Source organism: Vulpes vulpes, chromosome 11, assembly GCF_048418805.1.
Source record: "Vulpes vulpes isolate BD-2025 chromosome 11, VulVul3, whole genome shotgun sequence".
Lineage (NCBI taxonomy): Eukaryota > Metazoa > Chordata > Mammalia > Carnivora > Canidae > Vulpes > Vulpes vulpes.
Genome location: NC_132790.1, coordinates 96,552 through 384,909, shown reverse-complemented (window position 1 = coordinate 384,909; position 288,358 = coordinate 96,552). Strand labels below are relative to the sequence as shown.

At 37.9% G+C, this 288,358-nt stretch overlaps 1 long non-coding RNA gene across 3 annotated transcripts; it reads left to right on the top strand.

The window, feature by feature from the left end:
- Positions 1–93,154: 93,154 nt before the first annotated feature.
- LOC140594498 (uncharacterized) lies at positions 93,155–255,301 on the top strand. Of its 3 annotated transcripts, XR_011995375.1 has the most exons (6): positions 93,155–93,317; positions 93,911–94,048; positions 97,222–97,401; positions 251,161–251,415; positions 251,616–251,747; positions 254,573–255,301. It is a non-coding gene; the product is annotated as an uncharacterized lncRNA (long non-coding RNA). The 3 variants fall into 3 exon arrangements; XR_011995374.1 differs by lacking the exon at positions 93,155–93,317 and having other exon boundaries at positions 93,596–94,048; XR_011995376.1 differs by lacking the exons at positions 93,155–93,317; positions 251,161–251,415; positions 251,616–251,747 and having other exon boundaries at positions 93,584–94,048.
- The last annotated feature ends 33,057 nt before the right edge of the window (positions 255,302–288,358 follow it).

Below are 288,358 nucleotides of genomic sequence, written 5' to 3'. Positions count from 1 at the left end.
TTATTTCCTTTTTTTTTCTTCCTCCCCTTCCTTCCTTTCTTACCTTCCCCCTTTCCCTCCTTATCCTGCCTCTTCTTTTTCAATCTGAATATAGAGTACTTTATTGATGATGCATGACACGGTAGGGCTCCTAGAGTCCCTCCTCTTCTTCAGGGGGTCTGGGGTGGAAACTGTTGAGGATGGAAGATTCTCAGTGTGTTGGGGGGTTGAGTTGCAGCAAAGAGTCTCCAACAGGTAAGGGCTCTTTTCTTCCTTCTCATGCATTCGCTGGGGTCTCTTCTCACTCCTGGGAGGCTGTGCAGAACATTAGGTCCATCACTCTGTTGCTTTAATCAAATTTGTTGTCATATCAGGAAATGAACTTGACAAAGTAGTTGTTGAGAGGGCGATGTCAGCCCCAGAATCTAGGGTGGAAGAGTATCACTATTGAAGTTGCAGGAGACCACCTCGTCATCAGTACAGACCACCTCTGGGGGTCCTCCAGTGTATACTTCACCACCTTTTTGATGTCATCATGTTTCACACCTTTCTCTAGATGGCAGATCAGATCTGCAATTTGACACACTGGGGCTGGGACCCCGGAGACCATGCTAGTGGAGCTTCCCATTCTGTTCAGTGATGACCTTGCCTGCAGCTTTGGCAGCACCAGCAGAAGCAGGGGTGATGTTCTAGGAAGCCCCCCTACTGTGATATCATAGCTTCCCAGGAGGCCATTAGTAGCATCACCCCACTCGATGTTGGCAAGGTCTTGTGCTTGGAGGATGTAGACGGGCCTTCTGTTGATGACAAGCTTCACATTCTCAGCCATGACTGTGCCGCTGAACCTGGCCTGGGTGGAATCACACTGGAACATGTAAATGATGAGGTCCATGAAGGGGTCATGGATGGTGGCGATGTTCACCTTACCAGGGTTAAAAGCAGCTCTGGTGACCAGGTGCCCAAATCCATTCACGCTGACCTTTACCATAGTGTCTCAGGGATTTTGCTGACTCTACACAAGAAGATGTGCCTGGCTGTCAAGCAAGGAGGAGCAGAGTCCCATTTGTTTAATAATTATCAAATTATGCCTAAGACAGTTTGGGCCTATTATTCTAAAGTCTTGTAGCTAATTACTGTTTTTTTTTTTTTTAAGTAAGAGTTTACCACTGTTTACAGCCTTGTGGTCCTAAACTCATTTCTCTATGAGGGTTCAAGACCACAGAAGGCACTGCAGTAATTTCACAAATTTTTAGTAGCTTGAAACATAGTCTAGTTCAACTCAACAGGTGCTTTATTATAATTAATCCAACCACCCATAATGAGAAGTCCTTACTGATAATGTTCATTATGCTTGTTTTTTTAAGTCTGAAGATATTTATCAACACATAAGAATCATGGGTATGCACACATAGAGAAATATATAATTTTGTCAGTTGACAAAAGGTATCATTTAGTGTCAATCTCATTTATTTCAATACTCATGTTCTGAAAATTGGTGTACATGATCCTGTTATTATAAATGTTATTCCCTGTCATACACAATTGGTTTCATAAGTGAGTCACTGGGCACCATTTACACTTGCTCTCATATTGGACATGTAGTCGGTCCTCCCTAATAGCAATCAGTACCACAGGTTTATCTATATATTTTTAAATTTTCTTTCCACAGCCAGTTTGATAATTTAGTTGTGCCAGATAGAGTTGAGGCAAATATATTCTTTCTTGAACTTATGAAAATTACTTTAACTTAGCTTGTTGAGGCTCTACCTTAAGGACACCTATATTCATACAAAGGGATATATAGTTAATTATACTAAATCCTTATTCACATTTCCAAATTTATTAGTGCTCCTTAAAACTATTTTTTTTTTCAAATCTTGTCAGGTTTTTCTCAGCCGAATCACAAATTTTCCTTTCATGTAACTTTAATTCAACGAGCTTTATTAAATTGGGGTCATCGGGGTCATTGTCAATCTCTCGCTGTCCAAGATAGGTGTCTCAGACATCTCAGTATCAGAAGCATCTAATTGTACACCTCCAATACACATTAGATAATTGGGAAAATAAAAGGCACTTAATAAAGTTATCATAAGGAAGTATTATGATGACTTTCTCACGCACATGAGACTGTGTTTTTCTTTCTTCCCCCTGTACTTTCAGATGGTATGGAGTTCGGGATAACTGCCATTATATCTCATTATATTTTTTTGTGTTTTGTAACCTCCTTCACCTTTCTGCTTGCTTCATTGCTCCATAGATTCTAGGTGGGTGCAGGTGTGAGGCCCCTCATTGCCGTTGCTTAGGAGTTTGGAATATACTGTCCTCTTCAAAGTTTTGATACCATTCAACTGAAGTATCATACAAAACACAAAGTATCACCATGTAGGACTTATTTCCAAGTTAGTTAAAAAGAAAAGAAGAAAAAGAAGACATGTTATGGAGGCATATTTCTCCCCTCCTAAAAATCTAGATCTAGTTTTTTGAATGAAGAGTCAATACTAGGAAAGAAATTAATTTTCTTCCCCAGTATCCTTTCTGAATTCACATTGAATTATTTTATTCTTACCTTTGGTATTTATTTATTCATTTGTGTGTGTGCCTGGCTTTATTTCACCTAGCACAGACGCGCACTCTTTTGGCTCCGTTCTCTTGTTAAACTACCCTGGTTTCCCTTTGAGAAAGTGTTGTCACTTCCCCAGTTTCTCAGTCCTCGGGACTTGGATGAACCTTGACCGTAGGAACAGCTTCCTTCTGGCTGTAGAGAGTGGTATGTAGTACTTGACCCAGTTGGTCCGTTTAGAGCTAGTACTGAGAGCTTCTGGTGAAACAAAACAGAAAGGACATATTCTTTCTCATGCAGTTGCTGAGAGAATATAAGGCCGGGTTGGAACCCCTCACATCGATTTTGCCAGGAAGCAGCAGTCTAAGAGGAAAGTTCCCGCTGAACAAAGCATAGCCAAGAGGAAAAATGAGCAAGTCTTAGTCTCGATAAGGACTTTTGAACACCTAGATTCAGCCCTTCCTGAAGCCATTGATCCCTAAGAATTTTTAGCTACATAATCCACAAATGTCCTGTTTGGGTTTAAACCTGTAGAAATGGGAAGTTTCTTCTCTGATACATATGAAGAATCCTACTTAATACATCATTCTTCTCCAAAAGCATCTCATTTCATCTTTCTGGGTACCAAAAAGCCTATCATATATCTATTATTTTTTTCCCTCTGTAAAGAAAGTATATTTTTAGACCTGTTTGTCTCTGTTGCCTCTTCTCATTAACAACATTCTCACAGCACATTCATTTTGTTTTGAAATTTTACTTCTATATTCCCAGTGCCCTGAAAAATGATTGGCACAGTAGTAAGCTCTCTTCATACTTCTGTATTTTCTATATTGGAACTTTTCCACTCATAGAGACTTTAGCTCACTGTGTACCTTATAGTTTTGTGGGTTTTTTTTTTTCTTTTTGAGTTGAGTTTCATAACCTTCATAAGTGTTTGTGAAAACTAGTTATTTTACTTTTATGTTTATACGTAATGTAAAGATAAAGGCCCTGTTGATTAAGAAGGAAAATAAAATCAATGTCTATTATGAGTGAGAGAGACGTGAGAAGCTCAGTGTCCTAAACATCAAGATTTGGTTTCCTTACCTGCTAAGAGTTTAGCATCAGTATTTAATTTGTAGTTTATTCAAAATAAAATTTTAGCATACTAAAAGTCCCACAGTTTATTCATGTATTTTAAAAATTTATATCTAATTTACCCAATTGTTTATTAATTATTAAAAGTATGAAAGGGTATCTATTTAAAAAAAATAAAGTGTTTTATGAGGCAGAAATTCCAGGTACTTCTCTTCCCACCTCCCTTGGGACATGTTCTTTCTCTCTACCTCCTCTTCCTTTACCCGACTTGAAGAGATCTTTCCTCCAGAGGAAGAATTATCCTTAAATTTGTGCTGCAAGGCATTTGTTTTACAAACTGGCGGTAAATGGCAGGGTTTTTCTTATTCAATTCTTTTAGTTGCCCATAATTTGGGCCTCAATGAGCTGTTATCATATATAAACAGCTTGGACGCCTGAGATGTTCTGGAACAAAGATAATTTATACACATTGTGATTGTTAACAGAGCATTCAGTGTACAACACTGATTCTTTACAACACAGTGAAGGTAATTACAATTAGTGACACAAAATAAAACCTGCTTCAGCTAGAAAATTGTGCATAGACGCATGTGATTTTAATGGGTCTCGTTGGGAAGGGTCAGGCCACGTCAATACCTTACATTTGATATTAAAATATCAAATAACCAAATGATATCAGCCTTCAGGGAAACATGCTTAACTACCTATTCAAATTCTGTTTTATACCTTTCCCTCTAAGTGAGAATGTATCATTTTTAATATCCTGAGGCAGTTTATAAAGTCGGTGAGAGGAGATACTAAGAATTAACACTTTGAGAGCATAATCTCTGCATTGTATGGAAATCATGATGGTGAACCAAGTCTGGAAAAACATACGTGAGAAGAATAGGAATATAAACACTTGTTGAGATGAACATGGAGAAAAATTCAGTGAAAGAGTGGCAAAGGGTCTTCTTTCTTCTTCCTTCTTCCTTCTTCCTTCTTCCTTCTTCCTTCTTCCTTCCTCCTCCTCCTCCTCCTCCTCCTCCTCCTCCTCCTCCTCCTCCTTCTCCTTTCTTCTTCTTCTTTCTTCTTTCTTCTTTCTTCTTTCTTCTTTCTTCTTCTTCTTCCTTTTTTTAATTGTGGGAGATGTAGTCCCTTGTAGAAACAACCAGTTGGATAGGAATCCAGAGAGAGGAAAAACATGGTGACACATTGTCTTTCTGTCCAACCTGTGTCAGGGATACTGTGGTGAGCCGCCCTGATCCCTTTTCAGGACTGAAGGAATCCTGCCTCCTGCGGCCCGGAGTACTGGTTGCTGACTGCTCTTTCTGTGAACCGTCTCCAGAAACTGGGCTGGAGAGAGCTGCCCCCTGGTAAGAACAGCCTGTATCCAGTGGCTGGTTGATCTTGGAGGCTGGAGGCCCAGATTCTTTGATGCCACGCAGGCTAACTAGAGAGAGTTATCCTAGCTCCCCTTGGGGACGGCTGCAGTGCGTGAGAGTGAACCAGCTTTCCTCTCTGCCCACTTCTGCTTCCCTCCTGTCCCTTTCCTCCGCAGGTGCTGTTCCTGAGAGCACCTCCAATATACTTGCTACATGTTTACCCTCACCTCAGAGACCACATCCCAGGAAACCCAACCTAGTGTAGCCTATAAAATCATTTCTCTGGTTGCAAATGTTTGCTGAGCAGATTTATGTGATAGGTATCATGTATGTCATTACATAGATTATTTAATTTTATCCTCACGATCTGGAAGGGGGATACCATTACCATCCACAATTTTCAACTAAGAAAACAGAGATGGAGTCAGGTTCAATAATTTGTTTTGGTTCCATGAGTGAAGAAGGTTGAAGTCCAGAGCTCAAATCCAGCTGATTTTCTCTGGAGGAGAGACCACCACGCTGTGAGTTACAGCTCCTCCCAGCCTGGAAGGATGCAACAATAACCTAGGGCCCTCCCACCTCGAAGAACCTGCCCACTCTCCCACCTTGAGAGCATACTTTGCTTTAATAAACTCCTTTGAGTTTGCTATTTTCCTTGTAGTGGTCTTTCTTCCATTGCAGATTCCACCTAAACCTTCTTGTGGGGAATCCAAGGACTGAGACCCTCTATCCACACAAGGGCGATCTCCCACCACTAAAAATTTCACCCATTTACATTCCCACCAACAGTGCAGGAAGCTTTTCTTTTCTTTTTTTTTTCCATATCATCATCATTTGTTATTTCTTCTTTTTTTCATACTAGCCCTTCTGACTAGTGTCAAGTGATAACTCATTGTAGTTTTGATTTGCATTTCCTCAATAATTAGTGACGTTTAGGATCTTTTCATGTGTCTGTTGGCCACCTGTATGTCTTATTTGGAAAAGGTCCTCTGACCATTTTTAATTAGATTATTTTTTTCACGTTGAGTTCTTTATATATTTTGGATAGTAACTTATATGAGATATATCATTTGCAGATATCTTCTGTTCAGTCAGTTGCCTTTATTTATGTTTTATTGATGGTTTCCTTTGTTGTGCTTTTTATTTTGGTGCTGTCCTGATAGTTTCTTTTTGCTGTTGCTTCTCTTTCCTGAGGAGACATATCCATAAATATACTGTGAAGGCTTATGTCTAAGAGGTCAAGCTATAGCTTCTTTTGGGAGTTTTATCGTTTCAGGTATTACACTTAGGTCTTTAACCGGTTTTATTTATTTTTGTGTATAGTATAAGAAAGTGGTCCAATTTGATCCTTTTCATAAAGCTGTCTGGTTTTCCAAAGCACCATTTATTAAAGAGACCATTCCCCCCATTGTATATCGTTGCCTTCTTTGTCATAGGTTAAGTGACATACAAACATTGGCTTATTTCTAGGTTCTCTATCCTATTCCATGAATCTCTGTGTCCATTTTTCATTTTTATGTCAGTACTATACTGTTTCATTACTCCAGTTTGAATACTATAAGTTTGAAATCTGGAATTATGATACTTCCAGATTTGTTCTTCTAACTCAAGATTGTTTGCATGAAACTACAAAAGATCTGAAGTAGCAAACACATACAGCCTTCCAAACCTGAAGCAGGGAAAAAAAATAGAAACTAGGAAAAATAGAAAAATAGAAAATCTGAACAGATCGATTACTAATAACAAAACTAAATCAGTAGTCAAAAACTTCTGACAAATCAAAGTTCAGGACCAGATGGCTTCATAGGTGAGTTCTACCAAACATTTAAAGGAGAGTTAATACCTACTATTCTCAAATTGGTCCAAAAAATAGAAGAGAAAGAAAGACTTCCAAATTCATTCCATAAAGGCAGCATTGCCCCAATACCCAAGCCAGATAAGGACACTACAATAAAAGAAAACTACAGGCCAATATCCCTAATGAAATTAGATATTAAAATCCTCATCAAAATATTAACAAACCACATTGAATGATACATTAAAAGGATCATTTATCACAATCAAGTGGGGGTAATTCCAGGAATGCATAATATTCATAAATCAGTGTGATACACCACATTAACAAAAGGAAGATTTAAAAACCATATAGTCATTTCAGTAGATGCAAAATACCCTACATTTGACAAAATACAACATCCATTCATGATAAAAACTTTCAAAAAAGTGGGTTCAGAGGGAACATACTTCACTGTAATAAATGGCATATATGAGAAAAAAACATGGCTAACATCATGATGGTGAAAACTAAAAGCTTTTCCTCTAAGATCAGGAATAGTCAACGTAGTACTGGAAATCCTAAGTGCAATGGTCAGACAAGAAAAAGAAAAGACGTCCAAATTGATAAAGAAAAAGTTTTACTACTTGCAGATGGCATGGTATACCTAGAGTAGCCCAAAGACTCCACCAAAAAAACTATTAGAACTGATAAATGAATCCACTAAACTTGCAAGATAGAAAATTAACATGCAGAAATCCATTGCATTTCTGTAAAGTGATAACAAAGTAGCAGAGAATTTAAGAAGACAATACCATTTACCATTGCATCAATACGAATAAAATTTTAAAAAGAATAATTAGGAATAAATGTAGGGAGGTAAAAGACTCTGAAAACAAAACAACATTGATGAAAGAACTTGAAGATGACACAGACAAATGGAAAAGGATACACCACAATAATGGATTGGAAGAATTCATATTGTTAACATGTCCATTAAACCCAAAATAATCTCCAGATTCAGTGCAATCCCTGAAGCATTTTGATGGTAGCTGTTCCTAACAGGTATGGAGTGATATTTCCTTGTGATCTTGATTTGCATTTCTGTAATGATTGGTGGTGGTAAGCATCTATTGGCCAATTTAAATTTTCAGAGATAAAGTTGAACAATAATAAATCAAATTATCTGTCTATACCCTTAAATTTGGAGCTTTAAAGTTCAATCATCATTTAGTCCTGAGATATTGTTCTTTTCTGAAAGTGCTGCATATAACTTTTAATGGAAATATTAATTTCTTAGATGAGAGTGTAGAATTTTTATTATAAATTATAAAGTTTGATATAACACTTCATGTAAGAAAATTCAGAAATTGTACCATTCTGATTAACTCACTGTTGGCATGCACTAGAGGAGAAAAGAATCCCTTTAAAAAAATAAATCTGTTTACCCCTTTAAATATAGTATGTAATCATGATTAGTAAGAGATGGAAATAAAGAATTATAGAAAATAATGTTTTGTTATGTTAATACTTGGTTTTTAGGCATGTGATTATACTAACAGCTATTTTTAAACTTATAGTTATTTTTCATTTTTATGGACATTTCATATATGTTTTCGTGTTTGCATAATGTCCTACTGGGCAGATGTATAATTTTAGCTTGAATGAGAAATGAAAGCGAGCAGCGGTCACTCGGAATGTCAGCTGGCCCTGCAGACCCAATCTACCCAACACAGTATTTGACTTGATCACAGTATCAAAGTGATAAGAATTAAATAGAAACTAGAGAACACATTAATTACTTTACAGTGAAAAATGTACATGGGAGGGCAGAGTGTAACTAGTGAGTGTAAATTCAAGCCATGGGAATTAGCTATGTGATGGTAGAGGTGGTTTCATGGCCCTTACCTTTGAGAAGATGTCTACTTAACAGACCAGCCTTGAGTATACACCAGCCAAGGATAGTGTTGATGTCATTTCCTTTCCTAAAACCCTTTAGCGGCTTTCCATTACCGTCAGATTAAAATATCTGTCTTGATAAGGTTGCTCCTAACCATCTCTTGTGTCTCATTTCCTACCACTCCCACCTGGCCCCATACGGTCTGTATACAGTGAGCTTTTCTTCAGTTCCCTGAACTCACCAAACCCCTTACAACGTCATGCCCTTTGAAGATGCCACTCTCGACCAAGAATTACCTTTTCCCTGACCTCTACTCCCTATCTATCAGTTCAGCTTCCATGTTTCATATATGGTTCCTCTGGAATGTCATTTGTTCAGAAAATCTTTGAAATATAGATTAGTTAAATTTAACACACACTTTCTCTTAGCTCCCAGGCCTCCTTTGGGACACTTGTCTCACCTCTAATTGAACAATTACGTGCACAGTCTTCTATGGAGCAGATATGTATGTAAAGCAAATGTTAATGTGGTACAGTCAATGCAGTGAGTTACCTGAGGTCAGGGACCATAGCTCTCTTATTTACCACCGTCACTTCAGTACGGAGTCCTGGAGTCGGCACATATTAAACACGTTTTGAAATTACAAATTTCTTTCTCTGCCTTGTTCTTTCTCTGCTTGCATTTTCAACCGAAACATTTTTCTTCCCTTTCCTTGTTAAAATAAACGCACATACACACAGGCGCACACGCACACACACACGTCTGTGTGTATCTGTGTGTGTGTGTATGTGTTTCTATAAAAACTCCAAATTCAGGTTCAAATTAACTTTTGTCTCAGAGTAAACAGTCTGTTTAAATTGACTTTATATATTTCTGTTTTGATTTGAAAATAGAGACTCTATTTCTAAGATTTCAGGATGTCTTACAGTTTCCTCTAATTATAAAAGTACTTGGCCATTTCCAAAATCTTTGGACAATTAGGCTTAATTATTTTTTTCTTCTATACATAACTCTGTAATGAGCTTATGCCTATGGAACAAACACTTTTTTTTGTATTTTTCTAGCTGATTTGTTTCCTAAAATAGATTAAAGAAATGTTTATAAGATATGAGTAAGCCCTTCCTGGAATGAAATTTAAAAATAAATTAAAATTATGTGATAATGAATCTATAATTTTTTTCTTAAATTTTGACTTCTCTGAGTTCTCAATTTATTATGGATACTCATGTACAAGTAAAAATATTACCAAACTAAAATGAGTGTGGCTAGCTGGGTTTGGTTTCCTTCAGTCTTTCAGGAAATGACAAAATGTTCAACCTTTTGAGAGAACTTAACTTTATGTTCCTGTATTCATTGCTGACACTGCTAAGGATGAATCATTAAATGTGAGAGGAAGGCTAAAAGGAAAAATGTTTAACCAACTGTCCTTTCCCGGTGCTACATTTAGAAAAACTATTTTTTGAATATACAGAATACATTTCAATGGCTAGGATACAATAGGACCAAAAAATATATTTGTCAATTGTTGGAATTTATTTATGAAAGCATTTTGCATACTTACAGGATCAAATGCTGAGTCTGGAATAAAATGTAGACGGGGTAGGAAGGAGAGTTTTTTTTATTAGCTAATAGGATGAGAAATTTCTTGTAAAGTGAAATAATAGAGCTCATTACATACTTCAACAAGAAGAATTGAATTCAACATGAAAGGAAGAAATTACTTCATCCTTCTTGTAAATTCATGAGCTTCGGTTGCATGAAGTAATAACCTTAATCACATAGAATTAAAAGGGGCATTCAACTAGTCAGATTTGTTCCTCGAGCTCCACTTTGGAGAGAATAAAGGACCCAAAGACCAGCTGATTAATACATATATGGTTTATATTGTTAACTAGCAGCTTAATCATGAGGTATGGATCTCCACTGTTAAATGCATATTTATATATTTTGTACTAGACTGTGAGGAATGACACTGGAATGATTTGTTTTTTTGTTGTTGTTTTGGTTTTTTGTTTTTGTTTTTTGAAGAAATACTTTTTTTTTTTTAATTAATTTTTATTGGTGTTCAATTTACCAACATACAGAAAAACACCCAGTGCTCATCCCGTCAAGTGTCCACCTCAGTGCCCGTCACCCATTCCCCTCCAACACCCGCCCTCCTCCCCCCTTCCACCACCCCTAGTTCGTTTCCCCGAGTTAGGAGTCTTTATGTTCTGTCTCCCTTCCTGATATTTCCCAACATTTCTTCTCCCTTCCTTTATATTCCCTTTCACTATTATTTATATTCCCCAAATGAATGAGAACATACACTGCTTGTCCTTCTCCGATTGACTTATTTCACTCAGCATAATACCCTCCAGTTCCATCCACGTTGAAGCAAATGGTGGGTATTTGTCGTTTCTAATCGCTGAGTAATATTCCATTGTATACATACTTTTGAGTGTGTAAAATGTCTCAAGTGTTGGGACAAACACTTTGGCTTCAATGGCAAACCATAATAGATATTACCCCTGTCTTCATAGAGTAAGAATCTAGAGGAGGACATAGATATGGAAAACAAATGCTTGTTTTTTAAAAACTAGTTAAATTAAAGCTCAGATAAGTACTAGATGGAGAATGACTTGATGTTTTAAGAGTGTTTAATATTACCATTTGACCTAATTAGGAAGGTAAGAGAAAGCTCTCCCAACAAAGGAGAGGTTAGACAGTGAGATGAAGGATGTGATTAGTTTAAGAAAGAAGGCAAGAACTTCTGAAGAGATAGGCTTTAAAGTTTCTGTTTGTTTGCCTTCTTCATGAAAAAATACATGTGATTAGAAGCATGAGAACTTTTTAAAATTGAGGTGATATTAACATTTCAGGTGTACAACATAATGGTTCTTTATTTGTACGTATTGCAAAATGATCACCACGATAAGTCTAGTCAGCCTCTGTTACCACACAGTTACGAGTTTTTGTCTTCTTCTGATGAAAACTTTGAAGATTTGCTCTTAGAAACTTTCAAATGTGCGGTAAAAAGTGTTATTAACAGTAGTCACCATGCTGCACGTTATGTCTCCTCGACTTATTCTATAACTGAAAATATGTGCCTTTGACCCTCTTTACCCATTTTGCCTATGTCCCACCCCTCATTTCTGGCAACCACTTATCTATCCCTGTAGCTATAAGCTTGTTTTCTTTTTCTCCTTATCTAGCTTCTCTCACTTAGCAAAATGCCCTCAGGATCCACCCGTATTATCACAAATGGCAAGGTTCCATTCTTTTTTTTTTTTTTTTTTTTTTTGGTTCCATTCTTTTTTATGACTGAAAAACATTCTTCTGTGTGTATGTGTGTGTGTATCACAATTTCTTTATCCATTTATCCATTAGTAGACACTTAGGTTGTTTCCATGTCTTGTCTTTTGTAAATAATAGAATGATTTTATTATTAGTTTGAGAAGATGAGCTTTAAAATGCATTTTGGTATTGCCTTCTGTATGAAAAATATATGACCGGAAGCATGATAACTTTTAAAGTGGTAAAAAAAAAATACTCCCATTTAAAGAGTTTCAGTTCATTATTCTCTCAACAAAGTTACCAGTTATCTAGTTGTAGTGGGTAATTATCTTGATTGTGGGAATGTAATAAACAAGAAAGGCAAAGTCTCGCACCTTGTGGAGCTTAACTCTGGTAACCCAAGATAACCATTACTATATAATTTTATTAATAAATGCTGTATAGAAAATAAACCTAGATAAGCTAACAGATCAAGAAAGTGTGGCAGGAGGGGATTTTTCTTCTGAGTATCCATATGTGTTTAGGGAATGTGTACAGTGATACACTTGTCAGGATATGTAGAAATAACTGACATTAAAGGAGAGACCTGAAAATCAAGAAAGATTTGTGACAAAATATTGCCATAGGGAGGTTCATATGGAGAATTAACAAGGGTTGAACAATAACTGTACTGACCTTGGACCCAACGCTTCATTCTCAAAGGCCAGGGTTCTTGGAACATGGTGAACATAGAAGACTAATGCTGGATGGTGAGGATCTTGGTGTCATGGGTGGAAGTAGATTGCCTAAGGCCTTGTTGGCTGTGGTAAAAATTTTGGAGTATATTTATATTAAATCGTTTGAAGGGTTTTAAGCAAGAAAAAAATTAATTGACTCTAGCAATAATTTGGCTGTGACCTGCTGGTGGCATCAACAAAAGTAGTAGTGAGAAAGATATGGAAAAGCGGTAAGATTGGGGTTTATTAAGGAGAGAAACCTACTGATGGGTTGGACTTTGGAAAGGAGGAAAAGAGAATAATTCAACAGAATTCCTAGATTTTTAGCCTGACCAATGGAGTTGATCATGGAACCATTACCATCGTGACACTATCCCTAGTTATGTCCTTAGATGCCTTCTGCCTTAACATTTGCTCAACTCATCTATCCATTCTTTATTCCAATATTGAGGGCTTATTTGTGTTCTGCAGGGACACAAAGATGAAAAAGACAGTCTGGGTCCCTACCTTTCTGAAACTTTCATTTTTAAATAGGAACAGATAGGCTGGAAGCAAATAAATCTTACAGATTGTGACAAGTGGATGAAGGCAATAAAGCAGAGTCTGTGATATTGAATCATGGGGTAGCTAAGTTAACTAGGATGGTCAAGGAAGGATTCTTTGAGATGGTATCAAAATCCATATCTGTAGAACTTTTTCTTTGCCGAGTCAAGAATATAAAGAACTTGGGGAAAGCCTTTAAGTCAGCCATAAGTTTGTTGTTTGTTTTTAATTGTGTGTGTGTGTATATATATATATACACATATATACATATATATACACATATATATATTATAAATAATATATATTATTTTAAAATAATATAATATATTTATATTTTTAAAATAATATATATTATTATTATTTACCAAGTGAAATATCATAACTCTGGTAAGACTAGGAGTTTTTACTGAATATTTTTGAGAAGAAAATTACCACCACCATCTTCTTCCGTCCCTCCACTATAGGAGATTAATTCATTTGGATCTCTCTTTCAACATAATTTTTTCAAAATAACTTTATACTCTTACTGGTTATAAAAGTAACAGAGACTATAGTTAATTACATTATTGAAATACAAAATACATAATATAAAATTCTAATTACTTCATTATTTTCTCTCTGAAATATACACTATCAACAATTTTTGCATACTTTTCTACTTTTTTTATGTACAAATATTTATATATTCACTCTATGCTAACAAAATTGCACAATGCTCAATATATTCCTATATAGATGGTAGGTTTTTGTTTTGATTTGGTTTTATTTTTTACCTTACAATAATATCTTGGCTACCTTTCCCCACTAACACAGATGGGACTTTTGTGGTTTTTATTAGCCACAATAATAATCAATTCATGTATTTATCATTTTTTAAGTTTCTCTAAGATATTTCATTTTATTCCATGTTTCGCCATGTTGAATATTATTACGGATGGCTAACTCTTCAGTTCTTAACAATTGTAGTGTGTTTGTGAAGAAGAAAGCAGAAATATTGAGTCAAAAGTATGTGCATATTTTAAATTTACTAGATATTTCTATGTTGGCAGTCCAAAAGTTTGTACCATTCCTGTTTACTTAGAGGAACAAAGCAGAAGGGAATCCATTTAGTCTTCTCTGGTAAGATTGCACATCAATATATCCTTTTATGTTCAGTTCTTTGATAACCAGTGAAGTTTATATTGATAATGTCTCCCATCCAAAAATGGATTCCTCATTTCAACTTATAAATGATAATGCTTTTATGGCCATTTGTCTCACCGTCCTGAATTTCTTTCTGAATTTTATGTATTCATTGTCCAAACATGCCTCACATATGTAAAACCCCAAACCAAAACAGCTTCAAAATTTATTTATTTTTTTAGCTCTTTTTTTAGCTTCAAAATTTAAAGATGATATTAGCATTTTCAACAGTAAATACAATTTGTCATATGAGAAAAACTCTATATGTGCTAGGCCAATGCTGGGAAAAGACAGCAAGAGATGAACCTCATACTACTCTGCTAGTGACAGTCCAGCTGTTCCCATTTGAAGTCATAATACAGAGATACTGAAAAAGCAGAATGTTAAACTGTGGTACACAGTTTACAAGGGCCAGCAAGAAATATATTTCACTATATTTGGGTAGTGGCACTTATATCTGTGTGGGAATTATTGAGGTTTTCCTTTGAACATACAATGAATTTTTCTGAGTGTTTCAATGAATGCTTAGAATACATCTGTATGCTTTTGGTTTCATCTGTTCTATTAATTGTATCGTTCTCTTTTTAAATATTTTATTTATTAATTAGAGAGAAAGAGAGATCAGGGGAAAGGGCAGAGGGAAGGAGAGAGAGAGAGAACCCCAAGCAGACTCCATGCTGAGTGAGGAGCCTGGTGCAGGGCTTGATCCTAGAACCCTGAGATCATGACTTGAGCTGAAATCAAGAGTCTGACTCTTCACTGGGCAAGCCACCCAGACGCCCCTAATTGTATTGTTCTTATCCTTAAGCTTTCTATCTTAAACGGGGGCAATGTGTTCTAATGAAGAATAAACAAATGCACAAGCAACAGATGACATTTTTCTGGTATGCTGATACCAATATAAAAAACTGGGAATCTCTGGGGTTCCTGCGTGGCTTAGTAGGTTAAGCATCTGCCTTTGGCTCAGGTCATGATCTTAGGGTCCTGAGATCAAGCCCTGAGTTGGGGAGTCTGCAAGCAGGGAGTCTGCTTCTTCCTCTCCCTCTCCCTCATGTTCTTTCTCTCAAAATATTTAGAGAAAACAGACAAACACACACACACACACACACACACACACACACACACTGGGAACTTCTGTTAACGTTTGATCTGGGGAGCTCTTCTGTTATGTGTACTTAATATACTTGAGTAATTTTTCTTTAATACACAGATACAGATAATAGCTTCATAAATGTCCACTGTTTTAATTCTATCAGACATTTTATCTTTGCACCTCTCTTTTCTTTGTCTTTTTGTGCTTTTTAAAAATTTGGCATTTAGGTATTTATTACTCTTAGGCCTTTACTTTGGACACAGCTTGTATTAACTTAAAATGATCCTCATCTTCCCTTTACTTACATTCTAATTTATGTATTGAATCTTTATTTTAAATTATTTTCCAGTACACACTTAGCAATCCTTTTATTTTTGATAGTATTTTTTCCTTTAGAACTCCTCTGTAAGTAGAAAAACAGATGTAGTATATTTTATTCAATTTCAAGAGATTAATGGTTGAAATCACTGTTTATTCTTAGAAGTCTGCTTATTTCATGTTTTTTCTTTTTTGTTTACATACCTTTTGTTCTACATTATTTCTATTGTCTTTCTTTAATTTTTTGAATTTCTTAACATTCTTCAGAGGTTCCAGTTGTAAAAGCTGTTTTTAATTGTGCTAGTGGCAACTCTTACATTTTACTCAATATACTGTTAGGATATTCATCTGATTTCAAATTAAAAACAAACTGGTAACTTTTGAATTTTGCATGTGTAAAGATGGAAAATTTCTCACCTTTTCATTATTGGTTCATAATCTAATCTGCCTACAAGTTTAGAATTATGCATAGACTTTCTCCCAAATATAAATTATCACTATTTTTACATGGTTATTGAAATTACTTATGCCTTTTACCATATGAAAATTTATTGATTACTCACTGGCATTCCTAACACCCTGGACAAACACATTCCCTAGTTCATGATATCAACTCTTTTCAGAATAGTTGAGTAATATTTTTAGAAAAAGAGCTTAGGTGATATATTATTGAGAGCTTTATATCATTTTTTTCTTGTACCTTAAGTTATTATTATAAAATACCATAAAATTTTAGGTATGATAAGATTTTTCTCGAAAGCTGTTTAGATACTTTTTTGTTGCTGCTGTTGTAGAGCATATTGGAAAGGTCTTTCCGTGGCCAGAGATCTCTCATTTTTCCTAATGGCCAAAGCTGAATCAATTGGAGAAATAAATTAACAAGAGTAATATTGAATTATAACCCATGGAATAAAATAAATATCCATGTTTTTATGCTGACATAGATAATTAATTGAATAAATTATGGGGGTTAAGGGATAGCTCTTATCCAAAATCCAATAAAAAAAATGTAGAAAGAATGAGGTAAATAAAAAGTCTTGTTAGAGTTTTGCAGTAATAATTTTCAGGAAAGATCTACCAAAGGATGTTGCAATTAGGGGGCATAGGAAACGGGATTTTTATGCAGACTCCAAGAGTGTCTCTCAGAATACTTAGTAATTATAACAGAAAGAAGAATAGTTTTATAGCAGGGAAACCTGACTGACAGCACTTTAATGAAGTGATTGAGGTTCCTATCAGTAGTAAAATGACATGTTGACACTATGTGGCCCTTGATATGTACTAAAGATGATATATCACTTTTGTATCATCTTTCCAAAAATGCATAAATTCAATCTAATGAGAAATTGTCAAATAAATCCTCAGATTGACAAAGATTCCCCAAAATAACCTCAAAGTACTCAGTAAAATAAAAGACTAGGAATGACTGATGAAGTGTCATAGATTAGACTAAAAAGACAACTATATTTACTGCAGGATCCCAAAAATCCTAAAATGGTGTTAATGGAAATACTGATGAAATAAGAGTAAAATATATAGTTGAGTTTTTAAAATAGCAAAACATAAAAAGAAAGCCACCTTATAAATACCTTACAAATAAGCCAACAAAGAGAAGAAACTGGAATTTAAAGATATTTAGGAATTAGTAACAGAGATATTTAGGAATGAGCAATAAAATGAATATTTTAAATATCTAGGATGAGAATAAAATAGAGGAAAATTTATAGCCATCAATGCCTTTGTCAGAAATAAATATAAGATTAAAAATAACTGAACTAAGCATTGAAATCAAGAAACTAGGGAGGAAGAAACAATAAAATAAATCCAAAATAATCACAAAGATAGACTTTGTAAAGGTTAAATAGAAATAATTAAAACAGTAAAGCACAAAGTGATAACACAATTGTTTTGATCAATACAACTAAGTTTTTTTCCTCAACACTGACAAATTAGATGAAATATTGGCAAGTCTGTAAAGAATGGAAAGAAATTATTGACTTTAATAAATTTATTAATCCATATGAAATGGATGATTTTCTAGGAAATACTAATTACAGAATAAATAGAATCATTTTTTAAAGATTTTATTTATTTATTCATGAGAGACATAGAGAGAGGCAGAGACACAGGCAGAGGGAGGAGCAGGCTCCATGCAGGGAGCCTGACGCGGGACTCGATCCCAGGACCTCAGGGTCACGCCCTGGGCTGAAGGCAGACACTTAACCGCTGAGGCACCCAGGTGCCCCTAGAATCAGTTTTCCTGTGATAAAACCTAATCAGGCCAATGAACTGAGAAGATACTTTAAAAATAGCAAAAGACCTACCAAAATTTTTGAAAAGCACAATCTCATCTATCCTTTTCTCCACCATTGTGGTGCATGTGATGGACTGTCCCTTGCCATGTTTTCTCACAAAACTTTCAGGATCAAGTGACTCTGGCCAAGAAACAAAAGCAGAATTGTGCCTTCCCCGGTGGATTCAAATGAACATTGGTAATGAAATCAGGTACAACTCCACGAGGAGGACTGAAGAACTAAGCTTGGTCTACGAGGGATCCCACGAGATGGCACACACATACACACTGCGTGAAGGTCACGTGCTCGTATCCTGCAAACATCACTACTACCTGAACAATAGATATGTTTTATTGGGGAAATTATTTTTCCCTGTTAAACATGCTTCTGCACCAGTAGTTTGATTCAGTAACAAATATGTGAGACCATTTATTTGGAAAATGAATAAATACATAAAAAGCACAAACTCATTTATGAGCAAATTCAAGACTGTTTCTCGGATAAAAATCACATACTAGATAAGGAAGAAATTCTCTTATATAAGAAAGAAATCACCAAAGTTATAATAAAGGAGTGGTGTGCTGTGCTTTATCACAGAAATATCCTGCATCACAAAGATGCCAATTTTCCCAATCAAAATTGGGAACTTTTATGAAATTACCAAGACTATTTAGAAACCAATCTGGAAGATCAAATGCACAAAAGTGGCAAAGAAAAAACTAAGGAAAGGAGAAAAGCCCAGTCACATACAACAGATGAGGAATGAGAACAGCATCAAATTTCTCGACAATATTGGAAAATAGAATACAATAATGCAGTCTTTAAAATTCTGGGATAAATTCATTACAACTTCTTTTTTTTTTTTTAATTCATTACAACTTTTTTTTTTTTTAATTCATTACAACTTCTAATTGTATATAGAATTTTATCCTTTGTGTGGGTCAGGAAATCTGACATTTGAAGGAATAAGTAAACGAGAGAACGTGAGATCAGGTACATGGAGTTTCTAACTTCAGGAAACTAAAAAGAAAACCTGCAAGGTGATGATGAAGTCAGAACATAGGCCACAGGTACATGTCTGGCCTGGAGGACAGAAAACTGAGAAGGGATAAATAATGTATTCCAACAAATACATTAGAGATTGTATTTATGACAGAGAATTAGGGCTAATTGGGTAACTGTGCCAATTTTCCACTGTTTGTTCCTCCAAATCCTTCCCGCCTCAGTCTCTGCCTCGGGCTACTGACCTAAAACCGTTAGTGGGATCTCGGCCTTTTTCTTCCGATGTGTGTGTGGTCAATGCTAAGCCAAGCTGAGGAATTTAAAGGAAGAATGAGGAAGCCTTGGCCGGCTTTGTTCCTCAACTGAAAAGCACCCTGCCCAAGAGCTGCATTCCTTACACACTCTTTACTTAATAATTCCAATAACCACCACTTCTAGGTCCCCTTGGCCCTAAAGGCAGCAATGGCTCTACTGTTAGTGCTTAGGGTCCTGTACTACTCAGGATAAACATTCTCCTTACTAATATCTCCTTGAAATATCCTAATTTAGTATCTACTACCTGCTGGGACCCTAACTGACACAGTGTTAGATAATTAAACATAAGTGATAACATAATAAAAGGAAATGGTCAATTCAGGGGATATAATACTTAATGGAGAGTAGTTTCAAAATGAGGGAAGTGGAAGTGAAAATAAAAAGGGAGCATATTACTAATATGCTAATATTCAAGAAAACTCCCCATAAATGATGTGATTGGTGAGACTTTTAGAACTCATGTCCAGTAGCCTTCTACCTCTTTGCACAATGTATGAAAATGAAGCAATTCTTAACAGACTGACAGAGATATTGGCATCAATTTGTGATATAGCACACTATAAAAATTTATTAATTAGATATGGCTGCACTGACTCTAGAATTTGTGTGTAGGTCTATGTAATGAATAAACACAATAGTTCAGAAATAGGCTCTGTGGACATGATATATTTTATTGCCAAGGAGGGATTTCAGTACAATAAGGAAATAAATTTTAAAATAGCTATCCCTTTTGAGGAGGGGAATGATGGAGAATAAGATTTACTTAAGCCTAAAAAAGGCAAATTAGAGAAAAATATAGTACAAATAATATGAGGGGAGTTTTAGGTATGTGTGAATGTGTATCAGTGATTAATTACATGTAGGTGGGGGCACCTGGGGGCTCAGTGGTTGAGCCTTTGGCTCAGGCCAGGGTCCTGGGATCCAGTCCTGCATCAGGTTCCCCACGGGGAGCCTGCCTCTCCGTCTGCCTGTGTCTGTGCCTTGCTCTTTGTGTCTCTCATGAATAAAACAATCCTTAAAAAATAATTACAGGTAGGTGAATTAAATATTCCAATAGAAGACAAAGTTTGTTATATTGAATTTTTAAAGACCTATATACAGGTTTTAAAAAGAAATCTTACATATGAGCAAATAGAAATTGAAATAAAAGGAATTGAAAAAGAGATGATGAAAACGTCAACCAATATGATACAGGTACAAATATAAAGATATTAGAGACAGTAGATTTCATATTTTTAATGTTGTATGTATCTGAATACGGCTACAAAACACATAAGGCAAAAGTTTACAGAATCACAATCTATAATCATAGAGTGAAATCTCTGCAGATTTTCATGGTAAGGAGGATGGATTTTCACTAAAAAAAACCATTAGAAATAGTCTAAGTGGAGTGATGTGCATAGACTCTAAGTCAAATTGGAAAGTAAAGCTCGTAAGTTACAGAACAACGGATCTGACTGGTTTCTATTTCTTTATTAAAGAAAATAAGCTGTAGGTATAAGATTGTGCATCTGTATGTTTTTGCGGAAGAAAAGGTGTGGAGAAATACATAATAAACATTGACAGTGGCACTTCTGTGGAGGGAGTTAAAAGGAACAAATTTAGGAGTTCTGCTTTTTTCCTATTGCTGGAATTTGTTACAATTATTTTACATAAAGAATCTATTCCTGGGGATCCCTGGGTGGCGCAGCGGTTCGGCGCCTGCCTTTGGCCCAGGGCGCGATCCTGGAGACCCGGGATCGAATCCCACATGGGGCTCCCGGTGCATGGAGCCTGCTTCTCCCTCTGCCTGTGTCTCTGCCTCTCTCTCTCTCTCTGTGTGACTATCATAAATAAATAAAAATTAAAAAAAAAATCTATTCCTGAACTCCTCGAATAATTACGAGAGAGGGAGAAAACGATGAAGAGCCTGCTACCAACAGGGCTAATGGCTTTTATTACAATATCCCAATTTTTCAAATATCACTCTTCCGTGGTCCATTGGAGGGCTTAGTATTTGCACAGATTCTAGCCATCCAGCAATCCAGGAGATTCAGCCGTGATAAAGGACGTGCCCATTGTCACAACTACAAGGACAGAATCTTGGTGAAATCACACAAGAAATGCCAGGAAAGCCACTCGAGTGTTAGACACAATACTAGGCGACAATACAGACAAAACCAACATTGCCGCGGCCCTTATTTACTCTGCATGTTTTTCAGTTACCCCTAATTATTTTTCTCTCTCTCTCAGGAAGACATTAAAAAATGGAAATAGTTTCTTGCCACAAAGAAACTACTTTAGAAAAAAAGCTGTGCTACGAGGCTAAATATGGGTTTTGATGAGTATCTAAAGAATTCGCGGAGCCAAGGCACATTTATCTGAGCATACAGTGTATGTATTTTAATTACATTCAGTGAAATTTCTAAACATCTGACATCTGTTTACTAGTAAACATTTAATTAAGTATTTGCACATAGCAATGCTAAATGAAATGTCTTTCAAAAGCCATTAGGCCGCCATCGTTCCAGCTGCAGCCCTAACGGGCTCCTGGGGGAGCAGCACAGCGGGCCCCTGTGGTCGGGGACAGCGGAGCCCACTGGCTCTGTGTTCTTTCACCCCCTTGCTCCCGTGACTGTTGTCTGGCTGTCCCTCCCGTCTCTCCCTCCCTGGTGATGCTTTATTCATCAGGCCTGATGGACGAGGAGGTCAGCATCTTGTGATCCCAGCAGTGGGCCCGAAGTCTTCTGCTCAGAGGCCTGGTGCCTATGCGCATCTGGACATCACTTGTTTTCCCAGTAAAAGTCAAGTGTGAGTCTCACTAAATTTTGCCCAGCTCCTGGAGGTGGCAAGGCCGACTCCTGTGCGGTGATGAGACAGGAGTCACACGTGCAGCTTGGGCAGATGCCATGGACACCCTGCAGACGCAGAACCCTTTATCCTGGGCCACGCCGTCCTTAGGGCAGGACGTGTGAGAGCCAGCAGGTCGGAAGGTGGCCTCTCGAGTCGCAGGAAGGGGCTTGCAGCTGGGCTGGCCCCGCCTGGGGACCCCGTCTTACTGCTAGCACCGTGCTGGCCTAGAGCCCCGCTGCTTCCCCGTGCAGACAGGCCGCCTGAGAGCTTCCACCGCGGGACCCCTGAGAGCCCAGGCCTCCAGAGCAGCCCTGGAGATGCAGACTCTTCCAGATTCCACTCCCCTCATCGAATATCCGAGTTTTACTGTTGCTGATTCTTGTTCCTCTAAGATAGACCCACGTGTCTGTGATTTATCTGTGGCCGGAGGGAAAGCAAATGGTGATGGTAGTAGCTGATAAGCGACTTAACCAGGCCTCCCTTTCAAGACCACCAGTACTCGGTGGGCATGAAGCCCTGCGTGCAAACCCCTGGCGTGACTGTCCTCACTGCTGCTCTGCTGTCACCAAGACCGCAGAACACCCGGCAGAGGGTCTCATTTGGGACCAGCTTCTTTATCTGCCGCGCTTAGCAGCTCTCTGATTTGTGTGTCTTCTCGAAATGTCGGCTCCATGTCTGGTTACGTTCTGACCCGGCGGCTTCCACAACAGCAAAGTGTGACCTTCTCAGTGTGTTTATCCTGATGCTAGAAGGACTTAAACACTGTCCTCTAATAATAATGACGGCGATGGCCAGTATTCATGGATAACATCCTCTATGCCCAACACCGCACTAAGCCCTTTATGTGGATCATTCTGTTGGGTGGATGCAACTCCATGAGGACGCGGTTATTCCAGTTTTATAGATAAGGTCAAAGGTCCTGTAGCTCGTAAATAATAGAATTAGAATCCAACCCGAACTCTTAACTATCAATATATCCTGCTTCCACCACTCCCGGGATGGTCTCCCCCACCCCCAACCCCATACACTGCGTGCCCCAGCCTGTGGCTAATCTTTGTCTGACACCGGTTACCTCTTCCACCCACGAAATGGGAAATCAGTACCTTTGCAACTTGTCTCCCCTTCTGACAAGGCTGCTTCCTCATTTTCCTTTTGAGAAAGCATTAATCACCATCAGAGTGTTCTACAGGAGCGAAACGGAAGCATTTATTCAACAAATGAGCTTCTACGAAGTGTCAGGAACTATTCTAGGTAATGCACATATTGCAAAATAAAGTATCTGGCTTAATGGTGCTTATAGGCCAGAATGGGAAGACAGGCCAAAAGCAAACAAATGGTCGAGATAAGATTTTTATTTTTATTTTTATTTTTATTTTTTATTTTTTTTATTTTTTTAGTGATACGTGCTTTGAGGAGAATAAAACAGAATAAAACCAAGTGGCTTATGAAAGGCTAGTCAACTTTAAACTATAGCAAACGACGGGTGCAATGCCAGTGACCAGCAATCGGGGCCTTATTGAGTGGACTGTTCTCTACCCACATAATAGGGCACAAACCAGCTGTGAAAAGGCACAGGGCTGGGGGGCGGTGGGGGGGGCATCTCTACGGACTGATATGGAACAATGGGCAGAATAGGTCCTTACGTCGTACACTACCTTCTGTGTAGAAAGGGCAGCTGTGAATATATGTGTGTACATATACGCAGCGACTGTACATGCATACACCCAAGTATGTACATTAAAAATGTATAGTTTGCTTATATTTTTCCAAAGAAGAGTGGCTGAATGAGGAGAAAACTGCTGGGGGCACCCTGGGTGGCTCAGTTGGTTCAGCGTCTGCCTTCAGCTCCAGTCCTGACCCCCGAGTCCTGGAATGGGGCTCTGTGGCTGGCTCCTGGCTCTGCCCTTCCTCTCTCTCCCTCTCAAATAAATAAATACAATCCTTAAAAAAGAGAGAAAAAAACTGGAGGAAAACCATTACCTGTAATGTTTTTAGGTAGGGAAAAGATCAGAATGAAGAGTGGAAGCGAGATTTCTGTGAAAGTTACTGATTCTAGAAATAGTGGGGAAGATTGGAAACAAGATTCAGTGAGATGGTTTTTAAAAATGTTAAGTAGAAGCCACCAGTACTGTTTTCTTACTGGTTCTTGACTGCATCACGTATATTTCTGCCTCAGGGCCTTTGCATTTAACATGTTCTTTTTGGTCTGATCTCTGACTCCCATAGCTTGCTCACTTTGTCAGGCATCTGATGGTACATTCTAAGTCATTTGTCCAAAGTAGCACTTGCACTTTTTTTAAAGATTTTATTTTATTTATTCATAAGAGAGAGAGAGAGAGAGAGGCAGAGACACAGGCAGAGGGAGAAACAGGCTCCCTGCGGGGACCCTAATGCGGGACTCAATCCTGGGTCTCCAGGATCACGCCCTGGGTTGAAGGCAGGCACTAAACCGCTGAGCCACCCAAGGATCCCCGCACTTGCACTTTTTTATGACATTTATTGCCACTTATCAAGCCATGAGATGCAGGGAAAGTATGGCTAGAGCACCGTGGAAGGCTGTTCATCTTCAGTAATAGCTGCATAGTCCTCTTCTTTCCAGACTAAGAGCTACATTATATTTTCCAGGCTCCCTTGCAATTAGTTGTGGGTAGACAGTCATGTGGGTAGACTAAGTTCTAGCCAGTTGCATGTGGGTAGCAGTGACGTGGACTTGGCCCATACAATTACTTTTCCCAGTCCTCCAGCCCTTTCTCTGTCTCCCCATACACCATTGAGCAGGGAAGACGCCAAAACTTAGATAAGGGCAGAGTTTTAAGAGCAAAGGAGTTTGAACCTGAATGCCTGCTGGAGAAGGGCCCCTGCTTTCTCCTGTGACGGGAGCGTGGTATAATATTGTATTTTGTTAAGTCCCGGTACCTCTCAACGTCTAAACAGGTAAATGGAACACACTTGAAGTACTTAGAGAAGGAAAAAAAAAATTAATAAGTTAGTTGACATACATGATAGAAGAGATGAGAGTTAAATAAGAGATGAGGGATAAACCAGAGGTCAGTGTCAGCAAGAAATTCCTACCGTCCTGGCCAAGAGACACACAGGGAGGTGTGGTGGTCATGGAGATCAGGGCCTGGTGGAAGCCAGGGACATGGAGAGAGTAGGAAAGAGTAGGCTGTGGGAGGTAAAGCCACAGAAGATGCAGGCTCTTTGTCTTGGATGGATTACCTAAGGGACAGAAACACCCTGGACTCTTCCTTTCTAGCCATCCCAACTCCTGGCGACGCCCTCCATTACTGAATTGACCTGGAAGTGAGTTGACGCAGGATCAGCTCACTTGCAATCAGAGCAGAGTAGGAAGAGGGTAGGGCCCAGGCTATCACAGATGTTGGCTTTCGGGTTTCTTTTTTACATCATGGAACTATGCCAGCTTTTGTTTCCAGTGTCATAAAAAGCCTCTTGAGAATTGTGAGCAGAATAATGCAATGGCCTGATATAATATGATAAACGTGACTCTGGCAGCAATAGAGAGGATATACTACAAACTGGTTGGGAAAAGGAGCAAATAGTAAGGCATTGCAGAAATCTGGGCGAAAGATAAAGAGGGCTTGCAGGCAGTGAATAGTGGAGGGCCTGAGAAGCAACTGAATGGGTGGAAGCTTGAGCCGACATCGTTTTATAAAGGTTGGATATGAGGGGTGAGGGAAGGAGAGAAGCCAAAGAAGCCTTCAGATTTTTGATCTGAATAATTAGGTGAACGAAAGTTCAGGTTGCTAGATGGGGAGGAAGGAATGAGGAATTACTAGATTTTTGAGAGGCCTATAGCAACGCCTTGGATGCCTAAGACACCCACTACATTTCCAGTAGTGGGCAGTGGCTACTTGGAGGTACTGGAAGGCCTCATTTCATTGGCAGCTTCTACGTGGATCACTGCCATCCTTTTAGGTAAAACAAGCAACAACAAAAAACCTGAATATAGTGGCTAGAGATCCCGTTTTCGTAATGTCACCATTGCACAGTGTTACCATGTCACAGTAACACCAAACTAAATAGGAGTTGATTTGGCAAATAGATTAGCGTTCCCACATTTCTCCATTAAAAAAAAAAAAAAATCTGAAACCAGATCTGAGCCTTGGAATGGGAGGGAAGGATCTTGGGAAAGAAGAAGGAAAAATCAGGTTTTAGACCAAAATGGAACTGAGTCATAAAATTTGAATACTCAGAGTAATGACTTGAATTTGTTACTGAAGAACTGAAACTGGTCAATATATGTTATATAATTACAATCTCATCTTAAATACTAAAATCAGGACAGTTGTATAATTATAAGGCTCATCGATACAATATTGAATTGTTATTATACTGATGGTGATGAGTTATACCACATTTTTTAAAAAAAGTATTCTCACATCTTTTACTTTGGATTGCCCTTAAAATAGCTTCTTATGTTGGTATGTCTATAATTAGGAACAAGAAATGGCTTTCAGTCTTTTATCACCACAGTCTCCTTCCTGAGGGTGTTCAACATTAGTCAGTGTTGAAATAATGAATAATGTCTTAAAATGGACATAATTCTCCTGATGAGATCTAAGTAAGGTACAGCATAGAGGGTCGATGGTTTCCGCGATAAGGACGCATATCGAGATAACGACAGTATGACTTGGTGATTACAACTTGTCTGCTTGGGTTTAAACCCCTGCTTGGGTTTGAGCGGCCCACTGGTGATGTGATCTTGTTATTTGTTTTTCAGTCTTCTGGGGGGAAAAAAAAACAAGCACATTCTACTAGGCATTGAGTTTTAGCAATTGGATTATAACCCTCTTATACTTCTCTGTGTACTTTCCCAAAGCAAAATGGAAATTTGATAACTCAGAATAGAAGTCTATAAAAACCAAATCTCCCAATAAATGCAATGTGTAATGGAAATGATCATTACTTACCCCGGGACAAAAAAAAATTAAATAAATGATGAGTTATTTAGGGGGGGCAATTTTGGGTTGAGGAGGTCATGTAACTACATTCCCATATTTTACCCCTCACTCTCGCTGGTGTGAATTATTGATAACTTTTTTGGTAGATTCTTCTCAGATCGATTGAAGTTTACGGATGAACGAAATGTTCACAAAAACCTGATAGCTATTGTGGGGGTAAGACATGTACAGATAGGTTGGGGAAACACCTGTTTCTTTAGTGATGAAAGACATATGACATATATTGGCTTCATTAATTTTGCTGCCTTTGTAAACTTAATTAGCAAACATCTGCATCCTGCTATCTATTCCCCAAGGTTCTGACATTTTCCACATCTTCAAATACCTTCACTGTTATTGACTGAGCATTTCCCAACCAGCTATTCTGACAAAGTTACCAATAGGTGATCTGTCAGGGGTAAAACTATACTTCTTGAGGCTTTAACTGATCAGAATACCAGTGCAATTTTTAATCATTAATCATGGGGTATGGAAGAAAAACTTAGGTACACCATATTGTTTTCTTTTTTCGTTCCAATTCCACAGATGTCAGCAAAAAATTCAAGATCACTTCTGTGTCTGTAGTGCATACATAACTAAGTTTCAGATCAATTCAGTTTCAGTTTTAAAAATAACCAATGATTCACTATGCAGATCTTAGATGTATTTTTATATTTCCAGGCATATTCTTTTGTCCCTTCGGTGCCCCTTCAACATCCACCCAGGGTTTGATCTTCCTCAGTAATGGCAGATTTATGGCTGTGATTACAAGGAATGGGGAAATCTGTCTGTTTCTCTTTCATATGGATGTGAGGGCCTAGATGTGGATTTTGATGGAGCTGGGCAAAATTATTTTACCTCCTAAAGGCCTCAGGTGAGTGAGTTTGTGGGCAAAAGACACTGTGTCTAAGAGCCCTCTGAACCAGCCCATTTCTCTTAAAGTGATTTCAAAGGACATCCCTGGCAACCAGCTGATTACTCAGCCTGCATTATCAATGGCCTGCATAGGTGCCACAATTTAAATTGGCTCCCTGGCTTCTCAGGTTGATAGTTAACATTTTTGAGGGATACATCTCCGTGCCAATGGAATACTGTTTGGAAATGGAAAATTACAGACATATAGGTAAAAAATTATTCATTTTTATAGAAGGAAATGTGTTCTTTTAATATGCTGCGATTATTTTTAGATGTCGAGATGAGAGCATGACTCACCACCTTCCATTTCATCCACCACTTGTGCCGGCCCCCACTCATCTTTCCTGACACATTGTGCTGATGAAGGGAGTGACAGCCTGTTCTCCACAATGTGGCCATCACCACATGTTGCAGCCGCTTTGGGAAAATATGGGGTGCTCTACTCCTTGGATGCATATCCCCGGACTTACCGTCAGTGCTCTGTGGGTCAGCCCACCCCGTGACCTAACGTGTATGTCATCACATTGGGCTTCAATGGGTGGACTTCTTCCTAGGGGTTAAACTGTAGGGTTTCAGAATATTAGACACGAGGTTCAAATCTAGCCCTCTCCTCTTAAACAAGGTTTTGCCACTAAATGAAGCTTGTAACCACCTTGAAGAACTTTTCTATGAGGGAATGAATAATATCAACCCAAGGAGGTCATTTGCAATCATGATCGTGAAGCATTTAGCGCTGTGCTTTAGGCCGAATATACAGGCCACTGCTGCCCTGACAGTAAAGATCATTTTTATAATTGTAGTGATTCCAACTGTGGCCCCTCCCAGTTCCTCAGCTGCGATATTAAACTATGCCTATAGCGTCCTCTAGAATATCATGAAGCTAAATTTCTGCATATTCATGTGAGCGTGGTCCACTTTTGGGGAAGGAGCCTAAGAAAATATGATTTGTTACTTTTATTGATACCTAAATTCGGGTGGCTTTTTGATTTGTGTCATCAAAAAAGTAATTTTCTTTGCCGTTTGATTTTTCTTATGCTCAAGAGACAATTATTTATTTGTAGTCAGTTTTATCAAGCCTTAGGCGTGATTCATGTTCTCTCCCATCCCTGGCCAAGATTCCTGCCCACCAGCTCCCCCACACTCCCCCTTCTGTCTCATTGCTAGTCCATTGCTCATATTTTCAGAATTACCCTTTGCCAGCTTTTCTATTATTCCTCTGCTTACCTTGCTCCTTCCAAAAGCAGTCTGTCTTTAACCCTCCTAATTTTCAGAATTACCCTTTGCCAGCTTTTCTATTATTTCTCTGCTTACCTTGCTCCTTCCAAAAGCAGTCTGTCCTTAGGCTAATTTTACTGACTGACCAGGAGAAATATAATCACTGTAAAACATTCTTAATAAAAATAAAAAAGGAGATAACAGAGGAGTGTTCAAACTACAGTGTACATCATCATTCTTTTCATGTGACGTCCCTCCCCAGAGTCTCTGATTTTCATTGCTCATATGACTGGTGGGTAGATACATGTTAGAATTTCTTTGTCAAGCCAGGTAGGGGGCAAATGATTGTAGCAGGATTATATCAAATTATTATTTTAAAATAATTTAAGCCATGCTGCAGAAATCATGCTTCTTCCTTAGACATCATGTTTCTTGATATAAACTTAAAGGTTAGAGGATTATGGAGAACATTTTTAGGATAAAAACATAGTGATTTGTCTGGTGATCCCTTCTTTTCTCACCTCCTTTTCTCTCTTGGCAAAGAGAAAGAGAGAGAAAAGAAGGTTCTCAAAACTAGCAACATATTGAAAATAAAATTGGCAAAGTGCCGTCCTTCTAAGGGGAGGATGACAATATCAGTTGACTGTTACTTATTTGAAAATGAAATTTTTGTATATTCAAGTCCATTTTAGAAGGAGGAATGGAAATTGTGGAGCTGAGAAGACACAGTGTAAAGAAAATGATTACTCTAGTTCTTACATTGATGTGGATATCTATGCGGTGAAATGAGGAAGACGATGACCTGAATACAGGTTCCCCACTACTGCTACTAGTGCCTAGGATTTAAAAATCCCTAAACAGTGCCTTTAAAAGTGAGTCTATTTTACTTCCAGATCAGGGCCAGACTAAGATACCCTAAGCTTCTCGAAGTCCTAGATGATTAAAAAATAAATAAATAGAAGTCAATGTCCACTACCCCAGACTTGTCACATAGAACCCAAATTAAGCATAATGCATCCCCTTACCCACTTCCTCTCTGGTAACTATCATCTATAGATAAGAACTTATATATCTTAATGGGTACTCTACCCATGGGTAAAGTAAGTGTGAAAAGATCAGTGTGAAAAAAATGCATTGCCTTAAACTTTAACAGATATGGAGTAACAGATTGTAAATAGTTATAAGTGTGCAGCTTTAGGATAGACCTCTGCTCTTTATTGGGAAACCTGGGGCAGTTTCTCTAAGCTTCAATTTATTATAAGTGATATGTGAACAATAATGTATGCAAAAGTAATACATGCAGCACAGAGTTATTGTGAGGATTAACTGAGAAAACGTTCAATACATTTTAGTGTTATTATCAAACTTATATGAGTCCTGATCTCTTAGGTAATCATGGACAACGGGGCAAGATATCTGAGCCACCTATATCTCTTTTGTAAAAAAGAAAATGGATGTCAGCAAAATGGGAGTAATGAAGAGTAGAAATTATAGAGAGGTGGAAAGAAATCAAGCTATTTTTAAAAAAGAAAACAAAACACAAGTCTGGAACATAGTAGACATCTAGTAGATATTGATTTTCTTTTATCAATATACCTCCCCAGCACCAACACTAATCAACGAGTGGTTGGGTGGGTTGGTTGGTTATTTGTTTGTTTGTTTGTTTGTTTATTTCTAGGAATGTAGTACAAATCATATGAGTGTTGCCAAGGAGAAGAGGACAGGTAGAAGGTTACAGGAATCAGTAGATTCTTTATCTCCATTTGTTTCAAGTCACCCTGATGATACAGAGCAACTTTACCAAAGAGACTTTGGAATGGACCATCATGGGTCTTTCTCACTTTGAGATTTATAGGATTTTGAGTAGAGAAATTGTTTCATAATAGTATAGAACATTGAACCTGGAATTGGTTAGCAAAATATGAATATCTGAAAAGGATAATTTTCTTAAGTTGAAATTAAATAGCAATCCCATCAGGTAGTGGCACCATTGCAAACACTGTAGCAAATTAGAAAATTTAGTCAAAGTATGAATTTGTTGGCACAAAAGAATTGTCTTAATTCTTTTCTTATTTCCTTGATGGTTATTTTATTTTATATTGATTACTACTGACCTCACTACGTTATTTATGGAATCTGATTAAAATCAGCAAAATGGAGCCTGATGAATGTTAAAAAATAAATAACTAAATGTCTAGTACCCATAAGAAGACATTCTTAATAACATCTAGCCAGATTTTGATTGAAGGTTAACATGCTTGTCATGATTATACTAAATTAAATCTCAAATAGTTTCATCTACAAAATGGTTGTATAATTAATTTCTATAGCAAACTTACCACTTGTCAGGTCCTGTTATGAACGCTATATGTTTATGAATATGCTTACAAGTCCAGAACCTATTTTACATTGTTTTGTTTTATTTCCTACCTATAGAAAAAAACATGAAAAAAAGAGTTCATTTCTTCAAACCCATTTAAACTTATCAACCAAAAATGTTTGTTAATTGGTGAAAGAAAAGGCATTGAGATCTCCCAATTCAAAGTATATTGTCCAAGGAACAAAAAAATAGACAAAATAATGAAGTAATCATTTTTAAATGCTGGGTAAGAATGAAGGATGGCAAACAAATAACATGAGCCAAACAAATTTCATGATTACTAATTTGAGAATGTACTTAGGCAATAGTACATGGAGGAAACATTATGTGGGGCCCAGAGGAGTCCTGAGTTAAGGAGACAAGTCTAGACAGACGAGGCAACTGGAGTACAGGACAGATTATCAGAAAGAGTACATGGAAAGAACATTCCTCAGATCTGAAAGTGCCTCCCTTAAGTATTCAGCTGTACATGCATGTGAGGAAACCCAGGACTATGGAAATATTAATCCAAAAGGTTCAGGGGTAACAATTTCTAGCATTTACATAAGACCAGGAATAATACCTGCTTGCATCAGGCATATTGAAAATCTCATGATTTACAAGGATTTGGGGGTATTTAAGAAGATCTTGGGCAGCCCAGGTAGCTTAGTGGTTTAGCACCACCTTCAGCCCAGGGCGTGATCCTGGGGTCCCGGGATCAAGTCTCACATCGGGGCCCCTGCATGGAGCCTGCTTCTCCCTCTGCCTGTGTCTCTGTCTCTGTCTTTGTCTCTGTCTCTCTCTCTCATGAATAAATAAAATCTTAAAAAAAAAAAAAAGATCTTGCCTCAGTAGTGGGAAATAATTATATCTAGATTGCCCATTGGTCCAAAAGCAACTAACAATCATTAAAGCAAGACTATTTCCAAGTAATTTAATTGAATTGCAGTATAAAATACAATATTTATAGGAATACAACAATATCCAGCAACCTACAAAGTAAAATTTGTAGTGTCTGGCATTTAATCAAAGATTACAAGATATGTAAAAAAAAAATTCCTATTGAGAAAAATCAGTTAGTTGAATTTTTTCCAGATCTGAGACAGATGTTAGAATTTACATACCAGGGCTTTGAAAACAACTATTATAGATATATTAAATATGTTTAAAAAGCTAAGCTATAGAAGATATAAAAAAAAAATCCTCAAGTCCAACATGGTGATTTGAGAAGTGCAACACATGCAATGGAATTTGTATGATGTATAGGTAGATACAATTAACTGCACATTAAACAGTTTAGAAGAAAAGATGAATTTGAAGACATAATAGGAGCTATACCAAGGAAAACACAGAAAAATAATTTTTTAAAAATAGAGTATATTATATGGAAGTGTTGAATCACTGTATTGTATATCTGAAACTCTTATTACACTGTATGTTAACTAACTAGGATTCAAATAAAAACTAAAAAAAAAATATGAAGAGAGTATTACTGAGGTGTGGAAATTCAAATGGCCTAATGTATATTTGGAGTCCTTAAAGGATGAGGCACTGGGGAAAAGGAAAATATTTGAAAAAATTGGTCTGGAAAAGTTTCCCAAATTTGGTGAAAATTCTGAGCCTACAGTTTAAAGAAGCTCAACAATTCCCAAGCACAAGAAACATGGAGAAAACTATAGCAAGGTAAATTATACTAAATTGCTCAAAACCAGTGATCAAAAGAAAAACTTTAAAACAAAAAAATAAATATAAAAGATAAGTATGATGGAAGATTTATCATCAAAAACAATACAGTCAAGACAGTGGAACAAAATGAAGATACTGAAGGACAAAAGCTGGTAAACATTAATTTTGTATCCAATAAAAATATTTCTCATCTATTAAAATGAAATAAAAACTTTTGTAGGCATAGGGAAAGAATTAATTGCCAGAAGACCTACACTATAGGAAAAGTTCAAGGAAGTTCTTCAGATGGATAGTTACCAGATAGAAATACCAATGTATGTGAAGTAATGAGGAACACAAAAAATGGTGACCACATAAATTTCATACCTAGGACAGTCCTCAGTAATCCTCTTGCATACAAACCTCAGCATATCAAATTACACAACATATAGTATTAACAGGGAAGATGATAGTGATTAAACCCCAGTGCTTGAGCTAATATTGGCAAAGAGTATTAAAGCTAGTGGCAACCTAATTAATTAATGTTTACTATCTATTCTCAGTTATGTTATTTGTTTATTTGAAATTCCTCTGAGATGGGATCCCTGGGTAGCGCAGTGGTTTAGTGCCTGCCTTTGGCCCAGGGCGCTATCCTGGAGACCAGGGATCGAATCCCACGTCGGGCTCCCGGTGCATGGAGCCTGCTTCTCCCTCTGCCTATGTCTCTGCCTCTCTCTCTCTCTCTCTCTGTGTGTGTGTGTGTGTGACTATCATAAATAAATTTTAAAAAATTAAAATAAATGAAATTCCTCTGAGAAAGAGAATATATGGACTTCAATTTCACAAATATGTGATAATTACAGAAATATGATATTACCTTAACAAAGACCAAGTTCGGACTCCTTTATCAATTGGTCTTTCTCAAGGCAGAGTCTGTGTCAAAAAAAATTATCCTTTGCATTAGAAAAACAAATTTAAGGGGCACCCAGGTAGCTCAGTGGTTGAGCATCTCTCTTTGGCTTAGTTCATGATGCCAGGGTCCTGGGATCAAGTCTTGCATTGGGCTCCCTGTAAGGAGCCTGCTTCTCACTCTGCCTGTGTCTCTGCCTCACTCTCTCAGTCTCTCATGAATAAATTAATAAAATAAATTTTAAAAAAAGAAAAAAATTAAGAATAAATATTTGCTAATAAATCTTGTTTCCTATTTATAGATGTCTCAATTTTGACCCAATTATATATATATATGTGTGTGTGTGTGTGTATACTTCCATATATGATTATACATATAAATCTGTGTATGATTATATATAATATATATTCACACATATTATACATATATGTGTGAATTATATATATATACAATATATATGTATATTATATATATATACATATGTATATATATATGTGTGTGTGTGTGTGTATGTTGTTTCATAACTTTTAAAGTTAAAGACTAGTTGGCAAGGTTAGATCGATTTGCATACCCTTTGAGTAATTCCATTTCCAGTATATCTATAAATAGATATACTCTTACCCAGACCCAGAGATGATTTTTTTGTTTGCTTGTGTGTTTGTTCATTTTAAAGATCCCGTAAAAAATAAATAGTTAAAATAAATAATAACAATAAAAAGATCCCAGGACCCCAGGATCATAATCTGAGCCAAAGGTAGACGCTCAACCACTGAGCCACCCAGGTGTTCCAAGATCCAAAGACGTTTGATAAGGATGTTCACCACGATGTTACTTACTATATTGAGAAAAGGAGGCATATATGTCCATTAAGATCAGTGGTATAAATCAACGTGTTCACAGACACCTGGGTAGCTCAGTTGTTTAAGCATCTGCCTTTGCCCCAGGGCATGAGCCAGGGTCCTGGGATCCAGCCCCACCTCAAATACCCTGCTCAGTGGGAAGTCAGCTTCTCCCTCTCCCTCTGGCCCTGCCCCCTGCTTGTGTGCTCACTTTCTCAAATGAATAAATTAAAAATCTTTAAAAAGTAGAACATATTCACTCATACCTAAGTTTAGTTTTATATATATATATATAAGTATATATAAATGAACAGCATGGTGGTTAGAGATGCCAACCCCCTGCAGAGTTAAAACTATGCATATAACTTTGCCCCAAAACTTTAACTACTAGTAGCCTGCACTGTCGAGTGGAAACCTTACTGATAACATTAATAGTCAATCAACACATACTTTGTATGTTACATGTATTATATGCTGTATTTTTATAATAAAGTAAGCTTAAGCTAGAGAAAGAGAGAAGTCAAGAAAATCATAAGGAAAAATTTATAGTAGTGTATATTCATCAAAGAAATCCATGTATGAGTGGGCCCACGTAGTTCAAATCTGTGTTGTTCAAGGAAAAACTGTGTGTGTGTGATTTAAATGTATATAGATGTACTTTGTAAGTATAATATATAAATATTCCATAGTTATATTTGTTTCGGTTTATATACATAAGCACATATATGTACAATTTTGGATATATAAAGAATATATAAATATATATCCTATAACCTATGTTTAATATATGTACATATATGCATTATATATACACAAGATATAAATTGTCTAACGTGTGTATATGTGTACACTTATATATAGTTGTAGTCATATAGCAAACTTATGATTCCATAGGCACAAACTTTTAGGGGATAACACACAAGACATTCTTAGCAATGGTTGCATCTGGGGAGGGCTATTGTGGATCTAGGTGGGAGACTTTCTATCACTCTAAGTTCAATACCCGTTGTACCATTTGCGTTGTTTCTTTCGTTGTTTGGTTTCGGGCATGTAGCACAGTGCTCGGCCTACTGCAGAGTCCTAGTGTCCAAAACAACAGCCACGTGTGGCTATTGAGCACTTGAAAGTGGTTGGTCCAAGTTGAGATGTGCTATATAGTATAATACACACTGGATTTTGAAGAATATCAAAAAAATTAAAAAAGGACGTTTTACTAATAATATTGTAATGATTTGGTGTTGAAATAATAACATTGTGGATGTACTGACTGAGAAAAATACTTATTAAAATAAATCCTCATTAAAATAAATCCTGTCACTACTGTTGGGTGTATATTCAGAATGAATTCTTTGCATAAAGAATAGTATTTTCCGTATTTATGCATACCAGTATTCCTTGAAAGTGTCTTTGATGTGTGTTACTGTCCTCATTTTACAGATGACAAGATAGAAGCAGAAAAGTTTGAGGAGAATTTTGAACATTTCAGAGTGAATGAAATTTAGCTTAATGAATTAATTTTTTCTGTTCGCAATTTAAATATAGGAGGAATTACATTTTCTGAGAAATATAGCCTAAATAGAAACACTAAACAATTAATCCAGCCCATTACCCTGTTGTTTAGAGGAAGCTTGTTAATGTCATTTCCATGTAGAGGAACCCAAACTAGGTTAGGTGATATTTATGTGCTTAAATCAGTCTGTAGATCTCTCAATTCTTGTTCTAATTTTATTTTTTATTTATTTATTTTTTCTTGTTCTAATTTTAATTAATTATTTTTGTCTTATTAAACTATGTACCAAAAGAGCAATGTCTCTCTGGTTTGTCTATCATTTTAAATCCTGTCACTAGAGAACCGGGAAACTGGTAGATACTCAGCACCCATTTAATGAATGAATGAATCAGTCAACCATTCCTGAAAGTTAGGAAATCTTTAAATGTTCAAGTGTTGTAAATATGAGCTCTTTGCTGTGCTCCACTGTATTAATTACTCATTCACTTATTTTACAAATAGAATTGTGTGGGAAAACATACTCAGAACTCATGGACTTGTATACTTGCGTACAATTTAACTCTCCGTGTGATTTTTTTCGTTGTTTCGAAGGGTAGAAAATAATTGCACTTTCTTATCACCACTTGGGGTTAATGCTGCCTTCTTCTATTATTAAACACTTAATATTTACATTTCAGAAGCTTTCAGATTCTCTTTATGTCATAGTGTTATGCCGGCATAGCAGGGATATTGGATATTGTTGCGTATTTCACCATCTTTTGTGGGTCATAGGACATTAAATATGACAAAAAACTTACCGTGCTGATTAAGAAGTAAACATTTTTATCCCCTAAAGAATGAAGATTGGTAGATGGATAGTTTCTCAGTGTACCAAGAAAGACATTCTATAGTCCTGTGAATCTTGAAGTCCTTAAATTTATAAGGCAGAATGAAATAAATTAATGCCTTAAAAATAGCTCATAACGATTTATTATGGAATTAACAATAGCATAGTATTTTATAATTTTATAAGAGCAAGCTAAGCTATGTGTCTCATTGCCTATATTGAACAGCTCTGCTCTTCCTTCTTATGTAGAACTTATTTGAAATGAGGCAAACCAAGTTCTCTTTCTCCATCATATTGAAGAGAATGCACAAACATATACATTTCATTAATTTTAATCATTTAAATGAATAGTGAAAAAATGAAGTGAATTCAATAGAAAACATAGCAAGGTAGTATGGAAATTTAAAAAAAAAACATAAATTATTAGCTGTGGACAGAGTCTTAAAGCTGTAGGGTTTCAAGGACTTATTTATGCAATTTACTGAAAACCTCTTGGAAAAACAGACTCTTGGAGAACAGGTTTAATAGAATGAAGAGCTTTGATGCATTTCTCTATCTATTCTTAGAATTGCACACCTCGTGATGATGTTGTTTCTGATCTCTGCTACTTGATGCATAAACACATACACACACATAGAGGGATAGTGGTCATATAAAATCTGATGAATCTATTGAAGATATTTATATGGAATAAATTACAGGAGCATGAGAATCACTCTTTTATTTATTTTTCATTAGTCTCTGTTTTAAATAGAATCCATATAACAAAAAAAAATCAATGAAAGACATTCAGTTAATAAATGTATTTTTTCACATATAATACAACAAATGGTTTTGCTCAATTTTATTTTCTGAACTGAGTTGATATTTTAATATCCTGTGTACAGTAGATGAAAGCATTAAGGGATTTGCTGTATTTGCCTCTGGAAACTCCTTATTACTTCTGACTTCATGTATTTCTTCAAATGATAAGACTATGGCTGAATGGAAAGAGCAAGGGACTTAGAAAACACAAGTTCAGTTATTATTTTTATTTATTAGCTCTAGAGCTTTTTAAAGCCAAATCTGCTTTGGATACTAATTTTTAAAGACATAAAATTTAGTGATATAGTAAAGATCTCCTTATGCACAGTTCTTTGCTTTCTCCAGAGAAAAAGTAATCACTATCTTGAAGTGGTGTGGCATCCTCCCACTGATATTAAAAATTTGTACAATATATATGTAGCCATAAAAATTATTTAGTATTATTTTCTGAACTTGCTTCCATAAATGATCTTAAATTGTATGGATCATATTACATTTTGTTTTTGTTTCTTATGATTTAACTTTTTTCCTATTTAAATTTTTATAATCCAACTATTTTTTTTTACTATAACTGATAGTTATTATTTTTCTTCAATTTATTGGCTATTCAAGCTCCTACTTCCCAGGATTAGCTCATCCTGCATTTTGAGGCTTTTTTTTTTTTTTTTGTCTGTTTTGATTTTTTACTTTTGGATTGCTTGTATTATTCTAATAGTAATTTGAAGGCTTATTTTTTTTTTGTTGTTGTTTAGAATAGTATGGATACCAGTCCTTTCTTGATCACATGCTATGAAAATACCTTACCTTGTAAAGATATTTGTCTTAATTTTGTTTATGGTATCTTCTGTAATTCAAAGTTTTCTGTTCTAAGAATTTTTCATACTCAAGTTTATGCTTTTTGAATGTTTTTCAGAAGTAGTTGCCTGCTTCTAATTTATAAAGATATTCTCTTCTAAGAGAGAGATATAACTATCAGTCTGTAACTCAAATTTGAGGTGATGAACAATATAATTAAAAGTAGGGAATCTGGTTTTATTTATTATCACATGGTTAGCCATTTTTTTCCTAGAACCATTTTGTAAATATTTTCCCCTCAACTGATTTATTGTGCCAAATTTGTCATACACAAATTTCCTATCTATAAATAGGTCTATATCTAGGCTCATAGCTCTGTCCAAAGGATCTAATTTTCTATCTTTACAAGAAATAAACATTATCCAACTATTTAGGTTTATGGTCTCTTCCTAACTTATAGGAGAGTTCTACCTCCTATTTTTCTCAAAATTATCTTGGTCTTTTTCCACATCAATATTTTTAAAACCAGCTTATTAATTTCTATGAAAAGTCATATTTATATCTTGATTGGAATTATATATAATGTGTTATTTGACTTGAAGGGAACTAGTGTCTTTATATGTTGTTCTCTCATCCATAACCATAATGTGAGAGTCATTTTCATAAGATCTATGTTAGATATACTTCTTTCTTTTTTTCATAATAATCCTTTTAAGACATTAATATAAAACCTGGGGACAAGAAAAAATACAGAATTCAAAAAGGAGAAGGATGGAAAATAACCAAATTAACCCAACAGAAAAAAATGTATAATCTAACAGTAGAGAAAGCTCAGGATGAGCCTTTTGCAGAGAAAAGACTAAAGTCACAGGAACTGGATCAAGTATCCTTACAACCAAGAGGAAAGAGAAGCCAAGATAAGGAAGATTGAGTTAAAACACTTTGATAAAAATTTAGATTTCTAGATCCTTAGCATTCTTTTACTTTGTGAGGTGACTGTTTTTCCTCTGCCCCAGTAAAGACCTAGGAATTTGCTGTATCAAAAGAACAATTCATGGGATGCCCAGGTGGCTCAGTGGTTAAGCATCTGCCTTCAGCCGAGGGCCTAATCCCAGGATCTGGGATCAAGCCCCATATCGAGCTCCCTGCAGGAGCCTGCTTCTCCCTCTGCCTGTGTCTTTGCCTCTCTCTCTCTGTGTCTCTCATGAATAAATAAATAAATCTCAAAAAAAGAGCAATTCAGAACATCTTACATAAAGATGGCAGACACAATTGAGACTGGAGGTACTCTCCTAAGCAAAAGAAATATTAGGTAACAGTAAGAATGCTAAAGGGTTAAGACAGAGACCCTTATATCTATTACCTCCCCACCTCCAAATTATCTCCAGAATACTAGGAACCAAATCCTTTCTCCAAAATTAAAGAGATTGTAAGACTCTTGAAGATGTCTAAACAGCTCAAGAAAAATAATATTAAATGGCACATCCATCTCATGCTGTAAAGCATAACTAGTTAGAGTTGCCAATTCTCTCTCTCTCTCTCTCTTTTAAAGATTTTATTTATTTATTCATGAGAGACACACAGAGAGAAGGGCAGAGACACAGGCAGAGGGAGAAGCAGGCTCCATGCAGGGGGCCTGATGTGGGACTTGACCCCGGGTCTCCAGGATCATGCCCTGGGCTGAAGGTAGTGCTAAACTGCTGAGCCACCCAGGCTGCCCAGAGTTGCCAATTATTAATCATTTCTAGAAAGTCAAATATGTTCATATTGAAAGGAGGAAGAAAAATATAAAAATAAACCATAGAAACTAAATTGAAAAAAAAAAAATACTAAGAACAAAATTCCTAAAATGCTTCCATTAATATTCTCAGAAAAAATGGAGAATATATTACATCTATGATACATGCTATAAAAATAATGTTCAGTGAACAGAAAAAGATTCTTGAAATTATTTTTAGAAATATGAGGGTAAAATAAAAATAAAATGAGTGTTAAAAATAGATTTGAAAAAGTTTTCTCAAAAGTAAAACAAAACTTTAAAAAATATACAGAAGGAAAGAGAAAAGGAAATCCAACATATGAATAATAGGTGCTACAGAAAAAGAGAAAGAAATAAATGACCAATAAATCAATATGAAGAGTTTTCCCAGAATTTCAGACTGAAAATTGTTAAACTGACAAGGTCAATTGGATTAAGCTCATTGTTAAATATGCAGAGATAATGTCCTGAAATAGTCTTATTTGTGGAATAATTGATATCATACATAAGTCAATTCTTTTAAACTGATCTACAACTTCAAAGCAATCGCACACATTCTATCCAAGAGTTTTTCTTTGGAACAAAATGGTTTAAGACATTATTGCTGAAGATAAGGTTTTGGTTTAATTATGTTTTGTAATCGTTTGTTGATATTAAATGGGAAAACTTGGGCTTTTTGTTTAATGATGCTGTATGTGACAATCTTGCTTTTTTTCTGTTTTTTTTTTAAGATTTTATTTATTTATTTGAGTGAGAGAGTGAGTGAGAGAGAGAGAGAGAGAGAGAGAGCACAGTAGGGGGCAGAGGGAGAGAGAGAAGCAGACTCCCTGTTGCACAGGGAGCCTGAAGTGGGACTTGATTCTAGGACTCCGGGATTATGACTTAAGCCAAAGGCAGATGCTTAACTGAGCCACCCAGGCACCCTAATTTTTTTCTGTTTTTAATGATATTTTCATAGACTCTTCCAAATCTTCTATATTGAGAAATAAATCATCCATGAGTAAAGATAATTATAATTTTTCCTTTGCTAACCTTAGAGCCATTCATTGTGTTTCTTGTATGATGCATTGGCTACAATTCCTAGTGCAATGTTAATTGTGGTATCTTTAGCAAGTTTTGAGGATTAAATTCAGCAGGTTAAGGAGAAATTGTTTATTTCTAGTTTGCTAAGAATTTTTCTTTTCATGACTGAGTATTAGATTTTACCTCCCTTTTAATATCTTAATATGGCTAATTATATTAATAAGTTTTGGATAGTAGTGTGAAAAATTTGAAACATATATTACTGAGTTTAATTTTTAGTATTTTAATTAGGATTTTGTACATGCATATATAAATAAGATCTATGTATACTTTTAATCTATGTATATTTTTACTTGTGTAGTTGTTTTGGGGCTTTAGGACTAAGGACATACATACTAAACTCATAAAAGGAGTTCAGAAAATTTCACTTTCTATTTTCTTGAATATTTTTATGTAAATTAGAGATTATGTTTCTGTTCCTTGAATATTTGAGAAACTCTACTGCCATCAGAATGTGATATTTATCCTGTGGAGATACATATGTTATATATATTTTTTTATTTATTCAGGTTTAGTTTACTTACTACAACACTAAATTGAAACTTTGGTTTTAAGTTTTATTTTCATCTTTTTTTCACATAGGAATATGAAGATCTTTTCTTTTTAAAAAGTTTTCATCCTGCTGGATGTTCAAAATTTTTAATACAATTAATTAATTTTCAAATTAAATGAATTCAGTAGGTGTGCCTCATTATCATAAAAAAATCTTTGAGGAGATTACAGCAGTTACTGCTTTTCCCAGTACTTGATATTTGAGTATTATAGGATGAACTCTTCCGAATGTCAAAGAATAGAGCTCTAGTTGCTTTCTGGGTTTCATTAGAAAATAAAATATAGTTTCGTACTCAAGGAACCAAAAGGAACCAAAGGATGGAGTTAAGACAAACAGTACACATATAGAACATATCACAATAGGAAAACGTCAATGGGGAGGTTGAAGCACCTTGACGTAGTCTCATATGATCTGACTCTTGCTATGTCATCTCCTATTTACTCTCCTATTTTGTTGCTTACTGTGCTTTATCAATCCTGAACTTTCTTTGAATCTCAAAACTCTAAGATGATTTATGTTTTGAGGTCTTCATACTTCCTACTCTCTCTGTGTGAAGGGCATCTCCCCCCAGATTCCACGTCAGCTCCCTTTCTAATTAGTTGAGATCCAACTAAAAAGTGATGTCCTTGAGTTTATTTTTACCAGAATTATAGTTAAAGAATCCCCCAAGTAGTTATTATTGACTATCTTCTTTTATTTTCTTCAAAACTTTAGTCTGAAATTATCTGTTTACTTATTCACTCATATATTTGTTCCCTGCATATTCTTACTAGAATGTAAGCTCTTTGAAAGAAGAAATTGTTCTATCGTCACTACATCTATGGAACCTTAAAAAGCACCTTGCAAATATTATGGTGTTCCACAAATATTTGGATACATGAAAATTAACTTGGCATTTTCTATATTTTTTAGATCTTGTTGGATGCTGAATTTTAAAAATGACATTGGAAGGGGCATCTGGGTGGCTCAGCTGTCTTTTACTCAGGTCATGATCTCAGGGTTCTAGGATGGAGCCCAGGATTGGCTCCCTCTTCCCTTGTCCCTCCCCATACTCATGCTCCCTCTGAAATAAATAAGATATTAAAAAAAAAAGAAAAGAAAAAACTTGACATTGGAAGATGCACATTCTTCATTTTAAAGGCAATAGCATAATATGGGCTAGGTATTCAACAATGATATCCCAAATAGTCCCAGAGAGCTCACACCTATAGCACAGCATACAATAAAATCCTTTCACACATAAGAAGTAACAAGAAATATTTTGAATTTTTAAACAGAATAAAGGTGAAATTTATCAACCTTCAAGTTTATTTAGTTCTTTAAATGTGGTAAATTTTCTGAAAAGGCCTACAAAATAACTGAATTTTTAATATGTGCTGCATTTAGAAGGTATACTTGAGAGGTATAGATAGAGAATGATGTTTTAAATTATATTTACAATGAGGCAACCTCTAGAAGGAAATGTTTCTAATATCAAGTGCATATTAGCATGTTTTATCACTTCAAGTCCTTCACAAGTACTGAATTCTCTTATGGTTGATGTCAAATATTTCTTCTGTAAAGGATACTTAGACTTCACTATATTTTCCTCTTCTATGAGTAATAAAATTAATTGGCTAAGTAGCATTAAGATGGCATTTATGAAATATTATAGACCTTGCTTCTTACCTATAGCACTGAAAGTGGTGACCTATATTGAGAGCAATATGATCTCCTCATGGTTATGGTTCAAACAATACCATTATGCTCCTGCAGAGTTTTGATAAGATGATGTCTAGCGAGACAAATGAAATTTGTATGCTGTAACATCATCATCATCATCATCATCATCATCATCATCATCATCTGTTTTTAAGGTTTGTGAGGAATTGCTCAACGAGAACAGATGGAATACATCAAGGTCCTAAAAAATTTAAAAAGAACTCAGTTTCTCCAATGCAAAAAAAAAAAAAAAAAAAAAAGCAAATGCAAAGCATGACACCTTTTAATTGAACTTATATTCAGATCCAGATATTCCCCAGCTTGTGTGAGTGAAGAAATCTATTTTAATATAATTGAGAACTGTCTTCCCACCATGGGGAAGCACTCAGTAGAGAGTAAGCAGTTTTTAGGACTGATTCTGACTGCTATCCCCAGCGTTGCCATCCTGTCATCTAGCCACATGTGCTTCTGATCCAAATCACCATGCATATGCATAGCCATATGTTTCCTCCTTGTGGGCCTCCTTAGTCTCATCATTTGGTTCAATATCAACATGCCCATCCCCTCCCTTGTAATTCCACACATTGTGTTTCACTCATTGCACCTCTAACCACACCTCAGGAAAACTGTTGCTATCCAGAGGGAAATGATATTGCCTGAGACGTGTGAAGGTTGTCATTCTGACCATCTCTACCATCGCTACCAAGGCTGTTTCTGACTGCCTTCTCCTCTGATCTGTCATCACAGAAAAGTCACTGTTTTTCTCTGCTTTGTAAATTGGAGTGTAGGCTGAAGTTCTTTGCCATCCTCCACTTCTCAAATGAATTAAGATTCTCAGAATAACTCTGAAGGGAACTGAGTTTTGCATGTGTTTCTAGCAGCTTTGTCTGCAATGGAGGTGATCTAAACTGCTAGGATACCCAAGGGAACTTGGGTGAGAAATGCCATCTGACTCGTCATCATCCATGAAATCTAAGTGTGAAATACTGGGGGGTGTAGGGGTCCAGGGGGAAGGAAGCAAAACAAAGTAGAAATGTAGAGAGATACAGTGGTGTTTCTTTCTCTGTCTGTCGACAGGGAAGGTAAACAAGCATTTAAGTAATAACTGTTTTCCTTAAGTAAGATCTCCTGAGAAACACAATTTCCCAGAAAAGCAAAATGCCCTGTGGATTGAGGGGAAAAGGGAACTTTAGAAAAGAAACCTAAATGCCAAGAAATGGCTTACATTTCCTACATCACATTTCTTTGTTAATTGATTCTACTATTAGGTCTGGGTACATCATTTGTGAGGCCTAGTGCAAAATGAAAATGCAGGTTTCCTTTTACAAAAAGCAAGAAAGATAATTATATTAAATGTACTAAAAAATATCTCTTCCTTCTGTGGTCTCACTCTCAATCTGTTTATGATTCACTTTTTAATTCCATCCTAAGTAAACCAAAATTAAAATTGTAAGCAATGAGCATTAATTTTACCATTCAGCTTAATATTGTGCAACGTCAGTTTTAAATACAATCATTAGAGAATAACTCTGGTGTGGGATCCCTGAAGTGATATCATTTGTATTCTGTGGCTTATACCTTCCTATGTATCTTGTACTTACCAGACCGGTAGAAATATTTCACAAAAGTAACTCAACTTCCTGTACTCTTTGACGTTAACACATCTACCAGGACTATCTTTGGCTTGCTGATGAATAAGGAAAGACAGAAACGAAAAGGGACTATCATCTGCTCTGTATTTTATTTTTCTATCTTCTGTGTTATCATTTTCAGCCTAAGTGGTTGACTAACACAGGGAAGTAACATCAGTAAGAATATGATAGGGTTCCCTTGTCACTCTTGTTTCTTACAATATCTTTACTTCTTTCTACATTTCAAAGCAAGTTCTGGTTCAAACAAAATGTGGCCTCTTGTGGCTATTAGTACTCTTCCTTACTCTGTTGTAAATTTAACAGGTTTACCTTTTCTTTTGTGCAAGTCTCACTGAAGGACCACACATTTTGAGTCCATTTGAATTCTGTTCTCCCAGGACATCAAGAAGGCTGTATGCAAATGGGGTGACAAGGAACAGGTGATAAACCCATTCATCATCTTCCAAAATTGAATCATTAAGAACTGCAAGATGGTGATAGTAGAGCATTAAACCAAGTACAAAGCCCTTCTGATTTCAAGACCCTGTGTGACTACACAACTACATTCCCATAAAAATGTCACTGTTTAGTCTTGATTGTTGTCTTGGTAGGTGGGAATCTATTTGAGGCCTAAAAGTTATGTTTTGTTCATCCTCATTCAAGGTGATATATATATCTGCCCTGATATATCCTGAAACTATTAGGATAAATCTTCCAATCCTTTTACTTAAAAACAAAGGGTGGAGGAATCAAGAATAAATTAAATTAAGTTTGCTCAAATAAGTATTAAACAGGTTAAAGATATCTGAATCTAAAGGTATCCATATCAACGGGCTTATCCTAAAGGCCTAAGGAAAGGATGGCATATGAAATAGTGAACACAAATCAATAAAGAGATGTCTTCATACAATCCATGTAACATTTTAAAAACAAAAATCCTCATTGTTTGTCACCTGTGTAAGGAATAATAGCACCATGGCTCAGAGAAGAATACTTAAATTTCCTGGAGGACTAATATTGGAGTATGAAATTCATACAATGAGTAGCCTCCAACCCAGAGAAGAAATTCACTAGTATTTCAGGCTCTAGATGGTATTAATGCCTTCAGTACACAAATTCTGACTTCTTGGTGTCAGCACAGAAGGTTGGATACTAACAGAAACAAGAAAGAGCCCCATGGGAAGAGGAAAAATTTAGCAAGTATAATTTGTCAATGAGAGTAATAGCGATGATGATAAATGGTAATTATGGCTAATATTATAAGAGCAAAATTTTTGAACTCTGTGCCATAGTGTGCTTAGTGTATGTATTCTTATTCATTCACAATAAAGCTGTAGGAAACACAAAAAAGAAACAATTTTTTAAGATCCCATTTTAAATGTGATAAATATAAGGTCTAGAGAATTAATTATCTTTCCTAACATCTGTCAGAGGATAGGTTGTGGAGGCAAGGACTTTAAGAACTGCACTGGGGGCACATGGGTGGCTCAGTCAGTTGGGCTTCCAACTCTTGATTTTAGCTCAGGTCATGATCTCAGGGATGTGGGATCAAGTTCTATGCCAGGCTCCACTTTCAGTGGGGAGTCTGAGTCTCTCTCTCTCTCTCTCTCTCTCTCTCTCTCTCTCTTTCTCTCTCTCTCTCTCTCTCTCTCTCTCCCTCCCCCTCCACATGCATTCTTGCGTGCATGCTCTCTCTCTCTCTCTCAAATAAATAAATAAACAAATCTTAAAAAAAAAAAAACCTGCACTGCATCCTCTTTGCAGAAGTAGAATCCTAGGTATATAAATCCCATAGCTAGGTATATAAAGTACTCTAGTTTCTTCTTTGAAGAAGCTATATAGTTTAATTAGGTAGGCATAAAAATCTCCTCCAAATTGGTCAATAAAAGCATTTACATCAGTGCCAAGTATCCATACTCATATAGTTATAACATCTATGTGCCTCACAGTCTGATATCTTCCATTCTATTTTTCATTTCTAAAATGGAAACTCATTCAATAGATTGAATAACCAATTTTAATTTGAAAAAAAAATACTAGTTGATAAGAATCTATCTCCCGGGATTTTGGAATTGAGACTGAAAGACACCTGTTTAAGTTTTTTATATGATTCTAACAGTGATGCGTGAATTTTATTTACTGTTATTGCGGGGGAAGGGGCCAGCCATATCCTACTACCTTAATCAACAATTCTGTGTTTGCAAAAGGTAAAAAAGAAGAGAATAGGTTATAGTACTTAGTTTTGCTTTTGATTCATTTAGTCAACTGCAAGTTTGCTGTTTGGTTAGAGAAACAGAAGAACTAGGTGAGATTACGTTCTTCGTCTCTGGGTTTTGTTAAATCATCATCCGTTTTGGTTTTATAGATAAGACAGGAGAAAGAAATATTGCCTAAATATAGAAAAACTCCACTTGCCCAGAGGACAATATTATAACACTTCTAATAAACTGAAAATAGGAACATATCCCACAGTCAGAAATATGTGAATACTTTAAAAGCTAATATCTAAAGCCTGTAGTAAAAATAATTTTTGCTAGTTCTTTTTATTTTTACTGTTGATTCCCACAAGAGAGCCTAAAGAGAATATATGTGAAAAATACTCATGAGTCCCACACTATGTTTAGGTCTGGTTGACTATAAATTCATTGTTGTGGGAACTGCCAATTTTGTTTCTGTCTCCTCCTTCTCTACAGTAGATAAAAAGGCATTGTTCATTGTTTCAGTGACATCTGCAAATCCCATAGTTAACCGGTGGCTTATCCTGTGGGATGCATCTTTATTTGAACTAATCTTGAGTGACGGGCAATTCCAAATTCTACTTGCATTTTCTGCTGATCACCCCCTACTCATTCTCTAAAGCAATGATTGATTATATTGTAGAATAAGAGTAGGAAAAGCTGGCATAATTAAGAACTCTATGTTATGCCTAAACTCAGATTCATTGGAATAGAGCTGTTTTGAGAAGCTTCCAGTTCTCTTTCCCTATTTCTAGTTCAAAAGCTTCACAACTTATATGACAGAAAAATGCACATGCACTAGTGACTGAGTTGTCAGGAATCTCAAGGATTGCACGCTGGGTCATAACTCTTGAGAGCTGCTTAAAAATATCTGGGAATATATATGTCACAATCTAACCTTCATGATTTGGCCTCTTCTTAGTTTCATTCAGTAATTCCTCCATTCATATTTTTTAATGGGCAATTACTCCATACAAAGTGGGTGCTGGGTAATAAGACTATAATAATATGTACTGACAATTGTATTTTTCAAATATAAATGTGTGTGTGCATATTTCATTTTACATGCTCTTCCTACAATGTGACTGACACTCTTCCCACTGAGATGGCAAGTTTCAGGTGTCTGTGCCCCCCTACCGTGAACTTGAGAAAACTTACAACAACCTCAAGCAATAAAATCCAGCAGAAGTGACACTATATGACGGCTAGCTCATATAAGGCAATGCAGCCCCTACCGGCTCTGTCTCAGAAAGTTCATTAGTGGAGTCCATGTAGGCATGAAGACTACATTTGGAGGTTCAGGAACACTGGAACTGAGATTCTTAGCCAATAGTCTGAATCAATGATCCAGTGTAAGAAAATGAGACTTAGGATAATTCAACCCCTCAGTCTTTCATCCTCTGGCTGAGCTCTTTCCTGTCCAAATCCCTGATTCACAGAAGCCAGGGAAAGAAAAGAAATGACAATTCCTGCTTTAAGCCACAAAGTTTTAGAATAGTTTGTTATATGGTGAAAGTAACTGTGGTAAAGGGGAAAAAAGGCCCCCATCCTCGTGGAAATAACAGTTTGTTGAGAGTGAGATAAATATTAAATTAATCCAGTATGACCACAAACAACTATAAACTCTAATTACAAGTTGTAAAAGCTAGAATGTAAACTCAGGGCAGAAATAGGGTCTCAAATAGTGTTTCATCAGGGTGCCTGGATGGCTCAGTCCATTGAGCATCTGCCGTCAGCTCAGGTTGTGATCCCAGGGTCCTGGGTAGAGCCTCACGTTGGGTTCCCTGCTCTGTGGGAGCCTGCTTCTCTCTCTCTCCTCCCTGCTCATACTCTCTCTTGCTCTCTCTCTCAAAAAATAAATAAATAAATAAAATCTTTAAAAAATAGGGTCTTATCTGCAAAGCTTAATGCAAACACATAGTAACCCCAGAATTGTTGAATGGGTAAATTAATGAATCAAATATTAGGAAGGAAATACATACAGAGTTATGACAGCGTATACCAAGAAACCTGAATGAGCCTGAGAGTTTAGGGCAGCTTTTCTAGAAAGACATTTCATGAGCCTGCAGGAATAACATATGTTAAAGCCTGACTGGAAATAAGGAACATGATATAGGCAAAGGTCTAAAATAAGGTCAGTGCAACTGGAATGCAGAGGGTAAAGGTGAAAATAGTTCATTCTCGGGGACTAAGCTTTAGTCTCAAACTAACGGGAAATTGGTGTGTTTGGGTGGCTCAGTTAGCTAAGCATCTGCCCTCGGCTCAGGTCATTATCCTGCAGTCCTGAGATGGAGCCCTGTGTCAGGCTCTCTGCTCACTGGGGAGTCTGCTTCCCCTTCTCCCTCTGCCTGCTGCTGCCCCTGCTTGTGTGCTCGCTTGCTCTCTCTCTCTCGGTCAAATGAATAAATAAAATCTTAAAAAAAAAAAAGAAAAAATCTATAGGACTTAAAGATAGATGACTTTGTAGAGTAAGATAGAGGGAGGAAGCATTAAGGACATCTTCAAGTCTCAAGTATATTTTGTCTGCATACATCAAGAGAGAAACCACAACAGAAAATGAAGTTTAGGGGTTAAGAACATAAATTGTACCTTTTAGACATCTGAGTGGAGATGTCTTGTAGGTGGTTAGAAATAAGGATTTGAAGTTCAGAGGAGATAACTAGAAATAAAACTTGGGCCTTATGGCATATTAATGATTAGTCAAGGGAGGCCTGGGTGGCTCAGCGGTTCAGCGTCTGCCTTTGGCTCAGGGCCTGATCCCGGATTCCCAGAATCCAGTCCCACATCGGGCTCCCTGCAGGGAGCCTGCTTCTACCTCTGCCTGTGTCTCTGCCTCAGATTTTTTTAAAATCTTAAAAAAAATAATGATTAGTCAGGTTTTGGGCAGAGATGAAGTCATTTAGTTCAGAGGAAGAAAAAACACAGCCTAAAGTAATATTTTGGAACTTAAAAAGGATGAGTCTAGAGAGGAGACTGAAACGATGTGACCAAAGAGAGAGAACTGAAGATACGAAGTCATAGAAAGCAAGGGAGAGATCATTGCAATGAGGAAAGTATTGGATAGTGGGGAAAACCCGAATGAGAAGTAGACTAAAATCTAACTAATTGCAGTGACCTGAGGTATATTGCTGACCTTCTACAGGGTTCACTTATGTCAGGCATTAGGTTAGGCTCTCTATACATTTCATCTCATTTATATTTACAAATGAGGAAAGAGATTAGAAAGATCTAATAATCTGTTTCAGCCTTTAGTTTAACAGAAGCGAGACACATCTAGAAAACTAAAGTTGACTATGGTTTCTGTTCTTGGGAATGGTGATAAGGACCGTGTACCCCACCAACGAATCCATTAATGAAAATTTGTGATTTACATTTACTCGACATTTAAAGAAAATTAAAAGGGAGGAGTTTTAAAATGGACCTAGAATATCAATTATTATCAAATGTAGTTTTAGAAATGAAACTACAAAACATTATGCAAGATGTAAAAATCATTTTAGCAAAATAATGGATGATTTACAAACCTGTGAAATGTAAGTAATAGTTATGTTCTATTTCATATTGCTTAGAGCCCAAAGAAGTTATACAAAGTTGGCAACAATAAGTTAATCTGTTTAGTGTTGGTCCCCAAATAAAAGTATATAAAATTTCTATAATTAGGCATTTCACCCTTATATGAATATCTGTCCATAGCAATGAAAACTAGAATACTCTCAAGTTTATAAAAACATAATGGACAAAATACCATGGCCTCTGTAATGTCTAAAAACATGGACTAAAGCTGAGGTTTACCACTCTAACTAGGTAGCTGTCCTACTCTGAGTGGCTGCTTTTCTTTCAGTTGCTAATACTATTTAAAGGGATCAGTAGACCCTCGTGGACAAGAATGGCAAGAGTGAAAAGTATAAAATAATGTCTGCTGAGTGCTGCTTGCAAGTTTCAGAAGGAATGTAGACTACAATTACCTTCTTGCTATGGTTGGACTCACCTATAGTTTCATGCTGGACTGGCCTTGCTACTGACTCACTGCATTCTTGGTAACTGCTCATCGTTTCCCATTTCTCTGCCTAGTATTTCTTAAAACATTGGAGATAGAACAAAGCAAATCCATACCCAAAGGCGATAGAAAGAAGACTTGCAAGTAGAGAAGAGATACAGTCAGAGAATATGTGAGAAGGCTGTTTATCAAGACGTTGGCAGGAAAGACTAGAATATTCAAACTGGGTAATGTAAGAAGAATTTAATTAGGGACTATTTGTATAGAGGTGTACTAAAAGTTGAAACTAATCAGAAAAACCCAATATCCAAGGTATGTTTATCCGATGACTGTAAATAGCCATTGGGGCTCAGAATTGAAGCAGCCAGGAGAGGAAGCATTTATTGGAACTCAGTAGTGACCTGGTAAGGAGAAACCCGGGGGAATAAAGATGAAAGAGCCTGGTTCACTCTTCTCCTTTTCTGTCATGGTCTCTCATTGGCCAAACCCAACCAGAAACCAGAGGGCAAAGGAGCTTGTTGATGCAGTCCATTGAGTTCTGCCTCTCTACACACACAGCAAAGGGGAGAGTACATCTGGAAGGTCAAATTGGAGCCTCTTCCTAAGTATTGTCTCTAATGAAAGACAGGGCTGGTAGTTCCCTGGTTTTATGTTCAATTAAATTGAACAAACATTTATTCGGAGCAGAATAGACACAATAGGCACACACTTTGAGATGTAAAAAGATGAATAAATCTCAGATTCTATCCCTAGAGGACCAGCCAAGTTTCCAAGAGACTACACTACCACTCAGAAAAAGAAAAAGCAATTAAAAAGAGGGATATATTTACCTTAACGTATTAGGGGATGACTCTGGTATGCAAACTCTTTTTAGCTGGGGGAAATTGAAAATTATGTTGTTGGCTGTTCAAATTAAATCTTAGAAGTCCATTATGCTAATCAGATAAAAGAAGCACACTGGTTCAAGTAAGCATGGGTCAAGGGGTATGCCTATAAAGGGCAAAAATCTGCCACTATGTGTAAATAAGAAATGATATAAAAATTTTGGAATGAACAAAAGTTTTTTCAAGTAGTACCTGGTATGTATTAGATACTACGCTAGGTACTGGAGTATAATAGTGAATAATAATGCAACAGTCTTCACGGAATTAAAAATGTAGGGGAGAAGGACAGAGAAGTGTCCAGGCAATTGTAATTTCAGTTGGCAAGAATTATTATGAAAGAAGTAGAGGTGCTTCAGGTGCATGGATGGAAGAAATAAGGATTAGAGATTTGGATCTCAGGATATGTAGGTCACGAGGGACTTTCCAGGTGATGTGATATCTAAATCGTTACCTGATAAAATTTGCTCAAGCCAAGAGACAAGGATTTTACAGGCAGAGAATGATTTATATAAAATTTGAGAGAATAGGAACAGTGTTAGCACGATACTTTCAGAGGGAAGCAACAGATTGAATATTACTTGAGTTGAAAAGGAAAGATGAAAGAGCTAAGGTGGGCAGACCAGCAAAGGCACATACATGAGGAGGGCATAGGAGGAAAGAGCTTAGATTTTATCTAGAAGGCCTTGGGAAGTTTTTGAGGAAATTTAAGCAGGAATGTAGCCTTGGTATATATATATATTTTTAATCTATCTATCTATCATCTATCTATCTATCTATTTATTTACTTATTTATTTATTGGAGACAGAGCTTGAGAGAGAGCATGGAGGGGGAGGGGCAGAAGGAGAAAGAGAAGCAGACTCCCCGCAGAGCAGGGAGCCCGCAGTGGGGCTCCATCCCAGGACCCCGAGATCCCGACCTGAGCCCAGATACTTAATGGCCTGAGCGCCCCAGGTGTTCCACTGTATTTGCATTTTAAAAGACTGCTCTGATTAATAAGATAGATTAGAAAAAAGCTAGATGTTAAATTTATACCTAGTCATCTAGATTAGAGCTAATGATGACCTGAGCTACGGTGACAGGAATAGAATTGTGAGAATGGATGACTTTCACCAATATTAGACAGGTACAATTATCTGGATTAATGATAGACTTGTTGGGGCAACAGAAAAGATAGAAGTGCACATAGATGCCTCCTGTTTCTGAGTCAGCAATTCAATAATCAGTGGTTCCATTTGGAGGGAAATTGCAAGGAAAGAAGCAGGTGTGGGGTGGGGAGAAGTGAGTTTAATTTTTGATATTTGAGACTGCAGTGCTTGGAAAATATTCAGATACAAAAGGCTAGTAAATATTCGAAAACACGAATCCGAATTTCCTGTGGATATTACGGGTAGACCTCTAAATTTAGGAGCTGTCAACACAGGAGTGGTAATTAAGCTACTTACCAGTATAAGGTTACTGTGAGAATGTATAAAGTGATAGAAAAAAAAGAAAAAAAGAAAAGATAGCTTGAAACATAGAAATTTAAGAATGGCCAGAGGAAGAGGAGACTGCCAAGAGACTGAGAACAGGTGGTGTGAGAGGCAGGAAAGAAACTAGAAAAATGTGGCATTCAAAAACCCGTGCAGAAGAGAGTGCTTCCAGAAGAATGGGTTTTTTGACTGTAGCACGCACAGAATCACTTTTCAGTGGCACGAAGGACAGACTAGAGTTCTCGCTGATACCTGTCGTAGGAGTAAGGACAAGTTTCTGTCCTGTCTTCCAATTTCAAATTTTTGTTCTCAGTGTCTATGCCAAACAATTTCCTTCACTTCTCTATATTTCATCAGGTCAGTGGAGACGTAAACTACCACGTTAGCATTGACTTAAAGTCTATAAGACGGGTGAAATAGGCTCAACAAAGTTCCATTCACAGTAATTTCAGCAACTATATTTGGAACTATTGGTATTTTATTTGAGGCTATGTTGACCACTCAAATCAATATTTCTCAGCATCAATGTGTAGGACTTCTCTGACTAATAAACAGTCACTCCTTTGCCAGTGTGAAAAAAGGAGAGAGCAATGACAGACAAGAGGGCATTTCACAATAAGTTAATATATTATTTAAGTCACATATATATTATATGAGATGTGCTACTCTATTACGTTGTAGCATAGCAAAGCAGAGTATACCAAGTTTTGTTGAGTCCTGTCTATATGAAAATAATCCAGAATATATGGTGAGAAACTTGGATGTTTTTGGATTTGATGAGTCAGAGGAATGGAGCAAAAATTTCTTATTAAACTGAAGCATTGAAGGACTCCAGTTTTGCATTATTGACCAGATGTTTTTCAAAACTTGTCAGCCTCCTCTTTTTTATTAGTTTCAGAGTAAGGACACAACAGTTCAGAGCTCTCGTTTAGTTCGACACAGAGTTGTAAGAGTGTAGGTGGGCAGGGTACTTGTCTTTGCTGTATACAAGCACATCAACTGACTCCAATCCGTCTAAATAAATTAGACCTCTTGATACAAAGAATCGAAAGATTTACTAACCAGATAAGGTTAATAACTTAGCCCTGAGTGACGAAGTCACCGTTCTGTTGGATCTAAAAGGTCAAACTTAATTACAGAAATCTTCACAGAGGAGTTTCTTTTTAAAGCGTCCACTAAACCTCAGGAGAGGCAAAGGGATAAAGCAGTTTAAAGTATTTATCCTGAAAATCTTTACAAGATATCAATCAGGAAACTGCAAAAGTATAGCTACCTTATTAGAGATAAATAATTTTAGAGTATAAACTCTCTGAGGGTAAAGACCACGTCCACTTTGCTCATCACTCTATCCTTAGCTCTTAGCACTTAGTACTGCCCGGCACAAATTAGGCACTTGTATTTCTTGGGAAGAGGTAGCATCATCTCACTTTGGTTGAAGAATGCATGGCCAAACGTCTCTGAAGCCCACTCTAAGGATGGTTTCCACGATTACACAGTTTCCTCTACCCACCAGTTATCATTGATGTCTAGCCCACAGTATGTCGAATTGGAAGACGTGGATGTTCACGGCTCCTGCACAAGAGCTCTGGTGGCGAACTAAAGCTCCCCAAATCTGCTTCTTGGCTCCATAGAGAGAGAGACCAGAAGTCACCATAATAATGCCGGTCCTTTAAGATTACATAACACTTTACATATTACAAAACACTTTTATAGGCTTTTCGTTTTCACTTGAGCTTCACAACAACCCAGGTGGAGAAGAAAGCAGAACACTATCTCCAGTTCACACCTCTCTGTGTGATTAATTATTCTTTCAACAGGCACTGATTGTGTTCCAAATACTGACAGTACCTCTTGCCAGATAGATACATAGGTTTTTGGGCATGAATCCTGCTCTTAAGAAGCTGGCATTCACTTAGAGGAGATATGATAATGACATAAAGAATTGTAAGTTAGTAAAGAGAGCAATATCATTATTGATACATTGATACCTATCAATATCAATACAGCAATATCAAATAAAATGTATAACCACATTGTATAAGGAGACTGGGAAACACTACAATGAAGTCTTTAGGAGGGAAGCCACATGTCATTGAGGATTTTGTGATATACATTTTACCACTTTTTGGAGCTTATTTAATAATTAATAGATGTCTATTGTATTTTATGCACAGTGCAAAGTCCTGGGGATAAAAAAAAAAAAGAATTAAATATATTTCTTATGCTTGGGAGAGCTGTTCAGTGTTAAATGAACATACACCTTAAAGCAAATTGTTAGATTAATGAGGAAAAAGTTGTGACAAAAATCCACTACAGTATATCCGGTACCTCTTTAGTCCTGGACAAATGGAGACTGTGCCTCAGCCCCTAGTTTATGTAGAAAGGAGTTACAAAAAAAAAAAAAAAATTCACTGGAGATGGAACCTTGTATACTTTAGAACCTTGGGTAAAAAGATGAAGCAAGTACTCTTAGAGGACAGATATGGAGGAAAATAACTGATTGAAATGGTTAAGGAAGACTTCCAGAGGAGGTAACATTTTAAATGAGAGAATTTGATAATAAAAATATTATATTGCTATTTTTAGCTACCATAATTATTATTTCAAAAGAAAAAAATATTTTTACGACTTCCAAAAGAAATTTTGTGAACAGTGTTAATAAAGATATAAATTTTGTACTATTTGCAACATGGCTGAAATAATTCAGGCTTGTACATAGCCCTGAATGAGTTAGACCTACTATATAAAACCTTGCTTAATTCCCCAAATTAATTTGCTTTGCAAAAAAAAGTCTTTATTTCATTCTTACATTATTAAAAATAATTTTTTGAGAATAAAACTAAAAATGATGTAAGGAAAATATGGTACAATGGGAAAAGAACTGGATTTTGATTTTGGCTATTAAAACTATGCAAAAAAATATTGAAACAGTACCAAAAAATTATCTGTTATTTTTCCTCCAGCTTATTTCGTATAAGCCCTCATTATGTGAAGAGTAGCATAGTGTTCATTTATTATTTCTTTTTCCTTTACCACCACAGTTAAGTTATACTATTCTTCTGGGAAGAAATGTCCTTTTTATATTGTCCAAAATGACTGTCACTAAATGTGGCACATAAAAATACATTAAAATTGATTCTATAAAATTTAACAAGTAGGAATGAAAATTTCCTTTGTAATTTCCTCTTACTGTAAATCGTTCTTATAGAGACTTCTGAACTAATTTTGATAGAATGGATTATTTATGAAACAACAAAGAAAGGAAACCTATAAAAATACTTCATGTAATATAGATCAAACACTGGTTTCACAGATGGATAGACTTACTTAAATTTTATACCTCGAACAGGAATTTGTTAGCAATGAAGAAAAAAAGCCTTCAAGTCACAAAAAAATACACTGAGAATTAGATTCCAGTCAATGAAATTCACACTGAAGTAAAAGTCACGGTAAAAATCATTTGGTATTAAAAAATAATTCTGTCGGAAAAAAAGAATCAAAAGCAATTAAATCAAATATTCTCATTGGGACCTGTTAGTAGAGTTCTTAGAAGTTTTAGGGTCTCCATGGCAAACTTGAATTTTACTTTCTCAAGAGTTATAGATGGAGGCTTGGAGTGTGTTTAATAAGTTCACACTCTCTGGAACTTTTTACTTAACGATTCAGTTTTGTTTGTTTATAACAAATCTCCATTATTAACTCATAGGAAAGTAGAGACTTTGTTTTTCAGTTCAACTAGTTAACATATTATGCATTATTAGTTTCAGGGGTAGAATTTAGTGATTCATTAGTTGCCTATAACACCCAGTGTTCATTACATCACGTGACCTCCTTGATGCTATTCACTCAATTACCCCAACCCCCCAACCCTCTCCCCTCCAGCAACCCTCACTTTGTTCCCTATAGTTAAGAGTTTCTTTTGGTTTGCCTTTCTCTCTGTTTTTATCTTGTCTTATTTTTCCTTCCCTTCCCCTATATTCATCAGTTTTATTTCTTAAATTCCACATTTGAGTGAAATCATATGGTATTTGTCTTTCTCTGACTTATTTTGCTTAGCATAAAATATTCTAGTTCTGTCCACATTGTCGCAAATGGTGAGATTTCATTCTTTTCGATGATTGGGTAATATTTCATCATGTGTATATACACCACATCTTCTTTATCCATTATCATTTGTTAGACGTCTAGGTTCCTTCCATATTTTGGCTATCATGGACATTGCCACTATAAACATTGGGCTGTATGTTCCCCCTCAAATCACGATTTTTGTATCCTTTGGATAAATAGTACAGTTGCTAGGCTGTAGGGCAGTTCTTTTTTTAACTTTCTGAACAACTTCCATACTGTTTTCCAGAGTGGCTGCGCCAGTTTGCCCTCCCACCAACAGTATGAGAGTGTTCTCCTTAGGTAGAGACTTTTAAAAAAAGATTTATTTATTTATTTATTAGAGAGAAGGAGCAAGCGAGCATGGGAACAGGGAGGGGAAAGGGAAAGAGAAACTCAGACTCCCCTCAAGTGGGGAGCCTCATACAGGTCTTGATCTCATGAGCCAAAACCAAGAGTCAGTCACTTAACTGACTCCATAATACAGGTGCTCAAGGTAGAGACATTTTTAATGCAAATAGGTCAATTTATAAATAATAATAATAAAGCTAAATCAAACAAAATGAAACCACTGGTTTGAATCTCATCGTCATAACTGAATGAATCATTTATAGGAATTGAACTTAAGTAGAAAGTAGTGTTTGGTATACTTTTATTCCAGTTATGGTGAGGTAGTATAATGCTACCCATTTTCCTAAGAGTAGCTACCAAACTGGATAAGTTTGAAGGAAAAAAAGAGAAAGCACCTATTTGAATATGTTATGAAACAGCAGTTAAGAATTAAGGAACCAAGACGCTAGAGATAATCAGAAATAATGGAAACACATCTTGATGAGGTTTGTAATTATGCCTAAATTTTTTTCTCAGGGAATTCGTTGATTTTAATGGTAAGACATAGAGGCTGAACAGAAAATAGTGATCTAAATATTGCAGTTTCACTAGACAAGTGCAACTAAAATCTGAATTTAGGGCCGCCATGGCATTCTACAACTCAAAGGGCCAGTCTCAGAGAAAAGAAAACCACAGAACAGTAAACCATGAATTCTGCGTGTGATTTCCTCTCCAAGTATTTGTTGGTTCTTGAGTTGAATATTTGTGGGTCAAAATTATGAAAATGTAAAATGGGAATAGTCACTGGATGACTGAAAGGCAAGGTGATATTTAAACAGTTCCAATGTGCTAGAGATGCAAATATTGGAGTTAAGAGCCCATCTAGAAAGAATTACCAATAAATATCACAGACTTTTTAGTTAAAAACTCAGGAAAGGATAGGACTTAAGACTAATGGTAAATTGGAAATAGACTACTTAAGGTGATACTGCCCATAGTCAATAAGCTTCCAGAGAAAAGTAGTTTCTTACATCATTCAGACTCTGTACAAATTTTCATAACAATTTCTAAGGTTTAATAAAAAAAAGATAGGAATACTAGAAAATAGATCCAAATGACTAAAACTAAACAAAAAAGGATTACATAGAAAGACCTATAAGATATGGAAATATTGGAACCCTCATCCAAGGACTGTAATATAACTGTTATTACTATGCTTAGGAAAACAGATGTATAAGATAAAGAATTTCATCAAATGAGTTTAATATATTACAAAGAATCTGGAAATAATGGAACTGAAAAAGAGAATGAGTGAAATTAAAAATCCAATAGACTTAACAAATTAGTGTAAAACAGATGATGATTAATCTAGAAGCTTTGGTAAAAATAATTCAGCTTGAAAAATACAAAAAAATAAAGAACATAAAATTAGAGAAAGAGGGGATCCCTGGGTGGCTCAATGGTTAAGCTCTGCTTTGGGCTCAGGGCCTGATCCTGGAGTCCCGGGATCGAGTCCTGCATCGGGCTCCCTGCATGGAGCCTGCTTCTCCCTCTGCCTGTGTCTCTGCCTCTCTCTGTGTGTGTCTCTCATGAATAAATAAATAAAATCTTTAAGAAAAAAAAATTAGAGAAAGAATCCTATAGGGCCTAGTGAAAAGTTTCTAACATAAAGGTAATTTGAGTCTCAGTGAGAAAGTTCTAGAAAGTTAAGTGGGCCAGAAACAATTTTTTGAAAAGATAATGATAATATCTTCAAATTTAATGAGAAGTATAAACTCAGAGATTCAAAGAAATTTTGTAACCCTAAGAAGAATACATAAAAAGATTAACCACACCAAATCATATTATACTAAAAAAAACAAGACAAGAAAAAAGTCAAAAATAAAGATACACTGTCTATAAGCAATAAGACTCAAAGGTAAATATTTACCATAAACTATAGATGTACAAAGATAAAGGGATAACATTTTTATAATGCCAAACAGGAATATTATCCTAATATTCAATATCCAACAGAAATAGTTTTGAAAATGAAGGTAAAATCAACATCCCTGACTATACCCCCCAAAACCCACAAAACCTGTGAAGGGTTATGGCCAATGGATTCACAATAAAGAAGACACTAAAGGTAGTTCTTCAGACAAATAAAAACTAATCCCAAATGAAAGCTGTATAGGAATGAGTGAAGAGTGCTGATAAAAGTAAATATTTTAAATACATGACAAGAACAGTACAAAGAATTTCAGTTTGTATGCTCCGGAAATAGGAGAAATGCTAATGTCTAGGGAAGTCAGCAGGAATAATTAAGGGATGACTTTATTCTAAGTTAGTAAGATTGTGTTATGGACTATTTCATTCCAAAATTTAAAAATTAAGATTAAACTAAAATGTTTAGAAAAAGTAAACTTTGTCAGAAGTGACACAAAAGAAATAAACAATGTAAATAGTTTTATATCCATTAAAATATAATCATAATTTACAGGATTTCTACAAATACTCCTCCTGGATTAGAAGGCTTCATCTGAAAATTCTTTTAAAATTTTAGGGAGAAATAACAATATTATGCCAAATTCCAGAAGATAGATAATAAAGATGAAACACATACCACCAAAATTTTGAGAGTAAAAGAGCTTTAGATCGTGGAAACAAAGATAATATAATAAAAAAAAATTACAGGTATTATCTCAAAAACCTAAATGTAGGGGAGCCTGGGTGGCTCAGTCAGGTAAGTGTCCACGTCTTGGTTTTGGCTCAGCTCATGATCTCCTGGTTTGGTATCGAGTCCTACGTTGGGCTCGGTGCTTAGTATGGAGTCTGCTTCAGATGCCCTCTCCCTCACCCTCTTGCCCACATTCTCGCTCTTTCTTAAATTAAATAATCGTAAAAAAAAAAAATCCTAGATGTAAAAATCTTGAACACATTATTAGAAAACTGGATCTAGTATATAAAAAGGATAATCTATCACAACACAGTTAGATTTTCCAGAAATGTAATACTGGTTTATCATTTGAAAATAAATATTATGAATCAGTACAGTAAAGGAAACAAATCATACATTCATTTCAAAAGATACAAAAAGCAATAGATACTTTGATAGCCATTCATGCTAAAACCTTTTGGCAAACTAGAAATAGAATGGAACTTGGTTAATCTGTAAAGTTTAACGTAAAATTTAGAGCAAGCATGATATTTAATACTGAGATATTGAAAGCTTTTCCCCCGAGATAAAAAATTAGAATGCCTGCTCTCATTGCCTTTATTGAGCATTTTAATGGAAATCTCCCTTATCTTCCAGCCTAGTGCAAAAACAAGAAAAAGAAATGCATTTTATGAAATTTTGAAGGGAGAAATAAAGTTGTCAATTCATAGATAACATGATTGTGTACTTAAAATTAATACAGGTGTGTGTAGGTACATATATCTGAATTTAGCAGTGAGAATAGATATGAGGGTAACACAATCGGATTTTATTTCTAGTGTTATGGATACTTAGCAGTAGATCAAAGGAGAGACTTTGCCACTTTGAAGCAAGGTTTCAATACTTTGGCTCCCGATACCAGTCAGTCATTAAGTGTGGGCTTGCCGCATGGTGGACATCAGGAGATGTGACCTCCACGTGTGGTCATTTGCAAAGGCAGTTCTCTGAAGAAGGGGGGACCTGGGAGCCATTAGGAGCTAATACTCACAGCTCCCAGTGGCTGGTGTCTTGGTGCACCTGCCTAGTGAATGGGATCTGCAGGGCATGTCACTAGAGACCCCACATTTGAATTTCTACTAGTTGTCTTCTGCTATGGCCTGAATGTTTGCATCCCCTGCAAATTCACAGGTAGAAAAGTCAATGCCCGAGGTGATGGTATTAGGAGGTGGAGATTTGGGAAGCTCTTAGGTCCTGAGGGTGGAGCTCTCATGAATGGCATTAATGCGTTTATAGAAGAGACCCCATAGAGGTAGCTTGCCCCAGACACTATGTGAGGATGCACCAGGAAGTCTGTGACTCTGAAGAGGGCTCTCACGCAGCTGGGCTGGCGTGCTGATCTTAGACTTGTTCCTACAGAACTGTGAGAAAAAAGTTTCTGTTGTGTACAGGCTACCCAACTATTCAGCCTGTGGTATTTTGTTATAGCAGCCTACAAGGACTAAGACAGTTCCCTAAAAGAAAGTTCTCATATTCCTTCAATCATAATTTACTGTGTATCATTCAACACTTCGTTTTGGAAGATGACATGAAATCCTTTTTCAAAAAACATGAATTTTTTAAAGGAAGATGAAAGTAGAGGGTGAAATGTAGAGAAAACAGTATGAGATATAAAAGCAAGAATTTCTGAAAATATGCCAAGATTAAAAATTGCTGTAACGCAATAATGTAAAATTGAGAATTGCAAAAGCAGGAGTTAAATTTCATAGAGTCCTTTTAGATAAGGTGGCATCCGATTAGCTGAATATATCCTACCAAGGGGGGACTACAGACTGCTTTTTAACCTACGGCGTACAACCATGAAAACAAAATCAGAGACAATCTTTCACTCATTACGGGTTTGAGGCTATGAAATGCAAATCATCACGAGTGACTGAACTGAAACACAGTTTTGCTCCAAAAAGAAATAAAATTTGAGGAAGGAGATGAGAAGACACCCTTGCACTACGTGCCTTTGTGTTAGGGATCAGGATCTGTACCAAGAGGAAAACTTACTCCTGTTTCTACTCCCTTAATCCAGTAATATATTCACATATTTACACATCCTATTTATTGTAATAATCATATCAATGAGTACATGGCTATAGCACTCTTACTCTGAATCTGAACTCAGACTGGTGATAGTTTGTGAGAGAAAAGTCATGGGAGTAGGACACCCTTGAAATCGGTTTTTATTCAGGCTTTTTGGCAAGGGAAACTATTGCTTTAAATTACTAAAGACTAAATTTTAATTTTCCTAATCCCACTTAGAGCTAGCAGATGATTCTTCCCCTCAATTCTGCAGTTAGATTTGGAGAAAAAAAAAAAGAATTTGCTAGATACACAGATTTCACCTAGTGGAAATGTACATCTGTGGCCCTCTAGCTTAAGTCCTGAGAGGAAACTCTGCAACTTGTAACCAGGAAACAGGAATGGAAACAAAAGACAAAGCCTTGTTTACGGCAAAATGCTAGGAATGACTGATCTCTTTTTGTTCAAGGATGTGCAAACAGAAAAACAAACCCAAAAACATGACCGTGAAAGGACTCCATACTCAAGTCATAGAGGAAAAGGAATAGAATACTCAAGAAACAGAAAATACTTTAAAAAATTATAAATTTAAGAAGCAAATAAATTTAAGGAAAGTATTTGTTTTGTCTTCGCAATCTAAATCAAAGAATTAGAGACTTAATAGAACAAAAGCTTTGATAACTGTTTAATATAAACAAAAATATATTGTTGAAAGGGGGATAGAAATGAAAGGGTATTCAGTTTAGGTATGGGATTATTGAAGCAAATGTCTAAGTATCCATGGGCATATAAAGAAATATACAAAATGAGATAATTTTTAAAGTATTAAAAATGGTAAAGCTCAAAATGAATTTTAGAGAAAACAGAGATAATTTTTAAAGTATTAAAAGTGCTAAATCTCAAAATGGATTTTAGAGAAAACAGACTTGATGATTTCTAAGATGACTTGTGATAATGCTTAGAGTACAGGAGTAGAATAATGCAGAGGGACACCGAGGTGACAGATGGTTAGCGTCAGACTCTTGGTTTCAGCTCAGATTGTGATCTCAGGGTCATGAGGTTGAGCCCCATGTTGGGATCTGCGGCCAGTGAGGAGTCCGCTTGGATTCTCTCTCCTGTGCCCTCGCCCCTCCACTCATGTGTGCCCTCGCTTGCTCTCTCTCTCTCTCTCTCTCAAATAAATAAACTAATTAATTAAAAATTTTAAGGGGGTAAAACAACTGCAGAAATGGGGAAAAGCGTGATCTGTATGGAAAACACAAAGGACAACACACATTGTCTATGGGAGTTGTACATGATACAGATGTGATTGCTGGTAGTATAAGTCAATATGTTCATTTATCCGACAAATATTTAGCACCTGAAAAAAACAAACAAACAAATATTTAGCACCTGCAGTGAACCAGATGTGACTATAGATGAATTGGAACCGCAGGCGAACACAAGTCAAAGATTTCCTACCCAGATAGGGCTTTTAGAGAGAGGACAGACAATTAAAAATAACACAATAGTTATATAGCTGGTGCGTTGAGGGTAGAAGTTGTATAAGAAATGAGGTAATAAGGTTGCATTTCATTGAGGGGGTAAGATTTTTTAGCTTTTTAATTCCAGTTACCCCACAGTGCTATTAGCCTCGGGTGTTCACTATAGGGAGTCAACACTTCCATGTATCAGGTGCTCTCCTTAATCCCTATCGCCTATTTCACCCATCTCCCACCCCACCCCCCCGGCCATCAGTTTGTTTTCTATAATTAAGAGTCTTTCCTGTTTTTATTTTTTTCTCTCTGTCAATATTTTTCTCTTTGCTTGTTTCTTACATTCTACATATAAGTGAGATCATATGATATTTGTCTCCTATTTATTTTGCTTAGCAATTCACACTCTAGCTCTACCCACATCTTTGTAAGTGGCAAGACTGTATTCTCTTTTTTTTTTTTTTTTGTATTCTCTTTATGGCTGAGTAATATTCCACTGAAGCTGTGTCCCAGATTGACCCTTGGGCTGCTCCTATAGCTTTGCTATTGTAAACAATGCAGCTATAACCACGGGGCTTCCTGTACCCCTTTGAACTAGTGATTTGAATTCTTTGAGTAAATACCCACTAGTGTGATTGATGGATCTTACAATAGTTCTATTTTTAATTTTTTAAATTACTGTTTTCTAGAATGGCTCTATCAGGTTGCGTCCCAACCAGCAATGCCAGAGGGTTCCCCTTTCTCTGCAACCTTGCCCAAAACTGTTATTTCCTGTGCTGTTAGTTTTAGCCATTCTGACAGGAGTGAGGCGATAGCTCATTTGCATTTCTCTGATAGTAAGTGGTGATGAGCATCTTTTTATGTGCCTGGTGGCCATCTGTAGGTCTTCTTTGGAGAGATGCCTATTCATGTCTCCTGCCCATTTCTTACCTGGATTATTTGTTCTTTGGGTATTGAGTGTGATAAGGTCTTTATAGAGTTGGAGACTAACCATTTATCAGATATGTCATCTGAAAATATCTTCTCCCATTCCATAGGTTGCCTTTAGTTTTGTTGATAGTTTCCTACACTAAGCAGGCACTTTTTCTCTTTTTTTTATTTTTTATTTTAAATTGGAGTTCAATTTGCCAACATATAGCATAACACCCAGTGCTCATCCTATCAAGTGCCCCCCTCAGTGCCTATCACCCAGTCACCCCCACCCCCCACCCACCTCCCTTTCCACCACCCCTTGTTTGTTTTCCAGAGTTAGGAGTCTCTCATGTTCAGGAGCTTTTTCTCTTGATGAAGTCCCAATAGTTTATTTTTGCTTTTGTTTCCCTTGCTTCAGGACACATATTGAGTAGGCAGTTGCTACAGCTGCTGTCGAAGTAGTTAATGCCTGTGTTTCCCTCTAGGATTTTGATCGTTTCCTGTCTCACATTTAGGTCCCTCATCCATGTTGAATTTAATATTGTGTAAGGTGTAAGAAAATGCTCCAGTTTCATTCTTTGGCATGTTGCTGACCAGTTCTCCCAACCCCATTTGTTGAAGAGATTGTCTTTTCCTTATTGGATATTCGTTCCTGCTTTGTCAAAGATCCATTGACCACATAGTTGTGGGTTCATTTCTGGGTTCTCTATTCTGGCCCATTGATCTATGTGTCTGTTTCTGTGCCAGTACCACACTGTCTTGATCATTAAAGCTTTGTAATGAAACTTGAAGTCCAGAAATGTGATGCCTCCAGCTTTGCTTTTTGTTTTCAAGGTTGCTTTGACTATCTGGGGTCTTTTGTGGTTCCATACAAATTCTGGGATTATTCGTTCTAGCTCTGGGGAAGATGCTATTGATATTTTAATAGGGATCATATTAAATGTGCAGATTGTTTTGGGTAGCACAGACATTTTAACTATATTTGTTCTTCCAATCCATGAGCATGGAATGTTTCTCCATTTCTTTGTTGTTGTTGTTGTTTTTCATCAGTGTTCTATGGTTTTCAGAGTGCAGATCTTTTACGTTTTTAGTTAGGCTTATTCCCAGGTGTCTTAGGGTTTTTGGCGTGACCACAGTGTTCTACTGTATCCTGATTTCATCTTCTCTCTGTCACTATGATATGAGCTTGGACATGGAGGTCCTGTTCTTTTCTGCATCTGTGTGCAGATCTGTGCTGGGTAAGAGTAAAAGTGGGTATTAATGTTTGATGGACTTTTTCTGAAAAAGAATCATATTTTGACTGGGCTTTGTATGCTATAAATAAATGGCTTATGGCTATTAATTGATAGGATGAAGAAGGCTCTGATAACAAAAAGAACCCCATTGGAGAAGAATGACAATCATGGGCTTTGTATGCTATAAATAAATGGCTTATGGCTATTAATTGATAGGATGAAGAAGGCTCTGATAACAAAAAGAACCCCATTGGAGAAGAATGACAATCATAGGACTAAGTAAATTATAATCACTTTGGCTATAAAGTATAAATTACCTATATCCTATTCCAATGAAGTCAGTAGGTATATGTATTTCAAACTATACAGATAACATTTTGCATAGTTAGTACTAAAATTCCATTATAAAAGGTTTTCAGGAGACTTGTATTTTGGTAACAAAACTCTTTCTGTGTAAATGATGAGCATGGGCTTAAATCTGTAAAATCGAAATTGAGTATTAAAAATGTTCACATGATCAAGATGCCCATGGAATGCAGTGGAATGTTCTGGGCAATTATGTTTCCTGATTGAACAATGATTTTTACAATCCCTTTTATCTTTTCAGTATTCTATCATAAATCAACTTCTTTAACATTGATAAAAAAGATTATGGAATAGATATAATTCCTATTTTTTCCCAGGAGTTTCCCCAAATGTGAATTTTATACCTAGAAATTATATGAATGGTCATGTTTTTATTTTTAAAGATTTTATTTATTTATTCATGAGAAACACACAGAGAGAGGCAGAGACACAGGCAGAGGGAGAAGCAGTTTCCTCGAAGGGAACCCAATGTGCAACTCGATCCCCAGACCTGGGATCATGACTTGAGCCAAAGGCTGAAGCTCAACCGCTGAGCCACCCAGGTGTCCCTGAATTGTCACATTAATTACACTTCCTTTTTGTTTCTACCATGTAGAATATCTTTGTAAAATAAGAAATTTATACCAATTGATTGCTGGAAAATAACTTTAAAAGTCTCTTCCCATTCTTGTATTAAGCTTATTTCTTGCTTTATGAAGGAGAATAAATCTTACCATTTGAAATAAATAAGCCTTATGTGCTTCACAAATACCCAAATCCATGAAGACCAGTATAACTCCTTTCTAAACAGAGTTTTAAAATCTTTTTTTTTTTTGAGACTCCCTATATAGTCAGCAATGAATGTCTGAGTGAGAAGCAAATCTAGATAGCAGCTTTAACCTGTAACATCTTCTTAGTACTGATTCCAATTTGTGACCTCAAAATTACAAACAGCTAAAAGTCATGGATCCTTGGGGTAGTTTTTGAATGGCCCAAATCGTAAAGAGTAAATTTGTAAAAGTCAATCCAGTGAAGATATATGTTATTTGACATTTAAAAGGCCTTTCAGTGCTCTAGGGCCTTGACTCTGAGTCTGATTTCTAGTTATGTGAAGGTATGATAGTTCAAACCAAAGGTATATGGACTGAAATTCATAAATTGGTAAGCAGATAGTTAGGGATCCAAGCAAGATCTTTCTCTCTCTTTTAACAAGCCCATTTTACCAGTTTCTTTTCTTGATTATTATCTTTCTGGCCTAAAAACAAAGTACAACAAATGAAAATTTCTCAATATTTCTACCTCATTTCCTCCAGCATTCTAATAGGGTTCCCTTGAGTAAGATATTGAAGGCTGAGACCAGTCTGGCTAAGAGAATCTTATTTATCTAAATATGCAGTTCTCCACATATCAAGAAAGTACATAAAGCTTAAAAAAAAAGAAATTACATTTCTGAGTTGTTAAAATTTAATATATTTTTTTTAAGATTTTATTTATTTGAGAGAAAGCATGGGCGGGGTGTGGGACAGAGGGACAAACAGACTCCCCCCTGAGCAGGGAGCTGAACTCAGGGCTCCATCCCAGGATCCTGATATCATGACCTGAGCCGAAGTCAAGACACTTAACCAACTGAGCCACCCAAGAGCCCCTAGACAATTTCTACAGGATTGTCAGTATTTTTATGGTTTTTACCATTGCTTTCCTCTAGTCTCTTGTCCATATTGTAAACATGGTGCATTTTGGAGATGTGGACATAGTCATCTCACACCCTTACTTAAAATAACTAGATGCCTTTTCTTTGGGCTTTCTTAGGATAAAGACACATATGTCTCCTAAGAGGATGTGTTCTGTGGTCTGGCCCCTCCCAGACCTCTCTGACTTAATCTCCCATGGAGCAATTAAATTTCTAACTAGTGGCTTTCCTAGCCTTCTTCTCATTTTTCCAAACTACTGGGCTGCCTTTGCCCTGGGGCTTTCATTCAGCCCCTCTTCTCTATCCCTACTTCCTACTGTTCTTTTTGTAGATGTCATCTTTCCTTTCTCCTCACCTGAGCTTATTCTCAGTTTCCTCAGGAAAAATTTTCCTGCTCTCCCTGAACAGGTCAAAGCCCTATTAGAAATTTTTTTCATAGCTATATACTTCTTTTTCACCTTTATCACAATTGTAAGCTTATTTTGTTTGCATAATTATTGATTTGTCCATGCTCTGCACAGGGCAGTAAGCTATGTATTGAGATTCTTTGTTTTACTGACTTTATATCCCAGCATCTAGCAATTTGGGTGAGCTGTTATAAGGATTTATAGAAACTAAGAAGGTATATACTTCATATTCTATAATTCAGTGATAGCTAGAAAAGATAAATGAGTATGAGGTCATATGGCTGATTTGGTAATTTGAAGAAATTGAAAAATTGGAAGTCTTTTTACATGGGTGGTTTGAGGCCTTGTTAACTGATAGGAAATTGATAGGTAAGGAAATGTTTAAAAAATGGTTACATTCTCAGAATCACAAAATGTAATTTAATTTTGTCACCTTATAATTAATAGATTTTTGTCTAAGGTCCTGCTTGATTCATAACCTTAAGGATATTGTCTTAGTCAGTTAGGATGACTATAACACGATGGTGGCTTAAATAAGAAACATTTATTTCTCACAGTTCTGGAGGCTGGGGTTCAAGATCAAGGCACCATCAGATCAGGTGTCTGGTGAGAGGTTTTTTCTGGTTGGCAAATAGCCTGTCTCCTCATTGTATCTCCATGTGGTAGAGATAGAGAGAGATCATCTCATGTCCCTTCATATAAAGGCACTAATTAGGCCACGTGTGATGGCTCTACCTTTATGGCGTAATTACCACCCAAAGACCCTACCTCCAAAAACATTACACTGGGGACTTAGGCTTCAACATATGAATTTTGGAGCGATCCAGGAATTCAGTACACAGCAGATACAGGATGTTTGTTATGGAAAACAACACTTGGTATGTTTATTTAAAAAATGCTAGTTTACTTAGAGTTATAAGCCATATCTGTCATAGGAGGATGGTTTTTCCATCTATGTTAGTGATAATTAATGTAACTGATCTAGCTCTAATTACTTTAACTGGTGAAAAAGGCCTGTGAAGTTCTTAAATTTATTAAAATGAGGAAATAACCAGGAAATAACCAGAGGAATATTTCATCCTTATAAGATATATTTGCAAATAGACTCAATTTTAAAATAAACCACATATCCTAAATAGTGTCAAAATGGTGACATGTAATAAAAAAGTCTGTTAAATAACTTTGTGGATTTCTGGTTTAATCAAAGTTAAATTAGATTCTTTATTTCGGTGTCTCAGAATCTTTAATATAATAATCTTCATTGTGAATCTTAAGGTAGGGATAGTACAAACTGTATTTTATAAATTCATCTAGAAACATAATTCTTTTTTTATAAGCAGCTCCCAAAGAACATAAAGGGGAAAGCTGGTCGTTGGAATACCTTCCATTTCTGTAATTCTGCATTTTATGTCTTAGAAGTGCACTATAATGAATAATGCCTAGACAAAAGAGAAGAGATAAAATCTCTTAAAAATAAAGTGGGGATATCAGGCTTAAATAATTGGGAAAAGACCTTCAGATCTAAAACTAAGGTAGAAAATATCGCACTCAGCACATTGCAACCCCTCACCCAACCCTGCATTTGAGATGTTATTTCTTCATGTAAAGTGTACACATATGCACATAAAACTAACCCCAACCTTTGGTTAAATGTGGATGGCACAATTGCTAATGATGTTTTTGTGACTGTGTGTACAATCCAAATATTTACTTCATTGCACAGTTGCACACTGACTGGCAAGTTTCAATAGACAATTTAAAAATTTAAATTCTAAAGTAGCTAAGTAGAACTTCCTTTTCATGGACTGTTAACTTAATCATCAAATTATATTAATTATTTAAGATATTTTGTCAAGAAATGTGGCCAGTTTTGATTCATATTGCCAAATAAATCTGAAAGAACAGATTCATTATTTTCATCCATTCTGTTCTTGTCATTACTATTGGTATGAATGTTCTGACCTTTGAAAACGATGAACAATTCAGAAATTAAACATTTAAAAAAGCAATATTAAACTGTGATTGAGGGTAATGAAGAGTTATTTTGATATTATTGACTTTTGGAATTTGCTACCAGTTATTGCCAATTTCATCAAGGCTTTCTCTCAATAAAAATAAATAAATAAATTCTAAAGTAGCTGGAAGGCAGACATATGAGCACTTTTATTAGAAGTTCAAACATGGGGACTTAGGACTCTTTCTTAGTCTAACGCCATGGCGTATAAGAGCAAAACAGGCTCTAAGCGGTGAATCATAGAATCTAGTCAGATGTCAAAGGTCAGGATTTTTATCCACCACATTCTGTTGCCTCTAATTTCTTTTTACCAAATGTCTACATGCAGAAGGTAAAGGCTCAAATTACCTTCTCAGGCATTGGCACTTTTATTTAAAAATTTATAGTACTTTTGGTATGTAAATATATAAAGAACTAACAAATAATGCACATGTTTAAAAATGGAATATTCATTATGATGACATCACAGAAGAAATGTTATATGTGGATTTCAGGGAAGAATGCAAAACATGTTATTTTAGTTGGGTCATGAGTTTAGACATGAGTAGGTCTTCACATTAGGGGGAAATAAGATGGTGTCATGGTGGTAGGGGGAGAATTGGAGAGCCATAGGATTGCCAAATTGGGCAAGGAAGATACAGGACAACTTCTGGAGTCCTTCATTTTATTTCACATTCCAAATTGAATGGGATGCCCATATGGTTGATTGATGCCCATATGGTTGATACAATGCCCACATTGGATGCCCATATGGTTGATTGATATTAGCCTACGTATATAAGGGATAATCCTGTGTCAATACAATATAGAGCTTGCAATGGTGTGGGAGGCCAAGCTGCCACATAGAGTGAATGGGAGTCAATGGGGCTCAAAGTATTTGAATTAAAAAAAGTGGTGTTAAAACAACCATTATGAAGAATGGCAATGATTGTTGACTAGTACCTACTACAAGAATTTCCTCACGGCATTGGATTTTCAGTGAATTAGAAAGTGTCTCTATATGTCATTTCAAATATCTGTTTACTTGATACAGTATAAGCACTTATACAGATATAGTTCTAACTATATAAATGCTTATGTATTTTCCTATATACTACATATACATAATTTTATTTTATTTTACTATAAAATTAATGCATATATAACATAGGGAAATTTAAAGTACATAATACATAAATATAAAAGAAAAATAATCAAATCAACACAGAAATAATATTTTGTTACATACTATATAAGACTATATAGATCTATATAGATACTGCATGCATATATAGTTATACATAATATTTAAAGAATTGTGCACTATTCTTTAAAGGCATTGTATTTAATTAAAATAATATGAAAATACCATTTTCAATGGCTACATAGTATTGTTTGGGGAGATCATTATTGAAGCAGTTTCTGATTATGATTTAGAATGCTTTTCAACAATGAACTGTTAAAATAACATTGCAGTAAAATAATCCTTTAGCATAGAATTTTTGTCTACATTTTAATATATTTTTAGAATGAATTCCAAAAATCATAATTAATTAATTAAAGCATATTCATCTTTTAGATTTGTTTTGACAAATTGCTTTCTAGAAAAGTTTTATAAATTAACTTCTGGGAATAAGAGAGAGTATTGGCTTCAATGTAAATTCACAAACATTCAATGTTTTTAAAACTTACTGAGTATTCTAGGAGTGCCTGTGTGGCTAGTGGGTTGGTTAAGTACCTGCCTTTGGCTCAGGTCTTGATCCCAGGGTCCTGGGATGGAACTTCTTGCTCAGCAGGGAGCTTGCTGCTTCTCCCTCTCCCTCTCCCATCCCCCAACCCATGCGTGCTCACTCTCTTTTTCTCTGTCTCTGAAAAAGAAGGAGATAGAAAGGAAGGAAGAGATAAAGAATCTTTTAAAAATTAACTATTCTTGAAATTTGCCTTTCTTTGTTTACTAGGAAGTTTTACTAGGAAGAGGAAGCATAGGTGTTCCTAATTCTGAGTTATCTGCTCTTGTCTTTCCCCATTTTTGTTAAGCTATCAGCTTCTATTTTTTAATGACTTAGAATAAATATTAATATATCAATGTTCTATTTTACTCTTGGCTGTATCTTTTGAAATATATTTTCTTCATTGCTAGTTTGCACAGGATAGATTTCTCTAGCTAAAAAGTAGATGTAAAATTTCTAGTGTTTTTCATCTTTTTCTTTCTTTTTTTAAAGCTCTGAGTCCTTTAAAATCTGTTTTGGTATAAAATCTGAGGTAGACATCTAATATTCTAATTTAGGATAGCCAAACTTCACACTTCAATTAATTGATTGACAGGATTATCCCAAATACATGCTTGCAGTATATTATTTTGTGATATATCAAGTTGATAGAGATATAAACATTGATATATAATCTGTTTCGGGGCCATCTGTTGTGTTACTTTCATCTTAATGTTCACTCTTGAACCAGTTCCACACTTAATGAAGCTGTTCAATTTGTACAGTGTCAGGGCCACCACCCTCAACCTCTCTCCTTAATACTATTATGTTTAAATGTCCAAAATAATTCCATTGATTTTTTTTTCAAGACAAACTGTAGAATAGTTTGGTCAACCCCGGTTGTCAAAGGAATTTTATTACGATGACATCAGGACTATGAATTACTGGTAAGAACTAAGGATTTTGAAACAATGATCTCCTCAAGGGACACAGTGATAACCCTAACATTTATCAGATGTTATTATACACCACCATTCTAAGGCATACCCGCTGGCTAACTCATTTGAAACCAAAAGCACAAAAAAAAAAAAAAAAAAAAAAGAAAAGAAAAAAAAAAAAGGAACCAAAAGCACTCACTTCTTCGGTGATTTGATTGAATTCCAAGGGTTTGAATGCACTTTTCTATGAGAACATCCACATTTGCTTTTCCAGTTATGAGCACCCTCCTAAACTCTATAAAATATGTATCACCTTCCTACTCAACACCTCTTCTTGGAATTTAATGGTATTTCAAACATGACATATCCAAAACTGGACTTCACTACTGTCTTCTCTTTTTCAGTTAATGGCATCATTTAAAAATTTTGCAGTCCTAGCTGAGTCTTCTCTTTATTTCACATTGTATATATAAACTATCATGTGCTCTTACTTTTGTAATATGCCCCAAAACATATCCATCAATATATCTACTTGTAAAATGTATCCAAAATCTAAATATTCTGAAGTTTTTGTACTGAATGTATTTCTCAGTACATCTACTGCTACCACATTGGCCCAGCCCATCTCTCACCCGAAGTAGTAGCCTACTTTGAAGTCTCATTGCTCTGACCATTGCTCCACTAGGATATCTTTCCAACAGAGTAGGATAATTTTAATAGGGCCTCTTGTAATGTCACTTCTGAGGGAAAAACCTCCTATGGCCACTATCTGCTCTCAGCAAAGCCACAATCTTTACAATGACCTAAAAGGCTATTCTAATTTTCTAATTTACTTAGTTTCCTTATGGTTTACTTTCTCTTTGCCTCTTGAGAATGTATGGTCCCCAAAGGTGGAGCTCTTTGTCTCTTTTATTCATGGGATATCAAAGCACCCAGAACAGTATGTCCTTGGCAGAAAATAGTTGCTCAATATCTTTCATTAACGCATAAAATGGTAATGAAATCCAATAAGCTACATACTATTATTGTGTCTACTTTTCATGAGAGAATAACAAGTCACAGCAAAATAAGTACTCCCGAGATACTTAGGGGGTCAATTGTCAGAGACACAGATGCTGCTTCTGGAATCTGGATTCTTAATCTCTAGATTGAATATTGCAATCAGCCACGGTAATTTTTCTCACTTAGAATATAGTTAGTATTGCACTGCCTCCACCCTTTGAAATTAGGCATAATGTACACCTTACTTTGCCCAATGAAATGTAAGCAGAAGTGGTGCAGAACTCCACTGAACATTTTCCTTCTTCCTTTTCCCTTGCCACACGCAGTACAAAGATTTCAGTACTTGGGTCCCTGAATGAGCATCATCTGGAGCAGAGCCCCCTTCCCACTGACCAGAGATAGGAAACATAAGTGAGAATCCAAGTTATTTAGGAGAATTATTTGTCCCTACAACATAATCTAGCCTTTCCAGAATAATACAAGCATTTAAATTTTTTTTTTTTTCGGATAAGTTCCTATAATGTTATTACCAGGCATCGTCTACATGTGTATGTGTGTGAAGACTACTTTGTTTTGCATGTTTTCATCGTGGTATACTTTTGATTTTATGATATTTGACTGAATTTTTTTAAATATCTCAGGTACTGTGTTTCAAGTATATCTGATGTACTTGATTTTTATATTAATCTGATTTTTATATTAATCTAGAATACAACCACTGTTCTTAAGATGCTTCAGTCTAAAAGATTGTCCGTCCATTCTCTATCACTTCTTTATACACAGTTCTGCCACTGGCAAATAATGTTAATTTTGTCTCATTTCCAATTGTTATAGCTCTTATTTCTGTCTCATGCTTTATTACTTTGGACAGAACTTCCAGACAACGTTAAAAAATAATGATGTCTTTGTCTTGTTCCTGATTTTAATGGGAATGACTATAGTATTTCACCATTAAGTATGATGTTGGCATTTGGTTTTAAAAATTTCTTTATCATATCAAGGAAGTGACCTTCTAGTCTGATGTTTCTCCATGTTACTTTTTTTTTTTTACCCAAAAATAATTATTTAATGTCTTTAAATGTCTTTTTGGTGGTGGTGGTATTTTTTGAAATGGTCACTTGTTCACAATATTAATTGGTATTAATATTAGTATATTAATTGATCCCCAACGTGGTGAGATATTTTTGATGTGCCATCTGCTAAATGGCCCCCTTTCCAGTAATTTGTTTTCCTGAAGCTCTTCCACCATTATTAAGATAAGGCTTATAGCCACAGTGAAGAATATGAAAACTGCGTCTTGAAGGAAAAAAAAAAAGATATTAAACAATTGCTTCCAGACCAGAAGAGGAAATGGGAGCCCCTTCTGTTGCAAAGATGGATTTCTGGGGAGAGGGAGAAAGAAGATAGGTAGCGCCTGGGGGACTGGAGCACACATGCCCCCAAACATGAAATTCCTACTGTCTCACATGTAGATGACCTGAGACACAGGGGATAAAAACATTTTCTAATTTTCGAAAGCTTAATATTTCTTAGACTAAAAAAAAAAAAAACTATTTTAGTTCCTAGATAAAAGCAGAAGTTTAAGCTTCTGTGACTGCTTAATACCTGTAGTAAAGGAGCTGGGAATTTTTAGAGATTTTTGACATTTATCATTTAGCTAATATGTTTAGGAAAGTAAACACTTTAGCTGCAAGTAACATAAATTCAACTTAAAGCAAATTCATGAAATAATACGATTGATGGTTGCAGGGGTGCCTGAGTGGAAGGGTCAGTTAAGCCACTGACTTGGTTTTGGCTCAGGTGGTGATCTCAGGGACATGAGATTGAGCCCCACCTCGAGCTTGACACGGGTTTGCACTCAACACTGAGTCAGCGTAAGATTCTCTTCTCCTTCTGCCCCTCCCCTCTGTGCTCTCATTCTCACTCACTCTTTCTAAAATAAATAATCTAAATAATAAATAAATAATAAATAAATAAATAATAAATAAATAAATAAATAAATAATCTAAAAAAATAGGAAACAAACAAAAATTATGGTATGAGGCGGTCTGAGAGTTTTTCGATTGAGATGAAAGGACACATGGAATCTTCTGTGCTAAATGTAACTCTGCACTTCAATACATGTGGTATCACAAACACTCCAGGCAAGAGGGACACATGCACAGTGTCATGGCACATCTTTACTTCTCATCTACTTGAGAACTAGTAACTATTCTTAAACACCCACACTGTCAAGAGACCATAAAATAGAAGGTGGTTCATGGAGGATGGGCTAAAAATTAAGTACCATTTCTATTGGTAAAGAAAGTAAGCGGTCTAATTATTAAGTGGTATTTAAAATCAAGGATTATATCGTAAAAATTAGGGAGATAAAGATAATTGAATATAAACATTTGAATAAAGTAATATGGTTACAAATGAAAAGCTTAGATGAAATAAAATTTCAAGTCAAGATGAAAGATAGATGTATTGGATGGCTTCTGTATCCACCCCCATGTTCTCTTTGGCTAATATTTTATCCCAGCCTTTGGTGGGGATTCCAGATTTGCACAGGTGTAAACCAATAGCACTCATCTCCGTTTTACTATATACCCTTACTTTCTGCTTCCAGGCTTCCATTCAGCCATTTTGATGCTTTTGCAAACAAATAATGAGGTAGTTATGGGTCAACCCATAAGTGGTGGGAAACAGAATCCAATGGGTTAACATCTGCCTCTTCTGACCCTTAGGCAGACAATTTTGAAGTGCATTTTACATGAATTCTCAAAAAATTCTAGCAGGACTGAATCCGAGTTGCTCACAATAGGATCAGCTGTGACTTACTCTTTGGATCATCTTTTTCCCTTCCTGTTGCACATCTCCTGATCTGCTACTTTTGTCCTCTGGGATCACATCCCAAAATAAACTACCTACACAACAACTTCCTTTTCTGGCAGTGCTTTTAAAGAAAATTTAGAGTAAAGCAATGGGATAAAATCGATACAAGTATGATTGGTACAAATGAATTCAGAGAGACTGGGGGCCAGAACAGATGAAGTTGCACGCTAAAGGGAAATGGTAATAAAAATGCTGACTTTGTGAATTATGATCCGGTTGATGAAGTGATAGTTCTACTATTAACTACTATTAACTATTAACTTCTATTAGCCTCAGTGTTCTTATTCTATATAAAATATAAGTAATGATAGCATCTACTTCATTTGGTTGTTTTAGGACCAAATTAGAATAATAAGAAGTAACGATGATATCTACCTCCTTGGTTGTTACAGGACCAGATGAGGTAATGTCTGTAAATCGATAATGTACTTTGAAAATACAAGGGCCAATTTCCCCTCATTGGATGGAGGGAGAAACACCTTACATTGTATTCTGATACATTGATATCTTTCCTGAAATGAGATAGGGGATCTTCCTACCAAAGTAATCTCAATAACTACAAGTTAGTCTTCAGAGGGTCACCTAGTGTCCATCAATTTCTTAGGATACCCTTCTGCTCTTACTACAATTATTTTAACTTTTATCAATACTATTACAGATTGTATATTAATATGACTTTATTTATATTTGTAGTGATTTCTAGCTGATCCCTAACCTGAGTATTCACTCAGTAAATATTTTTGATGTATAAATAATTTGCTATACTATGAATATTATCATAATTATCATAAAGAAAGAATTGACAGCTATAATGGTGTGGGAAATCTCCAGCAGATGTGGCTTCTCTGGTGACACCAGTTTTATAGTGAAGACAAAAATTAATATAGTTTGCCAGGTCTGAAAAGAAAATAACATCATGATGGGTTTCGGCATCACAGGAGTAGACAACAAAATATCTTAAGCTTTACTAAAAGGGGCAAGCTTTTCTAATTTAGTACATTAGTGAAGAATAAACATCAAATTTATATAAATCATATACATATTTCAAAAAGGTAAGAAATTTTAACTCTGACACTAAGATCACAGTTTGGAATTCTGAAATGCTCTGAAATAAAATGGAATGCGAAATCTCACAAAAGACTGCATAGCCAAAAATACAACATATGCAACTTTTTACCAGCGATAGTAATCGTGTTACTCAGGAACACGAGGCAGTCTCCGGGGCAGGCATAGGAAGCTAAAGCCACTGAGGCAGAGCTAAATATTCCAAAGGTCATGTTGGCTTTCAAAGCTGCTGAATAGTATTGTTTGTTCTGATTTTTAAGTCCCTCAGTATAACTGTATGTAAATGAAAATATATTAATGTCACCACTTAAGTTTAAAGTCCCAGATGAAAGAAGAAAGAAAGAAAGAAAGAAAGAAAGAAAGAAAGAAAGAAAGAAAGAAACTAAGAAAGAAAGAAATTCAGTCAGTCCCCATTTCCCACTTGAGTGTGAAGAGTAAACCTTCTGTTAAGATCTCACTATCACTAATGCTTAATTTTGGAGAAGTTATTAACTGAAGAATTACACATGACTATAGACAGGCAAATGTCTCAGTCTCCATCTTGAAGATAAGGCCAATGGGAATGTCATGATTCCATGTAGGGCCAAGAAGAGTGCCTGGGACATAGTTGGTCCACGAAAAAATTGTGATGAGGGAAAGAGAAGTGGTAAGCATAATTTTTGGGTTTAGGTCTAAGATGAATTGGAGAAAATTAGGAAAGAACCAAAGTTACTCAGAGATTAGGAGTTTTCTTTTAGACATAATAACTTTTAGGAGCCTGTTACATATATATAACTAAATTTTATGTCAAAGAACAGTTTCATCAGGGCTGTGGTCCTTTTTGGGAACTCTTAGAATCCATATTCTTGTCTTCTCAACTTGTGGAGGCTGGAGGTCCTCCTTGAGTCATGATCCTCTCTCATCTTCAAATCCAGCAATGGTGGCTGAGTCCTCAAAACATAACACTGATTCCTCTGCCTCTCTTCCATGTTGAGCTCACTTTGGAGAATCCAGGATCATTTAAGGATCTTAAAATCAGCTAATTAGCAAACATAATTAATTCCACCTGCAACTTTAATTCTCCTTTCACCACGTACCGCAACACATTCACTGATTCTAGGGATGGGGATGTAAACATCTTTGGGGGACCATTATTCTGACTATTACACATGCATAGAAACTTTCTCAGGTCAGTATTCCACGAGAAGAGGAAGGTGATGAGGCCAATGTTAGGGATAACCATGTCTCGATCAATTATTTCTGTGTATTTTATCCCATTGTGGAAAAAAAATTTGTCAAGGAAACCAACATATCATTTGCAGCATTTATAAGCATTTTCTGAGTCTGTATCACAACATAGTCAGATATTCGTTACTAGGTAAAACGTAAGGCTCAAAATGATCCATAGAAGTGGATCTGTGCTCAGAGTTTGCCTATCAAGGGCACGCTACCTGTCAGATTGTTAGAGATGGTCTCTTAGCAGGCAACATAATTTCCAATGGAATGTTCTAAAAAAAAAATCTGTTCTCGGCAACTCCTCCTCTTCCCTTCCTCTAACTTGTATATAAATGACTTTATAACACTTCTGATGGGAGAGATGCATGATCCTTTCTTTTGTGCACATATACAGATAGAAAATTAAGTGCTTTCTGTGAACTTATGTCAGACACTTCCAGACCACAACTGTTTTTAGAAAATGTCTCTGAAATTCTAACTAGCCGTCAAATCTCAGCTTAGACAGATATGCCTTTCTCAGGGAAGGCTTCCCTGTGACTCTCACCTTAGAATAATTCCTTCAGCGATGTTTCTTCAATGTACTTTGTACTATTTGTATTTACTACAGTTGTAAGGAGTTAGTTTAATGATCATATCCTTAATGTTTGTGTTCATTGAGTACAAAGACTGCACTTCTCTCATTGGCTGCCCTCCTTTATCACTAGTTCTTCACATATGGCTTCACCAACTTGATGCTTAATTATTTGATGAGTAAATCAAGTCAGCAGACTTAACCTAGATATGTATCTTGTAACTTACTTATCTTGAAGGGTTAATAGTAAAGTTAAACTATCCTGTGGGTACCTTATTCATTTTATTTTGCATGATGTCTTGGAAATCTGGTAAAAATATGCTTTAAAAAATGTTCAAGCTAAAATTTTCATGGTCTTGTGCATTTGTGGGTCTACAGTAGCTGATTTTCTATGTATTTAAAAGTAGGTCAGAAATTAAGGAGAAAGATCCTGACCCTGCTGGCATATATACACTTGGGTCACCTCAATGTGGTGGTGAGCTTTAATTTAGGACACTGATCTCATTAAAACACCTTAACTGTCATGACTTAACGTCTAGACACAATAGTAATCAACATTTATTAAATGTTTACAATGGGCTACCTACTATTCTAAATGCTTTCCACACTCATTTAATCCTCACAGCATATAGGTATTGCATATGAGGCTACTGAGATACAGAGAAAATAAATACTTACTCGAGGTTGTACAGCCTTGGATCTGTTAGCCAGGATTCAAGGTAGCCAGGATTCATGGGCTGATTTTGTTCCACAGCCCATGCTTTAAGCCAGTATAATTTATTGACTATGCAGTAACACAGCAACAGAGAATGTCTTTATCTCAGGTATTTCTTAAGAGGTATAAATAAGATGCTTAACCACCAGATAGTTTTACGAAGCTCAAAAATGGGAAATAATATTTATGTGAGATCTGAAGAACAGAGAGTTTGGACATTCCTCTAGAGCCATGATTCTTAAAATGTAGTCTCTAGACCAGCAGCATCAGCATCACATGGGAATGTGTTAGAAATGCAAATCCTTTACCACATCACAGACTTACTGAGTTAGAAACTATGGGGGTGGTGCCCCACAATCTGGGTTTTAACAGTCCTCCTACATAATCCTGATGCATGTTGAAGTCCAAGAACCTCTGCTCTCTTCCATGAGTGGGAAAACTATGGCCTTTGGGCCAAATCTGGTATGCAAGCTGGTCTTTAGTATTACCCCATTAGTGAAGAATTGTTTTTAAAAGATGACAAAAGCCAATGAAGATCATATTTTATGACATGTGAAAATTGGATGGAATTCACATTCACCGTCCAGGAATAAAGGTTTGTTGGAACGCAGTCATGCCCATGCATCTATGTGTCATCTATGGTGCCTTCACACTAAAATACCAAAGTTGAATAGTTACAACAGAGATTCCATGGCACGCAAAGATTGAACCATTTATTACCAGGCCTTTTGTTGGTTCCTGATCTCATAGAACGGGAGTCAACCAAGAAAATGGGGCTATGGTGAGCCCACAGGAGCAGAGACGCAACCCAGAGCTGCTGAGTAAGGATTATCAAGGATAGGACTTGGGTATATGTATTACAACAACAACAACAAAGAAAAACAAATCATGAAGTGAATTTCAGGTGAAGCCAGGGTTGAAAACCCCATTTCTAGATACACTGTATTATGCCAGGTTTCCTCTCAGCGATTCTGAGAAATAGGTGATATTTATTATCTTTTTCTAAGTTATTGATGGAAAACCTGAAGTTCAGAGATGTTAAGGATCTTGCTGAGTCACAGTTCACAGGGTTTGAGCTCTGGATTTGCACTCCAGGCTGAAAACACAAAACCGATGTCTTTAACCCCCTCCCCTGAACTGCTCTGCTTTGTGTTTTCCTCCCGAGGGGGATCTCCTCTGGGCCTCCACCAGTGCATCCCTTTATGTATTCCTTTATACTCTTTTGATGTCAGTACTTTTCAGGTTCCTGGCTCTCACTTTTTTAAAGTTTTCTACTGTGTTTGTCTATTTCCCCCAGGCTATAAGCTTGTGTTTAGCTTTCCAGGCTCTGATCACACGTTTTTAGCTTTCAGCTCATTTCTGTTTGTCTGCTGTTTCTTCTAGGTCCATCTTGACGTTGTCTCTACGACAGGGTAAAACCCATTGCTCTAATTTTCAGCCTCTGAAGGCAATGAGCTGTCTTTTGCAGGGTCTGGATTTCTGCATCATGGGTCATGCCCTCAGTAGATCTCTTAAACACCTAGAATACATCAAGAGAGCTATGATTCCATTCAGAAGGAAGGTTATTTTTGACTTGAACCCCAATCAAAAGTAGAAGCCATCTTGCTGCCTAAGTGTAAAGCACCATTCACACAGGGCACAATGCTGTCTATGGAGAGACTGCATAGATCAGAGAGCAGCATGGCACCGCGGCGCTCATTATTAGAGCAACACTTTACAAAGTCTGCTGCTGGGTGACCAAGATCCTCTGAACTCAGGACTTGTGGCAGAGATTTCTGGAACTCTCCAGTATATGAACTCTCCTTTTCTTGGGCACATGGCTAGACTCCATCCCCCAGAATTCTTTGAGTGAAGTGCAGCCATATGACCGAGTTCTGTACAATGGAATGAGAGCAAAAGCAGTGTGTTCAACTTCCAGTGTGGACCCTTAGAAGTCCCCCTGCCTCATACCCATGCTTTCTTTTCTCATTTGCCAGAAGTAGAGATATCTAAGGATTTAGAAGAGCTTAGACACACAACGTGGTAGAGCTTTGGTTTCTACTTGTGTGCATTGAATAAACCCCAACACACACACGCACTCACGCTCTACATGCATTGGATGCACTCCGTATTCACTCTACATGAATAGGAAATGTAGTTGTGTTAAGCCAGTGAGATTCGGGGATTTATCTCTAATTGCACCCAGTGTTACTTAGTTTAATACAGTACATAAAGTCAGTTCTGGGTAATCACGTTAGTTGAGATGAAAATAATACGAACATATGCATCAGACCTATAAAACGGAAGGGACCAAGTGTAGGTGACTCAGAGAGTGAGGCAGGGCATTTCACGTACTAACTTATTGAATCTTTCCAAGCACCGGAGTTGTAGATATGGAAACATAAGTAGGGAGGGTAAGAAACTTGTCTCAAGTTCCACAGTTTCAGGTGGCGGAGCTGAGATTCAAACCCTGGCCACTTGGTTCTAAGATCTGATCTTGACTACTTACACAATCCCAAGTGCTACTCACACTTTTGTAATGCCCAGATCACTCTGAGTTAAGCATCTTTTCCACTACTTCTACGAGCCTTTGGCCCACGGTAAGGTAGATATTGCGCTCAGCAATTATGGAGCCGCTTGGTTTGAATACTTGATACCAGTGCTATTGTCCCCTTGGGCAGAAGATAACATCGGAGTTTGACAGTTTAAGGCTCAAGGCTCCAGAGCTGGCCTGGGGTATTATTCTCACAGGTATCCTTAAATTCCAGAGCCTGGGCTTTCAGAAGCACGCTCTGCTGTCTCAAACCTGCGGAAAGTCCTCTTCCAGAGCACTGTCTCCCTTCTGGCTGAGCGTCTACACAGTTGCTTTGTGAGCAGAATGACATAACATTTGGGAAAGTGCTCTGTAAACTAGGAAACACTGCACAAACATAAAGTCTGGTTATTACCATTATTACTTAAGACAGAGAACAAACCATGACAGCCAAATTGCATGTACTTCCTTGTTATTCAGAAAGGGAGCTCAGAGGAAAAGGCTTGCCTGGGGAATTCACTACCCCCTGACTGTTCGCCCTGCAGTTCGTTCAGAAAACTGTGATTTGGCAGGTCCCTTCCTAAGTTCTACTTCCCAGTAATTGGGTAATGTTCTCCGAGATGCAGTGCGGTAGGATCACCTCTGTCTCATGCACCCATGCCTCATTTCCTCACTCAATGTCTTCTTAGTTCCGTTATTTATTTTCTTTAATATTACAGCAGTTCAGCAGGATGAGTCACACTGCCTGCCATTTCCAGTAGCACCCTCAAAGGCCTAGGAAACAATTAGGTGATTTATGAGGCCCTTTCCACCCAGATGCTACAGTTATGGAAGCTCACTCTCAAGGCACTGCTCTCCAGATCAGGAGCAGGTTTGCACAGTCCGATCAGGGGAGAGACTCTGGATCCTTTAACAGAGCTCCTGTAATGAAACCATTCTAATACAAGGAGACATGGACGGCTGACGACGGACGTACAGACTCGGTTATGAGGATAAGCAGATGCGGTCTACGGGAAGAGAGATCGTACACACAGAGCTCGGGTTATGTGTTTGTTTCTTTCTTTCTCTTTCTTTCTTTCTTTCTCTTCCTATTTTTTTTTTGGAAGGGAAGTGGGGTGAAGGGGAGGCACAGAGAGAGAGAGAATCCTAAGCAGGCCCCATGCCCACCATACAACCCAACACAGGGGTTGATTTCACAACCCTGAGATCATGACCTGAGTTGAGATCAAGAGTCCAATGCTGAACCCACTGATGCACCCAGGTGCTCGCCCCTGTATATTCTTTCTTAGAATGGGAATTCCATACAGCCTAACCTGTAGTCCTTACCCAGGAAGCATTTTGTCTTCTAAGGATCACCTGGCAAAATCTGGAACCACTTTTTACTTTACTTGTCACAACTGGAAGGGAGGGTGCTATGTGTGGTTAGTAGGTAGAGGTCAGAGATGCTTTTAAGCATTCTGTGATGGACATGAGAGCCCTCTCTCCGCACCCCAACATCAACTAGCTGCCTCAAATTTGTCATGCTGAGGTTGAGAAAGGCTGCTCCAGATGAAGAGAGGACAGCCAGTCCCTTTAAGAATGGGAGTTTGAACTTGGGACTCCGATGGGAGTGGAGCAGTATGATTGGAGTCTCTCAAACCTTGGTGACATCCTTGTTCTCTTCCACCCAAAGGTCCTTGTTATGCAGGTTAAATTATATCATTTTTTTGAGACTTTTTTCCCCCAGTGTTATCAAGACATAACTGACATACACATTATGGAAGTTTAAGGTGTGCAATGCAATGATTTCATATATAAAATCATCACGATGAGTTTAGTTAAAATCCATCACCTCACGGCTATACCTTTTTTTTTCCCTTTCTGATGAGAACTATAAAGATCTACTATCTTAGCAATTTTCAAATATACCATACACTATTGTTAATCACAGGGATACCTCGAGATATTGCAGGTTCAGTTCCAGACAACTGCGATAAAGCAAATATTTTAACAGAATAGGTCAAATGGAATTTTTTGTTTCCCAGCGCATATAGAAGTTACGTCTATAGTGTACTGTAGTCTGTTAAGTGTGTGATGGCATCATGTCTATAAACACATCGTACCTAACTTATACTTTATTGCTAAAAAGTGATGACCGTTATCTGAGCTTTTGGGAAGACTATCCACCCACAAAATCTTTTTGCGGGTGGATAGTTTCTTCAGTGTTGATGGCCGCCGACTGATCAGGGTGCTGGTTGCTAAAGGTTGGAGTGGCCGTGACAATTTCTTAAAATAAGACAACAGTGAAGTTGGCCTCATCAACTGACTCTTTCATGAATGATTTCTCCGCAACACGCAGTGTTGTTTGATAGCATTTTACCCATAGGGCTTCTTTCAAAATGGGAGTCCATCCTCTTAGACCCTGCTGCTGCTTTATCAACTAGGTTCATGTAATAGTCTCTATATTTTGTTATCATTTCAACAGTCTTCACAGCATCTTCACCAGGCATAGATTTTATTTCAAGAAAATAAGCATTTAGCATTTTCTTTGCTCATCCATAAGAAGCAACTCTTCACCCATTAAAGCTTGGTCATGAGATGTAGCAATTTAGCCACATTTTCAAGGGCCACCATGAATTCTAGTTCCCTTGTTATTCCTTTTTTTTAAAAAAAATATTTTTTTAATTTTTATTTATTTATGATAGTCACAGAGAGAGAGAGAGAGGCAGAGACACAGGCAGAGGGAGAAGCAGGCTCCATGCAGGGAGCCTGACGTGAGATTCGATCCCAGGTCTCCAAGATTGTGCCCTGGGCCAAAGGCAGGCGCTAAACCGCTGCACCACCCAGGGATCCCTTCCCTTGTTATTCCTACTGCACCTGCAATTACTTCCTCCACTGAAGTCTTGAAACCTCCAACATCATCCATGAGGGTTGGACTCAACTTCTTCCAAATTCCTGTTCACGTTGATATTTTGACATTTTCCCACAAATAATGAATGTTCTTAGTGGCATCTGGAAAGGTGAATTCTTTCCAGAAGCTTTTCAATTTACTTCACCCAGATCCATCAGAGGGATTACTCCCATCTAGGGCAGGTATGACCCCTTTTATTTTTGAATTTTTTAAAAAGATTTTATTTATTTATTCATGAGAGACAGACAGAGAGAGAGAGAGAGAGAGAGGCAGAGACACAGGCAGAGGAAGAAGCAGGCTCCACGTAGGGAGCCCGATGTAGGATTCGATTCCGGGACCCAGGATCACTCCCTGAGCTGAAAGTAGACACTTAACCACTGAGCCACCCAGGCGTCTCAGCTCTGACTCTTTAAACATATTTATTTTAAGGTTTTATTTATTTGAGAGCGAGAGACAGAGAGCTGGCAGAGAGTGCAAGAGAGCACAAGCAAAGGGGTGCTGAGGGAGAGGGAGGAGCAGGCTCCCCGCTGAGCAGGGAGCCCAGTGCAAGGCTGGATCCCAGGACCCTGGGGTCATGACGCTCAGGACCCTCAGGCAGACGCTTAACTGACTGAGCCGCCCACGCGCCCCATTAGTGTATTTCTTAAATAATAAGACTTGAAAGTTAAAATTGCTCCTTGATCCATGGCTGCAGAATGGATGTTTTGTCAGGAGACATACAAACAACCTGAGCGCCCTTGTACATCTCCATCAGAGCCCTTGGTGACGAGGTGCATTGTCAGTGAGTGGTGGTATTTTGAAAGGAATCTTTTTCTCCGAGCAGTAGGTCTCAACAGTGGGCTTAAAATATTCAGTAAACCATGTTGTAAACAGATGTGCTGTCATCCAGGCTTTGTCGTCCCATTTATAGAGCATAGGCGGAATAGGTTTTGCATAATTCTTCAGGGCCCTAGGACTTTTTGAATAGTAAATGAGCATTGCCTTTGACTTAAAGTCACCCGAACAAGAGAGTCAAGCCTGTCCTTTGAAGATTTGAAGTCTGGCATCGACTTTTTCCTAGCTCCGAAAGTCTTGGGTGGCATCTTCCAATAAAGGCTATTTTCTCTGCATTGAAAATCCATTGTTTAGTGTGGCCACGTTCCTGAATGGTCTCAGTGGACCTTCTGGATAGCTCACTGCAGCGCTTGCTGATTACCTTGTACTTTTGCGTATGGGGATGGCTTCTTTCCTTAAACTTAAACTTTGGCCAGCTTCAGACTTTCTCCTGCAGCTTTCTCCCCTCTCTGAAACACTTGCCTGATCTAGGGTTGCCACAATCTCCAATTTGTAAGCAATGCATTATTTGTGAAGCATGATGAAGGGATATGTGCCTGTGGAATCATAATGCTGCACGTTACATCCCCAGGGCTTTTGCACTGTATAACTGGAATTATGTGCCCCTTAGACCGCCTTGTCCAATTCCCCCACCCGATCCCAAATCCCTGTCTCTGGCAATTACCAACAAATTCTGTTTCCATAGTTTAGGTTTTTTGATTCTACCTATCGGTGAGCTCATATAGTACATGTCTTTCTCTGGTGACTTTTTTACTTAATATAATTTCATCAATGTCCAACCATGTGGTTGCAAATGGTAGGATTTCCTACTTTCGTGTGGCTGAATCGTATTCATATATATCTGTATCTGTATCAAACTTAACACCTGTACAGTGGAAATAGTTAATATTTAAGTTGCACAGTAATGATCATGTTTAATGAATTGTTGGAGTTTCTAATGTTTTCCTTGCTAAAATTGCAGTTCCCAGCCGTCAGAGCTGCAGCCTGACACTTAAGGCAGTGAGAGAGGAAGAGCGTAACAATTTTTAGCCCCTCCAATGTGTTGGTGACTTCATACATATCATTTTACCTAACGAGCAGGGCCCAAATTAGAACGGTTGCAGTGGCATGAAAGCAGAGGATGGACACCACATCACCTCCTCTGGAACAGGATCAACTGAATGAGGTTTTCCCATTGGGAATCCTAATTATTCCTGGGATGAGGCATTTTTTAGTGCAAGATAGATCTGATTCCTTAGCACGACTGCTTACTGTCCTCTTTTGCATCTGTGACACTATTCTCCCCTTGTCTTCCTTCCTACTTTTTTTTGGCTGTTTTTTGGTCGAATGCCTTGAATAACTCATCTTAAGTATCAGTATGTGCCTAGGCCTCTGTCCCAAATCCTCTAAATCATGGTTCTTTGTTACTCATTCTTAATTAATGCTGTCTATAAATTATCCCAACAGCCACTTATAGGAACAGTATCTCCAGAATTGTATTTATAACTCAAATATGTATTTTAAGTCCTAGTGAGCATCAGCTTTAAAAAGCGAGAAAGTCTTCCATAGTGGTTAACAAGTACAGACATGAAGAAATCCAGAATTGTAGTAATATTTTGGCTCTGGCATTTAAAACATATTAAATGAAACAAATTCATCTCTTTGAGCCTTTATCTTTAAAATAAAAAGATCAATACCTTCATCACAGGACTTTTGTGATGGTTGATATATGAAGGGTCTGATAGATTTTCTCGTATTAGCCTACAATATTTTATATTCATCATAGGTGTCTTAAAGGTAATTCTGTCCAGATGTAAATTGTTTTGTCTGTACTCCGATTCTCCAAAGGAGAGATCCTCTCTTTGTCTTGTCCTCTACATCCAAGATCTATAAATTCTACCTGTAATTCTATTTTCATTCTGATATTTCCTTTCCATTCTCATTGTTCTTGCCTGAGTTATTGTTTTTTACCCAGATTATTGGAATAGACTCAAAATGTATCTGCTTACCTCTATCTACCCCCACTTCTCTAAATCCAACAGTACAATAATCTTACTCAAATGTAAATTTGATTATTTTCATTTTGAAACCCCTATTGATTTCAATTCACTTCCAGAATAAAATTCAAACTTTTAGTCCATAAAATTCATGGCCTGGTTGTTGCTGTCCCCTTTAGCCCCATCACTTACTACATCACCTAGTGAACTCCAGCCTCAGTATTTCATTACCTTATAAATGACCATTCTCAGGAGACCTACTCCATCATCTCCAAAGAGAGTTAAGTGCTTCTTCCTCTGTGTTACTACACCAACTTGCTCTCACCTGTGTTTTAGCATTTATCAGATTATTGTAATTATTTCCTATGTGTCTGGATGGATTAATTGAGTTTATGCCAAGAATTTAATATCCATTTGTTTGTCAAATGGATGACTAATGAATGAATGAGTCTTCCGGTGTGAAAGGCAGCAGCTATTGGTATCATGGCCCTTAATATATGACTTATGCTAGTATATGGTATTGCCTATTTTTCCCCATTATCCTAGGTGTGCTTAGGTAGAGTATCACTTATCATATCTGTATTTTCGAGGAAAAAGAAAGGAGAAGCATAAACCATATATGCATACATATTATATATATATATATGTGCATATGTATGCCCGCACATGCCAACACACATAGATACATACCTGTATGCATATTGTTTCCCAGTATATAGTACATGTAGCCAGAGCAGGCACTTTTCATTGCGTTAGGTGAAATTATCTTATATATATGCAGCCTGCATACTTCATGGAGTTGCCTTCCTGTTTTTATGAAATTAAATTCGTATAAAAAGAACTGCTTTACATGAAGAAAGCCAAATGCCTCCAGAGATTAAGCTTTCAGAGTGATGGTTTCCTTTATCACCAACGCTTGTCTGGTATAACATGATGCAGAAGGGTCCAACTTTTGCAGCTAGAACAGTCTGAATGTAAATCCTGCCACTTACTGCCTTTGTGAACACACAAGTCATTTAATCACTTCCAGTAGCCTCACCTGTCAATGGAGAATATCACACTCGCCACCTAAGACTTTATGAGAGTCAGTTTCAGGGGGTTGTGACATTGGCACTTATGGGGTTCAGGCTGAGTAATTCTTTGTTGTGGGTATGCTGTTCATTGCAGGATATTCAGCAGCATAACCGGCCTCTACCCATCTGATGCCAGTCGCCCCTAGCCTGCCCCAAGTATGACACCTAACGATACGTGCAGATGTTGACAAATTTCCCTGGGGAAAGAGGGAGCGGGGGATCACAGTGGTTGAGAAAAAGCTTATATGTGATCGTGTGTGTGATATGCCCAGAACACGGATGTTTCCTTAATGCCCTTTTCTTTCCCTTCCTTGATGGGGGCTAGAGTATCTATATTTCCTCAGAAAAAAATATTTATGTCTACTAATGGCCATATCCCAGTGAATGTTTAACCTGAGATGTGTGGAATTTTTATCAGCCCTGCCTTGCACTCTACAGCAGCTTCGCTTGGAAAACCTTAATTACAGTGCAAAGTGATAGGTCTGAGTTTTCCAACGACATAGCTTGGGCTCTAATAAGTGTTGTCTGTGAAGAAAGAAAAGATATACTTCTCTTAGTAGGAGAGGAAAGAGAAGGAAGAGAAAAAGAAGCTATAAGCCTGAAATAAATTGGAGGCTGTAGGTGTCATGGCAATGTGAGCTGAAGGATGATCGATTCCCTTAGATTCTGAGTGGCACATTCTGTGCACGGAGCACTGGCTGACGTCAATCGGATTAAGTGGCCTCAATGGGAGCACTGCATGCAAGATGAGTGAGACGCAGGCCCCAGGATTTGTCATTGCTTCCAAACACAGCTTCCTACTTCATAGTGGGAGGGAGGGGAGTCTGGGAAGGAAGAATGAGAAAAGGCATGTTCTTGCCTAAGGAAAAGCTCTCTGGATGTGTAGAATCACTGCAATGCAAGTGAAGTTTAAAGACACTTTACCTTTTTTCACACATGCAATCTGTTGAGTAATATCTCTGAGCCGAATGGCATACTGTCCTTTCCCTTTTCCTTATATACCCCTTTCAGGGGTATCTAAGCTCCTATAGCTCCATTTTGGGAAAAGGCGACAAACTTTCAAGAAACTATTGCCTTAGACATAAAGTTAGAGAGAGCAGAGGCTCAGAGTTTATGAATAAATTTGCTACTTCTCCTAAATCAATAATTTAAATGAGCTAATTTATTCAGAGGCCTTAGAATAGCATCTGACATAATAATTCTATGTAACTGTCAACTGCTTTTACCATCACTGCTGCTGCTACCATTGCTACTCTCACTTTTTGCCAAACACTATTTTTCAAGAGTCTTTTGAGGAAAGATTTCCCTGTATCTCCAGGATGGATTAAATGCCCCTCTTCTGCGATTCCACAAATGTAAGCCATCTCATTCACAACTTACTCCATTCTATTGAAATTGTCAGCTTCTCTGTTTTTCTTTATTGAGATAACTTCTTGGGTTGCAGGGTATTATTCACTTTTTGAATTTTAGCATTTGCAAGTTGCTTGGTTCCTACATTGTATAATTCAGTTATTGAACATTATCTTCTTAGCGAACAATCTTCATGATCTTCCTGGAATATATCTGTCATGGAGAAAACATGCTTGAATAGCCAATCAAAGTCCAAAGAGCATAACAAGTTATTTTTCCCCAGAGCATTAGGGGCTTACTCTTCATCCATGTTATTTATCTGGGTCCAGTAGAGACTTGTTTTCAGGAGAGCTGACCAGAGATCCATGCATGGCTCTGTGCAGTAAAGAATTAGCCTTAATCAAAGGGAGGTTTAACTTTTTTTTTTAAGGTCTATTTATTTATTGGTGGGGGGGTGGCAAAGGGGGAGGGAGAGGGAGAGCGAGTCTTAAGGAGACTCCATGCTGAACTCAGAGTCCTATGCAGGGCTTGATCTCAAGATCCTGAGCTCATGACCTGAGCCAAAACCAAGAGTCGGACGCTTAACAAACTGCACAACCCAGGAGCCACCAGGAGTTTTAACTTTTATCTTCAACTATCAAGAGGTCACCTCTAAGTCACTGGTATATTCTCTCTGATAGTGTGTCCTTATGTGCCTACGGGCTTTCACCTCCAGACTACCTAATGATGTGGTCTATGATGGGAGCTTTGAGATACATATTAACAATCTATCCTCTGGGAGAACTGGTGACTCTCACCCAGATGCTCAAGACGGCTGGAAGACTAAAAGTCAACCAAATAGATGATATATCAACCTAGACCTCAAAAGGTAGGGTGAACTCTTCCGGCTGGCACTACTGTGCATGCGTAGGCTAGGAGGAAGTAATACTATCCATAGCTCCACAAGACGAGGCCAACCATAAGCTCAAGTTCATTGTTTGGACTCATCTAAGACTCTACCCTATGAATCTCTTTCTTTGGCTAATTTTAACCTGCATCTTTCCCTGTAATAAACCGTGAGTATAATAGCTTTCAGAGAGATCTGTGAGCTCTTCTAGTGAATCATCAAACCTGAATGTGGTTTTGGGAACCCCAATCTTGGTGTCAGAAGTGAGGGTGTTCTTGTGGGAAATGTTCCATCTAACTGCACAGTCGGCTAAAACCACTGCCTGATGACTTTAACGACCTTGGTTTGCAGCAGTTAATTGTATTCTCATTGTAAATCATTACTCTGTAACTAGGACCTTTGAGTCTACCAGAGACTCCGGCAGTAAATTTCCTTCCGCTTGTTAACGGCCAGAATTGGGTGACTATGGGGAGAAGATAAACTGAATATGAGTATTAGATACAGACTTTACATGAGTTGTTTTCCTTTTTTTTTTTTTCTACCTGAAAGGCTGTAACCCTTTCATCATTTCTTAATATACCCAAGAGCTACCTACGGCTCTGTCTAAAGATGACACACTTTTGCACGTCATTTAGAACTGTGCACACCTTAGACATTACTAGATGATAATTTTCCAGAGCTGGGTCCAGGAACTGACTGAGCAAACTACATGGAATAACTTCTCAAGAGGAATATTACTGCCTTTTTTTTTTTTCTCTTAAGCACAAGTTTTCTTCCACCACCCTTCCTGTATCATCTACCTTTCCTCCTGGGACTACCAGCCGGATATATCCTAGGAATGTAACAAGTTTAGAAGTCATGAATCAGAGAAGATCCTCAATCTCAGATGCAGATGTACAAGTATGTGACTCTCTTATTTATAACTCAACACAGCTTCTATTTCAGACCCTCACACTGGTAAGGTAGGAGAGGTTGTAAGTCACTTCCTCTTGGAATGCATCATGATTTCCAGGGGTACATGTGCAGTTCCAGGGTTTTGTAGGAGATGAGCGAATGTGTCCTTAGAGATATCTAGATACACAGGTAATCCCTGAAATGTCCGTGTCCCGGGTTAGTTCAGTGGCCACCGTGTGGCTCCGCTTCCCTGTCACCTTGGGTGAGCCTTGAGCCTCTGTGATTTCTCATGATCCCATTTTCTTCAACTGACTAATTCCCTCTCACAGGTATAACTACCTTCCAGGGAGGCTACTGAGGAAGTTGATGCTATTATTCTTCCCATTCTCTTCCTCCCCACATCAGGCTGGAAGAGAATTTCTTATCCCTGTTTCTGACTTAAGTCCTCATTTGTCACTTTTCCCATCAGTCTTCTAAATTATATTGAGGACTCCAGCTTTTAGAACAGAAAACCAGAAAGACTATGAAACTATTCTCGAGCTCTATTTTGTTATATCTATGCTGTGAGGCAGTGAACAAAGAACTGACTCCTTAATATTGGGAAAGGAAAGAAGGAAATTCAGGGAAGGAAAAAAGTTGGGGAAGATAGTATATAGTAAAGTCTCTAAAATCTTGAGCTCGGCCCACAGCGTAACACATTTAACCAATTCCCACATGGACATATAACCATATTACCATACATTGGCATGACCGATTACCATATGTATCTACACACACATGCATACAGTGTCATGTGTATATAGACAGACGTATACATACATAAATATGCATGTGTATATATATATATATAAATATGAGAGAAATACAAGTTTTTAAGAAAATGCTTGCCTCTACTATATTGCATTTACTCTGCAAAAACTATTTTCCTATCTTCTATTTTGTTACCATGATGTCCATCTACCAGATTGACCTTATGAGTATTAATGTGTCACAAACTAGTGCTTGAAAAACACTAACTTGGTTATGTGGCCGTTCTGTTTTCACTGCTGGAATTAACTTTTGAGAGAAGTGGCTAAATTCTTTTTCAACTTTCAGGTTAGAGAGTCAGTGATCCATCAAACCATGCAATTGGAAGGATTTTGTTGCAGAGGATTATATTAAAGACATTCCAACACCTATTAAGTCCTATGATTCTAGGAGCACAGTTTGGAAAACTAAAATTAAGACCTTAATAATTTGTTTTACATGATCCTAAGTCTCACATCATCACTCTAACACAAGTATTATTGTCCTTATTTAATTGTCAAAAAGAAAAAGGGAAGGAGGGAGAGAAGAAGAATAGAAGGAAGGGAACAAAGGAAATTCTGAGAGATTTAATATCCTCAGTGTTACAAAGGTGGTAAATGCAGATGTGGATCCGAATTCATATCCTCAAACTGCTAACCTCATTCACATTAAATTATTCCACTTTTCATTTTTTAAGTACTTTTTTAAATAATAAATTTATTTTTTATTGCTGTTCAATTTGCCAACATACAGAATAACACCCAGTGCTCATCCCATCAAGTGCCCCCCTAAGTGCCCGTTACCCAGTCACCCCCACCCCCCGCCCTCCTCCCCTTCCATCACCCCTAGTTCATTTTTAAGTACTTTTAAGGCCAAACTTCTAAGATGCTTATTATAAGCCAGGTACCCTAAGACCATTGTGTGTAGTGACTAATTTAATCTTCAATGTAACCCGATATTATTTCTGCCACCTTGAGAAAGAGAAAACTAAAGCAAAACAGGTTAAGTTACTTGGTCAGTATCATACAGCTTATAAAACTTGCAGGCAGGGTTTAACTGAGGTGTCTCACTCAAGAGACTCTTCAGTGCAGGGAGCTGTAGAAGAGGCATCTTACTCACTGGTCCAAAATAATAAAAAAATAATTAGTGACAACTCGTTGCTATGAATATACATTTTCTTATGTTTTTACTTAAGTGCTTATGTCATGCCTCATTAAAATATAGATAATTATATAAATATGACATGATTTCTACAGACAAAATATATAAATTATGGTAATATGATTTTAATGTAGTGTGGCTGTGAAGTTTAGTAAACTCTGCATGACTAAAGAGATACATTTTAATGGAGGTAAATAAAATGTTGAATTCTTTAAATCAAAGAAGGAAAATAACAGTTGGAGAACAATGTGTAGTTATTACATAAGAGTCATGATGAAAGGCCTTAGCCTTTCCACTTGAGACACAGAGAAATGAGTTAGTGCTGGTGTTCCTTGAAGGCTATGCAAAGAGGTACAGGCTGTTTTTGATTATATATAGGATTTATTAAGTAAAATATATTTTTATTATAATCCTATTCATCTCAATGTTTGGATAACACCCAAAAGGATTTACAAAATTGGCCCATGGATTTTATAGTTCTGTGACAATGTTAGGGTTTACAGTTTGGCCTTTAAAGATAAAAATTTAAAGTTTGAAAACCAATAAATGATTGATACTGCACATTAAAAAAATAAATAGAAATGAAAGTAGTGTGTGTCTATTGGCAAAGACCACTTTGGTTTAGCAGATCTGAGCTGAGAAATGGACCATATTATTTAGGTAACTTTGGGTGGAGAATTAAATTTCTAACACATGGGTGCAATCTAGTACAAGTCTTGAAGTCTACCTTCCTCTTTTTTTTTTTTTTTCATTTTTGATCACCAACTTACATTTACCAGTGAATCAGTATTGCAGATTTTGACTAAAATATCAGTTTTCCGGGATGCCTGGGTGGCTCAGTGGTTGAGCATCTGCCTTCAGCTCAGGGCGTGACCCTGGAGACCCGGGATCGAGTCCCACGTCGGGCTCCCTGCAGGGAGCCTGCTCCTCCCTCTGCCTGTGTCTCTGCCTCTCTCTCTCTCTCTGTGTGTGTGTGTGTCTCTCATGGATAAAGAAGTAAAATCTTTTTTTAAAAAAATGTCAGTTTTCCAAAGAAGTAAACATAACAATAATTTATAATCCAAACTGGAAAAATGAAAGTAAAAGGGGAATTATTATTAGTTATTAATAATTCATAATAATAACAGGCATAAAATGGGAACACCCCAGATGATTTAAAAAGTAAAGTCACAGGGAGAACATTTAGTCAATGTTGTTGCCAAAATGTACACGTTATTTTTTCTGCCCGTTAGGAAATGCCTAATGCTCTCGCATCCCCAAGTGTCTTTGGATGCTTCTGAACCACGTCAGCCTATATCCTGGGTCCCGTGAGACCAGCTGATGATCCAGCAAATGAAAGGAAAATGACTAGGACCCTTCAGAGGATGACTTCACTGGAGTCCTCATACCCGCAGTAGGGTAACCATTTCCTGGTCTGTACCTAACATCATTAGCACTCCTTTTCAGTCACGAAAAAATGTCCTAAATTGGATGATGAGTTTTATGAATACCCTAGCCATGGGGTATGGATTTTATGACTACCCTATCCACGCTGAACACATGTAGCACTTCTGATTGGAAGACTAAAACAGAATATAAACTTTTTCTCAGTTCCCAAATCCTAAATAAGCATTAAGTACTTAAGTTCTGAAATATGGCACGTAATAATAGCCTCTCAGTATGACTGGTGTCCTGTGGAGTGGGCCTTGCAGCTTTACTCTAGTACACAAAGTGATTTTCCTTGAAGCTGTGGACTCCTTTGAATGAGAGTGAGTCAGACAGTCCTTTGGGGCAGGAGAAGGCGATGTACATTACTGCACTGGAATTGATTCGATTTCCTGTGAATATTCTCTTCTCCAGAAATAGCCTTCGGTTCCCAGTAATTATTTAAAGATCCTCTCTAAGTTGACACTGTGTTGGCACTTAAAATTGTTTTTAAACATAAAGATATTTCAATCTACCTATATGCACATATCTTATCGGTATCACATTGACTGATGTTCTTCTGGAAGCTGGAAATGATCAGAAAAGACTAAATTTGCACATTCACAGCCTCATTCAATCATTAAATATTTATGTGTACTTTTTGGTGTGTGCCAGGCACTGTCGTAAGTACTTAGAACACATCAGGGAGCGGAACAAAATTGATGGGGAGGTTTGGCACTTTTAAATAAGGTAGTCAAAGGTGGTCCTCCGTACGGCGAGGTTTGAGCAAAGGCATGAAGGAAGTGAGAGATTTAGCTTTATGGGTATTTTGGAGAAGATAATTCCCAGAAGTGAGAATGGGCTGTACAAAGGTTCTGAGGGGAAGTCTTGCTTGGTCATTCAGAACGCGACGTGGGGGTGGGCACGGCTGAAGGCAGATAGGCAGGAGGTGAGGTCAGACAGAAAGGGAACAGGCCCCACATAATGCACAGTCATGTAGGCCATTGCAGTTATTTTTTTTTTATTATTTCAGAGAGAAATGGGAGCCCACTGGATAGCCCTGTGCTATCTGTGACGTTGTGGGACCGAGCGTGTTTAAGGCATACTTTGGCTGCCGTGGGTTGAAAACAGACTGGAGGGGTGCAGGCCTGGAGACCCTGAGGGCGGGGAGTCCAGGTCCAGGTGGTCAGATTCCCCCCGTATTTTAATAGTACAGAAATGACATTTCTGGAGAGGCGTGAAGTGTGGTAGAAATTAAAGAGAGAAAACTCAGGGATGACCCCGATGCATGTGTTTGTTTTGCTGATCAGCCGGAAGGAGGCTGTTGCCGAGCATTAGAGGATCGTATGCACGTGAGGCATGCACGCCTCCCGTATATTTCTGGAATTATTACCTGTAAGGGCAGCATTGCGCCAGCTAACGGAGAGGATACTGTGAACGTTAACCTCTGCTTCCTTGCTTTGTCCATGAATTTCCTTTGCTATCACTGTTTTGGTAAATTTTAGGTATCTTTTGGGGATTAAATGAATATGTCCTGTTGACACGTATGCAAGTCCAAACCCAACCATTATTTAACGTTTAATGTGCACAAAACTGCATTGTCTTCCAGGGAGTCTACGATTATAGAGGGCACCGTCCTTTTGACCCTATGACCTCTTGAGCTATTGACTTATTCTCCTCTTCACAGATGCATTTTTCAAAAGCACCGTCCATACTTGTTTCCGTTTCACTAAAGACCCCACTCCGCAGTCCACTATGATCCAAGTTCTTCCTTTACTACCTCCCTAAAGCTAATCATCCTAAATTAGCACGTAATATACTTGTTGCCACTCTGAAAGTTTTTTTTTTTTTAACTTGACTTTGTGCGATACGTGACAGCGTGGAGCACAGTGTACTTGAAGTTGTCTTCCCTTGATTAATGGGGAAGCTCTCCCTCTGTTTCTCTTCCATCTCACTATTATTTTTCATTTTCTCTTAATGAGTAACGTCCTTCTGTTCATACTTGAAATGCTATTTTGTCTCAAGATGCACCACGACCCTTTAGATCATCTAAGTCAACATGTTCTCTCAAGAGATCTGCTTCAGTGATACGCTGAGGACTGTGGACCCCTCGTCCAGGCCTTTCGATTTGTCTGCAGACTTAGTGAGATGGCTGCCGGCTGGGTATCTTCCAAGGTATACCCCATAGATGCCTCAAAGTCAGCATGATCTCACCTTTAATTCCTCCTGGACACAAACACACGTACACATGCAGGTACAGACTCAGTTTCCCTTCTCATTCCTGTTCATTCTTCCTAAGCAGTCCCTTAAGGCAGAAATCTCAGTTACCATAACTCGTCTTTTTCTGTCCCACTTGATTAATCCTACCCATTTTGGGGTTTTAGTATGATCCAGATGTTTCCCTTTGTTCCATTCCCACCTCCAGATTTCCTGAATGTTCTCTTAATCTGGCCTCACATGCATACCTACCATATATTTCCGGAATTGTTACCTGTAGGGATGGAGTTACGCCAGCTAACTGAGATGATACTGTGAACATTAACCTCTGCTTCCTTGCTTTGTCCATGAATTTCCTTTGTCACTTATTTTTACTGAAGTACAGTTGCCACGCAATGTCACATTGGTATCAGGTATACAACACGGTGATCGCGGATAACACTTTGTGTTATGCGTTATGGTGATGGTGACAACTGTATACACTTGGCTGTGCTCCCCGCAAGCGTAGCTCCCATCCGTCGCCCTGCAGCACCATTACAGCACCACTGATGACACTCTAGGAAGCACCTTTAATCCCTGTGACTTATTCACTCCCTAACTGGAAGCCTTAGGTCCCACTCATCTTCACTCATTTTGCCCCACTCCTCCCTTGGCAACCATCAGTTTGTTCTCTGAACTTAGGAGTCTGCTTTTGCTTTATGTTTGGCCATTTCTTTTGCTTTTTATGTGTAAGTGAAAAACGATTCATGTCTTTGCATTTAAGTGAATCTATAAGGTATTTATAGTATTTATCTTTCTCTGACTTATTTCACTTAGAATTATGCCCTCCAGCTCCATACATGTTGTTGCAAATGGCAAGATCTCATTCTTTGCCGTGGCTTCATAATATCCCAATGAGTGTATATACACACTTCTTTATCCATTCATCTCTCTCTCTCTCTCTCTCTCTCTCTCTTTTAAAAGATTTTATTTATTTATTCATGAGAGAGAGAGAGAGAGGGACAGAGACACAGGCAGAGGGAGAAGCAGGCTCCATGCAGGGAGTCTGATGAGGGACTTGATCCCAGGTCCCCGGGGTCATACCCTGAGCCGAAGGCAGACGCTCAACCACTGAGCCACCCAGGCGTCCCTACCCATTCATCTATTGATGGATGATATTGTGTTACTTCCATATCTTAGCTACTGTAAATAATGTCCCAATAAATATACGTGTGCATATGTTTTTGAATTAGTGCTTGCATTTCCTTTGGGTAAATACCCAGTAGTAGAATTACTGGATCATATAGTGTTTCTATTTTTGATTTTCTGAGGAACCTCCATGCTGTTTTCCATGGTAGTTGCATCAATTTACATCCCCAGTGGTACATGAGGTTTCCTGTTCTCCACATCCTCGCCGACGTTATTTGTTGCCTTTTTAATACTGGCCATTCTGACAGATGCAAGATGATATCACTGTGGCTTTGATTTTCATTTCCCTGATGATTAGTAATGTTGAACATTTTTCTTGTGTCTGTTGGCCACCTTTATTTCCTCTTTGGAAAAATGTCTGTTCAGGTCTTCTGTCCATTTTCAATTGGCTTTTTTTTTTTTTTTTTTTGGTGTTAGTTGTATAAGTTCTTTATATATTTTGGATATTCACCCGTTAATGGATATATCATTTGCAAATATCTGCTCCTATTTCATAGACGGCCTTTGAAATTTGTTGGTGGATGATTTTATGGCTCAAAGCTTTCTGTTTTGATGTAGTCTCAACATTATTGTGTTTGTTTTATTTGCCTGAGAAGCCATATCTAGAAAAATGTCGCTAAGGCTAATGTCTAAGAGATTACTGCCTATGTTTTTTTCCTAACAATTTTGTAGTTTCAGGTCTCACCTTCGGTCTTAATCCATTCTGAGCTTATTTTTATATACGCTGTAAAAAAGTAGTCTGATTTCATTTCTTACCTGTAGCTATTCAGTTATTCTGGCACTATTTATTGAAGACGTTGTCTTTTCCCCATTGGATATTTGTGCCTCTTTGGTCATAGATTAACTGACCATGTAAGTGTGGCTTTATTTCTGGGCTCTTCATTCTGTTCCATCGATCCATGTGTCTATTTTTGTGTCACTGCCATAGTATTTAGACTATAGCTGTTTAGCGTATCTTGAAATCTGGGATTATGATATCTCCAGCTTTGTTCTTCTTTCTCAAGGTTGCTTTGGTTATTTAGAAACTTGTGTGGTCCTATACAAATTTTAGAAGTATTTTTCTAGTTATGTCAAAAATATTGTTGGTGTTTTGATAGAAATTTACCTGAATTTGTATATTGTTTGGATAGTATGGGCACTTTACCAATATTAATACTTCCAATCCATGAGCCCTCAATATCTTTACATGTGTTTTAGTCTTCAATTTCTTTCATCAGTATTTTATAGTTTCCAGAGGGTTTTTTTTTTTTTACCCCCTTGATTAAGTTTATTCCTATGTATTCTTTTTGGTGAAATTATAAATGGAATTATTTTCTTAATTTCTCTTTCTGCTACTTTTAGTGTATAGAAATGCAACAGATTTCTGCATATTAATTTTGTATCCGGAACTATATTTAATTCATTTATCCTAATAGGTGTGTGTGTGTGTGTGTGTGTGTGTGTGTGTGGCATCTTGAGAATTTTTTTATGCATAGTTTCATGTCTTTTGCAAATAGTACCAGTTTAACTTTTCCTCACCAATTTGTATGAGTTTTTGTCATGAATGGATATTGAATATTGTCAAATGCTTCTGCATCTATGGAGATGCTCATATAATTTCTATCCTTCATTTTCTTAATATGGTATCACATTGATTGCCTTGCTGATATTAAACTATCCTTGCATCCCCAGATAAATCCCATTTGGTTGTGGTGAATGATTCTTTTAATGGACGGTTGAATTCAGTTTGCTAATATTTTGTTGAGGGTTTTGTATCTGCGTTCATCAATGATATTGGCCTGTCATTTTGTTTGGTTGTAGTGTTTTTGTCTGGTTTCAGTATGAGGGTAATACTCACCTCATAGAATGTATTTGGAAGCTTTTCTTCTATTTTTGGAAGAGATATTAATTCTTTATTCACTGATGGAATTCACCTATGAGTCCATGTGGTTCTGGACTTGTTTTTTGAGGATTCTTTTATTACCAATTCAATTTTGTTGCTGGTAATTGGTCTGTTCTCATTTTCTATTTCTTCCTGATTCATTTTGGAAGATGGTTAGATACTAGGAATTTATCCTGTTCTTTTAGGTTATCCAGTTTGTCAGCATATAATTTTTCATAGTGGTCTTTTATAATCCTTTGTACTTCTGTAGTGTTGGTTGTTACTTCTCTTTCATTTCTGATTTTATTATGCATCTCTCTTTTTTTTTTTTCTTAATGAGTCTGGGTAAAGGTTTATCAGTGTTGTTTCTCTGTTCAAAGAAGCAGCTTTTGGTTTCATTGATCTTTTCTGGTATTCTTTAGTCTCTATTTCATTTATTTCTGCTGCAATATTTGTTTTCTTCCTTCTGTAACTTTGTTTTTCTTTTTAAGATTTTATTTATTCATGAGAGAAACAGAGAAAGAGGCAGAGACATAGGCAGAGGGAGAAGCAGGCTCCACGCAGGGAGCCTGATGTGGGATTTGATCCCAGGACTCCAGGATCACGCCCCGGGCCGAAGGTGGTGCTAAACCGCTGAGCCACCTGGGCTGCCCCCTTCTGTAACTTTGCATTTTGTTTGCTCTTTTTCATTTGTTTTTGTTTTTTCTATTAAGAATAGATTGAGATTTTTCTTGTTGCTTGTTGTAGGCCTGTATCATTATACATTTTTCCTCCTAGGACTGTTCTTACTGCACATAAAATATTTTGACCATTGTGCTTTCATTTTTATTTGTCTCCAAAATGTATCTTTTATATCTTCTTCTTTTGATTTCTTCATTGACCCATTGGTAACATGTTGTTTCGCCTCCATGTGTTTGCATTTTTTCAAGATTTTTTTTTTGTAGTTGTTTCTAGTTTCATATTGTTATGGTTGGAGAAGATACTTGATATGACTTCATTATTCTCAAATTTATTGAGAGACTTTTTGTAGGCTAACATGTGATTTATCCTGGAGAATGTTCCATATACACTGTTGCTTGGGGATGGAATGTTCTCTATGTATCTGTTAAGTCCATCTGTTCTAATGTGTCCTTTAAAGACACTTTCCTTACTGATTTTCTACCTGGATGATCTATCCGTTGATTTAAGTGGGGTATTAAAATCCTCTACCATTATCTTATTACTGTCAATTTCTTCCTTGATATCTGTTAATTTTTGCTTTATGTATTGAGGTGCTTTGACATGATTGTATTGGTATTTACTATTGTTATATCTTGGGACACCTGGGTGCCTCAGTGGTCAAGCGTCTGCCTTCGGCTCAGGTCATGACCCCAGGGTCCCGGGATCAAGTCCCTCATTGGGCTCCCTACTTGGATCCTGCTTCTCCCTCTGCCTGTGTCTCTGCCTCTCTCTCTATGTCTCTCATGAATAAATAAATAAAATCTTTAAAAAACCACAATTGTTATATATTCTTATTGGATCAATTCCTTTGACATTATGTAGTACCTTTCTTTTTTACTGGTTACAGTCTGTTTTAATATTTGTTCTGTTTGATATGAGTATTGCTACCCTTTTTTCTTCTTTCCATTTGTATGGAATATCTCTTTCCATCCCTTCACTTTCAGTCTGTATGTGTCTTTAAGTCTGGTGTGTCTCTTATAAGGCAGCATACAAAGGGTTTTGTTTGTTTGTTTAATCTATTCTGTTGCCCTATGTCTTTTGATTAGAGCATTTTAACCATTTACATTTAAAGTAATTATTTATAGCTATGTAGTTATTGTCATTTTACTTGTGTTCTGGTTGTTTTTACAGGTGTTCTGTGTTTCTGTCTTATTTTGGTTCCTTTTTTATTTTATTTATTTTTTATTTTTTAAAGATTTTATTTATTTATTCATGATAGACATAGAGAGAGAGAGAGAGGTAGAGACACAGGCAGAGGGAGAAGTAGGCTCCATGCGGGGAGCCCGACGTGGGACTTGATCTTTTTATAAACTTCCTTTAATGTCATGCTTGACTTTTGATATTATGTTTTGTGTATCAATTATAGGTTTTGGTTTGTGATTGCCATCAGGTTCATATATAGCATCCTATCTGTATAGCAGTCTTATGAAATAATAGAGTATTAGAGAAGACAATAATAGGGTATGGTTCTTGTGTTGTATGTTATTTATTTTAAAATATTTTTGGAAAAGTTTTTTTTTAATATTTTATTTATTTATTCATGAGAGACAGAGAGAGAGAGCGGCAGAGACACAGGCAGAGGGAGAAGCAGGCTCCAGGCCAGGAGCCCAATGTGGGACTCGATCACTCCCTGGGCCAAAGGTGGCACTAAACCGCTGAGCCACCTGGGCTGCCCTATTTTTGGAAAGGTTAATAGTTTTTAAACTCTTATAAACCTCAATTCATATTTGAAGTACATTATACATTAAAATATTTATACATACACACAAACGTGTGCATATGTGACACACACCTATACATATAATTTATATAAACATTTTAAGAGATAATGTTTATCCCTTTTTTATGTCCCTGTATTCGGATTTATTTTTTCTATTATGCATTTTTTAATGCTGCTCTTGGCACATGAAGTTACTTTCATTACTCATGAATGGTTCACTGAGTATTGCAATTTGGAAAATACTAAAAGTGACCTAGATATGTGTGTGTAAGGTAATTTTACTCTACAATCAAATGGTAGTTAAGTTTTAAATCATATATCTACAATATCAAGAGTTGTTCTTTAGCATAAAAAAAACCTGAATCAAAGGCCCATGCTTCCATGAACTTCATAACAAGTACCTTAAAAATCTTTCTAAAATGCTGTAGTGATTTGACTTAGGTTTAACAGTCACTTTTGTGTTGAAGTAAATGATATTCACAATATGAATGACTACAAATACTGTATAATCATGTCTATTCTTACATGAATGGAATTTGAAAATTATTTAAAAATTAGAATTGTACATTTCATGTAAAAGTCCACGCCATCTAGGTTTCCACCCTTTCTCCTCTTTAGTTCAGATTTATTCCGTGTGATCTAACTATAGGCATATCTGATTCTACCCTAGAATCATTTATGTTTCTACCTCATAATAAACCTTTCACTCAAGGTGACTGTTGGAGGAATAACAGGGCAAAAATTAGAAAGTACCAACCATGTAGAACAGGTTGTAAGACTGTCTTTGGAACTATTTGCTAAGACATGCTCATGCCTGTTGCAGATTTCATTCTAGACTCACTCACATTGTCACAAAACACGGTAGAGGGGATGAGCAGGGAACAAAGGACCTTCTCCATCTCTAATCATCAAAGTAATTCTATGTTACCAAAAAGAACAACCTGAAAATTGTGAATGGTCAAATTAGCTAATGACAGTTTGCAATACAGATGTTAGTAAGTGCTTGAGAAGTGCCAACTTGCCAATTTTTGTAACCCAAGGGTCCTCCAGATAGATGGAGCCAATAAATACTCCAGATGATGGAAATAGAGAGTAAAAAGACCTGTTTTCCACTTCCTTTCTGAGACCCTTGGAGGTGATAGCTTCACAGATTTTCTAGGACCCCCATCACATGAAGTAGCAGGAAATCCAGGTGCCAAGTTAGGAAACTTGTGACTTTTTAGGTCTTCTCTAACATTCCTGTCTCAATGCGAGAGCAATTGAATTGCCAATCAACCTGAAAGGGTTAAAGTGGTTATCTAAGTAGGTTTTAAGGCCAGGTTAGGAGACTCCACATCATAATTTCTGGAGCATGACTTCAAATCTTCAGCACTTCCTAGGGGTACGTAAAGAAGTTATTTAATGTTCTCTGAAGCATAGGTTACTGACCAATAAAGGAGGAAAAATATATATACCCTTCGGCATTGCCATGAATATTCATGGGGTGAAGTTAAATGGAGTATTTGCAATAGTTTTTAACTGTGCATGTATGAAATCTAATTTAGATTGATCACAGAGAAAGATACCACTTTCATCTGTGTGAGAAATACACTGAAGAGTCAGTTATGAATTAAAGAGAAGATAGGATTAATCTCTGTTGAATGTCTTTATACTACATAAAAGTAGGAGCTTTGCAAATATATATCTTTAATCAGTTTGATATCCCCAATCAGTAAGTAGAATGGTTACATCCATTCTATAGCTGAGGATGACAGGCACTAAGCTGTTTACAGAGTGGTTAGGTCTGTATTGAAACTGAAGTTCGACTTTTTCAGACAAAAACAAATATTCCAAGATCTCACTTATACATGGAATCTGAAAAACAAAACGAAAAACAAAAAAATCAAGAACCTCACAAAAACAGAGATCAGGTTGTAATGTACAAGATGGCAAGTATAGGTAACATTACTGTATTGGATATTTAGCAGTTAGAGAGCAGATCTTGCACATTCTCATCACAAGAACAAAAGTATGATTATGTGAGTGGTGGCTGTCGTTGTGACCATCATTTCACAATATATACATATATCAAATCATTATTTTATACTCCTTAAACTTATACAATATTACATGTCAATTATGTCTTGATAAAACTGAAAAAAAAGTGCATACAAGTAAAAACACAACCAGAAATATCTGATTTTAAAAGCTGCCTCCTGTGCTCCTCTTGATGCTCCATGCAGTCAAAGCAGGATACTGTGTCACGGTGTTTAGGAGAAAGAAGCAATAAATATTCTGAACAAGGGGGACAAGTTCATTCAAACTTCTTAGTATTTTAGTATTTTTAGTATTTTAGTATTTTTAGTAACATTCTGAAGGGTACAAAACCTAATATCACTTCTGCAAGTGAAATTTAACAAAAAGATTTCCGAGATAATCTTAGATAAAGGGAAAAAATGTTTTAAGTAAGATAATATAAATACCCTTGCAGTATAAAAATAGGTCTCTTTTTAATTTTTTAGTTGTTTACCCTTTTTGTTTGAGGTATAGTCAACACACAATGTTACACTAGTTTCAGATATAAAACAGAATAGTGTGTACGTCGTTTGTTATGGTGATAGTGACAACGTACATTTCACAACAGGAAGCCTGAATCTCCCGCTAAGCCTCATCCATTTAGTCTGTGTCTCAATTTGCCTCCCACAACCGTCTATCTGTTCTCCATATTTAGGGGTCTATTGCTTTTGTTTTGTTTTGTTTTTTTGTTACTCATTTGTTTTTTATTTTTTATTTTTTAGATTCCATGTATGAGTGAAATCATATGGTATTTGTCTTTTCCATCTGACTTATTTCACTTAGCACAGTACCCTCTAGGTCAATACATGTTGTCACAAAAGGAAAGATCTCATTCTTTTTTGTGGCTGAGTAATATCCCATCATATATATGGACCACAACTTTATTCATTCACGTGTCAGTGGACCTTCGGTCGCTTCCATATCTTGGCAATTGGAACTCGTGCTACAATAAACATAGGAGTACATATGTCTTTTTGCATTATTTGTTTTTCTTTGGGTGAGTAGCCAGTACTGGAGTGACTGGATTATATGGTATTTCGGGGGTAATTAACAGGATAATAATTTTAGGATAATCAATTATAAAAAATAACCTATCATCATTACAGAACACCAGGATTATTTCTTTCAATTCATGTTCAACCAATAGAAATCATCCTGCTTGTGTTTATTTTAATGAATATTATAGAATACTAAATAAATTAGAAGTATGAAACTTATTTTTTTCCTTGATACATTATTATGTAGAAGTGAAAGTAGATTAATCTCCAGGAAACTCAGTAATCTTTTACAGGTGCCATAATGCATTGCAAAACTTATTTCTCCTTTTTGATTTATCTGTAATGATTTAATGGATAAAAATTGATGAGTGGCTTGATCCAACCTTGGATTGTTTATATTTCACCAGATGTATCTATTACATGGTATTATCCCACTAGCTATTGAAGCCGGACCCTACTCAAAATTGCCCTTGAGTAACATAGACCTGTGGGAATCAGACAGGAAACATGCCTCTTGGTATAGTGTCTGGTGCTTAGGTGGCCCTCAATGTTCTTAGTGCAGTCATTATAGTAGTAGTAATTTCTATTGCTGCCATTATTTTATTATTATAAGATACTAGAGAAAAATAATTCAGTTGTGCTATATCCATAAGAATTAGATTTCATAGCTGTGGGTATCAACTTGGCGTGATGGTGATGGTGGTGGTGGTGGTGGTGGTGACGGTGACCGTACCAGCCCATTATTAATAATCTGATATATATCTTCAGATTTGATATATTATATTATATAATCTTTACTATGATTCTATAACATGCTTTTTTATTAACTGCTTTTGGCAGATGAAGAAATTGAGGTTCATAGAAATTAAGATCTATGCCCAAGCTCATATAGCTTATCTGTTTCCGATTTTCTCCCAAGGCCATTGACTTTCCATTTTTCATGCTGCCACTGTTATGCCAATCTCCCTTCAAATCCTTGGGATATTAGCCACTGGGGAGGGAATTCACCGGGAGAAACTCATGAAACTTTGAATTTAGCAATTTGACCAAAAAGGCATCTCTCTCTCCACCAACAAGAAGAGCTTCGCTATCACCCAGCCCTCCCTTAAGCAACAATTTAATTGCACCTGCATGTGCTTTCCTCCTGAAAGATTTACCTCCTGTTTTTATAAATTGTCTCTTGCTGTGGAGAAGCTTTCCTGCACCGTTGGAAATATTCCCACCGTATATTTTCACTTTTTAATACCCCTAACAAGAAAACTTGGGGTTTCATATTAGAAATGTATTTATTCCCTATTGAGGAAAGGGGAATGACAGGAAAATGAGCAGAGGCTAAAACTTTATAATTCTTGTTAAACTAAGATGAAACAGTCTCATCCTTAAAGTTGAAGCTTATTTTCTAAGAGATCAAGTTTAGTTTTCTAGTAGCTTTTAAATTATAGTATAGAAAATCTCCACTGGAATTTATGATTTAATAAAAATATCAGAATCAAAGTTTCTGACATCTTATAGGAGCACGGGTCTGACTTGCTCTTATTGTGAGTGTCCATCAGAGAGTTTTTAAGGATATGGTGCTTCTGTCACTTGCATTTTCTCAGTGCCTTAGTGAAGGTAACGTCCACAAGAACTTCTTTAGGGATGGATGTGGAGGGAACATGTTAAATCTATTACAACATTTTCCTCTCCACGTTCCTTTAGAATTTACCATTTACATTGTTCCAGGAAAGTGTGACAACTCAACTTTATTCAATGTAGGACATTATTGAGTCCAAGCTTCAGACAAAAAAAAACAAATGACAAACTTACTTTTTAAGTTTCTTATTTAAATTCCAGTTAGTTAACATCCAACATAATATTAGTTTCGGGTGTACAATATAGTGATTCAACACTCCCATACAACACCTGGTGCTCATCACAAGTGAACACCTTGCCCCCCACCCCTGTTCAACTCATCCTCCTGCCCTCTCCCCTCTGATAACCATCAATTTTTTTAAGATTAAGATTCTAATTTTTTAGATAAAATAATTAAGATTCTTTTTTTTTTTTTGAGGGAGTTGCCTCTCTCTCTCTTTTCCCCCTTTTCTCACTTGTTTTGTTTCTTAAATTCTACCTATAAGTGAAATCATATACTGACTCATTTCAGCTGGCATTATTCTCTCTAGCTCCATCTATGTCACGGAAAATGACAAGGTTTCATTCTTTTTTATGGCTGAGTAATATTCCAGAGTGTGTGTGTGTGTGTGTGTGTGTGTGTACAAACCACACCTATCCTATGTACTCATCATTGGATAGACACTTGGGTTATTGCCTTAATTTGACTATTACTGATAATGCTGCTATAATCATTGGGCCGAATGAATCCCTTTGAATTAGTGTTTTTGTATTCTCTGGGTAAACACCCAGTAGTGCTGGATTGCAGGCTGCTTATATTTTTATCATTTAGAGGAACTTCCACACTGTTTTCCACGGTGACTCCATCAGGTTGCATCCCCACCAACAGTGCATGAGGGTTCCCGTTTCTCTGCATCCTCACCCGGCACCAGTTGTTTCTAGTGTTGTTGATTTTAGCTACTCTGATAGCTGTGAGGTGATAACTCATTGTAATTTTGATGTGCATTTCCCTGATGATGAGTGACGTTGAGCATCTTTCCATGTGTCTGTTGGACATTTGTATATCTTCTTTCAAGAGATGTCTATTCATGTCTTCTGCCCGTTTCTTAACTGGATTATTTGTTTTTTGTTTGTTTGTTTGTTTTTGTTTTTTTGGGGGGGGTGTTGGGCTTGATATGGTCTTTATAGATTTAGGATACTAACCCTTTATCAGATATGTTATTTGAAAATATCTTCTTCCATTCCATAGGTTGCTTTCAAATTTTGTTGATTTTTTCCTTCACTATGGAGAAACTTATCATGATGAAGTCTAAATCATTTATTTTTGCTTTTGTTTCCCTTGCTTTAGGAGACATGTCCAGTAAGTAGTTGCTACGGCCGACATCAAAGCAGTTAATGCCTATGTTTTCCTTTAGGATTTTGAAGATTTCCTGTCTCATATTTAGGTCCTTCATCCATATTGAATTTAATTTTGTGTAAGATGTAAGGAAGTGGTCCAGCTTCATTCTTTTGCATGTTGCTGTCCAGTTTTCCCAGCCTCATTTGTTAAAAATATTGTCTCTTTCCAATTGGATATTCTTTCCTGCTGTGTTGAAGATTAATAGACAATAGAGCTGTGGGTTCAGTTTTGGGTTTTCTATTCTGTTCTATTGATCTATATGTTTATTATTATTTTTTTTGCCAATACCATAGTGTCTTGATCGCTATGGCTTTATAATACAACTTGAAGTTCAGAATTCTGATGCCACCAGATTTTTCTCCCTCCAAGTTTGCTTTGGCTCTTCGGGGTCTTTTGTGGTTCTGTACAAATTTTAGGATTGTTTGTTTTAGCTCTGTGAAAAATGCATTGGATATTTTGATAGGGATATTAAGTTTGTAGATTGCTTTGTGTAGTATAGATATTTTATCAATATTTGTTCTTCTGATCATGAGCACCAAATGGACTGTCTTTCCATTTCTTTGTGTCATCTTTAATGTATTTCATCTGTGTTTTACAGCTTTCAAGGTACTGGTCTTTCATCTCTTTGGTTAGGTTTATTCCTAGTTATCTTATTGTTTTTGGTGCAGCTGTAAATGGGACTGATTCCTTAACTTCTCTTTCTATTGCTTCATTATTGATGTATAGAAATGCAAGATTTCTGCACATTGATTTTGTATTCTACAACTTTGTTGAACTCGTGTATCAGTTCTAGAAGCTTTTAGGTGGAGTCTTTCAGGTTTTCTATATATAGTATCACATCATGTGCAAATAGTGCAGCAGATTTTGCTACTTACCAATTTGGATGTCTTTTATTTCTTGTTATCTTCAAATTGCTGTGGCTAGGACTTCCAGGACTATGTTGAATAAAAGTGATGAGAGTGCACATCCCTATATTGTTCCTGACTGCAGAGGAAAACCTCCGTTTTTCCCATTGAGGAGAATATTAGCTGTCGGTTTTTCATATATGGCCTTTATTATGTTGAAGTATATTCTCTTTAAACCTACTTTGTTGAGGGTTTTTTTTTAAATTATGAATGGATGTTGTGCTTTGTCAAATTCTTTCTGTCAAAGGAATTTCCATTGAAATGATCAGGTGGTTCTTATCCTTTGTCTTACTGATGTGACATATGTCATTGATTTGTGAATACTGAACCACCATCATAACCCAGGAAGAAATCCCACTTGACCGTAGCAAATGATTTTTCAGTGGATTGTTGGATTTGGTTTGCTAGTATTTTATGAAGAATTTTTGCATCTATGTTCATCAAGGATATTGACCTTTAGTTCTCCTTTTTAGTGGAGTCTTTATTTGGTTTTCGTATCAGGGTAATGCTGGGTTTATAGAATGAATTTGGAAGTTTTCTTTCCTTTTCAATTTTTTTTGATAATTTGAGGAGAATAAGCATTAACTATTCTTTAAATGTTTGGTAGAATTCATCTGTGAAATAATCTTGTTCTTGACTTTTGTTTGTCAAGAGTTTTTTTGATTACTGATCGAATTTCTTTGCTGGTTATTGGTCTCTTCAAGTTTTCTATTTCTTCTTGTTTCAGTTTTGGTAGTTTAAATGTCTTTAGGAATTTACCCATTTCTTTTAGGTTGTCCAGTTTGTTGACATATAGCTTTTCATGATATTCTCTTACAATTGTTTGTATTTCTATGGTGCTGGTTGTTATTTTTCCTCTGTTTGTGATTTTATTTATTTGGGTTCTTTTTCTTTTCTTTTTGATAAGTCTAGCATGAGGTTTATCAATTTTATTAAATTTTTTAAAGAATCAAATCCTGGTTTCATTTATCTGTTCTATTGCTTTTTGTTGTTGTTTCTATATTATTTATTTCTGTTCTAATCTTTATTATTCCCTTCCTTCTGTTGACTTTAGGCTTCATTTGTTGCTCCTTTTCTAGATCCTTTAGAGGGAAGGTTAGGTTGTTTTTCTGAGATTTTTCTTGCTTCTTGAGGTAAGCTTATATTGCTATATACCTCCCTCTTAGGACCACTTTTGCTGCATCTTAAAGATTTTAGACCATTGTGTTTTCATTTTCATTCGTTTTGATGTATTTTTAAAAATTTCTTCTTTAACTCCCTGGTTGACTCACTCATTGTTCAGTAGCATGTTGTTTAACCTCCATGCCTTTGTGGTCTTTTCCAGATTTTTCCCTTTTTTGTGTGTTTTTTAAGATTTTATTTATTCATTTTAGAGCGAGCAAGCAAGGGGAGGAGCAGAGGGAGAAGGACAGACTCTGTGCTGAGTATAGAGCCTGACATTGGACTTGATTTCATGATCCCAAGATCATGACCTGAGCTGGCTTTAAGAGTTGGATGCTTAGATTGACCCACCCAGGTACCCCTCCAGACTTCTCCTTTGGTTGACTTGTAGTTTCACAGTGGTCAGCAAACATGCATGGTGTGACTTCAATCTTTTGTATTTGATAAGGCTTATTTTGTGACCTAATATGTGATTTTGGGGGGGGAATGTGCACTTAAAAAGAATGTGTATTCTGCTGTTTTGGGATGGAATATTGTGAATATTTGTTAAGTCCATTTAGTCCAGTATGCTATTCAAGTATGTTTCCTTGTTTATTTTCTGTTTAGATGATCTGTCCATTGATGTAAGTGGGTGTCAAAGTCCCCTGCTATTATTGTATTATTATCATTTAGTTCCTTTATTTTATCACTGTTTTTATATATCGCGGTGCTCCCAAGTTGGGTGTGTAAATATTTACAGTTGTAGTGTCTCCTTGTTGGACTTTTCCCATTAAGATCAGTTAGTGCCTTTCTTTGTCTCTTTTTACAATCTTTTTTTTTTTAATGTCTAGTTTGTCTGATGTAAATATTGCTACTCTGGCTTTCTTTTCATATCCAATTTTTTGATAAATGTTTCTCCCACACTTATTTTTAATCAGCAGGTGTCTTTAGGTCTAAAATGAATTGCTTATAAGTAGCACATTGATGTCTCTGTTGCTTTCTTTTCCCCCATGTCCTTTGATCAGAATGCTTAGTCCATTTGCATTCAAAGTAATTATGGATAGATGTGCATTTATTGCCATTTTATTACTTATTTTGTTGTTTCTGGAGATTTTCTCTGATTCTTTCCTGTTTTTGTCACTTTTGGTCTCTTTCCAATCAGAGTCCCTTTTAGTATATATTGCAAGGCTTGCTTAGTAGTCACGAATTCCTTTAGTTTTTATTTGGGAAACTATGATCTTTCCTTCCATTCTGAATGATAGCTTTGCAGGATGAAATATTCTTGGCTGCACATTTTTCCCATTCAGCAGTTCAAAGATATCATGACACTCCCTTCTGGCTTGCCAAATTTCTGTTGAAAAATCTCTAGCTACCCATCGTGCTTTCCCTCGTAAGTTAAGCACTCCTTTTCTCATGCTGCTTTTAAGAACTTTTCTTTATCACTATTTTTTGAAAATTTTATTTATTTATTCATGAGAGATGCAGAGAGAGAGGCAGAGACACAGGCAGAGGGAGAAGCAGGCTCCATGCAGGGAGCCCGATGTGGGACTCCATCCTGGGACTCCAGAATCACATGCAGAGCTGAAGGCACACGCTTAACCACTGAGCAACCCAGGCATCCCTATCACTATGTATATATTTTTAAATATCATAACAATATGTCTTGGTGTTGACTTGCTTTTGTGGACTTTGATGGGTAGTGTCTGTGACTCTTGCATCTGGATGTCTATTTCCTTCCCTAGATTAGGGAAGTTTTCAGCTATTATTTCTTCAAATGAATTTTCTCCGTTTTCTCTCCATTCTTTTTCTAGGACTTCTATATGAATCATATTATGTTCCATGGAGTTGATTTCCCTAAGTCTATTCTCATGTTGCATAATTCCTCTTTCTCTCTTTTATTCAGCTCATTACTTTCCATTATTTTGTCTTCTGTGGCGCTAATTCATTCCTCTGTTTCTTCCAGCCTGCTGTTCATTGCATTAAGCCTGTTTCCAAACTTGTTTATTGCATTCTTCATCTCTGATTGGTTCCTTTTTAACTGTTTCATCCCTGTGGTAAAGGCCTCACTGATGCCTTCTATGCTTTTCTCAAACCCAGTGAGCATGCTTACGATTGTTGCTTTAAATTCTCCATCAGGCAAGGTTATTTATATCTGTTTCACTTCGATCTCTGGTCATGGCCTTGCTTTGCTCTTTCATTTGGGATAAATTCCTCTGTCTTCACCTTTCGTTTAAGTCTCTGCCTTTTTCTATGTGTTGGAAAAGCCAGTTATGTCTCCTGCTGCTGAAAATAATCATCTTATGAAGAAGAAGTCACGTAGTGCCCAGAGCCTGGCACTTCAGGGCATGTTTCTGGTGTGCGCTCTGCTTTGTGTTTTGGCTTCTCCATCCTTCAGGCCAGTTGTCTGCAGAGGCTCTCTTCCCCTGCTGTGGGGAATGTTTGCTCACTGGCCTGAGTGTGATGAGTTTCCAACAGATGTGCTTTGATCTGCTTGTGAAACAAGACCTGCTACCACTTCCATCAGAACTGAGGCCTTGCACAACTCTCTGGTCAGGAGACATGTGTGGGCAGGGGTTTGTTCTGTAGGAGGGGCCTGTCATGCTGGGACTGACACAAGCTTGACTAAAAAGGACAACTCCACCAAAGTGCAGGTATGTGGGGCCTGGCGTATGCAAGTGGACAGCCCGTGTTGGCACTGCACTGCTTTGTGCAGGGGGCAGGGAAGGGAAATGGCACAAGCCATCTCATCTGTTCCTGGAGATAATTCCACCTCCCAGGGATGCACTCCAAGAAGAGCAAATAATCTCACCACTGTGTGCCCCAGGCACTCTTCAGATCATTCATTCTGTGCTGCCCGGCCCCCTCCATTCCACAGCACCTGTGATCTGTTTCTCCCTTCTACTGTGTCTCCACTTTTCCAAACTTCTTTGATGTGGTCTCTTCTCTCTTTTTAGTTGTAGAGTTTGTTCTGTCCATCTTCAGGTCAATTTCTGGGGGTAAATAGGATAATTTGATAGTTATCTAGCTATGTTGGTGGGAGGAAGCGAGCCTGGGGTCCTCCCATTCCACCATCATCTTCCTCACTTCCAAGATACTTCCTACTGAATGAGCTAAGACATTAACTTACCAACTGTGATAGGTGAGCCTCATTAATACATTCAATATGCAAGTTTCTTTTTCCTCTACCTCCCAGCCTTTGCAGTAATTGACACATATTATCTGGACTCTGCTGACATAGAACAGGGAAGTGTTGCAATTGTTTTGGTGTATGAGATATTTCCTCCTGGGTCGGACTTGTACTGGTCCTTACTGAGATACATCCCACTGATACAAACTGAGACCTGCCCCATATCATGGGTCTGCTGACAATGAGAGAGGGTTAGGGTAGGTCTTGAGAGGTCTAGGCGCCCTTTCCAAGTCAACTGTCCCAGGCAAGGTCACCAAAATGTCTTCAGAAAAGGTAAAGAACTTTCTTCAGACACTGGATGCCAGGTCTCTTCCATAGGCAAAGAAATCTCTGAGTAACTTAAGAGTTCAAAATGTGCCAGTTTTATATGAGTCCAATTCTAAGCCTCAGGTTCCCGGTCCTTCCTAAACAACGCTCTATTTTTATATGAGCAAATGGTGTGTCTGTGAAGTTAACTTTCCTTTTCATTTTATAGTCCATTCAATTAAGTTCTAGATCTGATTTTCACTGAGTCTAAAAGGGGGAAAAGAAAGAGGTCTGTTAGGACCACTATAGAAACTCTCTGGTTCTGTTTCTGACTAATTTATTTGAGAGTTTTAAGACTGAAGCCCATCATTTTCTTTCTTTTTTTCTGGAACCTCTCCAGTGTTCTCATTTATCCTATTGGTTAAATGCAACAACTACTTTATATGCCAGGGCACTTGGCTTCTGTTGGCATTTCAAAACATACAAAATACAGATCATAACTCTATGAATTACAATGCTATCGCATGACATTGATTATAAGTATGGTGGCCTTAAAACATCTCTACCACTTCTTTGACGCTCTTGCTAAAGACAAGTGGAGTCCAGATCTCAATTTTTTTTTTTATCTTGATTGGGCTAAATGACTACTTTGTAACAAATAGGAGCTGCATAGGTGCGGTCCTTGCATTGCTTCCGGTTAGACCAGAAAAAGTCACACAGCTTATACTTGGCTGTCTTGATAATTAGTTTGGTTTTCTTATTTCTTTAATGTATCTTAGTGGACCCTGAACTAAAGAGTATTTACATCTGGAAACGAGGATATATTTTTCTTCTGTCGGGCTGTTAGACTAGGAAGTTGAATCTGTCTATTCAAGGAATTGAGTTGGGTTTGGATTTGGTTATCATTATCCCAGGTGCACCGGGAGCCTCCAAGTCCTCTTGAAGTGCCATGCTGTTTTTCTGGGCTTAAGATAGGAGTCGGAGCACCAGAAGGATTTGTTCAGTGGTTGAGCCTTATCCTTGGCTTTCAGTTCTCCCTGCACGTCCAAGCTATAGAAGAGATAGCTCTCCGTGCTCCTGTCCCTTCCTCATCAGTAGGCCATTGCAACACATTCTCAAGGTGGAAGTGAGGCATTCTTTGTTCTAGCCCAGCCTTCGTCGTAGGCTAGTCCTGCACATGTGGGCCTCTGGAGGTGGACATTTTTAGTATGTTTGCCTCTCCTCCCCGTGGCATCTAAGTCTGCCTCTTATCTTTGGTTGGTCTTAAGTGGGCAGTTCCTGCCCCAGTGGAACATAAAGCTTTCTCTTTATGGGTCCAGGGAAGGTGTGACAGTTCCTTTCCCTTAGGAGTTGCTGATCAGCATGGCTTCCTTGGGTTTGTATCACCACAGGGGACTTTTTCAGGTCTCCTGCCCCACACCTAGTCTTCCTTGTGAACATCAGGTAAAGGCTTAAGGAAAAGAGCTAGTGAGTGTACATAAACTCCTGTGTCTGGAGTTCTCATCCCCCACTTTTCTGAACTAACTCAAGCTTACAGGTGGCCTTTAACAGTTCATTATAATTCTAGGGGATTTCTTCTTTCCTGATGGCAACTTTGTGGTGGCCATAGGTGAGCCACTTCAGGAATTCTACTTTCCTTAGGAATTCAGGTCACATGGTTGTCTCTAGATCTCATTTCTCTGATTACAATTTTATTTTGTTACCTAATTATTTCTCTTTTTAATTTTGAGATTAGCCTATGTGCATATTTCCCATGTTTTTCTGTGTTTGAACATATTTTTAAAGGTTTTATTTATTTATTCATGATAGACAGAGAGAGAGAGAGAGGCAGAGACACAGGCAGAGGGAGAAGCAGGCTCCATGCCCGGGAGCCTGATGTGAGATTCGATCCCGGGTCTCCAGGATTGCGCCCTGGGCCAAAGGCAGGCGTTAGACCGCTGCGCCACCCAGGGATCCCCTCTGTGTTTGAATATTAAAACAAGGTGTAAAGAATACAAGTTTACTAAAAAAAAAATCATGCAAAGAAACTTGAAAGGTCATTTAATTTGATGGAGTATGCAGTTAAAGGCCTATTGTAGTACTCTACCCAGTGGTGATTCGGTCTGTGCTTTATTTATTTATTTTAAATTTTTATTTATTTTATTTATTTTAGAGAGACAGAGCATGCCCAGGTGGAGTGAGGAGGATTGGAAGAAAGGGACAAAAATCTAATCTTAAACTGGGTGTGGAACCTGACTCAGGGCTCAGTCTCATGACTCTGAGATCGCGACCTGAACCAAAATCAAGAGTCAGACACTTAACTGACTGAGCCACCTGAGCACCCCTATTTATGTATTTATTTGTTTATTTTAAATATAGTTGCAGGTGCACCTGGGTGGCTCAGCGGTTGAGCATCTGCCTTCGGCCCAGGGTGTGACTCCAGGGTCCTGGGATTGAGTCCCCCATCGAGCTCCCTGCATGGAGCCTGCTTCTCCCTCTGCCTGTGTCTCTGCCTCTCTCTGTGTCTCTCAGGAATAAATAAAATCTTAAAAAAATAAATAAAGTTGCAAAGGTAGTACAGAGTTACAATATACCCCATCCTAAATTAGCCCATCTTTAACATCTTAAATTTTATCATAGATTTGTTAAAATTAATGATCCAATACTGATATATTATTAATAAGTAAAGTTCACACTCCTTTTTTTTTAGGACTCCTTTAGTTTTTATCTAACATCCTTTTTCAGTCCTGAGATCCCTTTGTAGATACCATCTTGTATTTAATCTTAATACCTTCTTTGGCTTCTCTTTACTGTGACAATTTCTCACATTCATTTTGTTGTTGATGACTTTGGCATTTTTGAGGAATACTTGTCATGTATTTATAGAATGTCCTCCAGTTGGGAGTTGTCTGTGTTTTTTTTTTTTTTTTCATGATTTCACCAGAGTTTTACAATTTTAGAAGAAAAAAAAATAGAGATAAGTGCCATTTTTTATTACATCAGATCCAGGACGCCTATGATCAACATGACTTACCATTATTAATGTTACTTGATCACATGGCTGAGGTACTGTATGCCGTATTTATATACTGTAAAGATCCCTCTGTTTACCACACTTTTGTGGAAGAGTGTATTGACTGTGCAGAGCCCACACTAAGGAACAGGGAGTTATGTTCCCCGTCTCTGAGAGCAGACTATCTCCATACATTACTTGAAATTCTTCTGCATGAGACATTTGCTCATTCTCCCCTGTTTATTCAATCATATATCAGTACCAAATTGGATATTTGTATCAGTACATGGATATTTATTTTATACTTTGGGTTAAAAATCGAGTACTTATTTAATACTTATCTTGTTGCTCAAAGTGTTCTAGCTATGGCTATCGGGGGCTCTTGCAGTTGGCTTCTGTACTTACTTCATATACGCCCACCGTGTGTGTGTGTGTGTGTGTGTGTGTGTGTGTGTGTAGGTGTGTATGTTTCAACTTTCTCAAACTTCAGGCTTATCTTGTATGTACCCAACCCTACTTTCAGATCAGCCATTTCTCAAATGATTTTCTGGGTCCTTGCACAGGAATATGGTATTAGAAACCAAGATCTGAGTGCTAGGGGTGCTTGTTGCTACTAGGATATTGTTGCTTATAGGCTCTCTCGGTTGACAGACCGAAGAAATGTATGTATGAATGTTACCAAATGTATATATACTTGGCTATTAATACTTACTCATGCAAAAAAATGATTTTTGCAACCACTTGTATCTATATTAAACTGAACATGAATTCATCTTTGTGTCTCAAATTCTAATCCATTATCACATGGATCACATAGACTCTTTCTTTCCTTGCCTCTGACCACCCAGCCCAACAGTAAGAAATCTGGCTCCCACCATTTCCACACATAAACATAATTGTTCAATTCAGTGTACATTTGCAGCATTATTAGAATTGTCAGCCTGTTCCTATGTGGGGAAAAAAAAAAACTATCAACTACAGTGTTACTCTTATGTATATTTCCTTTTGCCCTTAGTCTTATAGATTGTACGTATTTCCAAAATTACTAACATCAGCATCATTCTCAGCCCCTCCTTCAGTAAGTTGATTTCATATATTTTTTACTATGCTTACATGGTTTTGTCACATTCTGCGTTCAAGCATGAGATTTTTAAAAAATATTTTATTTATTTATTGAGACAGAGAGAGAGAAAAAGAGAGAGAGAGAGAGAGAGAGGCGGAGGGGGAAGCAGGCTCCCCCTCCTGCATGGGACTCGATCCCAAGACCCCAGGGTCACACCCTGGGCTGCAGGCGGCGCTAAGCTGCTGCACCACCGGGGCTGCCCAAGGAAGCATGAGATTTTCTAATTTGTAAATGGTTATTAAAATTTTTCATACGTTCAAGTTCAGTCTTTGTGCTGTAAAGTAGTATGACTTTTGGTAAATGCACCCATCACTACAGACCATACAAAATAGTTTTAACACTCTAAGATATCCCCATCTATTTAAATTTTCTCCACCTCCTAAAATAAGTAGTTTTCCCACCATTAGATCTGGTGTTAGCTATAGGAGGTATTTTTGAGGGGGTAGGGTTAGATTATATTTTTTAATAAAATGAGAACGTTTCCCTCTATTTCTAGTTTGCTTAGAGTTTTTATCATGAATTACTGTTGTAGTTTGTCAAATAATCTTAAGCATCAATTGATGTAATTATATGCTTTTTCTTTTTTAGCCTGTTGATATAGTGGATTGAATTGATGATTTTTGAATATTGAATAATCGGTCTTTCATACCTGGAATAAACTCTATCTAGTCACTGCATAATATTTTTCTATACAGTTAAGACTCAATTTTCTGATCTTTTGGTGCAAATTTTACATTTAGGTGCTTCAGTTAGTGATCCATACTTTTCCTTTACTGTAATATCTTTATCTGATTGTGTATCAGGTAATGCTGACCTTATATTATGAGTTAGGAAGTGTTCCCTCTTTTCTGGAAAAAAAATTCTTTGTAAGTATTTGGTAGAATTTACTAGAGAAACCATCAGAATTAGGTGTTTCTTCTTTTAAGATGTATTCATCTTTTATTTAATTTCTTTAGTAGATGTAGGTCTATTCATATCAATTTCTCGTGTAAGTTTTGGAAGCTCCTGTGTTTAAAGATTTGGCCCATTTTATTTGAGTTATCAAACTTGTGGGCACAGAGTTGTTTGTTGTATTCCTTTATTATTGTTATTATTATTTATTATTTTATGCCCATGGGACCAATAATGGTTTAATTTTGTTATTGGTGATTTTGTGTCTATTTTTTGTTGTTGTTATCCACCTGGCTAGAGGATTACCAATTATTTTTATATTTTCAAAGAACTATTTTTGGTTTTATTGATTTTCTTAACCTGATTGTAATTTATTTTTATTGATTTATTCTCTAATTTTTATTATTTATTTCCTTCTTGCTTTAGGCTTAAACTGCTCTTCCTTCACTAGTCCTAAAATATAAGTTTAGATTATTGATTTTAGATCTTTCTTCTCTTCTCAAATATGCACTTGGTGGTATAAATTCCTCCTCAAGCACAACATTCACAACATCCCACAGCTTTGGATAAATTGCATTTTTATTTTTGTTTAAATTTAAAACGTTTAAATATTTTTCTTTGTCAGAGTGACTTTCGCTTTGATCCAAGGGTTATTTAGAACTCTGTTATTTAATCTCTAGATATTTGGGTATTTTTCAGCTACCTTTCTATTACTAATTTCCACCTAAATTGCATTATGGTCTGAGAACACGCTTTGCATGATTTATCATCTTAAATTTGTTAAAGTATGTTTTTGGCCCAGAATGAGATCTTTATTCTAGTTTCATTCATATTCTATATGAGTTTGAGAAGAATGTGTATTCTGCTGTTGCTGAAAGGAGTATTCTATAAATGTCAATTAGGTCAAGTTGATTGATAATGCTATTCAAGTCAACTGTGTCCTTACTGATTTTCTGCCAGCTTGATCTATCATTTACTTAAAGAGCAGTGCTGAAGAGTCGAAGTATAGTAGTAGATTTGTCTTTTCCTCCTTTCAATTCTCTCAGTTTTGGGCTCACTTATTATGAAACTCTGTTGTTAGGGACATACATGTTAAAGATTGTTGCGTTATTTTTTTGTAAGATTTTTCCTTTTATCATAATGTAATGCCCCTCTTTAGACCCTATAATTTTTCTTGTGAAATATGCTTTGTTGAAAATTAATATAGCTACTTTGGTTTTCTTAAGATCTTTTGGTTAATGTTAACATGGTTTATTTTCTATTTCATCTTTAACCTATCAAATACTTTATACTTAAAATGCATTTCCTAGATGACCTGCTTCTGGGTCAGTGTTTCACATGTAACAGAGAAGCTCCCTTGCTGTGCTCCATTGAAAAGTCAGCCCTAGATACAGGGGTAGGTAAAGCAAAACATTTTTAAAAATTTAAAAAAACATTTAGTAAGGTCTTGTTTTTTGTTTCTTTTTTCTCAAATCTGCCAATCTTTGCCTTTTAATAAGTGTATTTAGACCATTCACATTTAAAGTGATTATTAGTATAGTTGGATTACTATCAACCATGTTTGTGACTATTTTCTATATTGTATTTGTTGTTTGTTTTCTTCTTGCTCTACCTTCTTTTGCATCTTCACTTGTTATAAGTGAGCATTTAATTTTATTAGATTTTATCTCCTCTTTTAGTGTATCAGTTATATTTCTTTTAAAAATCAAATTGTTGCTCTAGAATTTTCTTTTTTTAAGATTTATTTATTTACTCATGATAGACGTAGAGAGAGAGAGAGAGAGAGAGAGAGGCAGAGACACAGACAGAGGGAGAAGCAGGCTCCATGCGGGGAGCCCGACGTGGGACTCCATCCCAGGACTCCAGGATAGTGCCTTGGGCCAAAGGCAGGAGCTAAACTACTGAGCCCTCCAGGGATCTCCTAGAATTTTCAATATACATTTTTACCTTGTCTATGCACTTTCAGTAACACTATCACTACACTATACTAATATGTAATGCAGATACCTTATGATATAGTATTACAGCATTTCCAATCCCTTCCTTAGAACGTTCCTGTTAATTTCACTTATCCTTATGCTATAGTCACCCCAGTATTCCTATTATTCATTTAAACATTTTTAAACCAATTAAGAAAAAATATTTTACCTTACATTGTTTCTTATTTGATGTTCTTCCTTTCTTTATGTAGACCTATTTTGCACATTTACCATTTTCCTTTCCCAGAAGAACTTCTTTTAGCATTTCTTACAGAGTAAGTCTGCTAGTAATGAATTCCTACTGTTTCTATTTGTCTGAGAAAGTCTTTAGGTCTTTTACGGTTTTAAGGAATAATTTTTGCTGGTGCAAATTCTAGATTTTCAAAACTTAATTATTTTCCATCATTTTCTCATTTCCATGATTTCTGATGGAAATCTCACTTTAACTCTTATCCTTGTTCTTTTATAGGTAAGATGTTATTTTTCATAACTATTTTCAATATATTTTTCTGGTTTTCTGCAGTTTTATTACAATATACCTAGGAGTCTTTTTGTTGTTTTCCTTGCTTGCTGTTTTCTGTGCATTCTGACTCTGTGACTTTGTTTCTGTTATTAATTTTTGAATGCTATTAGCCATCATTTTTTCCATATGTTTCTCTTTCATTCTTTTATTAATTTATCCTTTTGTTGTTGTTATTGTTTTATGACTATAATATTTGAGTAAGAGCAGAATTATTCTTCCAAATGGAATGAGCATCATTCTTCTTGTTCTCTAAGCTGACTCTTATAGAGGGTCCACATACAGGTGTTTTTGGCAACTTTCCAGATTAACCCCCAGGTCATAGCCAGGAATAATTACCATTCATCTGACAGATCCATCTAGAGTAGGGATTAGCAAATCATGGCCAATGGGCCAAATCAGCCCTCTACCTATTTTTTTAAACTATCTTATAAGAATAAAGAAATCAATTCATATGCATATTGTCTATGACTACTTCTGTAGTAAAATGTCGGAATTAGGTAGTTGCAGTAGAGATTATAAGGCCCATAAAATCGAAAATATTTATTACTTTTCCCTTTGAGGAAAAGATTTACCTGACAATCTCTGGTCTAAAAACTTTAAATCCAGTTGAGCTTCCAGATTACTGCAGCCTAGTTGACATCTGACTGGAGACACATAACATATTATATATAAGAACCAACCAGATGAGCCTTCCCAAATTCCTGACCCACAAAAGCATAAAATAAAATTGTTCCTTATACAATTAAATTCTGGGGTCATTTATTGCATGGCAAGAGAAACAGGAACAACTGGTAGCTTGTTTCTGATTGTGTTCAAGGTCTTCAAGACTACAACGACATTAATTTCAGAATCTTCTGTGAGAGTCTACTTGGTAGAACCACTTGATATATGGTACTTGATGTATCAAGAGTCATATGGGTTCAATCAAGGAAATAGATACACATCAGTTATTTTAGCAGCAAAGGTCCTATGTAAGGAATTGGCTAAATGGACATTAATGGACATGACTGGAAAGGCAAGAGGAGAACTCAGAAGTGACACAGAGATACTATCTATCTTCCAGAAGCAGCCACCATTTTTAGGAAAGGAGAAACTAAAGGATGGCACTGTGATGTTTAGAACCCCGAAGTTTACAAGAGAGGCTTTGTAGGGCTTGCAGATAGACCTCAGGAATATGGGTGCTGATTGTAGTACTCAGGAGCAAAAAGAGCTTCGGTGCAACTAAGAATCAGACCTCTGAGCATGACCCAATTTGAATTGGTACCTCAGAGACCCACAGTGCTACATCTCAGAAAACTCTATGAAACTTGTTCTGGGGCTATGAGGAAAAAAATGGAAACTTGGAGTAACAAGTCCTGCTGATAAGAAGGGACAGTTGCCAGGGAGATGCTGACAGCAGTAGAACAGAAGAGGAAGGGATGAGTTCCTTTATCTTTGCAGTATCCCTTTAAAACCGTTTATTGCAGAACCTAATAGAGAACCACCTGGTAAAGCATACACGCTTCACCAAGAACCCCCTACAAGAGTGGTTTGGAGCTTAGATCATAAAGCTTAATAACTATCAGACCCGTATAATGGAATATCCAGCTCATTCTCCACTCAAAGTATCCCCCTAGACAGTTCTCTAAGGAAACAGGTCACATCACCGGAGCCACCGTGTGACGTTCACCACATTGCTTCCTCTCGTAGTTCTAGCTTTCTACAGACATTCGTATTTGAAAATAAGGGATAGCGGCTTCCCAAATGCTTCTGTTACTGGGGCTGCTTCTGGGCACTAGTGTTGCTTCTTACTAAAAGCTCTCATGGAATTCCAGGCGTGCTAATCCTACACAGTGCTAAGACTACTCAGCTGTGATAGACGTGATTCCCATCCACTCTACACGCCTAGTTGGTCCCTACTAGACCACTAACTTTTGTATTAGGACCCATGGATTCAAGCACGGAACATTCTTGCTAATTCAGACAAAGAGGAATGTTTTAGAAGGATATCCCAGGAATAGGAACATCTTTTGGGTACGGGTAGTTGGAAGCACTATATAGGGATGAATGGATTTAAAATTACTTTCAGCTTTTGTGTCACTCAAGTAAGATTCAAATTTAAGTCAAGGAATCTGATTTAGGTTGTTCAGGAGCCCACATTTTGCCATGGAAAACCGAACACCTTGAAAGACAGCATACTAAGATAAGGTGCAATCGAGGAGGGGCAGTTTACATGAGTAAAATCAGAATATTCTTTTGAGATGTAAGGGAAATAGATTCTCATCTGACAAAAAAAAAAAAAAAAAGGCTTACGACCTCTTGAAAAACACTTTGTGATGATTACCCAAAGGAATAGAAATGTTGCTGTTTGTACTTGTAAATCACTTCTGATATTCTTCTGTAGGTCCTTTTGTCTAGGACTTGGTTCTTCTCTCAGGTAGATCCAGTGTGCTCATAGGATATTACCAATACCTGTACCTTTTGTACTTAGAGAACTCAGCTCCTACCTCCTAATCTGCCTTTATCCCATTTAACATGGACTAATATCTTACTATACAAGTTTTGCTTCTTTTTTTGATTATTGTTTGTGAATTTAAAAGCTTAACTACCTAGTCAAAAACTTACTTTAAACACACTATAAAAAACATGCTAGAAAATAACACCAAAAATTTTCATGTGACTTGAGACTGCCACTCATGATCCAAAATTCTTTTAGAATTAGCATCATGAATTTTGCTAACATGAAGAAGAGAAAAAAGGTCTGGTGAGTCAATGACGCCTGAATGGATGATAAAAATTTGTGTCGAACATTAGGGTTATTAGTTATTTCATTAACAACGATATTATAGGTTCTATGGCTTTGACATATGTTGCACCACTGATTGCTACAGGAGATTTTTCCCAAATATGAGTGAATAGGCAGGCATATTCTTTCTCTTTTACTTTTTGTAATTTTGTAAGATTAGTCCTCAAGCTACGTGATTATCCAATAGCATCTAAATTTCTAGTTAAATATATTCTTGGGAATCCCTGGTTGGCGCAGCGGTTTAGCATGGCCTTCAGCCCAGGGCGTGATCCTGGAGACCCAGGATCGAGTCCCACGTCGGGCTCCCTGCATGGAGCCTGCTTCTCCCTCTGCCTGTGTCTCTGCCTCTCTCTCTCTCTCTCTCTCTCACTCTCTCTTTGTGTGTGTGTCTTTTGTGAATAAATAAATAAATAATTTAAAAAAATATATTTTCTTTCCTGAAAACTTAATTTCTTTGATTAAAGAATTTTTCATCTATTTCATATTAAAATATATATTTTCTTTCCTGAAAACTTAATTTCTTTGATTAAAGAATTTTTCATCTATTCTATTTTAATCCATATGTACATGTTAAATATCTATAATATGTCAGGTTCTGTGCTGGACACTAGGAGAAAATCACGCATAAGACAAGATACATTCTCTAAACTTGTGGAGTTTAGAGATGATGAAAGAAAAAATATTAAATAATTTTTGACTGTTGGGCCCTAGCATTGCCGTATTTAGAAAATAAAAATATAGGACACAGTTAAATTATAGTTGCAGGTTAAAAAGTTAATGTGTATATGTCCTTTGCAATATATGTAGTATCTTATATGTAAACACTGCTATTTATTAGAAATTCAAATTTTACTGTGCATACTGTATTTTATCTGGCCACTGTAGATGGGCAGTACAAAACAAGAAGTATATTTGCAAGTAAGTTTTTATTTTTCTAGCAAGGATTATCCCTAGATCTTAAAGTCCCAATAAAATAATAATAATGGGCCAGTCTGGAGAGAAGATACGCGGTGTATCTGCATGGGACTTTTTCTCCAAGTTCATGTTGACATACCTAACTCCATGTCACAATGCGAAAGGATTATTTTTACTTCAGGAGAAAAAGCCCATTTCCTGAATAGGATGTAATATTCCGCCTCAGGAAATTCCGTGTGCACATGTAGTGTGGCCATCTGTGAACATTGTGGCACCTGGTCATAAGACCACTGCTCCCAGCAGAGGTGCAAACAGTGAGGTGAATCTTGTGAGAGCCACACAGACCTGGGCTTCTCCACCAATACAGAAAGCCTGAATGTGAGACCCTGGAAAACTGGGATATGAACTGTGAGAAATGCAGTCTGGCAGAGAGATGAAGGTCAGGGGGGTAACAAGGGTAACAGCCCTAGTTCTACCACTAAAGGAGCTCGCGCATGACCGTTCGTGTGGTGTCTGTTGCTCCGTCTGGCACGTGGTAGGCTGGTGGAAACTGCTGAGTCTCAGTTTGGGCATTCCTGTGTTTCTATGTCCATTTCTTCATTTATCGAGTTTCCAAAGTGTATTAATATTTGCAGCGATGACCGCTCAGTAACTAGATTGTAGCCCTAACACTACTAGTCTATGGGAACTGCCTATTTTTATTTGAATATCTTTAATGATGATTATTTCAGACATTTATTTACTGCTTCATAAGTGTCCGGGTCTAAGCTAAACCTCTACCTGGGTGCATTATCTTAATCTTCACTGAACCTTTTAAGAGATAGAAACTTTATTATCGACATTTTATACATTAAAGAATTGAGGCTCAGAATATTTATTTGTTGGAGTTCAGTGGCTAACAAATGATGGATAAGGGATAAAAAACAAAGGCGGTCTAATTCCACAACATGTACTTTGATCATTAATGAATTCAGTCCCCGAGTGATAATAGTTACATTTTTTAAAATTCCCTAAGTACTTTATATGCAGTATCTTATTTAATCCCTTTAGGAGCTCTATGAGGACGCTAGCTTCGGGAGATCGTGTGACTTGTCCAGGGTCACAGAGTAAGGAAGTAGCAGAGTCAGGATTCAGCCCCAAATCTTTCTAATTCCTACATTATTCTCATAGTGACTACTAAATTCTATTTCATCATATGTAGGAGGAAAAACAACTCCTGGAAATTAAGAAGTTGACCTATTTCACACATCTAGTTAGCAACAAGGAATAAGGCCAATAAACAGGACCAATAAATAAATGTCTCTGGACTTCTGATCCAATAAACTTTTGATTATTCCTCTGCCAGCTTTCTCATTTTATTTTTTTCACTTTTCATTAGTTATTTAGAATATTTCTCTCATCACACTCTGCTGCTCAAGCCTGGGAATGCTGAATTCCTTATATAAATCATAATTTCTACCCTAGTTCTCCATCCGGTAGTCTCTAGCACCTTTGCCTGATCTTGTCAGTTCACAAAATAATAGATAAATTTCTTAAAGCATCAAATTACCTAAAAATATGTAGGATGTAAACATAGCCAAATTCATAATTTTAAATGAATTATCTGTCACCTGTAATAAAATCTGGATTTGTGGCAGTTCTCAGAAATTAGATATAGATGCCAGACATCTTTAAATTCCATTTATAATTCTGGTTCTGTCATTGGCAAACTTATTTAAATGAGGAGCTCCTAAATTATGTTGTGTGTAATATTAGTTATTCTGTTAAAAAGGGGGTTCAGAGTTAAATATATTTGGGAAATACAGCATGATAGAGCTGTCTATGTATTTATAGCTTTCATGTAATTTTTATCAAGATCACAGGCAGGACTTTTGTAGATGTCGACAAGAATATTTTAAAATTAATATGGAAAATCCATAGGACCTAGATTAGCTTGAACAATTTTGAAATAGAAGAATAAAGTGGGAGGAATCATTCTAGCTTATTATAGCAATAGTCGTCAGAAGAGAATGTATCGGCCAAAGAATACACGACAAATCAATGGAATAGAGTAAAAGAACCAGAAACAGATCCGTGTCAATACACCCAACCTATTCTCTTGTTTTATGTAACATATTTATCAAGATAATAATTTGTATACTACAAAGTTCACCTTTTAAAATGTAAAAAAAAATCCTGTTTGTAAAATATTCACATAGTTTTCTATGTATTTTTAAAACATTTTCATCACCCCTAAAAGATACTTTGTATCCACTGGAAATGACTCCCTATTTTTTTCTACTCAATCCTTGAAAATCCTAATCTACTCTTTGTCTCTATAAATTTGCCCATTCTAGAAATTTCATGTAAATGAAATCAACCAATATGTGCTATTTGGGGACCGGCTTCTTTCACTTAGCATTATGTTTTCAAAGTTTATCCAACTTAGAGCATGTACTAGTTCTTGACTCTTTTTATTGCTAAAACATGACATTGTATGAATATACAGTTATTCATTCATCTCTTAGGGTTGATTCTACTTCTTGGTATTCTGGTTCTCATGCTCCAACTTGCCTTTTTTTTGTTATTCTGAATAATATCTCTGAATATTTGTGGACACATTTTAATGTAAAAATGTGTTTATTTCTCTTGGGTATTCCCTAGAGTGGAATTGCTAGGTCATATATGTTTAATATTTTGATGAACTATCAAGCTGTTTTCCAAAGAAGCTCCATTATTTTAGAATTCTACTAGCACTGAATAAAGAGTTCAATTTCTCCACATCCTTATCAGCACTTATTATCTCTCCCTTTCATTTTAGCCATTTTTAGTATGTGTGAAGTAATATCTTGCTGTAGTCTTGATTGGTCTTTTTCCCATGAGAAAATTCTGAGTGTGTGTGTGTGTGTGTGTGTGCGCACGCTTATCTGCCATTTGTATGTATTCCTTGAAGAAATGTATTTTCAAATCAGTTGCCCATTTTTTTTAAGTTGGGTTATTTTCTTGTTGAGTTATAGTGTTCTTTGTATATTCTAGATACAAATCCCTAAGATACGTATGATTTTCAAATATATTATCCCATTCCATCGGTTGTCTTTTCACTTCTTGATGGTGTCTTTTGAAACACAAATTTTCACTGTTGATGGAGGCCAATTTACCTGTTTTTTTCTTAGTTCCTTGTGTTTTTGGTATCATATCTAAATGTTAATCAAATATAAAGATTTACTCTTCTGTTTTCTTCTAAGATTTTTATGCTTCTAATTCTTATATTTAGGCTTATGATCTACTTTGAAATAATTTGTACATATGGTATGAAGTAGGAATCTAACTTTTTTTATTTATTTATTTTTTAATTTTTAAAAAAATCTATTATTTGAGAGAGAGAATGTGCAAGCAGGGGGAGTGGTAGAGGGGAAGCAGACTCTGAGCAGGAAACCCACTGCTATGCAAGTCACAACCCTCATCAGGGCTCATCTCCCTACCAGGAGATCATGACCTGAGCCAAAACCAAGAGTTGGATGCTTAACTAACTGAGCCACCCAAGTGCTCTATCTTTTTAATTATTTTTAAGTTTTTACATATGAATATCCATCAACTGAATTTTCTTTTTCCATTGCTAAAGCAATTCAGTTGAGGAGGGACAGATTTGTTAACACATGCTGATGCTGACTGCAGTAATTGGACATCCATAGGCAAAACTTAACAATTAAACCTTATACCTTATGAAAAAATTAATTCACAGTAGATTATGAACTTAAATGTAAAATGTAAAACTAAAAATGGATTTAGAAACAAACTTTTAGGGACACCTGGGTAGCTCAGCGGTTGAGCGCCTGCCTTTGGCTCAGGACATGACCCCGAGGTCCTGGGATCGAGTCCCACATTGGGCTCCCTGCAGGGAGCCTGCTTCTCCCTCTGCCTGTGTCTCTGCTTCTCTCTCTTTCTTTGTCTCTCATGAATAAATAAATGAAATCTTTTTAAAAACCCAAATTTTTTAAAATTTAGAAAGACAAATATGATTTCACTCCTATGTGAAATTTAAGAAAGAAAACAGATGAACATAGAGGAAGAGAAGGAAAAATAAAATGAAAACAGAGAGGAAGACAAACCATAAGAGACTCTTAATTTTAGGAAACAAACTGAGGGTTGCTGGAGGGGAGGTGGCTGGGGGGGTGGGGTAAATGGGTGATGGGCATGAAGGAGGGCACTTGATGGAATGAGCACTGGGTGTTACATGCAGCTAATGAATCACTAAATTCTACTTCTGAAACCAATAATATAATTTATGTTAATTAAATTGAATTTAAATTTTAAAAAAATCTAGAAAAAATAGCAAAAAAAAATCTTTGGGATCTTAAGCTAGGTAGAGTTTTTAGACTTGAGAGAAAAATACCAATTAGAAGGAAAATTAATAAAGCGGATCTTATCAGAATGTTTGTTCTGTGAAAGAACCTATTAAGACAGCGAAAGCTACGGAGTAGTATAAATGCTTGCAAAGCATATATCTGAAAGTAATGGTGGCGAGGGAAGTATAAGGAATACTCAAAACTCAGCAGTAAAAAATAGCTAATGGGTAAAACACATGATAGACATTTGACTGGAGAATATGCAGATGGCAAACCCATGAAACGATGTTTAGCATCATTAGCCGGTAGAAGATGTAAATTAGAACTACAACGAGGTATCGCTATAAGCCTATCAAAATGGCATAAATCGAAAATGCTGCTAATACCAAATGCTGGCGAGGCTGCGGGGAACTGGATCACACGCTGCTGGTGAGAATGTAAAATGGTGCAGACACTCTGGGACGCCGTTGGCCAGTTTCATATAAAACAAAACATGCAGCTACCATTTGGCCCAGCAACCGTGTCTTAGGGCGTCTATTCCAGGAGGTCAGGGCTGAGGCTCACGTACGTCCCACTCCGGAGTGCTCCTAACAGTTTCTTCCCAACAGCCCACAACTGCAAACAGCCCGGGTGGCCCTCGGCGTGTGAGGGCTTGAGCAAGTCACGCGTGGCTCAACCGTGCAGTTCTATTCAGCAAATAAAAAGACTGGACTGCGGCGATGGCAGGGACTTTAATGGATTTTAAGGGAGTTATACTGAGCACAAAAAATCAGGATGCCTTTTTTGTAGGATGATTATGGGAGAAAGTAACTGCAAATGACTGCATCCCGTAGGATTCTTCGTGTATAATATTCATGACAAATGTTATAGGGAAATGACAAAATTACGGAGGGGGATAGACTCTTGCTTGCTGAAGGTGACGGGTCGGAAGGGACAGGGCGAGCGAGCTTGGCTGACCAGGTGGCACAGGGATGTTGGCCGTGGTGGAACTGCTCTTCACCCCAACTGCGGGGGTGATCACAAAAGTTATATATGGCAAAATTACGTGGAACTAAATACACTCACGCAGACACACACTCCAAGGCGCACACACAGGTCTAGGGGAATCTGAGTGAGGTGGGTGGATGGTACCAGAGCCGCTTCCCTGGCTGTGATGCTGCGCTACAGTTATTTAAGATGATCCCACTGGGGAAAGCAGATGAAGGGCACGTGGGAACACCCACCCTGTGGTACTTCTTACAACTGCGTGTGAATCGAGATTCACCTCCAAAAAAATTAACAAAAAAAAGAAAACATCCCAAACTGGAATTTTTGATCCCAGGGTACATGATTCCAAGGGGAACAAAAGCTGTCCTACTCATGAATAGGACGGAAGCGATTCTTTCCTCTCAAGAAAGAATAAACCCCCCCCCCCAAAAAAAAAGAAAAAAAAAAGAAAGAATAAACCGTTTTAACTTTGGTACGAAGACATGTAAAATACCGACAAAGCAGTCCCATGGGGTCTCAAGGCCTCGGAGCCACCAGTGTCGCATTTCTAAGATGTCATTGGGAGCATGTGTCCCCCGGGCTGAGAAGGCCCCAGTGGTTTCCCGGGCGCTTAGACTGAAGGTGGGTTCTTGGCCGTGGTCCGCGGGGCCCCCCGCGCTCCTCCCCTCCATTCCGTGTCGTGGCATCTGGCCTTCTTTCCTTTCCCCTATTTGTCACCTACGGCTGTGCAACATGCTACCCCAAATCTGCCGCTTGGAACAGACACGTCCCATCATCTACACCTTCTGTAGGGATCTGAGATGGTGTCGCCGGGTCCCCCGCTTCCAAGTCTGTCACAAAGCTGCGAGGCGTTAGCCAGGGCTGGGCTGTCACTGAGGAGCTCAGCTGGGGACCTACCTGCTTCCGAGCCCACGTAGTGGCCGTTGGGGGGATTCGGCTCCACGACGTGTGTGGGACTGAGAGCCTCCTTCCTTGCTGGCTGTGGACAAGAAGCCACCTTGAGTCCTCGCCACAGAAACCTCCCTAGCTTGCTTCCTGTTTCACCCAGGCCAGCAAGAGAGGAGACGTCCTCTGTTAGCAGAACAAAAGTCACCGTCCTTTGTAACTCAAGTTCAGAAGTGACATCCTGTCCCTGGTGCTGTCTCCATGTGTTAGGAGCGGGTTGCTCGAGGGAAGGGGCCACTCAGGCCCTGAGTAGCAAGGGGTGGGGATCGCCAGGCTGTGGGCCTGCAGCTCTCACATCCTGCCAGCCCTTGGGGATCCGCTCCACGACTGTCACTGAGCTGACTTCTCCCTTGCTGGGTCACCACACGGTGACAGTTCCTTACAGGCCCAGCTCGCCCAGACCTGGAGTGGAGGCCTTCAGGCCTCCAGGTCGCTGGTTAGCAGCCGGCCTGTGGGCGTGGGTGTGGCCTGGTGCTGGTGGCTTCGCCTGGCCTGAACTGAGATTTGGAGATGTCAGCGCAAGCAGAACACTTTATTTTTTTTTTTTTTAATTTTTATTTATTTATGATAGTCACACAGAGAGAGAGAGAGAGAGAGGCAGAGACATAGGCAGAGGGAGAAGCAGGCTCCATGCACTGGGAGCCCAACGTGGGATTCGATCCCGGGTCTCCAGGATCGTGCCCTGGGCCAAAGGTAGGCGCCAAACTGCTGCGCCACCCAGGGATCCCCAAGCAGAACACTTTAAAATTACGGAGGGAAGGGCAGCCCCGATGGCTCGGTGGTTTAGCATCACCTTTGGCCCAGGGCATGACCCCAGGGTCCCAGGATCAAGTCCTACGTGGGGCTCCTTGCATGGGGCCTGCTTCTCCCCCTGCCTGTGTCTCTGCCTCTCTCTCTCTCTCTCTCTCTGTGTGTGTGTGTGTCTCCCATGAACAAATAAATAAAATCTTTAAAAAATATATGGAAGGAAGATAATATTTATTGAATGACTTCTGTCCCTCAGGCATCACATTTGTAGGTTTTCAACCAAAAACATGACAATCTTATTTGGAAGGTACAACCTTGACCTGTTAGGTAAGAGAATCCAAGGCCCAGAGGTCCTGGGTGACTCCGAAATTCACATAGTTGAGAACCCAAGTTTCTCTGACCCCTCCATCCCACCCTGGGTCCTGGGGTGTCAGGTAGGGCTGGGGTCAGGAGTCCAGGCTGGACCAGGCCTGTTCTTGTACCTGGATTTGCCCACAGAGCTTTGCTCAGGATGCAGTGATGCTCCTTTGCGTTCTGCTGCCCCCTAACGTCCACGGCTGTGATTGCATCTAGGCCTGCGGCCTGGGGCTATTTCCCAGATGCAGAGGCAGGAGTCGGCGAGAACACAGGAACATCAGCCGTTTCCAGACATAAAGGGTTTGTTCAAAAAGTAATAACAGAACTTGAGAGTCTCCTAACTCTGGGAAACGAACCAGGGCTGGTGGAAGGGGAGGAGGGCGGGGGGTGGGGGTGACTGGGTGATGGGCACAGAGGGGGGCACTTGATGGGATGAGCACTGGGTGTTATTCTATATGTTGGCAAATTGGAGACCAATAAAAAATAAATTTATGAATGAATGAATGAATGAATGAATGAATGAATAAATAAATAAAAATTAATAACAGGGGTGCCCGGGTGGGCCAGTGGTTGAGCATCTGCCTGGCTCAGGACGTGACCCTGGGGTCCTGGGATCGAGTCCCCCAGCAGGCTCCCCACAAGGTACCTGCTTCTCCCTCTGCCTAATGTCTCTGCCTCTCTCTCTGTGTCTCTCATGAATAAATAAAATCTTAAAAAATTAAAAATAATACCAATGAATACGACAATATATACGTATATGTTGTGTGTACACACACGTACATAAGAGGAAGAAGGCAGGAAGGAGGTAAATGAAATGCAAGTTTGTGGAGTCAGGCCAGACGGTGGAAGGCGGCGTAGGTCAGCGGCCTCCTGCCCAGGGCCGCCCAGGGGCAAACCCGTGCAGGGCATGGAAGTGCATCCCAGTGAGGGCCTGGGAGTCCTCCAGGGAGCACCCTACGGACGAAGGGAGGCTCCTCTCTGGCTGGAAGGGACACCGAGGCGGGCTGACGGGCCAGGAATCAACTCCAAGAGGAGGACTGGGCAGGCCTGTAAAGGATTGCTGTGCCATCTAACCTCAAGACAATAGCTATAATTATAAAATTAACCTTTAGGTACATCACTGCTTTGTATCACCTGAATCTATGCAAAAGAATTCTCATCATCCCCCTTTTACAGGTGGGGAAATTGAGGTTCAGGGCGATCCAGACTTTCTCGAGTAAAAAGGGTCAGACCCAGATAATACTTCATAGCCCCCATTTCCAGACTCTGTGCTTGTCCCATTGCATCTTCCTGGAGCCTCTCTTTCACTTTCAAGGTACCTTTAACCCATTAGGGGGTCCTCTGGGTTTTATTGATCCTTTTCGGCTCCCATGCCTAGTTGCAACTCCGTAGTCTTTAAGGTACGAGGGTTACCCACGCGGGGTGGAGCTGCACACCCAGAGCACCCACCCCTCCGCTCTCCTGCCTCCAGATGATGCATACTTAGACCCTTGGAAGTCCTGCTGGGCGGACTGCGCAGAGAGATTCCATGAATGTTACAGATCTGTCCTTGGCCTCCTGGGAGGAGACAGTACCTGGTGAGGTGCCCTGAGTGCCAGTTGAGTGTGTTTCCACCCACCACCCACCCTCAGCAGCTTCCCCACCACCAGCTTCCCCACCTTCTATTACGCAGGTCTTAAGGCACGTGATCTCCAACCCCACCAAGATTCACCAGATGAAGGCAGACCAGCTTGGAGATGAGGGAGTGAGATCATGCTGACTGAAGGAATAAAGGGCAGCGTGGAAGAGAGGCCCGGGAGCCACTCCGGCATTGTTTTTCCTGCCTGTCTGTAGTTCATTGTGTTCTTGAAAATGTTACTTTTCCAGCACCTAATGAATGATACATCAAGGGCTGCCATGAAACTGTGGGGAGAAACTTTATGGTATGACTCATGAGCCATGCTGAATTACAGATCTTTTCTCATTAGTCTGATTAAAAACCTAAGCTCATTATGGCTCAGGAAGTGATTTAGTTTCAATGCCTTTTGGTTATGTTCCTTTTTTTATTTTCTAGGAGCACACATTTTGGCTAAGAATTCATTTTCTATTTTAAAGGGTTCTAAATTTCAATTCTTAAAATGTGTGTGTTCATTATCATATTCAGACCTGTAAATGTTCTTTTTATATTTTAAGAAGTATTTTTTAAAAACAAAAGTGATTTCGATTTTATCTCATGTAGTATCTTTCTTCACAAACAGGATCCTTTAAGAAATGTTTGGGATTTCTTTTTAAGTTTTTGAAGAAAATAGACTCCATAGTACCGTAGAAAGAGAATGTTGCCTTTGGAGTTAGACCTGAGATATGTACCTTAGCCATTGCTAATAGTCTTATCTTGGTCAATCTACTTAAACCTAGTAAGTCTCAATTTCTTCATCTTCTAATGAAATTTCAATAATAACAGTAATTAAATAGCACTGCTTGAAGATTAAATAAATCAATATATTTAAGACATGTGCAATAGTAGGAGCCAACGGATGTTTGTCTCCTTTGCTTTCTCTGCTAATATGGAGATATAGAGCTTTTACATTTTAGTGTTAACAAAAAAAAATTAATTAGGCTGAAGTATTGATTTTTAACTATCTCATGTCTGTTGCTCAGATTTAAGTCTGTGTTTGCCTGTCTCTGGGGACACATGTAAAATTCTAAATGTGAACTAGGAGTCGATCACTCACAACTCCTGGGATTACTCCTCATGAACTCTACCTGACATAAGACATGCAAACGTAACATGGTCTACATGTGAAGACGTGTTGGAAGATGCCTACCTCTGTGATTCCCCAATGAACTTACCAGAGAAAACTATAGGATTTTTTCCAGTCTTGGAATAACCTGATGATAAGTTTGAAGGTGTTTCCTCTCTATTGGCAACCAGAATCTCATATCGGGTACATCTGACCCCAAAATTGAAGATGTTAGGACCCTTTCTGGCATATATCCCTGTTTCTTGTTCATTGTAACTGAGCAGTCCTCTTCAAGACCATCATACCATGGTTCTCAGTAAAGGGTGGGTGATTTTTGCCTTCCAGGGGACATTTAGCAACGACTAGAGACATTTTTGGCTGTCCCAGGGGAGGGGTAGTACTGGTATCAGAAAAACCGCTAAACATCGTACAGCACGCAGAACAGATCCTCTCACAGATAATTATCTGGGCCACAATGTCAGTAACACTGTCACTGAAGAGCTCAGACCTGATAGCATTAGCATTTCCCCCAAGTGTTTGACATACTTTTGAGATGTTTTCTTGATGTCATGTACAAACAGCCAGAGGCTCACCAGGTCTGAGGGGTTGTCATGGCTATTGAGTAGAGATGTGACCAGCTGTGCTTTCTTTCCATTCAGGATTGATCAAGTGAAAATAGGTCTGGGAACAAGGAGCTTAGTTTGAGGTGGGGAATAGCTTCCCTTTAGTAAGGAAGTACAAAGCTGTGAAAACCTTGACACTGGGATTTTAAGACAGACGAAGGAAATTATTTTCCTTGCATTATTTCACATCGGTGGTCATCCAGTCTTCCTGTATCCCAAGTTGGTTATGATTAGAAAAATTAGTTAGATGAGAGGACAACTTGGCTTGGATTCGTAAACTTTTATTAGTTAGAGCTGCTGGTTAATCCAATGTCTTTAACACTTTGGCTTCCCTACAAAGTGCCATTTTACATAACACAGTCATGGATAAACGCGTTTTTAAAATTGTCTTTATTCTTTCCCTCAAATAATTCTTGATTGGCTTTCTTCCAGCATAAGACTTCAATATGTCTTACTACTGTACTTTGTGTATCCGTGGCAGTTTTCAGAAGGAGAAAATGATATGAATGTTTGGAGCATGACAAATATTTCTGAAATGCCTTGTAATTACTTAAGTTTTGGTTGTTAAAATATTCATAATGAGCGACAATATGTGTAAAAGGGGGTAAAATTGGATAGATTTTCTTAGAAGTCTGGACCTAAAGCCATCCAAGCAAAATTTTTCCATTGTTTTTATCGTCACTCACAGTTGATCAGTGTCCTTTATTTTCACAATTTTATAGCATCTTTCACTCTTAGCTCATTTTATAATAAAATCTAACATTCTATGGCCTAATACACTCCAATCTTAAGCTTTCTATTTTCAAAATCAGAATTTGTCGGTGTTTTAGTTGATTGCTAACTCAGAGACTCCCAATGCTTACATTCTTAGGGATCTATCCAGGAATCTAAAGGATATACCTTTTCATATATAATTATTATGTCTCTTTTATGTGAGTTATCTCATGACTAAGAATAGAGTGGAATATGGAAGCTAATTTCACAAATTAATGAAAACTCATTTTGTGAAAGTGTTCAATTTGAAGATATTCTTTTACTATTAGTAGGTGTTTAAATTATAAAACCTTTATGAAAGAAATTTGAAAAGAAATCAGCATTTCAGAGAGAGATTCCTTTGTTCAACAATGTCATTAGGAATCTGTAAATACATTACAAAAAATGGTATATATAATAGGCTTATAAGGATAAGCGTTATTTATGATTGGAATTAATCTAAATGTATATCAATTAGAACTAGGAAAGCCAATTTTAACATATAAATTTGATGGAATTCTAGATGGATTTCAAAAATTATGATTAATTCTTATGTACTAACATTGAAAGGCCTCCACGACATGTTCAATGGAAAAAGGGACTGTCCAAATAATATGGTCTTGTTCACGTAAAAACACACCACAGAGAAAATAAAGACTGGAAGGATACTTGGAAATAATTTTTTATTCTTGGGAAAGAAGCGGGATTTTTTCAGATTTTTATTCTCTACTGTGTTTCTATATTGGTAAAGTTTTTATAATGAGTATGAAGTCATTTTATAATAATGTAAGCATTTTACAATTCACAGTAAGTTACAGAAAACTGCCATTGCTTGCATTAATTTACTCAGTAATTGTTTGGAAACACTTGTGCATCAATCACTGTGCTGGTCACCGGTGATGGGCTACTTTTCAAATAGAACCCTTGTGTAGTTTGGAGTTTGTAGTGAAAGAAACAGATATTTATCAAATAACTATGTGAATAGATATAAACCATAATTTAGAGCAGCTATATGAAGCAGAGGTTACTGGTAATATAAGAGTATACAATAGGGGACCCTGACCCACATCATCAGGTCAGAGGAGTATTTCTCTTAGGAATATAATTTGATCTAAATATAAAGCATAAATAGGAATCAAATGGGTAAAAGGGGGGGGGAAGAGCATCTTAGTAAGGTAAACTGCAAGTAAAGAGATTTTCTGATAGGAAATACATTGGTATATTTAAATGCTTGAGAGACAATAAATATAGACAGGACCACAAAGAACAAAGGAACTTTGGTGAGAGAAAAGACTGTTTGGCGCCAAATATTACAGAGCCTTTAACTCACATTAAGGATTTTGAGAGTGTAATAAGCATAAGGGGAATATATTGCAGAAAAATGTATGGAACATTATTTTGGAAAGATTGCTCTGGCTCCAGTGTAGACAATAATGCTAGCATAGCAAGAGAAGAATCATGAAAACTCATCAGAAGCCTACTGAAGTACTCACCATATACCTTATCACCTCATATAATGGTGGCACACGTAGTGGCCATTTTTCCAACATGTTGGAGGTACATGAGTGGGAAACAATCTTAGGATCACTTCCAAGACATAATTTTTAAAAAGTTATCTAGAAATGAATGGAGTATGATATCCGTAGAAGAAATATATTTGATAAGACTTTGAAAACGTGCACCCATTTAAGTACAATTGCAATAACTAGAACATAACTTCAGAAATGTATAATTGGAATTTGATTGTGTTTTTGACATCTGCAATTTTCCAAAAGGGTGGAATGACCATTATAGAGCCAAGAGTACAAAGGGGACTAAAAACAAGATGTTTGTCAGAATGTTTCTCATGGATAGAGGTCTTGTATCCTGATTATTTGCATTCGAATCTAATTGAAAGGTATATTCCTGTAGAGGAGATGGACATCCTCATTCAACCTTTTTTGCTCTGATTCCATGATCACTAAGCAGCTTTCTGATTATAGTTTGTCTTCCTTTATAGTATCCTATAGGATAAGAACATGTTGCTTGGTTGAAATGAGCCATTCTGATGATTTACAGTTTTATTTAAATGAGACATTATGGAATGGGCACAGCTGTCTCTTGTAGGCTCGATTTCATGAATCCTCTGATCCCAAAAGACTGACCACTTTTGAACAGATATAATAAAGTTGAGGATCTAGGGCTACAAAATTGAAGACCAGATTCTGGAGTTTGGGAACTCAAATATTTTCCCTGTAAACTCCTCATGATTGACGGGCCATCATTCCTTAACATCCCAATCTTGAAATCCATTCTTGTAGCAAAAGCCTCCTAACAAAGCAATCATCACAGAAGTATAATATCTATATGATTGGTATTTATAATTCTCAAAATTTTGGAAATTCAGCCTTTACTGAAATTCATAGTTAGATTTCTGCTAGTAGCTGATTGCTACCAAATATATAAACAGTTCAGGATAGTGCTAAACAGTCCGCGGAGGTAGATCCATGTACACTTATCCAGCTCTGCCTCTTACTAGCTCTGGAACAAGGGGAAGTCACTTAATCATTGGAGTCTGGGTTTCTTTCACTATAAACAGGGGATAATTTTGACCTAAATAAATGTCAATAGAGATTAAGAGGGAAAAAAGTTCCTAACATAGTATCTGATGGAGTTGGTTTCCCATAAATAATGGCTACTATAATAGGGCTATTTGTATTTACTTTGCCCCTCGAAGCCCTGAAATCCTATCTCCAAGTACCTAGAGAGATTCCCTTTCCCATACCTCCACATAATCTTTTGCACATGATGCTGGACTTTGCCTGCCCTATCAGTATTTTCTCTGTTTCATTTTGTTCTCTGCTCAGCATGTTTTCCTGGTGTAAGAGAGAGAGACATTCTTCCCATAATTGTATTTTGACATTTATTTTAAATTCTAAATCTTAGAGAATACGTCTGTGACACAAAATGCATGTTTGATATTGATGAGGGCATTGTGGGTAAAGGGAGTTTAATGGGTATGTCTTACAATTCTACTGAAATAAGCAGTAAGAAAAGACCTCCGGGCATCATCAAAATAAAGGGAAAGTAAAATCCCTATCAAACACCAGGGTATTTTTCTCTTTGATCTGCCACATGTCATCATTGCCGGTCTTCACCTGCACACCAGCTATCTGGCAGGCGATGCTTCTGCTCTTGAAGATGAACAGGTGCAGTGACTTATCCCACAGGGAGGGCAAAGATTAATGAAGTGTGTGTGTAAATTCTAGGAATAGGAGAGGCAACAGTCCGCCTTTTAATAATACCTTAATTAACACTGATACAATGCATTAACTAACCCTCAGCAGCACATTTTGACTCATTTGTTAATCTTGTCCTTAACAGCAGCTGTTCAACTATATCAAAAAGCACTGTTTCTTTCTTGCATGTTAAAGAGCCCAGAGCCTCATAAAACAGCCTACAAGGCAATCAGGCTCCTTGGCTAAGAGGTTGTCAGAGAAGGCAAAAGGAACACAGAACGTGGAAGAGGAAATACATTGGAAGTCACTACCTAAGTAGTGGGTCGTAGCACGCCTTCTTGGTCGTCCAGCACAGTAAATTTCACATGGAATTTCCCTAACAATCTGAAATTTTACCCTGTCGAGATGTTTGTTTATGCTATTGTGTCACCTGGAACAACCTTCTCATCATTCAAAGCTTGGTCACATTTTACTCGCTAACCCCCCTCCCAATATCTATCTGTTCTTGTTAGATCACCTCTGTCCCTGCTTCCATTACCCATTTGCTTCTTTTTTTTTAATTTTTAACATTCATTGCACTGTTATATAAATATCTGTTTAAATGTATCTGAAAAGACTACTAGACTTTGAGTCTTGAGGGCTGAGGCTGTACGTTATTTGTTTCTAGAGTCTATTTTCAGAGTTCAGCACAGTAGTTGGTATCTGGTAAGCTCCCAGTAGATGTCTGTGTTCTTAATAAATAAATGAAAAATCAATTAATAGAATCCACGTAAGTTATTAAGAGATTTTGAGTCAGAATTGCTTTTATGTCCCTTAGATTCAATAATCCACAAAAATAATGAAAACCATATTTCTAAGAATGGTCGCCTCTTATAATACTTGTGATAGAAAACTGGATATTACTACTGAAACTGGAGTCATGTCTACATAGTCAGGGGCTAAGACTCCATTCCATTCTGTTTACCGTGACAAATCTATTCTGATTGTCCCACGGCTAAAAGTTCTGTTAAATGTCATAATTAAGCATCAGTTTAAGAGGAATGCCAGATGTTAGGAAACAGAGAAATTGCTCTTTCAGCAAATTTTCCAGAACCGTGGGGCTTTACAAATTCTAGTCTTTTTTTTTTTTTTTTAGATCACCCACCGTATCACTTGTCTGTTGGCTTAACTGTTGTCCACTTTTCAAACTCAGTTTCACGTATCTATGAGGCAGAGCCCCATCTATAACACTTGGTATCTACACCCATTAAAGGAAGTATTTTGTTTGTTAACTGATTGTTCAAGAGCGTGTTTGTCACTTGACTATTCACTTTTGGATGAGTAGGACCAAATCTGTTCGACTTTGTATCCTTTCCCTCTGTCGGAGTATCTAACCCATGGTAGGTCTTCAAAAATATTTGATGGATAAATGGTTACTTAACGTAAACAGTGGTTTTCAGTTGTGACTGTGTTTAGTTTCTATGATGATTGCATTTCAGTGGAAGCATTTTCCTGTCAGTGATAATAAATTTATTTTAAAACACAACTGAGTGTATGAGAAAAGCTTCTAAAGCTTGGCTTGTGTTCTGGTGCTCCATCTTTCTGTGTCATTCTTGAATTAAAGCTCACAAGGACATTAGTGCTCCCAGCACTATATCACTCAGTAGCTTACTTGATTTACTGGAATAACCCAATGCAATGTTCATGTCTTTAAAGGATGGATCACCCAAATACACAGACGCTCTTGGGAAATAAACCTAATAGAGACTTTAACATCAGTTCTGGAAACCCTGTCACCATGAGATAGCATTTTGTAGCACAGCATCGCTATATTAAATATGTGGGGATTAAAACAAAATAATAACCTGGCCATTGATAAGTCTCTGTTCTTTACTTTCTTAATATGAACAGCTATGGTACTCGATAAACCATAAGCCCTGTGATGTTTGGCATTGCTTATACAGGTTAGGTTTACTAAGTTACCATGTAGGTTTTATTTATTTCTTTACCCATTTGGTTGCTCCCACCAGGTAAATAGTGCTCTGAATCATTACAGTAAGTGTGGGCTTTTCAGTCAGTGATTATTGAAACTATTCCCTGATTCTCCCTAGAATGAGAAGTTCCTTGAGGCCGTGGATTTGATCTTACTCATCTTTGTATTTCCATTTTATTAATGCATGGTACTAGAAATGAATACGGTATATAGTAAATGCTTGTCATTAGAAGCTGTTGTTGAATTCCTATACTTTTAGATGCTTTTTTTCCTACTGTCACACATGTATACACTCAAAACACACATCATTTGGGGCCTAAAAGAAATTTTTTGATGACTAAATCATGAATTTCATCTATGTGTCCAATCATTAATTACTGACTTTTTATCTATATATTCTATATTTCATTTTCCATTTTATGAATTGTGACTAGTAAACACTTTCATTCTTCAGTGAGTACTGTACGTGTCAAAATTAGAAAACTATTTTGATGTCTCAGTGGCATGAAAGACATCAGTAGTAATTTCTCCTGCAAAGTAGAATTATGTAGTGGGAAAGAGCAGTTTACTAATATTAGACTGACAGAGATAGCAAGATTTGCTCATGGATGGAATGGGCTGTGAAAACAAAACAAAAGACACTCTAAATGTACTTAGAATGTAGGTGCCACTTAAGAGGGTGGATTGACTGACTATAAGAAAGAAAATATTTTACTAAAACCAGTTCTTTGGCGAGGTGAGGTGTGAGATGACCCATAGACATCCACGTTAGTGATGTTGAGTAGGCAACTGGATGTATGCTTCTGTAAATCAGAGGAGAGACTTCCCACAGATAAAAATAGGAATATACCAAAAAAGATGATATTCCAAGACAGAAGATGGAATTAAACACTCATAAATATTGAAGATTATTACTGCTGTAGTCATCACCATCCTCGTCATCGCCATTATGAGCATTATGTTAGCCTTGTTTTCCTCTCTGAGGGCATCAGAGTCATGCTCTCTTTGGTGTAGTATAGAGATTGTGAGGTTTAAACGATTGTTTTGCCTCTAGATAATTAAGAAAAAGTAGACATGTATGTGGACTGGGAATAGAGAGTGCAGCAATTCTATAAATTGTAGCTGGAAGAGCAAAGAGGATTTGGGGGTTGATTAAAAACATTGTCAGGTCTAAAGGTCTTTTGAACCTATTTGCAAACCCGATCAAGAATAGTTAGAATAAATTAAGCTAAGTGACAAAACAAACCCTTTCATGTCCTAGGGAGAGAGAGTTTGAGTAATTAAGGCCAGTTCTGCACTTTTATTTCAGTAGCATAATATTTGCATTGCATATTAGAACTGTGTTAATCTGACAATTGGTTTCTCTACTCACAATTCCCTTTCTTAGTCACTGATACTGAAAATGATTCAGAACTTCATGTAATAATAATCTCTTAGCACAATTCATCCAACTTCGAGATCATTGAAAATAAATCCACTCACCTGATCATTTTCTACTAAAAGTAGGTCAAATTGCAGGCAATCAATAGCCTGCAAGGTCAAACTCTGTTTATGGATTTGAAATTAAAATGCCCAGCTCTGAAGGGGGATTTAGTTAGTCTTTTCAACATCTATTTTAATTAAAAAAATAATTCTGCAGTTATACACTATTACTAATATCAATACATTAACTTCTAGTTGTTTATAAAACTGTGCCAAGTATCCTACTAAACACTTTGGGAATATTATTTAATTTAATCCTTACACCAGCCTTGTAAGGAAGCCACTGCCCCTCTTTTACAGATGAGGCAACTAAAAATAAGAGCTTTAAGGACAGTGTTTCTCAAAACAGATTCAGATCAGTAGGTCTGGAGTACAGATTGAGATTTTGCATATCTTACAACTCCCAGGTTTAGCAGACTTGGCCATAGAATGTATCTGGTCCAAAGCTGCCACTTATAATCTACTTACTTTTAGGCCAATTTCATCCCATTGTAAAAAAGAATATTTCTTCCTGCATCTGAGCTCCTTTCTCCAGTATCCTATGGCAACCCAGCCCTTCAAGGAAGAGAAGCCTGCTTCACATCCTCTGTATGTTAAGTCTGTGAGTGAGTTTTAGTGCTTGGACTTCATATGTCTTCTATAGCTGCACCTTCTTTCTGACTTCCCAACCCAATCACAGGTTCAACTTCTGCCGTTAGAACCTACCTATTCCCTTGGCCTTAGTGAAGACCATAAAGTTTGTACTTCTTTGCCCAGACTTCAAGGATCAAAGCCCCTAGATTGTCTACTACTTGGCCACTCTTCCTTCTAATCCCCTTCTCTTCTGCATTTTTAGATTTATTGTCATGCAGAAGGTGTGAAGGAGCAAAGAAGCCATCGCACTCGCGCTGTCTCTCTCTCATATTATCACCTCCTATCCTGTTCCCTACGAGGCCTTTCTCACTTCTATCCTCAATCATGCCATTTGTTATTCTTGGAGTGATATTTTACTTTACATATACCTTCTCTCTTCTTTTTCAAAAGTTTTCTAAAATCTCACCTTCACCAGTAAATCCTTCCAGAAACCAAGCCCCACGATAATTCTCTTTCCAAGACTGGTGAGTAACTCACATTTTCCATTCTACAACCTATAAACGTAGACATTTTCATCAATAAAAAATGCATATATAATTTGTGTCTTTCCCATGATTTTTTTTTCCTTCTATAAGCTGTGTATGTTCTATGTCCGTGATATTAGAGCTAGAGAGTACCTTAGATTTTATGTAGTTTAAAAAACCCACAGCATTCTGCAACTAGAAATTTAAGCAGAGAAAGCACCAATTTAAAAAGTACTAGATACCGATACCATGTACGAATCAAATAAGATAAAGAAAGTTATGTGCCTAGCAGCCCAAGTATAAAAGGTGAAATAAAATACTAAAACAAAATGTTAATAGCACGGTTTATTAGCAAAATTGCTGAGGACAAAAATAGTTCAGTATTAATTCAGTACCCTTTCCACTCAACCATCTGGAATTAAAGCATTTAAAATTCTCAGACTATGACAATAATGGTATAAAACTAAGTGGCCGAGTGTTTAGGACTCACAGTAATAAGACATTTTAATCTTTTTCTGGCCTTTACTGTAAAGACGTACCTGCCTGACAATATTGGTTGAGGATATATGATCAGAGAGCATTCCTTGCTTTTTTAAAATCCAGAGGAAGAGCAGAGCACCTTGGGGCTGAACACAGGGCCCTAGTCTAACTGAAATGAGAATAGAGATCCTTGGGCATTTGCGGTACAACTGCAGTCCTAAGTTCACCTTCGTCAGGGGTATTAGATTCATCCTTTGAACCTATCCTACCAATTTCCCGAGGGAGAAAGGAAAGATAAGGGAAGGGAATCATGCCTCTTACCGTATTCCAGACTTGATCTTACACAAGCCAGAGTTCTAACCATCTATTTGATTCAGCCACCTTTAATTGTAGACATCTATAATTGAGCACCTTTAAAATAGAACTTCTCTTTTTCTAACTATTCTCCACCTTGTTATCTTAAAATCATTGATTCTGCTTCCCAAACTAGAGCATTTGATGTCATTCCATTCTGGATGCTGGCCTTCTCAATCCCCCCTCCGCATTTAAGCAAAACACAGAGCGCCGGTTATATCTTGAGATTTTTTTAGATCTATTTTCCCCTGTCTATGTCAAATGCCATTGTGTTAAATCCAGTCCCTTATCATCTTTTACTGGAAAAACTCCAATTATAACCAGATGCTCTGAGTGCCATTATATTTTCCAGATGACAAAAAATGGTCACAGATTCTTGTTACTTAGGACCAGGCTGATGACAACACACTGTGGTCAACATTTACTACTGCTTCTTTGTTTTTGGATAAGTCCTTATTCATAGGGAAGTTCCCCTACAATCTGGTGCAGCACAAAGATGTCCTTGAAACGTTACATAACCATTAGCCAACAGCACTGAGCTGTTGATATTAGTCCCAGATATTAGGAACCAAAAATGTGCATAATACTTTTGTTTGTTTTCAGTCTTTATTATATGCAAGATTCATAGTTTTTCTTTAATCAGAAAGTACTATAACCCTGAAACGTAAAAATAATGAATCAAGTCCAAAAGTTTACTTCAGTAGCTATTGGGTGACACTCACTTTCTTAAAGAAGATAAGATACATGCTAGTAGCCTGAGGTAGGTTGGATAACAAAGCATTTAGTTTATGCTTTTATATCTCCATCAAGTGTTCTCATTGTTTTTTTGTGGAATATATGCTTTTGTGGGTTGGAACATATTTTAATTTCAGTTGGCTATCGGGTAGGATTGTAGCTGAGCACAGGAAATTTCTGTGTGTGCTACTTAAAAATAAAAGGAAATTTCATAGCTTTAGTGAATTATTTGACTTTAAAATTTGCTAGATAAAATATCACAGGAAAGAAGTTTCTTGGCCTGCTTCTATGAGAACTTCTTCGGGTGAATACATTTGCAGAGACGTATGAAAGCATTCATTAGAAGTGAATCATAGTGTACTTTCTTCAAATAATTTTCCATTCAAGTGGCACTTAATTCATAGTTTATACATTCAGGGCCAATGGCTACACAATCCACATTCCATGAGGAGTACCAACAATTTATAAGATGCTCCAGGTTTCCTGAAAGTAGAACATATTATGTCTACAACAGATAACAGTGAGAGGAGTGAGATGGTAAGATTGTCAGCATCCCTTTGATGTCTTTTAAACAAAGATCCTAATGAACATCTACTCATTTTTACTCCATGTGATCTTATGGAAGAAAAATTTTGTTTGGGTCTTGGGATCTTAGGCGTGCAACGAACCTAGAATTCATTCCAACATTTTTTTCATTTTTGTACTGGAAATGTTTTTTATTCTTCAGATCTCAGCCTCATTAAATTTGTAAGCTACAAAGCCACATAAATAACATTCAGTACACTTGTGCATGTGATGATTTCAGTAAATTCAAGAGCCCTTTACCAATTTACCACTCTACAGCATCCAAAGTGGAAAATTCATCTCCTGTAAATTGTCTACCTGCTAATGCTGGATACCACTGAGAATAACTATCTTCAATATGTTTTTAAATGGGGAAAATATATTTTCCTAAAGGAAATAAGCTATGACTCAATTACTCTGTAAAATTTTTTGTTTGGTGGGAAGTGCCATCTTACCTCCCTTAATATACCATAAAAAAGTGGATTCTTTATTGCTCTTCAGTTTTTCCATTGAACTGGATTCTCCATCATGCAGATATTTTTCTGAGATTGAAAGTTACATATTTTGGGGCACCTAGGTGGCTTAATTGGTTAAGTGTCCGACTCTTGATTTTGGCTCAGGTCGTGACTTCAGGGTCATGAGATGGAGCCCCCTGTGGGGCTCCATGCTGGGCATGGGGCCTGCTTAAAATTATCCCTCTCCCTCTGGCCCTCCCCCCACCCCGCAACCAAGCAAATGTTAAGTATTTTGACAGACATGTTTGTGTAAGTCTTCTAGGCCACTGGAAGTGTAGGAAGGGGTGGAGGAGCTATTGAGGGAAAAGCTCTACATGGTGGTACCCAATTAAATAATAATAATTGCATTTTATCATAACTCCTTGAAGAACATCTCAGGTGGAATGGCAGATTATAGATCCGAACAAACCTATAAATCTATATGCTAAATAAATTAGGTGAAGTTTCCCATGGCATAAAATATGATCACAAAATATTTAGAGAATTTATCCTTAGCATTTACCCATGAGATTTTCTGCTTAGTAGGTGAAGGGTTTTGTTTTCTTACCCCATGACCTCTTCTAAAATCCCAGTAAGAATTTTTAAATAGGAGAATGATGGAGAGTAGGTAAGGAAGGCTATTTCCCCCTCATCGAACTCCTCCCCTCTAACTTCACAGGAATGAAGACTACTTAAACTCTTCTTACTTGCTCCTCGTCTTCTACAAGGAAATTAAGTGCCTCCCTGACATTCCCTGGGTCGAACAATGAGAAGAGGCCCTCACTTTTTCCCCTGTGGACATTGCACATGCCTCAGAAGACTCACAAAGAGCTAGAGGTGTCATGGAATATTAATTATAGTGAGATAGGAAGAAAAGTGTTTCTAGTGATTCTCTAAATACAGTTCAGAAATCCCAGGAAGATTAAGTAAAATAAACCCTTGGCATCAGGGTTAACAGCAAACAACTTGTACTGAAAAGGAAGTAATCTGGTGGATTTATCAGTGTTCGAATCTTCCCTATCACTGAGGGACAATTCCTGTCTTAAGTACTGTGGTGGGAAGCATGGTGACCAGGATGATTAAATCGCATATATGGTATAACGTTTCACAGTATATAAATCTGAACTCCATTAGAGTCCATAAGATTTTAGAGGTTCCTAACAATGGTGAGAGATAGGAAATCATGAAAACTTCTACTGCCCGTCTGATCAAAAAGCTCCAGCTGCATGACTTTAAAGTCCTTTGGGTTAGAGACCAAGCTGTCATACCGTCAGGCTCTCGGGATCTGATTTTCTACTCAAGAGCCATTTGGTCATCAGATGGATGTTCAAACTCTCATGTTGCCAGAAACACTGTGAGTTGAAATAGGACTTTTGAGTATTATTTTCTGTTTTTATTTTATTTTCTTCTTTTAGGGATAGCATACCATTACTTGGTTTATATTATGCTGAGCTCATTTTTTTTTAAGCCAGATAAATCTGGATTTGAAAACAGGATCTGGAACTCATTTATCTGCTAATGTATCCTTGGGAAATTTCCTGCCCTTGCTGACTTAGTTTCTTCTGTCACAGAAAGATACTCATTGTTTTCATCTGGATTTGTGAGGGAGCATTGATATTGTACCTGCAGAGTAATAGGGACAACAATTCTGCATCAAGTTGTCTTTGCTGTATCTATAGTAAGTTTTCTAACTGAAAATGAAGGTTGGGATATTGTCTCACTGCTTGAATTCTACGTCATACCTGAGTTCTTATAAATGAACTCCTCCCTTGGTTTTTATCCTTTGTTCATCTGCCCTAGAACCAGGACTTGGAACTCTTACCTTAACTCCAAGACAGTAAGCCAATAACCCTGGTGAGTTCCTGACCATTACTTTTCCTGCCTGCTGACCTAAATACTTTAAGACTGTTGCTGGAGATTCAGGTAAATTGTGCCAGTTATTACCATATTGGGCACTGGACTTTGTCTGCCCATGGGAAATTCTTGACTTCTGATTTTCCCCGGCACGTGCCCTTTCCTGGTTAGGTGGGTTTAATTTCAGAGCTACTCTCTATGCCAGTAATATTTTATTCTTCCAAGACAAAATGGACAATGCATGACTGAGTCCCAGGATATGAAATCACAGGTCCTTAGCAAGACATTAGGAGAGTGGATTACCTTCTAATAATAGGAAAATAATAGAATAATAATCATCGTCCTTGGTAAATTATACTTCCTGCCTGACAGATACTGTCTGTTAGCCTCGGAATAATCCTGAATACTAATTATTATTCCCATTTTATAGATAAAGAAAATTATGTTTGACTAAACTGCATGAAGCCCAGAGATATGTTGTTGTTAGCAGTGGAAAAAATAAAAATTGAGTTCAGCCAATTACAATTCAGAAACCTATGCTCCTTTTACCAATTGTCATGAATTATGCCCCATTTTTAATGCTGTTAGAGCAAAATTCCAATGTACTTGATACTCTTGTCCAATGTAATGGAGATGTTTTTCAGAAACAAAGTATTTGTCATAATATCTTCTGTCAACATCTATGGGGACTTGTCCTTAATTCACTAAACACTCATCGCTTCAGGTTTTTTTTTTTTTTTCCCCTTAACTCAGAGATGTACGAATTATAAAATGGTAGTGGTTTTATAGTAGAATTGTATTTGGCTTGGTGGCCTTTTGACATGATTTGGTCAGGTTTTGTACCTGTTTTAAACTGATGGGCGTATCTCTCTGTAGCTGTCACCTGTATCTCTTTGCACAAAACATTAGTCCCTAGATTTCATGATTCTTGTGGGTATACTGGAGGATAAAATTAATGGGCAGAACATTTGGGACACTCATGACTTTGTTTATAATTTCTGAATTAGGTGGGGGAACTGAGACAATTATCTGGAGATTTACCCTCCATTTGGGACTGAGGCTTAAATCATCAACATCACATCTCTGGTTTGCATGCGCTGGCCTTGCTTGGATAATAGTTTTTTTTCTGACTGCCTTGTATTTGTTTGGATAAAGGGACATATCACAGAGCACACATCTTAACACTATTATTCATCCCATTATAAATGACACTTACAAATGTGAAGGAGGCGGGGGCCCACTTATGAAGTATTCATGACACACTCCTTTTCTATCATCCCACATCCGCCCACCCTGACATTTCCTGATCCAAATTGTGTAGTAATTCTTCTCATCCTATGTTTTCCACACATTCTTTCAGGTCAATACACAGATGCTTTTACTTCTCTGAGTTTGAAAAAAATAAATTATACTCCCACACCCATCTATAAAAGATTATTCAAGGTCATGGCAATAACAACTCTTTCTTCCTGTGCAAAAAAATAGTAACTTTGCTTTCTTACCGTGGATATTCTTTGGTGTTTGCCTTAAAAATGCTCTTGGGATAAAAATAAATAATTTGGAGTTTCCATTGTCCTTCATGAATTCAAAATGGTGTGCTATTATGCGTTAACACATGCTATATTAAAAGCAAGAGCTTTGTAAGGTGCACTATACCATCTAGACCAAATGGTTCTTAACCTTGCCTGCATAGGAGTATCGCCTAAAACACATTTACATATTATATATAATATATTCCTAATTGGGTATGTAATATATATTCAACAACTGTTTCTCACTCTTCAATATTCTGATTAAAATAATATTGGTTGACTTATCAGCATGAAGATTTTTTTTTTAACACTTTAAATGTGTAGCTAGGGTTGAGAATTGCTAATGTAGACCATGTGACTTGGGTTAAGAACATAAACTTTGCATTCAGAAAGACTGAAGATTTGATCTTACTATCTCATCAACCATCCCATCTTGGGCATTTATTTAACTTTCTTCACCTTAAGTTTCTTAATCCATAAATTGGCTTGACCATACTTCTTTGAGAAGTTGTTGTAGGAATAGAATAAGATAACGGAACATAACATACGTAGGGAGTGTCTGGTACTTAGTTATTGGTCAAGACATTTTTTAGTGTAATGATCATCAGGAGTTTTAGTTGTGCCTCTATGGTAATACAATAGTTTTACTAATAGTTTACCTAAATATCCAAATTTCAATATATCACAAATATCAATAATAATAATTGCAAACATTTACTAACTACAATAGTATGTGCCAGGTTGTTGAATCTCTTATTTTTGCTTGATCAAAATTTTGAAATGTGCTTTAAGCCAGTTTTACAAAAGAAGACCAACCCTGCCTGGGAGTCCCATGGCTTACTTAGCAGGTGACTTATCAGAGACCTCTTTCTTATTTCCTGTTTTTTTTTTTTTTTTTTTTTTATTAAGATATCTAGTATCTCTTATTTAGTAGTTGTTATCTCCAGAATCTCCAGAGTTACTCATCTTCTCTGGTTGAGATGACATCCCCATGGGAAGGAAAAGTTGGCATCCCAACCCTAGCTGGGGCCCCACATTTTTATTTTATACTGGACCTTCACATTTAACCAAATATGGAAGAGTTTGACAGAGATGGGGTTGGGAGGATGGTTTGGTATGTTTGGAAAGGACCAGGCCAACATGAGCCTACCCTACCCTGGTGGGACTGAGGCTGAAATGATGTGCCTATTGTTTAGAACAAGGGGTTCTAGAATTTTAAAAATTCTCAATATAAATGTCACCCGTGCCATTTATTGGTTGTATGATATTTGGTAAGTAACTCTAAGCCTCAGTTTCCTCTTCTATAAACTTAGCACAATTTTTATACTAACCTTGTGAGCTTGACAAGGTTAAATAAGACAGTTTATGTGGAACGATTGTTTACTAGTGTCTATGAGGCAGTGAGGACCTAATAAATGTGTTTACTATTATTTTTATTTTCCTTTTGACTCATTGTCTTTCTGGGCTGAGACCAAGTTGTTTGCAATGGAATATTCGACTGGGACCTTATACAAAAAAAGATTGCTCAGAAGTATGTCCCTTCTTATTTCTCAATCCCAGTCTAGGTTCCCCCCCAGAAGAAAACTCATTTTATTTCCTACTTCTTCAATCAAATTTCAATGGAATTATAGTTTCCTATTGTATACTTTCAGCAGGCATCTCAGAAAAATAGGTAGTATCTGAAATGAAAAGTTCGGCTTTGCATACCCTCCTTTCTGCTCCCTGAATGTCGTAATTGAGTTAGAATGGGAGAAGCATTTAGGTCACAACTGTCCTACCTCCTCTACCCCAGCGGGCCCACATGAACATCTACGTATTCTCCTCCCTTCCACTTCCCTCTCTCTCTTTCTCTGGGGATATCCATTCATTCACTCATGCTAATGTTCCTTGAAACATTTAAGATGCATTTCCAAGTGACAGGAAGGGCTGCCATACAGAAGCATCATCTTTTTTTTTTTTTTTCCATTCTCTAACACATTAATTGGTTGGATTGATTTTCTGGATGAGTAGGAAGGGAGAATATGCATTTAAGAAAGATTGATAGGATAACACAGTTGTTTATGCTTGAAAATGCAATTTTTCTCAGAAATAAATATACAGAACATGAAGAGGCTACAAGGATCAAAAAGTACATTCCTTGCCTTAATTTATCTCCTCTAGATAAAAAATATAGCCCTCTGAAAAGGAATAATGTTAACAGATATTAACCAAGCCATCCAGAGAAAATACAAGTGCAAAATAAACATATAACAGAATTTAATCCCATGAAGATTGAATTTAAGACAATTATTTTTCTCTTTGCATTAATCAATTTAACAGATTTTATTAAGATTAATTTTGGTGGTGTGGGTTTATTAAGATATATACCCTTATGAATGTAAACCATAAACAATTCTGACTCTAAATTAAAAATCATGTTTTAAGAGTCTCAGAACTATTAGGATTTTGAGTTCCAATTATTCCCACATCTAGGAATGTTGTCTAAGAAAATGATAGGAAATCTAGACAAAGATCTATATGTCAAAATGTTTATTTGTATCATCAATTATAGTAGTAAATAATTGACCACAAGCTGAATGTCAAAATATAAGGGCTGAATAAATTATTTATTATTTTTTTATTTCCTCTCCTCTAATTCCCCCTCCTAGCATTTCCACACCCCTCCCCTCTCACTCAGTAGATATCTCTATCTCTTTTAGTTTGATGATGTTTATTGGAGGAAAATGAGACAAATGGGAGGAATGGTCCTGCACTGCTGGGGCAGCCATGATCTCTATCTGATCTCCCTTAGAGGTTATCTGCGGGTGACCATCATCATTATTGGGGATCTTTACTTCTCTTACTATGGTCAGCAACTCAACTAAAGAGATTTCATTTGACACAGACTCTGTTGGAGATCTCATTACCTTTTCAGGCAGTCCACTTAGGTCAATTCTTTTTAAAATGTGTGTAGGAAGGCTACCTACTGTATAGCCCCCGATTGGTCCATGAAAAATACGCATTCTTTGCCCCAGGTACCCAAGACTTTCCCAGTGGTGTCATCTTCCCCCACCATCACAGAAGTCATCTAGTAAAAAAACTCTCAACCGTAGGCTTTTTTGGAAAAGGATACAGCGCCAGTTGCTGTGCTCCCACAGACACTGGGGAACGAAGATGAAGCTATCCAAGTGCTCTCCTGGAATCTTCTCTCATTTATCTTGATGGGAAATAGATACATTCTCTTTTGCCCCATAAAGATCAGAGTATGTAGTCTCACTCCATGTTGTTTTTCCAAGGGCATTTTCTCTCCTAGATGTTTAACTTCAGGTCTCTTATGTATTCTTCAATGAGGACTAAGCCACAGTTGAGAAAAAAAAATAGATATAGCTTGCCTCCTTCATAAATTCTACTAAGATAGTATGGCACATCCCTTTTTATGTGGGGATAGTTGGCATCTGTGATCTTGCAAGCTCAGTTCAAACTAAGACTGAAATGGGCTTATATTTACATTCTTTTAGCTTATGCAATATTAATTGATGAGATATACCATAATATAACAGAGTACAGGAGATGCATCAATCCGCACCTGGGAGCAGGGAAGACTTTCCCAAAGAAATCAGTCATCAAGCTGAAACCTAAAGTATAAGTTATCAGTAAGAAGAGTGAAGGAGATGAGGGGAGGAATAGCAAGCCAAGCAAAAGGGCCAGTATTTAAAGATGATAGATAAAGGTATTTAAAGGAAAGCAAAGTGATATAGCCACTGTGGAAAACAATACAGAAAGCAGTTTCTCATAAGTTAAACATAACACTTAACATGCACTCTAGGAATCCCACTCCAAGGTGAAATGATAATTTGTATTCGTACAAAAGTCTGTATGTGAATGTTTATAGTGGTTTTATTGCTAATTACTCCAACCTGGAAGCAAAGCTAATGTTCTTTAATTGATGAATGGACAAATTTCCATTCCATCTACAATGGAAAGCTACTCAGGAACAAACAGGACCACATTATTAATCCATGTTCCAACACGGATTAATAATTTTGAAAGCATTATGGGAAGTAAAAAACATCCACACTCAAAAGGCTCCGTACTGCAAGATTTTATTTATATGTTTTTCTGGAAAAAAAGAAAACCATAGAGACAGAACTATTCATTGGTTATCGGGGACTGGAGGCAGGGACAGAGGTTGACTGGACGTGAGGGAATTTTGGAGGGGGGTGGAGATGCTCTGTATATTGATCATAGTGTAGTCACACGACTCTATTCACTGTGTCAAAGCCCTTAGAGCTCTACAGAAGAACAAAGGTGAATTTTACTATATGTAAATTATACCTCAAGTAAAAAAAATAATATGGCTCCTTTGAGGAACTGAAAAATAGCTACTATAGAAATAGAGTAAGAAGCAGGGAAAGATAAATGATGAGGCAAGAAAGATATGTGAGTGTCCGGTCATTCAGGTCCTTGTAAATCATGTTCAGGAATCCGAGCTATACCCTTAAGGTAACGGTAGACCGTTGAGTTGTTTAACTTTGTTATTGGTCGTTTCAGAGGATCACTCAGCCCATGGAGTGAAAGCAGGAAGCCCAATGGGGCCGGTAGGCAGGAGGGAGGGTAGTGAGCGGGCCGGAGATCCCACGTGCCTGGAGAGTATGGTGGAAGTTTGTTCACTTCCCATCAAATACATTTGGAGAGCTCATAATCTATTGGCATAGACAGCAAGAGTACAATTTTGTCTATGATAAATTATAAGGAAAAAAGGCAGTTATTATAATGGAAGTGTGTAAAGGAGACTGTGTCGGCCATGGTTAGCCACTGACCCCAAGTGTATTCCCCTTGTCTTGCTAACAGAAACTCCCACTGTGTTAGGGGACTCATGTGTTCGCGTGGAAAGACAGTATTTCCAGGTTCCCCAGCCGTGAGGGGTGGTCCAGTGACGCAATTCTGGCCAGTGATGTGTAGGTGGAAGGATGCTCGGTTTTTCTAGGAAGGATTTGCTTTCCTGATTATAGCTCCCCTTACGCTTTTCTCTGCTTCCTGTCTAGTACATGGGATGACGGTTGAGTTAATGACAATTTCAATAATTGTATTGACGTGACAACTATTCAGTTATTTTTAAAATGTAATACGTGATAATAATTATTGATTGTTACTTCCAGGAGACTTGTGTCCGTTCCTCCCTTTTCTTGCTGCCACCCCAGTGCCTAACGGAGGTTTAGGTAAAGGTTCGCCATGCATGTGCGGTTCATCCTATAAATTCCTGTGTTCTCTGAGTCCTATCTACTAGTGAATAGCTGTGTTGAAGGGCTGGGGTTCTTTGAGCTTAAAGCGTGTGAGGTATAGGGTTTTGGGGGAGGGCGGGGGTGTGTCTCCGTGGCATGGCCGAGCTAATCAGTCACTACCAGCATTCCCAGACATCTTGTTGAGGAGGATTCTGTATCGACAGGAAAGAGGATGGTCCTAATTAGTCGTGTCGCATGTACACAGGAAGGAAGATTGGTCACGGATATGTCTTTGGCATCATGGTGTAGCCATTTAGGAAAGGAAGGCGAGACGGGCCTTTGAGCTATGGCTCGAATGCTCAAGAACATAGAAACAAGAGGAGGTAGTCCTTGGAGCCCTCCAAGCCTGACTCTCGTAGTTTCCAGTCTGGGCAGACAGGCCTGGGAACAGTCAACACTCAGCCAGGAGGAAAGAATGGGGTGATCCCTTAGGCCCTGATACCAGGAGCTGCATTTGTCCCGGCCTTCACCTTAGGAAGCTGCACAACCCCTTAAAGGGTCTCTCTTGCCTGAGGCCATTTGCCACCCTTGGAAACCACTTTCGTCCTGTCTGAAGAGAGTGAGGAGAGGTGAGGACGTGAGGCCACGAGTGAAGCAGCCTCCGGTGCCAAGCACTCAGGTCTCCAGCTGAAAGGAGAACAAGCCATGAGGTTAATTTCATCTAGTTTTAGGTACAAATTATTTTAGTTTGGGGGGAAGTAAAATGAAGCAATTCAGAGAGAAGAAAGAATTCCGGAAAGAGATTCTATTCTTACCAGCCCAGCAGGGATGTACACTTCAATTGCCGAGAGGAAACAATATTAGGTGTAATACCAGAGGCTCATTGCAAGCGGAAACAGGAGCCCTAATTTGAAGCGGAGCCATTCATAAAATGACTCACAAACTTGCTCGCAAGAATTAAACCAAGTTTATGAAGAGTAATTCTTGTTTGTATTTTTTTTTTTTCCTTTTCAAGCAAATAATGAACAGTAAGTAATGTGGCCCACATCCAAGGCCTCATCGTCCTGGTTTTGAACCGTGGTCATTATTGAAGGAAGAGACTGACATGCATGTTGAGCAACCGAGGGGTAGCAGTCCACAAAAGGGGGGATATTGGAAGATCCTTGCTCCTGGCCATACGCTGGATTAATAAGAGGATAGAGCAGTTAATGGTATTTCATATTTGAGTTAAATCTGAGGCCCAGATTTCTCCCAGGAAGGACATTAGGCAGCGGAGGAGCCAGTGGCAGGTCCTTTCATGCGCCGGCTCGGCCGCCTCAAGGGATCTGGTGATGAAAGCAGGGGATTAACCGAAATCATGTTTTCACCGTAGGGCGTTTACACATTTCCTGCCGGACAGCTCCACGGTCACGGTCACATGGCACCCTTTATTGGATTAATTGATCAGATCAGTACCGAAGTCTTCCCGTGTTCTGCGTCCTCCCCCACAGTCATGTATCTCACCTCTAACTGGGACCGAAACATCTTCGCAAGTAGGAGATGCCAGCGAAGCTTCTGCTGCTCAGAACCAAAAGAGCAATATCTCCTTCTGACTCATTTCTCAAGACTCCTGACTATTACCACTTTGGATCACATTATGGGGCAAGCAAGCTGCTTTGGATCGCAGCGCCGCTGTGCTTCCAAACCTCCTCCCCGAGAGAGAAAACACAACCTAATGTAAAGGCCCGGGCCTCACTGGATTTTTTTCCTCCCCATAAATTGCTGTTTTCTTACAGTACTGCCAAGAGGAATGAACCCATGTCACCAGAGTTCCTTGAATCTGCCCTCTCACACTTCAGGACTTGACTTTTGGAGAGAGAATTGGACATTTAATTCCCTGGGAAATCCAATCCAGAGTGTCAAGGCTTCCGCAACTGAAATGTGGGTCAGATGTCAAGTCTGTCACTGAAAAAAGGAAAACCTCTCTTGTTGGTTTCATATTTTTGTTTCTCCATTCCCATTCCCCATCTTCCTCATCAATGGCACATTTTCTGAGTGCCGTGGGGGGAGAGGTTGGGACCTCTTCACTCTGTCGGACAATAAAGTCGGCAAAATAGTAAAAACAGTTCATTTTCATGTAGTCCGATTCCTGTCTACTTTTCTAAGTAATTACTTGAAGTAACTCCATCAGTCACCCTAAAACAACCCTGAGGTCAAAAGTTATTTTTATCCTCATTTTAATGAAGCTGAAGCACATGGAAGCTAAGAAAGTTGCCCAAGTTTACAAAGTATGAAGTGGTGTAGCTAGTACTCAAACAGGCAGTGTGGCTCCAGAGTATGTGCTAAATGGCTTCTTACAGAGATGTCCCTGCTAGTGGGCATATTTCTCAGAGTACGAGACCGATGCTACTAAAGACTTTAGTGCTGACAAATGTCGTCAACTAACGAAGACTGCATCACGTAGAGAGCTAATGAGAGCCGAATGAGGAAAGGGATCCATGTACACACCCATGCACTGAAGCACGAGCCTGTACGTTCGTGTATTTATTGACTATTCATGTGTTTCTTCACTCAGAACATGTCACCACCATGTACCACTTTGGAGAAGCATTTCCAACCTCTCTCAGACTCTTCAACCTTTTGTCAAACAGAAATGCTAAGTGTAGACATAAATGTTTTTGTGAGATTTAATTGAAATACGGCGTGTAAAATGTAAGCACAGTCTGGCGCATAACTTACAATGTATTTAAACTAGTTGCTTTTACTAATGATCTAAAAAAAGAGGGAAAAATAAGCAGCTACTATTTATTGAGCCCTAAACATGTACAGGGTCACTGTGTTTAGAGAATAGGGTAGTTAACATGTTATTCCTCTCTGTTTTTGCAATTTCTGCATATTGTGCTTCTCTTCCATTCTATCTGTGCCTCCTTCGTTGATTTTTGTTGTGGAGAGAGGCATGTTGGTCATGGGCCAGTTTGTATCACTCCTTTTCTCTCACTTCCCCCCCCCGCTCTGGCTCATTGCACACTTGGTGTTTTTCAAAGGTCTTAGTTTATTTCCAGGCTGCCCCTCATGATCCAGAGCCTCATTCAGTTCAATCCAATTTAATTCAATTCAGTTCAGCTCAAAGAAAAACAAATCGTGTGGCTTCTACAATGTGATACAAAGATGATTAAGGCGAGGTCCTGCATCAAGGGCCTTGCAGCCTTTTCTGGTTCTACCTCAAGTCATGCTCTTGGTCGTCTTCCTTCATAATTAGAGTGTGGGCTCTGTCTTTCTCTTGGCACCATCTTACCTCTAACAGAACTCTGAAGACTGCTGGCTCAACCTAAAGAGGCAAGAATGACCGTCTCTGAAAATTCATTCATTATGTGCAGAATGTCCTCACAAGGAATTCTTCAAGAGAATGGCTAATCTTCAAGTACACCAAGAATTTAATAAGGCTCCATGACTCAAGGGCTTTTTTTTTTTTTTTCAAGACAATAATGAATATGACATTAGCTGGCCTTGGTCCCCAGGAGCAAAGTGCGTTGTTCCGGTTTCCTTCTAGTGTCATCTCTGTGAGGCTATCTCAAAGCCTCCACCCAAACCCATTCTCTTCTTCCTTTCCCTAAACTCTCACCCTTTTGTCAAGGACATTATCACTCCAACTTCATTTGGGAGCCTAAACACTTCTCTTTGTTTGTATTAGGATAGTCACAATCCAAATACCACAGCCGTGAGGGAGAACTGAGTCTGAATAAAGTAAGTATACATTCTGCCCAGATTCCATTGTTTTCCAATGAAGTAACATGTTCATTTACGTCTAATATTTCTGCACCACTCTGACCATGTAAGGTAAAGAGAAGGCTTCCAGAAGGTGACAGCCCCATTAGACAAAGCCTTCAGTGTGTTCTGAAATGATTTGACAGTGAAAACATAAGACAGAACAGAAAGAAAAGGAAACTGAGAAGCCAGAAGCAAGACTCAGCTATGAGGTCGTAGGCCATATTTTGTGTCCTGTGCTAAATTGAAATATTACAAGGAATTGTTAATATTCCTGTGACCCTGATGTTAAAAAAAAAATATTTTCAATCTTATGAATCCCGTGTGCTGCCTGCAATATGCAGACAGCTCCCTTGTCCAGATAAAGAGTAGTTTGTCAGCTTTAAAATATTTCCAAAGAACCAGCGGAGGCAGTTCTGTGTTTCCTTTATTGTGCATTTGTTTTCTGTTTTTTATTAATTGATGGTTTTGTCCATGTTACTTCCTTGCTCTAATTTCTTTGGGTTTGATTTGCAGCTATTCTTCTAAGTTCTTGAGACAGTCACCTCGATCATTGATTTTCAACTTATCTTTATTAAACGCATGCATAGGAGGCTATCGATTTTCCTCTAAGCATAGCTATAGTTGACCGCTGACTCAAGGAAGATAAAATAATACTTGTGAGGAGCCAGAGTGGCAGTGTCTGACATGAGATGCCTTGAAACAAGCTTCCAAGCTTAGAATACAGCTATGAGCTGCCACGTTTCTTTCCGACCGAGTAGTAGCTTGCGCTCTCTACTGATGTCCTGATGACAAGAGAGGCCATTGATAAGCAACACCCATGCTCTATTCCTTCCACCGGCTCTTATTTCTAGCATTAGGTAGAAGAAGAACTTTGTTGCTCCCCTAACCCAAATACCCCCACCCCCAGTGACAGCAGGACAGCAGGACTATGTGTGTAAGCTCCTAGGTGTGCTTCCTCTTTGGATTCTTCCACTACCGTGAACCCCTGCCCATTTATTTATTTATTTATTTATTTATTTATTTATTTATTTATTATTTATTTATTTATTTTAATAATACATTTATTTTTATTGGTGTTCAATTTACCAACATACAGAATAACACCCAGTGCTCATCCCATCAAGTGCCCCCGTCAGTGCCCGTCACCCATTCACCCCCCACTCCCCTTCCATCACCCCTAGTTCGTTTCCCAGAGTTAGGAGTCTTTATGTTCTGTCTCCTTTTCTGATATTTCCCACACATTTCTTCTCCCTTCCCTTATATTCCCTTTCACTATTATTTATATTCCCCAAATGAATGAGAACATATAATGTTTGACCTTCTCCGATTGACTTACCCCCCCCCTTTTAAAGTAAACCCTCTTACTTTTCCAAAGCACAATTCTATCTACCACTTAAGAACCATATTTTGATCATCCAGGTAAACTTCCATTGCTTCAAAGAAAGAAGTGCAGGATTTTACCAGGATATATATTTAGAACACACATTTTAGAATATACATCTTAAAAAAAAGAAAAAAACAAAACAAAACAAAACAAAACAAAAGGAAAGAAAAAGAAAAGAGGCACCTGGATGCCTCAGTTGGTCAAGTGTCCGCCTTAGGCTCAAATCATAACCTCAGGTCCTGGGATCAAGCCCCATGTCCAGCTCCCTGCTCAGTCTGGATCCTGCTTCTCCCACTTCCTCTGCTGCTCCTGCCCTGCTTCTGATCTCTCTCTCTCTCTCTCTCTCTCTCTCTCTCTCCCCCAAATAAATAAATAAAATCTTCCAAAGAAAAGAATATACATCTTCGAAACTAATATTGATATTAAAATCAGGAGGCCATTCCTCTACACCTTCAAATCCTTCTCTACTAGGTAGGAAAAAATTACTACATTCTCTGGTCCTCACCACCCAAACACATCATTTTCCTTCCATGATAGAAAATGAAGCAAAAGCGTGTGAAGGTGGATTTTTTTTTACATTGTTTCCAGAACACCCAGATACATAAGTTAAACCTACTTTTACTAAACAAGAATTTCACCTATCTTATTTACCCATTAGGAGACCTAGATTTTCCTAAAGTATTAGGACATGATTACTGATATTTGGGAAAAGAGGCCTAATCCCAACTCTTCTTTTTCCCCCTAACCTCAACTTCTGGGCATTGAAAATATAACAGGATAAAAATTGTTTCTGGGAAATGTTTTCTTCCCTAAAGAAGGCATAATCACATCTCTGTTTTTCCCCCTGCCTTCCTGCTTTTCACGGAAGCCGTGTTTCCTAGAGCTGAGGCAGCTACCTTCTGGCTATGGAACCATAACTCAGGATGGAAAGCCAACCCACAAAGAATGGGACAGAAAATGTAGTAATTGTCCTGTGTTCTTGATGAAATTGTTGAGCAGCTGAGTCAATGCCAGCAGCTGCCTACCTACACATTTCTTGCTATGTAGGATCAGTAAACCCCCCAGTTGTTTAAGCTACCGTTAGTAGGTTATTCCATTATCTTTGGCTGAAGTGTTTTTCTAACAGATAAATAAAATTCTGTCTCCATTCAGACTGATACTTATTTCCCTAGCCCCAAAACCTCAGAATCTACTCGCTGACTAGAGTGGCAAACTCTTGTGTCCAGAACATCAATGGCTAATGGTGGCTTAATGAGTTACACTATCCAGGAGGTATTTATATTTCAACAATTGGTTTCAAATTCTTAAGAAAAAAAATTGATATTTTTGTAGGGATTGTATTACATCTGTAGATTACTTTAAGTAATATAAACATTTTAATAATATTTGTTCTTCCAATCCATGAACATGGACCATCTTTTCATTTGTGCCCTCTTCAATTTGTTTCATAAGTATTTTATAGTTTTTAGAGGCCTTTCCCCTCTTGGTCACATTTATTCTTATTTATCATACAGTTGTAAATCGGATTGTTTTCTTAAGTTTTCTTTCTGTTGCTTCATTATTAGTTATAGAAATGCAACAGCTTTTCCACACTGACTTTTGTATCCTACAACTTTACTGAATCATTTATCAGTTCTAGTAGGTTTTTTTTGAGGAAGCTTTAGGGTTTTCTATATATATAGTATCATATCAACTGCAAATAGTGAAGATTTTACTTCTTCCTCACTGATTTGGATGCCTTTAATTTCTTTCCATTTTTTGAATGCTGTGGCTTGGACTTCCAGTACGACATGAATAAAAGTAGTGAGAGTGGACATCCTTGTCTTGTTCCCGACCTTAGAGGAAAAACTCTCAGTTTTTCCTTATTGAGTATGAGGTTAGCTGAGGGCTTTTCATATGTGGCCTTCATTATGTTGAGATGTGTTCCCTCTAAAGCTACTTCGTGGAGGGCTCTTATCATGAATGGATGTTATACTTGATCAAATGCTTTTTCTGCATCTTCTGGGATGATCATATGGTTTTTATCCTTTCTCATATTAATGTGAAGTATCATGTTGATACATGCACCCCTATGTTTATACCAGCATTATTTATAATAGCCAAATTATGGAAGCAGACCACGTGTCCAATAGATGAATGGATAAAGACAACGTGATGCATATATCTATATCTACACACACAGACACATGCACACACACTGAAATATTACTCAGCCATAGAAAAGGATGAAATATCACCATTTGCAATGACATGGATAGAGCTAGAGATTAAAATGCTAAATGAAATAAGTCGGTCAGATAAAGATAAAGGAGCACATCTGTTGTGATGAGTACTGGGTAACGTATGGAAGTGTGGGATCTAACGCCTGAAACTAATATAATACTGTATGTTAGCTAACTGGAATTAAAATTAAAGAAAGAAATGAAAGGAAAACAAAGAAAAAAAAGGAGTAGAATAATAAAGAAATAATTAAACCCTGAGGAAGATTCAACTGCTTACCCCTCAAAGCACACAATTTTGCTCACCTGTGCTTGGGGTCAGCTTAGAGAAGAAAGGACATTGATTTGTATGATTTATGAATCTCCCTACTTTATGGTCAGCATGTGGAATCATGTGTCAAATAATGCTCTGAGATTAAGGAAAAAGGAAGTGATTGGCAGATTTCCTAAGACATTTATTAGTTTCCTTGAATTAGTATTGACATAGGTAATTTCTCATCTTGATAGCAAGTAGAGACTAAAGATTACAACCCATTATCCCTTTTACCAGAGAAAAAGGAAAACTGAGAGAATCAGTTCAAAAGAATTTTCTATAGGCATTTAAAATTCAATGTTTTTAAAACTAAACTCAAAATTTATTTCACTGAAATATTTTTTCTCATAATATGTAATAGGTTTGCCTCTTCCTTGTGATCATTTCACCCTGTCCTCACTTCACTGTGCTATCAAGCCTAGCTAATTCACTTAAATTGTTTGGAATTTATCTCCACCTTCTACTCTAATTATTCTACTTTAGGCCATTTTATTTCTCTTAAGGGTCATTTGCAAAAGCCCCCCTCAGAACTCTCATCATGATCTCTCTAAAATTCAGACTCAGTCATATCATGAATAAAATCCTTCCATAGTTCCTCAGATGTCTCTCATAATCTAATGCCTATTAACTTCTCTGGTAACTCCTGTCATTTCATTTATATACCATGTGCTCCAGCCACAACTTAATGCCAGGTTGTTGTCTGTCTACAACACATTTTCTCTGCTTTGCATAACTTTAAATATGCTATCTCCTCAGAAGTTTCTTTCTCCTGACTTTCCATTTGTTTATAACTTAAGAGCATAACATGAATCCATGAAGAATAGGAGAGAGTGGCATAGTTAGAGAGTTTGCTTAGAGGCTTCTGTGGTATCTGGTAATTATCACTATCCATAATGTTCTATATTGTAAGATTGTGTATAATCTTACACTAGATAAGTGGTTCTCAATCCTAAACTATATGATCTAGGAAAGTGTTTGTTTGTTTTTTAATGCTAACCCTTGGTCTCTATTCCAGGTTGCTTGCTAGAACAAATTTTAGATATAGGAAGAGGCTGTTCTTTCACCATTTTCTTTTTCTTTTTTTTTTTAATTTTATTTATTTATTCATGAAAGACCAAGAGAGAGAGAGAGAGAGGGAGAGAGAGAGAGAGGCAGAGGGAGAAGCAGGCCCCATGCAGGAAGCCTGATGTGAGACTCGATCGTGGGACCCCAGGATCATGCCTTGGACCTAAGGCAGGCGCTAAACCGCTGAGCCACCCAAGGATCCCCTTTTCACCATTTTTCTATATGCATCGAGTGGCTCTAGTTGGCAATCTGATTCAACCATTCTATGTATGATATTCATTCAGTACCTCGAATACCATTTCAGAGTCAATTCCTGGGAAGGAAGTCTGCCATTTTGTCTTGAAAGGTCATTAGAGCCATTTTAGGTACTCTCACTTTTAGCACTTTTGTATAACTGTTTGCTAACCACTGTATCAGGTAGGATAATGTCAAAATGCAAGTAGAAAAACAAACAAAAAAACATAGTGTGTTAAGTAGAGGTATATTTTTTCACGTATTAGGAAGTTTGAAAATAAGCATACAGAGATGTTGTACATTTTCAGTTTTCTCGTAAAAGGCCCATCCTTAGCACATTATCTAATTTTCTATGATGGCTTTACAACTTGAAGCAATATGTCTATGTTCTGGCTAGAAAAAAAGAAAAAATAAAAAGACCATAGTAGCTCCATCTCACTTTTTATTAGAAAAGTGATAGCTCTCCCTGAAGCCTTCTCACCAGACTTAACTCTCACCTACACTGTCACATGTACTTTAACATGAAGGAAACTACAAAATTAAGTATTGGACTTTCTAGCTTCTGAATAGAGAAAAGGAGAAAGGTGTAAGAAATTATTATTTGGTGCACCAGCTAATTGGTATGATAAGCTACTGACTCCTTCTGAGAGTTCACAAGCAGTTAAAATAAAACTCTGTATTACATCATAAGCATATCTGTGTCTAATTGAGAGAGAAACTGGGAATTGACCCATTGGTCTGGAGGGAGTGTAGGTCCAGAGGGAAGAAGCTGAGTGGCAACGGTATCCCAGAAAGCAGTCAGATGAGGGGAAAAATGGAATAGGCATTTCTAGCACTTTAAACTTGATAGGGACAATTCAGTGTTGTGCATGTTTAATTACTCGTGTGCACATTTAATTATTCCTGAATTTATTTCCTTCTATCATTATTCTATTTTATTGAGGAATGTCTCCTTTTTAAAATTTAAGTTCAAGTTAGTTAACAAAGTGCATTATTTGTTTCAAGGTAGAGTTTAGTGATTTATCAATTGTGTATAACACCCAGGGCTCATTACATCAAGTGCCCTCCTTAATGCCCATACCCCAGTTACCTCATCTCCCAACCAACTTTCCCCTCCCAGACGTAGGTGAAATCATATGGTATTTACCTTCCTTTGACTGACTTATTTTACTAAGCATGATATACTCTAGTTCCATCCATGTCATTGCAAATGGCAAGATTCCATTCTTTTTGATGGCTGAGTAATATTTCATCATATGTATATACACCAGATCTTTCTCCATTCATCCCTCTCATATCATTATTTTAAATTTTATTTAACTTAGAAGTTTTCTTTCAAAGAGCTAAAAGTCTAAAGTTCCTACCTCCTAAATGTAATGAATGCACCTATTTACTGCTATAAAAGACCCCATTTCCTGAAGAAATTATCGAAAAGACAAGTCAGTTATGGCTTAAGTTCACAATATCAAAGGAAAGTAATTTTTTTTTCTTTTTATATTCCATAGAAGAGTTATCCTTATTCCTAACTACAAAATATCTAACTAATGTGCTGTTTCTCAAATTACAAGGAAAATAACTAGCACTGTTTCCCTCAAAAGTTAGTGAAGTAGTATATTTATGGTGACTATCTGACCTTTGGAGCAAAATAGATATCAATGTTAAAATCTGTTAAAATCAGTTGTCTTACTACTTCTCACAACTTAGATATCAGCTTATATGGCTTCTCTTGGCTTAGTTTCCTTAGTTAATAGTTAAATAACTATTAACCATCATTATAGGATTATTATTTTTATTAAAAGAAATTATGAAACATTTTTATCCCAGTAGCTGCATAAAGTGTGCAACTGAGTGTGTATGACTATATATACATTCTTTGATGCTGTGGTTGGATTCTCTTGATGCAACATCTAACAAAAAAGGGAAAAATTCATTAACTCTATGTAATTTATTAGCCTTTAGAACATACATCCAGATTTTAAACAACAGGTTCATTTTGTCATGGCTTATTTATATTTGTGACACATTGAGGATCTAGAAGTCCCCTGGTTTCACCATTCTAGAGTAACATATATATTTTATGTTATACATTTTTTATGTTACATGTTAGCATATATGCTTGTAACCTAATGTTTTAAGATGCTGGAATATGTAGCATAAATGTTTGAAAACTCTCCACTACACAATGAACTATTGAGAATTTAAGTAATCCTTATCTCTACTATATTTAATTTTCCAAACACGTATACACACAATACCAGCAGTTAGAGTAGTTATAACTAACTCCTAGTCTCCATCAACTAAGAGGATACACTAATAAGAAGTGATTAAAAGCTAAACTCTTTGGGATTAAGCCACATGTAGATTTTTATTCCTAAAAATTTAAGTATTCATCTAGATAGATCTTCTCATTGTCATTGCAGTTGGTATAAATGGAACTCTTCTTTAGCCTAAAAAAAAAAAAAAAAATAGGAGTAATTAAATTGTTCTCCTTTTTTTTTTCTGTATATTTTGTTTGAGTGCCAGAGCCCCTATCCCCCATTATTACCTTCAGGAATAATAATTGCAATAAATGTGATAAGGCTAGCAGTAAATATGATGAAACTAGAATGTTCAGACTAATAATTAACATATAATCTTAGGCATTATCTAGCCCAAATCCTGTCATGTTTAACTATAACCAAAGGAGGTTTGGAACACACATTCAAATCATCCACATGGCACAAAACCACCTCCCGAATCTTTTTTTTTTTTTTAAGAATTTATTTATTTATTCATTTATTCATTTATTCATTTATTCATTTATTTATTTATTCATTCATTCATTCATTCATTCATTCATTCATTCATTCATGAGAGACACAGAGAGAGAGAGGCAGAGACACAGGCAGAGGGAGAAGCAGGCTCCATGCAGGGAGCCTGATGCGGGACTCGATCCTGGGTCTCCAGTATCACACCTTGGGCTGAAAGCAGCGCTAACGGCTGAGCCACCCAGACTGCCCCATCTCCCAACTCTTACATCAGTGCCGTCCAATATGCACCCTGTCTCTCTTAATGGGCACCAGAGAAATTGATTTCCAGTTCTACTACAGCTTAGAGCCAATGCTGTAAAAGATCAAACTAGTAGCCGCCAATTTAACTCATAGTTATTCTCAGGGTAGTTCTATAACTTGAGGAGAGAATACTCAACCCCTAAAGCTGTAGTTCTCAAAACTGGCTGCACACTAGCATCACTTAGGGAGCTGTAAATACACTGATGCCATTCCTGGGTTGCTCATTCAGGGATCCTCATTTTGTTGGCCCAAGGTGGAACCTAGGCATTAACGTTTTTCAAAGCTACCTGCATAATACTAATGTACAGGTAGAGCTGAGAACCAATGCCCTAAAACTTCAACTACAAATCAAAGAGAGTCACACAGGTAGAGGCCAACTTTATTTGGATTTAATCAGCAAAAGAAAGCAGAGAAAAGTTAGAGGCAACAGAGCTAGGTTGTATTTTATCTATATCTAAAACTCTTCAAAATACTTCTATTTGATTCCCCCATGTGGTCTCAAAAGAAACTAATACTTTCTCTTTGGCTAAAAATTAGACTGTACTAACTCATGGCCAAGAGGGCTCTAAAAAGACATGACGTCTATCTGTAATATGGTGTCCTGGATGGGATCCTAGAACAGAAATAAGACATTAGGTGAAAACTCTGTAAATCTGAATAAAGATTTTAAGTTAATATGAGAGCATCAAGGCTATAGCAACATTTTTCCAGATAAATCTCCTGCGGCGAGGGAAATAAAAGCAAAAATAAACCGCAGAAAAATAAAATAAAAGCAGAATAAAAACTGAACAGTAAAGGAAACAATCAGCAAAACTGAAAAGGCAAACCAAGAAATGGACTCTTAACTATCAAGAACAAACTGATGGTTCCTAGAGGCGAGCTGGGTGGGGGTGGGAATGGGTAAACAGATCATGGGCATTAAAAATTACACTTACCACGATGAGCACTGAGTAATGTGTGGATTGTTGAATCACGCTATTGTACACCTAAAACTAATATAACATGGTGTGTTAACTAACTGGAATTAAAATAGGCAAAGAAGTAGGAGTACATCAATATTGTTTCATTATTTGCAGCAAAAGTGCTAATGGAAGATGACAATAGAGGAAATTGGATGCGGATCATCATATGGAAACTGTTCTACTTTGCAATGGGTGTATACATCTAAAATCGCTCTAAAACTAAAAGTTGGTCTCAGAAAGTCAATGCAGTAAAAGATATCTTCAGCTTCTACAAGTACAACATATTCTAGTAACACTCTTCTCATCCTAAGGGCCATTACAACATTAGCACTTCTATTTGCAATTTGTAGAGTCAATATTTCACAGCTCAACATTTACTATTACAAATTTTCTTTACAGATCATTCTCGCTTAAAATATATACATCATCACAATTTTTGCAGCATTCTTTAAAAATTTTTGAGAGGATTCACAATTAAAGATATATAAACCATAACAGTGTAAAAATGAAAATATCAAGATTGTACAGAAAGGTAATAAAGGCGGATAGTAAGAAGAGGCCAGGGGGAAACAATTATCCTTAGTACCGGTAGAAATACAATTAATGCGATCACTAGAAGTATTGCTAATATTACTTTAAAATTCCTCTCCACTGCTAAATTACTTGTAACTCATATTAATATATTAAACGCTTCTTTATACATCAGTTGTCATTGTTTTCAGAGTTGTAGAGTGGAACAGATGGAAAATATTAAATAGTGTGGGTGGCTTACTTGGCATAGCTTTGGGGATTGAATTGTGCAATGTGAAAAAAAAAAAAAACCTTCAATTGAATTCCTTCTTACCTATTGTACCAACACCCCCACCAACCTGCCACTCTGTGAGAATGGGGACTGCCTGCCTGCTTGGGGCCCTATGCATACATTTGTCCACGTCATTCCTTCCACTTTCCAATTCCACAATCCTTCACAATAGAATTAAAAGTGAAGTGTGTGGGCGGGACTCACGATCTTGTCATTCAAATGGTGAAACCAATATCAAATTATTACCTTATGGGGGGAAAAAAAAGACAGGAATCCCATTACATTAATAATGTAGGCACCTTGGCAGGCGGGGTAGAAAGTACGGTAGGGCCTACGTAAGAAATCAGCTTGAAAAGAGAAATGCTTTCACGTCAACATGGCCAAATTCTTGGAACAGTTTTGATATCACACTTATCACAAGTATTCTCACTGCTCAGTGCCTGTGGACAGCAGTGAAGTGACAGGAAAACAGAGTTTCTCAGCCACAAGAAATAAAAACAAGACAATGCTACGTGTGGCATCAAAGCTAGGCTTGATTTATAATTCTGTCCCTTCTCAGCTGTGTGCGTTTAGTTAAATTATTTCTCTGAGCTTCCCTTTTCTAATGGATCAAACGAGAGCAGCACACATCTACTCTACAGGATTTTTGTAAGAATTAAATCATGCAGCATAAATTAAGCGCTTCGCGTTGTGTCAAAATTTCAGCTTGAGATGCTCGACCACACATTGGACCTATATTCTCACACCACTTGGTGACTCACTTCTCTTCGCATTGGGTTTTCTGGCGGAGAAACTAGAGCTCTGTGGTGTACCATGTAGTATCTCCGGATAACTTTCTCTGCAACGATTTTTATCTTGGGACGTTAGAGAATAGTCATCATTTTATCCGTAAATTAAAATACTCTTGACGTAGAAACCCTGTGAAATATCATTGGATATTGATTGTGCTAGTTTAGTTCCATTTTCTTTGGGATTTGGGTCCATCTGTGGAGATGTACTAGATGGTTCATCTCAGCTGGATGTAAGCTGTGGTTTTGGGTGTGCAGCACTCACACTCCCCTCCAGCAGCCCAGCAGCATCTCCAGGCATTTTTTTTCCTCCTTAACTAACAGTGCAGGTGCAAAAAAGTCCAGACTCTGGGGGACGGTGGGAAGAATGGGGATAGGAGGAGAACTATCATCACAAAACAAAAGAATAGGAGGTTGAAAATCACAATAAAACTGGAAGCAAGAATGATCTTGTTAAACAGGAATTCTTCGTTTATCCCAAGTTATCTGTCTTGGGATAAATTGGAGAACTTGCCTTTCTTGGAGAAGTTGGTGTGTTCCATACAGAAGATGGGTAACAGAGGACCCCTGAGCTAGTGGGTATGTGGGGGGTGGTCTTGGGTCTTGGCTGACTCAGGGGCCCTGATGGAAATTGCCCCAAGGGTTCAACCGCCTGGACTGAGTTTCTCCTACTCTAAATTCCAACACTCTCCGTCTCCCATAGCACCTGCCCCATCCCCTCTCTGATAAAAAAAAAAAAAAAAAAAAAAAAAAAAAAAAATTCCATTCTCCTGTGTCCCATCTCTCCAAGTCTAGAAAAGCAAAAGGCACCCATCTAAGTCTCTCTTGTAGTTACGGTTCTGGATGGGAATTATCTTCTGCTACTTTTTTCTCCAGTTGGAATTCCAGAAGCAAAATCAAAGAGATTTGAACTACGAGAGAAGTTCTAGCAGCTGGGATTGCAGATTCGCTTCATGAGAGTTGAGGCGTGATAGTGGCGGAGATTCTGGGCGTCAGTCTTGTCTGTGTGTAGTTGAATTCACTGGTCAACAGCTATTCCTGAACTTCTCCTCCAGCATTTCCAGTTTTGTGAATATACCCTGTTCTTTTTTTTTTAATTAATTTTTATTGGTGTTCAATTTACCAACATACAGAAAAACACCCAGTGCTCATCCCGTCAAGTGTCCACCTCAGTGCCCGTCACCCATTCCCCTCCAACACCGCCCTCCTCCCCTTCCACCACCCCTAGTTCGTTTCCCAGAGTTAGGAGTCTCTCATGTTCTGTCTCCCTTCCTGATATTTCCCAACATTTCTTTTCCCTTCCTTTATATTCCCTTTCACTATTATTTATATTCCCCAAATGAATGAGAACATACACTGTTTGTCCTTCCCCAATTGACTTATTTCACTCAGCATAAGACCCTCCAGTTCCATCCACGTTGAAGCAAATGGTGGGTATTTGTCGTTTCTAATGGCTGAGGAATATTCCATTGTATACATAGACCACATCTTCTTTATCCATCATCTTTCGATGGACCCTGTTCTTTCTGCAAAATCTTTCCGAGGGAGATATCTAGAGTCCTTTTTGTTTCTTGAATTGTGTTTTGACTCACAGACTATGTAACTTTTGGGGGAATCTAAGTATTGATTTTCTTATTTCTCAGGAGTAAAAATAGGAAAAAGGTAAACTACATCATTTTTAGGGCCTTTTCCAGCTTTAAAACTGCTATAATCTTGGTAGCCATTGCCATCCCCAGTTGGACATCAGCTTGAATTCGAGACTTATTTTTTTTGTGCTAGATACTTTCTGTTTTCCCCTATTGATCATTCTTCACCTTATTGGACTCTGATGTGTCTCAAGAGACTCATCTTTACTATTTCCCCCCCAGGATCCCTGTTGTCTGGGTTCTGGTTGGGCTCACCCAACAGAAGGTACTAGCAAAATTGGTGAGAGCGAGAGGAGTGAAGCTGGGATATCTGCTCCCTCACCGCTCTCCCTTACAGGTGGCCTTTGGCTAGAGGTGTCCCTCTGTTGAGGGCCATCATTCCTGTGCTCAGTCCTTTCCTCAACTACAGCTATTTGCACCAGGTTCTAGTAACTTTTCATTGTTCTTATTTAAAGAGGCCAAGACATGGCACATGTTTCCTGCTATAGCTAGACCTAGACCTAGAGCACTGCACAGTTCCTTGTTGATTTTCCTAACCCTGCTCTCACTTTAATAAATAGACCTTTTATTAACTTTCCTCAGTTGTCCATTTCAGTGTACTATCTGTGTCCTATGGACCCTTCCCTACTTGGAGCAAGAAGGTCAATGAGTACCATGAGTTAAAAAAAAAAAAGCCAAGCAAAACAAACAGAAAAAAAAAACTAAGAAAAGGAAAACAAAACACCCATCAGAGGGCTCCAGTCTAAGATTTGGAAAATTTATAATTTTCATATAACTTTATAATTTATATTTATTTCTTCAGTTTGTCTATATTACCCTCCTGCTCTCCACATACCTACCTATCAAATTCCTACTCATATATATCATATCCTGTAATGAACTAATCTTAGATTATCCCTGTGTTATGTCAAGTCCTGTTCAAGTGTCGGTGGCTCCTTATTGCCTCAAATCATCTAAATCTTTTACCTTGAAGCTCAAGGTCACCTATTTTTCCCTGAATGTACTGTGTGTGTGTGTGTGTGTGTGTGTGTGTGTGTGTGTGTGTGTGGTACATGTGAGCGTAAGTGTGGTATATGTGTTGTGTATGTGTGTTATGCATGTGTGTTTCACGTGCTGGATATTTTAGTGTGTTTGTGGTGTGGAATGTGTAGTCCATGTGTTGTGAGTGTGATGTGTGTGTAGCGCAGCTGTTGTGCGTTTATCTGGTAGGTATGTGCTATGTGTGTTGAGTATTTACGCCGTCTGTGCATCGCATGTGTGCTGTCCGAGTGATACGTGTGATGTTTTCTTATCCTTATTTCCCTGTTCCCCCCTCCCTGGAGAACCTGCAGTGGTCTTCACCCCTATCCTTGGTCATTCTGTGTCCCTTCCCTACAAGGACCACCTTGCCTTGTCTTTCAATATTCAATGCAATTCACAAAGAAGCTCAAGATCTGTCACTTGTGTACTATTGTGAGCAGTGCAGCTCTTCCTCAACTAGCTTCAGTCTGTTTGGGACCAGAATGTATAGTTCATTTGTGCTGTTGTATTGTATCACATTATAATTTATGTTGACTGGTTTTTGCTTTTCGATATAATGAAGATTATAGTTAACATTTATTGAATGTTTCCACATATTGAACATTTCCCTTTAACTCCAGGAAATAGTTATTAAAATGCTTTCTCCATCTCTTGCTGTGTGATATGTGTTAATTAATTAGGCCATACCTCGGTTTTCTCATTTTAAAATAATATAATGGTCATTTTGGGACGCCTGGGTGGCTCAGTAGTTGAACATCTGCCTTTGGCTCAGGGCATGATCCCAGGATCCAGGATCGAGTCCCACGTCGGGCTCCCAGCATGGAGCCTGCTTCTCCCTCTGCCTGTGTCTCTGCCTCTCTCTCTGTGTCTCTCATGAATAAATAAATAAAATCTTAAAAAATAACAATATAATGGTAATTCTAACCACATGGACTGTTTTGTGATGATTAAACGGATTAATATATGGAAAGCACGTAGAAGAGAACCTAACACATTGTAGGCACTCTACAAATTTTAGACAGTAGCAGTGCCCCCATTTTATAGAGGAGAAAACTGAGGTTCGGAATTGACCATAGGTCACTTAGCAATAGATGTAGAGGAAGAATTTGAGACTGATGTATTGGTTAGAGTAGAGCCTTAGGTACCAGGCAATTCAGGAACTATATAATATCTGCTTTGGGGGTAGATGATTTGTTGTTCCTATATAAGGGCCTACACGTCATCAAATCTTCTAAGAACTAATTATCAGAGAAAAGCTAGTATCTACTGAAAAACTTTTATTTTTTTCCCATCTTGTCAGGAAAATATTATCATTTCTGTTTCACTCTTTACCTTAGATGTGTCAGAAAGGGTAAAATTTAATGTTCAAAAGCAATAGTTACATTTGCTGGGATATTGGCATAAATGGTTTCCTTTCTTTCAGTATAATTTGGATAATATATTTCTATTTTATTAAGGATACTATACTCGTATTTATTGCAAAATATATTTTGGAAGTAGATGAATTAAAATCTATAATCTGCCTTTATACTGCCATATTTTTAAAGATATTATTTATTTATTTGGGAGAGAGACAGAGACAGAGAGGGAGCAGAGGGAGAGGGACAAGCAGACCCTGTGCTGAGCACAGAGCCTGATGCAGGGCTTGATCCCAGGACCCTGAGATCATGACCTGAGCCAAAATCAAGAGTCAGCTGCGTAACCAATTGAGCCAGCCAGGTGCCCCACGAATCTACCTTTATACTATCATATCACCTAGCCACGTGTATTTTGTGTAGCACACACTGTTTGAATGAACCTAATCTTTGAGTTACCTGCTATAATACAAATGATATACAAATTAACATAAATGCAGCTAATTACAATTCAACCAGGTTTCTTGGATTTTCAAATAGGAAAAGTCTCAGGAAGTTCAATGAACTTCCTGTACAAAGGTGGAGTTTCAATTCACATTTTATCCAGTATCTCCTCTCAAATTTTCCTGCCAAAACTATTGTATTATGCTACAATTATCCAGAGGTGCTATTTTACACTTGGACTATTATTTCAGAAGCTCTGCTTCCGATGTCTAATAAGGTTTCCACACATAACTCCCACACCCCAGAGCTGCCTTCAAAGGTCATTTCTTCATCCCGTTCTTTGCCGACATAATTGCACCTGCCAGGTGAACTGCAAAACAAGTCCCAGGCGCACAGGGTGAGTCAGTCGCTGTCATCCAAGCAGCTTTCCTGTTTATGCTCATCCTGAGCATTATGGGCTGGGAGGGCTCTGGGGCCATTTGTAGCTTCTGTTTTTGATAGCCAGAATTTTCCATACATTGGTTCTCAATTCCCAATTTCCCATAACAGGAAGTTGAAAGAGATTTAATATCAAAAAGGAGAGTTTACAATGAGCAGAATGTGTGTGTGTGTGTGAGAGAGAGACAACTAACATTTCCAAAACATCCCAATTTGAAGAGGAAAATATATCATGTTCCTGAAATGGTCTTAAAAAGCTTGCAACTAACTAGGAAACCTTTTGCTCACATTTCCCTGTCATGTTTACCTTTCTTGTAGCTTCCCAGGGGCTCTTTCAGTTGAAATTCCTTATTGCTAGTTGCAAATCTCATAGCAAAGTCAAGTATTTCTCTGTGAACAAATAGATGTGCTCAGTATTTTCCCAGTTATCTCTGCAATTGGAGAAAAAAAGTGAATGTTTTAAAAATCCTATCCTACTATTGGAATATGATTTAATGATGTAACCTCCTTAAAAAAGTGTTTTTGTTTTTAAGAATGAACATAAAGAATGATGTGAAAGGTATGATCTATAGCTAATCATATCTGTTTTCAGTCAGCAATTGCATTTCTAAACATATGAAGTGTTTGTAAGGCCTTGGAAAAAGTGCAAATAAGACTGTTCATGGAATGGAGTGCCTTATTTTGGTTTAAAGCTTAGAAATATCTTAGAGCAGATTATTCGTTATTCAGAGTAATATCCAGCATAGCATAAGACACTGTAATAATTTAAATGCTTTATTTTCGTATCATTCAACATAGTGCTCCCAGTGTTATTTTTTAAACACACTGGAGAAAAGTCTCAAGTAAAATAACCGTACGAATGTGCCAGGTAGTATGCTCAGCTCCTCAGCCCCAGCCACCGCCCTCACACACACACACACACACACACACACACACACACACACACACACTAAGGTAAGTCCTGTTCTCATTTCACATGTGAAACATAAGCTCAGTGGCATTGGCTACACAAAATCACACAACTAAAAAGAAATCAGTGTGGCTTTCACCTCCAATGAGTCCGTATGTAAACTTTGAGCTTTTTAAATCTGTACCAGAGCCACCTAACCCAAAACATTATATCAATAAAATATTACATATCACTATAATAATTTTCATAATAATCTCCTATAGTATTCTATGACCTTGTAATGACATAATAACACCAAGGAGAGTCATGACTAAGTGAGAGAACCATCTGGAAGGGAACTGTAATTATCAGGAGTCCAACTCAGGATACTTTGAGGATGATGGACCTTCAAACATCCTCAAACAGTAGAGGATGGCCAATGTTTTGGCAGATAGCAACAAATTTCAAAGTAAGGCAAAAAAAAAAAAAAAAAAAGGAGTAGGATCACCTACCTAGAAATCTGATTCAGAACAGAAAGTAGCCTGAGGGCTTTTTTTTAATTTATTGTTCTTATCATCCTCTTTTTTTTTTTCCCCATGGGGTCTTTCAGAAACTAAAATCTACATAGAGATATTGCTTTTAGGCACTCTTTGAAACCTGAGGTAAGGGTAAGCTCCTTGTTTAAAGATCCCAGGTCTGGATGAACAAATCATAGATCAGATGATCAAAAGTCATGGATCAGATGATCCCAAACTGACTTTTGAACTGCAGTTGTTTGTGTTCACTGGGTCCTTGTAGTGAAACTCCAGAGACACTCCATTGGCTAGTTTTTCCTCTAATTCAATTTGGCTTCCAAGCCCAGGCTTAGCCTTGTCACAAAGAATCATAAAGTGAGTTGTCCTTTTCCTTTATCACCCACATTTTAAAAATACAAATGGGGAGAAACAACAAATTATGTATGTATATAGAAATTAGGGCATCCCCCCAATTCGTGTTTTGCCTCAAAAGCTGGCTTCCAGTTTAATCTCCTCCATGAAGAGCCATGACTGTTCTCACCTGGAATATTTTAACAGCCATGTAACCGGTATTCCTAAGGACATTCTATTCCCCATTTATGCCATTCTCTACTGTGCCCTAGCTATGATTTTTCTAAAATGGAAATATACCAATTCTGTGCTTAAAATCCTTCCAGCAGCCCCACTTCATCACAAGTCATTTAGTATTGCAGACAAAACCTCTCACAACCTGGACCCTGATTTTCTCTCCAAATCCATTGTCTGTCATTTTATATTTTAGCAACCCCAAAATACTAGTGGTTCCTCATTTTATCTACAAACATTTGCACTTGTTACTACTTTGGTTTCTAATGCTTTTCTTTTGTCATATGAACCCATTTAGAGTAAATTTTCTCTTTTATGCTTCTCTTGTAGCTTCTACATACTTAATGTATTTATTATACTACATCATTTTCTGCCTTTTTGGACTAATTTCTTAGACTGGTGGGTTCTAGAATGCTAATTCCATGTCTTATCTCCATTTCTCCAGAGCTATTTTTGAAACGTGAAAGAGGCACCTCTGTGGCTCATTTGGTTAAGCATCTGACTCTTGATTTTGGCTCAGGTCATGATCCCAGGGTCATGAGATTGAACCCAATGTCAGGCTCTATGCTGAGCATGGAGTCTGCTTAAAATTCTCTCTCCCCTTTCCTCTGCCAACCACCTCCTACTCTTCCCCTATCTCAAAAGAAACAAAGAAAGAAAGAAACATGGAAGAAACACAATTTAATTGATATATTGTATTGAATTTGTGTCCCCAGTAAATTCTTCCCACAGGGTTCCAACCGGCTTTGAAGATCATCAGTCACTGGGTCACACATAAGAAAGTGAGGAACCTGCCATGAATTTGTGAATCTTTGCCTGGACTTGTGGAGAGGAAGGGTCTTTTCAGAGGGATAATGACCTTCCTATGAAGCTCAAAGATCTCCAGATGGAGCCTATTTATAACTTGGGCCATATCTTGTTTTGCATGAGGTATTGTTTGCATAAATAGAGTCTAGGAATGCATAAAACAGGGCACTTTACATTTTAGTCCCTTAACTTCGTGTACCTCCTATCTACATCAGTGATGGCAAATACATGACACAGATGTCATCATTTATCTCTTACAGAACGGATTACACCCAAATCCATTCGATAATTCCTTCTTTGGGAGTGGAAAGCTTGATTTTCATTGGACATTTGATTTTAGCTGAATAATTTATATCATAATATTTACACTGTAAAATTATATATTTTAGATAAAGGAACTGTCAGAGTTAAAATCTTAACTCATTATATAATATTAATTACACTATAACTCCTGGTGAATTTTGAGATTTTTTTCATACCCCCAATCAGGATAACATCAAAAATTAAACATGAATATTAAGGTATCACATTTCAAAATGATAGATGTTGAGTTTGAGTATGTGTCTTTAATCTGATGGCAAGTAGGTTTGTCAATACTTAACCCAAAGGTCAAGCATTTCTACCCAAACCCAGTTAGCACTGTACTGGGGTAGGCATGTCCAAATTGCCCAGGTAGATGAAGACAGGCAAAAATCATGTTCCTTGTGAACATTGGCTACCAAGATGAAGAGTAGAGTTGAAGTGGCCTCACTATTTTTTTCCTTCCAAATTTATAAAATAAGTCACTTCAGCTTCCCCATGGAAATGAGAATGAGTGGTAAAAAGAGGCAAATACTAGATTTAAATATAATTTTTCCTCATAAGGTTAAAGTTCGGGAAAAGGAATGATCTTCTATCAGTAGTTTCTAAAATTTGGAATATTTTGATATGCACAAAGAACTTGCCCATATGTAATCTTACTTGAAACTTCTGTACCCTCATGATTTGGCAGATCAAGTATTTTATAAGCATTATTTAAATAAGAAAACTGAGTAATTTTTATGAACAGCCTCATGGTTGATAGGAGCCAAACCTTATTTTATTTGCCCCCTAAACTAAAGTACTTTCAGTATGATCTATAGTATATATCTTGTCTTTTTCTCCAAGTGCTGGGTGAGCATTCAGTCACTGAATGATGTCAGTGGTTTTTCATGGAAGCAAGTTTAATGTAGAAGATTGACTATATATTAGTATTGAAAAGGTGCAGTTTTACTAAGTGTAGCCCTTGAACAATTCCAAGCAATAGCTAGGTGCTCAAGAAGTTATATTGTCTTTTTTTAAATTCACTAAATAGACTCTTAAGATAAGTTTCCTGTAAGTTCTTTTAGTTGCCCCAAATAATGACTTAAGATTATGAATATCGTTTGAATGGTTTATTTTTAAAAATATGTAGACCTAACAGTATGTCACTTCTTTTCAGTTTCTCAGTTCATCCAGCTAAAAAAATTGGATGATCAGTTGAATCAACTATAGGTTTCTCTAAATTTCTGAAATTCTTTGTATAGAGAGTTATTGCTCAAAATCACGAACATGCAAGAAATGGCTTATTTTCATTGCAAGTTAATTTATGAGTTCACAAACTGCATATTTAGTAAGTAATTCAATATTTTATTAATTTTAAGATTCCAGGACTCTACAAAAATCCCAAGGGTTTATTTAATATCAGACATTGATGATATTTCTCTATTACTTATTAGAACCCACTGGCTAAAAAAAAAAAAATACCCATGTTGTCCAGCCCACTTTGTCTCTCCAAGTCCTAGAGCTTTGCCGTCATTATATTCATCATCATCTTCATTCTTGTTGTTCTTCTGGGATTTCCACTTCATATCATCTCTCATTATTTTATCACTTGCCCAGCAGCATTATCATCATAACCATCCTTGCCCTATCTCCAGTTATCATCCACCAGCAGCATCTCATCATTGTTCACATTGCTATACGATTGTCATTATTAATTTTACACTAACACCACAATAACATCACAGTAGTCATTATTGCCATCACCTGCTTCATCATTACCACTATCAACACCATCCCAATAACCATAATTAACAATGGAAGAAGCATCATTTTTATTGAAATCTGGTATTAAGACCTCATATGTCAAAGATAATGGTTTCATCTGTTTCCTACTTTCCCTACTATATTTTTATGATTAAAACCTTCACGTTAAGCTTAGCATTTAATAATAACAAAGGGAAGGTATCTAATAATTTTCTTAGGATTTTCTGCTCATGTGAGTTTGGTGTATTTACTTGACATTTCTTCTTAGAGGACCTCTAATGCTGTAGGAATGATCCCCTTTGGAAAGCTGACCATATGCTATGAGATCATGGAATCATAGGAAGATACTTAATAAGCAATTCTTATGTACCTAACACTCTGCTAGTTGGGGAAAAATAAAGATATTAATATAAAATTAATCCTCTATCCTCAAAGAGCTGACATGAGTTCCTTAGACAAAAATAAACAAAATCCTGCCACTATTAATAGAATACCAATAATATTCTGGGCAATACACATTTTTTTTCTATGGGATATGGGGATAAATGTAACTGACACATGTTACTTGCAGGGTAAGGGTCACACACTGTCCTGTCCCATTATGCTTACACAACTTTCCATGATAGGCTGTGATCTCTTGCAGGTCAGGAATCTCTGTGTCTCTAATGCACTTAACATGGGAATTCTCTGATAGTAACAACTCTCATTATGTTTTTTGTTGAATGAATACTGTTTGGATTAATTATTTAATGAACCCACAAAAGGGTTTGTGCATCCTAAATTATGAAACGATTGAAATCATAAAATAATTTTAAATATTTCCCATAGATATTAAGATGTGATATGCATTGTGAAGTACTTTGAACTGAAGAAAAAAAATATTTAGGGCACACTGCATTAATTATCAATTAATGAATGTGTCCTGGAAATGAAAATTAAAGCACTGACTTACCTGAACTTCCTGTAAACAGCAGCCCACAGGAGACTCCCTAGATCCCCAGACATCAATTCCATTTCTAGCATCTCTTGAATTTAACCTTATGTTTTGCTTTCCTGATAAAGTTGAGGCCCCTAGGAACAAAGAGCTCTGCTCTGGAAGCACTGATTTTCCAAAAAAATCTTGGGAGAATCCACAACCTTCCACCTCTAATGGTCATACACTGTTCCAAAAATTGTGGGACTTCTATTCCACTCTCACTTTTTTAACTTCACTATTTTTACTCATACTTTAACAAATAAAGCAACTTAATTGAAAAGAGGTCTTGAAAATATCCACATTGCCTCTGAACTCATACAAGTTAATCTATATGTTCAGAGATTTCCAGGTCACTAATCTTTTTCTTTCTCCATCTTTCCTTCAGTTTCTTATATCTTTACCCTGGTTTCCATTAGTATCATTTTAGTCTGTTAGGTTGATTTCCCAGGTTTGATTGGAATATTGTAGTACAAGAAATTATGGTAGCACTGAGATATGGGGGAAGAACATATTTTCAAAAATATTTACTGTGGAAAACACATATTTTAAAATGTTTCTGCTGTGTGTTACAAATGAAAATAATAATAATAAGTTAGAATTGGATAATATGATGTGATTGAAAGTAAAGAAGCTACCTTAAACACAGGAGGTAATAAAATAGAAAAAGGAAATACAAGGAAGCTAAAAATTCACTCACAAGATTAAAATGAGTATTAGAAAATGTAAGGTCCATAATCAATGGTACAGGAGAAAAAATGATGTGAGTAATTCTCACAAAATAAGGTGGGAAAATACTAAATGGAAAAAATAGAAAAGTGGCTCTGAGGTAACAGAGAGGTAACAATGGGGTAAAAGAGCAGAATTTCAACAGATGGAAAATTTGTTTCATATGAGATAGTCACAAAAATTTTTAAGGATATTTTTAATTTTTAAGTGGTACATTCTAATAGAATGAAACCCTTCTGAATCAAAAAAAAAAATCTCTAAATCATAGGTATCCATTTGAGACATTAGTGTAAAATAAGCAACACTGCTGTAGACTAAACATCTGTGCCCCTTACCCCCAACACTTATACTTATTCCACAAATACCAAGTGCCTGCTATTCTCATAGCTAGGATACTACCCTAAGGAATTTAGTTCATAGTTTGGAGATGTATTTATCAAAACATAAAAAATATGAAAAAAATAAAGATATGACAAGCATATCATGGAAAAACTGGTGATGACTCGATATGTTTTAGGCTGGCAGTGAAGACCATCCTAAAAGGGGACTTTACGCTGGGACATAAACATCAAAAAACTCCTTTCTCTATAATAGCCTGGAGGAAGAATATTCAAAGCAAAAGGAACATTGTTGAAATGACCTAAAATAAGAAAGAATGTGATAGATTTGAAGAATCAGAAGGAAGTGCAGCTTGAACATGATAACCGAAGAGGAGGAATAGGGGATCATACAGATATTCTGGTTTCCCTTGGAAAGCCCCATTTCATGCCTGTCATCTTCATGTAACTTTAGTGTACCCCTTTTACATTCAATAGCACCCTAATTTGAACAATAAATAATACAGTTATCCTCAAAAGAGTATGAAATGAACTATGAAGGGCATACAAGCTCATAAATAAAATTGTTGATTCCCTACTTACTCTTTCCAAGGTTTAATTCAGTAACAAATCAGAAAGGAGTGAAATTGCAACAGATATACTCAAAACTTTTACTTTATTTATAATACTATGACTAAGGTCAGTGGGAGTGCTGTTAAAGCCGAGTTAACCTATAAATAACATTATTTTTCTTTTCATGTTTTGCTTTGTTTTCTGCTGCAGAAAACAAAACTCTGTAAAGTCTTCCACATACCGATCTCTAAAGTATAGTTATATAGGCCATGCTTTGATCCACCTTGAATGTACATATGGCTTTTTTACCTATTGCACAAATATTATGCAGGTGCTCCATCACCAAGGCAACATGAAGTGGAGCATGAGCAGTTCAATCTTTGCAGATAACCCAGATTTAATTGGTCAGTCTCCATTCTGTGATGAGAAGAATGTAAACATTCTGTAATCCCTTATTTTTTCAGCTCCTTTCCAATCTACTGCAGAAGAATACAGTTTTCCATGAATCTACCTATTATTTACTTTGTTTTATTTCTACCAACTCATGTCGACGTGTTTTCCTTCTCCAATACAGTGATGTTCCTTTCTGATCAACATTGTGTACCTAACAGAAATGCTGTCAGGCTTTGTAAACCAGAGTAAAGGATTTGGATTTCATTCTGAGTGTCACAAGAACATCATGGCAGGTTGAAAACGGAGAAACGATGTGACCTGATCATTGCTCTGACTGTAGTGAGACAATGGAACATAGGAGAATAAGAGTGGAAATAGAAGAATTACAGAGTCGTAGCAATATTCCATTTGAGAGATGACTGTGGCTGTGAATAGGACGGGCTATTAGAGGTGGATGGAAATGGATGAGTTCAAGATATATTTTGAAGTTAAAGTGAACAAGACTTGCTAATGGATTGGTTGTGCCTTGAAGAAAGATCATGTGAAGTAGAAATCACGGATACGTCCTTCGTTTTGTCTGACTATTTGTATCGAGAGTATCACCACTTACTTATAAAGGGAAGACCAGAGGATGTAACAGATGTGGGAGATGTGTCTCAATTCTGGGCGCAAGTTTAGGATGCCCATAAAGCAGCCAGTAGAGTTAAAGGAAATACAAGTCTCATATAAAACGATAGATTAAAAAAAAAATTGGAGTCAGCAGGATCAAGACATTATTTAAAATGCTCAAACTGAATGGAATGATATATGAAGAGAATGTGACTGGAGAAGAGCTGGGAGTCTCGGGACTGAGAGATGGAGAACTCCAGTATTTAGAGGGGCCAGTAAAGTAGGATGAGCCAGGACACAACACGCTGTTGACAAACATACGTGTGACTATCATCACTACCAAGAAACAAATAGTCAAAATACTCTACTTCCCTGACTAGTGTTTGGTTTAATAAAGAGAGAGAGAGAGAGAGAGAGAGAGAGAGAGAGAGAGAAGGAATAGGTATGACCCTAGCAGGGTTATTAAGTTTTTCTTTGGATTTTTTTTTCTTGCTGGACTTTCCAGAAGAGATAATCCTCTCTAGTCTTTGAAAATGTGAGGATATAAACCCAGATTTTCAGATGTAATCAAGGTTCTGGCTTCATAGGAGAGCTGGTTTAAAGAGTAAATTTGACTTTTTGCTAATTATGTATTTAATTAATCATCGAATACTTCTCAACATCACCCTCAAAATTGTAATTTTCTCTCTTAATCTACTAAAAATGCAAGCTCCCTGGGGACAAAAACTTTGTTTTGCTTATATGTTTATAGCACCTAAAACAGTGCCTGGCACCCAGTCGATGCTCAATAAATACTTTGAACAAATGTAAATATCTACATATTGTGCTGCCCAGAACAGAATAAGATCTCAAAAATATTTTTAAAATAAACCAATTCCTCCCTTTAAGACTCTTTATGCATTACCATCTGTAGGACTACTCTCATGCCTTTTCTTCTGCCCAAAATACTCTCCCTGTTACCTGTCTGTCTTTGTTTGAATTTCTTTCTCTAAATTAAAGATTAAACCCGTATCTGCACCCTGGAAGATGTTATTGCTCATTATTTAGTAATTAGCATAGCTTTCCTTGCTATCTTTTGCCGTCCTTTCTTGTCTCAATATAAGATTTCTAAGGAGTTATAGATGCATTAAGTGGTCTGCCCTTTCCATAGGACAAAAAAGGACCAGGCATAGGTGTCCACACAGGCACAACTTGCAACTCAGGTCTTGCTCTCTAGGGAGATGGGGATCTAGCCCAAAGTCCTATTTTATTTATTTATTTATTTATTTATTTATTTATTTATTTATTTATTTATTTTTTGTCGTTCAGCAACCATTACATTTTCTCTAAAGAGAACATTTAACTGGGAGACTAATGCATCCCCCCCCCCCTCCGCCCGGTTTAACATTCATGTGAAGCCAAGACTGAGATCGGTACCATTATAAGGCAAAGAATGTTCTAGGACAAAAAGACTATGGAATAGGTTCATATAAGGAAACTGCAGCTACCTAGACAAATGGTTATTTTGTTCCTAATAGTTTTTTGAGTTTTAGAAGGCTGATTTTATGGTTTTATTCCATATTCCTATCAATGAATCCCCCTTTTTTGAACTAGCTCAAGTGGATTTCTGGTTCTTGCAGAATTCAGCTTTAACTGAAACCATAGAAACTAAATTCTCTGCTAATTTATTTCCTTCAAATCTGGCCCAGTGCTTTATACATAGTAGGAGTTCAATAAATCTATGGCAGTATGTTTATCTTTTTTTACAAATCTACACCTCCTCCTCCCCAATAATTAATTCACTTTGTCCACAAAGGTCATTATCATCGGTTTCCTACTTCATGCAACAAATGGAAATGGTCCCTGTATATGTTTGAGTCACCAGATCGATAATGTGCAACTTCAACCCATTATTTTAGTGTTGTGATAAAGCATGAATACTAGATTTTACAGGAGCAGATTAAAAATATTTCTTTAAAATGTCAATGGAAAAAAGACACTTTGAAATGGTCTCTTCATACAATATGCATCTCCAGATTCCTGCAGCTATGGTGCCACCTTTACTTACGTACAAAAGGATTATTTTAAGTCAAGTTGTTTTCTCAATGCTGTCAATATTCACTAGATTTATTTGCCCAATGAAGTATTTTTTTTTTATTTTTTTTGTTCTTCATCAAAACATCTCTCGTCCTTGCTGGGCTGATGGTCGAGGATCAGAAAGCAATATTCCAGCTGTTCTTAAAACCAGCATTTCTTAGCAAGGTTAAGCAGTGCCTTTTCAAACTCCCCGTGCTGTATGCGTCATCTCCTGGTGAGTCAAACCTGTTATGTGAGTGCATCGCACAGAGAAAGACCAGCAAACTTTAAAACTTTGAAAAAAGAGTATCTCTTCTTGGTCTACCTAAGTTGGCTTGCGATGTGTTTATCTGGACTCCACCTGCCATTTTAGACTCAATAAGCCCTTTCTTTACACAGCTGATGCTAAATTCTGCTTATTAATAGGAACCTGAACTGCCACCACTTCTTTAACTGGAAAGGTAGAGGGAATGAGAGCACGGAGTTATACCTCTTTTTGGAAGGAACTCATTTGGGTGTGTTCGTATCTTTAAGGATTTGCCTTTGAGAAAAAGCCCTGAATGGCTAGACATTGACTCTTTCCCACCCTAACCCCTGAGACCTGATTCTGCTTCTTAACGTTTTTGATGTCCTAAATCCTAAATCTTAGATATTTTCCTTTTACACTAAAATAGCACATACCCTAGTATGTAAATTGATGGGATGCAAATAAATAGGGTTTATACCAAGGCTGAAAAATCTGAGAAATGCTGGACTAAACAAAGTTGAAGGTTTTCTTGCTGTAGAAAGTCCCTGTCTTTAAAATGTTAAAATGCATTTTGCATTTTCAGGAAGAAGATACTGAATGCCCATTGCCTGGGCTTATTTGATCACCCAATTCTTTGAGGTAAATTATCTTAGGAAGCTTCTCTTGGAGGCCAGCCTTGATCTCTTGGACTCCTGACCATTGATTGGCTGGGAATTCAGGTTCCTACTTGAATCTTTGGCATTGTTAGACAAGTCCCATGTCTCTCATGTCTCCATTCATCTCACACTCATCTTTTGTCTACATTCAATCATCCAGTCCCACTAGCTCTCACGTACATATCATCACATATGCGGTCAGTCTAATTCCTCTCCATTCAAAATCATCATTTTCCTTTTCTTTCTGATGAGATTCAATTTCTCTTTTAAGATTCAACTCAAATGTTGTTGGCTATGTCCTTGACTTATAAAATAATAGGTTGGAAGAGGTTTTAGTAATTATTCTGCTTCAAATATCTTTTAGGTGAGAAATATTTAATAGATTTAATGTAACTTACTCAGGGTCACATAGGAAGGAAATGCTAGAACTGGGGTCCTAACTAGACCACAAAAATGATAAGTAAGGTTTCTATGAGTTATCACAACTGGATTAGGAGTCATAAAGCGGAGGAGAAAGAGACAGGGTTTGGGCATTGTCCCCCAAGAATCAGGTTGAGTTTATCTGGAGTCCCATATTAAGTTCACTTGGCCAACTGTACAAGATGGGTGTTGGACAAGGAAAAGCATCAATGCCGTGGTCAAATCATTGATTAAAAAGTTGAATTCATGCATGGGAAGAGCATAAATTCTGGGTTCTTTGGATTAAATTATTCAATCAGTCAGAATTGTTCATTGAAGACCAAACCCTAATTCCTACAAGGTAAGAATCACTGGTACTTACAGAGAAAGGCCTTGTAGTTCTTTGAACTTCACTTCTAACAGTCAATAGTAAAACCTAAGCCCATGACTCCATACAGCATTCTTCTCCATATCACACTCTCTCTGAACATGGGAATTTGCCAGAATTTCAGGGAAAAAACTCTTTGGTTCTCAGGGAGATAGGACAGTATAATAAGATGCCAGCCTTAGTCTAGCAACAGGAACTGCAGTATGAATTTTGTTTTTTGTTTTTGAATTTTGAATTATGGGGATGAATCTTTCCTGATTCATCCTTTTTCTATCACCTGGTCCCTTTATAAACTGAATTTTAGGAACCTTCTACTTTCTTTGTTAGTGTGTAGTTGGAACCTGCCTTATCACCAACAATTACAACATAACACCATTTTAAATAACTGATTTCTCCTCACTCACGGCCATTTTTAACAGAGATGTTAGATTTGTAATACTAGAAACCCATTATTTCATTATGTCGTTGAAATATTTAATAAAATTCAGTTTTTTAGATTAGTGTTCCTCAGCATGCTGTAGAGGTTAAGCCACTTGATGGTTCTTCATCTTTCTGTTGAGGTGCCACTACACATTTCCACTTGAGATTCCACTGGTGCTGAAAACTCAATACTTCCAAAGCATAACTCATTTCTCTTGAAAATGCTTTTCCTCCTACATTTCTGTCTTGGGAAGTGGTATTACCATCCTAAAATCACTCAAGCCCATTTGGATTTCTTTTTAGACAGCTTTTAGAAAAAAATCTCAAACTCCAATTTATCAGAATTTTACATATGTTGTTTCCCATTATCTCCTTTCTATAGCCAGGGTCCTTATTTAAGCCTTCATCATTCTAGGATAAAATAATTGTAATTTTCTCTTGAGATATCACCTTGTCTCAAGTATTTACTCTGCACTGCTTCTGACAGTAATCTATCTGAAATGCAATCTTGACTATACTACTTCCATTCTATTTAAAAATATTTATTATTTTTAGAGAGACAGAGAGAGTAGGATGGAGGGGAAGAGGGAGAGAATCTGCAAGCAGACCTCCCACTGAGCACAGAGCCAGATGCAGGGCTCAATCCCATGACCCATGAGATTATGACCTGAGCCAAAAGCAAGAATCAGATGCTTAACCGACTGAGCCCCCAGTGCCCCACTACTTCCATTCCTAACATCATATAATAGCTTCCCATCACTGATGGGGCAAAGGAGGTCAAGATCTCTAATATTGTCTTCTCTCATTCTTGAATCATTTCTTGCTATATCCCTTGCCAACTTACTTCATTATCCAGAAGTACTTTCAGTTCCCTAATTTTCCATCCCCTCCCTCACATCACTTTTGTTTTTTCCTTCTGCCTGCAATAACTTTTCCTCTTTCTTAGTCATATTTAAGACTCACTTTATACTTCCCCAATTCTAATAAATTTCCCCTGGACCATCCAGGCTGGGTTATGTGGACTTCCTCTGGATCCTACAGTGTTCATCTTTTGCTCAATTGTTGACTTTTCAGTAATCATCCATTTATGTCTGTTCTTCTGAGAGTTCAGTAGGTCTCCAAAACCATCTTCAGGTTTGATGATTTGCTAAAAGGTTCTCACAGAACTCAGAAAATCCGTTATACCCATAAGTATGGATTATTACAACAAAATGATACAGTTTAAAATAGGCAACGGGGAGAAGCATATGGGGCAGTATACCAGAGAATTCCAGGGACGAGCTTCCGCTTGTCCTTTCCCAGTAGAGTGATGTAGACAGCATTCACTTCCCCCAGTCAATCAGAGAAGCTCATCTGAGCCTTGGTGTCCAGAGTTTTTATTGGGGGTCAGCCACACAGACACAGATGACCACCTGCATGGCTGACTTTAGTCTCCAGTCCCTCCAAAGGTGGAGGCTATACACATAAGTCACGTTGTTAACATAGACTACACGTCATGTCAAAGATCTTCATGTAAACGAAGGTGCTCTTGTCATGCAGAATATTCCAAGGGCTTAGAATTTAACTCTGAGGAGCCAGGGACAAAGTTGCAAAGCTTTCTTCAGGCAAAGTTAATCTGTCCTTCATAATTTCCCATTACGGGATGATCCCTGTAAAAATGAGGACTGTGCCATGTTCCTCTCTGAATTTTCATCATCTATACATGTTCAGCCCAGAGGGAAGAGCGTAGATGCAACTGCAGAATGAACGAATGAGTCAATGAATATAAAATGAATGAAACCTTTAACAGGTCTTTCTACAGTGTCCTCACTACAATCTTCTAAGACTTAAACTGAACTTACTAAAATTAAATATGTCCCTTTACTTATATTTTCATACTCACCCAATTTTAGGTTTTGTTTTTCAATACATGGAGTGTACATTGTCAACAGATGAAGGAGAACACGATAGACAAAGGAACAGACCCAATTTTCTCTCTTCTTCCATGCATTGCAGATGAACCAACTCCCTCAGGACAATTCGATAATGGAGCCATATAGTGGAAGATAGGAAAGAGAATTTTAGCAGTGAGTTCTCAGGATGAAAACACAACACAGTGAAACAATAAAACAAAAAAGCATGCCTGCGTCTTCCTTCTGTAGGACTTCTCCAGTAAGTGGGACCAGGAGAGATTTGACTATCACATCTAATTCCTGTGGTTCTAAGAAGGCGTTCTTGCTTCCAAACATCTAATTTATCGCTATATCACTCTGTCATATATGTCTGGGTGTGTCTGTGTATAACTATTAGAAATCTATTTCTCTAACATACTTGTTTTTTTTTAAATTTCCTTATTGATAAATCTAATGCTACTTCCTTACTCACAGTGTTCCATAGGTCTCTCCTCAAGTGATCTTTTGAAAATGCAAATTGGTTTACGTCACTACGCTGCTTATACCCAACAGTGTCATTTAGAATAAAATGATTATTCTATGGACTTCAGGACTATAAATCCTATGTGGGGATCCCTGGGTGGTACAGTGGTTTAGCGCCTGCCTTTGGCCCAGGGCGAGATCCTGGAGACCCAGGATCAAATCCCACCTTGGGCTCCTGGTGCATGGAGCCTGCTTCTCCCTCTGCCTGTGTCTCTGCCTCTCTCTCTCTCTCTCTCTCTCTCTCTCTCTGTGACTATCATAAAATAAAAAGAATAATAAATAAAAATAAAAAATAAAAATAAAAAAAATCCTATGTGACTTAGCCTCTAACTGTCTCTCAATCTCACCTATTCATTCTACTATTTTATTTTTTAGTAGTAACTTACAACTCTCTAGAACCATTTTGTTCTTTTATTTCTCAATATTCTACTTGCCTCTGGCTAGAATGAAAGCTCCATGAAGTCAGGAAGCTTAATTACCTCACTGCTTTAGCTCAAGTGCTTACAATAGTGTCTGATACAGAGTATTTATTATTGCTCAACTGTCCATCATTCATATGGCAGGATTAATAGGTTTTATTATAAGGTGGGAGAACAGTTTACTAAGCAGAAGCTTTGGTAGGATGGGTAGAGAAAGTTTACACGTCCTCTCAGTGGTTGCTGCTATGGGTAAAACTAAGCATGGATGGACCTTTGAATACCCAGGACATGTAGCGGGACTCCAGACTCCTGTAAGCCCGTGAGCCTAGAAAGGAATATGAGAGGAGGAAACACAGAGTCAAACTAATGCTACTTTTACTTTTCCAGACTACCTCTCACTCAGTGCCCTTCCAATTCTCTCTTGCTCATCACTCCCACAATACTCCCAGTATACAGGAACAGAAGAAAAATTGCATGAAAAAACTTATTCTCCCTTCATAGTCAATGCCTCATGGGTACCTGGAAACATTTTGTATTTAAACACCTTCCTTAAGTGTTTATTACTTGTAGGATAAAAGAAGACACCTGCATCTCTTAATGAAATGATTTTAAGCTACTATTTCTGCCTCAAATGTTGTCATGATTCCCAATGACCCAATGCACCCAAGGGTTCAGTCAACTACTAAATAGAGAAGGAGGAAGTAGATAAGAGAATAACAAAAAGGGACATGTTTCTACCTCACTAAGATGGGGAAAGGAATAGAATGGATAGTCACTAGAAATTTGCTTCCTGCTTTACAAATGAGAAAATTGAGATTTTTCGCTAGAACAAAAAATAAGAGAAAATCATAATTCTAATTAAGTGGCAAAGCTGAGTTCTGAATCCCCAAAAGCACTTGTCTCTAACGCCTGTACTCTTTAGTTACAGCAGGATGCCACTTCAAGGGTGAGCCCAAATGGAGGAAAGGGCATTAGAAGGAATCTTGTGGCTGTGCTAATTAATATTGATATTTAGCAGATCTGTCGTCAGGCCCAGAATATGAATACACAGGAATATGGCATCTGGAGTGCTAGAAAACATCATGCTGTGCATCTTTCTTTCTTTCTTTCTTTCTTTCTTTCTTTCTTTCTTTCTTTCTTTCAAGAGGAACAGGAAGAGGCATTTGACCTGGCACACTGAGAAGAAAACATGCTTGGTTGGTTCCCTTTCTCCAACCTATAAGGAAAGGGTTGGGAGGGAGCCTGTGGCTCTGGATAGAGAAGCAGCTGTCTCTCTGGGGGAGATGAGCTCTAGTTCAGCCAGGCAGGCAGGCAAGCAGCCCAGAGCTGATCAAGAGAATCATCCTCCTCCGAGTTGCTATCATGGGACTCTCAAGGGGTTAAGGACGGCAGATTTTCTTGTTGTTGTTGCTATGCACAGCCAGAGAACAAGCAGATTGTTGCTGACAACTCCAGGACCACCCCCTTTAATAGGTGAAGGGTGGACTCAACCACAACGCACTCGCTGACGTGCAGCTGATCCCCAGAGACTCCAGGCTGTTTTTGTGTGTGATCAATGTAATATTCCTCTGCTAAATTTAGGGACCTTGCATCCTATGACAATGGCACCTCACCATGACTAATTAACAATAAAAACTGTGGATGGTGACAGGTTTAATTATTTAGTCTCAAAGGTTTTGATTAAATTAAAACCTTTTACCACAGGACAAAAAAATTATAATACACAAGTTAAGCTTATAAAATAATAAGGCTGATACCACAAATCACAAGAAGAAAAGGGTATCATGACCCAACTTCTCTCTCTCTCTGTTAGATTAGTCATGCGCATGCGTCTGTGTGTGTGTGTGTGTGTGTGTCTAAAACCCCCCAAATGCCTGTATATATATGTAGTAGTGGATGTTAGTGTATGAATAACTAACATGAGAGATGTATATGCACATATATTTCTTTTTTTATGCACATATATTTCTAACAATGTATGGCTCTGAAGGGATATATGCACAGGTGGCTGTGTATGTTCATGTATATGTTTACATATGTGTGAACAACTTTGAAGATTCATATGCATATATTTATCCCTGAAGAAGTGTGCACATATGCGTGGACGACATTGGAGTTGCCTGTATACGTGTAACCCTGGAAATGTAGCGGTGTGTACAGAGCTGTGTTGTATGTATTCCAATATTGAGAGGCATGAACGCATAAATGTGCGTGTATTCACTTTTGGAGAAGGGCTATGCTGATCTTGGAGATGATTTGTATGTATTTTACATATAAGCAAATTATGGATGTGTGCAAGTGGTATCTGTGTATTTTATATACAATAATACATTTATTATAATATATACATTTATTGCAATATATGCAATATACATGTACATTAAAAATAGGTTATATATATTAAAGATTGTATTTATTTATTCATGAGAGACACAGAGAGGCAGAGACACAAGCAGAGAGAGAAGCAGGCTCCCTGTGGAGAGCCCAATATGGGACTAGATCCCAGGACCCTGGGGTCATGACCTGAGCCTAAGGCAGATGCCCACCGCTGAGCCACCTGGGCACCCCTATATACTATATATTTGATAGTATATCAAATATATAGTTTTGAATATATATATCAAATATATAGGTTTGAAGATACCACTAGATATGTAGCTGTATGCATAAAACCCTTGCCATATATTTGTAAGTCCTCCGTGTTAACCTGCAAATTGTTATTCATGTGAATTTATAACATGAATGTCAGTATGTGATATATATGATACTGAAGAGATGTGTGACTATACTCATAATATTAGAGATAAATATCTAAATATTTACCATATAGGAAGAATGCACCACACTACCAATGCATGGTGTCTCCATGTAATTTGTTTTAATTATATAAAATTGATATAAAAATTTACAATTTTAATGTTCTTTTAATTTTAATAATTTTTAACTGTACAGTTCAGTGCATCAGTACAGTCACATTGTTGTGCAACCAGCGTCACTGTCCATCTCCAGAACTTTTTCGTCCTGCAAAACTGAAGCACTATACTAGTTAAACAACAACTCCCCATTCCCTCTGGCTTTCAATTCCTGGAATCCACCATTATACTTTTTGTCTCTGTAAGTTTGACTACTCTAAAGTACCTCCTGTGAATAGAATCATGCAGTATTTGTGGATTTATGACTAGTTTATTTCATTTGTCATAATCTAAAGGGATCATCGGCACTGCAATGTGCATCATACTTTTCTTCATTTTATGTAATTGACATTTAAATTTATGTTAGTTTCAGATGTACAACATGTGAATTAAACAATTCTATGTATTACTTGATACCCACCATCTTAAGTGTGGTCCTCATACAATGGGATTCTAATATTATGAACTATATTCCCTAGGCTGACTTTTTTTCTCTGTGCCTAATTTATTTTATAACTGGAAATCTGTATGTCTTAATCCCTTCATCCATTTTGCCCATCCCCCACTCACCTCCCTTCTGGCAACCACCAGTTTGTCTTCTGTATTTATGCCTGTTCTTTTTTTTTTTGGGGGGGGGGGGTTTCACATATGAGTGAAATCACATGGTATTTGTCTTTCTCTGACTCATTTCATTTAACATAATGCCCTCTAAGTCCATCTATGTTATCACAAATGGAAAGATCTCACTATTTTTATGACAGAGTAATATTCCATCACACACACATACACACACACACACACACACATATATATATTAATGGGTGGACACATATACACACCACATCTTATTTATCCATTCATCTATCAATGGGCAGTTGGGTTGCTTCCATCTCTTGGCTATTGTAAATAATGCTGCAATAAGCATAGGGTTAGATATGTCTTTTTGAGTTAATGTCTTTATTTTCTTTGGATAAATACACTGTAGTGGAATTACTGTGTCGTAGTTCAATTCTATTTTTAAATTTTTGAGAAATAATCATACTGTTTTCTTTTTTTCTTATTTTATTTAAATTAAATTAATTAACATATAGTGTATCATTAGTTCCAGATGTAGAGTTCAGTTATTCATCAGTTGCATATAACACCCAGTGCTCATTCCATCACATCCTCTCCTTAATGCCCATTACCCAGTTACCCCCACCACCACCCGTCCAACAACCCTTAGTCTATTTCCTATAGTTAAGAGTCTCTTATGGTTTGTTTCTGCCTCTGATTTCTTATTTTCTTTTTCCTTCCCCTACATCTTCTATTTTGTTTCTTAAATTCCACATATGAGTGAAACCATATGATAATTGTCTTTCTCTGATTGATTGCACTTAGCATAATACCCTCCAGTTACATCCACATTATTGTAAACTGTAAGATTTCATCCTTTTGATGGCTGAGTAATATCCCATTATATATAGACCACATATTTTTTATCCATTCATCTATCAACAGGTATCTGGGCTCTCTCTACAGTTTGGGTATTGTGGACATTGCTGCTATAAACATTGGGGTGCAGGTGCCCCTTCAGATCATGTTTGTATCCTTTGGGTAAATACCTAGTAGTGCAATTGCTGGTCTTAGGGTGGCTTTAGTTTTAGCTTTTTTGAGGAGCCTCCATACTGTTTTCTAGAGTGGCTTGACTAGCTTACACTCCCACCAGCAGTGTCCATACTGTGAATTCCACAGTAGTTGCACCAAATTACATTTGCACCAACTGTGCATAAGGGTTCCTTTTCTTCAGTGTTCACAACACTCATTATTTCTTCCCTTTTTAATTTTAATCATTCTAATAGTTGTAAGGTGATACCTCATTGTGGTTTTGATTGTGATGCAATGTGATGATGAGTGATGTTGAACGTCTTTTTATGCATCTGTTGGTCATCTGCACATCTTCCTTGGAAAAACGTCTATTCAAGTCTTCTTCCCATTTTTTAATTGAAGTCTCTGTGTATGTGTAGGGGTGTGTGTGTGTGTGTGTGTGTGTGTGTTAAGAGGTATAAGTTCTTTATATATTTTGGGTAGTAATCGCTTATTGTATATATCATCTGCAGATATCCCCCCCTTTCAGTAGGTTCTTTTTGTTCTCTGAGTTTCCCTTGCCATGAAAAAGCTTTTTTTTTATATAGTCCCAAGAGTTAATTTTTGTTTTTGTTTCCCTTGCCTGAGAAGACATATCCATAAATATGTTGCTAAGGCCAATGTCCAAGAGATTACTGCCTATATTTTCTTCTAGAAGTATTATGGTTTTAGCTCTCACCTTTAGGTCTCTAATACATTTTGAGTTTATTTTCATGTATGGCATTAGAAAGTGGTCCAGTTCCACCCATTTGTGTGTAGCTGTCCAGTTTTCCCAGCATTGCTTATAGAGGAGACTGTCCTTTCCTTATTGTATATTCTTATCTCCTTTGTCATAGATTAATTGACCATATAGGTGTGGATTTTCCTTCTTTCTAAAAACTGAATAATATTCCATTGTATTTATATACCATATAATTTGTCCATTTATCCATTAATGGACACTTGGTTTCTTTGAACTGACTACAGACTACCTTGTTTTACTGTGCTTTGATTTATTAGACTTCTCATATATTGTTTTTGTTTTGTTTTACAAATTGAAGTTTTGTGCAACCTGGCTTCAGGCAAGTCTATTGGTACCATTTTTCTATTGGTACCAAGTGCAATAGCACTTGCTCACTTTGTGTCTCTGTGTCACATCTTGGTAATTCTCATAATATTTCTAGTATTTCCAACTTTATCATTATTATTATATTTGTTATGGTGATCTATAATTAGTGATCTCTGATTATAACGTCTGATGTTACCACCATAACTTGTGGAGCACCAGAAACATGCCCATTTAAAACAATGAACTTAATCAATCCACATGTGTTCTCTGACTACTCCATCAACCAGCTATTCCCCATCTTTCCCTCTCTCCTTGGGCCTCCCTATTCACTGACACACAACAACATTACCATTAGGCCAATTAATAATTGCATAATAGAGGGAAACGTGGGTGGCTCAGTGGTTGAGTGTCTGTCTTTGGCTCCGGGGCATGATCCTGGTCTTGGGATCGAGTCTCCCCCTATGTCTCTGCCTCTGTGTGTGTTTCTCATGAATAAATAAATAAATCTGAATTTTTTTAAATTGCATAATGGCCTCTAAATGTTCAGACAAAAGGAGGAATCAAATGTTTCTCACTTTAAATCAAAAGCTAGAAATAATTAAGCTTAGTGAGGAAGGCATGTTGAAAGCTAAGATAAGCTGAAAACTAGGCTTTGCATGCCAAGCAGTTAGCCAAGTTGTGAATGTAAAGGAAAAGTTCTAGAAGGAAGTTGAAAGTGCTACTTCAATGAACATGTGGATGATGAGAAAGTAAAGCAGCCTTATTGCTGACATAGAGTAAGCTTTAGAGGTCTGGATAGAAGATCAGACCTGCTGCGATATCTCTTCAAGCCAAAGCCTAATCTAGAGTAAGACCTTAACTCCTGTCAGTTCTATGGAGACTGAAAGAGGTGAAGAAGCTGCAGAAGAAAAGTTCGAAGCTGGAAGAGGTTGGCTCATGAGGTTAAAGGAAAGAAGCTGTCTTTTTAAGAGGAGAGTGAAAAGTGAAGTAGCAAGTGCTGATGTAGAAGCTGCAGTGAGTTATCCAGAACATCTAGTTAAGATAACTCATGAAGGTGGCCACACTAAACAATGGATTTTTGAGATAGATAAAAAGCCTTATATTGGAAGAAGATGTCATCTGGGACTTTCATAGCTAGAGGGAAGTTAACGCCTGGCGCCAAAGCTCCAAAAGACAGGCTAACTCTCTTATTAGGGGCTAATGCAGCTGGTAACTTCAAGTTGAAGAGAATGCTCATTTATTATTCAAAAAATCTTAGGGCCCTGAAAAATTATGCTAAATCTGTTCTGCTTGTTGCTCTACGAATGGAAGAATGAACCCTAGATGACAGTACATCTGTTTACAACATGGTTTACTGAATATTTTAACCCCACTGTTGAGACCTGCTCAGAAAAAAAAAAAAGATGTTTTTAAAAATATTACTGCTCATTGACAATGTACCTGTTCACTCAAGAGCTCTTCTGGAGATGCACAATGAGATTTATGTTGTTTTCATGCCTCCTAACAAGCAGCGATTCTGTAGCCTATATCTCAAGGAATAATTTTAACTTTCAACTCTTATTCAAGGGGCACATTTCATAGGTCTATAGCTGCCATCGAGAATGATTCCTTTGATGCATCTGGACAAAGTAAATCGAAAGCCTTCTGGAAAGGATTTACCATTCTAGATGCCATTAAGAACACTTATGATTCATGGGAAGAGGTCAAACTATCAACACTAACCGGGGAGTTTGGAAGAAATTGATCCCAACCCGCATGGACAATTTTGAGAAGTTCAAGATCTCAGTGGAGGAAGTAACTGTGGATGTGGTGAAAATAGCAAGAGAAGTAGAATTTGAAGAGGAGCCTGAAGGATTGTTACATTCTCAGGATCAAACTTAATAGATGAGGAGTCGCTTCTTAGGGATAAGCAAATAAATTGGTTTCTTGAGATAGAATCTACTCCTGGTGGCAATGCTACGAAGACTGTTGAAATAACCACAAAAGATCATTGCATGCCTCATGGCTGATAAAGCAATGCCCAGGTTTGAGAGGGTTTACTACAATCTTGTAGAAAGTTCTGTGGATAAAATGCTGTCCAATAGCATCTCATGCTACCAAGACAACTTTTGTGAAAGCAAGAGTTGATTGATAAGGCAAACTTCACTATTGTCTTGTCTTAAGACGTTGCCACAGCCACTGCAACCTTCAGCGACAGCATCGTCTCAGTCAGCAGCCAGCAACAATGATGCAAGATCCTCTGCTGGTGAAAAGATTATAACTTGCTCAGATAATGGTGAGCATTTTTAGCAATATGGCATTTTTAACTAGGTCATGTATATTGTTTTTTAGACATAATGCTATCATATACTTCGACTATAGTAAACATAACTTTTATATGTCCAATGGGAAACTAAATTCATTAGTCACTTAATTACGATACTCATTTTATTGTGGTGTCTACAATGGAACCCACAATATTTGATGTAAGACAAATTGTCAATAATAATGCAATCAACATATATGTACAAACACTTTGTTCATGTCCCTGCTTTCAATCCTTTTAGCTATAATCCTATAAATGGAATTGCTTGATTATCAAGTGATCCCATTTTTCCTTTTTTGAGGAACTGACATGCTATATTTTCCATAGTGGCTGTACTATATTATATATAATGCTTTTATTTGCATGTGTTCACTACATAGGACACATATACAGCTATGCATTTATTTTTTTATTTATAGAACTACAGATATAGAATGTGAATCTGAAGCACTGACTATATGAGTGTGTATATAACACTGAAGCTGGATTGTTGAATACATACCATGAAGTGTGTGTGTGTATAATAGTGATGACGTGTATTCAGTATTGTTCTCTCATTAACAGTGAAATTTTCTATTAGTGACTTTTACCGTATAAAAAAAACCACCCTAAAACATAGTAGCTTAAAATAATAACAAATTACTTTGTTCATAAACTTGAAATATGCCAGAACTTGGCAGGGATAGCTCTTTCCTGCTCCAAGCTCATAGCCTGAGTAGCTTGATTGGAGCTGGAGGATTTGCTTTTGCAATGGTTCAGTTTGGTCAAATGGCTGGTAAATCAGTGGTGACAGTCATCTGAGGACTCCACTATGGCTGTGGGACATGGGATTCAATTCTTCTCCACCTGAGCCTCTCCATGATTTGGAGATTGGACTTCCTTAGGTCTTGGTGGCTGTGTTTTGAGTGCAGGATCTTAAAAGGAACGATGGAAATTATATTGTGTTTCATGACCTAACTCTCAAAATCATGTAGTATCACTTCTGCCATTCAGATTGAAGGGAGAGATTATAGGCCCTTGCTCTCAATGGGGCAAATATCCAATCCTCATTGTAAGAAGAATATGTGGAGTGGGAGATACTGTCATGGACGCTTCTAGAAAGAACAGTCTGCTATGTCACATGTTATTATTTCCAAACAGTTCTAAAGATACATTTGTTAATTAATGCAAAAAAATTTTTTTGAATGCCTACTGTGTATCAGCACTCAGAAGTAAACAATAAAGAAAACACATAAAACACCGGATCTCGTGGAGCTTACATCACAGAAGAAATCAAGAGAAAAACAAGTATCTGTCATGTCAGATAATAAGCGTTAAGGCGAACAATAAAGCAACGTAATGGGGAAAGAGGATGGTGAGGATTGGAGAGTCACCATTTTATATAGGATGATCTGGGACATAATCTCCAATGAGGTGACTTTCGAGCTCACACCTGAAGAATGAGGAGGGACTAAGCCTTGAGAATAAAGGCACCAGAAGAGAACAGCTGTAAATGGAGTCATGGATAAAAGCCTTGAAGCCTAACCGCACTTGATGTTTGAGAAAGAGCACGGCCAGTATGCCTGGAGTATGATGGAGGGAAATAATAGTACCCTGGAAGACAAGATTGCCCGCCCTTTTGCGCGTGTGCGCGCGCACACACACACACACACACACCCCAAAGGAAACATACCGCTAATAACATTATCCTTTTTAGTTGCATTGTCTTTGTTTCCATCATCTTGTTTCCACAGATGCCAAATACCAAAGAACAAGCCTTTGTGTGTGATAAGTTAGTGGGCATCAGCTGTCATCTGGATTTGTAGGCAGTTGGCCAACTGATGGAAATTGCCTCTAACCTTGGAGATGAAAATTCAGGTCTCAGAAGGATATGAGACATCCTTTCTGTTTGAATCTGCTCTCTCTGCCGGCTTCATGCTGCATCTGTGCACATAGAGCGTTCAACTTATTCACTGACCTGAATGGCAGAGGTAATAATGGGGCTGGCATTTAGATGTTGAGATTTGCGTTCATCCAAAGGACTTTCAGAAGATTTTGAAGTTTGGTTTCCGTACTCCCCAACTTCCTGATAAAATTGAGTGAATCCTTCTCGTTGTCACTGTTAACATCGGAAGTAATAAATGGAGAACAGCTGCAAGGAAACCAGCCGAATGCCCAGCAAACTCTGATGAGTCTCTTGAGGAGTTTCTTTAGTGCACAGTTGTTTTTAAAACTGGTTGCAGATTAGCAGCATCTGGGGAGATTTACCCACTTCAGGGGCCTGGCATTGGGCCCGGGCGTGGGTTATTGGTTTTTTTGTCGTTGTTGTTGTTTGTTTGTTTGTTTGCTTGTTAGCTCCCTAGATGCCTCTAGCATGCAGCCATGTCTGGAAGCCAGCACTATTGCTATCAGGCCACTAGATGTTACAAGAGGACTCCTATTTTACTGCCTTAAACAACTGCAAAATAAATTAGTATTCCTGGAGATTAAAAACCTACTAAAATCCCAGTTTACAAACAGTTTCTCTGAAAAAAGCCTTCTTGATAAGTGCTAACTTTACAAATATCACTGGAAATATCTGTAGCATCATTTTGGCGTATCCTTCACTCTACTCTTTCCTTCCCAAGTTCACTCTTCATCTTCTTTGAGACACCAAGCAATATCATTCCCTTCTTCTGGAAATATCTGAATAATCCTGGCCCCTTGCAAAATTCTCTAGGTCTGTGCTTTTCATACTTTAGGATTATGGTACACACATATTAATTTAAACATATTTCTTCCATCCCGTCGTTTTTCACTTTTCCTTTCCCTACTTTTCTACTTGTGTGATAGTTGTTGACCACAGCAAATGAGATTAAAACATTGACTAACTTGGACAGACATATGCTTAAATTTATTTGAGAGACTTAGGGTCAAAGTATCAAAGATGAAAAAAGTAGAGCCCCAGTAAAATCATTTCTCCATTGAATTTTATATAATCATCTTCAATTATCTGCTTTTATTTTTTCTCATCTCCAACAAGAAAGTATAGGAACTTCTTGATGAACCATTTGGACCATATCGTTTTAAGATATTTGTTGATACACTTGATCTCACATAGCTCTGCAAAAACACCCTATTGTACACATGATGTTTTACCAGCGATCTTGGTATCTCATAAGGTAGTCAAGTTGACACATAAAATTAATAATAATATTACCATGAAACACTAAGTGATTTTCAAATATTTTTCTACAACATTCTCTCCATATCCAGTTAATAAAGGTTCTGTTTTTACCTTAGAACGAACATCAGAACCAGCAATTTCTCTCCATCACTATGAACCCTGTTGATCTCTCATCTGGACTATTGTGACATCATTATCTCATCCCCTCCAATTTTTTTCCCTTCAGAGTCCCATTGCCTACAGTTTTCTTTTAAATATGAAATTAAGTCATATAGCTCTTTTGCTCTAAAACCCTTTGATTTCACTCTTCTAATGGGATTATGGTCAAATTCTAAGATTTGATACCATGCTTCATATCTATTTTCTGCCCTTTTGTCTAGATTCATTCAATGCCAGTGTCTCATATCACAGAATGATCTCAATCCTTATGATGTAACATGCCATCAAAATGTTGAAAACCCACAAATTCATATCTGAAGTCCAGAACTCTTTCTGAATTTGAGTATTTTACATCTGTCTTCTCAAGTTCTTGTGTTACTAGTAGATACTGAAAAACTCAATAGTTCAAAGCAAAATTCTCGATAGTACCCTACCCCAAATCTGTTTATCCTAAAATACTCCCAATTTAGAGAAGGGTGACTCCATTCTTCCAATTGTTTAGATCCAATACTTTAGAGTCATCTTTGAGTCCCTTTTTTAAGAACAATCTATCAGCAGATCTTAACAGCACTTTCTAAAACAAACGAACAAAAACAAACAAACAACAAAAAAACAAAACCAAAACTGAGTCCCATTTTTTTTTCCACTTCCATTGCTGTCACCCTAGTCTACACCACCAGTGTTTCATTCCTAGCAAGCTGTCCTTAACCCTAAACTCATCACAGGATACACAGACCACTAGATCAGTAGATGTCTTTGACTAAAATTCTCCAATGATAACCCATCCCTTTCTTAGTAAAAGAGCAAGTCCTTTCTACTAGACCCAAGGTCCTCATTATGAGGTCCTCGTTTCCATTCTGACCTTATCCTTTCCTATTTTTTTTAAGATTTTATTTATTCATGAGACACACACAGAGAGAGAGAGAGAGAGGCAGAGATATAGGCAGAGGAGAAGCAGACTCCATGCAGGGAGCCTGACGTGGGACTCGATCTCGGGTCTCCAGGGTCAGGCCCTGGGCTGAAGGCAGGTACTCAACCTCTGAACCCCCTGGGCTGCCCTTCCTTTCCTATTTTAATGCTCTCATTCTGCTGCCATAGTGGCCCCCTAGGTATTTTCTGATGCAATGAACATGCTTCAACTCCATGATTTCGGGACAGTTTTCTCTGTCTAGCATGTTTTCCCCCAAAATGCCTAAAAATACTCTCTCATTTCCTCCTAGTCTCTAATCATGTCATTTCATCCATATGGCCTTAAAGACTATCCTATTCATTAGATCCAACGTTCCTGGCTATACAATGTGTCTGTGTTCATTTTCTCCATAGAGCTTTTCACCATCTGACGCACTCTGAATTCATTGCTGTCATCGTCATTGTTGTTGATTGTTTTTCTCCCCTAGTTAGAATATTAACTTCACAGGAGCAGGAATTTTTTTTTTCCAATTTTGTTCACTATTGTATTCTGAGTGACTAGAATGATGCCTGATGCACAGTAATTGTCCAATAACTATTAGTTTAATAAGTGAATGAATTGTCCTGAGCACTAGCTATATAAGCTTTCATCATTATCTGAACATACTAGGCATTTTTCTAATTAGTTATTTGCACTCATGTTCTGTCCTCTGCTTGGTGAGCAATCTCTGCTCCCTCAGATTTTAAGACCTTTGCTGTTACTTTGTGAAACCTCCAGTTCCCTCAGGCAATTGTGGATTCAGTCAGCTGTTGTGTTGCAATGGCTTTTTGTTTATTAGGATTCTGTTATTAGAAGTATTATTTAGAACACTGCAACATGGTCGCATAAGTATTTCTTTCCCTGTCCGTCTCTCTGTGTCTTAAGGATAGGAGCTGGGCCTTATTTATCTTTGAATATGCAGTGGAGACATTCTCCATTCAGTGGAGAATGTCAATATATGTTTGTGAAGTGAAGGAATCAGTAATTCAACCGTTCAGATTTATAGATCAGTCTGTGAGTGTCCAGGAATGCTGAGTGGGAACGAGAAGTACAAGAAAGAGTATCAGGTGACATTTCTTCCCCAAAGTGGAAAGTATTTGTTTTGTGAATTTTATTTACCTGAACTGATAAGAAATGGAGATTAAAGTAAAAAAAAAAAACAACTAATAGATTTTGAAAAGGCAAGTCAGGGTCAGATTTGGGTCCTTCTTTTTCCTGGCAACAAAACTGTTGTCTGATTGGAACAAGACGGGAGAAATGGCTGTTAGAAGATGCCTATGTGCGCTACTAATGAGATCTGGGTCATAGGTGAAAGCAATTTTCCAAGTGTAGCACAAACTTTTCTCTTTTGTCTTGGGATTTGTGACGATGATTTTATGACTATTATTCAGAAACTGTAGCCACGCTCAAAACTCTTGTCCAGGCAGACAAAACCTAGATGTGATTAATCTTCGAAATGGCCCCTTTTAATAGACTAAGCATGAGTGTGAAAGCGCCTGTTGGGGTTTCCTTCCCAAGCCTCTGACATTAACAAGATGCACAAGGGAAGACATTTGGGGCTGAAAACTTCAGAGCTACCTCCCGTAGTAGGAAACATTAAAGCCACTTCACTGGAGGTGCCATCACACCCAAATAACCATATTACACATTCACCCAGAGCAGACTATAGGAAATGATATCCTGTTGATCACCCTGTGGTTTTTTTTTTTTTTTAGTAAGCTTTATCTCCAGTGTGAGGCTTAACTCATGACCCCAAGATCAAGAGTCATATGTTCTACCCACCGAGCCAGCCAGGTGCCCCTACTCTGTGTATTCTGAGACACATCTTTATTCTGGAAATTGTAGCAGCTTATATAATTCAAAGCCATTGTAGTTCTCTAGTGAATTGATATAGTATCAGGTATAGATTTTTCTTAGATGATACCTCTAATGACCAATTAGAGGTATTCTCTATTATTCCTAATTTAAAGGTTTATTAATATTATTAGGAATGAATAGTGAATTTTGTCCAATGCTTTACTGCATTTACTGAAATTACCATATAGTTTTTCTCCTTATTGTATTAATATAGTATTATATTACTAGATTCCATTTAAGTATTTGAGAGATATTATTCTATAGATTTACTTTCTGGTAATATCTTTGTTTAGTTTATGTATCAGGGAAATCCTGGCCTCATATGATGCCAGACAGGAAGTCTTGTATTTTCTGGAAGAATCTGTATAGAGTTGTAATTATTTCTTTCTTGAAACATTGGGTGAGGTCGCCAACAAACCATCTGCACCTGGAGTTTTCTTGATATGAATATTTTTAACTACGTATTCATTATTTAATAGGTATACAGCTATTCTGATTATTTTTTATTGAGGTTGAATTAACATACAGTGTTATATTAGTTTCAGTTGTACAACATATTGATTCAACAATTCTATACATTACTCAGTGCTCATCATAAGTGTAGTCACCATCTGTCACCATACAATGTCATTACAATATGAATATACTATATTCCCTATGCTGTCCTTTTCATCTCCATGACTTATTTATTGTATAACTGGAAGTTTGCACCTCTTAATCCCCTTTGTATATTTGCCCACCTCTCCACCTACTTCCCCTCTGACAACTTCCAGTTTGTTCTCTGTATTTGAGTGTATTTTTCTTTGTGTACTCATTTTTTCCCTTTAAATTTCAGTTAGCCAACATATATTTATATCATTAGTTTCAGATGTAGAGTTTAATAATTCATCATTTTCATACAATACCCAGGGTTCATCACATCACATACCCTCTTTAAAGCCCATCATCCAATTACCCCATCCCCCTACTCATGTCTCCTCTAGCAACCCCCAGTTTGTTTCTTTTTTTTAAATATTTTATTTATTTATTCATGAGAGAGGCAGAGACACAGGCAGAGGGAGAAGCAGGGTCCCTACAGGGAGCCCAATGCGGGATTCAATCCCTGGACTGCGGATCATGCCCTGAGCCAAAGCCAGATGCTCAACTCTTGAGCTACCCCGGTGCCCCTCAGTTTGTTTCTTATAGTTGAGAGTCTCTCATGGTTAATCTTCCTCTCTGATTACTATTCATTCAGTTTTTTTTAGACTCCATATATAAATGAAATCATATTTATATTTATATAAATTTATATTATATAATATATAATATATATAATTACATAATATTTATAATAACATTAAATGAAATGTTATTTGTCTTTCTCTGACTTATTTCACTTAGCATAATACCCTCTAGGTCCATTCATGTTCTCACAAATGGCAAGATCTTATTATTTTATAGCTGAATAATATTCCATTTTGTGTCTTACTACAACACACACACACACACACACACATACACACACTACATCTTTTTTTTTCCCCACACACACTACACCTTTTTTATCTAGTCATCTGTAAATGAACACTTGGGTTGCTTCCATAGCTAGGCTATAAATAATGCCGCTATAAACATGGGGATACACATACTTTTTTTCAAATTATTGTTGAGCAAATAGGCAGTAGTAGTATTACTGGATTGTATAGTATTTTTATTTTCAACTTTTTGAGGAGCCTCCATACAGTCTTCCACAGTGGCTACACCATTTACATTCCCACCAACGGTACATGAGTGTTTTCTTTTCTCCCCATCCTCACTGAACACTCCTAATTTGTTTTTTGTCTTTGTTTTTTTAATCAAATGGCTAATTAGATTATCCATTCTAATATAAAGTAATATCTCATTGTGGTTTTGATTTGCATTTCCCTGATGATTAGTGGTGTTGAGCATCTTTTTATGTGTCTGTTGCCTGTCTATATATCTTCTTCAGAAAATTGTCTATTCAGATCTTCTTCCCATTTCAACTGGATTTCTTAGTGTTGAGTTATATAAATTCCTTACATATTTTGGATATTAAGTCTTTATGGATATATTATTTGCAAATAACTCCTGCAATTCAGTAGGATGCCTTTTTATTTGGTCAATGGCCTCCTTTGCTGTGCAAGAAGTTGTTTTATTTTGATATGATCCCAATGGTTTATATTTGCTTTTATTTCCCTTGCCTGAGAAGATATATCTAGAAAAATGTTGCTAAGGCTAATGTCAAAGAAATTGTGGCTTCTGTTTTCTTCTAGGAGTTTTATTGTTTGAGGTTTCATATTTAGGTCTTTAATTGATCTGAGGCTTAGTTTTCTTTATGGTATGAGAAAGTGGTTCAGTTTCTTTCTTTTGCATGTAGCTGTTCAGTTTTCCCAGGAATATTTATTAATGAGACTATCTTTTCCCCATTGTATATTCTTGCATCCGTTGTCCTAGATTAATGGACCATGTAGATATGAGTTTATTTCTGGACCCTATTCTGTTCCCTTCATCTATCTATCTGTCTGTCACACTGTTTTGACTACTACAACTTTGTATTATATCTTGAAATTTGGACTTATGATACCTCCAGCTTTTTTCTTCTTCCTTGAGATTCCTTTAGATATTATCTTCTTCTTTTTCATGAGATTTGATAGTTTCTATCTTTCAAAGAATGTGTCTATTTCATGTGTATATTGGCAGAAAGGTGTTTATTATATCACCTTATTCTTTGAAACTGTAGATCTATAGTAACATTCTCTTTCATTCCTGAAAATGATTGGTTGGTTGGTTGGTTTTTCTTTGGTCTGGATAAAGATTTATCTGTTTCAATGAACCAGATTTTTTTTCCATTGATATTCTCTGTTTTGTTCCCATTTTCAAGAATAAATTCAGTATCAATTATTCCATCATGGCTAGAAGTTGAAGTCTTATATTTTAATTTTATGTTTAGCCTTAAGGTGTATGTCCTGAAAATGTTTTTTCAAAAATTGGTGGAGTTCGTGTTTCAGTTAAAATAATGCAGAAAGAATCATAAAAATAAATCAGGAAAATTAAATGTTGAGCTTTTAGATGAAGTGGATCTGCAAGAGACTTTGAAAGGAAGAGTTATAGAATTATAAATATTTGTTACATTTCTGTGGCTATGAATTTTCTTTCTGTTCCTGAATTCTACTAATTTAAAAAATGCTATTTTGATTGCAAAACACAGTCAAGGTTAGGAATATAACTAAGACTTGACCACTGCCTTAGAGTTGTTCACAGTCAAGCGGAAGATGAAATTTGAGAAATATCAACAATATAAGTGGATTGAGATAAGGGTCATAGAGTATGTAATATAGATAACCTATTACAGCATTTCATTTTACTATATATATGAAAGCAATTTTCATGACTCACAGTTAGAATCAGTCTGCAAATCAAAGCAGAGCTAAATATTTCCATTAGAAGATCCAACTTTTTTTTTCTATAATAGATGAAAAAGTATAGAGATTCCAGAAATATTCCTAATTGCTTATTCGCAAAAAGCAGAGACAGGATACAGAATGGAGAAAAAAATAGAGTGAGATAGAGAAAAGGGATGGAACTTAAAAATTGTCTTGATAATTGTTGCTCCATTTTTGGATGTCTCAATGAGTGTGAAATATCAAATAATCACCTAATAACCCTTTTAGACAGAATACATTTACGAAAATATCTGTGAGTCTTTCTTTGAAAATGAGTTAGTAGTACTCAATTTCATCTAGAAACTATTTTCCAGTTGATAAATTATAAGACATTTCAAGGGAATCATGATCATGGATATACTGCCCATCACTTGTTTCCATACTTCAGGGGAATTGTGAGTGGGGATTAATATTTCTGAGGAAAAGAAAAACTAATATTACATCCTGCTGCAAGAAGGGGGAAATATCTAACAAATAAATTACAAAAAAAAAAAAAAAATTTAAATAAAAAAATCAGACCTGCCCCCTGGTGTCAAATTATCATCACATCACATTATAAGTGGCAATACCACATGGCCCTTAGAAATTACTTGGTTTTACTAATTCAGAAAAAGTTCTATGATGTTGAGACCCTAACAGTAGTTTTAATGAAAAGACTTTGGGCAACTTTAACAATTTAAATATAATTTCAAACATTTTATTGTTTAGGAAAATAACAATGTAATTGTTAAGTTTGCAAAGCAGAAAATAAATACAAAATGTGGTGAAGAAAACAATTTGGTAAAGAAAAATTACATTCAAAAATAAATTTTAAAATATAGCACAAAATATTACTAATGCTTATTATTGGAATGATAAGATAACAAATGATAACTATATTCTTCATTTAACTCTTCTGGATTTTTTTTTTTTTGGATATTTAGGATCTTTCTAAAATTAAAAAAAAAATCTATGACCCAAAAAAGAGAAAAAAAAAAGTCTATGACAAAATTAGAATTTTACAAATCCATAATTAAAATAGCAGCAACGAAAAAAAAATAGTAGCAATGAATGTGATTTAGTGGGTTATCATATTTTAGAAAAAGAATTCCAACAAACTAGTATTCCTAAATTTGGGGAGGATTTCTGGGTTATACATTTTGTTTGTTATATTATTATTCTGTAATAAATATTTTACTTCTGAGTTTATAAATTTTGCCATTAAATGTTTTGTTTATTTTCAAAGTGCTGTCTCTGAAATTTAGGTGCATTGCCACTACAAGGTTCCAACGTTTCAGAAAGTGGGATTTCTTCTCAAAAGCATGTAGAGTTTTATGGTTTACCTTACACTTAAAATAATAATAATAATAATAAAGATAACCATTTGCTAAAGCAGTTAAATTTAAACAATTAGTGAATACTTTCTAAATTGAAAGGTAATGCTTTAAAACTAATATTTTAGTGAAGAGATATTTTTCTCTATCTTCACCAATAAATCGCTTTTCTTTTATTCATGTACTCTAATGCTAATTTTACATACTGACCTTGATCAGAAAGCCCATCAAAATTCACTGAACTGAAGCTCTTTTCAAACCATTCTGGAACATACGCAGTGTTCTGAGTGTCAGACTAGTTGGTGCAGTGGAAAATGTTGATGATCTAATCCATTCTTCCTTCCTAAAAGCATTCTAATTTTGTTCCAGAGGTGGCTCTATTAGATTTATGCACTTAACATTTCTTTCTGATAAAGCCATAGGTTCAGAAAAATGACTTGACCCACCTGGAGTCAACCAGAACTTAGATTTTGCTGGAAGCTTCTGGGAGAAATATTCTTAACGAAAGATCCAGGAGGAGAGAGCCTTTCTTCTGCCTATTGTGAGAAGTGGATGTGAGTTGCAAAGGCCTCTCTCCTGCTTCTGAAGATGAAGTGAACACACAGAGGAGCGCAGAGCCAAGGAAATCATAGGAAATAGAGCCAGAACCACTTGATTAAGTCTGTTCTAACGTCAGATCTTCTTGACTTTCTGTTAGATTAGCCAAAACAGTATTAATTTTTTGAGCCAATTTGATTTGGGTTTTCTGTCACTTGCAGCCAGAAGCCTCCTGACAGAGCAGACAGTCATGTCCTCGAGGCACCCTTCTTATGGGCAGGCACCTGGACCACCTCGGGGCCACTCCTGGCCACTGGCTTGCTTTCTTAGTGATCGCCCTCTGAAGTGTATCTTTTTCCAATCACTGTCTCTCTTAGCCAAAATGATGAAAAGAATGCCCAAAGGGAGTTTTTAAAAATTAACTCTTCTCCTAGTCGTATAAATTTGCCAATTTGAAAGCTTTTATTGATGTGTGTGTGTGCATGTGCATATGTATGATTTTATTTTATTTTTTCACTGTATTTCCACGTGAAACTTTGGAAGGCCAAATTGGTATTTATCAAGATTTTCCTCAGGGAGATTGGACCTCAGGGTCTCTAAATATAGGGTGGTGTTTTTTAATGGAAAGATTTTATGAAGTAAAATAAACCCAAGTGCGTATCAGCTCAGTTATCCCCTAGCTATGCACCTGGGGCAAGTGATTGCATCTTTCTGCTTTTAGAAATATCCTTTTATTAGTGATAGTAGTACCTACCCCACATGGTGGCTTACAGATTTAAATGAAATAACACCAAATTTCCCATCTCAGTTCCAGCACAGGCAATCTACTAAGTGTTTATTTCCTTCTTTGTTTACAAAAGGAACCCATATGAATCTCTTAAGTATTCCTTTCCTGGAGAAACCAAATCCTCAATGTCTACAATCCTTTCAAAACTAGAAGGGACAATATTTTATTTGTATAATGATTTTTTTTTTTTCATTTTTACACGGTAGAGCCCTTTAATTCTTTCCAAAATCAAGGTAAATTGCTTACCAGCATCTCTTGAGTTTATTTTTCTGAGAAAACCCCTGTGACTCCAAAGGAGTTTTAAAGCCTTACAGAGAGAAGTCTTAAGGAATCTCATTAAGCAGAAGTGATCAATAGAGAAAAATCTAATCCTATCACTACCCTTCACTCTAGCAAGGGAAATAAAATTCCCAAGGCCACCTGCATCTGTAAGGTATAAATATATTTACATTTTTCTGTCTTATTTTTAAGAAACTGAACCCATCAAATACTTTGTCTTTGGGGAACATTTTGTATATTTATGTGCAAGTACTAAAGTTTCCATGACCTTGTAGTTTGCTGTTAACATTTCATGTGGTCTTTGTCCTAGCTAAAGATATATGAACACATTTTACACAGATCCCAAATGTTGGCCAGACCTCCTTATACATAAAGACAGATTTTTCCCTTGGAACTAATTTTCCACTAAGATATATCACAGAATATGTTACAACTGTCCTGGCCAGCAAGAAAACCACACTCTCGTCAATATCAAATGTGTGAGTTGACACATTAAGAATTTTCAATAATTTTGAGTTTCTAGACTGATAAGGAAATGGAGCCATTTTCAATTTTTTGAAAATCTGCTTATACTACTAGGACCAGAATAACAAAAACGGCAACAACAATCAATAGTTTCGTATCTGCCATATGCCAAGTTGTGTTCTTTTATGTTTTGTGTGCATTTTCTCATTTAATAGAATATTGTGGGAAGTAAATACTATTTGATATTTCACAGAGGTCAGTGTGAAACTAAGAAATATGACCAAGGTGACTAGGATAGGATATGGAAGGAGGAATTTAGGATATTCAATCTAAAAATCTGTCTACATCTATACCCATTATTGCCAATTTCAGTGATATCTATACCACCCCCAAAATCCCTTGGGTTTATACTTTAGTTTTAAAACATGAACAAACAATTAGTGCAATTTGAAATGTACAGAAGAAATTGATACTGAAGAAATGATAAGTGTATTCTTATTTAAAACTTTTCTCTTAGTCATAGGCACTTACTCATTTGAATAGCATTTATAGGCACTTCTCCAGAGTAGCCAGTATGTAGTACCAGCCTGTTTCCCACTAATTCTTCTCAATGAAGAATTGAGTCAATTGACATGTATCAAATTTCAATTAACTTGCTTTATTAATTACATATGACACTGATTTAAGATTTTTCTGGAAATTCATCTGTATCCTATCTAAAATAATTTATCACTGGGCATTTGGTTTTGAGCTTCTTTTCACATCCAACTTATACCAATTTGTAGTATATAACCATTGAACAAAGGCAGTATAGAAAAGGTTCAAATCCTAGAATAATTATTGCTTTAGATTACTCTGATAAGAGCCTTTAATCCTAAATACTATTATCAAGAAACATCTCTTCCATAAATCAGCTATTATCCAATCTTTTAAAACAGATAATTAAAACTTTCAGTTAAAAAGGAGAGACCTAGGGCAGCCGGGTGGCTCTGCAGTTTAGCACCGCCTTCAGCCCAGGGCCTGATCCTGGAGACCTGGGATCAAGTCCCATGTCAGGCTCCCTGCATGAAGCCTGTTTCTCCCTCTGCCTGTGTCTCTGCCTCTCTCTCTCTCTCTCTCTCTCTGTCTCTCATGAATAAATTAATAAAATCTTAAAAAATAAATAAAAAAGGAGAGACTTATTCTGTTTTGGTGTCACAATTGCTGTTTTTTTATTTTTAATTGAAAGCCATTTGCCAAAATATTTACAAAAACCAATAAAATCAATTTGACTGTTTTCTAGAGTATCTAGTAGTATATCTATTTTAGGCAAAGGATTAGTATCAGACTTGATTATAGAATTAAATTTGTGTGACCTACACAAAATCTATTTTTGCCAGCCAATTTTATATAGGATTACTATGAGATCCCAAAAAAACTGAGCTTATCTTTTTCACTCTTTTGGCGATATCATCTAATGTTTTGCTATTGGTTCCATAATGCAATAATCAACTCGGATTATGATATGGTCAAATAAATTTCATTTGCTATGTTTGAAAAATATCCGTGAAGCTAAACCCAGAAATAACTCTCACCAAAAAGTCCTCATTTCAGAAGCACATGTCCTAGGAATCCTCCATCCTCAGATTCTTCATGTAAGAAGAGAATACTATGATAACACACAGCTTTGTATCTTCTTTCAGATAGCTTCAGCATGGCACATGGACTCATATCAGATCAATGCATCGGGATTGACCAAGAGCCATACAATCTTAATGCTAAATGGTCTATAGAACTTCTATCCTGCTCTTAAATTCTACTCTGGAGAAAATGAGACTTCCCAAAACTTAAGTGGCCATGTGTCATTCTTAAGCCCACACAACCAAGTAGTGATAGAGCAAGGTTTCTGACATTATGGGTCCATAATGTATTAGTTTATTATGTAGCCTTCCAATAAAACAGCTAGATGAAGGAAAGGTTTTTTTAGACAAAGGCATAAACATTTCAATAAAGGAAGTACAAGTCTTTATTACGTAGATGTAGCCATTATCTTACAAATACCATTTTGAGAGAGGGATGTAGCCATCCCATGGTAAATAAGCAGAGGGAATCACTGTGGGAATAATTACCCTAACTGCTTGTCTTCCAGTTTTGTAATCCTCTACCTATGCTTCCCATTGGCTAATCTCAACCAGAAGCTGGGGCAAATGAGTTTACTGAAGCAGTCTATAAAGGTCAAGTCTCCTGGCGGCAGCGTTTCCTGGAGCATGGAGCGTGATGAGGGAGTATGTAGTATAGAAATGGAAGATCAAAATGGAATATATTCCACATATAGCTATACTAGAATCTTTCTGATTGTGGGCTTGTTGTATTGTTTAACACAACTCTATCTCTGTGCTTTGATTTTCACATTGGTCTTAATACCCAATGCAGTACAACTATGTTTCTACGTGTCAGTTTCTTTTTTATGAAAAGATATACTTAAGACTATAGGTTTCATAGATTAGAGTCTGATAGAACAACAATGAAAGAACACTGTAATGTAGAAAAGGAAAGCATGAAGATTCATTAGGTCTTTTTTTTTCTCCCAATAGAAAGGGTGGGAACTTACCTTACACAAAAGATTGACATAGAGTTTTCAAGTTCTTACCATCGATTTGGAAAGGAGGTGAGCTAATGGTTAACATTTGGCACATATTCTGAATCATTATGTCAAAACTAGAATGAGTGGGATGAAAACAGCATCTGTTGCTGCTGATTTGCCCTCCCCCAGAGGCTGGGCAGCATTTGAACCTGTGACTAAGAGGCAACAGGTTTATCACATATGCCAAATCCCCCAAGCTCTCTGCTAGTCTTTAGGAAAATTCCCAACAAAAAGCAGAGAAAGTCATAAGTGAACTATATGCACATTTTGTGAAATGTAAGCATTCAGGTGGTAATGGGCTACAATGGGATGTTCCAGATGGGTTAGAAGTCAGGGAAAGAAAAAGATGTGAGCCTTTAGGTCATAAATGGATCCAGGGGGGAAAAAAGCAGGAATAATAAATTCCTATTTTAAAGTATTTACTTTTGCAATGGCCTGAAATAGCATATACTTTTGTGTATAAGTGAAGATTCTGAGATGCCATGATAGAAAAGATAGATTTGTTCACATATAAACCATCACATACTTGGCTTAAGTTTGCTCTCTTCCCTATGGATTCTTACCTTGTCCAAAATTGGAAAATCAGTCAAGTTTGCCCTTGGCATCCTTTCTGGTGACTTCCACCCATTTTCTCCACTTTGTAGCACTCCTCAATTAAACTATTCATTATTTTCACAATGCCCTCCTTCCTTACTTGAGTATTCTCTCAAGACCCCCATGCTTAAGTACCACTCTGAGCCAAGTCAATCCCTCTCTCTCATGATCTATGAACATACTCTGTCAGTCATTAAAAATATCTCTTAGGATTTTGATGTTGGGCAAAGGTCTGCTAGTCTAAAATAATAAGGAATATATTTCTAAAGGTGTCATTCTACGTAGTCAAGAAATAATTTACTGTTAGAGGAAACTATTAGGCACACGTTAGACAACTATGCCTTTTTATGATACTTTTTAAAAAGATTTTATGTATTTATTCATGAGAGAAACAGAGAAAGAGAGAGAGGCAGAGACACAGGCAGAGGGAGAAGCAGGCTCCATGCAGGGAGCCCAGCTCAGGACTGGATCCCAGGACCTTGGGGTCACGCCCTGGGCTGAAGACACTTAACCGCTGAGGCACCCAGGCTGCCCATGATACTACTTTTAATACTTTGCTAATCCTGCCTGAATGCATGGGGTCAGTCAATAAGCATATTTAATATTCTTGACTTCTGAGAATATCTTCTTTTATGCTGAATGCTTGCCACAAAGTTTAATGTGTATTATATACTCATCTATCTTTACCTGTTAAGTGGAAATTCTTCTCAAAAAATATGTGCAGTACTTCTGTCTCTCTAGTAGCTGTGAAAACCTACCTCATACTGTAGAGATAGCAAATCCTCTCAACCTTTCAGAATCAGTACAGAAGGAAAGGAAAAAACAAAAACAAAAACAAAAAACAGGCATCAAATCTAAGCCATAGTTTGAAAGCCAATGACGATGAAGCCTCTTTATTACCATCTTCCCATATTTCTGAAAATTAGCCATCAGGAGGAAATGTGAAGGACAAACTTTAAAGCCAAAATATTCAGACTAATATTCCATTCTAGTTTACCCAGACAGCCAACAGAAAGAGATAAACTAAGAATATTTTAGATGTTTGTCCTTTTGTTTATTTGTTCATTTGTTAATTTAAAAATATACATTAAACTCTGTTAGATGTTTGGTTACCCAGAGGCAACAAAGTTCTATGAGGAATTGTACTATAGTTTAAACTCATGATTCCAGATTTGAGTTCAAATCCAAACTGTGTCATTTAAAGTTATAAGCATTTGGGGAAAATAACAGCTTCTCTGAGTTGGATATCTTATAGATTTATGGAAGGTCACATTAGGTAATTTATATAAAGCAGGTATTGAGCACATATTGGACTTTTTGAATAAGAATTATGGTCTGATGACAAAAAAAGCAGAAAATCTGGAATAAAACCATCTAGATCTGAATCTACCTTCTACATCTTGACCTTGAACAAGATAATTAACTTCACAAAAATTAGCTCGCAATGGATTAAAGACATAAATGTAAGACAAAACTCCTAGAAGAAAATATAGGGAAAAGCTTGACATTGTCTTGGCAATGATGTTTTGGATATGACACCAAAAGCACAAGCAATAAAAGCAAAAGTCACCAAGTGAGGCTATATCAAACTAAAAAGCCTCTGCACAGGAAAAGAAACAACAAAATGAAAAGCTAACCTATGAAATGGGAGTAAATGTTTGCACATCATATATCTGATAAAAAGTTAATAGTGAAAATATGTAAGGGACTCATACAACACAATAGTAAAAAAAAAAAAAAAAAACAAATAATCCAATTAAAAATGGGCAAAGGACCTGACTAGCCATTTTTGGAAAAATAAATACAAATGGCCTACAGTTATGTGCAAAGGCGGTTGACATCACTAATTATCAGGGAAAAACAAACCAGAATGACAATGAGATGTCATCTCACACCTATTAGAATGGTTGTTATCAAAAATGCAAGAAAGAAACGGCCAAAATTTAGAGAAAACAAATGAGCCATTGTGCACTGTTGGGAGCAATGTAGATCAGTACGATAATTGTGACAATCAATATAGAGGTTCCTCAAAAAATTAAAAATGGAGCTACCATACGATCTAGCAATCCCACCTCTGTGTATCTCTGAAGGAAATGAAATCACTATCTCAAATAAAATGCAGACTCATGTTCATTGCAGCATTCATTACTCATGGACTCAACCTAAGTGTCCTGTGACAGATAAATGAATTTTAAAACATATACATTGTACCTGTACACACACACACACACACACACACACATACACACATACACACGGATGTTATTTATCCATAAAAGGAAAGAAACTCTGCCACTTGCAACAACATGGATGAAGCCTGAGGGCGTTATGCTGTGAAATAAATCAGAGAAAGACAAAAACTGTATTATCTCCCTTGTATGAGGAATCTAAAAAAAGCCAAACTCCTAAAGTGCTATGGTGGTTGCCAGGAGCAAGGGGGATGGGGAAAAAGGAGATGTTAGCCAAAGGGTACAAATTTCCAGTTACAAGATGAATAAATTGTGAGGACCTATTGTACCGCATGGTACTTGTAGTTAATAATACTCTATTGCAAGTTGACTAGATCTTAAATATTCATGCTACAAAAAAGAGGAAAAAAGACAACTATGTGAGGTGACAGACATGTTAACTAACCTTACTGTGGTAATCCTTTCACAATCATCGTATTTTACTCCTAAACTGACACTGTGTGTTATATGTCAATTATATTTAATTAATCTGGGGAAAAATACATATAAAACCCATATGGGTTTAAATTTCCTCTTCTGTAAAATGAGGATAATAATAATCCCAGCTCGCAGGGAAATTCCAGTACTAAGTGCGATAACGTAGGCAAAGGACTGAAGACTGATTTGCTCAACCTAGTGCTACCTACATGTTTCTATCATTTTTATAAACGAAAAACTTTGTCATTTTCATTATTGTTATTGGATATGATTCTTGACACAAATGGCTCTAATACAACACAGAATGGTAAGCTCTCTTAGAGATTTAAAGACAAACTACTGTAGGATTCTATAAAAAGAGCATTTTTAGGCTGAGAGATGATGAGAGGGTTCCAGGAAGTAGGATAGTACTAGTGAGATCGGAGAGGTGAGAAGTAAAAAACAACAACAAAAGCCTCTGGGTAGATAAGAGAATGTGAACCAAAGTAAGGATAAACTATGGGGCTTTCCAGTGCTGGTAGAGAGGAAGACATCGTGCCTCGTGTTACGAATATAGGTGAAAGCAGATCATGGAAGAACTTGAATAGCAAGAAGCCATAGACTATAAAGTCTATTAAGTCAGCAGCAGGGACTCTCTCAGGGCCTGTGGGAAGATTTATCTTGTTAAATAGGCTTTGGAGGGAGGAAAGAGGAAGTAAACACCAGCCAGGAGATTTCTGCACAACTCAAGCTAAACGTACAGGAGAATTTCACGAGGTTAAAAGCAGTGGGAGATGGAAGGAACATATACATCAAACCCCCAAGCAAAACAGTTCAAATAAGCGTTGGATTGTGGTTTTTAATGTGTGCTGTGAAATTAAAAAAAAAAATCCTCCCATTATTTTCTCTTTCTCTGCGACCATCACCCTTTACCTGCAGGGTTTATAGACCCACACACAACCTAGAAAATAATGAGTGCTTGCTAAGACAGGGCTGTGGAGAAGCTGGGGTGTCATGAACTGTCGGGGCCCTCAGCAACTACCACTATGCAAAAACGTGGCGCGGAACTGCCAGCTACTCTGACTTTTCCAAGAGAAGTAGGAAATCTGGATCTTCAAAGTATAAAAACGATCAAGTTTTACATGTGGCAACCGCTTTCAAAAATTTAAAAAAAAACCCTCTCTAGGCCAAACAAAACATGTCTGTAGGCCAAATGTGGCATGTGGGTCACCAGTTTGTAAAATCTGTCTGACTCTGCTATCTGGCAAGGTAGTGGAGCATTCTGGTTAGTGAGCACTTCGCATATGCCGTACAAGGCTTCCCAACCTCCCAAGAATAGGAGTACATCAGCTACACTAAACGCGAAAGTTCGATTTAACATCACCAAACTTTTCCTTCTTGATTCAGACACATATTCATTCAACAAATGTGTATTATTTAGCTGTGCTTCATATATGATCGTGGTTATTGGGGATATAGAAATAGGAGGGAGATGGACCTGTCCTCGAGAGTCTGAAATTGGGTGAGAGTATAAACAAGACACACAAGCCCGTGGGGCAACGCAGAATCATTTGGTATTTCCAGAGCATCAATGACCAACATGTAGAGAACATGGAGAATGAAAGTTGGTAGCACGTTCCAGCTGTCAGAGCCCTAGAAGTTCTGTTCTAGAACCTCAGCTTTCAAGGCTTGGCGATTTCCCAGAAGCACACATCCAGTTCTCAACACCAGATTCTATGCTAGCTCCTGTTTTCTCAAAACACTTTTCTTGTCTACGGCCAACGCTGAACCCGCCCCATCTTGTCAAAACGCTTTTCTTTTGATACTTCTTTTAAAAAAAATAAGATCTGCCTTCCAGAGTTCAAAAAAAAAATCAATTTTAAGATTTCTGGGCTTGTATGATAAGTTCCATAGGTGACAAGTAGGAAGTAAGAGGGATAACTCTTGATGCTTTCTAGGGAATACTGTCAATTTGCAACAGCTTCTCTCCCATCGCAGTTCTTCCTTGTTACCCTGAAGAGGAAGGTGCACAATGTGCTCCTCTGCTGTGGTCAACGCTGCTCAGCAACTTGAGAGACTGTTAAGGGAGTAACTTATATAAAAATAAGTGCAGCTTGGTTCTGCTTCTCTTCCCCAGCATGCGATGACCCTGGTGACAGACCCACTTGTCGTGAGAGGCAAATTAATATTTCAACGTCCTTCTTTCTTGGTTATTATATGTAGGGGAAGGGGAGGACATACGCTTTCACATGCAATTTTGAATAAACAGGCTGAAAAGCCGTAGAATTGTTCCCCTCTCAATGCAAAATTAGTGAACGCCACCTAACTTCCCCCGTTCTCATCTATACAATGGTTCCAAAAGTTCCAATTCTAGATATAAATGAGCATTTCAGTCTCAGAGTTGACATATCCAAAGATGGACAGAGCTACCACAAAGAAATCCACCAGTGAAGAAAACCAGAATTAACAGCATGAAGCCCGTAGCCCGGTGGTGTGCGAAGTAGCTGCTATTCCTTCGTGGGAGGGTCTATAACCTCATGGACTCCAAGGTGTGTAAAGAGCAGGAACTGAGCGATGCAGGATCAATGACTACACTATTGTCATCTCCAGCTAATAACAACCTAGACATCAACCCCGCTGCTAAAGTCTCTCTGGACTTATGTGTTTGCCTTTGGCATAAATTAGGGAAGCATACACGTAGGAAAAGGATAACACAAAATAAAGGTTGTGCCTTGAGAGGAACAGAATTTGTTATTGCTTTGTCACTGCAGGCAACAGGGTGTAAAACCAGTAAGAAATCAAGCCAGGTCTTGACGTCAGTTATTCCTAATTTGGTGCAATTGAGTGCACCTTTGACTTACGTGCAAGAGCTGATCATTGATTAAGCTGCAGGGGTGTTTCCTGTGGTGTTCCTTTGCCCTTATTACTGTGAATAGCAATGCCTTGTCAGCTTCCTTTTTCTCTTGTGTGCTTGCGTCGTTGTTTTATTTCTCCAGAGACCCTGAATTAAAATCTTCCTGAAGTTGGTTACAACTGAACTTAGTAATTCTCAGAGTGTTGTACACATGGTCTTGCTTGGTTTTGACCTTCAGCTCGGGGAAAAGCAAATGTCACATTTCGGAGATTTCATAGATATAGAGAAACATTTTAATCTCATGTTTTTAAATTGGGATAAATGGCACCAAGAGCAATCATTCTGACAAGCAAAATAAGCTCCTCAATTACGATGCATTCATAATTAGACTGTTTCAATTTAAATGGAATATCGCTTAAGAGAAAACACAGCAGCTATTTTCAGGGACTGCAAAGTTAGAGGACATTTTAATATTTGATAAAAAAAATTAACAGCCATTATGCAACCCAAGAAAATGACCAATATCCTCTGGTTGCCATAAAGAAAGATGGAAAGAGTCAGCGTCTCCAGTGACTTTACAGAGCGTGATTACCCAGCTTGGATGCTACAGACTGCAATTGCATTTGTTACTTGGGACTCCCATGTCCTAAAGATCTCATTTTCTGCTCCTAGAGTCTATCAAGATATTTTGCAAAATATGTACAAGTTCTTGCCTAAGATGGATTTGGATGTCCTTGGTTAAGATAAAACCAAAAATAATCATCTTCTCTACAATGAAAAATTTATGAAACCAGACATATATGTGCCAGATATTATGCTACACATCTTACACGGATGATTTTGGGTGTAATTCTCAATTTATTCACTGTGACTGTTCCCACTTGAAGGTGTGGAATGGTATCCTCTGCAAACAGAGATTTTAGAGTCAGTGAACTTTAAAGAACTGGCCTATGTTCAAGTAGTATATCTGACTCAGGACTCAATTACTTCTTTATGGAAAAAAAATGATTTTTCTTGGGATAGTAGGGTTTTAATGTTGAAAATATGCAAGACTATCTCCACTATAAATATCTTCATCTGAGTATGGACTATTCTGCTCCCCAAAGGTTGTCATCTTCCCAGGAACTGTGTCTGTGTTTTGGAAGCAGCTAAGAGTTCTGTCTTCTCAGCTTTAAGGTAAAATGATTTGAACCCCCCTTTCCACTTCCTCTGAGGAGTCTAATCCCTCTCCAAAAGTTCTCATGGGATTGCCTCTCAGTTCCTGACTCTCCTGGATTCTCCCACTGCCACGAGTTATCTCTTCTTTTTGGGTAATGGCAGCTCAGAGGTGGAAACTGACCCCTTTGTGATATTTGTGCAGATCTCTGACAGAAAGCATGTGCTGCGTAGATTTCACTGTGGTTTTATAGAATGATGGAAAGGTTATCCGTAAGCAATGAAGAGAACATAAAATCAAATATTAGATCATTTTTTGGTAAAAGTTCTTCCTTCAGTTCACCACGAACCATTTCTCATGGACCATCTTGCTTTGCAGAATCAACCACCTGTCTTGTTGGATTCCACTGCATTTGCTCACATCCTTTATCCTCTTCTACATTCTCCTCTCTGAATTTTATGTTTATTTACTGTACAGAGTAATCTAAATATACCATTTGAACTAATGTTGTGAGTTTTTTTACTTATGCCTCTGCACCTCAATTCTGTATCCAAATTCACTTAGCCGGGCACTTTCTCTACCAAAGACCTTTCCTTCTCCAAAATGTAATCTTGTGCCAATTGACAAAATAATATTTTTTTTTTAATCTGCTATACATGCCTAGAAATTTCTCTTTAGTATTTTTGGGAGGGGTGGTGTTCAGAACTGAAAGAGAGAATCTCCACTTAGGGAAATGGCAAAGCCAGCAGAGACAGATAACATGTTAGGATGTAGAGCATGACTTGAAAATGAATGTATCTGGGTTGTTGATTCCTTAATTTTTACACACTTAGGTTATCACTGGTATTGTCTTTCTCAATTCCTCAGGGACTACATCCACTATTAACTGGGATATAAATATTTTTGGATTTATTTAAAGATTAAAATGAAAATATATTGGCCACATATTATCACATAAAAATGATAAAGATTTTGCTTATTAAGCAGTTGCACTGTCCAAGACTATTGACATTATGTTTATTCTTTTTAAAATATGTATTATTTTTAATTCCACTATAATTAACACACCAGGTCATATTAGTTACAGGTGTACAGTGTTGTGATTCAACAATTCTATACATTACTCAGTGCTCATCATGATGAATGTACTTTTAATCTCCTTCACCTATTTCACCCTCCCCCCACTCATCTTCCCTCTGATAACCACCCTTTTGTTCTATGTATTTAAGAATCTGGGTGTTTTTGTTTGTCTCTTTTTCTGCTACTATTTGTTTTGTTTCTGAAATTCCACATATGCGTGAAATCATATGGATTTGTCTTTCTCTGACTCACTTATTTCACTTAGCATAATACCCTCTAGTTCCATCTATGTTGTTGCAAGTGGCAGCAACTAATTCTTTTTTATGACTGAGTAATATTTCATTGTGTGTGTGCATGTGTACATACTCACATACATACGTACACGCCACGTCTTCTTCATTCATCTATCAGTGGGCACTTGGGCTCTTTCCACAGTTTGGCTAATGTAAGTAATGCTACTATAAACATAGGAGTTCATATATCTATCTTTTCAAATTAGTCTTTTCATATTCTTTAAGTATCTGATAGTGGAATTATTAGATTATATGATAATTATATTTTTAATTTTTTGAGGAACCTCCATACCATTTTACACAGCAGCTGCCCAGGTTTGCATTCCCACCAACAGTTCCCAGGGGTTCCTTTTTCTCCAATATCCCTGCCAGTGCTTGTTTTTTTGTGTTTTTGATTGTATCCATTCTGACAGATGTAAACTGATATCTCTTTGTGGTTTTGATTTTCATTTCCCTAATGATTAGTGACATTGAGCATCTTTTCATGTGTCTGTTGGCCACCTATATGTCTCTTTTGGAAAAATATCTGTTCATGTCTTCTGCCAATCTTTAACTGGATTATTTGTTTTTGTTTTTATATTAAGTTATATAAGTTCATTGCATATTTTGGATACTATCCCCTTATTGATGTATTATTTGCAAATCTCTTCTCCCATTCAGTAGATTGTCTTTTTGTTTTGATGCTTCTTTGATGTACAAGAGCTTTTTCTTTCAATGTTGTCCCAATAGTTTTGTTTGTTTGTTTGTTTGTTTGTTTGCTTGCTTTTGTTTCCCTTGACTCAGGAGACATATCTAGAAAAATCTTGTTATGACTAATGTCAGAGGCATTACTGCCTATGTTCTCTTCTGACATTTTTAGGGTTTCAGGTCTCACGTTTTGGTCTGTATTTCCATTTTGAATTTATTTTTGTGTGTGGCCTAAGAAATTAGTTCAGTGTCATTATTTTGCATATATAGCTGTCCAGTTTTCCCAACACCATTTGTTGAAAAGACTTTTTCCTATTGCATATTCTTGCCTCCTATGTTGTAGATTAATTGAACATATAATTCTGGTATTACATCTGGCCTCTCTATGCTGTTCTGTTGACCCTCTGTCTACCTTTGCGCCAGTGCTACACTGTTTTCATCACTATAGTTTTCTGAAATAACTGAAATCTAGGCTTGTGATACCTCTTGTTTTGTTCTTCTTATTCAATATTAATTTGGTTATTTGGGGTCTCTTCTGGTTCGATCCAAATTTTGGGATTGTTTGTTCTAGTTCTGTGAAAAGGTTGTTGGTATTTTGATAGGGATTGAATTGAATCTGCAGACTGTAGCTTGGATATTATAGAGATATTTGTTCTCCCAATCCATGACATTGTAGTATCTTTCCCTTCATTTGTATCATCTTTAATTTCTTTCAATAGGGTTTTACAGTTTTCAGAATGTAGGTGTTTCAACACTTGATTAGGTTTATTCCTAGACATTTTATTATTTTGGTGCAATTGTAAATGGGATTGTTGTCTTAATTTCACTTTTTGCTGCTTTATTGTTAGTGTATAGAATACAATAGATTTCCATCTACTGATTTTGTATCCTGTGACTACTGAATTCATTTTTCAGTTCTAGTAGTTTTTGGTGAAAGTTTTATGGTTTTCTACATATAGTATAATGCCATATGTAAATAGTGAATGTTTTACTTCTTCCTTACTGATTTGGATGCCTTTTATTTCTTTTCATTGTCTGATTGCTGTAGCTAGAACTTTATGTACTACTACCCTGAATAACAATGATAAGAACAGACATCTTTATCTTGTTTCTAATCTTAGGGGAAAAGCTCTCAGTTCTTTATCATTGAATATGATGTTAATTGTGGGTTTTTCTTATACGGCCTTTATTATGTTGCTGTATGTTCCCCTTAAACCTACTTTGTTGAAGGCTTTTATCATGAATGGATGTTGTACTTTCTAAAATGCTCTTTCTGCATCTATTGAAATGATCATATGATTTTTACCCTTTCTCCTCTTGATATATCACATTGATTGATTTGTTAATATTGAACCACCCTTACATCCTGGGAATAAATCTCACATGATAGTGGTGAATGGTTCTTTTAATGTATTGTTGGATTTAGTTTGTTAATATCTTGTTGAAGATTTTTGCACCTATATGCATTAGAAGTATTGGTGTGGAGCACTCTCTCACTCTCACTCTATTTTGTGGTGTTCTTATCTGGTTTTGATATCATGGCAACGCTGGCCTCCTAGAATTAACTTGGAAGCATCCTCCCACTTCTATTTTTTTTTTTAAATATTTTGGAAAGAATAGGTATCAGCTCTTCTTTAATTGTTGGTAGAATTCATCTGTGAAGCTGTATGGTCCTGGACTTTTGGTTTTTGGGAGTTCTTTGATTATTGATTCAATTTCATTGCTGGTAATCAGTCAGCTCAAGTTTTCTATTTCTTTCTGATGCAGATTCAGGATGTTATATGTTTTACAAATTTATCTATTTCTTCTAAGTTGTCCAGTTTTTATCATATAATTTGTCATAAATTCTTATAATTTTTGTATTATTATAGTGTTTGTTATTTCCCCTCTTTAATTTCTGATTTTGTTTATTTGAGGCCTCCTTCTTTTTTTTTTTTTTTCCTTTGATGAATCCGGTTGTTTTATCAGTTTTGATGGTCTTCTTAAAGAACATGCTCCTGGTTTCATTGATCTGTTCTATTGGATTTTTTAAAGTTTCTATTTCATTTATTTCTGGTTTAATCATTATTTCCTTCTTGCTACTAGTTTTGGGTTTTGGTGATTCTTCTTTCTCTAGCTCCTTTAAGTGTAAGATTAGGTTGTTTATTTGGCATTTTTCTTGCTTTTCGAGATAGTCCTGTACCTCTATAAACTTCCCTCTTAAAACTGCTTTTGCTGTACCTCAAAATGATTTTGGATCATTTTGTTTTCATTTTAGTTTGTCTCCTTGTATTTTGTTATTTTGTCTTTGATTTCTTGGTTGACCTACTTATTGTTTAGTAGCCGTATTATTTAACCCTTATGTATTTGTGTTCTTTCCAAATTTTTCTTGTGGTTGCTTTATATTTTTATAGTGCTGTTGTCAGAAACAACGCATTGTATGACTTTGATATTTTTGAATTTGTTGAAATTTATTTTGTGGTCTAATATGATCTGTTCTGGAGAATGTTCCATGTGCACTTGAAAAAAAATTGTGTATGCCTCTGTTTTAGAATGGAAAGTTCTGTATATATCTGTTAGATTCATGTGGTTCTATGCGCCATTCAAAGCCATTGTTTTCTTGTTGATTTTCTGTTTGGATAATCTATCTATTGATGTAAGCAGAGGGTTAAAATCCCCTACTCTCATTGTATTACTGTGGATTACTTCCTTTATTTTTGTTAATAGTTACTTTATGTATTTGGGTGCTCCCATGTTGGGTGCATATTTACAATTGTTATATCTTGTTTTTTTTTTCTTTATGATTGTATAGTGCCCTTCTTTGTCCCTTATTACAGTCTTTGTTTTAAAGTCTATTTTGCCTGATACAAGTATTGGTAACCCAGCTTTCTGTTCACTTCCATTCGCATGATAAATGCTTTCCCCCCTCATAACTTACAATGTGTATACTTCTTTATGTCTGATATAAGTCTCTTATAGGTACCATATGCATGGGTTTTGCCTTTTTATCCAGTCCATAACCCTATGTCTGTTGAGGCATTATTCCACTTACTTCCAAAGTAATTATTGGTAGATATGTTCTCACTGCCATTTTGTTACTTGTTTTATGGTTGTTTTTATAGTTATTTTCTGTTCTTTCTCCTCTTGCTCTCTTCTCTCATGGTTTGATGGCTTTCTTTAGTAATACACTTGGATTTCTTTTCTTTATTTTTTGCATATCCATTACTGATTTTTTTTATTTGTGGTTACCATTAGGTTTATATATAACATCTGGTGCATATCATAGTCTATATTAAGCTTAAAGTTACTTAAGTTTGAACTCATTCTAAAAGCACTACATTTTCATCCCCTGCCCCTTCCATATTTTAAGTATATAGTGTCATACTTTATATCCTCTTATTTTGTGAATCCCTTGACTGGTTTTAATAGAAACACTTAATTTTACTGTTTTTTTTTCTTCTTATTTTTCTTATTCCTGTTTATAGTCTTTCTTTTCCACTCAGAGTCACAATTAACATTTCTTGTAAGGCTGGTTTAGTGGTTATGAAGTCCTTTAACTTTTGCATCTCTGAGAAACTCCTTTTCTCTCCTATTCTGAATTACACCTTTGCTGGATAGAGTATTCTTGGTTGCAGAGGTTTGTTTTGTTTTGTTTTGTTTTTTTTTATCAACATTTTGAATATATCATGCCACTCTCTTCTGGCTTGCCAAATTTCTGCTGGAAAATCAGTTGACAGCCTTACAGGGTTACCCTTGTATGTAACTGTTTTCTCTCTTGTTGCTTTTAAAATTCTCTATGACTATTTCTTGCCATTTTAATTACTATGTGTCTTGGTGTGGACTTCCTTGAGTTAATTTTCTTGGGGAATCTCTCTGCCTCCTGAATCTGGATTTCTATTTCCTTCCCAAAGTTTGGGAAGTGTTCAGCTATTATATTTTCAAATAAATTTTCTTCCTGCTTTTCTCTCTCTTTTCTTTCTGGGATCCCACATTATAAGGATGTTCCATGGTGTTGCTGAGTTCCCTTAATCTATTATCATTCTTTACTAATCTTTTTTCCCCTACTGTTCAGCTTGATAGCTTTCCATTACTCTGTCATCCACATCACCAATCCATTTTTCTGCTTCTTCTAGTCTATTATTTATTCCTCTAGAATATTTTAAATTCCAATTTTTGAGTTCTTCATCTCTGATTGGTTCTTTTTCATGTTTTATCTCTATTTGTTGTGGGTCTTAATGAGATCCTCCATTCTTTTTTCAAGTCCAGTATCATTTGGACCATTACTTTAAATTCACATTACATACATCCATTTCATTTAGCTCTCTTACTGTGATTTCCTTCTGTTCTTTACTCTGGGCATATTCCTCTGTCTTCTCATTTTGTCTGTTTCTATGTGTTAGGAACATTGGCTACATTTCCAGCTCTTAAAAGTAGTGGGCTTATGAAGAAGAGGTCCTGCGATGCCCTGCAGTGTAATGTTCCTTATTAACCAGAACCTGGCACTTCAGGGCTGTTTCCTATATGTTGCATGTGCCTTACTGTTGTGGCTGAGCCATGTTTGCCTTTAATCTAGTCATCTGCTATGGTTCTGTTTGCCTATAATGGGCAACCGTTTGGTCCCTGTCTTGTTAATCAGCCATTCTGGGGCCACTTTGGGCTTGAGTTGGATCAGAAGAGGCATTTGAAAGGGCTGTGATTGCACTGAACTGCAAGACACTCAACATGTGTTGTCCCTTGGGAGGCTTTCATTGGTGGACAAGGCCTGCATCCAGACCATATATTGGACCCGACCCACTGCTGAGGCTCCAGTTGAACTGATGTTTGTGGTTGTCTTCTCCTCTCTCTAGGGCAGGAGTCACTTTGGAGTGGTGCTGGCTCCCAGGACTGCTTGCACAATTCCAAATTATGACACTCCTTTGGATATACTCCCACCGATGCTGGGTTGGAGGAGGTAAATTTGCAGAAAAGTGTGGAGTTGGGACTTATAGTGGTAGTAAGGATTGCTCAAGTTTGCTATAGGAGGAACCTAGTATCAAGTTGGAGAGCTGCCAAGGTAGGGTTGGAGGGGGCAAATCTCTAGAAGAGCATGGGGCAGGGTGTACTGTTAGCAATCTAGGTAGAGAGTATTGACATTACACTGGTTCCTCCTGTGTCCATTTATCTAGGCCGAGCAGCGGAAGAGGAAACTGGTGCCTGCCAATTTCTTTGTTCTTCAAAGTCTCCCAAAGATCCCTGCCCCTCCAGCATACACTCAGATTAGTAAACATATCTTTCTCCAGTATACCCTAGGCATTTTTCAAACTGCTATTTCTATACTATATCTCTGTGGAACTGTTTTTTGTGCTGTCTTTGAGAGTAGGGACTCAGATTCCTCTCACCTTCTTGAAGAACAGCTGATATAAAGTAAGACTGAGCCAAATCTGCGGATTTTCAAAATTCCAGGTGTTAAGTACAACTGATTGTTAGAACTCAAGAAGTTAAGCACTTCTTGTTTTCAAAGTCAGATATTATGGGGATTCATCTTCCTAGTGCAAGTCCTCTGTGCCTGGGGTGCCCAGTGTGTGGTCTGCTTCTCTTACTTCTCCATGCTTGCAGTGGCCCTCCCTCCCACAGAAAGTCTCACAGATCATTTTTGTTCCTACCTCCATCTTTGCACTTTCTGCTTTCTTCAATGTAGTTGTGGAGCTCAGGTCATTTTCTAAGTTATTTACACTGATATGGGTGTTATATAATTGTAGCCATGGGCCAACTTGAGTTTAGGATCCTCCTACTTTGCCATCCTCCCCAGAAGTCCCTTTGTTTTATTCTTCATAATATAATTGAGAGATTGGACCTACTGATACCTGATGAGTGATAAGGAAATCAAATCTCACATTGGTTAAGAAAGTGGCTTAAGTTACACAGCTATTAAGTGAAAAAAAAAAAGGAGGGTTTTCAACCAGAACTGTTTGACTCTAAAATTCATGTAATTCCATTTGGTGATTTGAAGAACAGCCATCCTTACTCCATTCCATTTCCAGTATGTCTTAATAGGAGGGAAGAGGGGAGCAGTAAAGACATCTTGCCGAGGCTCCAATCTTTAACATACATTGTGTGGGTTATTAAAATAAACTATTTCCAGAATTGAGATAGAATATAAAAACTGCTCTACAGCTCACAAGGTTAAAAGAAAACAGAAAAACAATGAACAAAGGGGAAGCAGAGTGGCAGATGCTGGGACAGATTGTGTACCTTCTCCCCAGATTTAGACTAGAAAAGAAAGGGGGTGGGAAAGAGAGAAAAAGAAAGAGAAAAAGGGAGATAACAAAACTCGATCCATTTACAATTGAGGCATTTTAGGTCTCCTCTGGCATGGCTGATGCCTTCCTCCACTAAAAATATGTAGCAAATGTTCCATCATCTGCTTTATACTCTCCTGTTGGACAGAATATGACAACTGGCTCTTTACAAATTGTCTCTAATTTCTAATGGTTCAATATTTTAGTGTTTGGTTGTTATTGTCTAAAACAAATTGCATGCTTTCCTCTGTTTCTGAGTGAACTGGACTTATTAAGACGCTCAGGAAATATAATGTAAATATATAAAAGCTTCCCCCTATATTTTCACTTCTTCATTTGTTAGACATTTTGAATTACTCTCCCACGTCCTCTGGAGGGATATCTCCTGATTTATACATGGCTTTACTTACTTCTCTCTCGCTTTATTTAGTTCCATGTTTGTTTTTACAAGTATCAAAAGGAAAAGAATCATCATTTTTGCATTATAAAGTGAATAGAAGGCTAAGAGAAAACAATTTTAAACAAAACTGAACATGCTTATCTGGGTCAATATGATGCTAAAACATCCAACTGCAATGTGAAAACTCAGTTAACTGAAGGCTCTTTAGTAAATACATTGCATATGTTAGTAGATTTGTTTTATCCTACCTCTGCATTCATTGAACCTTGAATTGGTCATATTGGCATAGTATAAACCTAGATGTAGATTGATTTCCATCCTTGCGATATATTGAATAATAAAAGCATGATTTAAATAACAACTAGAGATGAGGAGAGAAAGGAATTGATGGTTGCCGAACATTTACTTTGTATCAGCTGTTATTTTAGAAGTTTTACATGTATATATTTGTTGTTTTTCCCACTTCAATTGATAAACAAGTTAATTTAGTATCTCTTTTGTGCTTACCATTTTACAAAACATCCTAAACACTTAATTTTTTTTTAATTTTTATTTATTTATGATAGTCATACAGAGAGAGAGAGAGGCAGAGACACAGGCAGAGGGAGAAGCAGGCTCCATGCACCAGGAGCCTGATGTGGGATTCGATTCCGGGTCTCCAGGATCGCGCCCTGGGCCAAAGGCAGGCGCCAAACCGCTGCGCCACCCAGGGATCCCCTAAACACTTAATATTTAAAATTACACTATAAAATAGGTGATACCCATAACTTATGAATAAAAAGTTCGAAGAACATAAAGAAATTGATCTATAATCAGAGTTAATTAAATGTGGAGCTGGATTTGAAATTTGATTCTGGAACTTCAATACTTACACTTTTTCCACAAAGCCAATACAGTGCTATATGATCATGTTCCTGAGCCCACACAGAACTGAACTTAGAAAACATTTATTTTTCATTTCTTTAATAAGGGTATTTTCAATGCATAGTAGATGAGTGAAGTGCACATACTCCTCAATAAATTAAATAAGAAAAGACTAGTGATGACAGTATTTCAATGAATCACTTATTCCCGCATAATTTAGAAGACTTTAGTCAGATCAGAAAATCATAAATTAATAATTTGAGACCTGAGGGAACAGTTTCTAAAAAAAGAGGTTAGAACTAATGTTCATTACGTGCCTTATATGCATGCGATAATATCATTCATTTAACTCTTGTTTATGTGCCAGGAACATGAGAAGTGCTAAGCATTTTACATTTATTATATCCTTTAATATTACAATACCTTGTATGGTGTGACACATTATTAACCTCATTTTACACTGAGGAAAGAGAAACTGGTCAGTAGTGAAGCTGGAACTCAAACCAGGTCTTTTGTCCTTGGACCTAATGCTTTGTCTAACATTGTGCGGGAAACACCCTTAGAGTCGGTAGCTGTTCCAAGCAACTTCTACCTAGAGTAACTCCGTGACTGCTCCCTAGACCAGCAGCAAATGAACAGAGAATTATTATCACTTTAGATTCATTTCTCAGGATTCCCCTTCATTCATCTAATTAAGTCATTCCTCAACTACTGTTAGTATCTGGCCAGCCCTCCGCAGTCTCCCAGCCTCTTTGTGTTTAGGGCTAGGTCAACCAGCAGAATAGCTTTCATCTGACAAGCTCCAATTGAACTCGTCTTCCCAGGTCATTAAGCACATTGGCATTTACATTTACAACCATGTTCTGCTTTGTTGGTTTCCATCTACTTCATTCACAAATTAATAGCATAAAGAAGACTCGGTTAATGTCTCTTTGAACACCACCAGCAGCCTTCTGGATGGCAGATAGTAACACTTTGATGTCAAAAGAGAAAGCCTGTAAAACCAGCTGAAATCGGACTGGAATCAAGACTCTTTCATCTTGTTGGACTTGTAAACTATGCCAATAACAATGAATCGCCGATTTGTAAAATAAAACTTGACCTCAACATTGTCAACATTCTCCATCAAGAGCCCTCTAACTGGGGGTCTCAGCCTCAGTACTATTGACATGTGGGGCTGGGTAACTGTTGTGGGGATTCCCTTGCACGTTGTAGGCTGTTTAGCAGAATCCTTGTCTTCTATCCACTAGATGTCAGTAGTGGCCCCCATCCTCCAATTGTATTCCCATCCTCCCCTCACGTCTTGTGACAATTGTCAAAAATGTCTCCAGATACTGGGAAATGTCTTCCTGGAGAGTAAAACCCTGGTCTGTCCTCATCAAGATTACCTCTGTGCGATTCTCCTGGATTTCTGGAGCTAGCCCCGGCCTTAGCGGTCACATTCTTCCTTCCCAGTGATAAGAAAACCAAAGGCTGAGAAGAGGAAGTGAGTTATGGAAGTGGGAAATATTTGAAGAACAATGTTCCATTGCTCATATCCTAAGGGGATCCTTATGGTAGAATTCTTACTGTTCTTATAAACGAAGAACTAAGAACCAGATTTTGCCCAAAAACTCACAGTGACTAAGGTGTCTTATTAATACTTACGTGTATAAAACCCAGGTTTTAGTTCAATACAAATAACAGTAGTTTTTTTTTTTTTTAAGTCACTACAAAGACTTGCAGGATTTATTGAATACTTACCTGAAACTAACAGTTTCACGTACTCACAGTAGAAAAAAATATTTCAGTTGCCCTCAGTCATGTGGGAGGATGTTGGGTCTTTGGCAGTTAGAGCTGTTGATTCCTGTTGGGTATCATCCCCTGCTCTGTTGCTTGACCGTTTGCATCATTGCCATCATTTTTCCCACCTATTCTCTTAACACGTAACTCTTCATGAGTCCCACAACTTTTCTTTTGCCAGATCTAAGGACACAACCAGTTCCTATTTGTAAAATCCTTTTTCATATCTTTTGTCTTATTCCGTTGTTTTTTTTAAACATCTCTTAATTCCTTAAATATCACAAACTGCGGGGGCGGGGGGAGAGAACATATCTGATACTCTTCAGTATTGTAGTTTACAGCACAGATTTAATTAAATATTAAATAATGTAATAATTGGCCTTGTAAGTGTTGTACTTTATGCTGAATTGCTGGTGTATAAGACTGTTTTAGTATTATTTGGGAAACTTGCTTAGAGTTTTTTGCATGGTTTGGAAACATGGTATCATTTTCCACTAAAATATCTGAAAATTTGGTAGCCAAGACATTTACAGGGAGATATTGGAAATGGAAAAAAAAAAAGTCCCTCTAATCCTTATACTAAAAACATCCAGGATCCGTATACCTTTCAGAGTCTTTCAGTAATCCCCTTCCCTTGTAAATTTGCTCACCTTAATTAACCTGTATTCTGACCTTGAACTTGATGTGATTGAAGTCATATGTAGAAGTTTTAAATCGTGGATCCTATTATTTATTTATTTATTTATTTATTGTTTGCTTATTTATTTATTTATTTTTCACATAGAGCTAATGTACAATGTTACATTAATTTCAGGTGTACGATACAGTGATTGGGTAAGTCTCTACGTTCAGCTGTGCTCACCACCAGTGTAGCTACCACCTGTCACCACACAGTGCTGTGACAATATTATTAACCATCTATACCTTCCCTATTCTGTGTGTGTTAACCTTGTGAATTATTCATTCCCAAACTGGAAACCTGTGTCTCCTGCTCACCTTCACCCATTTTGCCCATTCCCACAACCCATGCACTCTGGGTACACTCAATTTATCCTTTGTATTCATGGGCTTGCTTCTGCTTCTTTGTTTACTTTGTGTTTAGATTCCACATATGAATGAAAACGTATGGTATTTGCCTTTCTCGTTTGACTTAATACATTTAGCGTAGCACATGCCCTCTAAGTCCATCCATATTGATATCAATGGTGAATATTTCTTTTGGCCGGACGATATTCCATTTGGGGGGGGGGGGTGTGCGTGTGTGTATGTAACACACATACCATTTGTTCTTTAACCATTTATCTATTGATGAGCACTTGGGCTGACTCCAAATCTTGGCTATTACAAATAATGTTGCAATAAACACAGGGGTGCCTGTACCTTTGCAAATTTTTGTTTCTATCTTCTTTAGGGTAAGTACCCAGTAGTGATATTACTGGATTATATAGTATTTCTATTTTTTTTTAATTTTTTGAGGAGCCTCCATACAGTTTTCTATGATGGCTCTCCAACTTATATCCTCTCTGTACTCTCTCCAACACTCGTTATTTCTTATCTTTTTGATTCTAGCCATTGTGACAGGTATGAGGTGGTAGGTATCTCATTGTGGTTGTGATTTTCATTTCCCTGATGATGAGTGATGCTGAGCACTTTTCTGTGTGTCAGTTGCCCATCTGTATATCATTCTTGGAAAAATTTGTATTCAGGCCCTCTGTCCATTTTTATTTGGATTATTTGTGGGGTCTTTTTGGTAATGAGCTGTATATCAGTTCTTTATATGATTTAGATATTAGCTGTGTATAGATATATAATTTATAAATACCTTCTCGGATTCAATAGCTTGCCTTTTTATTTTGTCAATGGTTTCCTTCACGATGCAAAAGGTTTGTTTTGTTTTTATTTTAATGTAGTCACAATAGTTTATTTTTGCTTTTGTTTCCCTTGCTTGAGGAGACATATCTAGAAAATGTTGCTAAAAGCTAATGTTTAAGAGATTGCTGCTTATTTTCTTTTAGGAGTTTTATGGGTTTGGGTCTCACATTTAGATCTTTAATCCATTTTGGGTTTATTTTTGTATATGATGTAAGAAAGTGATTTAGTTTCATTCTTTTGCATCTAGTTTTATTATTTTCCCCACTTTACATTCTTGCCTCCTTTGTCTTACATTGACAGTATAAGTGTGGGTTTATTTATGGGCTCTCTAGTCTGTTCCATTGACATATGTGCCCATTTTTATGCCAGTGCCAAACTGCTTTGATTATTATAGCTTTTAGTATATCTTGAAATCTGGAATTATCTTGAAATAGCTTTGTCCTTCTATCTCAAGATTGCTTTGGCCTTTGGGGCTTTATGTGGTTCCTTAATACTTTAGAATTATTTCTTACAGGCTACAAAATCTGCTATTGGTATACTGATAGGGATTTCAATGAATCTGTACATTCCTTTGGGTAGTAAGGAAATTTTAACAATATTAATGCTTCTGATCCATGTGCATGGTATTTCCATTTGTGTTGTCATCCATTTCTTTCATAAACGTTTTATAGTTTTCAGAGTATGGCTACAGGTTTGTCATATGAAACCTTTATAAGGTTGAAATATGTTCCCTCTATTTCCACTTTGTTGAGGGTTTTTATTATGAACAAATGTTGAATTTTGGCAAATTTTTTTTTCATCTACTGTGATGATCATATTATTTTTTTCCTTTGTGTTATTAAGGTGGTATTTCATGTCCCTTTGTGTCTGTTAATATTTGCTTTTGGTATTTAGGTATTCTAGTGTTTGGTACATAGATATTTATAACTGTTATATTCTCTTGTTGAATTGATCACCTATCATTGTGTAATGCTCTTCTTTGTCTCCTGTTACAGTCTTTGTATTAAAGTCTATTTTGTCTGATGTAAGTATTGCTACCCTAGCGTTTTTTATTTCCATTTCAATGAAAAACTCCATGTACATTTCTTCATTTTCAATTTGAATGTGTCTTTAGATCTAAAGTGAGTGTCTTTCAGGCAGTATATAGATGAGTCTTGTTTTCTGTCCATTACTGGCACATTTAAATCATTTACATTTAAAGTAATTACTTATAGGTATGTATTTTTTGTGATTCTGTTCATTTTCTGGTTGTTTTTGTAGTTCTCTGTTCCTTTCTTGCTCTCTCACATTGTGATTAATGATGTCTTTAGTATTATGCTTGGCTTTCTTTATCTTTATTTTTTATCTGCTGTAGGTTTTTGGTTTATGGAAACTATGAATTTCAATAAAATATACTATGTATATAATACTCTTATTGACAGTTTAATTTAAACATATTCTTTAAAAATGTCATTTTTACTTTTCCTCCATGTTTTATGTATATATTGTTATAATTTACATTTAAAATATTTTTAAGATATAGTTGACTTTACCACTTTTGTCTTTTAAGCTTTATATGGGCTTTATGAGTGAATTATCTATGAGTGAATTACCTTTACTGTGCTGCTTTTACTCAAGACATTTTTTCCTTCATAATTTTCTTCTAATTATGGCTTTTTCTTTTTCACTTAAAGAAATTCCTTTAGCCCTTTTTATAAGGCTAGTTTACTCGTGATGAACTTTTGTGACTTTTGTTTGTCTGGGAAACTTTTTATCTCTCCTTCAATACTGAATAATAATCTTACCAGGTAAAATATTTTTTTGTTGTACGTTTTCCTTTTCAGCACTTTGAATATATCATGCCCCCCTTATGGCCTGCAAAGTTTCTACTGAAAAATTAGTAAGTAGCTTTATGGGGTTTCCCTTGCATGTAACTCAGGGCTTCTCTCTTGCTGCTTCTACAATTCTCTATCTTTAATCTTTGACATTTCAATTATTATGTATCATGGTGTGGACCTCCTTGGGTGCAATTTGCTTGGAAGTTTCTGTGGTTCTTGAACGTGAATATCTATTTCCATCCTCAGGTTAGGGTAGTTTTCAGCTATTATTTATTCAAATAATATTTCTTCTCCTGGAATCAGCATAATGTAATTATTTGCCTGCTTCCTGTTGTTCAAGATATTCCTGAATCCTTAACCTACTGTCTTTATTTTGTATTCTTATTTTCTTTCTTTTCATTTCTTTTTCTGTTCAACGTGGGTGCTTTCCATTACTCTATCTTACAGATTGCAGATCCTTTCTTCTGCATCCTCCAATATACCGTTGAATCTCTCTAGTGTATTTTTAAATTTAACTTTAGTATAATCTTCAATTCTGAGTGGTTTTTGTATTTTCTATCTTTTGGTCAGAAGTTTTCACTAATTTTTCTTTCTCGTCCATTCACCATATTTATGACTATTAGTTTGAACTTTTTACCAGGTAGTTTGTCTATCTCCTTTTCATTTAATTCTTTTTCTGGAGTTTCTTATATTTGTTTGTTTGTTTGTTTGTTTGTTTGTTTGGAGCATATTCCTCTGTCTCTTCACTTTTCTTGACTCTGTATTTTTTTTTCTATAAATGAAGCCAAACAACCCCCCTCATAAACTTGAAGGAATTGTCTTGCCCTGTGTATGGTCATCTTCTGTTTAAACTGTGTATGCCTAGTGATTTTGGCTGGCTGGCTGAAGCTGTGGCTTTCATGGGCTAGGAGTCCACTTTGTGCTACAACTGCCCTGGTGGGATGACCTGAGCAGAAGTGGCAGTGGGCTGGGGCAGTCCCAGGGCTCTCCACACAGAGTGTGCCATGGCCAGACAGCTGAAGCTGAACTGAGTGGCAACCTGGGGTCATAGAACACTTTGCATAGAGGGTATCCTACAAGGATAGGGGAAGTCCGAGGGTTTTTGGTGTGGGAGTTGCTCTGGTACAAGTGATAAGCTAAAGTGATAACAGACTAGGGTTTTCCTAGGGCTGTCTGTGCCAGAGCACTCTCAGCCAACAGCTGAAGGTGAAGTGGGTGCCAGCTGGGGTGTCCCAGGGTGTTCAATACAGAGAGTACCATGACAGAGCTGCTAAAGCCAAAGTAGGCATAGGCCCAGGTATCCTGGGGCATTTCATGCAGGGGTGTCCTGGTAGCACAGTTGAGCTGAGGCAGGAAATGGGCCAGGGGGTCCTGGGGCACTTTACATAGGGGGCACCTTGACATGACAGCTAGAGCGAAGTGGAAGGGTACTGGGGGTTCCTGTGGTTTTCCTTACAGAAGATGTCTCTTTTGTGGCTAGAGTTGAAGTGGGCAAGAGTTGGGGGTCCCAGAGCACTATACATCAGAGGTGCCCTAGCCAATCAACTGGAGGGAAAGTATGCAGGCTGGATTATTCCAGGGTGTTTTGTGCCTGTGTCACCCTGATGAGATAACTAGAACTGTAGAAAGCATTGAACAGTGGTGCTTCCATGTGTACAGCATCGGGTTGGCTTGGTGGGACGGCTTGGGCTGATGCCAGCTAGAGGCCTGGGGCTCACTGAGGCAGCAGACTGGCTAGGGTGCCTGGACTCTGCTATATCTACATTGTCAAAGTGGAGAGGGAATGAAAACCATGGTGTTTACCAGGTTCCAGCAGCTCCCAAATTGTTGGGCGGAGTTCTAGAGCTGGTTCCTTTATACCCTAGTTGCTCTTTTAAACCATGGCTTTTTCTTCTGTCCCTCGGGGCATCTGAGGCTGGTATGGGCTAGAGGCACAGGGCTTAATGAGGCAGCAGGCCACCTATGATGCCCCAGGGCAGGTGCATCTGCTCAAGGTCCCTTAGTACTATCTCCACTCACTGCAATTCACAGCATAGGGAGCTGGCAGTTCCCTTTGTTACCATGTCTCTCTCTCTTGGTATTCTCTATGAGACCTCTCTATCTTTTGTTGTGTGGAAGCTCTTTAGTCAGCCCTGTTTTTCTTCAGGAGGATATGCTCTATAAATAGGTGTTGATTTTGTGTGTTTGTAGAGGAGCTAAGTTCAGGATCTTCCTGTGTCACTGCCTTGGATAGGAATTGGTGGAGCTAAATTCATTGATTGTTCTTCCATCAAGGTTGAGGTTTATGACCTCTCCCCTTGAGTCTGGATGGGCTTGTGACTATTTTGATTGACAGATTTGGCAGAAGTAAAGCTATATGAATTCTGGGGTTGTCATGAGCCATGCAGCTTCTGATTTGGTCTCTTGGAATGCTCATATCTGGACATTCCCTCTCTAGACTTTCCCTCTGGAATCCAGCATCCATGTCATGAAAAGCCTAAACCATGTAAAGACAGAATGTGTATTTGCTCTGGTCAACAGATTACTCTGCTGAGGAGAGCTTTAAGTATTTCTAGCACAGGGAGTGCACATGTGAGTGAAAAAAGCCAACTTGGACATGAATCTTCCAGCTCCAAATGTTTCAATCAGTAGCCATCTCCACTACCCTCAGCTCTTAGATTTTATATGGAGCAAAGACAAAATATTCTACTGTGGTGAATCTGAATTCTGGACCACTGAGTCCACGAGCAAAACAAATTGGGATTATTTTTATACCACTGCGTTTTTGAGTGCTTTGTTATCAGCAGTAGATAACTGGGACATTGCATATTTCCGGGTCCATTTCCTCCAAGCCCTGCTCTGTAACAGTTAATAATGGAAAATATTGGGATCATCAGAAAAGAATAATCAGTTTTAACCTATTTAAATTATGAGAAATCTTTTCTAGAAAATCGCCTGCTTGCTAAAGATTTCAGGGTGGCCATTTAGAAAATCACTTGATCATAGGAGAGTTAATGTTGCATCATCTTTTTCAAAGTAGACGTGGTCACTTTCTATAGAAATTTCTAAGTAAGGGCACCTGGGTGGCTCAGTCAGTTAAGCATCTGCCTCTGGCTCAGGTTATGATCCCAGGGTCCTGGGATGGAGCCCCACGTCAGGATCCCTGCTCAGCAGGGAGTCTGTTTCTCCCTCTCCCTCTGCTTCTCCCTCTGTTTGTGTCTACTCACTTGCTCTCTGTCTCTCTCAAATAAATAAGTAAATCTTTTTTTAAAAAGAAATTCCCAAAGAGGTAGGGGGAAAAGAAAATGTGAATCCTAAGAGATATGAATAAAGGACAAGTGAGAATATAAATATAGAAAAATGTTTTGAATAAGTAAGTTAAAAAACACCTTTCTACTGCAAGTCTTAACCTGAATAGGTAAAACTGAATTATTTTTTAACTGACTTGCAATCAAGGTACAACTGGATTTGAATTGTATTTTTCAAATTGTACACTACAAAATATTACTTTCCACAAAGTAGACATAAATTCATTTTTTTAATTTTTTTAGACATAAATTCTATGTACGTCTATACATACTATGATGGTTGCTTGTCTAGGTGTTAGTATGAAGGTGGTGTTCAAAGTGATCAACATCTATAATCCATTGACTATACGTCAAGAAGACTACTCTCAATATTGGTTGGGTTTTGGACTTGCCAGTCCCTACCATTGAATGAGCCATTTCCTTCCAATCTCCCTCTCTTCCTTCACATACACCCCCTATGCACACACAAACACACAGATGTGTATATCTTATTGGTTCTATTTCTCTAGAATATGTTCTCTCTAGAGAACTCCAAATGATACACATACTTAAATACACACACACACACACATACATAAATACATACAAATATAAATAAGCAATATAATAAGTCTGATAAAACATTGGGAGAAGCCTGTATTTATAATATAGCAATATTTCCAGAAGCTATTATGTACGTAAACGTATTTCATTATATATGCAGTGTTTCTCAAACTTTTGATTTTTAAAGATTTTTGGAATTTATTTATGAGAGACACAGAGAGAGGCAGAGACACAGGAGAGGGAGAAGCAGGCTCCCTGTAGGGAGCCCGGTGTGGGACTTGATCCCAGGACCTCAGGGTCACACCCTGCGCCAAAGGCAGACACTCAACCACTAAGCCATCCAGATGCTCATCAAACTCTTTTGCATGAACCTTTTTTGTTGCAAAGCTTTTGAGAAACTTGCATTATCTGGAAACCATTTTGAGAAAGCCTGGGTAACCAACTTTAGGGAAACAGGGAAGTTTTGAGTAGCTACCCTGGGAAGATAAATCAGGTACAGCAAATGCTTTTTAAGAAGTGCTGATGTGCCAGACATTATGAAGCACAAATATTGTGCAACTGGTTGGCCAAGTTTTTGACTTTCCTAGAGGTAAAGTAGATAGAGAAATTAAGACATTTCTTGGTATTAGCAGAGACTGCAATAGAAAATCTAGGTGTAAAACCCTAAGTCATCTTAAAATCATATTTATAATACCAACTATGGGAAACTTTCTCACATACCCAAGCTATTTACCTAAGCCAGAGAGCTGGCAATCATTAGTCAATTTCTTATCACCTCACAAGTAAAGGTTGTAAATGCAGATCATTATACCTCTTAACTGCTTTTAAATATGTATCCTTCCCTCAGTCCATATTGCCTAAACAGGCCCTATTTTTTAAGCTCTATTTACTTAATAACCTCCTAGGTTTCTCTCAGTCCAGTCATCAGAGGAGTCTCTTTGCTGTGGAACAATGATATTCCTAGGACATAAACACGATCTTATCACCCTGAAGTTTAAAACTCAATACTTTTATGATAGGATCCAAACTCAGAAGGGCCTTGGCCTTCCGAGAGCTACATGAGGCCACGCTTCCTGGTCCTCCTTCAGCCTCCTCCTTCACCATATCCCCACATTAAGTATAAACCCGGACATCACAAATGAGATATGGTTTTCCTAACTCAATTGGCTCTATCAGACTTCATGTCTTACAGATGATTTTCACATTGATTGGGATGCTAACTACTAAGCCATTGAGATGCAAAGCCTGAAAAAAAGTTATATGAATAAAAAGAAAATTGATCTAGGAAATTAGAAACCTGTGCAGTTACTTCTCTTAGAGGATAGGGAACTTAGAAATTTATTTTCGATTTAAAAACACGCCTAAATATATGTAATAATTGTGGAATAACTACGATATTCAATTAAGTAGATCATGTGTTAATAAGTGACATGGTATCTTCATTTCTTACTTTATTTTATTCATTCATTCATTCATTCATCCACTCATTCATTCATTGAGAGACACAGAGAGAGAGGCAGAGACACAGGCAGAGGGAGAAGCAGGCTCCATGCAGGGAGCCCGACGTGGGACTCGATCCCGGGTCTCCAGGATCATGACCTGAGCAGACGCTCAGCCACTGAGCCCCCCAGGTGCCCCTCATTCCCTTACTTTAAAATTAAATTTAAAAAATATGTTAATTATTCTGAAACTAGGTGACATGGTATAATAGTATAATAGTATAATTACATGTATACTTGTGAAGAAAACAGTGACCAACATGTTATACTAACAAATAATTATGTCTTAAAAACGTAAATCTATAAACTTTTTGATGCCCAACTAGTACTTTATTTTTAAAAAATAACGTTTTCTCATTATGAGAAATATTATGTAATCGTATTATGTAATCGATTATGTATGAGAAATATTATGTACATCGTATTATGTAATACGATTTTTTATTTATAAATATGAAAATATAGACACATCTAAACAAGATAAATGTTTTCTTCGTTTTGTCTATTATATATTATTGAAAAAAATGGCCATTAGTATAAATTTTTGGTTTTATGTCATTCAATTACACTCTTCATGCAAATGTAATCTTTATAGTACCAAAACTATATTAAACAGTAATACCACATTAGAAACTTCCTCACATGAGACATACTTTACTTTTCTACATCATCACATATTTTTCATGGACTAACTCCTGAAAGCAATGCAATGTTCTATGGTGTGGAACTATCGCAATTTAAATAATTTTTTTATGACTGGACAGTAAATTTCTTTTCATTATTTTTTTTTTTTATCACAAGAAGTAAAGTACAGTGAGATTCCTATCGTTACACCTGGGTGTACCAAAGGCTTCTTTCCCCTTTCAGATTATTTCCTAGAGGAGGAATTGCTGAGTCAAGGGATATACCAGTTCAAATATACTAAAATATTTTGCCACACATTTCCTCAGGAACGCATTTGCGTTCCCATCAGCAAGGTATGCGACCCCCCACTTTCTATTCCACTGTTAGACGTAGCCAATTTCCGAAGTTGTCTCTGAATTTTCAACTTGTAATTGTAGTCAGTTTCCCTAAGGCCTGGTCTTCGCCCCCGTGATGTGCTTTTCTTTAAAGAAATAAAACTTAAAAAAAAAATAAAATAAAAGTGAACCCTTGACGTGGAACGTGTGATTTGTAAGAAGCATATCTCACCTCCCAGAAAGGCTAGAAAGTCAGGAGCATTGGAGGAAAGGAGGGGTCCTTGCAATACTTTTTAAGGAAAATAGCCCGGAGAAGACGCTAGAACAACTTAGCTAAGAGATTTGACAATCCCCACGACTTTGTGTTGTTTCCAGCCACTTACGTAGCCCGGGGTTGGGGGGGTGGTGAACCTGGGAAGCGCGTGGTGAGAGGGATATTCAGGTTTGTTTACTATGAATCACGTCTGTGAGGTGAGCATCAGGCTCACAGTCAGACACTGAGGCTGATGCTGCGGCAGCAAATGGGGGTAGAAGGGAAGACTCTGCAGGGTGTCGGGGTGGTGTAAGGGTCAAGCGGGTGAGACCCTTCATGATAAAGAAAAAGAACACGACGATCACCCGGCCTAAGCAGGTGGGCGCAGAAGTGATGGCAGGGCCGGTGGCCGCCACTGGCTGACACTGAGCCGGGCCCTTCTGCCTCCCAGGCCCCGGCACCCAGCGATGCATCTGCTTTGGAGCCGTGGCTGGGCCGTGTAGACGCCTGGTGACAACACCTGCTCACGATGCCACTCGGGCGCCACCAGTGCCCCAGGGTTCTCGAGGTCACTGCGAGGCCGCCCCTGTAAGGACTGAAGGGAGTCACGACCGTCACATCCTGTCACTGTCTTCGTTTCCCTCTTTTTTTTTTTTTTTTTCTTCTTCGTTTTCCTCTTAAAACAGCCGTGTCCTCTCCGTCTGGTGTGTGGCCGGCAGAGCGAGCCCCGGCCCCTGTGCCCAGGACCCAAGCACGCTGTCTGGGGACACGTCCACCCTGCAGGACCCCCGCCGCCTGGCGCTGGTCGCTGCAGGAAAGGCCAAGCGTCTTATTGCTTTGCCAGGGGACGGTGGCAGCAAGGGACACGGGGAGGTCTCATGGGAGCGCAGAAGCCGGGCCGCCCCTCCAGCCAGGGCTCGTCACCCTAATAAGGATGGAGGAAAGGGGTCGGTAGGGCCTGCAGCAGGCCGGGAGGGGCCGCCCTTCACTCTGCATTTATTTGGAAAAGTCTGATTTTTCTAGTGAGAGGCGAGCTCAGGATGGGGCGCGGGCCGGGGAAGAGGGCCTGAGTGGGGCAGCGGCTGTCTGTGCGGCTGGGCCGGCGGTGCCCCAGCACCTGCCAGGGTGACCCCCCATGACACCTGCTGCTCGGGGGCCCTGCCTGGCCCACCACTCCCCACCGTGATACCTGCTGCTCGAGGTCCCTGGCTTCCCGCTCCCACACCTGACACCTGCTGCTCGAGGTCCCTGGCTTCCCGCTCCCACACCTGACACCTGCTGCTCGGGGTCCCAACCTGCCCCCACCCCGTGACACCTGCCACGGGAGGTCAGCATTCCCCGTGGCCCCCCCATACTCCTCACCCTCGCCCTTGGGGTGCGGGCCCACCAGCCCAGCCCCTGGCAGCCCCTGAGCGTGACCAGCCTGCGCGTGAAGACTCCCACGGCGGCCACACGGTCAGAGGAGGCCAGGGGGCCAGCAGCCTCATTTCTGGAAATAATGTCCTTGTGCTGGAGGACGCGGGGCTGCTCGGAGCGGTTGTGGTCACAGGCTTGATCTGGTCTCCGCAGGCCGTGGTGCTGCAGCCGCCTGCCCGCCTCGCACTCTCCCTGCAGATACAACCTGACAGTCGGCCTTCGAAGGCCGGGCACGTGGCCACGGGGGGTGCGGGGTGCAGGGTGGGGGTCCCTGGAGCACCAGGGGATTCCGCGGCCACACTCAGCGCGCCCCTTAGGGTGTATCTTTAACTCATTAGCTCACTGCGGTTGGCAAGCCAGCAGAATGCAGAGGAAGCCAGAAGGGGAGGTGGGGGGGGGCATCTTTCAGAAAGAGAGAAGGGGTTGATGCTGACAGCGGCCACTTGAGCGAGCGGTTCTCTCCAGAGGGTGCGGGGGAGGCTCCCCTCTGGATGCCCCGAGTGTCTGTGGATTGGGTACTGGGTCAGGAAGTGCGCAGACATCTCAACGTTCAGATCTCTCCCGCTGAATCAAGACGGCCCGTGCAAGGCAGCAGGAGGAAGCTTCCCCCGCCTCGGAAACGCTGCATCGGGGCCCAGGTGAGGCCACTGCAACAGGGACCGCGTCCCCAAGGGCCAGCGCTGGATGCAAGTGGGCCGGGACGCTGGGAGGCCGTCGGTGTAGGCGGGTGGGCCTCGGAGTCCTTCCCTGCCTGCGTGGGGGCGAGGGACTGCAGAATCAGGGTGCTTCGGGCTTCGGGGAGAGCAGGCTTCGGGGGGGGGGGGGGCTGATTAGTTTTGTGAGGGTCTGGGCCGGCGCTGTCCTTGGAGCCCTGAGCCGCCGGCCCACGGCTCACTCACTCCCAGAGCGGGCGCGGCTGCAGCGGGCCCAGGCCTGCGGCCTCTGCTCTGCATCGAAGCCTACGGATGGTCTCTAAGTAGACAGCGATGCTGCTCAGGCTGCAAGAAGGAAAACTCTGTTAGAGTCCCCCCCCCCCCCCATATAATAGGAAAGGGTCACCTGCTGAAAACAGGCTGCAGGAGCCGAGGTCAGCCACCCAGGCCGCCCCGTCCTCTAAAGAGGACGAAGCAGCGCCCCGAGGGACGAGGGATGAGGGAGCCCTGGGGACGGGTCAGCTGCTTGGCAAGGACAGGGTAGGCCCTCGGGGCGAGGGGACAGAGTGTGATGGCCTTTCTCGTCCATGGAAACCACCGAACAGTTGCAGGGATGGAGGCAAATATCTTCCCGATCTGTCAAAGTGAAAAACCGGGAGAGCAGCCGTATGTGAGGCCCCGTAAACAGGACACTTGGGACCCCAGGAGCCAACGGAGCCGGTGCCAGAGGATGCGTCACGCCAGCATCCCCGGGGAAACCCAGCCGGGCTGGGGGCTGAGTCACCCGAAAATCCCCTCTAAGGCCCGTCCCTGTCCCCAGCCGGGCCCGGCAGGTGCAGGTGGGGTGGGCTTCCCGCCCTGCCTCCGGGGCCGCTCGCCTCCGCCTCGAGAACCAGAGAATTCAGGGTTTTCCAAAAGGATTTTCTTGACTGTAATTTTCCTCCCTGAATTAGCCAAGTCAGGCCCTCGGCACTCGAGTCCTTCTTCCAGGGCTGCCCAGGTTCATGTCCACACGGGAGGAAACCACACCCCGGAGAGCTCACTCTGAGGACTCCTCAATAATAAAAGGGCAGAGTTACCCCTGTGCCCATGTGGCCACATCCCCACTATCGGGGGGCGGGGGTAACCCCCTGTGTCCGGACAGCAGCGATCCTGCGCCTCCTGCAGCGAGCTCGGGCCGTGGGGCTCTCGTCAGTCCCCAGCCGCCTCCTTTGACGTGGGCCAGCCAGCCGGGTGCCTAAGGTCAGCCATGGGCTGAGACCCACGCACCCCCTCGAAGAACCCATGGGCTTTCTGGTGAGATGAACTATGTAAACCCGCGACTTTCAAAGACAAATCAACCATAAGACGGGAGTTTATAAGGAAGACTCAAGGTCAGCGTATAGACAGGGTTACAAGAGGCTCAAGCCTACAATTTTTAGATGATGCCAGGGGTGGATGATGCCAGGGGTGGATGATGCCAGGGGTGGATGATGCCAGGGGTGGATGATGCCAGGGGTGGATGATGCCAGGGGTGGATGATGCCAGGGGTGGATGCAGGCCATGGAGGCGGCGGGGCACAGGGGACTCGTCTCTGAGGCAGGACGGCCCATAGGGACCTTGACCGGGGCCTGACGCCGACAGTCACCCAACCCGTAGGGGCCGCCTCGCACGTTCGTATGTCGTGTTCTTACAATAAAGGAAGCTAGAAGGCGAGTTAGGAGAACCACAGGGGGAGGAAGTACGCTTGTCGTAGTGTGTCCTATTTACTGGGAAAAGTCTACAAATAAGGACCCATTGCAGTTCCAACCTGTGCCGTTTAAGGGTAAACCGTGTGAGCCACTTCAAGGGCCAAGCCCGTGGTGTTCCAGGTGTTCAGCTGCATACACAGGTCAAAGAGGACGGCCTCCGGTTACCCATGAGTAGGGTTCGAGGGTCTAACGTGGGTCACAGGGACTGTAACTGGTGACGTCGCATTATATACTTGAGAGGTGCCAGGAGTAGACCCTAAATGTCCTCGCCGTAAGAAGGACCTCGTGGGTTTGTGACGTGGCTTGGGTGTTATGTTACGCTGTGGTGCTGATCATGTCGTGAGGTACGGGTGTGGCAAGTCAGTGCACACGCCTGCGAGTTGCGCAGTGTTTTAAGCCACTTGTGTTTCAGTAAAACGGGGAATAAATAAGGGAAAAAATATATATATATTATATATACGCATATATAAGAGGCGAGTGTGTGTGTGTGGTCTCAGATGGTTTTAAAAATGAGATGGGGGGGGCAGCCCGGGTGGCTCAGCGGTTTAGTGCCACCTGCGGCCAAGGTCATGATCCTGGGGTCCCGGGATCGAGTCCCACGTGGGCTCCCTGCATGGAGCCTGCTTCTCCCTCTGCCTGCGTCTCTGCCTCTCTCTCTCTCTCTCTTTCTCATGAATAAATAAATAAAATCCTTAAAAAATATAAAAATAAAATGAAAATAAGATGGGGACTACCCTGAAGGCCTTCAAAATGGGTGATATTGAGAGAGGCAGAAAACAAGGGGGAGATACGCTATTTACAACGGAACAGCTGGACGTACAAGGAGAATATTGATTTTGACCCACAAATAAACCCTTTAAAACGTCTCTCTAATCCCCACAACTCCTTGAAAAGTTGGCACTGAGGTGCTCTCGAGCATGGCCAGGTCACATATGAGGACCCTGAGGAATCAGGATTTGCAGCCACATTTTTTCCTGACTTCAAAGTCCACACTGTCTACACTGCGCATCCTAGGTTAAGGCAGCAGCTTCCAACTTTTTCCAGGTCTCAAAATCCTGTGGCGACACCAAATAGGCAAAAGACCTGCACGTTATCAGAGAATTTCTATGTACAGAGGATCAAAATATCGAATCTCTCAGTTTCGACTTTTAGCGACCATTTCTCATCCATGTGCTTTCGTTCGTTCTTACGTTTCCAAAATCGAACACCTCCAGGGTCCGCCAGCTTGAGTTCAGTGAGTGTCTGAGGCTAAATAATCACCTCTTTCTGGAAGGCCTGAGGATTTTCACCCTTGTGTCTATTTTATTTATTTATTTTTATTTTATTTTATTATTATTTTTTAATAACACATTTATTTTTTATTGGTGTTCAATTTTCCAACATACAGAATAACACCCAGTGCTCATCCCGTCAAGGGCCCCCCTCAGTGCCCATCACCCAGTCACCCCCACCTCCCGCCCTCCTCCCCTTCCACCACCCCTAGTTCGTTTCCCAGAGTTAGGAGTCTTCCATGTTCTGTCTCCCTTTCTGATATTTCCTACCCATTTCTTCTCCCTTCCCTTCTATTCCCTTTCACTATTTTTTATATTCCCCAAATGAATGAGACCATATAATGTTTGTCCTTCTCCAACTGACTTATTTCACTCAGCATGAGACCCTCCAGGTCCATCCACGTTGAAGCAAATGGTGGGTATTTGTCGTTTCTAATGGCTGAGGAATATCCCACCGTATACATAGACCACAGCTTCTTTATCCATCATCTTTCGATGGACCCCGAGGCTCCTTGTCTATTTTAATAAGCTAAAGAAACTTAACTCTTTCATGACTAGCCTCAACTTTTATTCTTCCGTTTTGTTTATTTAGTTATTTTTTTTAATTTAAGGGAAACACATTGATTTAAGCGAAAAGAGATCAGGAGCTAAACTGAGCATTTGAATGACTCCAGACACCATAACTAAGTATGACGATGCTGATCCAAGAGTTCTGTCGGCCAGAAAACCAGCACCCGCGTGTCACAGTATCAAGTGTTCATCTGTGAGTTGACTGGTGGAAATCCCAGTTGTAATTCAGGGTCCGCAGAGCAAGCTCAAGTTGCCGAATATGCACACGTGAGGAAGTGAGAGTTGTAAAGAGCCAGGTGTGTGGATGCCAATGTTGGCTGTCATAAAATGGGAAATGTGGAGAATGATTGATTCTCTTTGGGAGTAGAATAATTGTATATTAATTTAATCATAAACAGAACCAAAGAAGCCTTTAGGTGTTTTCCTAAACCAGAGTTTGAAAAGCATATTTACGTTGCTTGATGTATGATAACGAGATGCATTTGTCGATCAACAGAATATCGTGTTTTTATGGGTGCCCCTTGGTGTGATATTTAAATCCGATGCCTTGGTGGCCTGTGCAGGACTGGGGCTACCCTGGGACAATAGAGTGACACGAGCAAGCTGCCTTGAGATGGTTGAGTTAGAGGTAAGTAGAATTGCCTCACGCTATAGCAAAGTGAATCTAAAGAAATATGTGCGTATAGAGCCGTCGCGGCCGAGCGGACTGACAGTCGCAGTAGGAAAAGGACCACGTGTGTGGGCTGGAGTATTATCTACGTTTATTTTCTGAAGAATCCTCATTATTACTGAGGCCCCACCTCTTGACCCTCTAAGGCCGGGGATGTCCATCTAACTACTTCCTTCCTTACCGTATCTTCGGAGAGCTGCGGATGGGAACGTGCACACACATGTCCCTGGCGGGGGTGGCGGTCAGTGCACAATCAGAAGATGCAAGAGATGGCCCGGTTCTTCCCCTGAGCTAGGCTGAGCTGCCTCAGAGCTCCTCCAGGGGAAATCCGGGGATGGAGGCTTAGCAATGTGGGTGCCGTCCTCCCACCAGGACCTGCAGGTGCAGGATGCGTCCCCCTCGTCGCCAGAGGCTCTCGGCCAAGCCACTGCTCCTGTCACCGTGCTGTGCCAGGTGGGCCGCCAGTCCCAGCCCCGTGGCTCCTTAACTCTGGGGTCTCCCCAGTCTCGGACGGAGGCAAATCTTCCTCCCTGAGATGGAAGCTTCCAGCTCTCCTATTCAGAGCCCTCTCTTCCCTCCATCTCCCTCCTTGGCCCTGTCCGTGACCTTTAGGAACATAGCGACCTCCACCATTTACTTCCTCCATGAGCATATGGAACGCTCATGCTGCACGATTTTGAGGTTGATCCACCCAAAATGTTTGGGGCTGTTTACCCCACGTAACGATGCCACGCAAGTTAGGAGTCGACACGAGGTCAGGGTGCACCTGCACCCGCAGACCTTAAAGGGCTGACCTCCCACTTCTATTTTACACTATGTGCAACCCGGCACATCTGCTGGACTCCAACACCTAAGGTCTAGGCCTCAGGTAAATCACCTAGTTCTTTAATCAGCAGCCGAAGTTTTGTTATTTGCAATCTTTTCACGCTTTCTTCCCGTCTCTCCCTCCCCTTAACTCCCTGGCCGAAGAGATCAGGAGCTAAGCAAGCTGCGACGGTATGTTCTTATTGAGATGACTGCTTTGCTATCGAATTGTCCAGATGGTTAATTCGAAAAACAAACTGCTTGGTGTCAGGTAGACATATCCCTTCTCAAAGATGGTCTGATGCTGGATGCTGGGCGCCTCAAAGACTTACAGTAGAGAAAAGGAAGTGTGGTTGTTAAAATAGCCTCGTACAGTTTCTATAAACAGAATTTTTTAACACACAAACTGTACAGTGAGTACAGTGCTTAAATCCACAAAGATGCCTTAAATAGAGTATTTCTGTAATGCAACATCTTGTGTTTTCATATTTCCCATCGTATTCAAAAATATTCTTCAACATAAAGAAAAAGTACAATATATTTGCATAGTAGGAATTAAGAGTTGAAAACACCAGAGACTATAAGGAAACTGGAATAATACTTTCTGATTTCTGTATATTGTAAACGTGTTTATGTTCATAGATCATGGCACACAAAATCACTATCACATTTATGATGTTTAAAGAATAAAGTGGCAATGTTTTGTTGAAGTGCTAGAATCACAAGGATTAAGTTTTATGATTATCTTCTTGCGGACATGTAGATGCCAAAGTGACACATATGCTTATAAATTATTCTTTATAGAGAGGCCAAAGACTAAGCAAAGTGACATAAAGTAAAATAAATCTAGTAATCGGTGAAAATTAAGTCCTTATACATCTATAGATAAGGTAAGCTATTTACTTTTAAAGAAGATACCCTGCTTTCTTTAAAAAATGAAATAAAAAATCACTTATAAAAATGATTAGGCTTTTTAATTTTAATAAGTAAGCTTTCATTTCAACCATGTTACGCTTATTTGACTATTTTACAGGAGCAAGACAGTGTTGGGATAACTGCAAATACGATGGACACAATCTAAGCCCTCATGGAGTCAAACCCAGGCCATTATTAAATTAACAATGATTATGCTTCAAAGTATATGTAGATACAGTTTGATTCTTAATCAACCAATTAATTAATTTTAATCAACCAATTAATTAACCCTTGTTCTTCCTAGGTGTGCAGCTTGTGTTCCTAATCTGTTTTTAATCTTTGATTAAAAATCAAACAATTAATTAATTTTAATTAACCAATTAATTAATTAACCAATTAATTAACCCATTGTTCTTCCTAGGTGTGCAGATTAGGAGCACAAGCATTTTATTTCTGGCCGTGATTTTGACCGCATATTAAATCTTTTGCACACAATGCGTGTGCCCTCTTGCCTCTATAGTCCCATTATTTCAATGAAGCCAGAAAGCCCTTCGGAAGATAACTAGATAATTCAAACGTGAAAATTCAACAGTATTCGGAAATAAATATTTTATAGTTAATGATGAGCCTCAGACAGTTTTATCTGTGGCCTAGACCTAAACTTTGGTCCAAAGCGGTGGTTCTTTCCTTACACACTTCAATAGTTTGTTTTGTTTTGAAAGACTGTCAACTTGTAATATTTTGAAAATAGAACTGAAAGTTGTAACCGTGTTATTACCGCATAACAAACAAAATTATATAAGCTTAATTATGTAAAAACAAAACTAATTTTATCACGTTCATCTATCCCGTGGGTCAGGAATTTGGAAAAGGCACAGCACAGATGGCTCATCTCCGTTTGGCAGTGTCTGAGCTTTCAGCTGGGAAGACTCAGACTGGAGGTGGTCAGAGGTGGGACCATGGTCCCGTGGGGCTCGCCCGCTCCCAGGTGTAAACACGGCCCTGGGGCTCTCACCCAGCACACTCACACGGAGACTCTCCACGTCGTCTCTCTTCCCTCCTAGAGCCTGGTCACTGGATGGGCAGAGTGAGATTCCGGGAAGAAACTGTATGGCCTGATATGACCAAGGCACGCAGCGCCTGCCTCACCGCAGACACAGGCCCACGCGGACCCACAGGGATCAGAGACTCCACATCACAGCAGAAGGAAGTGCCAGCGTCGTAGTGTAAGGAGAGCGTGGAGAGGAGGTGTTATGGTCATCCTGGGAAGTCTACCCCAGAAACAACTAAAAGTTAAAGACTTTGTTTCTTACTACATGTTTTGTTTGTGAGCATCACGTAGTACTATGTTTGCTCATGGGCCTGAAAGACTCTAATACTATAGGTTCGTTCTTGGTAGACTCTTATAATAGTAATAGGCTAAATATATGCAATATATAATAATATATGCATACAGGTAATAACCCTATTTTCGTATTGTGGCTCTGAGAACTTCTCTAAACACGTGCATTCTCACTGGTGTATCATAAACCAGTGAGTGTAGTAGATAGAAACTTAGAAACTATATTTTCAAATAATTGGAATGTCATATGTTAGAATAGAAAATATGGGGGATCCCTGGGTGGCTCAGTGGTTTAGCGCCTGCCTTTGGCCCAGGGCGTGATCCTGGAGTCCCGGGATTGAGTCCCACGTCGGGCTCCCTGCATGGAGCCTGCTTCTCCCTCTGCCTGGGTCTCTGCCTCTCTCTCTCTCTCTCTGTCCATCATAAATAAATAAAATCTTTAAAAAAAAAAGAAGATATGACAATGCTTTTCGTATAATAAGGTATGTGTTGATTTAAGAAACTTTTTTTTGTTTTTTAGGTTTGTTTGTTTTTACTTTTTCAATTTTTTTAGAGTACAGTTAACACACAGCGGTACCTTAGTTTCAGGTGTGCAGTGTAGTGATCAACAAGCCTATATGTCGGGCAGTGCTCCCCACAAGGGTGGCTCCCATCTGTCACCCTACAATGCAACTACAGTACCGTTGTGGTCTTCCCTATGCTGTGCCTTTTATTCCCATGACTTATTCCTTCCATATCTAGAAGTCTGTTACCTCCTGCTTCCTTTCACCCATTTTGCCCATCCCCCCCCACCTCCTTCCTTCTGGCAACCACTGACTGGGAGATGTCATTCTGCTATTTGTTTGTTCATTTAATTCTTTTGAGAGTCCACACATAAGTGAAATCATATGGTTTTCGTCTTTCTCTGATTTATTTCACTGAGCATAGCACCCTCTAGGTCCATCCGTGTTGTCACAAATGGGAATATCTCATCCTCTTTTATGGCTACATGGCATTCAGTCAGATGTATATGTGTGTGTGCATGTGTATACACCGCGTTCTCCTCGTTCAGCTGTCTGTTGATGGACACTTAGGTTGCTTCCATGTCCAAGCTGCAATAAACAGGGGTGCATGTATCTTCTTAAATTAGTCTTTTTTTGTTTTCTTTAAGTAAATACCTAATGGTGGAATTATTGGATCGTATGGCATTTCTGTTTTTTGATGAGCCCCCATACTGTTTCCCACAGTGGCTGCACCAGCTTATATCCTCACCAACCATGCAGGAGGGTTCCCCTCTCTCCGCCTCCTTGCCAATGCTCATTATTTCTTATCTTTTTGAGTCTAACTATTCTGGAACCTGTGAAGTGATAGCTCCTTGTGGTTTTAATTTGCATTTCCCTGATGATGAGTGATGTTGAGCATCATTTCACGTGTCTGCTGGTTAGCTGTGTGTCTTCCTTGAGGAAAAAAAAAAAAAAAAGGTCTATTCAGGTCCTATGCCCATTTTTTAATTGAATTGCTTTTAGTGCTTTTTCATGTTGAGTTGTAGAAGTTCCTTATATATTTTGGATATTAATCCCTCACCAGATATATCATTTGCCAGTGTCATTTTCTACTCAATAGTTTCTCTAGCTTGTTGATTGTTTCCTTCTCTGTACAAAAGCTTTTTATTTTTATGTAGTCCCAATAGATTACTTTTTCTTTGGTTTCCCTTGCCTTAGGACACATGTCTAGAAAAATGTTTCTATGATGGATGTCAGAGAAATTACTGCCTGTGTTCTAGGATTTTTATGGTTGCAGGTCTAACATCTGGGTCTTTAACCCATTCTGAGTTTATTTGTGGGTGTTTTATGTACTTGGTTAGGAGTTAGGGATCCCTGGGTGGCGCAGCGGTTTGGCGCCTGCCTTTGGCCCAGGGCGCGATCCTGGAGACCCGGGATCGAATCCCTCGTCAGGCTCTCGGTGCATGGAGCCTGCTTCTCCCTCTGCCTGTGTCTCTGCCTCTCTTTCTCTCTGTATGACTATCATAAATAAATAATAAAAAAAAGGAGTTAAATGTTTGTCTTCCTAATTTTCAGTCCAAAAAGTTTGAAAGCCACTTCTGTTAATATAATAAGGGATTTCTAGGTAATATTGCAAATTGTGAACAAGGAAAACTAAACAAGATGATGAAGAACATGAGATTGTTGGTTACAAACTGGTTAAAATTAAGCCATTATTTGTCAGTGAAAGAAAAATTTTTGACTTTTAAAATAATCCTTTAATCTGTAGAGACCACTAAACGTATCCATTGTCTGTTTGGGGTGCCTTAAGTTTAGATGATAAAACCAAATTTTCTACCTATAACTCGTTACTTCTTTTCTTCATCTCTGCATAAGGGAAGGAGGTGGAGGAATGATACAGGCAGTTTTTTAAAGTGGCTAAAGATCATTGACAAACAATGTTAAGAGGATAAAGGACATAACCCTGGGTTGAATTTTACCAGTTAAATAAGTGCTACAATTGGGAGAAATGGACAATAAGCTGGAAGGCCAGGACTTCAAAACATTAGAAAGTTGCTGTATTATTTTTTTGTAAGTATGAAATCAACTCAACCCCCGATCCAATAGGAATAGTGATTCCCACAAAAGGACTAAATATGAAATAGCTAATTATCATCATTCACTCAGGACTGTATGTGTTTACCAAATATGTACTGACTGACTGCCTACTATATTCCAGGCACCACGCCAGACTTAGGAAATGCAACAGTAAAGAAAATAGGCAACGTCCTTGCTCTCATGAAGTTTCCATTGAAAATTTCAACTGTAGGGAAACACTATGAAAAGCAATTGCTCTACGATATTTCCAGTATTTTCTTCCCTTTGTGCACTTAAATTTTCCTATCTCATGCATTTTATATCAAAGCAGTCACTAAAAGTCACCAAGAGAGACACTGAGGATATGTTGTAATAGGCTAGGAAATTCTATAAACAACTTTTTGTTCTGTTTTTATTGTTAAAAAAGTATGAATTAGTTTAAGTGAAATGAATCAGTATCAGCAAAATAATTATTCGTCCTATGGACCAGAATTTTTAGTCAAAGCGAGAGATCCATATTCTTGGATTATAAGTCACCATTATAAATCCACAAACATTAAAATTTCTTGAGGCCTTACTTTCCTCACTTAGGTCAGGTGTCTTTCATTCTTTAGAATTTTTGCTTGCTTTGTTTTCCTATCAAAGGGAAGTTATCAGGTGTTTCTTAATCATGTTTAAACTGATTATATGGTTTTTCTCAAGGATGTTCTCTGATAGAATTTTGTTGAGGTAGTCCTATTTCTCCATAAGAATAAATTGCTTTTAGAGTTTGTGTCTAAAACGGGGAAGAATAACTTGAAATAATGAAGTGTGTGTGTGTGTGTGTGTGTGTGTGTGTGTGTAGAGAGAGAGAGAGAGAGGGAAGGGAGAGAAGGAAGGAAAGGGGGGAAGGATGAATATACTTATTCTTCTGCTTTAATTTTGAAGCTGCATATTGGTCTTATTGCCATGCTTTCTGGGCAAAAAAAAAAAAAAAAAAAAAAGTGCCAATCCTTAAACACTTATGACTGAAAGTCATGTTCAATTAACTAATATTTCCCCCTCATTGATTTTAGACACATCTGCAGGATGGTACATGAACGGGGTGATTACAATTACAACTTTGCCTAAAGAAGTTCCAATTTATACACTCACGTTCCTGGAGTAATTGTTGTGTTTCTTTTAACTCTCACAACTGTCCTCATCTGAGCAATAAATTCTGTGGCCACTTTACTCTTGAGGCACTGGGAAAGTTTCAAACAAAAAGAGCTTAATGTAAAAAGTTCAATTTTATTCGATTTTATTTATGCATAAATTAGAAGAGATTACTGATGATCCAGAAAATAAAGGCGGTCTTTGATTTTTAATTTTGAAAGGTGTTTCCTGGGGGCGCTTGAGTGGCTCAGTTTGGTTTAGTGTCTGACTCTTGATTTTGGCTCATAGTTTGATCTCAGGGTCGTGAGATCAAGCCCCATGTAAGGCTCTGCACTGGGCACGGAGCCTACTTATGTTTCTCTTTCTCCCAAGTAAAAATTTAAGATTGATGCCTCAATTGCATAATAACTAGCTACTCGACAATAAAAGTGGAAGGAGAATCATTTGAGGCCATACAGTTGGGATTGCTAGTAACCCGTGGATCAATCTGATAGTATACTTCATATGCCATGTCCTCCCAAACAAATAAGATCAAAAGTGACACTATCGAATTTGAAAAGTTTCCCAGTCACGGCATGAGGCTGGGGGACAAGATGGTAAAGGTCAAAGAGTTAGGATTTAGGTTTTAATCCTTACTTTTCCCCTGAGGAGAAGTGAGGGTGAGTAACCTTGGAAAATCATTCATCTCCTTTGCACCTCAGTTTCTTCATCTATTGACTGAAGAAGTTGGACTCCATCTAGTGTTTTCAAGCTCTGTTGTGTGAGGGTGTAGGGGAGTGTAGGTACAACACCCAAAAGCTCTTTCTTGAAACTATGTCTCAAGAGGAATCCCTAAATAAAAGTGAACTCACATGAAAAGGGAAACAGAGGACCCTAGAGCACTGCCCTATTGGACTTCCTCTTACCTCCCCTTGCAACCTGAGAGAGCACTGAGAAAGGCCGCTGAAAAAAAATTGCTAACGTGGCTTCTCATTAAAATTCATAAGCATAGAGATTTCTCTCAATGTTGGCACCTCTAAGGTGTTCCACTGTGGTGTTCTGGTGCTTACCACGACCTCAGTTTACCACTCATCATTTCCAAAACAGTAGCAAGAATTTCTTCAATGATTGATGATAATGAAGCATGGAGTTTGTTTAGCATTGGAAGCTCTATCTTATATAGAATCTCTGTTTCTGCAACTCATAGCAACCATGGATAGTTGACAGGGAGAATATTTCTGCTTTATCGATGAAGAAACGGAGCCTCAAAGATCCTGAGCACGTGAAAACACAGACAACTATTAAGAGATTGCTAAGCTTACAAGTTATTTTACCAGAAAAAAAAAGGGGGGGGGGGCTTATTTGAAAGTAACAGAGAAATGCAATTTAGAACGTGCAAGCTACCACAGTCAAGCCCAACAAAGTTGAAGAACATTATTTTATGGATAAGGAGGAAGTAAGGAGGTGTTTTACACAAAAGGTCTTTTAGAGAAAAGTATGAGTCCAGGGTGATGGTTCCTCATTGGCTGAGTTGCGGGAATGGTCAATAACTTGCAGGAGATGCAATGTCCATCTTTCCCTGTTGGGGCCTGTAATGGATGACCCCTTCCTGGTGGTTCTTCTGTTGGGGTCTGTAATGGACAATTCTTCCCGTAATTGATGTTGAGTGGGAAGGCCTTCCCTTCCATCCTTCTGACTACACCTTAGTGAGTTTCCCCTCTATTAATTTCACAAGATGGATGTATTCCAGGCTGCTCCTCCATCAAATGCACCATATGCCATATTCAAAAGAATGAATGTGATTACTTGACTTATGTGCCTTAAAGATGTAGAGTTAACTACCTTATTGTTTGGAAATGGAATGGGTTTCCTTAAAGCACACAATCAGCAGCAAAGAAGAAAAATGATGGGACTTTCCAAACTGTGTCTTGCATAAAGATTAACCTAAGAAATAAGGCGTGGCCGCCTGCTAATGCGGTCGTTCAAGGGGTCACATGGAGAAGTACGCTCCTGGGGAAGTCAGTCCTAGGACTATGCTAGAAAACATAGAGTGGCCAATAACAACAGTGACGGGGTGGTTACCCCTTGTGTTACCCCTTCAAAGTCCCAGCTTCTATGGAAGTAGAATCCAGCCAAAGGAATACCGTTATCCACTCCATGAAGGGGAGCTGCGGAGGGAAGGAAACGGAGGCAGAATCGATACTGAAGTGGAAAGAGCAACTCATTTGTGGACCTTCGATATCGAGAGAGCCTAAATATGTCTTGCTATGAAGTTCGATTATAATTTGGGGGAAATATCTTTATTTTCCTAAGTCAGACTTCCTTATTTAAAAAAAAAAAAAACACAAGAGGGTGTTGGACTTAGTAATTTTAGTTCCCTTTGAGCACAAATATTTCCTCATTTTAGAGTCCCTTGTAGGCTAAGCTGATGTGACTATGGCTATAACCTGGGGGATCCAGGGCGGGAAACCGAGACGTTCCACGCACACCATAGATCCCCCTACTTGGAAAAATGAATCCATCTCCTTACAAGTAATATCCGTTATCTCTGTGGCAAGATCGAGATGCCTGTTCTGTCTGCCAGGAAATTGTGCCCACTCTCGTTGCACTTACGTCTGTGAGAGCGCTTTTGGTGGCAAACGACAGAAAACACAACATGAATTGAAATCGTCAATAAAGAGAAACTACTGCGTTACACAATAAAAAAAATGTCAAAGGTAGGTACGCGTAAGGTGGGAACTCGAAAGGTGTCCTAGGGATGGAGTCTCCGCTTTTGACTCTGCTCGTCTCTTTTATTTTCAAGTCCTGCAAGGTGTCAACGTGGCTGCCAAAATATTCAGCATGACTTATTCCAGATTCAGATTCCCCAGAATCTTTCCAGTATCTCTAATACAACTCCTGGAATTCACAGAGGTTGGAGCATTTGGCTTTATGTTCTCATCCTTTAACCAGTCATTGCCTGGGGGTGAAGTACACTAACCTGTTAGGCTCGCTAAAGAGGCAAATACCAATTCCCACAGCCCTGGCTGTTGCTCATTTGATGTGCTGTCGGTTCCCCCAAGACGACTTCAGGTCACAGGAGCCCCCTACACAGCCCTCCCCGTAGTGAAGCGCCTCCCTGCTTTATTGTTCTCCACAGCATCTCTCAACACCAGGTACCCTGGCACGTTCCTTTGTTGATCTGTCCCTCCTCAACTCGAGGCCGCGCTGCCTTCGAGCGGGGATTTCTACCCTTGAGCTGGGGAAGAGCATGTCCTTCGGCGTAGGCTCAAGAGGGAAGGCCTGTGTGAGGCCTAGATGTCTCCATTCACCTTCTACAGGTAAGGAAAGGCAACGGAGCCACAGAAAGGTAAAAGTGCCCCCAAATGATGCATCTGGTAAGCTGCTGAGCTGGAGGTCACCCCGCAGAGTCTGACTCCAGAGGCCACAGCCTTAGTTACACTAAGCAGTTATACTAGCAGAGGGACTGGTTTTTATTTTAGATCCACCATTCGGGAGTGTTCTAAACGCGGGAATGACTTAGGGACTCGACCTCAGGTTTCTGAACTAAAATGAGGTCCTGATGGAAAGAATCATGTCATTTTGATACAAGAACAGTGTAACCGCCCTGGATATTAGGTCAAATTCTAAAGCTCCATTTGCACATCAAAGTTCGAAGTGAATATTTAAGCCAAATCAGTATCATTAACTTTCACTTGATTGAGCTCAAACACCCCTAGGTAACTTTCTCCAACTTCTCCCATTCATAGATGACACAGCTGGGTGGAAATTAGTCTCTAAAAATACTTTCACACAACCGGCTTGTTTTCTAGTCACTGTCTGCTTATGTTATGCTCATTCCATCTGTCAATAGATGTGAGTCACACATTCGACCTTTCAGCTTCACTTGCGCACATAAATTTCTTCCAATTTCCTGTGAAACAAACACTTTTAACTCTTTAGGGTTTTGTAATGTGTACACAGGTCATTCAGGGATGATTCAAATAACAAAAGGCCCCTCAGCTGTGTGACAGGTTTGACGTGAGCCCTTTACTGCAGGAATAGATGTGGATCCAGACACAGACATCCAAATGGATGTGTAGCGTTTCTGTACTCGGGGAACTGAACCTGCCGTGGCTCTCCAGCGTGTAGGATAACTAAAAACAAGACAGTTTAAAGGAGGCACATGTACCCACGAACAATTCCTGCCAATCCTCCCAAAGGCTAGATAGTTTTTCCTTTCACAATTCATGTTAAATAAGACGCGAACGTTCGAGTGGGAAAGCAAAGTTGGTTCCTCTCTAATGTCTGCCTGGGATCATGACTGTCTTATTAAATTTGTCTAATCTTTTCATTCTGACTGCACGCAATAAAAACTCCAAGTTTGAAAGATATGTTGGCAGGAATACATCTCAATTTTGAGAGATTTTATCTGAGTTTGAATCACAACTAGTTCCATGATTTAACATAACCCACAAAACTCTCCCCAGTGCCTTTGATGATAAAAAAACATATAATGACTGAATCACAAAATGGCAAAATTGACAAAGGTAGCAAAAAAAAAAAAAAAAAAAAACCCACAAAGTATTTTTATCTCCAAAGTTGTTCTTACCCTGGACAAAAGAGGAACAACAAGACCTTTTTCTTCTGTTCCTTCCTTGGTTACCAATCCCAGGGTGGCTGAAAGAGTGAGAGCTGTTTCTTCAAGTACTGTGGATGGAGCTGTCAAGCCCATCCAAGCCCTAGGAAAATGGAAAGGAGATAGTCTCTCTAGAGTTGTGCCAAAACGTTAAGGATTATCCCTCCATGCCCATTTCTCTTTTACTTTTTTTCTCTCCTCCCCTGTTAGTTAGCAAATCTATTGGCCTCAATACAATTTTTATGACTACACTTCCTGCATTAGGGATACTGGTCTAGGACCACAGGGACAGGTAGTTACTCAGGAGAAGGTCTATGATTATTAATGATTTAATCAAAGCACCACTTCTGAGACCAAAAGGGATAGAGAAACTTCCCCTGGTAACACACTCCATCCAGATGGAGAACCCAGAGATTATGGGATTATGGGATTATTAGATTATGCCAAGGTATCTATCTATTTCTTATCTCTGTTTCAGCTGGTGGAAGTCGGTCCCCTGAATCATCCTTGCAGAAAATATAAGCCACAGTTTATCTTTAACAAATCAATCCCAAATCTTGGTGTGGTTTTCCCTGAAAACTTTTGGAGGGAAAACTTTTGGTGTTATTTTGTGATTAAGTCTGAAATGTGGGAGGAAGGAAAAAAATGGCCAGGACCTATGAGCAGCATGTTAGCTGGGTGTAGTGACTGTTTGGGGGACCACTAAATATATGGAAGTACGTGGGAGGTGGAGGAGATTTTACCAGAGACAACTACGTGGCTCCCATGGAAGATTGGAGACGTATCCCGTTCCGGCTTTGCTGACCTGGAAGTGCAGAGAGAGAGCCTCGAGGTGTCATAGAAGTTTGTATGAAACAAGGAAGACCCAGGAGCCAATCTAACCTCTACCCCCGAATGGTCTTACACAGTGAGTCCATTTCATCACTTATAAGATGGAAAGAATGGGGAGAAAGTTGGAAATAATTACTATCTTGAATTGTTAAGAGGATGAAACGATGGGAGATAGTCTCTTACCACTGAATCCCGAGATCCTCAGTGCTGCCGAGGAATCGTTCCCTCCGTTCCCTGGGTTTGGCATATAGTGTGAGCTCCCTAGAGGTTAGTTGTCTGTTCTCTAAACTTCCACCTTTTTGCCTAAAAGTAATGGGTTTCTTTCCAAAGTGATTCAGATTCATTATCCTGAGAATGTGTGGATAGTGAAAATGAATCAACTTATCATGGTCTATGCCCGAGGAAGAGAACATCCTAGATGAAAGGCAAATCTGGAATCCTTCATCGTTAGTTATTAATGTGTGTAGTTATTAATATTATTGATGGTTCATTATTATCATAAATATTAATGAAGCTATCCAGGAAGTAAGAAGGGACATCTAGCATGTGAGAAGGCAATCAAGCAGTCACAGGGTCTGTTGTTGCAAAGGCCACCTCATTAAGGAAATAGCCAAAGCACAACCCCAGACGCTCTGGCAATATCAAGGTCAAGAAAGCTTGGGTTTCATTTAAAAGACTAATGAAACTTATAACTAAGAGAACAACATTGAAATCCTAAAGTAAGGAAAAACACTTTACATAGAAAAATGCATGCCAGTAGTTTGGAGCTTAGGAAGAGCCAAAATGATGCCAAATCTAAATTCAGAGCTATCCAATAGGGATAAGCATTAAGAATATCAGCCTTTCCCCCAGGCTACAAAGAATAATCCAAGGAGACTTAACCAGAAAATGAAGAAAACAAAATGTTGGTTGAAAATCAAACTTTCTGGCAGGAGAGTCTATCAAAATGATGACTCTTTCCAAGAAGGTGATTCAGCCAACCTCCCAGGGGGAATATGAACCCAGGTCGCACCGAGGGATAGAAAGTACATCACGGTGCACAGTCTGCTCCCCCAGTTCCCTGGGAGTGCCCTGGGCCACCAAGAAGTCTTTCCATCTCAAGTTTCCTGTGATTTCAGCGCAAATTGTTTCACTGGGGGTTGGGGGGAGGGGGCTCCTGACCCCCCTGAAGCTCGTAAAGTTGCCAGGAGGTGACTAAATCAATGTAAAAGAGAAAAGCAAGGAGGCTCCCGAATCAGATTACTGTGTAAATATTAGAGATGCTTCGGAGGGCCCAGCGTATTTGGGTGCTGGTGTCTGATTCAGAAAGCAAATTTGTTCTTCACGTATCTGTGCTTATGGCCTTCAGCCTACTGTCCAGTCGGTGTTTTAAGCAAATAACTTCCTAAACTTTGTTTCACGACCTCTTAGTCACGTTGCAAGGTTATTCTCCATAGGCAGTGAGTCAAGGGGAAGCAGCAAATGACATAACCGTTTTTGCAGCCACTTTCCCTTGGCTAGAGCTTTAGGTGACAAGAGAACTGTTTAAGGTGGTCACTCCGTATCTATTGCCCCCTCAGTTGATACCCTTGGGAGTCTACTTACACCTTTCCTCGAACAAGCTGGGAGGTTTATAACAATGAAACGATCCTATTCTAGGGAGGAAAACCATTCTTACAAATTATGAGCGGGAATAGGTCAGAAAAGTAAATAGGCTAGCGCCAAACTATGTTGGATTCCCATCTAGAACTCTTTCCCCAAATTAAGACTCGATAAACTTGAACTAAATCAAATTGGGATGCTGCAGAAGGTGAAGGAAGGCTGGATACGGAATCAGAAACCCGGCTTTCAAAGACTCCATTATTTCCACTCCTCGTTTTAGCCCAAGTGTGCATTTCAGGAAGACTGCTCCGGAGTTAATTTAGGGACGGCAACCCCATGCTCCTTTTCCTGTATCCTACATAAGCGGGACAGGAGTCGCAAGTGAAATGAATCTCAGTTAGAAGAGCGCTGGGGTGGCTGAGAGGGCTGCCCTGTCGTGATCTGAGCACTGTCACCCCGAGGTCAGCCTGTCTGGTGCCTGCAACGGTCTGCACGTCGTCCAAAGCGTGTTTACACGCGATCGTCTTCTCTTTTTGCATAAAGAGGAAGCTAACCGCCACAAGGATGAATTGAAGTGGCCCACGAGACACGAGAGCTCGGACTAGGGCTGATCGTAGAACACAGCTCCTTAAGATGGGCATCAATACCCCTGTTGGTGTGGCGGCAGCCCGCAGAGATGACGCTGTTCTCCTGTCATCCTTTTGCAGCCACGCTTTCTGCCATTGGTGTTGTAAGGCCACTTGGCTACTCCAGGTGACGGGTACTTCGGATCCCTGATGGCCAACATCCCAGACGCTGGTAGGCCGATCCCCAGAAAGGAAGGCAGTATAGAGGACTTGGGGGCCAGTGAGTAAGGCCCACCCCATCAGCTTATTTGACTGCTCAGTATGGTTGACCCCTTGATCCTCAATAACTGCAAAGACTTGGTTGTCAGACACATCTATTTGCAAATCCACATTTAGCCACTCACTTGTACGAAACGTACTGAAGTCATCGGATTAAATAAGCGCTAGTACACTTGGGCACACTTGATGCACTATCATTGGTAGTCAGTGATTTTCTCTTTCACTCACTCCCCACTTCCCCCCACCCCAGATCTACGTGCTCCAAGCGGACATAAATGACATCATCCCGCCGTGCTCTGCCCCAACCTCGATTTACTTAGGAACAGATTATTGCCAAAGCCTAACCTACATATAAATTGCTCTGTCACAATGACCTTGCCCTTAAAAAACACAATATTTTATCATTATTGTCTCTCATAGAGAAGGACAAAAGCGAATATAAAAGAGGTACAGAGTAATAGTTAAAATGCAGACAGTTGTGCGATTAACACCTGAGTCAAGAAATAAAGTACTGCTATCAACACCGATGCTCTTGTGCGGGACACAGTCGCAAGCGTAAGTAGAAATAGTGACATAGTGGAAAAGACACGGATTCTAAGATCACAGACCTGGGAATAACTGTGCTTCCCTCGCTTACAACCTATGGGATTTTGGTCAAGTCGCCTAATCTCTTTGACCCTCAGCACTTAAATCTGTAAAGTGGGAATGACGAAACGTGCGTTTCAGTGTGACTGTGCGACCCGTATGTACAGATAAGCACACGCGCGTGTACGTGGGGGGCATATATAGTTCAGTAAACAGGAACCGTTTCCATTGACAATCGTATTTCAAAGGCATCATGACCTATAATGTCTTCAATACATGATACGTCACTCATTTTAGTCATTTTAAATTATAAGCTGTTGCCTTGGCTAAACTTTGCAACAATTACGTATCTAAAGAATAATGATTTCTTAAGCAAATAGAAATATTACATTAGAATATAGAAGATTTAGGGACTCCTGGGTGGCTCAGTCAGTTAAGCGTCTGCCTTTGGCTTGGGTCATGATCCTGGGGTCCTGGGATCGAACCCTGCGTGGGGCTCCTTGCTCAGTGGAGGGGCTGCTTCTCCCTCTCCCTTTGCCGCTCCCCGCTTGTGCTCTCTCGCTCTCTCTTTCTCTCTCTCTCTCTCTCTCTCAAATAAGTGGATAAAATCTTAAAAAAATAACTACACTAAAATGTCAAAAAAAAAGAATAGAGAAGATTTATTTTAAAAACCTCTAGGCATTGTTTGTGTGCGCTGCAAATTGAAAAGTTTTGTTAAATATACTCAGCAGAATTTCCGATTAGATTGTACATTCCTATTTACTAAAATATTAAAGAAGTGATACTTTACTGAAATGTTCTAAGTTCAGGCTTTTAACTAATTCACTAAAATAGACCATCCCCAATGAATTGGACCCCGCAGTGTGTTGATGAATCGTTGCTACCTTTCTATCAGTGGCCTTTTGTAGCAACACAGTTTTAAAACTCTCATGACTAAATTGAATAAATTATTAAACTGTCTCTTTATAGAATAAATCTCCTACCAGAATATTCTAGCATGCAATCTTGTTGGGAAGACTTACATATAACTTAAGGCAATGAGAGAATTGTTCCAGATTTTCTAGGATTCTCAGGAAGCACATCGACCGGTTTAGTTTACTTGGGCACCTTATGGTCCTTTCGTGATGGCAGCATTAGGAAGGAGCTAATGGGGGTTATATTTAGACGATTAGCATTTAACCCTATACATTTAGTTTGACTCCTGCCTTCCTTGTGAGAATAACGCGTATGGACAATTTTATTTTCCAACAACAGCAAATATATAATCTTGTTATGTCTTGGGTTGGAATCTCATCTCTGCAACACTTCATATTTGCTATTGATTTCCTTGTGTCTTTTAGCTTTGGTCGTATCACTCTTAAAACTGAAATAACAATACTTGTTGTACTTATAAATTTACATTAAGAGTCAACTGGCGATGTATGTAAAATACCCTTTTTTAAAGCCATAATTGATATACGAGTGGAAATTATGATCACTATTTTCTCGTCTTGCCAGAATTTAGTTAACTCAATTTTTATGAGTTGTGATGTTATTGAAATGGATTATTTTACAGATCCTTCTTCTCTGTTTACCTTCCTTCGGGCATGTCTTTAGAATGTAAAAGGAAAAGTTATGTTTATGGCTACATACTTTGTGGATTAATGGTTCCAAGAAGAATCTTTTTGTTAGGTCTCTCTCAAGTGGCATCTCGCCACTCAGGAATGCTCTGGAATGATTCAACGACGTTCAGGATTCACTTTTATATTAAGATGGATGATACTGATTACTTTGACTAAGACTCATAATTAAGATAATCCTTTAAATCATCTGACTACAGATAAAATGTAGACACAGCAGTAAGCACATTAAGTACATGTGGACCCAACAAGGAAATTGCAGTAACGTGGTTTCCTCTTCCTGAAAGGTTGGTACCTATCTCTTCCTGTCGAAACCTGACGCATTCTTTAGAATCCAACTTAGCTGTTACTTTTTCTATAATAATTCCCCCCAAAGAATCAATGCGTGGCCTTCCCTCGTCACTAAAATACTACCTCTTTTCTACAACATTCCTACTGCGTCTCCCACCCACTGGATCCTGGCATCCCTCGGGTCAGGAACCTAGTCCCACTCATTCTTGTATCTCTTGGGCCATCATAATATTTTCCATCTTTCTCATTGTGGTGGTGAACGCTAGTTTCCCTCAATTATCTGCTATCACTTCCTCATATTTTTTCACTTGGACATATGACTTCCCAGAATAATGACTATATTTCCCAAGCTAGGTATAGCCCTGTGGCCACGTCCATCTAGGTCATGATTTAATACCAGAAATGACATCAGAAGATCCTGGATTGTACCTCTTAAAGGGAAAAGTTGTACCTTTCTTTGACTTATTTTCCCCTCCTTGCGAGTCATCTTGGAACACGCAGGTGAGTCAACATTCCAGGGAACATGGGGCAACATGATATGAGGAGACTGTACCTTCGCACCATGGAGCTACCATCCTAATTCTGGTATTCTTGGACTGTTAGTGGAGAGAAAGGCAAACTTCCACTATATTTAAACTTCTGTTAAGTCTCTATCATGGCAGTCAAACTTACACCCTAATAATGCACTTCGATACTGGGGATGCAAATAATTATATTTGGACATAAAAATGTTTTATATAAAATAAATCGAGGGGGGCCTGGACAGCTCAGTCACGTAAGCACCTGACTCTTGATTTTGGCTCAGGTCAAGATGTCAGGGTGGTGAGATCAAGCCCCACGTCAGGCTCTGTGCTGGGTGTGGAGCCTGCTTAACATTTTGTCTCTCCCTCTGCCCCTCTCCACATACTGCTCACATGCTTAATTGTTCTCTTTCTCTCTCAAAAAAAGAAGAAAAAAAGGTTTAATATAAATCAAAGTGGTGGTATGTTAAAGCAGTCATATTAACTCCTTAGGACATATTTGCTGTTATTTGCTCTTTTAGCTACACACATCATCTAGCTTTGGGTTACAGGTAGATTTAGGTTGTTTATATTGATGACATTCTTTCTCGTGTTTAACAGTATGTTTTTTTCTTCTGGAATAGGATTCCAGAAGGAGATCGCAGAAAGAGTATCACCGATCTTTGATATAATATTGACAATGGGCCTAAGTCTAGACTATATCAAAAACAGTTTTGCTCATTTTCTAGGGCTTCACAGTGGCTATTTTCATTTTCTGGGAGGCTCCTACATATGAGACTTTATGTACTATTTATCCTTTTGGTCTCAACATGAATATTATTATTTCCTTTGGGAAAGCCCTTCCTGAACTTACAGACTTGTTAAAAATTAATATAATACTATATTTTATCACACAAACTACTGCAATTATATAACACTTTGTATTAGTTGATGGGTGTATTAATTTGATGGGTGATCCTCTCACCGGACGAAGTTCTGAGGGCAAAGACAATGTCTATAAAGTTTACGAATGTATCCTAATCTATGAATATATGTATTCAATAATTGAAGGAAGGAATGGAGGAAAGAACGGAGGGAGGGAGGGAGGGAAGAAGGAAAGAAACAGGAAAGCTACCCAGCCATGAAAGGGAGATCTAGAAGCCATTTTGAGGATCTGATTATTTGAAATAGTCACATAATGATGGAAAATATGTTTCTAAAAGGGAAACAATTTGAGTCATTAAAATTAATTTCCTTGATTCTCTTTGTTCTGTATTGGTAGTCATAGTAAAAAAAAGAATAAGATTGTCATTATTATTATTATTATTATTACTACTATTTTCTTCCATATCTAAAAAAGCAAAACTTGAAAACTTTGCATATTTATACATTGGCAGTTACTTCCAAAAGTGTTTCTATAGCATCTCAGGATTTATGCCCAGGTCTTCCATTTTTTCTCATTTCTTGAGTAAGAATTTGCCAAGAGGGATTTGATCGGGCCCACCTCTGGCGTCGCCAGCCTGACTGAATTTCCTGGTCCTCTAGGTGGTGTTGGAAATGTCACTTGGAAGGAGCGCTGCCAAGTTAGGAATGACTGCTTATGGCTCCACATGCAGATAGGGACAGGTGTCTTCATCTGGCTTCTGGCGTTTCTGTGCTATGAGAAGTTTCTGTGAAAACAAAAATTGATAAAGTTTCTTTTGAAATAGGGAATTTAAATCTCCAATACATTTCAAGTAGAAAATACTTGATGGAGTCGATCCTCCTGTACGTTGAGACCCTTTGCCCACTTGGCTTCCAGACTAGCCCGCTCTGCTGGCGTTGCTCTACCTCACTGACCGCTTCTCCTCTTGGTCCCTTTGGCTCATGAGGACACCTCTTAACTGGTTCCTCGGGTCGCTTCTCTTTCCTATCTGCACTTCCTCAAAGAGTTCATTTGGACTGATGGTTCTGGTCAGGGTCTCTGCTGAAGACGCCCAGCTTTGTCTCCCCGGCTATACCCCCGGCCGTGTACCGGCTATTTCATCGGGCTGTGAAGTCTCTGCAAACTCACCATAACAAAAGATGAACTTCTATCCCACTTCCAAACTTGCATAATCTCAGTTGACTGAAACCCAAGCTCTAGCTGTGAGAGAAAAAGTAAACAGTGACATTAGGATGGCAGCCTTGAGGCTTCTCTCTCACATTTCACTGCTGAGCGAGCAGCACATCTTGTGTCTCAAAGTATACTGTGGCCATTTTTCATATGACCTGCCCCATATCTTGCTGCATTATTAAATGGTCTCCTACGTGGTCTTCCTGATTTTACAAAATCTTTGGTCTTTGTCATCAGATCTTCAAATAGCAACCTGAGCGAGCCTTTCAAAATATGTCAGAAAATGTCCTCTGTCTCTCCAAACCCTGCAGTGGCTTTCCATTCCACACAAAGGCTGGGGTCCCTTTCTCCACAGCCCTATGGGATCTTCCCTTGTGACCTGCCGAACCTCATCTCCTTTTCTCCTTGTTGCTCCTTCTGCTTTAGCCACACCACCCTGCTCAGTGCTATTCCATTGTACCAGGCCGTCTCTCCTACCAGGGCCTTCTCACTGTCCTTCCCTCTGCCTAAACCGTTCTTCACCCAGATATCCATCTGCATGGTTAACCCTCTTACCAACCTTTGGGCTCTACTCAAATATCATTTCCTCTGAGGTTTATCCTGTAGCTCCCCACTACTACCTGACCAACCCCCCCAACTGTGCTGGATTTTCTTTGTCCATATTAATTTTACTTCCCAACATTTTACCTAATTTATGTCTTTTTGTGGGCATTATGTATTCTGTATCATTCCTATGAAAATATAAGTTCCATTAATGCAGGTAATTTTTCTTGTTCTATTTAATGACTAGAACTTGTTCCTGGCACACAGGAGTCTAATAAATACTTATTAAACAGATGACACTTTGGCAGGGATAAGTCAAATTTGCCTGTTATCACCACAACTATTCAGTATGATAGTAGCTGACCAAGTCAATGAAAGAGAACAAGGAAAATAAATGAGTTATAAATAACAGAAAGGGAGAACCAAAACTGTGACTATGTGCATATGCAATTATCTACCTATAAAACAAGAAAGTCATCCAAGAGATGTGTGAGTGAGAGAATTCAGTAAAAAGGACATATTCATAACCAATATGTATTTTTAAAAGATGAATGCTTTTTCTATTTGCCAAAGACAAAGAAATTCTGTTTGCAATATCAAAAAATATAATAAAATGCCTAGGAACACACCTAATATAAGAAGCTCAAGGGGGACTGAGGGGTTCAGTCAGTTAAGCATCTACCTCTTAGCTTCAGCTTAGGTCATGACCTCAGGATTGTGAAATCGAGCCCCACAGTGGGCTCCAGGCTCAGGAGTGAGTCCACTTGAGAGTCTCTCTCTCTCCCTCTGCCTCTCCCCTTGCTTTCAATCTCTAAATAAATAAGTAAAATCTTTAAAAAAGCTCAAGGCTTACATTAAGAAAAACCATCGAATAGGATATCAAATAAATTAAATAGCATACCAAGTTCATAAACAGGAAGATATATGATAGACAAAAAAATTCCCAAGGTAATTGATGATTTTAATCAAAATAGAAACAAGAATTATATAACTTTAGCAATTTATTTCAAGTTCAACTGGGAGAAAAGTATCTTCAATACTTTCAGTATATTCAATACTTTTCTACCAAAGGTAGCAAGTGAGAGAAGGAAGGGAAGGAGGGAGGGAGCAAAGAAGGAATAAGGAAGGAAGGAAGGAAGGAAGGAGAGAAAGAAAGAAGGAGAAGAAAGAAAGAAAGAAAGAAAGAAAGAAAGAAAGAAGAAGGAAAGAAAGAAATAAAGAAAGAGAAAGAAGAAAGAAAGAAAGAAAGAAAGAAAGAAAGAAAGAGAAAGAAAGAAAGAAAGAAAGAAAGAAAGAAAGAAAGAGGAGAGGAGAGGGAGAAAGGAGAGGAGGGAGAGAGATGGAGAGATAGAGATCATATTATTAGAATAGGAATAGACAAGATCAATGACATTTCAAATTTCTTAGCAAAAGATGGACTATTAAATCATATGCAGATAATTTGCTTTTTATTACAAAAATAAGAAAGTCAGGCTGTACCTCAGACATGCATCAAGTTCAATTTGTGATGGATCAAAGCACTATAACTAAACTACATAAATATCGTGAGAAGTATAGGAGAATATCTTATAATTTTATAATAGAGAAGGGCTTCCTTAAGAAAGATACAAAGCCCATAAAGTCTAAGAAAAACATTACCCCCTCTGCTCTGCTCATAAAAATGAACAGAAATAATTTTTAAAAATAGGTTAGCATAGGCATCATTAGCATTCTGGATAAATATCCATGATGCATAACGAGCTCTTTCAAATCAGTAGAAAAAAAAGACAAGCCTCCCAGAGGGCAAAATATATGAAAATATAGTTTACAGAAAAAGAGAAATATGGAAAAACTTAATCTCACTGATAATCAGGGAAACCCAAACAGAAATAAAACATTTTTTTTTACCCATCTAACACATAAGGTTGAAAGATTGCCAAAGTGGAATATCAAACAAAGATATAGGGAAATGGAAATATATCATACGCTCCAAGGTAGTACGTGAAAACCTTTGAAGTCACTTATTTAATGATGCAACTCCCCTGCTGCTCTCTCTCGAAAAGCAAGAAAATGAGAGGGACATCTAATAAGCACTCTCTCCTCTGTTTGACGCAGATGCCTTCTCTCCCCGTGATTCCAGTTCACTCTTATCAACCCAACCATTGGGTTGATACTTATTGCCTCCCAATTATAAATGCTATAGCAAAACCCCCCGGATTATACACACACACACACACACACACACACAATGAATCAGAACCCACTGGCTCTGGACTGCACAATCTGTTGGATGAAGACGACCCTTCATAAGTATCTCTTATTCAAGAGAGATTGTTAAGTGCCCCAATAAAGGCACACACCAAGTGCTGTGGGACCACTGGGGAGAAAGAGATTAATTGCTTCCATGACCACATTTTTCAAATCAATATATCAGGATCCCAACTTTGTAATTAAAGGAAATTTGCCAAGACACTTCAAACAAAAGTATCTCTAATAATTTTCTTTCACTAATGTCTTCCTGGTCCTTTTACTCTGTTACATACAATCAGCAGGGTGGAGTTTTGTTTTGTTTTGTCTTCTTCTCTTCTTTCTCTTCTCTTTTTCTCTTCTCTTCTTTCTCTTCTCTTCTCTTCTCTTCTCTTCTTTCTCTTCTCTTCTCTTCTCTTCTCTTCTCTTCTCTTCTCTTCTCTTCTCTTCTTTCTCTTCTCTTCTCTTCTTTCTCTTCTCTTCTCTTTCTCTTCTCTTCTTCTCTTTTCTTTTCTTTCTCCCCCACCCACACTCTCTGGTCAAAATATGACTCAGAGTGGAAGGCTGACTTTGGCTACAGTGCAGATGCCTTATATGGCTTTACTCTTGCCATTTGTAATCTCAGAAATATCATACAATAAAGGTCATTCATTCTACAAGCATGACAAATAGTTTTGGGGAAAAATTATGCACATAGGAAATTTGTGAATTCTTTACACTCTAAAATTGTGAAGGACTTCTACCAGTTGTCTCCTTAGGAAATAATGTCTGCTGATTATTTCTGGCTTCCTATTTGTTGGAAATTTTGTAATTTATCCATATTGATAACAAAGTATTTAGAAAGTAAATTGAGCACAAGAAGCTAATTTTTGTTACCAATTTACAAATGAAGTTTTCCTCAATTTTTATTTACTTATTCTTTCAACTAATATTTGTTGAGCTCTTACTAAATTCAAAGCACTCTTCTAGATGCTAGCAAAAGAGGTGAACAGGATATACTAAGTCCTTAAGCTCATTGGATTTGTTTTCTCACAGAGGTAACCAGCAGCAAACATAAACAGAGCACAATTGCAGATAGTGTTAGGTGTTAAAACTGGCAAGAGAGGGATGGATTTAGGGTATAGCAAGTGATAGAAGAAAAGGCTATTCTAAGATACAAAATGGTAAGGAAAAAAGAAGCTGCATTTAAGCAAAGTTCAAAAATGAGAATACATGCTATGTGATGATACGAGGAAGCACCATTCTAGCGAAGAGACTCACAAGTGCAAAGACCCAAGGAGCTAACAAGTACGTGCCAACAACTCCTAGAAGTGGAGTGACCGATTATTCCAATTTGTTAGGGTCAATGAGGATCCCTGGGAGGCTCATCTGTCAACATGAAAACAGAATATCCTCGAAAAAGAGTAACGGGTTGGATCCTAACTCAGAAAGTCACTTGGACCAGAGGAGATGAGAAACGAGAAAGTGGTGGAAGATGAGTTTACTGAGGGAAGCAGATGCCAAATAACATGGAACCTCCAGAATGTGGTGAAGAGACTACACATTTTAGTGTGACTGAGCCTTTGGAGGGATCTAACCAGGGGAACCATGTAATCTGAATTCTTTGTTTTATTGAAATAAATAGGCATCCTTCTATTGGGAACCCTTGCTGTTTTCTCTCTGGTCTCTCTGGGGAGACATCCAATCCGTCTGAGCATTTCTGAAAGCCAGAGTCAAAAAATTCTGGGCAGAAGATTCACCTGCCCGCAACAATATTTCCAAGGATATATTTAGAAATATTTTTTGTAAGTGGCTTCACGCTTCTCTTTTAAGAATCTGGAGCAAACAGCCTTCACATAGAGGAAAATGTTGAAATAAACTACAATGGGTCTGTTGGTATGGTATGAGATCTCAGACTCCGGCCGTGACCCATTAGTCACCTCAGTCATTCATAACTGAAGGCACCAATGTGATCACTAATATGATTTGAGCCCAAGAGCTCTTTATTCAGCAGAAATACTGAAGGTTTCTCTCACTACATTTTCTGTGTTAATGTCTCTTTTTTTATAGTGTATTTCCTGGAAAGTCTCAAAGCAATTTCTCTAAGCTATGAAAATGTCCTTATCTTTTGGCCCAAATGGAGAAATATACCCCTTCATGGCTAGAATGACCACCTCTAAATGGACTGCTGTGTTCAGGCCAAACTGTAATATCAAAATACTAACATCTAACCCTCTTTGGTGCTGCTGCGCTTAATTTTGTCTAAAGCACAGATGCTGAGAAAAAAAAAATGTAATAAAAAAAATCTAAATTAAAATTGAAAAAAAAAAGGAGAAAGATATGGTGATATTACCAGTAAGGAAGTGAAGGATCCAAGAGGAAAGAAAGATGAAGCAAAGGTGAGAGACGAATTCCATTTAGCAAGGAAGAGCTAACGCTCATTCCCTCTTTGGGGATCATAAAAAGCCTGAACACGTTCAAATCCTTTCCAGTGGAGGGGCTTCTCAATAGGAGGATGACACAGGATCCAAAGATAGAATAGGTAAGGACAGCAAGAAAGAATCTAATTTCCGTTGACAGCAAGTTCTCCGTGAACTAGTCACTGCCCCTTTCTGATCAGAATGTAAAATTACCTCTTCTTTGGAAGAGAGAGTGGGGAAGATTATTAATAGTAACTTGAAACACTTGCGTGAGAGTGGATAGATTAATGGTGAATCACTTTTATTAAAATTTAATTCTATGCTTTTATTATTCTTTAAAATTGAGGAAAAAAACAAATTATAGAATGATACATGTAGATGGAACTAAATTTATTATTAAATAATTCTAGTTTAAATTTAGTTTAATTGGATTTGTGATTAATGGGCATATATATATATATATATATATATATATATATATATACACACACACAAAGTAAACAGAGCACAAGGTATCAACAACACTAGGTTGTATGTGTATAACCTCACTGTATTTATGATAGATTTCTTCCCATTTATCTATATACTGCATTTAAGAATCTTAACATTCAGACAACATATATCATGAAATATTCATATCTTCTTTAAGAAAAAATGCTCATTTCACTGAACTCTTATTCCTGACTTAGTGCAGATTGACCGTTTAGGAGATTATAAGCCTGGGGTACATTCACCAGAATCTTCCACCAAGAATGGCCCATATATGATGTGGTTTCCAGGTAGGCAGATAAGAATAAATACAAATGAAAAATACATATTTATGTGCACCGTCTTAAGAAGAGACTTTACACTGGAAGAAAGGAAGTAAGACAGTCATTGAGTAAAGTTATCAGGTGTCTCATGTCTTGGAAAAAAAGCAACAGAAATTTGAAGAGAAGATAGGACCACGTGAAGGAATGGCATGACGGAAAGACTCCCTGAAAGCTTAAATTTGTTTAAATACACTTATTTAATTCTTTACTGAAGTAGAGGTGACATTCAGTGTCACTTAGTTTCAGGCTTACACCATGGTGATTCTGTGTGTCACCCCACGCTCACCGCAAGAGTAGCTACCACTTATGATGCCATTAACCATATTCCCACGCTCTGCTTTTATCCCTATGACTGCATAACTGGAACCCTGTAACTCCCAGTCCTCCCAGTGCTCTTCATCCCTTTTGCTTTCCTCTCCGACTACGGCTCGGGCAACCATCGGTTTGTGCTATCACACATCTATTTCTGCGTTTTGCTTCTTTATTCATTTGTTTTGTTTTGTTTTGTTTTGTTTTAGATTCCCCAAATAAGTGAAATCATATCACATTTGTCTTTATCTAATTTCAGCTAATATGATACCCTCTAGCCCCATCCATGTTGTCAAAAATGGCAAATTCTCATCCTTTTTACTTTATTTTTTCCAGTATACTTGACATACAGTATTACATCAGTTTCAGACGTAGGATCTAATGATTTAGCAATTCCGTATATGGCTCAGTACTCATCAGGATAAGTGTGCTCTTCATCCCCTTCTCCCGTTTCACCCATTTCACTTATCTCCCTCCACCAACATCTCCCCTTTTGTGTCCACCTATTTGTTCTCTATAAGAGTCGGTGTCTTGGTTTGTAGCCTTTTTAATTTTTTTTAATATTTACTTTGTTCCTTAAATTCCACATGTGAGTGAAATCATATGGTATTTGTTTTTCTAACTGACTGACTTCATTAGCATTATACTCTAGCTCCATCCATGTTGTTGCAAATGGCAAGATTCCATGCTTTATATAGCTGAATAATATTCCTCTGTGTGTGTGTGTGCGTGTGTGTGTGTGACCTCAATTCACACTTGGGTTGCTTCCATTTCTTAGGGCATTGTAAATAATGCTGCAGTAAACATAAGGATGTCTATAACTTTGCAAATTTCCATTCTCAGTTTCTTTGGATAGATACTCAGTAACAGCATTACGGGATATATGGTCTTTCTTAATTTTTGAGGAAACATACTCTTTTCCACAGTGGCTATGACAATTGATATTCCCACCAACCATGAACAAGGGTTCTTTTTTCTCCACAACCTTGTCAAACTTTTTTTTTTTTTTTTGTCTTTTTGATTCCAGCCTTTCTGACAGGTGTAAGCTGATATCTTATTGGTTTTGATTTGCAATCCCCCATGATAAGTAATGTTGAGCATCTTTTCATATGTCTGCTGTCCATTTGTATGTCTTCTTTGGAAAAATGTTTATTCATGTCCTCTGCCCATTTTAATTAGATTATTTGGTTTACCATTACATAAGTTCTTTATATATTTTGGATATTAACCCCTTATTGGATATGTCATTTACAAATATCCTCTCCCATTTAGTTGGTTGCCTATTTGTTTTGTTGGTTTCCTTTGTTGTGCAAAAGTTATCTTTTGACATAGTTTTTGTTTTCGTAGCCCTAGTCTGAGGAGACATATCTAGAAAATTTTGCTAAGACTAAAAAGAAAATATTCAAATTACTGCCTATATTTTGTTTCAAGTCTTTAATTCATTTTGAGGGTATGTGTGTGTGTGTGTGTGTGTGTGTGGTTTTAGGAAGTGGCCCAGTTTTATTCTTCTGCAGGTAGCTACCCAATTTCCCAACACCATTTACTGAAGTGATTGTCTTTTCTCCATTATTATTATTTCCCTCTCTTCTGGATTAATTAACTATGAACATATACCAGGGCTTTCTATTCTATTTCACTGATCTACGTTTCTATTTCTATGGCCAGTACCATCCTGCTTGATTATTATACCTTTTAGTATGTCTAGAAATCTGAGATTATGATATATCCATATCTGTTCATTTTTCCTCAAGATTTCTTTAACTATTTTGTGGTTCCATACAAATTTTATCCTTTTTTCTTTTTCCAGTATTGTGAAAAATGCTGTCGGTATTGTGATAGGGATCACATTGCATCTATATATTGCCTTGGGTAGTGTGGATATTTCAACAATACTCTTCCGTCCGTGAACATGGACTATCTTTCCATTTGTTTGTGTTGTCTTCAGTTATTCTCATCAGTGTTTTATAGTTTTCAGAGTACAGGTCATTTACCTCCTTGGTTAAGCTTATTACTAGATACTTTATTATTTTTGGTGCAATTTTTTTTTTGGTGCAATTATAAATACAATTATTTTCTTAAATTTTTTTCTGCTACTTTGTTAATAGCATTTAGGAAAGCAACAGGTTTCTGTATATTCATTTCGTATCCTGTGACTTTACTGAATTCATTTACTACTTCTGAATTTTTTTTTTTTTTTTTGGTGGGCTGTTTAGGGTTTTCCATGTGTAGTCAGTCACATGTCTTCTAGAGATAACAGTTTAATTTCTTCCTTACTAATTTGGATAACTGATTTCTTTTACTCGTCTGTTTGCTGTGGCTAAGACTTGCAATGCCAGGTTGAATACAAGTGGTGAGAGTGGACATCCTTGTCTGATGCTCAATCTTAGAGGAAAAGCATTTTCACCACTTGTATTTTCACCACTGAGTATGATATTAGCTATGATATTTTCCTATATAGCCTTTATTATAATGAGATATGTTTCTTTCAAACCTACTTTGTTGAGAGTTTTTATCATGAACAGATGTTGAAGTTTTTCGAATGATTTTTCTGCATCTATTGAGATGATTAGATGATTTATGTCTTTTGTTTGGTTAATATGGTGTATCGCATTGATTTGTGAATATTGAAGCATCCCTGTATCTCCAGAATAAATCTCACTTTATTTTGGTGAATGATACTTTTAATGCATTGTTGAATGCTTTCTGCTAGTATTTTGTGGAATAATTTTGCATCTAACTTAATCTATTAGTGTTATTCTGCTTCTGGTATCAGGGCAATGCTAGCTTTGTAGAATATATTTGGAAGTTTTCCTTCCTCTTTTTTTTTTTTTTTTGAATAGTTGGAGGAAAATAGGTATTAACTACTCTTCAAATGTTTGGTAGAATTTACCTGTGAATCCGTCTGGTCCTGAACTTTTGTTTTGTAATTACTATTAGTTGATCTATTATGGATTTTTATTTCTTTCTAATTAAGCATTGGAAGTTTGTATGCTTCTAAGAATTATCCATATCTTATAGGTTTGTTGATATATAATTTTTCAGAGTAATTTTTCATAATTGTTTCTGTGATGTCAATGTTATTTCCCTAGTTTCCCTTATTTGAGTCTTCTTTCTCTTTTCTCATGAGAAGTCTGACTAAAGGTTATCATATATATATATAATATATGATATATTTCATATAAGGTGATATATATAAAGGTATCATATAATTATATGTTTTATTATCATATATACGTGTATATATACATATATATGTATTATATATATATATAATTATATAATTTTGGGAATATATATATCTTCTCAAAGAATCCACTCTTGGTTTCATTGATTTTTTTTCTGTTGTTTTTTTAGTCTTTATTTCATTTTTTTAATGATCTGATCTTCACTATTTCCTTTTTTTAATAACTTTGAGCTTTTTCTTTTTCTAGGATTTTACGTTTAAGGTTAGATTGGGATTTTTCTTTTTTCTTGAGGTAGACTAGTATCATTTTAAGTTTTCTCTTGGAAGTGCTTTTATCTGACTCCCAAAGATTTTGCACCATTGTGTTTTCATTCATTTGTCTCCATGTATTTTTTTTAATTTCCTCTTTGATTTCTTTACTGACCCATTGGTGGTTTAGTAGCATGTCTTTAACCTTCACATGTTTTTACTTTTTTTTTCCAGTTTTCTTGGGATTAATTTCTTGGGATTAATTTCTAGTTTCATACCACTGTGGTCAGAAAAAAATACACGGTATGATTTTAATCTTCTTAAATTTATTGAGGCTTCTTTGCCTAATCTGCAATCTATTTTGGGGAGTGTACCAAGTGCACTTGAATGAATGCATAATCTACTCTGTATATATCTATTAAGTCCATCTAGACTCACATGCCATACAGAGACTGTGTTATCATTTATTTTCTGCCTGGGTGAACTATCCATTGATATAAACAGGTCTTACTATTATTGTATTATTCTCAATTTCTCCCTTTATGTATGTTAGTATTTGCTTTATGAATTTAGGTGCTCCAATATTGGGTGCGTAGATATTGACAACTATTATATCCTCTTGTTGGTTGACCCCCTTTATCATTATGTAATGTCCTTCATCTTGTTATAGTCTTTGTTTTAATGCCTATTTTGTTTGATTTTTTCTTTTTTTTTTCCACTTCTGGACTGTATATGTGTTCAGGTCTGAAGTGAGTCTCTTGTAGGCAACATACAAATGGGTCTTGCAAGGGACTCTACATTTCCTGAATCTGGATGTCTATTTCCTTCCCCCAGATAGGTAATTTTTACCCTCTTTCCTCTTCTCCTTCTGGGACCCCTGGTTTGTTCATTTGATGTTGTCCAAGAGTTCAGCTAACGTACCCTCGTTTTTTAAACTTTTTTTTTCTGTTTAAGTTTCAGCTTGTGTACATTTCATTACCTTGCTTTCCAGATCACTGATCCATTCTCCTGCATCCTCTAATCTACTGCTGCCTCCTCCTGGTATATTTTTCATTTAGTCTAATGTATTTTCCTATCTGATTGGTTCTTTTTTATATATATTTTCTATCTCTTTGTTGAAGTTCTGAGTTCATCCACTTTTTCTCCAGTCTTGTGAGCATTTTTATGATCATTACTTTGAATTCTATCAGGTAGACTTGTTTGTTATCTCTATTTCATTTAGTTCTTTTTCTGAAGTTATGTCTTCTTTCATTTGGAGTATGTGTCTGTCTATTCATTTTGTTTGTCTTTTTTTTTTTCTCCTAGATTTAGATGGAACAGCTACATCTCCTAAACTTGAAGGAATGGTCTTTGTTTTGGTTGTCCTCTACATAGGCTGTGTGTGTGTCTAATGACTTTGGTTGTCTGGAGCTAGGGCGGGGAGGCGATTCCCCTGGCACTCCATTCTGGAATTGCCCTGGTATCATGGCCTGATTTGAATGGGCTGTGGCAGTCCCAGTGCTCTTTGCACAGAGTGTGCCCTGGCTGGACAGCTGAGTTGGGCCTAGGCTGGGATAGTCCCTAGGCTCTCTGCACAAAAGCAACCTAGAAAGAAAACTGAAGCTTAAGTGTGTTCAAACTGGAGTATCCTGGTGCACTGTACTGAGGGGGCACCCAGGTGAGGCAGCTGGAATCAAAGCAGGTGCTTGTTGGCAGGTCATAGGGTGTTCCGTGCCAGGGGCACCTGGTGGCAACTGAAGCTTAGATGGGTATGGGCTGGCAGGTTCCAGGTTGCTGGAACAGGACACTCCAGCAGGGTGGCTAGAGTGAAAGCAATACAGGCTGGGTGGCCCAAGGGCTCTCAGCACGAGGGTGCCCTGGCCAGTCACCTGCACCTGAAGTGGTACAAGTCTCGGATGTTCAGGGGGTTTTGTGCCTGTGTCACTTTGGTGAGACAGCACGAACCTTAGTGAGCACCAACCAAGGGTGCCCAGTATATGCCAAGATGGAGCCACCGTGGTGGGTTGGCTGGCAGCGGTGTGGGCTCGGGCATCGTGACTCACTGTGCAGCACAGTGGCTAGGGTGCCCAGACGCTCCCATCGTACTATCAGGGTGGAAGGGACACAAACTGTGGGGCTCACCAGCTCGTCTGACCCAGAGAGAGCCCCAGCAGCTCTCTCTCCACTGACAGTGGTGTAGGGCTGATTCCATTACTCTCACTGCCCTTCGGAACCATGGCTCTGTCTGTGCTCTGAGCAGAAGAAGGTGCTCATGGTCCGAAAGTACACTCTCTCCCTACTGAGGGTCACAATGTCCCAGGTGCGGGTTCCCTTTGTTACTCTGTCTCCATTGCCATCCTCTACATAGTCTTCAGGAGGAATTGCTGTATAGATAGGTATAGAGTTGGTGTGTTGGTGCAAGGAGGGGCGGCTCATGGTCTTCCTACATTGCTCTCTTGGATCAAAACCTACTCTGCATTAATTTACAAACTTAGTAATATTTAGCCAGGTATGTGCTCAGCACCAAAGAAGTAAATATGTGAGATTTTACTTGGCCTTAAGAAGCTCTTTTAAGAGAGATGATCATTTATTGAGCTTCTACCCACTGGCTACTGGGCACTTTATTATCTCATTTTATTTTGACAAAAAAATCAATCATCTCAGCCCATTTATTTTTTTTTTCAAATATCTCAGCTCATTTAAATGACTATTGTGATCTATCCAGTTTTCATGTCCTTTCTGGCACATGGAAAGCTACAAGTCCCAATGACTTGAAATCAGGCCAAGCCACATGACTAGAGCTAACCAGTGAAATGTGAGTTGAAGTGCAAAGAGCCACTTTCTGGTCAGGGCTTTATGAGCCTGTATGATACCTCCACACTTTTTTCTGAATAAACTTGGAGGCCACATATGGGGATGGCAGAGACACAGCATGGGAACACCCTTTATCCCTTAGTGTTTGGAGGAGTTGCCCAATATGCTTTGGACTTATTATGAACAAGAAATCTTTCTTGCACTAAATAACTGAGATTTCAGGATTTATTTACTTCTACAAAAAGCAGAGCCTATCCTAACATACATAAATGCACACACACCTTACTAATATACTGAGAACATACAGTGGTCAAAGGGTAGGATTATATGTTGAAGTCTATACTTTCCTAACTCTAAAGACCAAGCCCTTTCTACTGTATTATACAACTTCTAATAAGCAATATAAAAAAATCTGTTATATGATGACTCAGTTTACATGGCCTAAAAACTCAGCATGCAGCAGATAGCATTTTTAACTCCAGGACTCGATGGTAAGGTAGCTGGGCTTTGACTTGAATCTTGAAATGAATGGTGAAGAATGTAGGGCATTATCAACAAAAAGTAAAGGAAGCTGTATAAAACCAGGCCTTAGGGATGGGCAGGAGAATAGCCTTTTTGAAGAGGAGATATATATGCTGGGAATCCACAGAATATACGATTAGAGTGCAAGAGGAGCTATTTTCATGAGAATTTCAATGCTTGAGTGAGGAACTTTATTTTAGGACAGTAAAAAATGGCTGAGAAAGCACTGAACCAAGAGTCCAGAGCCCTGGAATTGTTCATGCTGTTGTCAATAGCTTCAGCTCTGCTGGCCACAAGGATCTCCTGTTTAAAGTGTGGGGTAGAGCATGAATAATCCCCCAAATCCCTTCCAGTTCTGTATGTCTTCACATATACATCTCAAAGTTCCTTTGTGAGAATTCACTAGTCCTATTTAGGGAAAATTAAAACCAATGACAATTGATAATCATCAGCTTTTTAATGAAGTGACTGATTGATAACCATCTAGAGTTAGAAGTGTCCCCATACTTAGACCAGCACATAAATATTTTTACACTGATTTTGCCACAAGGAGAAATGTCAGAGGAATGATTCTGCTGCTATACTGATAGATGTCTACAGGTATATAGGCTAAATTGAATAAGTTTTTTTTTTTCCATTACAGGTAGGTTCTTCCCTCATCGTCTCCTGTGGGCAATTTATTATCACCACTTGCCTGAACTTGACCACCAGTTCTTCTGTCCTCTAATCCTCATTTCATCTCTCTGCAAAGCATTTCTCTCTTAGGAAGCCCCTCTATTCAGAGGCGGTGGGAAAGGTAGTATTATATGACTGCATATGAGCATAGGCATACATTGACTGTCCTATAAATGCTAGCAATCTGTTGAACACTAAAGATTATATAAATCTTAGCAGCTTTACTGATGCTTCATACACAAGCAGCTGTTGTTTCTTGGTCGCCTGATTAAATATGCTGCAAAATTTCTCCCAAGAAAATCTCACCAAAGTTGATTCCAGCAAATCCTTCATAACATCTCTGCTAGCAACCTCAGTTTCTAAGCAATTCAAAGAAAAGACCCAATCAATAGCAATTCTTTCAAGGGGGCTGCTCTTTCTCCTTTTGAGGAAAGGTATTTATAACACCAGACCAAGTGTTCTAGTCTTGGCTCTGCATTAACCAGAAGTCACTCAACATTTTAAAAATGAAGTTCTGAATATTTTAGAGACATGTGGATTAAAATATGTTTTTGACAATATGTCTCTCTCTGCATAACTGTATCTGTTTCTATATCTTATATACACACATATATACTAAGTACAAAAATTTCGGGCTATATATTTAGAGACAGAGTCAGAAAAATGCTTAACACTATAAAAAAATCAACATTATGAAATTAATTTTCTGTGAAACAGTCACTGGGAAATCAAATCAAAAGTCTACCTAAGGTTCTTATTCAATATGGCAAGGTTCTAGTTCAAGATGGCAATATGGGAAGACCTTGAACTCATCTCCTCCATGGACACACCAAATTTATACTTGTTTATAAAACAATTCATCCTCCAGTAGAACTGAAGGCTGACAGAAAAGCTTCAGCACACCCAAAGAATGGCAAGCGAGGCCAAGGCATGACAACAAAAGGAACACCTACCTCTGGGCTGCAAACTGTAGTCGGAGGGATAGTACTTTGGAACTGTAAGCAGATTCATTTGACCTGGGGCACAGAAAAAAAAAAAAAAAAAGCTCTGGTTTAAAAGAGCCACAGGAATATGAAGGGACTAGCTCTTGTATCCTGCCAAACAGTAGAGGAGCTGCTGGAATTCTCTCTGGGTTGGGGGGGGCTTGCAAGTGCCTTGGTTTATGTCCCCCTCCACCTTCTTAGTAAGGAGGGGATTTCAAAATATACTATAAAACTGTAGGAATCAAAATAGTATAGCAGCACAAAGACACACAGATTAATGGAATGGAATTGAGAGCCCAGAAATAAACCCATGCCTATATGGACAATTAATCTAAACAAAGGACACAAGAATATACGATGGGGAAAAGACAGTCTCTTCAGTAGCTGGTGCTGGGAAAACTGGACCATTTTCTTAAAAATAAACTCAAAATGATTAAAGACCTAAATTGGAAACATAAAATCATAAAACTTGTAGAAGAAAACATAGGCAATGATCCCTTTGACACTGGCCTTAACATTTTTTTCTAGGTATGTCACTTTAGACATGGGAAACAACATAAGCAATTGAGACTATACCAAAATAAAAAGGTTTTGTACAATGAAGGAAACTATCAGCAAAACAAAAAGTCAACCTTTTGAATGGGAAAATATATTTATAAATGATACACCTGATAAAGGGTAAATATCCAAAATATATAGAGAACTTGTACAACTCAATACCAAAGAAACACAAATAATCAGATTAAAAGTGAGCAGATGACCTAAGTAGACATTTTTCCAAAGAAGACATACAAATGGCCAATAGACAACAGGACTAGATGCTCAAGAGCACTAGTCATCAAGGAAATATACCTGTCAGAATGGCTAAAATAAAAAGGACAATGGGTTTTGGTGAGGATGTGGAGAAAAATGAACCCTCTTGCACTGCTAGTGGGAATGTAGATGGGTGCAACCACCGTGGAAAACATCAGTTTCCTTAAAAAACTAAAACTAAAAATACCATATGATCTAGTAACTCCACTACTGGGTACCCACCCTACTTGTAATGGAAAGAAAATGAAAACACTAATTTGGAAAAATAAATGCACCCCTGTATTTTTCGGGGAGTCATTTACAATGAAAGCCTACATATGAAAGCAACCAAAGCGATCCTTGATAGATGAACGGATAAAGAAGATGTGGGACGTGTGTACATACACACATACGTATCACATAAATATAAATGCAATATTAGCCATAAAAAGAATGAGATCTTGCCATTTGTGACTATGGAGATGAATCTAGAAGGTATGATGCTGAGTGGAATAAGAGAAAGACAAATAGCATGTGATTTCACCTGCACGTGGAATCTAAAGAACAAAACAACCGACAAATTGTAGAAACATACTTAGGATACAGAGAACAAGCCGGTGGTTGCCGAGGGGAGAGGGATGGGTGGAAGGGCCAAAGGGTGAAGAGGAGTGGGAGATACGGGTTTCCAACTGTGGAATGAATAGATGGTGGGGATAAAAGGTAATGGAATCAACGGTGGTATGGTGACCGGCGGTGGCTACACTCGCCGTGAGCGTAGCATAGAGACTTACTGAGCTCCCGTGTTGTGTACCTGGAGCTACGTAACATCGTGTGTCAACTATACTTTGAGTTTTTTAGATGCTAATATATGGACACCTGGGGGGCTCAGTCAGTTGAGAGCCTGCCTTCAGCTCAGGTTGTGATCCCAGGGTCCTGGGATCAAGTCCTCTATCGGGCTCCCTGCTCTAGGGGGGGCCTGTTTCTCCCTCTCCCTCTGCCTGCTTGTGCTTTCTCTCTCTCTGTCAATAAATAAAATCTTGTCTTTAAAAAAGGCTAAAAAAATAAAATAAAAATTTAAAAAGGCTAAAACATGGTTTGCAAGACTGCCCTGATTCACAAGGGCAGGGTTCTACCTAAGTCTAGGCAAGTGTTTTGGGAAGTTCTCTGAGGCTCAGTGTTTGATTTGCATTTACACCTCAACTGAGATGTCGCTTCCCCTGAGACATTTCCCTATTTGAATCATAAGCCTTTTATTTCTACCTGTATTGTCCCATTGGGTACAATCATCACATTTGAGTTTCCATTGATATGTACTTTTAAGAAAGGAACCACATGTCTTGAGAACGTATCCTCAGCAATTAGCACAGTGCTTGATGCACAGTATG